At 36.8% G+C, this 288,358-nt stretch overlaps 1 protein-coding gene and 1 long non-coding RNA gene across 12 annotated transcripts; one reads left to right on the plus strand and one right to left on the minus strand.

The window, feature by feature from the left end:
* Positions 1 to 50,156: 50,156 nt before the first annotated feature.
* LOC147583232 (uncharacterized) lies at positions 50,157 to 78,092 on the minus strand. 2 transcript variants are annotated; one of them, XR_015242965.1, is made up of 4 exons: positions 77,952 to 78,092; positions 71,492 to 71,627; positions 57,522 to 57,632; positions 50,157 to 50,237 (listed from the first exon to the last, which is right to left on the minus strand). It is a non-coding gene; the product is annotated as an uncharacterized LOC147583232 (long non-coding RNA). The 2 variants fall into 2 exon arrangements; XR_015242963.1 differs by lacking the exon at positions 77,952 to 78,092 and adding an exon at positions 74,934 to 75,000.
* A 2,648-nt stretch (positions 78,093 to 80,740) lies between these two features.
* Positions 80,741 to 173,785, plus strand: ETV1 (ETS variant transcription factor 1). 10 transcript variants are annotated; one of them, XM_086695130.1, is made up of 14 exons: positions 80,744 to 81,040; positions 81,139 to 81,335; positions 81,443 to 81,601; positions 82,406 to 82,493; positions 83,885 to 83,932; positions 93,159 to 93,212; positions 130,060 to 130,189; positions 132,912 to 133,100; positions 137,103 to 137,350; positions 155,491 to 155,557; positions 157,121 to 157,191; positions 160,507 to 160,676; positions 164,708 to 164,809; positions 169,804 to 173,785. In XM_086695130.1, exons 3-14 carry the CDS (start codon positions 81,557 to 81,559, stop codon positions 170,023 to 170,025), a joined length of 1,434 nt encoding a protein of 477 aa, XP_086551256.1. In that variant the 5' UTR covers positions 80,744 to 81,040; positions 81,139 to 81,335; positions 81,443 to 81,556; the 3' UTR covers positions 170,026 to 173,785. The 10 variants fall into 10 exon arrangements, with proteins under 10 accessions (XP_086551288.1, XP_086551256.1, XP_086551283.1 ...); XM_086695122.1 differs by having other exon boundaries at positions 80,745 to 81,040; positions 81,470 to 81,601; XM_086695162.1 differs by lacking the exon at positions 93,159 to 93,212 and having other exon boundaries at positions 80,741 to 81,040; positions 81,470 to 81,601.
* The last annotated feature ends 114,573 nt before the right edge of the window (positions 173,786 to 288,358 follow it).

The following is a 288,358-nucleotide window of genomic DNA, read 5'->3' on the forward strand; positions in this document are numbered from 1 at the left end:
AACATAATTTGGCATGATTCTGCAAAGTTGAACATGACAGTAACCTAAGGCCTAGCAATTCCATTGCTTCGCATTGCAGATCTTTTGTACATGTTTAATAGGAGCTATAGTGTTCACAGAAAATGTTCATACTAGAAAAAAACTAGACACAGACAAAATATCTATGAACAGGAAAAGAGGAAGTAAACAATGATCATCACTCTATGAAAGATTATACTGCAGAGAAAAAAAATGAACTTCAGTTACACAGAACAACATAGACAAACCTTAGAAACATGATTAGTAGGAGGGAAAAAGCAAATGACAGTATATGATGTTTTTCTAAAGCCTAAGAACAAGTAAAACTAAACCACGTATTAAGAACACATATATATGTGGCAAAACTTTTTTTTTTTTTAAGGAAAAAACAAGGAAGTAATGAATAGAAAGCCCAGAATAGTACTAACTTGATAAAATGGCACAGGGTGTGAATAGTGGAGAGGCGACAGGTAGATTCATCACTATTGATATATTATAGTTCTAGACCTGGGACTTGGGATTCTTAAGACTTGTTTTATTAATTGCTTTACATTTTACATATATGATATACATATACTCTTTTGTGAATGTTAGTATTACATACTGTTTTTAAAAGATAGTTAAACTCAAATAAACCGGTAACAAAATGTTATGAGAACATTAAGGGAATTTGAACTCTGACTAAAGAGTGAATGGGCTTATTGTTAATTTTTAGGTGTGGATTGTATTATGGATGTTTTTTAGAGTTCGCTTTTAGAGATATATACTAAAATATTTACATATTAGAAAATGATATAAATTACTAAATGATAGAATGGGATTTGCATGAAGACATGTCTTAATCACTGTTGAAGTGGATATTAGAAACAAAAAGTTTTATCGTATTATACTAATTTGAAATATGTTTGGAATTTTCATAAGAGAAAAATAGCAAGAAATAAAAGAAACATCTTTCCAAGTAAAATATTTATTAAATGTCATTTAATTAATTATTGAACTGATTTTTTAATACAGAATTATGTTGTGCAAATATATAATTCAAAGGCAGTGCAAAAAGAAAAGAAAAAGGAAAAGGAAAAGCTACCTTTACAGAAAAGGCAGAATCAGTTCACTCTCTTAACCTCCCTTTTCATCAGTATAATCAGCTCAACATAAAACTCCCAAAAAGGGCCTATTTTATGTCAATATTTAATGTCATTGCAGCCTACTAAATGTCTTCCATTGAAATCTTTTTGCTTGTATAGATACTATTTTAAAACAAAGTCTTTCTGATTAACTCATCTAATTTTTTCAATGGCCTTATCATTTTAGAATTTTCACCAACTCCAAAATCTCTAATGGCTCTCATGTATTTTTTTTATACTCTCTTTCCCACCCCTCCCACTCCATGTACAAAGACCCACACGCATTAACACTTCTGTTACCATGCTCAAACTCTTCTTGCTGTGTCCAATAGCCATCTAAAAAGTCATTCCTTCTTAATCGGAAGTAAATTCACCTTTCGGGTCCCCTCATCCGCAGTTAAACCTTCCCTGGCTGTTCTAGCCTACAATGACCTCCCTTGTTGAAACAGTTTCTTCCCTTGTCATTCATAATGCCATACCTACTTAAATTTACTTCTCATTCATTGACCTCTCTTGCCTGGTATTCTTTCCTGACTCCTTTTTTTAGATTATATATATTTTTTTAAACTCCAGTGTAGATAACATATAGTGTTATATTACATTCAGGTGTACAGTATAGTGATTCGACACTTTCATACATGACAGTGCTCATCAAGATAAGTCTACTCTTAATTCCCTTCATCAATTTCACCCATCCTTCCACCCACCTCCCCCTTTGGGAACCATCTGTCTCTATGGTTAAGAGTCTCTTTTTTCATTTATCTCTTCCCCCACACCCCTTCATTTACTTGTTGGTTTCTTAAATTCCACATATGAGTGAAATCACATGGTATTTGTCTTTCTCTGACTGGCTTATTTTGCTAAACATTATACTCTCTAGATCCATCCATATTGTTGTAAATGGCCAGATTTCATTCTGGTTTATGTCTAAATAATATTACAGCGTGTGTGTGTGTGTGTGTGTGTGTGTGTGTGTGTGTGTATACATACACCACATCTTTATTCATCTATTGATGTATACTTGTACTGTTTCCATAATTTGGCTATTTAGATAATGCTGGAATAAACACAAGGGTACATAGATCACCTAGTATTTTGATATTCTTTGAGTAAATACCCAGTAGTGCGATTACTGGATCATAGGGTAGTTCTATTTTTAATTTTGGGAGGGTTATTTCCATACTATCTTCAACAGTGGCTGCACCAGTTTGCATTCCCACCAGCAGTGCACAAGGGTTCCTTTTTCTCCCGATCTTCACTGATACTTGTTTCTTGAGTTTTTATTTTAACCATTTTGACAAATGTGAGGTGTTATCTCACTGTGGTTTTGATTTGCATTTCCCTGATAATGAATGATGTTGAGCATCTTCTCATATGTCAGTTGTCCATCTAGATGTTTTCTTTAAATAAATGTCTACTCATATCTTTTTCCCATTTTTAATTGTATTATTTGGTTTGGGGGTGTTGAATTGTATAAGTTCTTTATATATTTTGGATACTAACCCTTTATTGGATATGTCATTTCCAAATATCCTCTCCCATTCACTAGGTTGTCTTGTAGTTGTATTGGTTGTTTCCTTTGCCATGCAGAAGCTTTTTATTTTGATGTAGTCCCAATAACTTATTTTAGCTTTTATTTCCCATGCCTCAGAGACTTATATAGAAGGATACAAGCAATGTCAGAGAATGCTATGACCAATGTCAGAGAAGTTACTGCCTGTGCTCTCTTCTAGGATTTTTATGGTTTCAGGTCTTACATTTAGGTCCTTAATCCATTTTCAGTTTATTTTTGTGTATGGTATAAGGAAGTGGTCCAGTTTCATTCTTTTGTTCTGACTTCTTTTTTATTTAACTTCAAAAGGTTTGAACCCACAGGATTCTCTCCTGCCCCATTTATTTTATCTGCAAAGAAACTTCATCCTGTCCCATGTTGATTATCTAAACACCAATGATTCCAAAATCTATATCTCCAGCTCTGACCTCTCTCTTTTGAATCCAGAAAGCAGAATAATAATTATTCTCCCTTTATTAGTCATAGTTTGTTCAGGAAAATATTAACTAGTCTAAGCATTTCATACAGGAAATAACTTAGGGAACCAGAGAACTGTACAATTATTAGCAAGTCTGGGGAAGCCCCAGCTAGGGACAAACCAAGATAGGCAGGAAACTCAGAAACTATACTTTCTAGTCTTAGTTACGTGTAACATTGAAGTGGGTGACTCTTGGGAGGACAATTGGAGGCCACTGGGGAAAATCCTTTATCTGTCATCTCTAATGTCCATGCAGCCCCCACAGAAGAAATGCCTTCTCCTTGTTTCCTCCACATCTCTAACAAGAGTGCCTCGTAGGCAAAAACAAAACCAGTAACTGTTGACAAATGAGTTTGATAAATGTAGATTGCATGTTTTCAGCCACCATAATACACAGGACAATTTAAAAGAGTGGAGGTGGTTCTGAGAAGATAAACAATATTAATATAAAACCCAGCTTATTACACTCCAGTCTTGGTAATTTGGTAAATAATAATATAATACATCCAGTTGTTCAAGCCAAATTGTAGGATTTACAACTGATTTTCTTTCTTTCCTATATAATTATCACCCAATCCATCAGCAAGTTCTATCAATCTGTCAAACTATACTGTGTCTCCCCTTTTGGCTGTCTGCACTGACGTCTTCCTTGTCTAGGCCACCATCACCTCTCACCTGGATAATTGCTGATTGCAGTAGTCTACTAATTTATAGCCCATCTTCCATTTTTGTCTACCTACAACAGATGTAACCAAAATGAACTTTAAGAACCTAAATAAGATCATGCTATTGCCCTCAAGAACTTTTTCTCTTGTTTTCTATCCCTCCTCACCTGAAAAGTCCTTCTCTGGAACATTTATGCTCCAATCATTACACTCATCTCAATCATTATGCTCCAGTCACACTATCATTAATTTTCCTCAAATTTACTGACTTTATTACACTGACCCACAATGTTATTGCCCCAATATTCATATGGTGTATCATTTTGTCATTCATATCTCAGCTTAATACCTATCTGAGAGAGACTTCATTTCTCACTCTAATAGCACCTGGAACCTTATTTTAATTCTCTACAGAGCACTTACTGAAATCAAACCTTGTTTTTTTTTTTTTAATTATGTATTGTTCATCTCATCCTCCAGCATTAAGTACCATACAAGCAAGGTCCTTGTGTATTTCCTTCACTGTACATGGCATAATGCCTAGAACAATGTGTTGAGATAAACATTACTTAATACTGTAAACAAATATATGCCAACAACCTGGACAACTTAGAAAAAAAATAGGAAAATTCTTAGAAATATACAACTTACCAAAACTGAATCAGGAAGAAATAGGAAATTTGAGTAGACCAATTGCTAGTAAGGAAATTGAATCGCTAATCAAAAATCTTCCAGGGAAGAAAAGCCCAGCGCCAGATGGCTTCCCTGGTAAATTTTAACAAACATTTAAATAAGAATTAACACCAATCCTTCTCACACTCTTAAACACACACACACACACACACACACACACACACACACACACACAAATTAAAAAGGAAAAAACACTCCCAAAACTCATTTTAAGGGACAAGAATTATCCTGATACCAGACACAGGAAATAAGTGTTAGAAAAGAAAACTGCAGGCCAATATCCTGATGAATATAAATGCAAAAATGGTCAATAACATTTTAGCAAACCAAATTCATTACATTGAAAGGATCATTCACCATAACCAAGTGGGATTTATACCTGGGATACAAAGAAGGCTCTACATATGCAAATCATTCGTGTGATACATAAGCTCAATAGAATGAAAGAAAAGAATCATATCATCTCAGTAGATTCCAAAAAAGCATTTGACAAAATTCAACATCCGTTCATAAAAACAAATGCTGGTATGGATGTGGAAAAAGGGAACCCTTTGCAAAGCTGATCGAATTGTAAACGGATAAAACTATAACAAACAATATGGAGGATCATCAGAAACCAAAAACTTCGGCACCTGGATGCCTCAATTGATTTAGCTTATGGTTCCTGTCTGCAGCTCAGGTCATGTTCTCAGTTTGTGGGATCGAGCCCCATGTTGGACTCTGTGCTGACAGCACGGAGCTGCTTGGGATTCTCTCTCTCCGTCTTTCTCTGCCTCTCTCCTGCTCACACACTCTCTTTCTCAAAATAAATAAACATTAGAAAAAAGACCTGGAAATATCATGGGATGTAGCATATCCACTCCTGAGAATATATCCAAAAGATATGAAATACTATTTTAAAGAGATATTTATACCCTTAGGGTTCCTACCAGCATTATTTATAGCAGCCAAGACATGGAAACCTAAGTGCCCATTGATGAATGAGTGGATAAAGATGTTGTGATATATAGACCTATATCTGTCCATATCTATCTATCTAATAGAATATTATTTGGCCATAAAAACTGAAGAAGTCCTATCATTTGCAACCACATGGATGGGCCTTAAAGGAATTATGCTGAGTGAAATAAGTCAGACAGAAAAAGACAAACAGTGTATAATATCACATGTAGAATCTAAAAAATGAAGAAAAAAAGAAACTCAGAAAAAGAGATAAGACTTATGGTTACCAGGATTCCGGGAGAAGATGGTGGTATAGGAGGACGCTGGGCTCACCGCGTCCTGCTGATAGCTTAGATTCCACCCACATCTGCCTAATTTACCCCGATAACCACCAGAAGACTAGCAGAGTGGACTCTCCGGAGCCAAGTGTAGATGACAGGCCCAAAGAAGAAGGAAGGAAGGGTGGAGAGGCGGTGCGTGCTAAACGGACTGGCGGGAGGGAGCCAGGGTGGTGAAGGGGCAGCCCGCCCAGCAAGGCAGAGCCCCCAAGTCTGGCTTGCAAAAGCAGAGGGGCCAGATGGAGTGTGTTTTGACAGCCAGTGGGACTTAACATCTGGAATGCTATAAGTCAACAGCTCTGCTCAGAGAGCAGGAGAGAGAGTTGTTGAGACCCGGGGGACAGAGCTCAGCTTGGTGGGGAACAAAGGTGCTGGGAAGTACCGTCCCCCTCGCCCATCCCCCAGCTAAATTCCCAAAGGGAACCAGTTCCCGTGAGGGAACTTGCTTGCACCTCGCAAACACCCAACCCTGTCCTTCTGCAGGTCCATACTTCCAATGGGTCTGCCTCCCTCCCAGGGCCGCAGGGCCCCTCCCGAAGCAGACCACTGCAGACAAAGTGAGCTGAGCCTGCCCCTCCCGCCCTTGTGCACCTTGCAGATCCAGCCCAGTAATACGCCAGATCCCATCGAAGTAGTACCACAAGACTGGCTGTGTGCAAGTAGTCCAGACAGGGGCCACATCACTCTATAGTGAGTCCTGCCCCTGGGAGAGGGGAAGATAGGGTACACACCAGTCTAACTGTGGCCCCAGCAGTGGGCTGGGGGCAGATATCAGGTCATACTGTGGCCCCACCCATCAACGCAAGTTACTCCAGACAGCACAGGGGAAGAGCCCTGCAGTTCTGTGCCACTCCAGGGACTATCCAAGATGAAAAAACGGAAGAATTTCCCTCAAAAGAAACTCCAGGAAGTAGCGACAACTAATGAACTGATCAAAAACGATTTAAGCAATATAGCAGAAAGTGAATTTAAAATAATAGTCATACAATTAATCGCTGGGCTCGAAAAACATACAGAGGACAGCAGAGAATCTATTATTACAGAGATCAAGATCAAGGGACTAAGAAACGGGAAGAGATAAAAAATGCTATAAATGAGCTGCAAAATAAAATGGAGGTGACCACAGCTCAATTGAAGAGGCAGAGGAGAGAATAGGTGAATTAGAAGATAAAATTATGGAAAAAGAAGCTGAGAAAAAGAGAGATAAAAAAAAAAAATCCAGGAGTTCGAGGGGAAACTTAGAGAACTAAGTGACATAATTAAATGAAATAATGTACGCATAATTGGTATTCCAGAGGAAGAAGAGAGAGGGAAAGGTGCTGAAGGTGTACTTGAAGAAATCATAGCTGAGAACTTCCCTGATCTGGGGAAGGAAAAAGGCATTGAAATCCAAGAGGCACAGAGAACTCCCTTCAGACGTAACTTGAATCGATCTTCTGCACGACATATCATAGTGCAACTGGCAAAATACAAGGATAAAGAGAAGATTCTGAAAGCAGCTAGGGCTAAACATGCTCTAACATATAAAGGGAGACTGATAAGACTCGTGACAGATCTGTCTACTGAAAGTTGGCAGGCCAGAAAGGAATGGCAGGAAATCTTCAATGTGATGAACAGAAAAAATATGCAGCCGAGAATCCTTTATTCAGCAAGTCTGTGATTTAGAATAGAAGGAGATAAGGGTCCTCCCAAACAAACAAAAACTGAAGGAATTCATCACCACTAAACCAGCCTTACAAGAGATCCTAAGGGGGATCCTGTGAGACAAAGTACCAGAGACATGACTGCAAACATGAAACCTACGGACATCACAATGACTCTAAACCCATATCTTTCAATAATAACACTGAATGTAAATGGACTAAATGCACCATAGTCCTATGGACTAAATGTACCAAAAGACATAGGGTATCAGAATGGATAAAAAAAAAAAAAAAAAAAAAAAACAAGACCCATCTATTTCCTGTCTACAAGAGACCCATTTTAGACCCGAGGACACCTTTAGATTGAAAGTGAGGGGATGGAGAACTATCTATCATGCTAGTGGAAGTCAAAAGAAAGCTGGAGTAGCCATACTTATATCAGACAAACTAGACTTCAAATTAAAGGCTGTAACAAGAGATAAAGAAGGGCATTATATAATAATTACAGGGTCTGTCCATCAGGAAGAGGTTACAATTATAAATGTTTATGCACCGAATACGGAAGCCCCCAAATATATACAACGATTAATCACAAACATAAGCAACCTTATTGATAAGAATGTGGTAATTGCAGGGACTTTAATACTCCACTTACAACATTGGATAGATCATCTAGACACAGGATCAATAAAGAAACAAGGGTCCTGAATGATACACTGGATCAGATGGTCTTGATAGATATATTTAGAACTCTGCATCCCAAAGCAACAGAATATACTTTCTTCTTGAGTGCACATGGAACCTTCTCCAAGATAGATCACATACTGGTTCACAAAACAGCCCTTCATAAGTATACAAGAATTGAGATCATACCATGCATACTTTCAGACCACAATGCAATGAAGCTTGAAATCAACCACAAGAAAAAGTCTGGAAAACATCCAAAAGCATGGAAGTTAAAGAACACCCTACTAAAGAATGAATGGGTCAACCAAGCAATTAGAGAAGAAATTAAAAAATATATGGAAACAAATGAAAATACAACAATCCAAATGCTTTGGGATGCAACAAAGGCAGTCCTGAGAGGAAAATACATTGCAATCCAGGCCTATCTCAAGAAACAAGAAAAATCCCAAATACAAAATCTGACAGCACACCTAAAGGAACTAGAAGCAGAACAGCAAAGACACCCAAATCCAGCAGAAGAAGAGAAATAATAATGATCAGAGCAGAAATAAACAATATAGAATCTAAAAAACCTGTAGAGCAGAGCAACGAAACCAAAGTTGGTTTTTTGAAAAAATAAACAAAATTGATAAACCTCTAGCCAGGCTTCTCAAAAAGAAAAGGGAGATGACCCAAATAGATAAAATCATGAATGAACATGGAATTATTAAAACCAATCCCTCAGAAATACAAGCAATTATCAGGGAATACTATGAATAATTATATGCCAACAAACTGGACAACCTGGAAGAAAGGGACAAATTCCTAAGAACCCACACACTTCCAAAACTCAAACAGGAAGAAATAGAAAGCTTGAACAGACCCATAACCAGAGAAGAAATTGAATCAGTCATCAAAAATCTCCCAACGAATAAGAGTCCAGGACCAGATGGCTCCCAGGGGAATTCTACCAGACATTTAAAGCAGAAATAATACCTATCCTTCTCAAGCTATTCCAAAAAATAGAAAGGGAAGGAAAACTTCCAGCATTACTTTGATTCTATGAAGCCAGCATTACTTTGATTCCTAAACCAGACAGAGACCCAGAAAAAAAAAAGAACTACAGGCCAATATCCCTGAGGAATATGGATGCAAAAATCCTCAATAAGATACTAGCAAATGGAAATCAACAGCATATAAAAAGAATTATTCACCATGATCAAGTGGGATTCATTCCTGGCCTGCAGGGCTGGTTCAACATTCGCAAATCAATCAACATGATACATCACATTCATAAAAAAAAAGATAAGAACCATATGATCCTGTCAGTCAATTGATGCAGAAAAAGCATTTGACAAAATTCAGCATCCTTTCTTTAAAATTTTTTTTTTTTTTTCAATGTTTATTTATTTTTTTTGGGACAGAGAGAGACAGAGCATGAACGGGGGAGGGTCAGAGAGAGGGAGACACAGAATCGGAAACAGGCTCTAGGCTCCGAGCCATCGGCCCAGAGCCTGACGCGGGGCTCGAACTCACGGACCGTGAGATCGTGACCTGGCTGAAGTCGGACGCTTAACCGACTGCACCACCCGGGCGCCCCTAGCATCCTTTCTTAATAAAAACCCTCGGGAGAGTCGGGATAGAAGGAACATACTTATACATCATAAAAGCCATTTATGAAAAGCCCACAGCTAATATCATCCTCAATGGGGAAAAACTGACAGCTTTCTCCTTGAGACCAGAAACACAACAGGGATGTCTACTTTCACCACTGTTGTTTAACATAGCGTTGGAAGCGCTAGCATCAGCAATCAGACAACAAAAGGAAATCAAAGGCATCAAAATTGGCAAAGATGAAGTCAAGCTTTCACTTTTTTGCAGATGACATGATATTATACATGGAAAACCCAATAGACTCCACCAAAAGTCTGCTAGAACAGATACATGAAATCAGCAAAGTCACAGGATATAAAAATCAATGTACAGAAATCAGTTGCATTCTTATACACTAATAATGAAGCAACAGAAAGACAAATAAAGAAAGTGATACCATTCACAATTGCACCAAGAAAAATAAAATACCTAGGAATAAACCTGACCAAAGATGTAAAAGATCTGTAGGCTGAAAACTATAGAAAGCTTATGAAGGAAACTGAAGAACATATAAATGGAAAAACATTACGTGCTCATGGATTGGAAGAATAAATATTGTGAAAATTTCAATACTACCCAAAACTATCTACACATTCAATGCAATCCCAATCAAAATTGCACCAGCATTCTTCTCGAAGCTAGAACAAGCAATCCTAAAATTTGTATGGAACCACAAAAGGCCCCGAATACCCAAAATAATTTTGAAGAAGAAGACCAAAGCAGGAGGCATCACAATCCCAGACTTTAGCCTCTACTACAAAGCTGTCATCATCAAGACAGCATGGTATTGGCACAAAAACAGACACATAGACCAATGGAATAGAATAGAAACCCCAGAACTAGACCCACAAAAGTGTGGCCAACTAATCTCTGACAAAGCAGGAAAGAATATCCAATGGGAAAAAGACAGTCTCTTTAACAAATGGTGCTGGGAGAACTGGACAGCAACATGCAGAATGAAACTAGACCACTTTCTTACACCATTCACAAAAATAAACTCAAAATGGATAAAGGACCTGAATATGAGACAGGAAACCATCAAAACCCTAGAGGAGAAAGCAGGAAAAAAAACCTCTCTGACCTCAGCCGCAGCAATTTCTTACTTGACACATCCCCAAAGGCAAGGGAATTAAAAGCAAAAATGAACTATTGGGACCTCATGAAGATAAAAAGCTTCTGCACTGCAAAGAAAACAATCAACAAAACTAAAGGGCAACCGGCAGAATGGGAAAAGATATTTGCAAATGACATACCGGACAAAGGGCTATATCCAAAATCTGTAAAGAGCTCACCAAACTCCACACGCGAAAAAGAAATAATCCAGTGAAATGGGGGATGGGAGGGAGGGGAGGGTGGGGGATGGGTATTGAGGAGGGCACCTTTTGGGATGAGCCCTGGGTGTTGTATGGAAACCAATTTGACAATAAATTTCATATATTGAAAAAAAAAAAGAAAAAAGAAGAAAGAAATATTCCAGTGAAGAAATGGGCAGAAAACATGAATAGACACTTCTCTAAAGAAGACATCCGGATGGCCAACAGGCACATGAAAAGATGCTCAATGTCACTCCTCATCAGGGAAATACAAATCAAAACCACACTCTGATACCACCTCATGCCAGTCAGAGTGGCCAAAATGAACAAATCAGGAGACTATAGATGCTGGAGAGGATGTGGAGAAATGGGAACCCTCTTGCACTGTTGGTGGGAATGCAAACTGGTGCAACCACTCTGGAAAACTGTGGAGGTTCCTCAAAAAATTAAAAATATACCTACCCTATGACCCAGCAGTAGCACTGATAGGAATTTACCCAAGGGATACAGGAGTACTGATGCATAGGGGCACTTGTACCCCAATGTTTATAGCAGCACTCTCAACAATAGCTAAATTATGGAAAGAGCCTAAATGTCCATCAACTGACGAATGGATAAAGAAATTGTGGTTTATATACACAATGGAATACTACGTGGTAATGAGAAAGAATGAAATATGGCCTTTTGTAGCAACGTGGATGGAACTGGAGAGTGTTATGCTAAGTGAAATAAGTCATACAGAGAAGGACAGATTCCATATGTTTTCACTCTTATGTGGATCCTGAGAAACTTAACAGAAGACCATGGGGGAGGGGAAGAAAAAAAAATGGTTAGAGTGGGAGGGAGCCAAAACGTAAGAGACTCTCAAAAACTGAGAACAAACTGAGGGTTTATGGGGGGTGGGAGGGAGGAGTGGGTGGGTGATGGGTATTGAGGAGGGCACCTGTTGGGATAGGCACTGGGTGTTGTATGGAAACCAGTTTGACAATAAATTTCATAATATAAATAAATAAATAAATAAATAAATAAATAAATAAATAAAATTGTGATCATATCCGAAAAAAAAAAAGACTTATGGTTACCAGAGATGGAGGATGGGAAGAGGAAATTGGATGAAGGTGGCCAAAAGGGACACACTTCCATTTGAAAGATAAATTAACCATACTATACAGTACACCTTAACCTTACAAAGTGATACATGTCAATCATTTCTCAGTAAAATTGGAAAAAGTATCTAATAAATATGTGTTAAATGACTAACCCCTCAGGCATGCATTGTGATATTATATTTTTTAAGGTAACTGTGATGTTTCTTATCTTACTACAATCTACTGAATACAGTTGTCTTAATGCGATGGTTGGCCAGTAACTCTTTTTAAGTAACCATGCCTTGTTGAATGCCTCTGCTAAAGAGTTAATCCTTAGAATGTTGTCTCATTCCTCAATATATCCCATTTCTTTTCATAAGTATTGGTAAATATTTTCAATGAAATGAACTAACCAAATATTATTATAAAGTGTACATAAGGTTTTTGCCATTATTTTATAAAAGTAACATATCATAAGGAAAATATTAAATCCAAATTGCTACTAGTAGTCAGTAATCCTGAGGTAGAAATTTGTTGAGAGAGTCAATGGAATATTATTTTTGTCTTAATTAAAATTTTACACGTGTTAAACATTCAAATAAAAAAGTCCTTAAGAAATCATTTTGTTCTATAGGACACCTACTGCCATCGTGTTACGTGATATCATGGTAGTATTACTGAAGCAAGACAGACATTTCTTAGACTGGCCAGTTACTTAAGTTGTAAAAATATTTGCTTTTAAGAAGATTTTTTTCTCTTACGATTTCCATATAAGAAATAGAAAACAGTGAAAAGTTAGCAGTGGGAACTGAAGCTGAAAGTTCATGATAGAAAAAGCTGGTATTGGGGAGGGAGAGTGGGGAGTGGTCATGGGCTATGTTCAAGTCAAGGCCTAAGATAATAAAAACTATGCAATACAGAAAAGATATATTGTTGGAAAATCAGTTTGGCAAGGTGGGGGTGAGGGGGAAAGTGAGACCTGCCCAGAGTTGCTGAATCAGTTTAACAGTTCAGCTCTAGAATGAAGATCTACAACCTCTTACTGCCCCAGTGCTCTGAATTGATTTAGAATGAACTCATAATAAACCTGAAAATTCTTACCTTCCTGGGTGTGTATACTCAAAATCACTTCCTCAGAATTTGGAGAAACTCGACTGAGTTTTCTTTCTTTAAACCATTATAAGCCTAAATAGATCATTCATTGCTCCAATTTCTATATATTTTTTTCTGTCATTTCATCTTTGATTCAACAAATATTTATTTAGCAACATGCATTGGGCACGGTTCTAGGTTTTAGGATAGGATATTGAACAAAAAGAGAAAAAAGTCCTTTATCCAAAATTTACATTTGAAAAAAGGAGAAACCATAAGAGGATAAGTAAGTTAAATACGCCTTATATGACAGAGATAATCCTAAGAAAAAAAAGTCAGAAAGGGAATAAGAAAGATGAAGGATTGAATTTCAGATAAGGTAGGCTTATCTAAAGGATAAGGGAATGGGGCGCCTGGGTGGCTCAGGCGGTTAAGCGGCCGACTTCAGCTCAGGTCAAGATCTCTCGGTCTGTGAGTTCGAGCCCCGAGTTGGGCTCTGTGCTGACAGCTCAGAGCCTGGAGCCTGTTTCAGATTCTGTGTCTCCCTCTCTCTGACCCTCCCCCATTCATGCTCTGTCTCTCTCTGTCTCAAAAATAAATAAATGTTAAAAAAAATTTTTTTTTTAAATTTAAAGATAAGGGAAGGCTACAGGGAGACAGGTTTGAGTAAAGCAAGACATTTAAGAAAAAAAAAGAACATTACTATGACCATACTTGGAAAATCATAGGCCAAGGGAAGAATAAACACAGAGGCCCGGCATTAAGAAAGTGCCAGAGGTGTTCAGAGAATAGCAGAATAAGCAAAGGGAGCAATAATAAGGATATGAGATCAGAGAGCCATGGGAAGGTAGAAGATGAGACGAGAAGGTACAAATCAGGATGAGCCTTCCTATCATAACACAGATTTTGGCTTTTATTCTAAGTGAGATGAGTTTGCCATTGGACAGGTATATCAGGTTTTGGGCAGAAAAGTGGCCTGTTTTGACAAGTTTTAACCGAATCATTTAGGTTACTGTGTTGGTAACTACAGGTGCCTCATAGAAGAAGAAGTTAGATGAGTTAAAAGGCTATTGCTGTAACCAATGTAGGAACTGAACAGTCACTTCAGACCAAGGTAATGGCCATGGTGTGTTGACGGGCTAACAAATTATGCATATGTTTTGAAAATAGCCCTGAAAGAATTTGCTTTCAGATGGATTTGGGGTGTGAGTAAAGGAAAGTAGTCAAGATTTGGGGCCCGCCATGAGAAGACTCTAGGAGAATCTGATGGAGGATTAGGTAGGAGACAGGTATATCAGGAGCTCAGTGTTAAGCTTAAGACATGTTAAGTTTGAGATGCTTATTGGACTTCTAAGTGGAAATGTCAAACAGGCCAGTGACAGAGATCTGAAGTTCTGGAGAGCTTTCTGGAATGGAGATACGTATATCTAATACACAGTCAAAAAAGCAGATAGATAGACAGAAGGACAGGTTACAAATCTATTAAACATGATAAGATCCCTTATTTGCAGTCCAGTGTTGAGAGGCCAGTGAGACGAGAAGGAAGCAAATGAGACATTTATGTAAGAAAGGTGAAAAGAAAAACTAGTACGTGGTGATAGCATGGAATCCCAGAGAAGAAAGAGTTTGTTTGAAACAAAAGTAATCCTCACCAGCAAATGATGCCAATGAATCACCTAAGACGGGGGGCAAATACAAGCAGGTAGATCAAACATGGTTGAAGAAACGTGAAATTCTCCCCTGAGAGTTTCTATTTGTTTTGTGCAGTGGAAAGCAAAGTCAGCAGCTGAGTGAGGAAACAGAAGGTGTTAGGCTTTCGTTGTAAATCTCTAATTATAATGCCTTTCACTTAGCAGGCACTCAGTATTTGTTCACTTCGTAACTGACCCCCCCCCAAAAAAAAAGAGAGAGACAGCGTAGACACTCACTGAAGACCCTACTCTAGTGCCTACTCTGTCAAATGACTTCCACTGTTCTTAGGATTCAGTTAGTGAAGTTAGCAATTAGTAGTGGATTCTCATTAGTAAAATTAAGCTAGTAATAGTTAGTGGAGGGAAACGAGCACGTATTAATAGGATCTGTGGCAAAGAAATTTGGAAATGAATCTTAGGTATTTAGTGCCTTTTTTCCAAATACAATTTATGTATCCATAAGTTTACATAATTTAAAATTTCACTTTGTTAAACTTACAAATTTAACAGCTCTCAGGAGCTGAAGCAGGTAGCTCTAGGGCATCATTGTATCTACTCCTAAATTTTAGAAAAGATTAAATAAAATAATGTATGAGGGAGAGTTTAAATTTGTTAAAAAGCTATATAAAGGTCAAGCCTTATTGTTTCGAAGCGTTTAGAGGAAGAAAAGCAAAAGATACAGTTCCTGCCTCATTTGTGTTGGAATTGACCATGTAGCCTCAAAAAGAGAATGACTAACAAGTTAATTCACAGTTTAAATTTCCACTTCGGTGAGGCAGACAAAATGCCTTCTGACCATAAAAATGAACATCTTAACATTTTTTCCATTAAAGATCTAAAAAAGTTGGTCAGTTTAATCTCTTTCTGTTTGTAACTTGGCTGCTTAAATATACTTCTCTTTGTAGGTAGGACAAACTATAACACCTCTAAAAGATTCCTTTTAAGTTATGAGTCAGTTATTTTTAGAATATTGGAAGCGGTCAGTATTAAGACTGTTTTGCAATATGTTTAAAATATTATTTATTTGTTCGTTTGTTTATTTATCTGTTGAGAGAGCATAAGCAGGCAAGAGACAGAGAGGGAGACACAGAATCCGAAGCAAGCTCCAGGCTCCAAGCTGTCAGCACAGAGTCCAACGCAGGCTCAAACCCCTGAGCCACGAGATCATGACCTGAGCAGAAGTAAGATGATCACCCAACTAAGCCACCCAGGTATCCCCAGAGTCTTTTTAATTTAGTGGTAAGGAATATGGTGAAAAAGAACGAATTACTAATACTTCACAGTGACATCTTTTCACTTGGCACACATTTTGGTGAACTCCTGGTATTTTACTGTCAGCTTGTGGTTCATTTGTTAGTGGTTATTTAGTACATGTGGCTTTAGTTTCACAATTTCTAAATGTATTTACGCTATTTTTAATGGGAGTATTTATTTCTAATTTCACCTCTCTTAAGTTGCATCTTTAAAAACTTCCTATGAAGAGTATCTGATTTTGATGTATAGATTATTGCCAGAAGACATGGTGTCTGCTGTAGCATAAAATTTTCAAGCAGGACTAAAGAGAATTTTAAGAATATCTCATTATTTTCCCTTTTTCATCTTTTTACTCCTTTAAAAGAGATAAATGTAGAGAAAAAGAAATTTAGAGGAACTCAGGGTCAAATTCGTGCACAAATCATGACCAATATGCAAGTGACTTAGTGACAAAATACGTTTTTTAAATTTTTTTAGTTGATTTATTTTTTAGAGACACAGACAGAGGGAGAGAGCGTATGTGTGTGCATGAGTAGAAAAGGTACAGAAGGACAGGGAGAATCTTAGGCAGGCTCCATGCTCAGCGCTAAGTTGGTGTGGAGCCCAATACAGGGCTCAATCGCATCACCCAGGGATCATGACATGAGCCTAAATCAAGTGGGACGCTCAACCAGCTGAACCACCAAGGTACCCCAGAATATGGCTTTTCTAAAACGAATTACATTCACTTACTCTATTTTTAAGCCCAGTATATTTTTTTGAATTGTTACTCATTCCTCTGTCACCCACTTTTGTGACTGATGTTGGGGTTTATTTTTGTCTGCCAACATGCTTCCCTGTCAGGTTCAGAACCAGTGTGGTGATTTCTCAGTGTCTGCAGAGCTTTTCTACACGTAATGGTAACATAAAATGCATTGTACTTCTATCCACTTAAAAAAACTGAACTCACGGAAAGAAACAAGAACCCAGTAATTTCTCAGAAATTAAAAAAAGAAAACGAAAAATTGTCAGCTCTTTCAGAAGTCAAGATGCCCTTCACAGTAGAGATTGATAGCAATCATTTTATAAAAACCAAATTTTTAAAGTTTAATTTATAGTCTTTTCAATAGGGTTTTTTTGTACTGACCTCAATATACCATTTTTATGACGTCGGGGCATCATTTTCATTTTTATTCTACCACCTAAATTGGTTTAAAAGACAAACCTTAGCAGACATTACTAATTTAAACAAAATAACAACCTATCAGAGATTCTTAATCTTTTTTGTGTGTGTGTGTGTGCTATGAAGATTTTTGGTCGTCACTTAAAGACTAAGTTCTCAGAATGATGTTTTGAAATGCATGAAACAAAACATTTAGGATTATAAACAGAACCAATTATGTTGAAATGCTGTTACTTAATTATTTTCTTAAAATTACATGACTTAACAACACATTAGGGGCCTGGGTGGCTCAGTCGGTTGAGTGTCTGACTTCAGCTCAGGTCATGATGTCACAGTTTGTAGGTTCGAGCCCTGCATCAGGCTCTTTGCTGACTGCTTGCTCAGAGACTGGAGCCTGCTTCAAATCCTGTGTCTCCTTCTCTTTCTGCCCCTCCCCCGCTCACGCTTTGTCTCACTCTGTTTCTCAAAAAAGAAATAAATGTAAAAAAAAAAAACAAACAAACTAAAAAAACCCAACGCATTAAATAATAAGATCCAGCAATATGTAAAATAACTATCAAAGCAGTGATGAGGATAAACAGTAATTTGTGATATCACCAACTGTAATGTGATTTTAAAATATTTCTGATTCCTATTAATGATTAAATGTTTCTGTTGCCTACCTTCATAATTGGAGGAAATGTTAAATTTCAGTAGAAGGCAAGCAGAAATAAAGATGCAATCGTTCCCCATACAAGTTGATACAGCCCTTAAAATCTATTTATGGACCCTGAGGTTGGTAGATGTGAGCTTATGAAACACTGATGTAGAATTTTATTAAAAAGTGCCTTTCCTTATAACAGTTGCAATTTAGAGTATCTTACACTGAATCATTTAGTCATTTAGTGTACTTTTATAGTGGATGAAGCTTTGATTCCTTCCTTATTTTTTTCCTCTTCCCATCCCTTTAGCTAGTAATATGTTTGACTCAACTGGAAAATTGTCTGAATGCTTGTCACGTGGCCAGTTGGAAAGGGAGGAAAAATGTCTGGGTTTTTTTTTCCACTTTATAAAGCCTGAAGAGCGCATAATAGGTGAGGAAGCCATAGCTCAGGTTCCCTACTGTGTACCAGTTACATGTCTGCTTAACTTTACATTTTAGAAAGGTCTACAGTTTCTCCATACTAGATGTGCCATGAATTTTTGCTTTCTAAAAAAGGGCTTAGGACACCTGGGTGGCTCAGTCAGTTGAATGTCCAACTGGATATCTGTTCAGGTCATGATCTCTTAGTCTGAGGGATTGAGCCCCAGATGAGCTTGTTTGCAATTCTTTCTCTCCCTCTTCTTTTGACCCTCCCCTACTCGTGAATGCATATTCTCTCTCTCTCTCAAAAATAAATAAACCAACTTTTTTTTTGAAAAGGGCTTAATCCTTCCATGCAAATATGAATAAACGCCTTGTTAAAATAAGAGAAAAATAAGGCTCCCCATTTCATTTAGTTTGATGAGCTATTTTGAAGATAGTGTATAAGGAAGAAAACTAAGATGCTTAGAATTTAAACCATTTGGTTCTAAATCACAATTGTTATGCAGTTAAACTTCAATCTGATTTTCTGAATTCAGTCTGGGGGATTTTATGCTTATATTATGTAAAAGATTTTCTAAAATATTTCCCCTGATTATAAACATTTCAGTGAAATTGTGTATTTTCCTCCTTCTCCAAAAAGTGATCACTACATGCCATCTATATGGTATCAAAAGCCTAGGTTATCATGATTTCCATTTGTCTCTAATGAACAAAATTATAATGATTAGCCAAAATGAATCCACAAGAGAATCTATTCTATTTCTTAATTATATATGACTTATCTACTCCGTTTCTAGGAGAATTATGGAGATGTACTTTTTGTCTGTACCAGAGTAGTCCCAGATAAGAAAACCTGTTTTCTGCAGACCTGAAATGTGTTCTCTCATTTGGATATCAGATAATTAATAGTACAGTATGTTGGAACTGAAAACATAATATGAAAAATAACATAGAAAAGTAAAATAAAATGTGATAGCAAAAAAGGTAAAGACTAAATTCAGAAGTTCAAGAGATTGACTCTAATACCTAACAGTACAGTGATCCAAGGTTTGAAACAGGACATGATGCTTATGCATGGAATTGAGACCTCCATATGAAAATAGATTCAACAAGTAGTTTTTGGAAACCTATACTTAAGACAGAGTATCAGATCGTTGGTGATATAAAAAAGGAATGTGAAATGATGCCCGCCTTTGAAAAGCTTGAGAGCATTTATTGACTCATTTACTCAGCAATAATTGTGGCAGACCTACTGTGTGACTCTTCTTAATGCTGACAGTACAGAGCCTTAGTAAAATAAGCAATATCCCTTCTTTCTCAGAGCCTACATTCTAGTAACACAGACAAACAATAAACAGGCAATAAACATAATATTAGCTCATGGTGAGAGCTATGAACAGCAAAATAAGTAAAGCAGGATATGGGATAAAAAGTAAAGCACAATGCTATTTTCAATAACGTTGCCAATAAAGGCCTCTGGGAGAATGGTTATTGTGTAGAGACTTGAATGAGAAAAGCCATGGGAATATCTGGGAGAAACAAATTCACAGATGCCTTAAAAACTACCCATAGATTTAAGGCCACAGGAACAGCAGGTCAAAAGCCCTGAAATATCAATGTGCTTAGTATGTCACCAAATAGCCAGAAGGCCATTTTGGCTTGATTTGAGTGAGACAGCAGAAATAGGTGAAATGAGGCAAGAGCTTGAGGAGTTTGCTGAGGACTTTGAGTTTTATTCTAGGTGTGATGGACACAATTAGAGGTTTCTTGTGAGCAGGGAGTCCTTTTGGTCATTCTTTCATAAATATATGCGTGAGGCACCATATTTGGTAAAACAAATAAGACATAAATCCTTCCCATGAATTAAGGGGACATGAGAAGGTAGACAAACACACCGAGCAAGTGAATGCTATGGAGTATTCTGGTGCCATACTGGAAATATACACCAGCTACAGGCTCCAAACCAGGCACAAGAGAAAAATTTGAACAAGGAGGAAGGTCAGGATGACAACTGAGGGTGATCGTCCAATAGGACATGTTGGAAGGAGAAAATGCTCACACTAATTAATAGGTGGGAGGAAGACAAGAATCCAAAAGAAAGATGAAGAGTGTGGGCGCAGAGAAAGTAGAAGAGGCCAGGGCACCATGCCATGGGAAAGGTACTTTTAGGAAGAATTGTCCAAGTGCTTGAATCAGAGCCCAAATAAAATGACAGTTGAAGTAAATGAGAGGCACTTTGCACTTAGGGTCATTTATTCATCCATTCTTTCAATCTTTTAAGTATTACTTACATACCAGACACTGAACTAGTCACCAGGGACACTGTGAGTAAAAAATTTGAAGTTGTAATTCCCTCATGACATTTACAGAATAGTGAAGAACAACAATGTTAATAAAGACCAAAAAATTACACAGGCTTTTTAAAAATTAATATCTATAGAAGAATAGGGCACGGTACTATGATATAATGTGGACATTGATCTCACGTGGGAGGTCAAGGAAGCATTTTCTGAGAAAACAAAGATTTAGTTCATTTAGATCATCGTTGGGACTGAAGAAAAGTAAAGATTTCCCAGTGGTTTTTAAGGGAGCCTTTACTTTGTGCTGGAAATTATGAGCATAGTGAATATTGGCTGGTCTAAAGGTAGTGAGTTATCTTGATTGATTGTTCACAGGCAGTCACAGATCTAATTCCTTGTTCTACTCTTTCCCCTACCTTCTCACCACTGCACTTGAATAGTTTTAAAAAAAAGCATTAGTTAATGTATATATCATTAGTTAATGTATATATCATTCAGTTCATGAAAATTTGTGGGGTTTTTTTTTGAATTTTCAATCTGTATGATATTTAAAAAATAATTTAATTTCACCTAACCTTAAATCACAATGAGAGGCAGGAGCTTAGGTTAATTGAGATAGAGAAAGCAGTCTTGGTAATCTGATTACTAAAATCATATTATAGGATAACACAGCCCACGCAAAGAAATATAAGGGTATTTCAGTTACTGACAGAATAGATGAAATTCTAGAATGTATAACAATTGCAAAATTAGAAAAGCTTCACAAAGGAACAGTCACATTACCATCAGGGTTCTCACTTGGGAGACACAGAAATGTGCTCAATTCCCCTCCCCCACTGCCCATGGAATCTTTGGGAATCTACTCATCACTTTCAGTAGCAGCTTCCTCTTCTGTAAATAAGTTAACATCTATGTGCACAGGTCTTATGAAAATGAAATGGGATGATGAATGTGCCTTGCTTGGATCAGGACAGTGTAATAGGTGATCAGTAAATGGTAGCTATATTAACAGTGTTGACTGATGGTGATGGCGATCATTATGACAGTAACAACAGCAGGATGTGGATACATTTATTCACTGTGCTGGGTTATGGGGAGCTAAAAGACATATGTCCTGACGTCGAAGGGTTTATCAACTACATGATCTAGGATATATGTTAAAATAGTAACACAAATTGCATTATGCTTTAAAAAAAAATGAGGACTGAAAATCAGGATCAGGGAAGATGAAAGGAGGGCCTTATTGCTCAAAACCTGGGAATTCAAGGAAAGATTGAGAGTGTCATAGATTTTAACCTCTTTCTCATAGGCTGTATTCGTTTCCTAGGGTTTCTATAACAAATTAGTACAGGTGGAGTGACTTAAAACAGTGGGAATGTGTTGTCTCATAGTTCTGGGTGCTAGAAGTCTAAAATCAAGGGTGTGGGCACTGAAATGGGAGAATCAAGGCCATATTTTCTCTAAAACACATAGAGGAATCCTTCCTTGCTTCTTCCCAACTTCTGATAGTTTGCCAGCTATCTTGGGACTTCCTCTGTTGTCAGTGCATCACTCCAGTCTCACCTTCCATCTTCGCCTGGCCCTCTCCCCATGTGTGTGTGTCTCTGTGTCTTCCTATGGCTATCTTCTTTTAAGACCACAAATCGTACTGGATTAGGCACTTACCCTACTATAGTATAACCTGATCTTAACTCAATAGACTTTGCAATCCCCATTTGCAATAAGGTCACATTCTGAGGTACTGAAGATTAGTACTTCAAAATATATGGTGGGGGGACACACAGTTTGGCCCGTAAGATATCAACTCTTTTGATCTAAGGATTATTTTTCCTCATGGAACCACATGTTCAATTTTATCACAAAAATCAAAGGAATGGTCAGGACTTTTTTTTTCTTTTTTTTTTTTTTTCGCTAAAGATAACTGCAACCCAACTTAAAAAGAAAAATTTTTGCAGGGAAGCTCACAAAATTAAAAAGAGTTGCTGAACCAAAGGGCAGCTCTGAGACTCTCTGTCTCTGCCTCTCACCTTTGCTTCTCTCTGGGTTCCTGCTATGTCCTCTCAGGCTATCCTTCCCTCAGCAGCTATGGTTACCAGAAGCTCTAGAATCACAGTCTTGAGTGAAGAATTAGAGAACCATCCACTCTTCTTCAGCAAAAGAAAAAAAAGGCCTACAGAAGGACAGTAAGTGACGCTGTTTGGGGCCTGGACAAGTGATTATGGCTATTAAAAAGTGCTATGATAATGGCCCAGCCTTATGATAAGGTCAGCCCTTTTGTCCAATGCAATCGGATTTGTTTCCAGAACAAGAGAAGTTTTTTGTTTTTTTTTTTTTCCTGGGGAGACATACTAGTTTTCTAGCACTACCGTAACAAAATACCATAGGCTTAAACAACACACATTGATTTTCTTGTGGGCCTGCAAGCCAGAAATCCAAGGTCAAGGTTCCATCAGGATTGGTTTCTTGTGAGGTCTCGTTACTTGTCTTGTGGGTAGCTGACTGTTCATTCTTTTTCTCCACTCACTGGCATCTCTGTCCACATCTCACAATTCTTGTGAAGACATCAGTCATACTAGAGTAGGGGCCACCCATATGTCCTCAATTTACTTTAGTCACCTCTTTAAATAAAGGCCCTGGGGGCGCCTGGGTGGCGCAGTCGGTTAAGCGTCCGACTTCAGCCAGGTCACGATCTCACGGTCCGTGAGTTCGAGCCCCGCGTCAGTCTCTGGGCTGATGGCTCGGAGCCTGGAGCCTGTTTCCGATTCTGTGTCTCCCTCTCTCTCTGCCCCTCCCCCGTTCATGCTCTGTCTCTGTCTGTCCCATAAATAAATAAAAACGTTGGAAAAAAAAATTTTTAAATAAAGGCCCTGTCTCCAAATATGTTTATATTCTGAGGTCCTGGGGGTTAGAACTTCAACAGAGGACTTGGGGGGAACATTCAGCACATAAGAGTAGACGAAGTTTGATAAGGGCCAACAAGCATTTGCCTGCTAATTACCATCCCCTGTATGTTGGTGCTCTGCTAAGCTGACTATATCATAGAATCTTCCCAAGAATCCTAAAAGATTGACACAATCATTATTTGAAATTTTACAAGTGAAATTAAAGCTTCAGGAAAGCTAATATTTTGTCTGAAGTAATACAAGAAAGCTGAGATTCAAATCTAAGTTTACCTGGTTCCAAATTCCATATGCTCAACAAGGACATTAGAGTTACAGAATTTGAGTTTTTAACTTTGAGGTTTTGTATTTGTTTTATTTTTTTATAAAAAAAATGGGGAGTGATGGTGAAACAGAACAAATTTTTAAAAGAACACATTTAAGTCCTGAGTATTTTGCATTTCAGACTTTTGGGGGCCTTAAAGAAACTTAAGAATCTTCAAATTGTCTCTTTACTATATTGGTTCATAGCTGCAAGTGAGACAGATTAATTTAGGGGAAAGCTGATAAAATTATTTCTTAAGAAAACATCAAAAGTTTAAAGAACACATTCAACTGCTGCTGTGGAGAAGACTGATTTTAACTGTTAGCTTCTCTTAGCCTACACATTGTTACTTGGAGAACTGTGAAAGTGGCAAGATGTACTCCTTATCTTACGGCCAGTGAATAACTAAAGATCATTTTAGTTCAGTGGCATCAGTAAAATGGCCTTACACTTCAAAGGCCAAAACACAGTACATTATATTTCAGTCAAACCATTTCTTATTGTTGATACTTGTAATTCCCAAGCAGAACTACAGGAAACCTTTTTGAAAAAGTAATTTTAGAATCCCATCACAAAAATAAACTATACATTAATAATATACAATAATAAAAAACACATAAATTATTGCTTCTTTGTAGTGCACCTGCACTAATCTTTCAGGAGGCAGAGAGAAGTTTGCGGCTGGCTATTATACCAAGCTGCTTCTTTATAGAGAATAAAGGGGAGAAAGAGGGCCACATTCACTTATTTTCTTGTTGATGATGTATGCTCCAGATCAATAACTGAAACCTCACATAACGCAAAAATACAAAGCAATTTTATTTCATAATAGGTTGTGGAAAGTAACCACACTTTGCATTTCCTGACTTTGTGGTAATTTGGGGCTTTCAGTGGCTCTATCAATATAAAGAAAATGGGAGTCTAGTGATCTTCACCTTCATAGTACTGCAAAAATACATGAACAAACTACAATCATGAAGTAGCAGACAAATCTATACAGTAGTTCAAGTTCTAGTCCAAACTCCATCTCCACATATGCTTTCACCTTATTTCAAAGTACTTAAAACTTTTAAATGTTTATAGGCCAAACAAACTATTGGCGCCTGAAACCTGTTCTCTAAGAATTAATGATGCCACACTGTTTTGAGCAGAGGGAATGTTCTTTTGAATTCTGTTTGTTAAACTACCTTGTCTGTCATTTCACTGAAGGTCATCATTTAACATTATTAAACAAGCTTTACTTATTGAGGACAGTGAAATTCAGAGCTAATAACTGGATCACATTTTCAGCTCAACCTTTTGAAAGAATGGGATTGACCTAGTCAAAGTATGTCTCATCCTTTTTATTCAGCCTTAAAATTGACAAATAAAATGGTTGTTTTATTTATTTATTTATTTATTTTTTTTTTTTTTCAACGTCTATTTTTGGGACAGAGAGAGACAGAGCATGAACGGGGGAGGGGCAGAGAGAGAGGGAGACACAGAATCAGAAACAGGCTCCAGGCTCTGAGCCATCAGCCCAGAGCCCGACGCGGGGCTCGAACTCACGGACCGCGAGATCGTGACCTGGCTGAAGTCGGACGCCCAACCGACTGCGCCACCCAGGCGCCCCGGTTGTTTTATTTAAAGTGTATAGCGTGATGATTTGACATACATACACATTGTGAAAGGATTCCCACCATCGAGTTAGTTAACACATCCATCACCTCATATACTTACCTATATTTTCCATTGAGAGAAATTTAAGGTTCTACTTTATTAGCCAATTTCACTTACACAGTACAGTGTTGGTAACTATAGTCACCATGTTATACATTAGATGCTCAGATCGTATTCATCTTACAATGGAAAGTTGGCATCCTTTTATGAGTCTCTCCCTATTTCTCCCAGTCTCCAACCCCTGGTAACCACCATTCTACTCTGTGTTTCCATGAGTTTGACGGCAACGACGATGACGACGACTACTTCTTTGTCATCTTCTTCTTTTCTTTTTAGATCCCACAAAGAAGTGATACCATGCGCTACTTATTTTTCTCTGTCTGGCCACTTAGCATAAAGCCATCCAATTGGATCCATGTTGTCCACAATGGCAGGATTTCTGTCTTTTTTTAAGTCTTAATAATATTCTTGTGTGTGTGTGTGTGTGTGTGTGTGTGTGTGTAGAGATTCTTCAAGATGATGATTTCATTTCTTTTGGATATATAGCCAGAAGTGGAATTGCTGGATTACATGGTAGTTCTATTTTTAGTTCTTGAGGAAACTCCCTGTTTTTCATAATGGCTGCAGCAGTTTACATTTCCAATAGTGTACTAGCATTCCGTTTTTTCCACATCCTCACTAGCATTTGTTTTCTCTTGGTGTTTTTTAACAACATCCTGACAGGTGGGAGGTAATATCTCATTGTGGTTTTGATTTACATTTCCCTGGTGATTACTGAGGTTGAGCACATGTTCAGGTAACTGTTGGCTATTTCGATGTCTTTTGGGAAAAATACTGTTCAGGTCCTTTGCCCATTTTTAATTGGATTGTTTGGATTTTCTTTTGGTTTGTTTTGTTGCCATTGAGTTGTAGGAGTTCAATATATTTTAGGTATTAACTCCTTATCAGATTTGTGGTTTGCAGATATTTCCTTCCATTCTGTAGTGTTCCTTGTCATTGTCTTCGTGGTTTGTTTCCTTTGCTGTGCAGAAAGTTTTCAATTTGATGAAGTCCCACCTTTTGGTCACCTTTGCTCTTTGTGTCAAAAACAAAAAAATCATTGTGAAGACCAATGTCAAGGAGCTTACCCACTGTTTTCTTCTAAGAATTTTATGGTTTTAGGTCTTATGTTCTAGCCTTTAATCAAACACCATGAGTTGGTTTTTGTGTATAGTGTAAAGTTGGGGGTCCACTTTTACTCTTTTGCAAGTGGCTGTCCAGTTTTTTTTGGCATCATTTACTGAAAAGCCAATCCTTTTCCCATTGTATACTCTTGGCTTGTTTGTTGATAACTAAAATTAAAGGCATGGATGTATTCTGGATTCTGTATTATGTTCCATTGATCTTTGTGTCTGTTTTTGTAAAACTATCCAATTTTCATCACTGTATGTTCAAATATACTTTGAAATCAGGAAATGTGATGCCTCTAACTTTGTTCTTCTCAATATTGCTTGGGTATCCCAGATTTTTGGTGGTTCCATACAAAGTCTGATCATTCTTAATATTCTAGCAGTCCAAGATTCTAATTAAGCCAAAAGAAGTGGCAGCCAGGATGTCACTCATTCATATATATATATATGTGTGTGTGTGTGTGTGTGTGTGTGTGTGTGTGTGTGTGTATTTGGTGTTGGAAAATTAGAAAGTTGCTAGTAAAATAGTAAGACCCTTAAAACTTAAGATTAAAGTGTTAACATGTAGGTATTTATTACACACCAAAATAAGGTAACTAGTATTTGATTTTTATTTTACTGATATAATATCTAAGATGGCAGAAGAAATTCTGGACTCTGCCTACAATATAAAAATAATAGAAGGGAATGAAATGCCAGCACACTGCATAGAACTACACAAAGCATAACATTTTAAGGGCCTTGAAGTGATTATACTTGATAATCCTTATGTCTGGCTGCTTACTAGTAACATAACCTTGTAGGCAAAAAAAAAAAAAAAGGAAGAAAATTCTCCTTTGGGGTTCTTTTATTTGGTCTCTGGCTAAAACAGTTTCTAGCTCTATGTGGCCACAAAAGTTCTAGTTACATTGTTATCCTGACTTGAAAGCAGCATTTAGCATTGCTACTAATATGAAAAAATGGAAAACATTTGGATCATCAATGATGAAACTTGGCTAGTGTCAAAAACTTTGAGGTCTACGTAATGAAGGTGATACATACTTACTTTATTTTCTGGTGCTACATGGTAGTACAGTGACACATGCATTTAAAGTATACCTCAAGTAAATCTTAGAATCTACTGAAATTTAATATGGCCCTAGGTGAACTTTATATACGACCTTTGGTCTGTACTATGCACATGCATAAGCAATAAAAGGGCTTATTTCAGTCTGTTTTAATACTGTTTCATGATTTCATCTCAGAAAGGTTTAAACCATATTTAAATGCCTGATGTTCATAACCCTATATTATTTTGATTAATATGTTGGCAGTTTTACAAAATGTTTGTTTTTAATTACCAAAGGAACAAATCCATATTAAAAATTAAATGGTTGCATTTTTTTTTTTAAACTCTGGCTCCTTATTAAGCTAGAGTTAGCCATAAAAAATGTTTTTGGCTCTCCTACAACAGAAAAAAGATTTATCTAAGCTACACTATTAAAAAATCCATTTAGGCTGTCAACAAGTATGTCAGATATCAACCAAAGATGATTTAGAGATTCAGAACCATAAAAGGAAAATATTCCTTGGACTCTTGCAGAATCCACATGATTTCAAAGAATCAGAGGGGAGTGACAGGCTGGCACAGGGTCCAGAGAAAGATGGACAGCTGCCTCGGGTGGTGAAGTCTGAGGGCTGGTTGAGTCTTGCTGCATGTGCCTGTTTCCCTGCCCAGCCTGGCTATGACCTCCATTTTCCTCAGTTCCGTTTGCTATGTGTGCACATTCCTGTTCAGGTTCTATGCCAGTTCACCTTTGCAATTATGGTTTTATTAGTCTCATTTTAAGTATATTTTGTATTGTAATTCCATTTCTCTTTCCCCCCGGGGCCATTTTCCTTCTATCGAATACATAGGCATTAATCATTTGCCACAATTTCTAGGGATAATAAGTGATAAGAATTTGATTCTTGTCCTTAGGGAGCTCACAACCCAACAATCATACAGCAAAACTGTTAAGGAAAAGTTAGAGCACAAATAAACTTTTGCAATGTCATATTTCAACTTTTTTATTCCTAAATTCCTCTAAATGAATTCCTTAATACTCACAGTTCCCTCCCCGCCCCCACCCACCCACAAGACAAAATCATTAGTCACCATTCATCATTAGCCTGCCTTTATTTTTAAGCTATTGCCATATCCGTTAAATAAAGGACTATATGATAACACACAGGGGTGCCTTATCTTAGAAATTATTTTCTTTGACATCCTAGTGAGGTCAATACTGCTTACTGCATTTTTGATAAGACTCCAATATCTTTTAAAGGAATCAAACATATGTTTTGGCAGTAATTCCACACCCAAACAAGAATGAGCTAACCTCAAAAGCCTTGAATTATATGTATGTGGGAAAAGCATTGCAAATATAGTGTTTACAATTGAATTGCCTTTGTGTAATTGAAATATTTACTTAATAATGGTGTCCCAGTACTTTCTTACCTGATAGAACACAAAAACTGCAATATGCCTAGTATACAGAATTATACGGCAGAGTACCTTTTCTACTGCATGACTAAATATCTCTTGCTATAGCAGCCAGGGTCATGGCAATAGTATCTTCTTGTCAAAAGAAGCACTTCCATTCACAGTGAAGTGCTCCAGCAATGAGATGTACTCTATATATCTTGTCACCTTCAGCCTTTTGTACCAGGGGTGGTTGGAGAGAGTCAAGTCAAGCCATTTCACATACTTTATCCTGAGAATGTGCAATTTTGGACCCTGACATATGGAAAAGGGAAGTATAGAGATTTGCCTGTCAATGGCAATACTTTGCCAAGCAGCCCATAGCTGGCTGCTGTAGAGGCCACTGGAAGAATCCTTGATTACAAAGCTTTTTAAATACCAATTGTTTACTTCTTCCAGGAAGTCAAAATAGATGACATTATCATGCTAATACATTGTTATCTCTGTTTGAGTTTGTGAGAAGTAATTGCTTTGAGACTATAATAAAATAGTAGACATTTAGAACTGAAATCAATCTTAGTTATTTAATTCAAATCGTTAAAGATGAGAAAACTGAAGCATAGAGAAAATACTTTGCCCAAATTTATGAAATTTATATTTTAAGTTAGCATTTTCTCAGTACAGTGTTATGACATGAAAGCTGATATATTTCATCTTTTAAAGAATATTATCCACAAATTGACTTAATTTGTTATTTGAATTGAAAAGTTGACCTCCAATGGCATGATAAAATATTACTTCTTTGATTTTGGTTGCTAGAAATCGCATTTGAAAAATGACATTTGGTCAGATGTTTGAATTTTCAGTGATACAGACTTTGTTAAAAATTTGCCACATTGAAAAAAATTTGCTACATTGTTTTTGAGGTTCATTAGGCATAGCTCCTTATATCTGATACTGACCAAATGGCTAAGAGAGTCAGTGAAAAATGGCAAAGGATATGACTGTGCTATTATTTTTATGAGGATAAAGGCAAAATATGTTTCATTATTGAGTTGATTGTCTCTGACAAGAGGAAGTGTCCCCAGTAAGAAGTCCGAGGAGCAAGGGTGAGGTTTACAGCAAAGGAGCTTACTTGGATTAATCTGTATTTCCTTATCTAAATTTTGTAATGCATGCACCAAATACCAAATACATATTACTAAATTTTAAAGGAAATAAAGTTCATCAAGTGTGTGAAAAAGCTAAGGAAATTGTAGGAAAATGACAATGATAATAAGAGGGGATATGTACTATTAAATGTTAAAATAATTGATAAACCTACTCTAATTAAAATAGCATATTCCAATATGACAAATAACAAGGTAGAATTCAGAAATAAATCCAGGCAGAGATGAACATTTAACATATTATTTTCAAATAAGCGAATTAAAACTGAAACCACTTACTAAACCTTGTTGGAACAATTAGCTATCAGATTGTAGGAAAGTAACACATACCTTTAAATGAATTCCAGGTAGATTGAAAACATAAGAGGCACCAACAAAGAAGTGATATAAGTACTAGAAGAAAATATATACCACTGTATTAACATAGGTGTGTGAAACACCTTACTTTGATTGGCATAAAACTCAAACATTATAAAATGAAAGACTGACAGATTTAATGATAAAAATTATGATAAAGTACACCATGAATATATATATTATATATGTATATTATATATCATATGTGTATATATATATATGTTATATAATATATATATATATTAGAGAAAGAGAGGGCATGAGCAGGGGAGAGGAGCGGAGAGGGACAGAGCAAGAGAGAGAATCTTAAGAAAGCTCCATGTTCAGTATGGAGCCCAACATGGGGCTCGATCACAGGAGTTGGGATCATGAATTGAGGTGAAATTTAGACTCAGTGGCTCTAATGACTGCGCCACCGAGATATCCCACCAGGAATACATTTAGTAAAAAGCAGTCAAAAACTAAAGCATGTAGATAAAATAATAAAGATGTAAGCAGCACTTTCTGAAAGAAAAACATAGGTACAGTAGAGGCTGAACCAAGATCAGCAAGTTTATCTTTTTTTTTTTTTTTTTCCAACGTTTATTTATTTTTGGGACAGAGAGAGACAGAGCATGAACGGGGGAGGGGCAGAGAGAGAGGGAGACACAGAATCGGAAACAGGCTCCAGGCTCTGAGCCATCAGCCCAGAGCCTGACGCGGGGCTCGAACTCACGGACCGCGAGATCGTGACCTGGCTGAAGTCGGACGCTTAACCGACTGCGCCACCCAGGCGCCCCTTTTTTTTTTTTTTTTTTTTTTAGCAAGTTTATCTTTAAAAAAACTTGAAGAAATGTACATTCCTCCAATAAGATTGATGAAGGAAAAAAAAAAGACAATTTGGAAACAGTACATAGTCAGGGATAGAATAAAGGATAAAATTAGTAAACAAGCATAAGGAAATACTTTATTAATTAAAAGTATATATTAAATAGAAAATTCCTAGAAAAAGAAATCATAGCAAAATTGACTTCCAACACATGAAACAGAACCCTGAATACTTATATACCACTAATTAAAAATCAATCATTAATTAAAATTTTCTTACAAAGGAAATACTGGTCCCAACCAGATTTTAGGCAAATTCTACCAAATATTTCTGAAACACATAATTCATAACATTAGTGGACTCACCCAAATAAAGACTAATTATGCTAAGACTGGGTGTCAGAAGGTAATTATAAACACACAAACAAAAACTACCACACATATACAATTCAATATCCCAAACAAAACATTTGGAAAGTAAATGCAAGAGTCTACAAATAAAATAATCGATAATTAGCAAGTTAGGTTACTCCAGGGATCGAAGAGCATCAGCCCTAAAATAATTTCAAATTTTGTTTACACATTAATAGATGAAAGAAAAATTAAAAGAAATCTTCTCACTAGATGCAAAATTAAAAGCTGCTGGAACATTCAAAAACCATGATGAGAACTCTTAGTGAACTTGGAATAGAAGAGAACTCACCTATGAAAGGTATGTTTGAAAAACATGGTAATCATCTCATTCGATAATAAAAAGTTAGGAACTGGATTAGAGAAGCTACAACCCGATGGCCTGTTGGAGTCTGTTCATACAGACTCCGCCCATTATGCATACCTTTTCCTGACTCCTAAATATTGTTGATAGCTTGAAATTAGCCATGGTAGAACTGCTTGTATTATAGAAATTGGCAAATACTACACATCAAAGGTGGGGGCAGTGAAGGGAGGCAGAGTAGGAGGGAGATGTGTTGTTGGAACACCATTGAAGACAGGGCCGAGTTAGATCAATTAAAGAAGAAAGAGAGGGGCGCCTGGGTGGCGCAGTCGGTTAAGCGTCCGACTTCAGCCAGGTCACGATCTCGCGGTCCGGGAGTTCGAGCCCCGCGTCAGGCTCTGGGCTGATGGCTCGGAGCCTGGAGCCTGTTTCCGATTCTGTGTCTCCCTCTCTCTCTGCCCCTCCCCCGTTCATGCTCTGTCTCTCTCTGTCCCAAAAATAAATAAACGTTGAAAAAAAAAATTAAAAAAAAAAATAAAGAAAGAAGAAAGAGAAAGAAATGAGATAGCATTTGGGAGGTAAGAAATAATACAGTCATTACTTAAAATGTTATGATTGCCAACATAGAAACACAACCGATACATGGACCATCTATTTTAATTAAAAATAGCACTTAGCTTTTTTTTAAACATGAGTAATCACTGAAAAGAAATGAACTACAGCTACAAGTACCAACGTGCATTAAACTTTAGAAATACATCATTGAATGAAAACAAGATACAGAAGAATACAAACAATATAATTCCACATTTATAGAGTTCAAAAACAAGCAAAATTCAGCACCTTATTGCCTAGGAATACATACATATGTGGTAAAACTGTATTTTATAAAAAACAAGGAATGAAAAAAATCAAGATAATGATTATCTTTTGGGAGTGGAAGCAGGTAAGAGGTTGTGATTAGGAAATAGCACACAGAGCTCTTTCATAAGAAAGATAAATGGAAAAACTAGGCAGGTGGAAAAATTTGCAAGAAATATAACATCTCCTGTTAAGACATAAATATAAATGTAGATACAAAATTTGCCAAATCAATAGATATAAAATCAATACAAAAAAAAAAAAAAACAATTAAAAAATGGGCAAAGGTTATGTAACAATGGTTACTCAAACTAAAAATTAAATACCAATTGAACTTTTTTTTGCCCCATCAGAGTTAGAAAATTGAAAAATATTTTGACATGGATTATTGGAGAAAAAATAATCTCAAGAACTCTTGGTCAAATTATAAACTGACAGTCTTTCTTGGCAGGTATATTTTTCTCTTATACAACAAGTCTACTTACAGAATTATGTTCTGTGGCCAAAATAGTGTAAGTTTGTGCCTGTGTGTGTGTGTGTGTGTGTGTGTGCGCGCGCGTACCATTGATTGTAACGGAAACAAAACAACAGAAAAAGCATCCTGAAAGCCTATTAATAAAGAAATTATTAAACAAAATAGAGGCACATTCTGCATACTATTAAAAATGAGATAGAACTACTTATGTTGATCTGAAACAATGTCATTGATACAGAGTATGAAAATCAAAATACAGGGTGTGATGCCACTTAATGGGTTGAATAAAAGACCAGAGTGTTGGGAGTTGGTTCTGGTAGATATGAAATAGTTACAGTGATTGTCGCAGAGGCTTGGGGGTAGAGGAAGAGTTAGGGAATTTTCACTTCTTACTTGATATATTGCCCCTGAATTGGTTATCATTATGGAAAGTTGTTCACTGGTAATAAAATATATGAACCTGGACTAACAAAAATAACAACTAGTGTTTACTTCTCAGATAAGTGAGGGAGTGCTTGTTGATTCTGAGGACTATGAAGTATTTGCATCATGGCTTAAGTGTTGAAAAAGATAAGTGCATTAGGGGCTACAGTTATGTTATCATCTTAATTTCCAATACTTTTTCTGTTTTGTGAATATAAATGAAATGCTAAGCATTTTGGTTATTAGTAACTGAAGATAACAGCAACCAGGAAGGAAACTCCATTTAAAGAATCTTAAAAAAAAATAAAAAACTATTTTGATTTTCAAAACTTCTAAAGATGTAGAAAAAGAAATGAGAAATAATTACTTATATTTCTATACATATATTAGGAAATACAAGTGACTATATGTGTCTATATCACTTTATATATATATATATATATTTATAATGCATTATATAAATCAAATATATATACATAAAATTTATTTCATTATATATATTTCATTATATAAATATACATTTCATTTTATATATATGTGTGTGTGTGTGTGTGTGTGTGTGTGTGTGTGTGTATCCAAATTAGAGGTTCATTTAAAAAGTTCATCAAAAAAAGAGCACTGCATAGGTTGGTGATTTTGTCACAAAAGATTGGCATAATAAGAATCTAGGAGAATTTGGAAAGAAGAATATAAATTCTCTAGACAGATTGTCCAGTTTGGAGAATACAGGAAAATGTTATTAATGGTTGTATGACGACATATACCTGCATAACTAGAAATTCCTCAAGTAAATAAGTGCCAATTCTGACAGCCAGGGGATTTTCACATAGGAAAATCTAGGCAGGCAGACATGCATGCATGCATGCTGTTGTCCTCTCCAGCAAAGCTGGAGAAATGCATGGGACTAAGCCAAGGATGCTTCCTGAGCCCCAGCAATTCCCTTCTCCTGGCTTAACCCGCCTCAGTAAAGTGGCATGCCCACAGCAAGTGATACTCGATGCAAAGTCTGACTGTGGAAGGAATGCCGTTCAGACTTTGCTGTTCATAACGTTTCCTGTGTATACTAAATTCAGCGCTTTGGATTGACCTCATTTACTTGTAACCTTCATGATTCCATTTGAAAATGCTTTCTTGTAATTAATCTTTTATTGACAGTTTGTTTTTATTCTTTCTGTGGTCTTCCATCTACTAAATTTATAATACAAAAGTCTTGTTACTATGTGAGTAGGGAGGGATTCATAAAAATGTGGATATCTCTCTATCAATAACATTCACCATTATCACACCGGAGCCAGTCCCAGGTAAAAGCTAAATACAGAAGTAGGAGACACAAGAGTCTCCAGGAAATTGTCTCCCTTGCTTATTGGGCCTAGAGTGTGTCTTTATCCTGCCACTAATGTACAATTGGATTAGGTAATGCAACCTTCTCCTGGTTGTTGAGTCATATTTCTCTCTGAAGAGCCCGAATATAAACTCAGTTAAAAATGCAGGAGGTTGGAAGGTAACCATAGATTTTAAACCCACAGCTGTAGTAATTTATCCTCCCAGGAAAGATATACTAGTTAGGATGCTATTATAAATGGACAACTCTGAGGGGAGGCAGCCATTTGAATCTGAATAACTCTGAAACCAAGTAATAACTTCACAAATAGGAATTTCAGATGGGAAAGATTTATGTATCAGGGAGGAATAAGGTGAAATAGATATTCTGAACAGAGCACAAAATCTTACATGCAGAGATAAATGCTGAGCTGACACATTACATTAAATCAGTGATTCTGTTGTTGTTTTCCTTTTCTTTGATAATCCTTTTTTTGGCATCGTTTTTTTTTTCCCCTTCCCTTGGAGTTTCACTGGCACCCAAGGGTCTGTTCCTCTTCTCTTTAGCTCTTCTCCCTGTTCGTATATGTATGCTACTGAGGGGAGTCATTTGTTCACAGGCCACTTCCAACCATAGCTTCTAGTCCCCAGCTCTCCGTTACATTCCCTATGCTCTTCAAAGACAATAAGGATCCCGTATTGAAGACACACTGAAAGTCCTTCTATACACAAACCTCTCCTACATCCTAAAACAAACAGTGCTGAACATATACCTAAAGCCTTTCCGTGACGGAACGTTTCACAATTTGTTAAGAGTTCTTCCTTGTATTGGGCAGAAGTTGGCTGGAACTTCTTCGCACATATTTTATTGGACCTGTGGGGTCCGTGAGAAAGAAAGGTAACATCCCCTCCACATGACAATATTTATAATTTCCAAAAATAATTACTATAGCTCCTTTACTATACTGCACGCTAATCCTGTGTAAATTTTTTAACCATCCTTCATGTGATATGGTTTGGGGTAAATACAGTAAATTACAAAAATGTGGTTACAGAGTGTTCCCATCGCTGTATGCACATGCTTCTGCAGCTTGTCACAACAAGAGGGTGATGTAGTTTCTACACTACTTTAAATCTGGGTTTGTCTTTCAGCCTGCTCTGACCAAGAGCATATAAGAGAAGTTATGTTATAAGAGTTTTGAGTATAACCCTCAAGAGGCCCTGTTTCTCACTTTCCGGAATCTGACACACCCACGTGAAGTGGGCTGAAGAAGCCTGGGCTTGCTTCCCCGAGGATGAGAATGGCTCAGTGGTCAACCACCACCCATTCTCAGACACACAAAGGAGGTGTCCCAATCTAACTACTGGCTGACAACAGTTGCGTGAATTACACCGGAGAAGAATTGCCCAGCTGAGCCCAGCTCAAGTTGCTGACCTCTAGACTCACGAGCAAATGAAATGATTGTTGTTTGAAACCACACAGTTTTGGTGTGGTTTGTTACCGAGCAGTAAATAATTGATCCAGTAAATTGTCCATTACCCATTTCATTACTCCATCCCTTAGAGTATCTATCCCTTCACAAGTATGACACCGAATACAGAATGCAGTATTTCCATCTCTAATTTGACTCAGTTAGAATGGATCAAAGTTAGCCTTTCCTACATTATTCAGAGCTCATTTCTAAAATTATTTTTAATGTTTATTATTTATTTTTGAGAGAGACAGACAGAGCATGAGCAGGGGAGGGGCAGAGAGAGGGAGACAACCTGAAGCAGGCTTCAAGCTCTGAGCTGTCAGTACAGAGCCCAATACTGGGCTCGAATTCATGAACTGTGAGATCATGACCTGAGCTGAAGTCGGACACTCAACCAATTGAGCCACCCAGGTGCCCCATCATATATTTCATTTCTGTTGCCAAACTATCAAAATTGCTCTAAGTTCTATAGCATCACATTTCCGATCTCTATTACAACATTCTTTATGTATAAAAATAATATAGAAAATATTAAAATATACTTAAGATGCTTCATGGATTTCTTCACAAATATTAATAATTTCTCAAAAAGTTTCTTTCCTTGCTTCTTTGCTAATTTACTCCCTTTTTTCTCACCTCTTTCTGAAAAATCCAACAGTTGGATGTGGATCATTTAGCATTAATCCTCTAAGTTATTTTTTCTTTACTTTTCACTTCTTTGTTTCTTTGTTCTGATTTATGTGATTTTCTCTTTTTAGCTTCCTATCCTTGATTTATATTCACTGTCATATTTTGTATTGAAATATAGTTGACAATATATTGAAATATTGTGTCAGTTTCAGGTGGATACCATAATGATTCCACAAGTCTATATGCTGTGCTCACCATGATAAGTGCAGTGTCCGTCTGTCACCATACAACATTATTACAATATTATTGACTATATTCCTTGTGCTATGCTTTTCATCTCTCTCACTTGTTTTTTTAACTGGAAGTTGATACCTCTTAATCCCTGTCACCTATTTCACCCATACCCCCCACCCCCTCTCCTCTGACAACAACCAGTTCTCTGCATTTATGATTCTGTTTCTATTTGTTCATTTGTTTTAATTTTTTAGACTCCACGTAAGTGAAATGTTACAGTATGGGTCTTTCTCAGTCTGGCTTATTCCACTCAGTAAATACCCTCTAGGTGCATCCATGTCGTCGCAAACGTCACGATCTCATTCTTTTCTATGACTGGGTAATACTCTGTTGTATTTATTTATTTGTTTGCTTGCTTGTTTGTTTGCTTGCCTGCTTGTTTGTTTATATGTCATATCTTCTTTGTCCCTTTATCTATCAATGTATTGATAGACAGTGAGGTTCTTCCCTATCTTGGTTATTGTAAATAATGCTGCGGTTAACATACGGGGTGTATATCTTTTTGAAGTACTCTTTCTGTATTCACTGACGTATTTTTAATTTTAAGAGATTTCTCTTTATTCTGTCATTATCCCTTTATATTAGCATTCAGCTCCCATTTTTGAGGTGTAATAAATACTCCTGTCTTTCTGATGATATTAAACGTAAATTTAAACATAAGTTTCCTCTTATTTCTTGTGTTGGGACTATTTCCTCTTGGTTTCTGTTTTGATTCTGTGTTTTTAATTTTTTGAATTTGGTGTCTTTTTCTCTTATGTCAGAGACTTTCTTACAGTGTCATTAGCCGACACATCACATCTAATCATAAGATGCTGAAAAGCCAGTAGGGGCTTTGGTGGTGGGAGGACAGGTTTGAAAAGAGGCAGGAAGAACACGGGAGGTTTGAGTACTTACTTCACTTGGGTAATGGGACAATCCTGTGTCAATACATTGCAGATTTTTTTTCTTTCTACTTTTTCTACAGGACTATTCGTTTCTCAAGAGCAGTCTCCTCGGACTTCCTGTGTGGTATTATGGGAGTTAGGTAGGAAAAGAAGCATAAAGGCTCTCAAATCCACTGTTGTGATTGTAACTTGATCTCGTTGCTTTCTGTTCCATTGCCCTCTCCAGCTCCCACATGGGCTGGGTGTCCCTGAGCCCTGAGTTCCTCTGGTTCAGTTTCTTTATTTTTTTTTTAAATTTTTTTTTCAACGTTTTTTATTTATTTTTGGGACAGAGAGAGACAGAGCATGAACGGGGGAGGGGCAGAGAGAGAGGGAGACACAGAATCGGAAACAGGCTCCAGGCTCCGAGCCATCAGCCCAGAGCCTGACGCGGGGCTCCAACTCACGGACCGCGAGATCGTGACCTGGCTGAAGTCGGACGCTTAACCGACTGCGCCACCCAGGCACCCCTGGTTCAGTTTCTTTAGAATAAACTTCCACCCCCCACTGATAGGGAGCCATTGACAGGACACAGGGCCATGAGAGAGTTGGGGATCCGGAAGTTAAGAAGAAGGCAACTGCCCATTATATGTGCAAACTTGAAACCAATATTCCTATCATTACTTCCATGCCTCACATCTTAACTACCTTGTTAACTGGCACCTTCAAGTGCTGAGTCTCCCTGCAATTTCGCAGTTTGAAGTATAGATTGACCCATTTCTCATCTAGCACCTTCTCTGCAAGCACTTTGCCCTTCACCTCCTCCACTAATCTAAGTGGGTCACCGCAACTCCTTCTGCTTCCCATCTTCCAAACGTGTGTTTAGGATTCTAGCCTGTCAGTCTCTCTCCTCCATTTCTCTGCAGCCTTGTGAGTCTACACTTTTTAAATTTCTCTTATTGGCATTTCATAGGTATTCTCAAGAGCAGAGATGAACGATGAGATACATGGGTGTGAGGGTCGAAGTTGTGGAAATACTTTAGTTTAAATTAAGAAAGCATCGGGGCGCCTGGGTGGCGCAGTCGGTTAAGCGTCCGACTTCAGCCAGGTCACGATCTCACAGTCTCTGAGTTCGAGCCCCGCGTCAGGCGCTGGGCTGATGGCTCAGAGCCTGGAGCCTGTTTCCGATTCTGTGTCTCCCTCTCTCTCTGCCCCCTCCCCCGTTCATGCTCTGTCTCTCTCTGTCCCAAAAATAAATAAACGTTGAAAAAAAAAATTAAAAAAAAAAATTAAGAAAGCATGTATTGTGATATTTTAAACCCTATAGATTGTTTCTTCAATTTTCTGTCCTTAAAAAAAAAAAAAATGATGGCATTGCTAACACTAAGATAACTCAAAAAGAAAAGAATTCTAAGAAAAGTTAAGATAAATATTATTTTTAAAAAGATATGCCAACTCAGCAGGTTTATGGATATCACTGGAAAAGGCTAGAATTCCCAGACTTGGGGGGAGTGGTGATTTTGTTACAGAATTGAAATATTCCTGAATGGAAGTGCCACAAAATGTATTCGTCTTGGTCCTTCATTCTGCAGTCACCATACTTTTTAGACCAGGGTTGACAAACTGTAGCCCCTGGCCAGTCACCTGTCTTGTTTATTGTAACACAGCCACTTCCATTCACTCACATGTTACCTGGAGCTTTGGTGACACAAACACTGGTATTTACACTAGAACCAAGTTGTTACAAAAACATTTACTGTCTGGCTCTCTACTGAAAAAGTTCGCTGACACCTACTTTAGTTGGCTAAGCTGCAGGAACAAGAGTTAGTGGCCACTGTGTTAAAAAAAAATAAAATAAATAAGCGAAGAATCAGACGTAAAGAATAGCAACATTTTATCTTTTTTATCCAGATTAACAAGATTATTAAAATGATGTGGCTTCTTCACTATAAAAGGCAAGTAAAAACAATGCCTGCTCTATAGATTCTATTGGAAACACATTAAAGTCAAAATCTATTGCCACAAAACTCTTCATATCATCCACTGAATTACCTAAAGGATCAAAGCATCTGGGAACTTGATTAAATTCTTTCATTTTAATCATGGTGGACACAGCATTATACAGGGAACAAAAGACACCTGAGTTTGAGCCTCATCTGTGCTATTAACATATTCTATGGCCTTGGGCAAGTCACAATCCCTCTAGATTTAAGTTTCCTTGCCCATAAAGACGGGGGATTAAATTGCATGGTCTTGCATTGGCTGTGATTCTGTAAGGTTGTGACGAGGACAGCTAACAGCTCCATCCCCTGCACATGTTGTTATTAGGCTGCGCCACTGGTTTTAATATTTAAAAGAAAAAGCATCAAGCACTAAAATGAGGAATTTGAAGCTGAGGCTATATTATGATTCCCCTACTTTTATACTTTATTTGGATTGCCTTAGAAAAATCATTTATGCAATTCCATGCTCCAGTTTCCTTTTTACTAAAACAGCAATAATAGTGTTGGTATCTTTACTATATCAAGATATACTATTCTTTTTGAAAAAGCTATTTGGGAAGATTTGGAAGAAAAAGAGGTACATAAATATTAAATTCCTGCTTCTAAATTAATTTTAGGTTATTATAATCTTCCAAAAAATACTTAACCTTGCCCTTTAAAATATTGCACGCAGAATGCAAATTAAATGCTAAATTTTACATAGTCCTTACTCATGTGTGAAAAAATTAGATATTCTGCATCGTAGACAACTCTTCTGAAATAATGGCACCATGTAATATCACTGTTAGCTTTCCCAGCTGAGAAATGCTGTTTTCATGAATAGTGATAAGAAAGGAATTTGAATGGAATTTTACATTCTCATGCCTTGTTACATAAAATTGTCACTCAGGACTATAAATTTTATTCCTTTTATACCAAATATAAACTATCAATTTCAAATGTGTAGCATAGATTTAGATGCATTTCTTCCTATTTAATTTTTAAATGTCAGGTAAACAGTGTTAGGTAAAGAGAACTCTGAATATGATTAGTTAGTATTAGATACATTTAATCAAAACCATGTCCCCTTCTGATTATATATAATATTAAAAACCTTACTGTTTATGCACTATGCAGCGACTGGAAATGTTTGCCTCAGTAATCTAACTTAGGGTCAACTTTTTACAGAATAAGAATTGTAAAGGGTCTGTACCTTTTAATAAAAGGGTAAAATTACTTCTTTTCAAATATTCTTTCTTTGTTTTTGATACTTACAGTAGTAATTACAATACTCAAATTTTACCTTGATAATTAAGTAGAAAATATAACTTCATATTAAATTAGTTATAAATGTTTGGGGGGGAGATAGCAAATTAATAAAAAAGAAATACTCTGAAGAAATATACTATTCAGTCTTTTTTTTTTTTTTTTTTTTTTTTCAAGATCTGTCCGTGGACAGATACTGTGGACAGTATAGTGGTCAGGAAAATTTAATGCTGTTGTTGAAGACCTTGTCATTTTTTGCTGAACCGAAATTATTTAAATATTTATAAAGTATCTATAAAGTTCACTGGAAACCCACAAAGCCTAATATGTATCTGAAGGGGTGTATGCTAACACCCCAACCTTTATAAAGAGCCACTGGTGAGAAGTCTGGTGGAACAAAGGGAAATATTTTAGTAACATGCAATTCGTCCTATAATATTGTGTCCTTAAGACTGCTCTCTTCCTATCACTCACTGTTCCTCCAAAACAGATAAACGATATATATTGTTTTACGACCACCATTTAACTTCATATCTCTTGTCTTGTTTCTATAATAATGGTATATTTTACCCCTATCCTAGCATACGAACACTTCTCTTCCTTTATGAAGACTTTGCAGACTGCCTGTAGTCTTCAAGTTCCTGTGAAACTCACCTGGTTGACTTTTTCCTAATAGTTTTTTCTTCTATTGTTTTTTTTAAAACTTTTTTCTTTATATTTAGCCTTATGACTTTTTTTTCCCACCTGAATTTGCAGTTTGACTTTTTATCTAGTATATCTCCTTTGAGTATTCTGATCATTGCAACCACCATGACATTCTTACCTCACGTCACGTCATGTCACATCACATCACATCACCTCACCTCACCTCATCTCATCTCATCTCATCTCATCTCATCTCACCTCATCTCATATCTATGTAATATATGTTATGTATAATTCAGCTGTGGACCATTTAGTCAGTTCTAATCCTCCTCCTTTAAAAAATACATTAAATTCTGGGGTGCCTGGGTGGCTCAGTCGGTTAAGCATCTGACTTTGGCTCAGGTCATGATCTCGCTGGGTTTGTGAGTGTGAGCACTGCTTCAGGCTCTGTGGTGACAGTTCAGAGCCTGGAGCCTCCTTCAGATTCTGTGTCTCCTCTCTCTGCCCCTCCCATGCTCATGGTCTGTCTCTGTCTCTCAATAATAAATAAACGTTAAAATTTTTTTAAATAAAAAATACTTTAAATTCCTATGCATAAATATTTTCACACTTGTCCTATTTTTATTCCTAACATAATCCTTAAAAATTGAATTCTTAGTCCATGTGCGTATTTTTTTACAGCTTTTGGTACATGTTACCAAACACCTTTTTCAAACTTCAACAAATTTATATTTCCCATCATTGTTTTTACTTTTTGTCAAGTCTGATTAATAGAAAAATAGTATCCAATTCATTTAATTTTTTTTAATGTTATTTTTATTTTTTAAAATTTATATCCCTTGGGGCGCCTGGGTGGCTCAGTCGGTTAAGCGGCCGACTTCGGCTCAGGTCATGATCTCACAGTTCGTGAGTTCAAGCCCCGCGTAGGGCTCTGTGCTGACAGCTCAGAGCCTGGAGCCTGTTTCAGATTCTGTGTCTCCCTCTCTCTGACCCTCCCCCATTCATGCTCTGTCTCTCTCTGTCTCAAAAATAAATAAATGTTAAAAAAAAAATTAAAATTTACATCCAAATTAGTTAGCATATAGTGAAACAATGATTTCAGCAGTAGATTCCTTAATGCCCCTCACCCATTTAGCCCATCCCCCCTCCCACAACCCCTCCAGTAACCCTCAGTTTGTTCTCCAAATTTATGAGTCTCTTCCATTTTGTCCCCCTCCCTATTTTCATATTATTTTTGTTTCCTTTCCCTTATGTTCATCTGTTTTGTCTCTTAAAGTCCTCACATGAGTGAAGTCATATGGTTTTTGTCTTTCTCTGACTAATTTCATTTAGCATAATACCCTCCAGTTCCATCCACGTAGTTGCAAATGGCAAGATTTCATTCTTTTTGATTGCCAAGTAATACTCCATTGTATGTATGTGTGTGTATAGATAGATAGATAGATAGATAGATAAAGAAGATGTGTATAAATATATATATGTATATATATTTATGTATATGTATATGTATATATATGTATACTTATATGTGTATGTATATACATATATATATGTATGTGTATACATATATATATGTATGTGTATATATATATGAGTGTGTGTGTGTGTATATATATATATACACACACATCACATCTTCTTTATCCATTAATCCATCGATGGAAATTTGTGCTCTTTCCATACTTTGGCTCTTGTTGATAGTGCTGCTATAAACATGGGGGTGCATGTGTCCCTTCAAAACAGCACACCTGTATCCCATGGATAAATGCCTAGTAGTGCAATTGCTGGGTCATAGGGTTATTCTAGTTTTAATTTTCTGAGGAACCTCCATACTGTTTTCCAGAGTGGCTGTACCAGCTTGCATTCCCACCAACAATGTAAAAGAGATCCTCTTTCTCTTTATTCTCGCCAACATCTGTTGTTGCCTGAGTTGTTAATGTTAGCCGTTCTGACAGGTGTAACGTAGTATCTCATGGTGGTTTTGATTTGTATTTCCCTGATGATGAGTGATGTTGAGCATTTTTTCATGTGTCTGTTGGCCATCTGGATGTGTTCTTTGGAGAAGTGTCTATTCATGTATTTTGCCCATTTCTTCACTGGATTATTTGTTTTTTGGGTATTGAGTTGGATAAGTTCCTCATAGATTTTGGATACTAACCCTTTATCTGATATGTCGTTTGCAAATATCTTCTCCCATTCTGTCGGTTGCGTTTTAGTTTTGCTGATTGTTCACTGTGCAGAAGTTTTTATTTTGATGAGGCCCCAATAGTTCATTTTTGGTTTGGTTTCCCTTGCTTCTGGAGACATGTTGAGTAAGAAGTTGCTGCAGTCAAGATCAAAGAGGTTTTTGCCTGCTTTTTTCTCGAGGATTTTGATGACTTCCAGTCTTACATTGAGGTCTTTCATCCATTTTGAGTTTATTTTTGTGTATGGTGTAAGAAAGTGGTCCAGGTTCATTCTTCTGCATCTCGCTGTCTAGTTTCCCAGCACCACTTGCTGAAGAAACTGTGTTTATTCCATTGGATATTCTTTCTTGCTTTGTTGAAGATTAGTTGGCCATACATTTGTGGGTCCCTTTCTGGGTTCTCTATTTTGTTCCATTGATCTGTCTGTTCTTGTGCCAGTACCACACTGTCTTGATGATTACAGCTTTGTAGTATAGCTTGAAGTCTGGGATTGTGATGCCTCCAGCTTTGGATTTCTTTTTCAAGATTGCTTTGGCTATTCGGGGTCTTTTCTGGTTCCATACAAATTTTAGGATTGTTTGTTCTAGCTCTGTGAATAATGCTGGTGTTACTTTGATAGGGATTGCATTGAATATGTAGATTGCTTTGGGTAGTATCGACATTTGAACAATATTTGTTCTTCCTATCTGGGAGCATGGAATCTTTTACCATTTTTTTGCATCTTCTTCAATTTCTTTCATAAGCTTTCTATAGTTTTCAGTGTATAGATTTTTCACCTCTTTGTTTAGATTTATTCCTAGGTATTTTATGGTTTTTTGTGCAACTGTAAATGGGATCGATTCCTTGATTTCTCTTTCTGTTGCTTCGTTGTTGATATACTTTTAATTTATTATGATAAGGTAGGAGATTGGGAGCAAGTGATGTGTGTTTTTTTTCTAAATGATTATCTCAAAACCAAATATTTAATCATATAACCTCCTAATTTAAGTGCTACTTCATTACATTCTGATTTATATACATTAGAGTGTAGTTCTGGATTTTTCCCTTACATTCCAATTATCTGTTAATTGTTATGCTCATACCACATTTCATTAATTAATAATATTAAATGCATTTAAAATTATATCTCAAATACTCTTCGTAAAATATTAGGATATATTTGTTTATTCTTTTTATTTATTTATTTTGAGAGAGAGAGAGAATATGAGAATGAGCACAGAAGAGGCAGAGAGAGGAGGAGAGACACATTCCAAGTAGGCTCCATGGCTCACCCCAGAGCCTGATATGGGGCTCGATCTCATAAACTGTCAGATCATGACTTGAAATGAAATGAAGAGTCAGATGCTTAACTGAGGCAGTCAGGCACCCATTTATTTGTTTATTCTTATAAGAAAAATCTGACAGTGATATTGCGTGAAATTATGCTAAATTTATAGCCTTGCTTGGAATGAAAAACATCTTTACAATATTCAGTATTCACACATCTGTCATATCTTAATTTATGCAAACTTGTTATATAAAAATATATTAATTTTCCATAGATCTTTCACATAGCCTCTGTCCCTTTATTAGGTATATTACTGGGTATTTTATTTGTTTTGTTTTATATGAAGTGGCTTTTTTCATTTTTATCTTTTATTTAAATCCCAGTTAGTTAACATTCACTGTGATATTAATTTCAGGTGCACAGTGTAGTGATTCAACAATCCCACAAAATACCTGGTGCTCATCACAGCCAGTGTACTCCTTAATTCCCATCACCTGTTTCACCCATCTCCCCCAGCCACCTCCCCTTTGATAACTCTTAGTTTGTTTTCTATAGTTAAGAGTCTGGGGGTGCCTAGGTGGCTCAGTCCATTGAGCATCTGACTCTTGATTTCAGCTCAGCACAGTTCATGAGATCAAGCCTCGTGGTAGGCTCCTTGCCGACAGCACGACCCCTGCTTGGTCTTCTCTCTCTCCCTCTCTGTCTCTGTGTCTACCCGTTCAAACTTTCTCTCTCAAAATGTGTAAAATAAAAAAAATTTCTTGGGTTGCCTGGGTGGCTCATTCAGTTAAGTGTTTGGCTTCAGCTTATTTCATGATCTCACAGGTTCAAGCCCTGCGTTGGGCTCTATGCTGACAGTTCAGAGGCTGGAGCCTGCTTTGGATTCTGTGTCTCCCTCTCTCTCTGCCCCTCCCTGGCTCATATTCTGTCTCTCTCTCAAAAATAAATAAACGTTAAAAAATATTAAAGTGTGTTTCTGGGTTTGCCTCTCTCCCTTTATTTTGTTTCTTAAATTCCACTTGAGTGGAATCATGGTATTTGTCTTTCTATGACTTACTTTGCTTAGCATATATATTCTCTAGCTCCATTCTTGTCATTGCAAATGGTGAAATTTCATTCTTTTCTATGACTAAGTAAAATATATATAATATATATGTATATTATACATATACATATATATTATATAGTGTATATATTATAGTGTATAATACTATAGTATAATACTATAATACCATATTATAGTATATAATATATACACTATATAGTATATAGTGTACATATATAGTATATAGTGTACATATATAGTATATAGTGTACATATAGTGTATATATACACTATATAGTGTATATATTATATATACATATATATTATATGTGTATTATTATAGTGTATTATATAGTGTATATATTATAGTGTATAATACTATAGTATAATACTATAATACCATATTATAGTATATAATATATACACTACATAGTGTATATATTATATATACATATATATTATACAGTATACATAATATTCATTCATCAGTTAGACACTTGGACTGTTTCCATAATTCAGCTATTATAGATAATACTGCTATTAACTTTGGGATGAATGTATCCCTTTGAATTAGTATTTTTGTATTCTTGGGGTAAATACCTCTAACCAAAATTGCTGGATTGTAGATTAGTTCCATTTTTAACTTCTTGAGGAAACTCCATACTGATTTCCAGAGTGGCTGCACCAGTTTGCAATCTCACCAACAGGGCAAAAGGGTTCCCCTTCCTCCACATCATCAGCAGCATCTGTTGTTTCTTGTGTTGTTGATTGTAGCCATTTTGACTGGTGTGAGGTAACATCTCACTGTAGTTTTGATTTATATTTCCCTGATAATCAGTGATGTTGAACATCTTTTCATGTCTGTTGGCCATCTGTATATCTTCTTTGGAACACTGTGTATTCATGTCTTCTGACCATTTTTTAATTGGATTATTCATTTTTGGGGTGTTGAGTTGCATAAATTCTTTTTTTTAATGTTTTTATTTTTGAGACAGAGACAGAGCCATGAGTGGGGATGGGAAGCAGAGAGAGAGGGAGACCCAGAATCTGAAGCAGGCTCCAGGCTCCCGGCTCCCAGCTGTCAGCACAGAGCCCGATGCGGGGCTCAAACTCACTAACTGTGAGATCATGACCTGATCTGAAGTTGGACACACAACCCACCGAGCCACCCAGTGCCCTGAATTGCATAAATTCTTTATATATTTTGGATACTAACCCTTTATGAGATATGCCATTTACAAATAACTTCTCCCATTTTGTAGGTTGCTTTTTTAGTTTTGTTGATTGTTTCCTTCACTGTACAGAAGCTTTTTATTTTGATGAAGTCCCAGTAGTTAATTTTTGGTTTTGTTTCCCTCGACTCAGTGACATATCTAGAAAGAAGTTGATATGGATGATGTCAAAGAGGTTACTTCCTGTGTTCTCCTATAGGAGTTTTATAGTTTCAGGTCCCACATTTAAGTCTTTAATCCATTTTGAATTATTTTTGTGTATGTAGTAAGAAACTGGTCCAGTTTCATTCTTCTGCGTGTTGCTGTCCTGTTTTCCCAACACTATTTGTTCAAGAGATTGTCTTTTTCCTATGACATATTGTTTCCTGCTTTGTCAAAGATGAACTGACCATACAGTTGTGGGTTCATTTCTGGGTTTCCTGTTCTGTTCCATTGATCTCTGTGTCTATTTTTGTACCAGTACCATACTATTTTGATCAGTACAGTTTGCAATAGGACTTGCAGTTGGGAATTGTGATGCTTCCAGCTTTGCTTTTTTTTTTTTTTTTTTGTCTTCAAGATTGCTTTGGCTATTCGGGGACTTTGTGATTGCATACAGATTATAGGATTGTTTGTTCTAACTCTGTGAAAAATGCTGTTAGTATTTTGATAAAGATTGCTGTAAGTGTATAGGTTGCTTTGGGTAATACATTTAACAATATTTATTCTTCCAATCCATGAACATGAACATCTTTCCATTTCTTTGTTTCCCCTTCAATTTCTTTCAACATTGTTTTAGAGTTTTCAGAATACAGGTCTTTTGCCTCTTTCATTAGATTGATTCCTAGGTATCTTACTGTTATTAGTGCAGTTGTAGATGGGATTGATTCCTTAATTTCTCTTTCTGTTGCTCCATTTTTGATGTATAGAAATGCAACAGATTTCTACACAATGATTTTGTATCCTGTGACTGTACTGAATTTGGTGGAATATTTCAGGTTTCTATATAGAGTATCATGTCATCTGCAAATAGTGAAAGTTTGATTTCTTCCTTGCTGATTTGGATGACTTTTATTTCTTTTTGCTGTCTGATTGCTGAGGCTAGGGCTTGAAGTACTATGTTAAATAGTAGTGGTGAGAGTGGACATCAGAGTGGGATATTAATTTTTTCTCAAAGCATTTTTGATTGAATGTAAGAATATTATTCAGAGGTGCCTGGGTGGCCCAGTCAGTTGAGAGTCTGACTTCGGCTTAGGTCATGATCTCATGGCTCTCAAGTTCACGTCCCCTATCAGGCTCTGTGCTGACAGCCTGGATCCTACTTCAGATTCTGTGTCTGCTTCTCTCTCTGCCCCTCCCCTGGTTGCATTCTGTCTCTCTCTCACAAAAATAAATAAACATTAGAAAATTTAAAATAAAATAAATGTAAGAATGTTATTCATGTAGATATATTTATTTTGTATCCACTTTTTGTATTTATACATTGGTTTTAAAACAATTTTAGTTGATTCTCTTTGGTTCCCAATGAATCATCATATCCTAAATAAATAATTTTGGCACCTTGTTCTATGTCTTCCATTTCTATGAAAAGCTTCCAGGCTCTCTCCATGTTATTAAACAATGAAAAGTTTATACTGAAGCATAGGCCAGAGTACATGTCTGGACTGCGACCTTGAAGGGTTATCCAATGTATCTCTCTCATGTCCAAATGTCCAGCATCAGTGATGAATTATTCTTTTAAAGGAATTAAAGACATTCTTTAGCTCTCATTCGATGTATTTTTTCAAGTATATATATTTTATCTTTAAGAGACTTTCTGCTTACATTTCAGACTAGGCTTTTTATTTTTCCTTTATTCTTCATGGTTTAATAAGTTCCTTAAGGATTTAAGAAGATACACAGCAAGCTGGACACAAATGTAAAGGAAAGCAGAGAAATCAGTACCCACCTGTGCCCTGCATAGAGTTTAGCATAGTGTCTGATATAGAGTTGGTTCTGCCGTAAACTTTAAGGAAAAGCCACTTCTAAAAGGCCTAGAAATAAAAAAAAAAAATAATACAACTTCTTAAATTGACTTGGATTACTAAGTCTAAAATGAAAAGGAACTTCTAACACTAACATCTTCACTTCTGGGTGCAAGAGAGAAACATCACTAAATGAAAGACTATCATTGATTAGAAAAGCAAATAAAAACTCTGTTATCAATTTAAAGTGACAGCATACTAAGGGAGCCTGGGTGGCTCAGTTGGTTAAATGTCCTACTTTGGCTCAGGTCATGAAGTCATCGTTCACAAGTTGGAGCCCCACGAAGGGCTCTGTGCTGACAGCTCAGAGCCTGGAGCCTGCTTCGGATTCTGTGTCTCCCTCTCTCTCTGTCCCTCTGCTGCTTGCACTCTGTCTCTTTCTCTCTGTCAAAAATAAATATTAAAAAAAAAATTTTTTAAGTGACAGCATACTACTGCCACATTTTCTTCAGCCACATCTTCAAGAACAAATAAGAGCATTGAACAATTACTGGGTTTTAAAACTGGAAAATTACAACTGATGACAGATATCAATTTCTGCTCCAACTCTGGAAAATTTTTCATTTTCTCCTTAATTTATTCATTTCTCCTTAAGTTTTATGAGGAAAACTCTATTATTGATGGCTCCCTCTTTAGGCATCTTTCTCAAAGTGGGGAAAATTAATGTAACATATTTAATTCATTTCCTTTTCTTGCCAAAACATAAGCTACCACTACTTCATTATAGGAAATACAGAAAAATGACTGGAACTTCCATTTTAAAAAAAAGGAAAAGTGATGTGAGTCAAGAGATATTCAAGAAGAATAAAGTTAAATCTGACTTTGAGCATATCTTGCTGTGGCCCATTCCTTTAGACAATTAATGCTTAGGCTTCACGATCATGATTTATTTTGAGATGTCAGTTTTAAGATCGTGAAGGAAAAATGTTCAAGGCAATGATAATGTCCCACTTTAAAGTTCTTGTGTTTCTGCTTAAATGGTTATAATAACACATGCTGTAGAAATTTTCTATATTTATTTTAGAATTACTGGTATGTGCATATGCATTATTCTTGGTAGGATGGGCATCTTCATATCTAGGGCATCCCACTATGATGACTGATTATGTTCCAGCTGGTCTTTCTCTACTTAGGAATGAAATTTTTTACTAGAGTAAATTTAATCAGACAATCTTGTTAAATGTGGCACTGGTCCCAATCAGTCGAAAGTTTTAAAAAGAAAAAAAATATATATATATATATGAAAAAAGACAAAAGCTCTAGTCTTTAATGTCATGAACTTCTCCAATGTGAGTTCTGATTTTGGACAGACTTTGAATCATATCTTGAATTCATCACTTACTGGCTCAATTACTTTCAAAGAGCTGTGGAATCCCTCTAATTCTTGGTTTCTATAAGTTGGAGATTAGTATTAATAGCTACATTTCAGGCTTGTCATGAGGGTAAATTGAGATACTGTTTGCATGTATTTAGCCAAGTGTCCCCAGATAGGAAGTAGGCAATAAATGTTGCCTTTTGTTGTTACTATTATGTTTTCTAACCAGTGTCAAAGAATAATTTACAAACCAACCACCTGCATCATTATCTCTTGAGATACTTATTAAAATATAAATTCTAAGTCTCTCTCAGTACCAACTATTTCAAGATCTATAGGCTTGAGGTCTAGGAATCTGGATTTTTCTAAAGAATCCCAGGTGATTCTTCCGCACATTAAAGTTTGAAAACCATTATTTAATCCTGGAATTTACTTTTATTTTTAATGCTGTTTTCTTATCATATAACAGGAGTTTAAAGTCGCTCATTAGTAATTATATTAATTTATGTTCTTAATATGCTATCTTCCTGGAAGATAATAAATGAGCACTGCTAGGTTTGTATTTTAAAAGCCCAACCCTGGAGCGCCTGAGTGTCTCAGTTGGTTGGGCGACCTACTTCAGCTTAGGTCATGATCTCACAGCTTGTGAATGCAAGCCCCGTGCATCGGGCTCTGTGCTGGCAGCTCAGAGCCTGGAGCCTCCTTCGGGTTCTGTGTCTCCCTCTCTCTGTCCCTCCCGTACTTACACACTGTCTCTGTCTGTCTCTCTCAAAAATAAACATTAAAAAATGATAATAATAAAATAAAAAAAATAAGAAGCCCATCCCCCGGGGTGCCTGGGTGGCTCAGTTGAGCGTTAGACTTCAGTTTGTTTATTTATTTTTTTTTCAACGTTTATTTATTTTTGGGAGAGAGAGACAGAGCATGAACGGGGGAGGGGCAGAGAGAGAGGGAGACACAGATTCGGAAACAGGCTCCAGGCTCCGAGCCATCAGCCCAGAGCCTGACGCGGGGCTCCAACTCACGGACCGCGAGATCGTGACCTGGCTGAAGTCGGACGCCTAACCGACTGCGCCACCCAGGCGCCCCTAGACTTCAGTTTAAATCATGATCTCACGGTTTTTGGGTTCAAGCCCCATGTCAGGCTCTGCTCTGACAGCTCAGAGCCTGGAGCCTGCTTCACATGCGGTCTCTGTCTCTGTCTCTGTCTCTCTTTCTTTCTCTTTGCGCCTCCCCTGCTCATGCTCTCTCTCTCTGTTTCTCAAAAATAAATAAATGTTGAAAACAAAAATTTTTAAATGCCTATTCCCTTTCCTTCCTCCCAAGCTCAGGGCCATTGACAACTGCTTCCGACTTCCCTGGAGTCTCTCTGATCTCTTTGCTCCCTGCCCAGGACCACTTGGCGCTCTCTAATGCACTTCTTAGGCACTCTTCTTTTCTAAATATTTGAGCTTTTAATCATTCTCTAAATGGTAACTTCCAAGCCTCTGAATGTCCAAGTCAAAATCCTCAGAAATATAGCCTCTACCTCTCCTTTTAGCCATATCTCCATTCTGTCTCTGACACAGTGTATTCCAATGAAAGAGAAAAATTCATCATTTCAAGTAACTTATTTTGCCATTGAATAACTTTAAATTTCTTCCCATTGACATCATGTCCACTAAGATCCAGCTTGAACGCCACTTCCTCCCAAGAGCTTTTCCAAATCTTTCCAGCTGGAAGAGATTACCTTCTCAAAGCCCTTAGTTACTAACATTCTTCTAACACTTAGATTTTTCTTTTTTGTATTATGTCCACTATTAGGGGTTTTTTTTCTTTTTTTTTAATTTCTTACAGACAAAAACACATCATCTCTTTCTCTTCATCCCTCATGGTGCTTGGCATAATCCTGATCTTAAGATGGTTATTCTAAAGTAACCACTGAATGAATGAGCCGTAGCAACGTGTGGCTTGCCAAAATGGTTTTCTACAGACACTCAACTTCTAAAATATTTATCTTTTGGCACTTTTTTAAAAGCTGATTTATTTATTTTGAGAGAGAGTGCACATGCAAGGTGGGAAGGGGCAGAGAGAGGGGGAGAGAGAGAATCCCAAGCAGGCTCCATGCTGTTAGTGCAGAGCCCCATGAGAGACTTCATCCCACGAACCACGAGATCATGACTTGGGCTGAAGTTAAGAGTCAGAGCTTAAGCAACTCAGCCACCCTGGTGCCCCCCTATCTTTTGAAACTTTTAATTACTCTGGGAATGCAAGCAATTCTTGCTTTGTTGAATGTGTATGGATCTTGGAAATCATCTATCCAACACTAGCCCTGCAGTTGAGATACTTCAAACCACAATGACTTGCCCAAATCATACTGTTAAGGATGACACTAGGTCCAGTAGTATATTGGACTAATTCTCTTTCCTGATGATTTATACATTTATTTTGTCATGTATTAATATACTTACTTTTCACTTTGGTATAGTATATTGTATAAGCTTGTATTAGTTTATTTTATTGCTTATAATGCTGTATTATCAACAATCACAAATTTTTACTGTGATACAACAAGAAGCACTGATCCTCATGCTTAAGAGACAGTTTGTTGACTATGTTTCAGCTGAACTACATTGGGTTCTGCTTTAGGCTGTGTTTCAGCTGGGCTCAGCTGCAGACTGACTGCTGCATTCAGGTTTTCTACATGTGTCTTCTTTGGGGACCATGCTAATGGGGCAGCGGCCACCTGCGGCTTTTCTTTCGTGGTATGTCACAGGGCCTCAAGAATTAGACTGAACTGTGACATTATCATCTATGCCCACGTTCCATTGGCCAAAGAAAGTAATTTGGTGAAGCCCAGTATAAATGCTTCTCATGTTGGCGGGGGACTCCAAGTTGACAGGGCAAAGTGCATGGATGCATAGGAAAAATAAGAAGAACTGAGAATAATGATCTACCTACCCCATGTCTTTATAATTAGTTTTTACTATGTTTACATTTATATTTCATACCTGCAATAGGGATGTATGTCAAAATAGTTCATTTCTAAAGATACAATTATAGATATTCCTTATAACAAGTGCACCTTGAAAATAAAATAAGTAAAACTTTACCTACATGGAAATTTAGTTTCTATATCTCCATTATTAAATTGGAAAAAAAAGGTGTATTCAATTTTGTCTTCATACTTGACAAAGTTATTATAAGATTGGCCTACACTAACCATTCTCTATTACTCAGTCCTGCCCGTGTGAGAAATTACAGTGATTTCATTCATGCTAGCAATGTAAATAAGTAAAACTCTACTTGAAGATATTAAGGGATTTGGGTTTTGTTTCCTATTTGCACCAGCAAACAGAAGAATGTAAAGGTATGATTTTTAATCTGCAGTGATAAAATTCATGAGAAAATTGCTTAAAAGATATAAATTTTTAGGGGTACCTGGGTGGCTCAGTTGAGCATATGACCCTTGATTTCATCTCAGGTCATGATCTTCCAGTTTGTTGCATCAGGCTCCATGCCCGGCTCTGCACTGACAGCATGGACCCTGCTTGGGATTCTTTCTCTCCCTCTCTTTCTATCACTACCCTGTGCACACTCTTGCTCTCTCTCAAATAAGTAAACATTTTTTACAAAGATACAATTTTTTAATAATTACCCAGGTTGAATCTAATGCATGTGGACTAAAATCAGTTTCAGTAAAACCTTCCTTCAAGGAAACCTTATGGAGCATGTTTATATAAATACACTGCAGAGTATTTTACACATGTATGTTGACTGCATGCGAAAATGATATCATTAAACAAAATATTCAACTCTTTGCCTCCTTGAGTGATAACCAGTGATTGCCTATAGTCTAGGCAAAATAGTATGTAAGAATAATTTGTTAGGCTCTATTATGCAGTCTTATTTCAAAAAGCTTACTACTTACCTATGATACTTAATAAGATCTGTAACTTTGCATTTAGCTATACATTTTCTTACTAATTCTGGGATGGTGAGGGGTGCCTGGGTGGCTCAGTCATTTGAGCATCTGACTCTCTATTTTGCCTCGAGTCATAATCCCAACATCATGGGATTGAGCCCTGCATTGGGCTTTACTCTGAGCTTGGAGCCAGCGTGAGATTCTCACTTTCTCCCTCTGTCCCTCTCCAGCACTCCCACTCTCTATCTCTAAAATTGAAAAACAAATAATTCCGCTATAGGCAAACCTTTAATTCCTTTCTAGTTCCTTGTATAGAAGACAGAACAGTTTTGGAAAACTCAAAAAAAAAAAAAAAATTAGGGCTTAATTCTTTTTTTTTTTTTGAAAATTAATATGTAACTAGAAATTGTTAAACAATGGGTTACTTAAGACCTCAGGTCTGAAAATTCAAGGTAAAGGGTTGTTTAAGAAGTATTATTGCCACAAATACAAAGACTCAATAATGAATTATCTTTAACTCTCAGTTATTTTTTTATCTGTTGGGTTGCCTACCAAAAATCTTTAGCCCAGCTTTCTTCTAAATTTGATGTTGTTATGGGCCTAGCAATTCAGATTTTGTTTTTCTTTTGCCACATACAGTTTAATAACTGCCAGTTCTTTTTTTTTTCCAGTTCTGAATAATGTAACCCATCTGATGTGCTATTTGTCCCCAGCTGCCATGAATAAAGAATAGGTAAGAAAGATGCCACAGGGAAATGAACCCCCAAAACTATCATCATATCATTAAAGAGGGGGCGTAAACAATTCATTTATTCCAGCCTAAATAGTTTTAGTATCTGCTGTCTCTGTATGGTACATTGAAGAGGCAGGAAGTATGTTCTAATTTGAAGTAATTTGTAATGAAAATAAGTTGTTTATTTCTGTCTACTCAGTATTGTATTGGTTGATTTCAACTAGGGTTCAGGTCTACATCAGGCAAGAGCTATGTGCATGTTACTCTGAGACCATAGTCAACTTTGACAGTGTTGGTGCTTTAGAAAGTTCCTTGGCTTTCATTAAAGTCATTTATTCATATTCATAACGAAAATTGTTCCAATTTTTCAGTACAAAGAATGCCGAACTGGTGAGTAATACTACCTTTACCGAAGTACGTATGTAATGATAAGAAAGAGGATGTCTCAATCTGGTTTTTAAATTTCATTTTTCATAAAATGAGGAATTAGGGGCACCTCGGTGGCTCAGTTGGTTAAGTGTCTGACTTTGGCTCAGGTCACAATCTTGCGGTTTGTGAGTTCAATCCCCGCGTTGGGCTCTGTGCTGACAGCTCAGAGCCTGGAGCCTGTTTCAGATTCTGTGTCTCCCTCTCTCTCTCTGCCCCTTCCCCCTCTTATGCTCTGTCTCTCTGTCTCTGAAAAATGAATAAACATTAAAAAAAATAAATTTAAAAAAATAAAATGAGGAATTAGAACTGTATCAGCTCCCAGGTCCCATCAGATAATAGGATGAAATAGTAAGGAAGAATTATGTTTAGTCATTATTTTTATATACCAGTATGCATAATGATCAAAATACAGAGCATATTCAGGATGGTCCTAAGTGTAGAACATGTGACAGGATTATTTGTTGAGATACTAATTTGTGTTTCATTTTCATTGCTATGGAAGGATCAGAAAAAAAAAAAAATAGCCATTTTTACTTAGTACCTCTATTCCACTCCTTTCCTCATTTCAGAAAGTAGCCTAGAATTTATATTACCTAAAGATAAACTTCCCTTTGAGCACTTGTTTCAAAAGCCTCAGTTTTTTAAGGTGTCATGCTGGACTCTGGAAAGAAAGGCAGAAGGAATGAGCAAGATACAGAGGAGAAGCATCAAAGTAGAAAAAGAAGATTGTCTCAAATAGGAAGGTGATGAATGGCTCTTACACCCGTGATTAACAGTCCACACATCATTCCTTATAGAAACCCTAGAAGTGCAGAAGAACCTGGGGAAGTTTAGTTGAGTACTTGGGTCTTCTAAGGAGGCTGCTCTTGAAGTAGTTGACAAAGCTTCCTTTGACTGGCATTACCTACCTACTTTCAAGAAGTAGGCTTGCATATTGAGTATGTCTTTAGGAGTCATGTTGACTGAAGTTGCCTTCCCCCATCTTCCAGTCGTCCCATGAAACTCCTTGATTCCAGTGTGGTTCTAAAGAGACAGATAGATGGGGCTAAAATGACTAAATGTGGATCTCTTACTAGCCAAGCAAGAAGAAGCTTGGAGTCAGATTCAATTTTATTTAATGATGAAAAAGTTAATGTAACATTTATTCCTTGTGAGTTTAGGAACTAAAAATTATAATGGCAAGAAATATTAAGCAGTAAAAAATTCTTTGAAAATGAACTATAAACATAACTGAATAATTAAATTAGAATTATTTTCCTTCCCCCTGAACATGAAAAGTTAAATTCAAACTATATATAGGGAAATAGAGTGAAAATAGTGTTATTGTTTGTAGAATGGATCACTGTAGATAAAAATTCTCTAGGATTTTTAAATACATGGAGAAATTTAAAGATCTCAAACTTATTTTTATAAACCTAAGGGGTAAAAATTCTTAAATTCAGCCTTTTTTAGCACTTATAGATGTACATCACTACACATTCAAGACATCTGCCTCTACAAAGCTTAGTTATTTTAGGATATAGCCCAGTGAACTTGTCAGCATGATGTAGTGGTGAGAAAAACATTCTACTGTGTGTCAAATATCCTGACTCTAGTCCCAGTTTCTGACCTTAACCCTGTGAATGTGGTTACATCACTGAACTTCTCTGATTCTCAGTGATATCATTTATAAGTTTAAAGGATGGTGATGAGAGATTCCAAAGCTTCAGCCAACTTGAATTTTCTATTGTAATTTTTCCAAATACTTTATTTTCCTGGCGTTTAGTTGAATATCCTAAGAACCACCATCTTCACTGACATTCATGTACTAATATTGCCAGTTGAAGGAGTCACTATAATGATTCTTGCATCAGCTAACAATTTCAGAATTCTCTTTTCTTATTGTCTTCAGAGTCCATTTGAATTCCACAGCAAAGTATCAATACTATGACTTTAAACTCACATCAGTATTTGAACAAAGGCAACATTCCGCACCTCTTTTTATTCACAAGATGCCCTCCAAATGGTTCGTTTCAAAGAAAATCCACAAAGACTCTCTTCCACTAAAATTATTTAACAAAATTATGTTGCCAGCTTTGATGACATACACAAATGATGAAACCCGAAAGTATTTTAGGCATTGTCACTGTCTTTGAAATAAGCATCATCCTTTAGTTTATATATTGAGTTTAATTCACTAAATGTAAGGAATGTACCTTGTCTTAGTTTTTTTTTTTTTTCTTTCTTTCTTTTTTTTTTTTTTTTTTTTATGAAACATCAGTAAGATTTCATTAATTGTAGGAAGTGGTAGGCCAAGGCAAGAAAGAGTATATATTTACATCATTTCCTGGTCTTCAGCATCAGAAATAATGATACCATACTTACATCAATGTTTAAAAAGGAGGCTTCATTTTCTGCATATGCACATTTTAAACTGAACAGAAGTTTATACTTTAGAAATATAGGGTGGCTGATAGGGAATTTCTGAACGAATTTATTAGGAGGTGAAAAGTGGTAGTTCAAGCCTATTTTGTTTTCTCAACACGTTGCATGTTTTTATTTATTTTTTCTTCTTTTTCTTTTATGCATTCTTATGTTTACTTTGTCTTTATTAAATTTAACACTAGAAAAACTAAAAACAATATATATAGCTTGCAAGACTCCAAGTAAGAAACATAGATGGAATACCAAAGTATACAGGAAGACATATTAAGCAAAAAACAAGAAATAAACAAACAAAAAAAAACCCAGTATTTATAGAAACATCAATTTCAATTAGGATTTCTAGAAAATGTGTCGGTCTCAGAAGGGGTAACAACTTAAACTAATAAAACACGTCAGAGAAACTGCAAAATCATATATTGTTTTGATTTTTGATTTGAATATAGTTGACACACATGTTACATAAGTTTCACGTGTACAACATAGTGATTCAACCTCTCTGTGTGCTACGCTATGCTCTCTACAAGCATAGCTACCATCTTTCACAATACAATGTCATGGCAATGTAACTGACTATATTCCTATGCTGTACTCTTATTCCCGTGGTTTATTCATCCTATAACTGGAAGTCTGTATCTCCGCTTCTCCTTCACCAGTTTTGCCTATCCCACCATCTTCCACCCCTCTGGGGAAGCTTTTTGTTCTCTGTATTTTTAGATCTGATTCTGCTTGTTTGTTTGTTTCCTTGTTGTTTTGTTTTCTAGATTGTACATATGAGTGAAATCATTATGGCGTTTTTAATTATCAGTCTGACTTACTTCACTTAGCACAATACCTGCTAGGCCCATCCATGTTGTCACAAATGGTATGATCTTATCCTTTTTATGTCTGTGTAATATTCCTGTATGTGTGTGACCTCTTCCTTATCTATTCATCTATCAATGACACCTAGCTTGCTTCTATATCTTGGCTATTATAAAAATGCTTCAATAAACATAGGGTTATATATATGTTCTCAAATTCATGTTTTTGTTTTCTTTGAGTAAATACCCAATAGTGGAATTACTGTATCCTATGGTATTTCTATTTTTAGTTTTTTGAGGAAACTGTGTACTGTTTCCCACAGTGGCTGAACCAGTTAACCTATCCACCAACAGGGCGGGAGAGTTTCTTTTTTTCCATATCATTGCCAACATGTGTAATTTCTCATCTTTTTTGTTTTTGCCATTCTGATGGTTGTAAGGTAATGTCTCATTGTGGTTTTGATGTGCATTTTCCTGATTATCGATGTTGAACATCTTTTCATATGTCCGTTGGCCATCTGTGTTTTGTTTGGAAAATGTCTATTCAAGTCCTCTACCCATTTTTTAATGGGATTGTTGTTTTTGTTTTTGTTTTTGTTTTTGGTGTTGTGTAAGTTCTTTGTTTTGGATATTAATTGCATATAAGATATATCATTTACAAATATTTTCTCCCATTCTCCATTTTGTTTTGTTGATGGTTTTCTTCACTATGCATATCTTTTTATTTTGATATAGTCCCACTAGTTTATTTTTGCTTTTTTCCCCATTCCTTAGGAAATTCTTAGGATTTTTATGGTATCAGGTCTCATATCTAGGTCTTTAATTCATTTTGAGTTTATTCTTATATATGGTATAACACAGTGGTCTGGTTCATTCTTTTGCAGGTAGCTGGCCAGTTTTCCCAGGACCATTTATTGAAGAGATTGTCTTTGCCCCATTTTATACTATTGTATCCTTTGTCATAGATTAATTGATCATATAAGCAAGGGTTTATTTCTGAACTCTCTATTGTATTGATCTATGTGTCTAGTTGGTGCCAGTTCCATACTGTTTTAACGATGACAGCTTTGTAGTGTATCTTAAAATCTGGAATTATGATAGATGCAGCTTTGTTCTTCATTCTCATGATTGCTTTGCCTACTTCAGGGTCTTTTGTGGTTCCCTACAAATTTTAGTACTTTTGTTCTAGTTCAGTGAAAAATGCTACTGGTATTTTGATAGCATTGCATTGAATCTGTAGATTGCTTTGGGTAGCATAAACATTTTAACAATATTATTCTTCCAGTCCATGAACATGGAATATCTTTCCATTTGTTTGTGTTGTCTTCAATTTCTTTTATCAGTGTTTTATAGTTTTTAGAGTGCAGATCTTTCACTTCTTTAAGTTTATTCCTAGGTATTTTATTTATTTATTTTTGGTGCAGTTCTAAGTGGAATAGTTTCCTTAATTTCTCTTTCTGTTACTTTGTTATTAGTGCATAAAAACATTACTGCTTTCTGAGTATTAATTTTGTATCCTGAAACTTTACTGAATTCATTTCTTACTTCTAGATTTTCTACTGTAGTTGTACATAGTTGTACATAGTTGTACATAGTAGAAAATCTGTTATAGATTTTCTACTGTAGTTGTACAACTTATGAGTTTACCTTTCTTCCTTAACAATATGGATGCCTCATTTTCTTTCTTTCTTTCTTTCTTTCTTTCTTTCTTTCTTTCTTTCTTTCTTCTTTCTTTCTTTGTCTGGTTGTGGTGTCTGGGGCTTTGGGTATTATGTTCACTAAAGGTGGAGAGAATGAGCCTTTTTGTTTTGTTCTTGATCTTAGAGGAAAAGCTCTCAGTTTTTCACCTTTGAGTATAAGGTTAGCTGCAAATTTTTCATATGTGGTTTTTATTATGTTGATGTATATTCTCCCTATACCCACTTTGTTTTTATCATGAACAAATGTCAAATTTTGCAAAATGCTTTTACCGCATCTATTGAGATGATCACATGATTTTTATTTTTGTTTTTAAGTTTGAACATAATCTTAAATAACGTTTTTTTTAAAATTCCTCCACATTTTATGTATATGCTGTCATGTCTTACATATTTTTTAAAAGTTTATTTATTTTGACAGTGAGCATGCACATGTGTGAGTGGGGGTGGGGCAGAGAGAGAGGGAGAGAGAATCCTAAACAGGCACAGCCCTACCAGGACAGAGCCTGACATGGGGCTGGATTCCACAACTGTGAGATCATGACCTGAGGTAGACTCAGAGGCTTTGACGACTGAGCTACCCAAGTGCCCCATTTTATATAATCTTACTCATAATTTTCTTGTTCTTTATTTTCCAGTATATTCTCTGCCTCCCCATTTTGCTTGACATTCTGTGTTGTTGCTGTAGATTAGGAAGAGTAGATACTTGTAAACTTGGAAGAATGGACTGTGTCTCCATCTCTCTTGCTTTCTCTCTTTTTTCTCTCTTCTGTATCTTTTGCCATTCTCTCTGTCTTTTGTTGTGCATAGGCTGTTCAGTCAGCCCTCAGTTCTTCAAGAATTGCTCTCTAAATGGGTATAATATGATGCTGTGTTCTATGGAGGAGGTGAGTTCACAGTCTTTCTACATCACCATCTTGGACCAAAACACTTATTTATGATTTTCTTTAAAAAAAAAATGCCCTTTTACAGAGGCATCTGTTAGACATGTGTCCACTGCTAACTGAAGACCCAGAATATCAAAGGGCCAGCATTCTTTCAAATTTAAAGACTAGGGATGTTTCCTGGAAATCACTTCAGTAACTCTACAATTAAAATTTGCATACATATTTTTTGCACATTAGCCTTTATCAGTGGGAATTGTTTACTCACTTTAATGAGACTAAAATAAAGGCATTCATTTAAATTCTGAATACTCAGATTTGTCCACAGGATTTGCGGACAGGAAAGAAAGCAGAAAGGGGAGTAATTCATTTTATAGTTAAGAAAACTAAAGCAGACACATCATTGAGTTTCACAAAGTTAGACAGTAGGCTATGTTAAGTCTAGAACATAAAGAACCTTAAGCCATTTATCTTTGGAAATAAAGTCAGAAGGATTAATTCTCTCATTAATACTTTCTGGCCATAGTTTGTAGTTAGGGAAGTACAAGACTTTTTGGCCTATAAATTAAGTTTTCACCCATTCCCTAAAGAATAATGAAAATAGCTAAATACAAATATAAATAACCCGAAATAAATAATCTGTAGTGGGATGCAGCTTGTCTTATGAAGTGTCTGAATTTTTTACATCACCAAAGAAGTCATCTTTAGTTTCCTTAACCCACAGAAAATAAACTAAGCAATCAAATTGTAGGAAAATCTCATATGAATAGACAGATAGGTTGTAAATATTTTCCTCTGCCCCATATTTTAAAAAAGTGTTTATATATTTACATACACTCATAAGCTAATCCTAAAGTATGCTTGTTTTCAATTCGATTTCAAATTCTCAACTCTTTCCTTTACGACCTATAAATTAAGCCCATATACATGACTTGAGTTGGAAAGCAAATCTTTTGTAATAGTACATAAACCACCTCCTGACAATATTAGTAACCACTTCCTAAATTCCATGTTATATTTACTTTACCAAACAGGAAATGCAAATTCTCCTTCTTTGTTATTCTTCCATTAAAGATATACCACCTCATTGAATTAGGGACTTTTGTTGAATACAAGCCAACCATTAAAAGAGATTATGAGTACCAAATATACATATACATCTTACCCCTTTCATTCTTAAAAGTGTGGAAGAATAGAAGAGAATAGGAGAGAATTAGAAAACATCTAAGCAGTCCTGTTCTAAGACAAGAGGACACTCAGCACTTTTCCAGGGCCCCACACTTACATGGGCTTTCATTTGTATTTTACTCCCGAAACATTATTTTATCTTGAAAATATTAGGAATTGGCTTGCATATAAGTATCTCAGTTCTTGATACTGGTCATTTATCTGAGATTCTTCTTTAGAACCGATGATATATACAGCAAATTAATTGGAAGTTACATTTAACATTTCTTTCCTATCTCCTAATTTTTTCTCCCTACCTGCCTGCCCCGCCCCCCCTTCTTTTTAGTAATAGCTAAATTGATAATACAAATTTAGAAAGGATCTGTTTGCGGAGATTAGTGAAAATATAGCAAGAAAGATAATTTTTAATGATAAAGAGTTTTTATTTATATTGTAGGATTTCCTGAGTGTATAAGTTTGATATTTGTTTACACACACAGAGGACAGAGGGAGGAACAGGAGACCACTGTGGTCCCCCCATCAACAGTGTCACTCCATAGAGCTGGAGCTGTGAACTGGTTGCAAAAAAACCGGGGGCAGTAATAAGGGAGAACTAAAGTGGAAAAGTTATGAAGAAATACAGATAAGTGTTAATTTTATTATTGTTTATTATGCAGCCACTATTGTTAAGTATATCATTAAATGATCATTTAAGCCAACAATAATCTTGTAAATTGGATGCTATTTTTTATCTACATTTCAAAAGTATGGAAACAGAGCTTACAAATATTAAATAGCCTGCTCAGGATCACACAGTTATCAAATGGCAGCACCAAGTTGTGGAATCAGGCAATCTAGCCCCGGAAATGTATCCCTTCTCAATGTCTTCCTCCCTCCCATCTTCTCTCAGTTGAATCCAACATATTTCTTTATCATTATTTGTCTTCCTAGGCGAGAAGAAGCTTGTTTCTATTCAGAAAAATTTCAGCTGCATTATCAAATTTTTTTTTAATAATGAGATAAATATGTATAAGCTGGGAGAAAGTAAATTTAACAAGCATTTATCTAAATGCTTGACAAAAGGTAATTACTTTTATTCTTTTATCAACACTGTGATGTAGGAATTTTATTTTCCCCATTTTGCAGAACAAATTAAGCAGAAAAGTAAACTGCTAAGTAGAGATGCTAGGATTTGCACCAAGGCAGTCTGGCACCAGAATCTGTCTTAACAGGGGTTGACTTGTCCATGAGGCACATGGACACAATGCCAAGGGCCCGCCATATTTTAGGAAGACAAAAAATGTTTTAATCTGAATTTTTTTCTAAAATCAGAAGCAAAAAAAGAACATCATAACATTGATTATATAATAAATACAATGAATATGATAATACTGAACATATAATAATGATTCCTTATGCCAACATGCACTCAAAATATAATAATATAATTTTATGTATGTATGTATGTATTTATTTTTCAGTGAAGGAAACAGCCCATGAAAGCAAATGCATTCACAGCCCACAGATGTCGAACTATAGCCATGTTCTTAGCTGCTGTGCTATGTTGACTCTCATTAATATATAAAGTTCATGGGCGCCTGGGTGGCTCAGTAGGTTAAGCATCTGACTTCAGCTCAGGTCATGATCTCATTGTTCCTGAGTTTGAGGCCTGCAGCAGGCTCTCTGCTGGCAGCACAGAGCCTGCTTCAGATCCTCTGTTCCCCGTCTCTCTCTGCCCCTTCCCCACTAAGCATGCATGCACTCTCCCTGTCAAAAATAGACATTAAAAAAATAATAAAATAAAACAAATAAATAAATAAATAAATTTCACATTCAAACATTCTTCAATTTAGTTGTGGAAATAATTTTCTCCCATAATTACCTACTTATTATTTAGCATTCTTCCTATTTCCCAGTTAATGGCATTCCATCCACTCTTTCTAACCAAAAGGAATTAAGAAACATGAATCTTCCTTTTCATGCAGATATCATTCATTACTATTAAACCCCAGACTCAAAATCATAAGACAAAGTGCTTTTGGACAATAAAATGTAGCTGAGGTCAATTTCACAAAGCATAAGACTGAAATCAAGTAAATTATTTCACTAGGCCTCATTAATTCTATGGAGTGCCACCTTTGGTGGTGGGGGTAGGGGTTGATAACATAGATCTGAAAATACTCTGAAAATTAAAAGACAGTTTAAATGTCGCATCCTGATCTGTACTGATGTCTGGCCTTGTTACAATCTACATTTATTTTACTTTTTGTGTGAACATCCATGCTTTACTAGACAAATAGTATTATGTTACATTCCAGAGTTCCATACCCTTTGAATGTTATCCATTACTCACTGTATTAAGGTATGTATTTATTTTCTTTGCTCTGCAAAAATAATAAGGGTTTCAAACAAGAGATTGAGGGCCCGTACTTTGTTTTGAGGATTCAGGTTATAATAGTAGTTCCCCACTTCCAGCTCTCAGTCAGGTGCCTGTATAGAAAAATCTTTTCGTGCATTGTTATGTATTGCATATTCATGCCCCTCCCCCCAATTCATATGTTGAAATCCTACTCCCCAATATGATGATATTAGGAGGTCAGGCCTTTGGGAGATAATTAGAATTAGATGAGGTCATGAGAGTAAAGCACTCGTGAATAGGATTAATGTCCTTATAAAAGTTGCAAGAATGCTGGCTTCCTGTCTCTGCCCTCTGCTGTATAAGAATGCAAGAGAAGGCGGGAATTTGTGAACAGAAGAGGGCTCTCCGTGGCATATGACCATGTTGGTGTCTTGATCTCGGATTTCTAGACTCCAGAACTGTGAGAAATAAATTCTTAATGTTTATGGGTTGCGCCACGTATGTTTATTACAGCAGCTTGAATAGACTAAGGCACATACATACACATAAAAACATACTTATATAATACAAGCGTGTTATGAGATCACAATAATTTATAGAAGTTTTTCAAGTATATGCCCTTTGTACTTTAAAATTTTTTGCTTTATTTTTTAATGTTTATTTATTTTTGAGAGAAAGAGACAGGTATGAGCAGAAGAGGGGCAGAGAGAGGGAGACAGAATTGAAAGCAGGCTCCAGGCTCTGAGCTGTCAGTACAGAGCCTGATGTGGGGCTCCAATTCACCAGCAGTAAGATCATGACCTGAGCTGAGTCAGATGCTCAACTGACTAAGCCACCCAGGCGCCCCTTAATTGTTTTTTTAATGTATTTTTTTATAAAATAATTTTACAGTCAAAGGTAAGTAGTTCCCCTCTCCTCTGACATCCACCCATCCCTACCCTTGCCTTTTTTGTTATTTTTGGGTTCTTATCCGGTAGAAGACTGTTAGCTTTCTGTTAAATCTTATATAGGTTTTTTTGTTTTGTTCTCGTTTGTCTATTTATTTATTTATTTATTTGTTTTGTAATTTTATCAATCCCCAGTTGAGAGAACTGATGAACTACTCAACTCTTTGTAAAGAACGCTCTGTTATTCTGAGTGACAATTTATTCTTTTCCTGAGTGAATTCGTTAAGGCTTTAGGTGCCACAGAGACTGAGACTTAGGACCCTACAGATGGAAAAAACAAAACTGGAGATAGAAGAAAGGACTCAGGGGAAGCAAGGTGGGCGGAGGGAATCGTTTCATCAATATTAATTGGTACCAATTTTCTATTATTCTTATTATAGCCTTTTCTTAGAAAAGAACATCTTTTATGTCCACATGGTGATATTTAATCAGTATAATTAGTGGCCCTAGTGGTAGACTCCTTCTACCTGCTGCTTTGCTGCTTTGTTTTTGCTCTAATAATTTACACAAGGATTTCACAAACCATAATCCATAGAGCTTTAGTCCTATAAAATATTCTGCCAAGGAAAAATATTAGATGTTCAAATACTTCTGGTAAGTTCATTGTACTGTCTCAACCCCGCCCCCCACCATTTCCATCTCTAGGCACTAAACCACCTCCACTGAGATTTATTTCACTGGGAACATTAGCATAAGGCACATTAGCATATTAAAGGCTCTGATAAGTGCCAAAGGGTTATTTGTTTTGCTTTATTTTAAAGTGATTTAATGGCATTCAACTCAGCTTTTCTTAAATTTTCCCCCTGGCAACTTTTTCCCCCCCAGATAACCCCTATTAGTATTCCAAGATAATATCCTTCCCTCAGGACAAACTTTGGGAAACTGTGTTCCATTTATTGTGCAACCACAGTTGTCAAGATTACACATTAGAAAGTGCTTGAAATCAGACTTGAGCAATTATTCAGCAACCAGTTATCCGTGGTCTTGAGGTGAATGGGAGTCAAATGAGCTGAGGTTGATGGCTCTTTTCCTCCATGTGCTGGCTCTACTGACTGTGGGTGAATCCTCTCATTTTGTGGGTATCAGTTTCCTTGACTATAAAGCGGGACCCTAATATTGCTGTGGCTGGACTGTCCTCAGTATCCAATGGGAAAATCAAGCAGTCTGTCAAGTGCTTAGTGCGCAGAGCAGAACTCGGTGTTTTTCTTCCCAGCCATCTCTCACGCTGCTCCATTCATAAATGAACGGTTCAAAATTAGCAACAATAAAATTCCGATTAAAAAAAAATCTTTTTTTTCCCCTTCAGGTTCTTATAAATTCTGAGAAAGACATCTACTTTACTTATCTTGGGTTAGTGGGTTAGTGATTTCCATGGCTACTGAAAAATAATTTTACAGGAGACTAATTGCAAAGCAGATCAATTTTTTGAATGAACGTCCTTGAAAATGTCTCTTTAATTTCCATTTAATTGGAACAGATTCATCTGCCGACCTTATTCATGCAAAACTCCCATTTGACACCACTTAGTTCCAAACTAAATGAGGTAATGTAAAGGCTGAAAGCAGCATCACTGCATAGAAACACAAATATTCGGCTCATACTCTGGTCCACAACTGAAAAAGTGAGGAAAAGGGGACTCAGTGGCAAAACAAAGCCTGTGATCCCAACACTGAAAAGCGAAACCTTAACTGAAAGCATAAAAGAAAAAAAAGTAGAATTATAGGCCTTGTCATGACATTTGGAGACAGGATTTGTAGAAGAGAGTAAAAGATTCCATCTTGCTTTGAACGTACTTCTACATTAACTCTATTCCTTCAATGTGTACATGGTACATGCTTAGTTCAAGCCACGTCCAGTTCTAGGCAGGCTTGTAAATAAAATAATCGTCAAGTCCACTGGGATGCCCTCTACCCTCCAGAGCTTACATCTTGTGTAGGTGGAGGAGAGGGCAAAGGTCAGGAAGCAAACAAAAACTAGGCACATAGGTACACAAGAGAGAAAATTGTAAACAAGCTAAATCCTCTGATGAAAATAAAACAGATTAATATGCTGGAGAGAGAGAGTTAGGAGAAACATGGGGAGATGTCATGAAAGTCCCCTCTAAAGAGGAGTTTTGCTATTAATGTATCTCTCCTTTAGTTTATGCCTTTCATTTGTTTGTGGGACAACCTATTATCTGCACATTTCTCATATAACACAGTGCCTGGTACACTGTGGCAATGAATGGCAAACAGAGAATTTAATATGAGGACATAAATTTAAACTTCAGCCTAAGGGATTTAGTTTAGTTATTACTGGACATATCCCAATCCTGAAGTGTTAAATCCCTAAATGGCTTTGTTACTTTAATTTCTGGATTTCCTTTCTGTCTTAGTCTGCTCAGGCTGCCATTACAAAATACCATAGAAAAGGGGGCCTGGGTGGCTCAGTTGGTTAGACATCCACCTCTTGATCTCAGCTCAGGTCTTGATCTCAGGGTGAGTTTAAGCCCCGTTGGGCTCCACCCTGGACCAGAAGCCTACTTAAAATATAGCAACAAGCAAACAAACTACAGAACAGATGCCTTAAATGACTGAAATTTATTTTCTCACAATTCCTAATATTGGAAATCCACTATCACAGTGCCAGCTTGATCATGCTGTAGTGATCTCTCTTCCTGGCTTGGCTTTCCACTGTGTGCTCACAGGGCTTGCTATGAGGAAAGAGGGGGAAGAGGAAGACGGAAGACAGTAGAAAGGAGAGAGGCATGTGGGGAGGGAAGAAGGGGAAAAAAAAAGGGATGGAGGGAGAGAGAGGATGAGGGAGATTGGGAAAGAGATAGCTTTCTCTTTCTCTTGAATCCCTTTTTCTTTCTCATAAAACCAACTAATATGTCTTGAAGGCCTCACTGTCATGACCTAATCTAACCCTAATTACCTCCCAAAGCCCTTGTCTTCCAATCCTATCACATTCACTTAGGGCTTCAACATATGCATTTTCAGGGGGATATCAATATTTAGCCCATAACATTGTTTTAGCAGCTTTAAAAATAGGATGTGTTTACTAAATTGTTCCAGTCATCATTCAATTACCTGTAGAAATACAGCGGTGAATAAGATAAAGTCCCTTTTGCCCTAGAGCCTTAAATCTAATTGTAGAAGCCATTTTGCATAAATTAGAATGGCAAATAAATCTGTTCAATGTGTGATAGATTAGACATTTTCTTTAAATTTTGTAATGTTTATTTATTTTAAAGAGAGAGAGACAGAGCACAAGCAGGGGAGGGACAGAGAGAAAAGGAGACACAGAATCTGAAGCAGGCTCCAGGCTCTGAGCTATCAGCACAGATACGTGGGGCTCGAACTCATGAACCACAAAATCATGACCCGAGCTGAAATCAGACACTCAACCAACTGAGCCACCCAGTCACCCCAGATTAGACATTTTTCAACGTTTATTTATTTTTCGGACAGAGAGAGACAGAGCATGAACGAGCGAGGGGCAGAGAGAGAGGGAGACACAGAATCGGAAACAGGCTCCAGGCTCTGAGCCATCAGCCCAGAGCCTGACGCGGGGCTCGAACTCACGGACCGGGAGATCGTGACCTGGCTGAAGTCGGACGCTTAACCGACTGCGCCACCCAGGTGCCCCAGATTAGACATTTTTAAGAGAAAAAGTTCTTACAAGTAAGCTTCTAACTGGCCCCCAAATGATCATGGACGCCTGATACAGCTTTGTGCCATCATCCATCTCTCACATCTTACTGGTCTATGTGGCCAGTAGCATAAGGTAGAATTGATGGTTTGTCATTTCCAAGATTATATTGTACAAGCTGTGGCCTCCTTCTTGAGCTTTCTCTCTTTTGGATTATTTGTACTTGAGAAGTCATGCCATGAGCAGCAGTAGGGAGAAAACCACATGGTTTAAAAAACTGAGCTATATAGCTAATAGTCATAAGGAACTGAGACTGCAAACCACCACGAGTGAGTTTAGGGGACGATTCTTTTCTAGATGACTCCAGCTCTAGCCCACAGCTTGACGACAATCTCAAGAGAGACCCTGAACCTGGAAACACCCAACTAAGTTGCTTCTAGATTCTTAATTGATAGATACTATGAAGTAATAATTATAGATTGATTTAAGCTGCTAAATTGTGGGGGGGGGGGCGTTTGTTACTCAGTATAGAGAACCAGTGCAAGTCTTGGATTGCGGATAGTTTGAGAAACAATGGTGTGGAGCATTCTTGACTATTAGATATTGAAGGTTTAAGTAAGAAGTAGCTAGTTCTTATTAAGCATGGCTGGATGTGTTAGAAAATAAGACCAATTATGGCACTGTAACAAACTAGATGAGCTGTTGATACTTCTTCCAGCTGTAAGATCAAATCATCCAGAATCCAAGCACTGTTATCTCCCATTACGTCAGGAATGAGTCAAATAACAAGAGCTATTTATAATGAATGTCATGGCCTTTTCCTGTATTTTAACCGATAACACTTATTATTTTAATAATTCTGAGTAGATTTCAGTAGGAGTGGGTGTGAGAATGTGTGTATGTACAGGAAAAAAATATCGGTTTTAACTCTAAATGCAAAAATTATTTTTAGATATCCTCCATACACATACCTGAGGCACGGGATTCTGCTTCCTGAATGCCTTTCTGATAATGCCTTCCTTTATTGATTCAAATGATCCTCCTCTTTCCTAACAAGGGTAAGACTTTCATTCATAAGTAACTTCTTTTCTGGGTGGAACAGGTTGCCTGGAAATACATTTGATAAACCAATAAGCACTGATAATATTTGACAGGATAGAAACAGAGAGTAACTTCAGTTTCGAATACAAAAGTGAGCCAAGACTAAAAACCTGAGTTTTATTTAGAGTTGTCATGCAGATACAAAGAAGATTTGTAGCTTTCTTTGATGTGCTTACATGAAATGCCTATAGTCAAACGGCTATTTTTAAACTTGAGAGGAAATTCAGGACAAAAGGAACATTTTAAATATAAAAGGGAATTCGGAAAGATCACAAAGAAGTGAAATCACGATTACAAAGTTCAAAGACACATTGTTCTTCAAATGCCAAGAAGCTGACTTAAGTATCATTGGTGACCCTCATTCAAGGGAGACTTTCTAGGTTTTAAGGAAGCTATGGACATGAGGCCATTCTTTTGCCACCTTTTCAGAAAATGCTGTGTTTTGGGAAATCATTCTTTTTTTACTTTCTTGAGATGAATTCCTGTGTGTGCATTCTTGTCAAGCAACATTTTCTCTCTTTCAACTACTACGCTACACTTTGTGAACTTAATAAGGAGATCTTAATAGCAAGATCATTGGCCTCTTGTGTCAGGAATCAAGTCAGCCAAACCACCAGAGACCAGGGAGAGGATTTTGATGTGTCAGTCCCCTGCCTGCGCAGGGGAAATACTGGAGACCAGGAATTGGGCCCCACATAGATAGGAAGGTAAAAAATTGTTCTAAACATGGGTAAGAAGTCAGGCTGAGTGTTCCCAGGTGTCAAGGACAGTTCTAAAAGTCATCCCTAAAGTCATAAGGATATAAATATGGCATATTTAGGCCAATGAGGACTAACAGAGTGAGATCTACTGTCTTATGTCATAGTAAAGTTCCAACAGATAAGAAAGGCAACTTTTATGGAGTTCCAACTCTGCAGTTTAAGTACAATGGCTCATTTCTTCCTCACAGCAGTTTTGAAAAATAGGTTTTATATACATTATATAAATTTACAAGTTGAGTCTTAGAGAGATAAAGTGATTTGACTCGTGTTAGAGTCAGTATTCAAATCCATGACTTTCTGATGCCAAGTTCTGTTACTACTAGATGGTATTTTTCCCCATGTGGTTGAGGTCAACACAGCCATTGATTAAAAATAAGAAAATTGGGGGATTGCTTTTGTAAGGGATCTCAGGGAATCTACTACAAACCCTTGATTTAATAAATTTTTTAAAAAATAGGTCACATTGATACAAGCTATGATTCTGAATTCTGTATTTCAGATACATTAATGTTGGTCATATAAATATCAAAGCCTTAGAAATCACAAAGAATGTTTTCTTAAAAAATGAATTAAATGTACAAATATGAAAAATACATGTAGTTGAATGCCACTTTCAATTTTCCTTTTGACAATAATTTTAAGAGCAAAGTTTTATCTAAAAACCATTTGTACGTGGGTAATCAATCAGCTCTTTTCAATTGTCCAGTAAACTTTTGTTTTCAGAAAGTAATTGCTCATAACATTGCTTCAATATTTGAAATTTGTTTATATTTGTACAGTAAGGCAGTTCAGCAGGATGTTGTCCATTTACTGATTCTTTCATCCTGCAGCAAGCATTAAACGCCTTCTATATGCCTTCTATGACTAAGAACACACTCGTAATCAAGATCCTAATGAGTTTATCAAATGAAGTACAGTCTGAAACATTTACACATAATTTAGGACTATGGAAAAATACCGGCTTTGAGAGCCCATAAGGAGTTCTCCTAATTCTACTTTGGGGATCATAACGAGATAAAACAAACTCTTTCCAGGAAGACTTTCTAGAAAAGGTACTTTATGAATATTCCTACCAATGTCTAATACACATAAAAGGTTAACTTGTTAATGATTTAAATTTTTCTAAATCAAACTGTATCCCAGAAGAATAAAACTCCATTTCTAAAATGGACTTTTAAAAGCCTTTTTTCCTTTGTTAACTAACCTTTTACATTTGAGGAAAGCAGGGAAACCACACCTGTATCTCTTGCGGTGGTTCAGAAAACAACTCTAAGAGTAGAGCTTGGTGACCTTTGTTGTTTTATTGTTTATTTTATTTTTTTATTTTATTTTATTTTAGCTATTTAAAGTTGCTAATACCATGCTTTCAATTCTAAAAGATATGCAAGGTGTCCTTTTTTAAAGGAAGGCAAATGATTTGTATTTTGTTCTTTGCTTATCAGTTATTCCAAACCATGTATCACCTAGAAGACCCCTGACCAACAACATATATTGCTGTTCTACAAATGAGAACGCCTATGATTCTTACAAAACAAATTATAATTTAAACTACTAATTCATTCATTCTTTTAATGGATTAAAGAAATAGGACTGTAATACGAGCATATTATAACAAGCCATTGTAAGTTCTAGAAGAAAAATTTAGTTACTTTTTACGTCACACCTCCAATCTTATCTACTGGAGGTACAATAAAAGATGGATATGTGTCTTTCTTTTTGATGATAAAAAGAATCAATATGTTAGGGGCACCAGGGTGGCTCATTCGGTTAAGCATCCAACTTCAGCTCGGGTCATGATCTCGCAGTCTGTGGGTTTGAGCCCCATGTCGGGCTCTGTGCTGACAGCTTGGAGCCTGGAGCCTGCTCTGGATTCTGTGTCTCCCTTTCTCCCTCTGTCCCTCCCCAACTCACGCTGTGTCACTCTCTGTCTTTCAAAAATGAATAAATGTTAACAAAATTCTTAAAGAATCAATATGTATAGATAAATACAGTATCCATAAAAAGAAAAAAAAAAGAATTATAAATATATATTATTCATTTTCAGTTGGCAGTGATATTGCCCCCAAGTGTTGAAAATTGATTCTTGGAGGAATGGATGTTAGGTATTACAATTGTTTTTGACCCTCCCAAGAATTACAGGACATGAACAGATATACGGTGTATCTGTGGTATTAAAATTTAATGGGAGGAGGGCAATTAGGGATAAAAAAAAGTCTGAAAGGGCTCCTTGGGGGGCAATAATGAAAAATGTTGAGAAACATTGGTATATATATATATGTGTGTGTGTGTGTGTGTGTGTGTGTATCCGTATTTGTGTATGTAAGTACACTTTTATGTACATTATTTTTTTTTTATTTTGAACAAAAATAGGATATATTATTCTCTCTATTCTGTCTCTTTATTCACTTGACATGATCTGTCACATGTAAATCAGGGCTGACATATGCAAATACTTAAAGAGTTCAGGTGAGTAACATAACAAGAAAACCAGGGGTTGGGGAAGAGTATAGACCATAGCAAAATTGAGAGCCCATGCTCCTTTACCCTTTACCTCTTAAGGAGTAGCAGTGTCCAGCTCCAGCTAATAGCTGCCATGAAAGAATATTCTCTGATTTGACAAACAATACTAGAAGTCTGAATTAAAAAAAAAAAAAATAAGTGTTAATTCATTTTTGAGAGGCAGAGAGAGACACAGTGTCAGTGGGGGAGGGGCACAGAGAGAGGGAGACACAGAAGAGACATTTCTCCAAAGAAGACATCCAGATGGCCAACAGACACGTGAAAGGATGCTTAACATCGCTCATCGTCATGTAAATGCAAATTAAAACCACGGTGAGGTCTCATGTCACTCCTGTCAGAATGGCTAAAATTCAAAACACAAGAAACAACAAGTGTTGGGGACAATTTGTAGGAAAAGAAGCTCGCATGCACTGTTGGTGGGAATGCAAACTGGTACAGACATTGTGGAAAACAGGATGGAGTTTCCTCCAAAAGTTAAAAATCAAACTACCCCTGTTCAGGACTACTGAATTAGAAACTCTATGGATCTATCCAGTAAGCAGAATGTTTAATAAGGAATTTCTTGTGCAATTTCAAGTTTGAGGACCAAGGACATCGCATACTTTTTAATGGATACATAACAGAATTGAACTCCAAAATGTGAAAGCATCACACTTTGTTAAAACCATTCCCTTATTATGCCACATCTTCTTTATCCATTCCTCAATCAGTTGATGGACATTTGGGCTGCTTTCCTATTTTGGCTACTGTAAATAATGCTGCTGTAAACATAGTTGCTGCATATATCCCTTTGAATTAGTGTTCTTGTATTATTTGGGTAAATAGCCAGTAGTGCCATTGCTGGATCATAAGGTAGTTTTATTTTTTAACTTTTGAGGAAACGCCATCCTGTTTTCCACAGTGGCTGTACCAGTTTGCATTCCCACCAACAATGCATGAGAGCTTCTTTTCCTCCAAATTTTCCCCAACACTTGTTGTTTCTTGTGTTTTGGATTTTAGCCATTCTGAAATGTCTGTTCATATCTTCTCCCCATTTTTAATTCGATTATTTGTTTTTTGGGTGTTGAGTTTTATAAGTTCTATACATATTTTGCATACTAACCCTTTATTGGATATGTCACTTGCAAAATCTTCTCCCATTTCATAGGTTGTCTTTTTAGTTTTGTTTATTCTTTCCTTCACTGTGTCTAATTTTAGGATCTAATAGATATTGTCCATTTTAGGATCTAGTAGGTATTGTAAACTTATTTTAAAAATGTTGCAGAGAGGCACCTGGGTGGTCAGTCGGTTAAGTATCCAACTTCAGCTCAAGTCATGATCTCGTGGTTCCTGAGTTCCAGCCTCGCATCAGGGTTTCTGCTGTCTACACAGAGCTCACTTCGGATCCAGATCCTCTGTCTCCCTCTCTCTCTGGCCCTCCCCCCTGCTCTCCCTTTCTCTGTCTCTCAGAAATAAATAAGCATTTTAAAAAATGTTGCAGAGTGTCAAACTCTGACCAGCAATATATGTGAGCATGCTTATCCCAACATTGACATCCCTGGGTATTAGAACATTTTTTAATGCTCTTCATTTTTTTAATGTGTATAATGTTCTGACTTAGAAGGCAGCTAAGAATTTTTTTCTAAATTTTCTTTTTTCTTTTTCTTTCTTTTTTTTTTTTAATTTTTTTTTAACGTTTATTTATTTTTTTGGGACAGAGACAGAGCATGAACGGGGGAGGGGCAGAGAGAGAGGGAGACACAGAATCGGAAACAGGCTCCAGGCTCCGAGCCACCAGCCCAGAGCCCGACGCGGGGCTGGAACTCACGGACCGCGAGATCGTGACCTGGCTGAAGTCGGACGCTTAATCGACTGCGCCACCCAGGCGCCCCTCTTTTTCTTTCTTTTTCCTTCCTTTTCTTTCTCTCTCTCTTTCTTTCCCTCTCTCCTTTCTTTCCCTCTCTCTCCTTTTTTCCCCCTTCCTTCCTTCCTTCCTTCCTTTCTTTCTTTTTTTCTTTCTTTCTCCCTCTCTCCCTCTCTCTCTCTTTCTCCCTCTCTCTTTCTCTTTTTCTTTCAGAAAGAGAGAAAGGGACATAGAGAATCTTAAGCAGGCTCCATGCCCAGCCGACTTGGGGCTGGATATTATGACTAACCGCGAAATCATGACCTAAGCTGAAATCGAGATTTGAAGGCTTAGAAAACTGAGCCACCTAGGTGCCCTGAGAAGTTTTTAGTCATGTGTTTGCATTTCCTCCTCTCAGAGAGTTTGCAGATATCCCCAAGCTGACAGTGGCAGGGTTGAGAGGTGAGTCAACACATTGTACACAGTGTCAATTTTTTTCATATCCTTACCTTCTTCCTAGGGTCCACCCTCCCATCAAATCCCTGTTTTCTTCTCACAGGGAGCACACTAAGCCATTCATTATTTTGCACCATTCTGGCAGGTCTCTAAGTTTTCCTTTGGCATTATATTCATTTGTTTATTTCCTTTGCCCATTTACCTACTTAATAGTCTATTTTTTCCTTATCAATTTGATGTAGCTCTGTGAAAACTAGGCCATTAACAATTTGCTTTATATAATATTGTTAAGAAATGAATTATGAAAGCTACTATTTTACTTAATTAACCTAATTTGAGCAAATTTAATTCTAATCATATTAATCATTTAAAACAACTAGTATCATTTTTCTTTTTTGCTGCTTTTAGAAACTCTATTTAACATCATGCATTTTCAGTATAATGCTATAATAAGTTAACTGCAGAAAAGCCACTAATGAATATTATTTTACTTTATTAACTCACAGCAAAGGAACTATAAAGCTTTAAGTAGCTTATATGAAAGTTAAAAACTTTCCAAACTTAGAAATGAATTTTTTTTTTTTGAGGGGCGAGGGGTCTTTCTCTCAAGAGCTCCTATTTCAAGACCCATATGGGATTTCAAAATACAAGTAAATAAATGTCAAAGCCTCTTGGCCTCTGCTCTGCCATTCTTTGCCGGAAATCCTGCCAAAATGAAATTTTCCATTCAAGGACTGGCATTTACTAAGCTGATTTTTTTTAAAGACTCACTTTCAGAAGTAGTGGAAATTCTGTGCAACTTTTGACGTTCCTCTCTGTGGATAGAACAGCTGCCTCTGTAGACATTTTCCACAATGGTAACTTTTTTTCAAAAACAGATTTTTAGTCCTTCAAATTCTTCAGCAACTGGGTCTATTGGCTTTTCCTAGTGCCAAGCATAAAAGATAAACAGCAGTCAAACTAAAAGCTGGTGTTTCACTAGGTATAGCAGCACAAACAGGAAAGAAAGAGAAAGGACAGAAGAGAAAGTGGGAGAGAGGAGAATGGTCTAAAAGTTCACTTGCTGGAGGGGCAAGTGAGATAAATCTCAGAAAAATTGTCTCAACAAAACTGAGCTGTAGTGAGACTGGCTGTCTGCTTATTCACATAACACCATTTTCAGTTACTGTTAAGATCAAATAGTTAAGAGCTGAGTGCGTTTAAAGAATCCAAGGGGGAAATATGGACCCCCCTCAGAACAAAGTAAAGTGTTAGGATTAGGGTGCCACTTCTGTTTGCCCAGTGTTGGTGGGAAAAAGGGGGAGTGCTTTTGGGAGCCTGTGAAAGAGTGGGGACTGGGAAATGGAAACTAAAATTGTCAGCCAGCAAAATCCTGCAGTATTCCTGAGTGAAACTTTAAAAAGTTAATAAGAAACTGCGATAAATTCAAGGTAAAAATGAAAATTACAGGAAGTTAGGTGAGAAAACTGAAATCCATCTGAAATCGAACTGTTTGCACTTCTAAAAGCAATGGCTTGAAGCAGCAAGTTACTAGTCTGTCTTGAGGCTTTCTTCCCAACCTACTTAATTCTCGAAAAGCCTTTCACTGCTTTTCTCATAGAGAGTGCACCCTGAGATTATCTGCATGCGAGCCTTCCTTTAATTTACGACTTCTTTTCCTCTTGTCAGACCTAAGGCTTCTTTTCCTCATAGAGTATTTGCTCAGCGACGAATCACAGAGGAGGTAGCGAGGTAGAAAAAAGTTTTGTGGTTTGGGAAACTTAGGCCTTTGTTGTGTCATTTCCCTTGCCCCTCCACGCCCCCAACCACGTGACCAGGAAAGGCCGGAATTTTGTGAATGGAGCCGAAAGGTTGCTGCTGGGGAGGGAGAAGCTCCGCCCCTTCCCTGGAGCGGCCAATCTCCTAGCGGAGCGCTGCGAGGTCAGCAATAAACAACAATGGGCTGGGAAACCACGAGACGTTATTGGCTGCGGCAAGAACCTCGCGGGGGCCTACCCTGAAGCTCCACCCCTTCCCGGTTACCCTGGATACCCGTCCGGCTCTGGCTGCTGAGGTCTTCGGAAACTGTTGCTCACGTTACAGAGGCTGGGTTATCCCGGGAATGCTGGGCGGCGGGACACCCTTGCTATTGGCTCCCCTCCTGATTGCACCCTCAGAATGCACCCCAGAGCGTCTCTATCCTGCGTTGCGAACCCGACTGTGCACAGAGCCCCTCTCTGACCCGGGTTAAAATGGAGTTCCCGCTCAAAATGCTTGTAGGTGCGCGCGTTTGCACCGGCTACTCTGATTTACTAGTTTCAGGGAATGCGCTGTGGGTGTCCTTGTTGTCCACAGTTATTGGGTGTTTCCCCAGTAACACTTTTTCTGTTGTTTATTACAAAAAAATTTTTTTTTTGGCGTAGGTATTTACCCTTCTGTTTCCCTCCATGGGTCCAGAATTGAGTCTTGTGTGCTCACACTCTCATTTTAATGCGTCTCCATAGCGTTCCATTTAAGGAACGAAACTTTATAGAAATTGAGAACTACAGCACGTTTCCCTACGGGCGGAACAGCTGCCGGAAACGTCCTTTGGTCTGGTCGCCATCAGTATCACAAGTGAATTTCAACACAGTGCACCAAGTCCCTGGTCAGATCCCCACGGCCTCCCATCCACTGTTGGGCCGAGGCTGCTTTCTAACGACTTTTTACAGCCCCAAGCCTCCTAGGCGCGTCAGGGATAGTGGTTTCAGAGTCGCAACCCTCACTTTTTAATGTCCCGAGCATTGTCCTTGAAACCCGAGCCCCAACCCCGCTCGCCCCCACTCCCGGCTGGGGCTGTTTAAAAGCTAGAGAGGAAGTGAAAGCGTCAAGTACAGTAAGTGACACCCTCCGCCTCCTTGTATACATAACAAAAGCTCAGGAAACGTTCGAGTCCCTAGATATCCGAGCCACCCGATTCCCTCCCCGCTCCTCCCCTCCTCCATAGTGGACTGGAAGCACCTTGTCCCAGTACACACGTGGGACGCATTTGTTTTTTATAGTTTTCTTCACCTAGGTTGCTCTGTGGTCCTGCTAATTCTTCCTCCCAATGCACCCCCTCCTGACAAGCAATTCCTCAGCTCCCAGGTGATTTTACTCATGGATTCTTTATTTTACTGTCCCATGAACGATAATATCTTGTTTTACTTGAGGGATGGCTGATAAAATGAAATATTTTTGATAAACCATTATGGTGGTGCTGGATGTTGAAAAATAGGGGAAGAATTTGGGCCAAAAGCTTAGTGGGAACGAGGCTATAGAGCGAGGTGGGTTCGTTATCAGGTTAAAAGTACAGGGGGCTGGAGATCTTGAGGGAGGCGATTCGGAGGAGTAAGGAGGCACAGGCTTGGTGGATCGCACTTCAGGGTATGTATCCGAACCGAACAAAAGTGCTTTAGGAAATCAGCCCAGTAGTGGACCTAACACACCAGTAAGGAGAACTAGCGACACATGGCTTCAGTGTCCCGGACGCCTTAACAATAAGCAGCGGCTTAGGAAGGCAGCTGATTTCCTCTTAGGCGTTTGCTGACTGTGGACCCAGCGCCAGCCCGCGGAACATCCCTGTAGGAAGAGGGGCGCGAGAGATCCACGAGAAGGGGCAGCAAGCCGCCTGATTGACAGCTCGAAATCTGATCTTGTGAAAGAGACGCGGAGCCAATGGGAGGCAGCGATCCATCAGTTTGGATTGGAGGCCCCTGGAGGAGAAGTAGAGGAAAAACCACCGAATTGAGCTCTGTCAGAGGCGCTTTCGGCTTCCAAGGGGGAAGTGCTGGGCGATAATTAATGTTTTTATTAAATTTGGAGGGAATTTTTTGCAGCCGTTCGCCTAGCGTGGCCTTCAGGTGGGTCTTTCCAACAACTTTTTATGTCTCTCCAGATAATTGCATGGTTGTGGGTTGCAAAAACTATCCTTATGAAAGAGGTGTCTCCGTCTCTCTAGTCCCGTTAGGTGCAAAGCAAGTCTCGTTGATCGCCATTGCTAGTTTTGCACACGTTTGCGAATCAGAGCTGCCCGGGGTACACCGACCGCGCAGGGAAACATCGAGAGTGTAAATAAATACATCGCCTCTTGTTCGGATTTTTGCTACTGCCGAAAATATGTAAATTGTGAACTCTCTTGGCTCTCTTTGGATCCAGGTGAAGGAGGCTGTGTAGGGAGGGTTATTTTTTGTGAATGGGACTGTCTGAGGGTAATTAGCTATGCAAATTCAAGAGCTTCATTCATGATTTTTTTTTTTTTTTAGCCTAAAAGCCATCTTGTTCCCCTCTAGGTTGATAGAAGTCCACATCCCGAGGAAATCTCCAGCTAAATGCTCAAAATATAAAACACTGAGCTGAGCTTTGCGAAGAGCAGCAGAATGGATGGATTTTATGACCAGCAAGTGCCTTACATGGTCACCAATGTGAGTGATCAGTTCGAAAGTTGCTGTTTATAAACTTGACTCCAACGGAGGGGGGGGGGGGGGAGGAGAGAGAGAATGAGAAGGGAGGGGGTAAGGGGGTTGGGATTGCAGATACTTTATCTGCTTTGTTGCCACTGTAGGGCGACTCTGCTTCTAGAAGCCCAGTCTTCAAAATGAGCTTACCTTTCAGTGACTTGGATAAGGCATAGTTTTGTTTTTAAGACCCCCCCCCCCTTTTTTTTTCTGGTTAAAGTGCCCAAGATGAGTGGAAGAGGAGACGGAGGGCAGCAGCAGCTGCACTCAAAGTTTTTGGCTGGGTTTGTCTGCCACATTGAAAAGAATGAAGTTGAGACTAATGCTGACACTTTTTGTTTACATGGGGTGTTTTTCTTTCTTTTTTTCTTGTCTCATTTTTTCCTCATATTTTTCATTTCACCACTCTATGCTTTTTGTTTTGGGGGGTATCAGAGAGAATAAAACTCACTGTATTATAGTCTAGCTTTAATCTAGCTGAAAACGACTTTAAGTGTGATTGCTTAATGTTTTGATGCCAAGATGCCATGAATACAGGACTGATAAGTAGTAGTGTGTTCCGCTTGGCTGGTAACAACTCTCCCTGGTTGTTGAATTCTCAGCTTTCACTGTCAAATGAGCGCAGAAAATGAAGATTAGATTGGATACTATGGACTTTTATTTTTCTATGCAGAGAGAAGATCCAGTAGACTTATATATGCATGTGTTTTTGTGTATATGACATCTGAGGTTTACATTTTTTTTAAAGGATTTTTTTCTTTCCCTTTGTAGAATCAGCGTGGGAGAAATTGTAACGAGAAACCAACAAATGTCAGGAAAAGAAAATTCATTAACAGAGATCTGGCTCATGATTCTGAAGGTGAGGTTTGATTTTGGGCTGAATCCCTGCTCTTTACCTATACTCCCTACCCTCATAAAGAAGAGGGACCCTTAAATCTTAGCTTAAAAATAATATTCTTTCAAATTCCTGCATTTAATTGAGACTTTTACTTGTAGCAATTACCATAATGTGACAGTTTGCATTGGAGGATATTTTATGGCCCTGTCACAGACTAATGAAAGAAGGAAATAAAAAGTTAACAGTGACATCCTTCTTTTAATCACTTTTGTGTTTAAATATTCTGGTCCATATGGCATATAACTAATCCCATACACTAAGGTAACAGTTTTAAAATATCCAACACAGTGGGACATAAGCAGCCACGTATACTACTTAATTTCTCCTTTTTACTTTATCAGAAGTAAAACAACATAAATGATTGCTTGATTTCCCATTCCCCTTACACTGAAACCATATACTATTATAAAACTTTTCGTGGATGATTTCAATGACTACATGGTGAGGTCCTAATATCTTGTTTATAGGCCGTCAAGTGTTCACTGAATCGTAATTAAGGCCTAATTAATAATTATAGTAACTATTTGAAAAATTATGATTTTTTTTAAATGCACTGTTGGCTAGGGGTTCAATATATTATAAATTATTCCAGACATACGGTAACATTCATAATGAACTTAATCTACTTAGATTTAATTATCAAAGTTCATTTTGCCATTTTGATTAGGTGTATTGAATTCTGAAACTTAAATCTTCATCCATATTGGACACCCCTCTCCCTCCTACTATGACAGAATACACAGTTTTGGACTTGGTAATAAACAGGTGCCAGGGAATTACCTCACTTTGACTTTGTAACACCTATTAATGTAAAAATTTTCCTCTACAACATTGTATTCAAAAGTTGTCTCTTTCAGTTTTGAGGCATTGAACCTCAAAACATACAGTGCTTTAGAAATTATACCATGTTCTGTTAAATCTTTTATATAAGGTCCAGAAGATAAAAAGAAAATGATTTGCAGTCTTTCTAATCTTTCCCCTGTGAGAGTTGACTCTGTTTAAGAAAGGTTTACGTGGATAGACACACCTTCACCTCAGCCTTTTTGTGACTCCTAGTATATGTGTATTTGGTCTCCCGGATCTTATTATATTAAATTATTGGTTAAAAGGGGGAAACTCCTGGCTTTATTATGTATTTCACTAAAAGAGTTTTTTAAAGAAGTGTTGCTTACTAGCAATTACAATGGCAGGATTATTGAGCTATTTAAGTCATGAATCCTATTTTCTTTTTATATTGACTCCCCTCCCTAAATTAAATTGAGATTTAATACCAACTTCATGACAAACAGTTCCATTTAATGGAACCTAAAGGTTTTCAAATCTTTTGTTTATGTCTCTGACTTGTTTTTTAGAACTCTTTCAAGATCTAAGTCAATTACAGGAAACATGGCTTGCAGAAGGTAAGGCAAAAAATTGCTTTAAAAAGAGGGGAAAAGCAACTCTAGAAGGGGTAAAAAAAAAAAAAAAAAAAAGTCCTGAACTTGCTGTCTTAATGTTCAACCCAATTAATTGAGCTCTAAAAGAGCCACCTCATGTGTCATGCATACATTAGAGTCTCTGATGAGTTTGTCTTTGGGGAATCTGGGGCTGCACTACCCAGTGTCATCACAAATTACCAGGAGAAATTGCTTCCAGCTCCCAATCACATCTGCTTTTGGCAAGAACTAAAGCACCAAGACTTCAAGTTCTAAGCCTCTGTTCAGATTTTAATTGCAATTGATCAGGTTTATATTATTGTACCTCGAGAGACCTCCTAGAGCCAGAACCCGGCTTGCTGTTTCTTTTAGAGCAGCGCATATCATTATTTGGTGTTCTGGTGGAGGACTTTTCTGATGGCAGAAATTAGTTTCTCTGGGTTCATCAGGACGGGATGCTTCAAGATTTAAGTGCAAGTGTCTTCTTTCCACCTTGTTCACAGCACAGAACGTTAGGTGTGTATGCAATACTTAGGAAATCTATGGCTTTAAAAGAAATCTTTGGGGGATTTAAGGATTCAAAATAATGTTTTCTATTTGTTACTATTAGGTGATAGTTGCTGAGATGGGTTTTGCTTTTATGTCACTTTCGTTAGGATTTATTTAATATGGCAAGGTGACATCTAAAGGCAGTACTTTTGTTTTTAATTACTTTTTAGTAAAATTTTGTGCTGCAATCTATTTTATCTTTTATTGGGTACAACTTTATTTTACAGGAACAATGAGATACTGCTTCAGTACAGTTTAATACAACTTGGGAAATGCCTAATATTGAGGGACTTGTGTTAGTGTCCATAATTTGAAATTTTTCTTTTGGATTTGTCATGATAAATGTGGAATATTAATTTTATCCTATGATGTGTTTTATGGGAAACACAAAAAGAAAATTATACATTTTTAAGCCCTGAGTCTAATTTGTATTTCTGTCTGTCTGTTATATGGATATGCAGTTTCCGGAACAGATTTCTAAGATTGTTAAAAGACGAGAGAGAAGGTCTCTTTAAATGGAACCCAAGTGTTGCTCTTGCTACTTTGAGGCTGACTGCAGGGTTTTATCGGGGGTCTTGCTTGCAGTTCATCAAGTTGCTGTTAGCATGTAAAATAAGTTTCTTTGTTTTGCTGATATTCTTGTTCTCTAAAAAGCTTTTGCAATCTTTATAAATCTTTTAAGTTAAATAGATTTCCTAGTAGCCCTTTGAAAGGGTGATTTAATTTGCATGTTCATAAAAGGTGAGTATTGATGAAAGCTTTAGTTACATTTAAAGGTCATTTTGCTTGTCTCTGTAAATGAAACTTACTGCAATAGATTACTTAGTATTGCGACATATACTATACCTTAAAACTTAACTTTTTTTCAGAAAAATTTGCACAGAGGTCCTTGTGTTAACTTTGATCTGTTAGTTTTGTAAAGTTGAAGGTTGTGAGGACATTATGTTTAGGAGGGCATTTGTTTGCTTATCTAAAATAACTGGAAATATCTATTTTAATTGTTCTTGAAGATTTTTGGTTCTTAGATGATTAAGTCTCATTGATTCCAAGGCAGTGCTCTTGCTGGCAGATTTTGAATGTGCATAGCAACTCTGTTTCTGGAATTTTAAAATGTGGATTCTGTGACAGACTCTTGCCATTTTATAATCAGTTTTACTACAGTCTCTTACTTTTGTTTTGTTTATTTGTCGCTCGGGTAAGTGATTTCAATAACTTATCCAAGTTAATCTGTTTTAAAACTCTGCACTACATATATTCTTACCCGTGATTATTAACGTACCTATAAATCAGATCTGAAAGATTTAGCTTTATGTAAAACAAACCTGGAAAATGACTGATGTATTTGGAGGAACATGGACTTTTACATAGAAGGTAATTCATAAGCTTAAATAAGTTCAGGAATTAATCCTCAGGGTGTTTTATCGAATACCCAGGTGGGTGACTGTTTATAAACTATGGATAAGGCTGCATTTTAGAATAATGTAAACAGTTTTCAAAAGAGTTTACGTTAATTTATTCTATCATGATATAAACGTAATGCTGTTAATATGATTTTTAAAATCTTAATAATGGAGAGTTCTTTTTTACTGTGTTAATAGACTGCACATTTATTTGTATTTTTAGCAACTCTATATAATAATATTATTTGCTTTAGCGTTTTAACTTGACTTATCCCACGTGTTGAACTCAGAACAGATCTTAAAATTACAGTAGATTATTTGTAGCTAGGTTTGCCTATTTATGTCCTTCTGGACGTCCACAAATTAAAACATTACCAGATTGGCAGACTATGAACAGTTTGTATATTTCTTTTCATAATGATTGGTAGCCAAGAAAGTGACCATGGAATTTTAAGGCTTCTTGACCCTTTTAAAAAAAAAGATCGTGGGCGATTAACTAAGTTTCTCTCAAGAGTTAGAGTCCCACTGGGAAGTTAAACAGGTCTAAAAATCATATTAGATATGAGTCAAGTTGTGTCCAATGAAAGTTATGTTTTTAAAAAGTTATCAAAGCCCCTAAATACTTGGGAAATGATATATCCTAGAGTGTTTAATTTGTTTTTTCCTGTAAGAATTTTTATAAATTAGATTCAAAGTGCAACATAGGGATTAGTCATAGGTAAAATATTATGAATTATGAAATGTGTTTTACATCTAAGGACAAATTGGGGTAGATAAGGCGGGACTATTTGAGGGTGAAGGTTGGAGCCAGTATTCTCAATTTGCTAATATCCTCTAATTTAGGGGGAAGAATGGAAGTGTATTTTACATTTTTAAGCAGGATCAAAAATATGTTTGTGAAGAATGTAACTTTGTATTAGTATCACTTTTTAAGTATTAACCCTGAAATTTAAATGCTGTTAACATATATACCACAATTTAATGTATTCACATCTCATTCTGAAGAAAATCGAAAAGATAACATTTTCAGTGACCACAGTAGCACTTAAAAAAATAATATGTGTCTTTTTAAAATTTTGCCAAAGCCGCTTTATAATTTTACTATGTACAATTTTTTTATTGATTCTTTTTCTTTTGAATTAGATTGCTACTGACAGAAAGGCAATTTCAATTATTTGATCTCATGAAATAATGAGTTCATATATCAATCCTATCAACATCATGGTAACGTCTTACTCTTAACATCCTGTTTTAAGTGATGCTGTAGTGAATGGTGTCCTAGAAATTGGTAGTTAAAATGGACCCTTTTGTGTGTTAGGAAGATAACTAGAAGGATATAAAGTTGAGTTTAAAAAGGATTGCATTCTTCCAAAGTTGCTTATTAGAGCTTACCTACTAACATAACTTAAAGAGAAACCGTAAATTTCCTATGTATCTAATGTGAATACATAGCACATTTTGAACATTGTTTTTGGTGTGGATCTAGATGTTCTTGAGGTTCCATTTCATCAGTAATATTAAGGACAAAAGTCAACAGTGATTTGCTGCCACAGGGTAGAATGTTTCTCAGTGGTGTTATAGTTAAGTTTCCTGCTGCCACCACACTTAAATCTAAGTTTTGTCTTCAAGAACAGCCTTTCTACACCAAAAGTTATTGCTTCCGGCAGATAGGGCTTCTTTTTTTTTTTTTTCCCTTTTGTGTTGTGTGACCTTCAAATAATAGGTTGAGTTAACAGTAGAGATGTCTGCCTTTACTTCAGTGGCTGATACTAAATTTACATTCAAAATAATTTCTAATGAAGTCCCTTTAAATAATAGGTGCTGTTACTCGCCTTACATAATGCCACCCACAATGCACCCTGGTCCTAATGTACTCATTTTAATTTTTCAAAAATTATAACTGTTTCTTGTTAAAATGGAACATAAATTGGATATGTGTCCATTAATGTATTGTTTTTTCTTTTAAATGTGATCCGGTAAAAACTAAAGATTTTAAAAACTACGTTATGTTGTGTGGTTTACGTAAAACAGGAAATGAGAATAAAGCATCAAATTACCGAAGTCCATCCTATTTCTTAGTTTTGAGCAAGAATCATTTCATGTGTAGGGGGGAGGGGCGTGACCCCTCTTTTTGTTGTATCAGGAAATACTCTAAAATATGAGAGCAAGACTTCTCATTTGGACTTGATTAAAAGATAGCAGGTAAAGTAAATGTATTATATTTCTAAATATTTATTGGAATTCTATAAATGCCTTTTTATCTAGAGTCTACTTGCAAACAACCCCCCTCACCAAAACAAAAAGCCAAAAAAAAAAAAAAACACAAAAAAACCCACCAAACTTTGTTTAAATAGATCTTGGATCTGGTATAGTTTAGATACAGTTTTTCCGGAAGGTCCTAAGGAGTGTTAATGAAATACTGCTTTTCTGGTTCAGTTACAAGAAATGTGTCATGTTTTGGATTTAATAATATAACTTTATTCCCTTTGACCTGTCTACAAGCTTGTAATTAAAATGATAATAATAATGTCAGACCTCCGTAGTATTAGAGAAAATAGAAACAACAGCTCTTAAGCCACACTTAAGTTTTCAAGTCACTGTAGGTTAGTTTAATGTTAGGAATTGAAGCTTATTTGAGGCTAAAGACAACTAAAACGTACTGTTTTCTTTTTTTTTAGAGCATCAAGTATTAAAGATGTCTCTGTCATGCAGAAAAGCTTTCTCTCTCTCTTTTTTTGTCTCTTTAAATATGTTTATACTGCCGTATTAATTAATGCTTATACATTGGTACAATCATTTTAATTTTAAAAGCGGATGTGGTATAAAACCAGGCTTAGTGGCTTCATGATTATTTTGTTCCGTGGCCCAAAGCTTCATTTTAGGATTACACAGAATGCCACTGTGCAAAGGTTGATTTTCTTGTTGTTTTACTTTTATTTTAAATAAAATTTAAGTTTATTCAGAGCAACTCGTTTCTAATTCTTTGGTTCAAAGTGAAAGGCTACAAAGTTCAGCAATAATCTAGTCTGATCTCAGGATAAAGAAAATCTGAATAATAGGCAAGAAAAACAAGGCATTTCTTCAATGAATTTTTTCCATCCTTGCTTCCTCCATCCTTCTCTCCATTCTCTTAGTTCCTTCCTTCCTTTTCTTCTTCCTTCCTAGTTTTAGACATTTAGGTTTTTGTGACAAGTTACCCTATAAAGCAGGACGCAATAAATCAGTCAATCTATCCATCGATCATCTATCTGTCTATAGATGTGTAGATAGATAGATTCAATTTTGTAAACTTGTCATTTATTTAAATGTATACCTTAATGAACCCGAGCTGTATTTGAGATAGAGCGATAAAATCGGTGTGTTTATTGCAACTTCAAGTTGACTTGCTTTAGCTCTCTGGAAGGGTGTGACATGAAAAGATTGCGGTTGGGCCACATGGCTCATGCTGGACTGTGTTTTTGTGAATGGAGGCAGAACTCCAGTTCTGCCTGCTTGTCTGGAGGAATTGCTGAGGAGATCAGCTGTCTCATTCACAGGCAGAAAGAATGACTCATACATCTTCCGCCTTGTTTGGCTCCAGGTCATTGTTACAGTGGATAGAACTGGTTTTAATTAAATATTAACCCCTTTTATACTTGCCATTTGTTCCATTTTTAATTTTCCCACTTTTTTTTTTTTTTTTCATAGCTTTACAAGAAAACTTCACGGACACCTAGTTTGTAAGAAACAGGTTGCCTGCAGCCAACCTTCGAAAATATTTAAACTCTCACCTTTTCTTAAGTAATTATTATTTCATCTGAAAGCTCAGCATAAGCATAAAAATAAAGGAACTCTATTTACAAACTGCCACCGTGCCCGGAAGTGTTACTTAATAAAGTATGTTGAAACTAAAAACGAGGGTTTGTGATGCTGTGACATCTGAATCATGATTAATATTTTTGAGTTTGTTTTTCATAGTCTGTATTGCTATGCAGTAAAGAGAGAGAGAGAGAGAGAGAGAGAGAGAGAGCGAACAACTTTGGATAATAATCTAGGTAAAGCAAATAGCTGAGAGTGCAGATACTACCCTTTTAAAGCTGAAGTCCTGAGACTTGATGGCAACTTGTCTATTAATGTGCAATGAACTGATAGAGCCACTCCAGCTATTACCAATAAAATCTACATGCTTAATCTTCTTGAAAGCCTTTTATTGGTCTTTTGGTATATACTTTTCCCCCTTGTCCTTTCTTACTCTTCCCCTTCCTCTTTAATTACATAGTGTGGGGAAACATTTTCATTCCCCAAAGGTGATTATTGCAAGCATAGTTGATAATAGATAGCAGTGAAAATAGTATTTTTTAAAGGTTGGCCTCTATTGTTAATTTTCCACTTTGGAGTTGGTATGGCTTGCCACAAATTTTCAGGCAGCTGTAGTTTGCTACTTCACAGAATCCCCGTGAATTGAGGAAAAAAGGAAACGCATGATACGAGTGTGGCAATACTTTGTCATATTTTCCTTGCCCAGATCCAACGTGTGTTTTTCGTTAACTGCTTTCCTTTTACTCTAACTTGAAATTAGAAGTATACTTAAGCCTTTGTCTATTTAAGTAGCATGCCTGCTTCATTTGGTCTATTCAGTTCCTTAAGATTAGCTTCTGTGAAAATGTGAGTCATATGTTTTTTGTTAAAATTCTGTAATATGTTCAGGCATAAGTGTGAAGTATTTATTCAGTATGTTAAAGAGTTAGAACAGAAATAGCAGCTCTACAGCAATTCGTATTCTTATTCTTTTTACAAATTGTTAACGCACCTATTTTCTATGTATCTGGAAGTATAACTTCCAGCTTGTTCTAAAATTTTGCTTTTTTTGCTCCCCAACATATTCCAGCACATACCACGTATCAAAAAAATCATCAGTGATTTTTATGTCTCTCTTGCAGTGATACGTATCCCAGAGTTGCAATTTTGTCTTATGATAGTAAGGAAAAAATAATGTCTGGCCTTTAGGACACTCATACCAGCATATTCAGTTACAAATATATTTTTGTTACTCACCAGCTATTTTTAACTATTCCTGTAAAGGGATATTACATTTTTATTAGATTCTTGTAAATGTTGGCTTTTAAAAAGCATAGTAATTGCTGTGGCTGATAATTTTGCATCTCAATAGTTATGTCTGTTTAGCTGTTAATTTCGAAGGCAAACCAAAACATGTGGATTTGATGGAAAAATGTGTAGGATTTGGTTCTGTCTACGTGCTGTTATTTATTAAGTAGATATTGAAAACATTTTTTTTTTTTTTTTTGGTGTGAAAACTCTACTTGTACAACTCTGTGAGAAAAATGAAGCTTACTGTAATGTGAAAAAATGTTTATAGTTAGAGAATACTAATGTACAAATTGTAGCAGTTTTTTTTAATCCCTTTCCAATATAATTCCCGAGAGCTGAAGATGTGTAACGTGCATTGTAATGATGGGAGGAGTTGTGTGTGTGTGAATTGAAAGAAGTGGGTGAGAGGTGAAAGTTTGGAAAAAATAAGTCACATTTAGAATTCCATGTAGTTGTCACAGAAAACCTGTATTAACACTTTTACACCGAGGAATAAAATACAGTTCAAATAGGTTAAATAATGTATGTAGTTTACACTGATAGGAAGTCATAAAACTATGATTTGAAGTTCGCATGACCTTCGTTATCCATGGTAGCAGACATTAGTGGAATATGAAGGGGGCAAAAGAAATCTCTTCTTTTATTATAGGTTGATCAGTTAATAGCTTGGAAAAAAGTTCTTAACATTTTGGGTGACAGAGGATGGAATTTGTCTTTAATAAGCTGATATACTGGTTCACAGAGAACGTTAGGAAAGAATTTAATGTCACATTGTATATATTTTAATACTTGGCAAGATTTTCATTGGTTCTCCTTTTGAAAACATGATATAAATTTTATTCAGCCGGATATTTCCCGTTTAAAAAATGTGATTAAATAAGCCAACACAAAAGAATGCCTAATCCTATTTATGTTGTATTTCTTTTTTATACAAAAATTTTAATACAGAATTCCTTTTTATAGGGAATTTTTCTTAAATCATTCAACTACCAATCCAAAACTTTTTCAGCAAAGAGTGATTCTGTTCATAAACTTTCCCCATTCAACGTAGGCTCTTTTTAAAAAAAATTAATTGACATTTATTTTAATATGACTTGACTGGATAAAACGTTTCAGTATTAGATAATACTAGTAAAGTAATACTAGTAATCACAACATAGCTAAAGTTAAATAGAACAACTCCTATTTTTACCAAATTAAAAGTAACTAACTTCTGTTTTATGTAGTTTGTGTGTATGTGAGTATGTATATCTGTGTGTATACCCGAAAACTTGTTTTAGGAATATCTTGTTAATTTGGAATAGGTTATTTTGATGTCTGAATCAACCGTGATGAAAATATTTTAGAAGCGAAAAACTGTCCTTGTGTTTTGATGGCTGCTGAATGCATTAAGTCCTTGCTATTCAGTATTTTTTTCCTTTACTAAAAATAGGGAAGGTATTTGACGTGAGGGTTGATGAACTAGTGATATTCTTTTCATTAGTGTTGTATAGTTGCCAGGAAAATACTTGGTATGAAAAGATTGACTTTATTTTTATTATTTATACTGTGTTATGACACAATCACTAAAATACAATATTGTCTTATATACGACCAAAATAAAAGACGATGCTTTCATTAAAAAAAAAAAAAGTCTGTAGCCTATTTTGGCCAAATTTAGGTCAAACATTTTTAATTATGGCAGTCTAATTTGCAATAGGCCGAACATACCAGAAGCAGGCATTTCTGAAAAAGCAGAGGGATGTGTGTAGCTGCACGTCGTTTGAAAGAAATTGTGTAGTTAATTTAGATGGGCTGCTGAAGCACTGGCTGTGAGTGAATTGAAATACTTCTTACTTCATTCTTGCAAAGAAGCACTGCAGCTAATAGAAATCCTGTAGCTTCTTCTATTTTGTATGTCTCTCTTATTTCCATCTGGCAGGTGATAGTCAGAGGGACCACAACTGCCCCAATTACATTTCTGACATAAAATGTTTTCTAGTTGACATCAATGGTTGCTTCTATTTTCCCTCCCAAGTATGGCTGTCAATACCGGTTGAAATAGGAGCTCATTGGCAAATAATCACAGGTTTGATCGGAGCTGAAAAAGATCTTACTTGAAAGATCTTACTTGACATTCCTTATGCCTTGGCAGTTTCTCTCTTAATTTTTTTTTAATTTCTTTTTTTCTTCAGCTCAGGTACCTGACAATGATGAGCAGTTTGTGCCAGACTATCAGACTGAAAGTTGTAAGTATAGTATGACTCATCTCTTGAATTTTTCTGTCTTTCTTGTTTCCTTCTTTCCTTCTTTCTCTCTGGTTGGTTTCTACTTCCAGTGTCTGTTCTTGCATTATGTTGGTACCTTTCTAGCTTACAGTCATGAGATGATTATATTTGTCAAGTTGTGACATCAGCAGGGTCCCTATATGATCTGAGTAGAGCTCCAAAGAGTAGCCAAGGAAAACTGTTTTGATTAAAAGATGGTCCTATTCTCTGTATTTGGTTAATATCCTTGGAGAAGAAATAGGCTGCGATCCATGAACGTGCAAGTGTTTACTTACAATTTTTTTTGTTATGTTCACGAGAAAAAGACTAAATGCTGATGGGAGAAAGTCAGTAGTTAACATCCATGTGAAATTATTTATTGAATAACTTATACAAATGCATTGGCTCATATTATTTTACATTCATGAACTTGCACTTGTTTTGATTTAGTTTTTACCTTCGTTTTCTGCTTCCTAGTTACAGTAAGACGCATGGACGGAGCCCTTGGCTTCTCTTAAGATCCCTTCCAGTATTTCTTTCCCTGAGCCTTGCTCTAGGGCCTGTCAGAGAATGCGTGAGTTGTGATTCACAGGATGCTCGCCTCCCAGGAATCCCCGAGTGAGCATTATGCTTGTACAAACATGGCTGCCTCGGGGGTTCCTTCTCTATTTAGGCTTTGCCATTCTACCAACTAACTACAGCTGTTGACCTGAGGTGTAAATAGTAAAGAAAGGGGTATAAATGCCATCTTGATTATGAAACTGACCTAATACGTTTTCATTCATTAGTACCACTTAAAGCTCTAACTTGTCTCATTTTTTCCAGACCACTGACAGTTTCACAGGGGGCAGTATCAATAGCTACCAGAAATGCTTTCCACCTTACAATTTAGCAAACCCATATTCTCACACCTAATATCACACATCTCCTACAGATACCTCTGTGACTTTGAGAAACAGATGTCTGTAAGCCATGTTTTCCCCTTTTATGTTTGGTGTTTTCAATTTCCCAGGTGTCAAGAGTTGTGACAGGTTATATCCATATCCTCTCCTGTGTTTTAGTTGAGCTCTATTACAGTTTTCTTTGCTTAATTGTGGTAAAATATATATAACAGAAAATTTACCATTTTAGCCATTTTGTAAGTGGGCAGTTCAGTGTCACTCACGTTGTTATGCAAACATCGACACTGGCCACCTCCAGAACTTTCTCATCATCTCATACTGAAACTCTGTGCTTACTAAAAACTAACTCCCCACTGCCCCCAGCCCCTGGTAACTGGTCTTCTCTCAGCTTAATTTTTCATCTGAGAAGATAATTTTGTGTGCTGTTTAATGTCTGAATATAGTTATTAGAATACGATTTCAAGAAGCCTATTCAACAATGATATAGAACTAATTAGAGATTCTTAGAAATTCCCAGAAAGATGACATCTAAGGATGCTGGCTAGGCAAGGCCTGCCTTTCTTCTTTACAGTGTGGGAAGGGAATGGTCACACTTCTAGCATTGCTCTTTCTGGACATTTGAGTGTTTTCTAAAAGTTAAACCTGTCATCTGAGTGGGAGAAGTATTCTCCTTGAGTCATTTTACATCTGAAGAAATTGGTAATGCTTCCAATACTATACCAAATGCAAGGGTAAAATCACTACCAAAAAATACAAATTCGTTCCTTTTCTTATTTTGATGTCTTTTCAGTTTTTCAAATTCTTGACTCTTTTGTGTCCTTGAACTCTTTCTTCTCGTGGTCCACAGTGGGGTGATTTTTTCCTTTCCCTTTTTACTGCTTTGATAACTCCTCTTCACTCCACTCATCTTCCTGCCCTTCTGTTTCCCTAGGGTTCTGTCTGCAAGCCTTTGCTCTTATTTAACATGTGCCATCCCTGCAAAGTCCCGTAGAACTATCTGTGATGATGGAAGTGATCTGTATCTGAAGCATTTGGCATTATAGCCACTAAACACATTGCTCACTGGGCACATGAAGTGTGGTTCATGAGACTGAAGATAGGAATTTTTTTGTTTAATTTTTATGTATGAATAGACATGTGGCTCTTGGCTGCGGTAGTGGTCAGCCCAGTTTTGTGTAGTGATGTCTCCCACATCATTATCTCTAGCGTGTGTGTCCCCTCTGCCCCTGTCTACTGGGCATCTTCACTGCTCCACCAACTCATCCTTGATGCTTGTGCCAAGTCAGAAAAACGCAACACATCCGGACTCAACCCTCCGCTCTTAGCTTGGCATTGGCGTAAAACACTGTTACCCTTGGTGTTCCACAGACAATTCCTGCTCAGCCAGGCCAGTGTGGAAATTATTGTTACAATTTTTCCTGATCAGCCTCTCTCGTCCGCTTCCCTTGCCTTTCCCAGTTGATGACGTCACCATCCAAGCGGGAAATCTTTATCTTCAATCCCTCCCAGTTCTTTACTGTACACTTTCAGTTGCTTGCCTTACCAAGTTGTTGATTCTGCCTTTCAAAAATCTCTTCATTTTGTGGTCTCTGCTTATCTCTGTTTCATGCTCTGGGTTCACATCCACAGTCTTGACTGGTCTAGTGCATAAGCCTTTTGATTGGTGTTCTTGCCTTCAGTTTTCCCTCCTCCCAATGCATTCTCTGCAGTGGCATTAATACATAGCTGTCTGACCTTGTTAATTTTCTCCTTAAACTCCCTTCGGAGCAAAGTCTTCCAGAACATTATTCTACAATCTGGACCTCGACTTGCTGTGTCAGTTTTAACTTTTGCCAGCCCAGCACCTGGTTCCTCCCTATCTGCTGAGCTTGAGCCCTTCTAATTTTTCAGGTCTCGGAACAGATGAAGCTGTTTTAGGTCTCTGCCTTTGTACATGTGGCTCATTTTGCTTTTTTAAACTTGTGCTTTTGCTCTGTGGTGGTGACAGACCTCCTACTCCAGACTCCCCTTAGGCTTCACCGTGTTGAAGTCTTTCCTGACTTTGTCTTGCCGTCCATACCCTGCACAGTGAGACTCCACAGCACCTTGTAACATTTTAGATACATGTCTTTCTTCAATAAGACTAAACTGTTGCAAGATTAGGAGCATATCTGTTTAGCAAATACAGCAGCACAGAAGATAAAGTGGTTACCCTAAATGTGATCTGCTTCTTAGGACTTTTTTCCTCCTAAGTCTTTTCAAAGTCATGGGGCCCCTGGGTGGCGCAGTCGGTTAAGCGTCCGACTTCAGCCAGGTCACGATCTCGCGGTCCGTGAGTTCGAGCCCCGCGTCAGGCTCTGGGCTGATGGCTCAGAGCCTGGAACCTGTTTCCGATTCTGTGTCTCCCTCTCTCTCTGCCCCTCCCCGGTTCATGCTCTGTCTCTCTCTGTCCCAAAAATAAAAAAATGTTGAAAAAAAATTAAAAAAAAAAACAAAGTCTTAATTCCCTTCTTAAGGTAGAAATACATAATCACGCCTTAAAACAATAGATGTAATCTCATTTTGGAAAAACATCCTAAAACCATGATTGTTTAGCCAAAATTTTCACAATGGTAAAGTTTTATTTGTCCTCAGTAGTGAATATTTACAGTTTAACAAATGAAGTTCTGGGACTTGTGAATAAAACACCTAATTATGAAGGAGACCTCTAAACAAAGGTGAAAATAAATCTGAAATAGTCTAATGAAAAGGAAATGGAGATGTGCTTTATTTCACATTTTCATTGACATAAAAAACTATTGTTCAGAAGATGGTGAACAGCTAATTTCGATGTTCATTCATTGAGAACAGAACAAAGGAAAATGATTTAAAAAGAGAAATAGGGTATATGAATTAAATTCTAAGGATTTCTGGAGGCAGGAGGTTATCAAATATTGGAACTGAAAGGTTAGATTGTCTGCTAAATGCCCTATACAAATGTTTGATTCTTCTCTGGGAATGCCTAGTGGAGCAGAGGCATCCTATCTCTAGGAATAGAAAGAAACCCCACCCCCTTTGTGTGGCCCATCTACAAATTCTATGGGGCCCTTTTTTTCAAATGTAAATAACCAGATTTCCTTACCTTCCTCAACCACATAAAATGGTTCTCTTTTTATTGCTTTAGCCCTTTGATAAATGTAGGTTAGGAGAATGAGCAGCTAAAGTCTGCTCAACACTGGATTACAGAGCATACATTTGTCTGTAATGTGTAAATCTATGTAGAAAAGTAGAGAACAGAGCATTCAAACATGGTGAAAAATGAGATTAAACCATAATACTTGGGTTTTCCCTAAAAATATTCCCATTCTTTATTTTTACTTCTAAAACATGTCAATTGGAAATCCAGAATAGAAAGATCTATAGCTTGCTGCTGATCGTTTTGAAGGGTGCTGACTTTTGGAACACCTATGTAGACATCAAAAGCAAATGAAAAAAAACAAAAACAAAACCAAAACAACTCCCTACAAGTCCATCCTGGGAAGTGAACGGAGGCTGAAAGAAAAGATTACTTGGCTATCACAAATTGTTTATGACTTAGAAACAAATCTTTTCAGAACTCAGACACTGTGCTGAATAAAGCAGAATTACTTTAAGATATGCTTTAGTCCAGAGGAAGTAGAATTCTGTCTTTTTCAGAAAAGAGAATTTAAAGAATATTTAGAAGGTAGATTAGCCTTATCTTTCCAAATTAGATGCACATCTATATATAAACTGAATTTTTGTAGATTATGTGCTTTACATTTATACATTAATAATCTTATATTTTAAACTACATACTTTACATTTTAGTTGTAGCACTCATCTTTTGAAATCTACTGCATATCATTTTTTTCACTGCAATAATATAAGTTTTCTAACTAGTTTGCTTCCATTTGGTTATATTAGTTCCTTTCATTGTTTTCTCTAAGTGATTCACATGATAGATGGTGTTCTCATTTACATTTTACCTCTTCCCAGAACATTCCCAGGGGTATAACCAGGGTTATGCAAAAATTCCCAGCGGGATAGATCTTTGTAACTGTACTCCTTTCTCTTACACTCAAGAAAGAATAGTGGAATGGAATTCAGTTAGAATAGTGTCATTAAAGGAATAATAATAACCTTGACTCTGCTATGTTTGTGCATCACAAAGCAAATATTAAAAGCTTGCAAGTTTGTATACTTCAATTGAAATTTGTAATATGGCATTGGTGGCCCAATTGAAAAGAATCAGGACAAACCAGTGTGTGGGGTCTCAGCTGTTTAAAGCCTCTATTACGTGGGTGATACCTTGTTCAAATAAATAAAAGTCATAGCTATACTTCTTTTTCTTACGAATTTAAAAAAATTAAAAAAAAAACGTAGGACTTTGGTCCTTTTTGCAGTTACATGGGGCCGGGGGAGGGAGGACCTTAACAGATTACTATTGCAAATCTTCTTTTTAAGAAACTGAAGCCAGAGAAGTGTATGCAGACCCTGACTGAATAATTTCTTTTAAATTATCACGTCCTTATCCTGGATAGGGAAGTTCCATGCATGTGTCATTTTTGTTTATTTTTTCTGCTTTTCTACTAAGCTATCTTTTTGCACTGTGTTCCTTTCTACACATATAGTGAGTACTTTATAAAAGTTTGCTTTTTTTTTTTAAGTTTGCTTTTTATTACTAATTTTGAAACCTTTCTTGCCTGTTTCACTTTTTGGATATGACTGGCCAGGAAGACATTGTCTTTCATTCCTACAGTTTCTTTACCAGAAGGTGAGCATATATTCAGAGAGGAATTCCATTTCTGGGATTTGGGAACATGAGTTTGTTACTGTGTTTTGTTTTCTTTAAAAAAAATTGAGGCATTTTTAAACATGCCACTATAGTCAGACTCAAACCATCCATTCCAAGGATGTGTAGCCTCCTGCCTTCCTCATCTTAGGTAGTATTGCTTGAGATCTAAGCTGTAGCTAGCGCTTGAAGATTCTGTTTCCTTTGTGTATTGTTTTTGTTGTTTCAGGTGTATTGGGCTTTTTTCTTTTTCTTTTTGTCTTTTTGAATATTTTATCAAAGCAGTATGTTCATAGAGTAGGGAAAAAAACCACAAATAAGATCATTCCCCATTTTCCTTAGGCAACCTTTTTTCTTTTTCTTTCTTCTTTCTTTCTTTCTTTCTTTCTTTCTTTCTTTCTTTCTTTCTTTCTTTCTTTCTTTCTTTCTTTCTTTCTTTCTTTCTTTCTTTCTTTCTTTCTTTCTTTCTTTCTTTCTTTCTTTCTTTCTTTCTTTCTTTCTTTCTTTCTTTCTTTCTTTCTTTCTTTCTTTCTTTCTTTCTAATGCCTTTTCATTTATGCCACATGTTAAATAATATCCTTACACTGCAACTTCTTAATTTATCAGGTTTAGATTTTATCTTGCAACCCATTTGAGAAGATAAGCATTTGAAATGTGTTTTAATTAATATATTGAAAGTACTCAGATATGTAATTCTACAGAAGTCCAGTAATCTTATTCACACTTGGAAATGAACAAGCATAGTTTGGAAAGCTTGTTCAAATGCAGCTTCATGTTCCCTATCTTACGAGAGCTTGACTTTCAGGTGTGGAATTGGGTCCCCTAATTTCTAATGAGCTGTTAGAGGATTCTGATGTAGGCTTTCCACACAACACAGGGTCAGACATTTCGCTTAATTGTCATTTACTTACTTGTGCAACTAGTATCAGTCTTTTGCAATTAAGTTTAGGATGGGCTCTACTATTCATAAACATATACAATTCATGATGTGATACATGTAGTTTCTGGAAATTTTTATGTAAGTAATACACTGTCATTTTCTTATTTAAATACACCAGGAAATTAAAAATGAGGTCTATAGAAAAATGATATTGTTAAAATAGCTCCTTAGTTTTTTTGTCTTTGCTAGAATTATTTGTATTTTCCAGTTCCAAAGATGACTTTCTACTTCTTTTCTCTTACATTTACCTTGAGACAGTCATTGCTCACTGGTCATAGTAGAATCAGTCCTAGTTTGTAAGGGATCTTCCCCTCTAGTGTATAAGGGATCAACCCCTTATAAGGGTTGGTTCCCATCAGAGAACCAACAGGTGGTGGCCCCACCCGGTTCCAGGTGCATCCACTAGGGATTCTTGTCATCAGACCATCTACTCTTCCATTGGTTGTGCACATCTGCGTTATGCTTATCACAGTTTAGCGTCTGGTGACGACCTTGTCAGCAAAACAAGCAGTTTGGTGCTAGATTATTTCACCAAGAATGTATTTTTCAAATGAAAACCCAAAGCCAGTAGAAAAAAAGCTACATCTTATAAGAAATTTTGCCTTAGATAACCTAGAATCTATCAAGTTCAATAGAAGAAACAAACTCTAAGTCATACACCTTGGACATGTCAGGTAACCTTTGTTTACTTATCTGTAAAATGACAAGGAAATAAATAATCTCTCCAGCCTGGAACACATTATGCTTATGGCACTTTTTCCACATTCAAGGAAAAAAGAAGTGTTAGTAGTATCTAATATGGTGAATGCTTGCTGAATATAAAAAGGTAGACTTTAGAAAAACCACAATTAATGGAGAAATATGTGTAAATAGAGATTACTGTGCCTATATACTTATAGCTAGAAATCTGCATCAGTTTTAATCAAGTCTGTTCTGATAGATTCTTTTCAAAATTTTTGGTTTTATCATCTCATTCTTCCTAAGGTAGATTGTTCAGAGTGAAAACCAAAAGACAAAGTAACACTCAACTCCCCACAAAACTGGAGTTTGTTGCTTTGTTATGGCTGAAAACTGAAATTATACATTTCACTTCCAAGTTTTTAGCTTTTTCTTTCCTATTTTATATGTCCTCTTAAATTTGGCCTTTAGTTTAACACATTATCCTAGAAATTGACTTCAGTAATATGATCAAAGAAAGTATGCCAATAAATCCTTTCCATTTACTCTGCCTATAATTAGTAAGAAATTATTTTAGGGCAAGTGATCTGTGCCATCTTTGGTTAAATTTTACTTAATATTAAATTAATATATCATTATGCAGTTACTGGGCTTATTAAGCTAAAAGCTTAAACAGTATTTGTTGGAAAGCTTACATAAAATATTATATTCTTTGTTCCAGTATTTTTAATATACATACATATACTTATGTATAGTAATGAATAAAAAAGAGCAAAAAACAACATTTATTAGTATTTGCAAATAAGGTCAAAGCAGTCATGAAAATAAATACACTTTTGGGCCGCCATTTCATAAGAAATGTAAATTTTATGGAGTCAGATATAAAGAAGAAATAATTTGAACTAAAGTAGTACATGTAGACCTTTATGTCATAACTGTGTGTTTAGTGTTTTTATGGGTTTTTATTTTTACCATTTTTTCCTACTCTCCCTCTTTTATAACATAAACATCTACTTAAGATGCACAGTATGTATTTGATTCTGTTATTGAATTTTCTCTTAATGATGGTTTGTACTGTGTAGCAGTAAGTAAAAATGGTTGGTTTGATGTGGTTGACTTCCTTCTTTTTTGGTGCCAAAACCTGGGAACAAACCAGTGGTGGTTGCTTTTTAAAAATGTAACGAATTACACCCCCAACAAGCATTTCTTGCTCTTGACAGTAGGTGAGGATGATGTTAACTCAAGAACTCAGTTATTGACAGTATATCAGAAATGGCCAGATTGAAATCTGGTTTACATGATGCCTAATTAAACTTTCAGTTAGAAAAAGTACCTTTGTATAACTTTTGTGTAATGGTTTTATATGCATTCTGACTATTATTTAAATCTAAACTTTAGCAAAGAAGTTCATTTTGCTGTACAGGCCATATTGTTAAACCTGTCAGAAGTTTGTTTCATAGTTAACTCCTAGTTTTTGGCTTTACAATTGTGTTAGGGGTGATTTTAGATCCCATAGAAGAGGCTTGAATTGTGATTGCTTCTTTATTTATGTCTTACTATAGGGAAATTTTTTTTTTGTTTTTTCTGTTTGCAAAATGGGAATGATTGTATTCTTACAAATGTGAGCCATATCCATTACTTTGGTTTTTATGATTTGGAATATGAATAATAAATCTTAATAGCATAACAATTTTTATTTTACTTATGAGATTTTAGTTTAAATTATTTTCTGATGCAAATGTCCATAGTTGTGTATTTTTATTGAGGATGTTAAGTAGGTTTATAAGACTCTAAAAATTTATTCACTTAATGAACATCTTTTGAGTGTATTATGTGCCGTGTTCTGTCTAGACACTGATAGTACAGTGGTGGACAAACAAGAAAAATACCTCTGCTCTCATGGAACTTACATTCTAAACTGCATGCAACTGATAAATAAGGTTGTATTTATCCCATGTCAAGGGATTGAAATTGTATAGGGGACATTGTGAGTGAATAGTCATTGTGTATTTAGATGCTGATCTACAAAAAGTACTCTGCTCAAAGTTATGGCCATTAGATTTTCCAGTGGATTATTGTCAGTGTCTGTGTTTGTACCTCTTTTAGCCTATGCCTAAATTCCTGTGATAGTGACTAAGAAGATTATCTTATGTCTTTAAATGAGTCATGTACTCCACTGGCAATTATATATGCAGAATATTGACCTACCCTAATTAAAAAAAAATTTTTTTTGATGTTTATTTTTGGAAGGGAGAGGGGGGTGAGGGGCAGAGAGAAAGGGAGACACAGAATCTGAAGGAGGCTCCAGGTTCCGAGCAGTCAGCACAGAGCCCGACGTGGGGCTTGAACTCACGAACCGTGCGATCACGAACTGATACGAAGTCGGATGCTTAACCGACTGAGCCACCCAGGTGCCCCGACCTACCCTAATTTTTGATGTCATACTCATTCATGAGTCATTTCATTCATGAATGCCATTTGTTCTTTGCTTATCTTAGTCAGAATTAATGAATTCTATGTGCTCATAAATGCTTTACATACGTCTCAATTTTAATAATACTTAAGTTGGTTTATAGAGGATGGATCATGTCCTACACATCTTGGTATAGTTCACATGTGGGTATTCAGTGAATTGAATGAATAGCTTCTTGGATATTTAGAATCTTAAAAAAATGCTTTAAACATATTTATGCACAGGTGGCTTAAGTCATTTGAAATCTAATGTTAACTTATCTGCTTCTATTTTTCCATGTTTCATTTTTCTTAGAGGGATAATGGAAAGCCATTTGCCCTTAAGTGACATTATCAGTGATCAGTCCTGTTGTCAGATGAAAGCTCTCTAATAAATATTATTTGATGTTCAAATCTCACAATACAGTTTTCAGTATTCTCTACTTAACACAAACAACCTAGGGCATAAAATTTTCAAATACCTAAGGCATGAGGTGATCGAAATTATGTAGGTCAGATCTCCAGCTCGTACTTGCATTGCCTGGGGAGATCTTCTCCCTTCCTGAGGGCCAGTACTTAGCCCACTTGTAAAAGTTTCACAACCGCTACTACTCTTTTTTTTTTTTTTTTTGGTATCTTTTTTTTTTTTTTTTTTACTGTGAGCTGTACACACAACATGGGGCTTGAAATCATGACCCTTAGATTAAGAGTTGCCTGTTCCACTGACTGAGCCAGCCAGGTACCCTTAGAGACAGAAATCGTTGACCTGTCCTTTGTACACCAGCTGTTACTACTCTTAAAAACAATCTTCCATCACTAACGAAGAGTGTTCTTCATACCGGACATTGATGTTATTGTTACTGATATTGATAAAATTCTTCTTATCAAGGTAGAGAGAGACCAAGAGAACCTTTCCATGGGGGTTTGTCCTAAGAAAGACTTCTGCTTCTCATCTAGGCTGTAGACTTTGCCTTTTTCTGCCTCGAGGATTTTCTCTTACTTATCCACCAGGAGTATTAGCATTGGTACTAGTCAGAGTAGTAGGGCTCATGGAATCACCTAAGTAGTGGTAAATATTCATGACAATCTCAGAGCTGCTGCTCGGCGAGACATTATAGATTAATGATACCCATGCTCTTGTTGTAAAGATAAAAACCTGAAGTCCAGAAAGGTTATTTTGTTCTGTGATTTTAAACAAGAAAGATCATATACCTTTACTTGTGTGTTGGGAAAATGGCAAATAAGAATTTTACCAACCTAGATTCTTCCACTTACTGGTGACCTTTTCTTTGTCAAAGACTCAATTTGTCACACTGGAGTAGGAAATATTTTTCTCAACCATTTTCTTGTTAAAGAAGGTAATTTAAGCTTTGCTACCCCATTAGTAGAAATTTAATTTTGTTGTAAGCAGGAATAAATTCAGTTTGATATATCTTTATGCCAAGTTTTTGTTTATCTACTCTATCAGTTTTAATGTGTTTGTACATAATAACGGTTTACTGTTCTTTGGGTTTTTCACATTAATTATGATCAAGACCTAGAAGGCAATACCCAGTTCTGGATAAATTTTGATCAGAAAGAAATCTATCCCCCTTTCTCCACCTTTCCCCCTGAACCTTTTAATACTGATATTTAAGGCCCAAACATAAGGTTTTCTTAGGGTTTCTTTCAGCCACAGATTAGCCAGCAAAAGTTCTGTCACATACTGTTAAGGCCGCTGGACTCTGGTAAAAATGGCTCATTCCTATCAAGATATATGTGTAATACTGAAGTGTTCACTTCAGTAGTGTTAGCTTTTCCTTTGAAATGGCAGTCATGCTGTGAAGTGAACTTTTACTGCTGTTTGAGGTTGTTTTTCTCCATCCTCATGGACACAACAGCCTTATTATGTTGATTTGATTTCACTCTGGTTCTTGGCACTGGGGTAGAATGTCAGGTGACACAGTTGCCTCAACTCACGGGTCTGCTGGGAAAGCCAAGTAACTGGATGTCATCGCTCTGTTTTTCTGGGTCTTTTGCCATACTGAGCCTCTCGACATTGTTTTCCACTAGGAAAATCAAGCCCTGTATTCCTTTCTGAAAGCTCTCCTTACATTCACTGTTTTATTGCAGATTAAAGGCCGGTGCATTAGAAGGTTATCAGCTAATCAATACACTTCAGTCACCTCATCTTGTGATAAAACTGTCCCATTGATCACAAAGTGAAAATTTAGGTCCTTGGCCTTTAAATGGCAATTTCTGAAGGTTTGGATAATGTGCTTATGGAATGTACAGACCTATCCGTTTATATATATTTAGAGGTAGTTACCTGAAGTACACATAAGGAGACCCACATATCCAAATGGCTCCTTCTGTGTTTTGTTTAAAATACTCCATTCTTACTTTTCTTAAATTGTTTTTTTGTCAAATTCTAATCATCAGCAAATCTCCCGCCCCTACCCTCTTTCTCTCTAAATATGTAAAACCTTTTTTTTTTTTTTTTTTGGTTAGGACTGGTTTTAAAATGCTTTTAAACCCTTAATGCAAAATTACAATAATTGGAAGCATAGTAAAATACAAATGCTGTGATTATGAAATGAGAAAAAAAATACTCTCATTTTGATATTAATTATATAGTTAAGTGGATAACAGTTTTAGCATCTAAAGATCTGGCATCTTTATTTTGGTAAAATGCAGCATGTTGTTTTGGTTAAGAACCAGAAAGCTTTTTTTTCCTCATAATGAAAAATACGTTTAGACAACAAACATCCCGAGTGCCAGGTATTATGCTAGATGCTATGGAATGAAAGATAAAAACAATAGTAGCGATAGCACCAATCTCCTTTTTTATTTGCTTAGCAGTTTAGAGTTCATAGATCATTTTCACATCCGTCAACTCATTTGCTCTTCACAGTGCCCTGGGACGGGAGCAGGGCAGACAAGGCTCATACAGGTTTAGTGCAATAACCAGAGTCCTACAAATAGTGAATGGCAGAACCAGGACTCACGTGACATTTGCTCTTGTGCACACGATACCACACAGCAAACTGTGGCAACCACTCATTTATTGAAATGCTGTGACTCCACAAGTGAAAAAAATTCATGTAAATATTTTTGCCAAGTGCATGTGCACATATGTACAAGTCTATATGTTTGTATGATATAAATTCAGGAAAAATAAAACTGTTATAAAAATGTTTCTTATTTATAAGTGTCTTCTAATTTATAATGTAATGTACAAAATAACACATATATGGAAATTAAGGGTGGAGTAGACAGCCCTGTAAATTCCCTATGACTCTATGAAAATCTTCATCCTCATGCTTTGAATTGTAGAAATGTGGTTAAGTTCTGTGTATACATAAGCCTTTAGTTTCAGGAATCCTGAATGTTTGCTTAACAAAATAATGGTGCTCTCAAAAGAGAATTTTTAAATTGTGTTTGGGACACTGTTTACTATAAAGTATCATATAATTAGGTCAGAGACATTTGCTACTAATATGCTGAAGTCAGCTGAACATCACATTTGGCATTTTGTCTGATAGTACATTACATTTTAAATATCTGTTCATGCTCTTATATAGTATTAATGCTCAAACACTAAAGTCGTATAATATGAAGTGATGGCATTCTCTCGGGGGACTGAGAACAGTATACTGCATACGAGTAAGGTAATAGATCTTGGACCCTGGAGTTCAGATCTCTGCCATTTAATAGTATGTGACCTTGAATAAGCAACTTCACATCATTGTGCCTCAGTTCCTTCCACATAAAACAGGGATGATAACATTACCTTCCCCTAGAAAAACTTGCATACCACTCACAGCACACACATGCACACACACACACACACACACACACACACACACACACAGATATGTATAACATTATGTGTGTTTATATGGAATATATTACACATGTATGTTTGGACATAAAAGGCAATGCTATAAGCTTTTATTCTATATATCTACAAATATATATGAAATAAACAAAGTGTACAATTCATGTAATATTTGTGATGAAATGCATTCATTTTGATCAATTTACTTTTTTGTGTTGTGTTGTTTTTTTTGTTTTTGCCATACTCAGAAATCATATCTGTACCTACCAACTTATAGCCTGTCTCTATACATACTCTAAAATAATTGTAAGAACAGCTTGACCTTTTACCATTGATCACACTGCAGTTCAGTACCTATCCACAGTGACACTGTCAGAAGACACTCAGAAGTGTTTGTTCAAACCTACTGTTGCTTTGACCATAAGGGATTTATAAGCAGAAAGTTGAGCTGAAAACATTTGGTACTTGTGATACTGGCCAGGTTATAAGATCAGTTAGCATCTTATGTTTAAGATTACGGGTTATGAATTCTGGTTGATGAAGGACACTTTAATTTGTGGGTCTAGCAAAATTGCCTGCATCTTCAATGTTTTTGTTGATTTTGAAGTTCACGTATTCATTGAAAATTTAAAAAGTGTTTATTTTTCAATTAAGATGCAACCTTTACAATGCAAAGCAATAATAATTATAGTGTTCACTCAGCTTGAAGAAAAAGACTTCACCAGTTAAATAGCAATAATCAAGATGAGAACTATATTAGGAGGGTGCTAATTTTGTGATCATCTCTTATTTAAATGATAAAAATTAATCTATGGGACCCTTGCTGTAATACCACTTGTGAAGAAATGATATTTGACTTTAGAGATGGCCTTCTGGAAGCCCATATAAAAGTAATTGGCTGATTAAATTGTGAATGACCCAAGATCATCTTTATAAAATAGCTTCTACCCCAATGAATCAAGCATTAGGCTGTGGTTGTGCTTCTACCAGACTAGATGTGTTTGACTCAAAGCATTTCATGAATATTAGTGTACTCCTTCTTAATGGTAACAAATCCTTATATTTTTAGCTTCCATGGAAAAACAAAAGCTACAGGAAGACAAATTCAAATTTAAGAGTTTCACCAATTGGCCTCTGCATGCTAAATGTAAGAAAAATAGATTCTAGCTGTACCTGAAAGAAATACTGGAATTACTAACCTTAGAGGATTATTCAGCCCTGAAGTAGAGATCTTCAAGTTGCTCTAATCTCACAAGGTGACCTGTTGGCTTTGGAGGCCAGCTCATATAGGTTCAGTGCTTAGTTCTACATTTTAGCATTTTTGTGAACTTGGGCCAATCACCTAACTTTATTGAGCCTCTTATGTAAAAGTTAGGGAAAGTAAATGGGTTGATGTAATGATTACATGAGATATTTTATGTCAGAATTTTGGCACACAGGTTAATACTTGATAACTCAGTGGCTTTATAGAAGAAAGACATTGTCAGTGTGTATTTAATATGTATCCTGTTTTGAGGCCAGAGGATTTCATAAGCTACAGTTTTCAAAATAGTAACACCAACAATACAGTTAAAACAAATTCAAAATGATTACATTTGATTGATCTAGTAGTAAAAGGGTTTGGTTTGCGATGTCATTTCCTCTACCTACCAATGCTGCTAATATATCTTCTCTAGATAGCTATAATGAATAAATTGTTCTCCAAAAAGTAAACATTAGCTTTCTTTCCATTTTGCTCCATTACCAGCCCAAAAGGAGGAAATGCTACAGTTGTGGAAGCATATACATTAAAAATTTGTGAAAGATCTCATTCTTTCTCTAGTTTGTATGGTAGATTGTCTATGCATAGTGTTCTCTAGGAAACACGCGTGACTATTCATAACTCACAATTAGAAAAAATAATGGTTTAGCAGATCAAACGATTTTTAAGCCATGTTTTTTAGTTTTTCCATTTTAGAAATTGTATAAGTTACTTGTGTAGTTAAAATGCCAAGATAATAGACAAATAATTAAGTATTTATTGATTTAGGATACAGTTCTTATACATTAAGAAAAAACAAAAATGCCTCCCTGAGCCAAATAATCCCTGGCTTCGAAAAGTATACTGGGAAGTTGGAGAAGAGAGGAGAACATGCTAGGGATAGTAAAGATACAGTAGAGTTGGGAGTTAACAGAGTGGCTAAGAGTGTAGGTTCTGACATGGCCCCTATCTACTATTTTCTAGCTGGGTGACTTTGGTGGGTCATTTAATCTCTGAATATTTCTGTCTCCTCGTTTTAGAGGGAGGCTCACCGTAGTGAGGACACCATAGATGTGGAACAAGGATAACATAGGTCAGGATTTACAATTACTAACATCACTGTTACTACATTATTAAGAATAAAAAACCCCTTGACTAAAGTTAAATGAATGTTACAGTAAATTCTATAGTTTTGTTCTGTTTTGTTTTCGTTTTTTAAGAGGTGAACATAGGTTGGAATAGTTGAGAATGGCTTCATGAAGAAAATGAAACATGTCCGGAATTGGAAACTCAGACCCATGAAATATTAGAAATATAATGAACCTAGAGATAATCCACCCCGTATCTCTGTATTTGATGGATAATAATCACTAATATTTGCATAGTGCTCACTGTTCGGTGGATACTCTTTTAAGCCCTTTATTCCTTAATGTATCCAGTCTTCACAACAGCCTAATTTAGTAGGAACTATTATATGCAGGTAAAAAAAAAAAAAAAAAATTGAGGCCCAGAGTAGTTAAAGGGATTGTTTCTTGTCACACAGCAACCAAGTTGCAGATCTGCCTCTGGAGTTTACACTCTCAACCACAACCCTACATTGTTAGAGATAAAGCTGCCTGCCAAACATGAGTTGCTTAGGGCTAGACGGTTTGTCCAAGGTCACAGGAAGTTAGTGCCTGAGTTAGAAGTCATAGAAGTGGAACTTAATCCTCCTAGGTGTCTCAATGTTCAGTGTAGCTGTGCTTACCACACCTCGAGTGGCTCTGCACTTTTTATGTGATGGACCCAGTAATGAAGGGAGGACCCATTAGATGGGTTGAAGGCCAGGTGTTAGTTGCTGTGAACCAGGCAAGTGCCTTCTCTGTCCCTCTAGAGAAAGGCAGCAGCATTTGGAGATAAGAGATGTGTGTTGGATAGTGGGGAAGATGAAGTTTGATAGGTCAGAGAAGGTCGAATTTTCTGGGTCAGCAAAATTAATCACATATATCTGGGGTTTATCTCAAGAACAAATGGGCCAGCCTGGAAATTCCTAAGCATGAAATTTCTGATGACCCATTACTGAGGAGGAGAAAGTGGAGAGGAAAACGACAAAGGGGAATGAATATACAATTTTTTGGTGGGGGGAGTGGGGAAATGTGTTTGAGTGTATAGGCACACTGTAGTTTACTGTATTTAAAACAAATAACATACTATATAATGCATACGTATTGGAAAATTTATAATTATGTTAGTGTCAGCTAATGTGGTAGTTTAAACAAATGTTCACTGGCCAAGAATTTATGTATGCATTGTAAGGGAAGACTCCTTTTAAATCATGCTTTATCTGATTTAATTTTTATCCCTGTGCACACCCTCAATTTACAAAGCTTCTATTAACTTCAAAGGGCAAGGAAGAGAATGCAAACCAGGCCTATTATGTTTGTGATCACACAGTTGTTTTGCAGGTGGTATCCATGTGTTTCTCCAAAGTTCGTTTCTATTTGCACACATGGAAGGAGAGCAGAAGGACTCTTTCATCTTCATATTTTTCTCGTTTCTTGGAACTATCCATTACAAAGGAGGACTGTATAAATCTTCTTTGTGTGTTTAAGTGCTAATGTAAGCTGTTGCATATATCATCTGGCTGCAGTATTTGACACACCTACTGGTCACCTTATACATGGAGTTACAGCAGACCCGTTGGCAGAGCTCACTGTTCTAAAGAATCAGATTGTATTTTAGAATGTACTATTAAAAGGAAACGTGAAAAAGATAGCCATTCTACACATGACTTTCCTACACTGCGTTGTGTTGGTAAACCACTAAAGGGCTTGAAAGAATGCTGTTGTCATTGTTTATCATCCTCTTTGATCACTAAATTCTAGAAAAACGATTATTCCTGTATAACCTGTGACCTATAGTGGGCCTTGTAATATCTGTTCATTCACATGGGCATGCTTTTAACATCTAAGAGTCTCAAAAGGTTAAATTTAAATGGTGCTTTAGGTTGACATAGCAGTAAATATAGTTTTGACCGTTTAGAAGAAAGCAGTTAAACATGAGAATACATTAAGTGTATGGATACACCACCTCATTGAAGAATAAGGGTCCATTTATATATACCTTGCAGCTAAAATTTGAAAACCTGCAAGGATTAGTGAGTGTAATATTTATTTAGGTGAAATTTATGTGAAAATAAAAGCAAATATAGAATTTATGTCCTACTTAGTGCATCTGTACATCATGAGTAACATAAAGACTTGCATTGTGCAAAGATTAGTATGCACATTTTGATGTTACCACAAAATGCTCTGCCCAAGACAGAAGCAAAAAGATTTGTAATCTTCAAATATTATTGCCTTCATGCTGCTGTTTTCTATTTCCGATAACACCTGTACAACACTGCTACCTAGTTACGCTCTATATTTTATGTTTAATGTGGTAATCTAATTTCCCCTTATTTGCAGTTAGCAAGTCAAAGTAAAAAAAAAAAAAAAATACATTGGAATGCTGCCATGACACTATTGTTATGGAGCCAGATTTAGTAACTGGTGAGTTGTCTTGATTCTTATCAGACAGGGCTTAGTTCCTGAAGGATCACAATGATCTTATTATAAGGAGTTTCTCCTGTTATGTAGCCTCCAGAATGCACTTGTGGGATGGTGACGCGGAGAGGCTCCAGAGTCGTGTAAAAAAAAAAAAGTATCTTTTGAACTACTATCTAGAAAGTTATATCAAAAACTCTAAAGTATAATAAAAATTTAAGGATCATTTTGCACACATTTATGAAGGCTTTCTGGGTTACTGTAAATAGAGTGAAAGTTAAGGAAATGTCTTTCATCACAAATGTATAGAATTAGTGAACAGTGGCACAAAACTTGATTTTATGTTTTGAGCTATTCTAATAATTATATATTCCTAGGACATATCACCCAAGTCAAATTTTGTAACTTTAAATAAATGTTTTAACGTAAATTGGACTGCAGAGTAGAGAGGTTAGACTGATAAGTTCTATATCCATGATTAAAGTACTTCTTGATAACTGCTCCTTTGTGAAGGTGGACAAGAAGAGCAATCTCTTGAACTTCTTATGAAATACTGTAATCAGATTTGGTCCATTTGTGATTTGTAACACCAAACTGTTATGCCAGTTAAAAATTAGAGATATGTTGGGGCACCTGGGTAGCTCAGTTGAGCCTCCGACTTCAGGCTCCGTCATGATCTCATTCTTGCTGAGTTTGAGCTTCGTGTTGGGCTCTGTGCTGACAGCTCAGAGCCTGGAGCATGTTTCAGATTCTGTCTCTCTCTCTTTCTCTCTCTCTCTGCCACTCCCCAACTCATGCTCTGTCTCTCTCTCTCAAAAATAAGTAAAACAGGAGCGCCTGAGTGGCTCAGTTGGTTGAGTTTCCGACTTCGGCTCAGGTCATGATCTCATGGCTCGTGGGTTCGAGCCCCGCGTCGGGCTCTGTGCTGACAGCTCAGAACCTGGAGCCTGCTTTGGATTCTGTGTCTTCCTCGCTCTCTGCCCCTCCCCTGCTCATGCTCCGTCTCTCTCTCTCTCTCTGTCAAAAATAAATAAACGTTAAAAAAATTAAAAAAATTAATAAATAAAACATTAATATTTAAAAAAAAATCAGAGATAGGTTCCATTAGGAAAAAAACAATTTTTAATCTAACATATAACACGGTTTTAAAAAGAGGCTTATATTCAAAGGAAGCAATCTATTAAAAAATGAATACATCAAATCTGAAAAATTACTTATCAAATGCTAATATAATTCTAGAAGCCTTTGTTCCAATGACAGTTTTCTTGGGATTATATCCTTTAGCTATGGAAATGTGATCTGTGTATACACCCATGAATCATTCACATTTGCTTCATACAACACACAGTCAAATCAGTATATTGTATAATGGATCTTCTGTGATATTTCATGGCCATGGTTAAGCCTATCCATAATTCTGTTGGTTGGTTTTCTTTATTACGGTTCAGTTGTTTGCTTCTTGCTTTATTGGTGAAGGCTGGCCCTGTGTCAGTAGACTTTTTATAGTTCATTATTCTGATATCACTCTTGACCTGTAGGTGTTTTTAAATTAATATTTATTGTTAAGAAATGACAAAAAGGGCTTGATCGGCATCTAGAGGTGATGATGGCTTTGTCACAGTGTAGGAAGCAAACACTGGTTCTTAGCTGTGAGTCTTTACAAGAAAGTCTTGGGGCTCCTAGGTGGCTCAGTCAGTTGAGAGTCTAACTCTCTAACTTAATTTTAGTTCAGGTCATGATCTCACAGTTTGTGAGTTCAAGCCCGGTGTCAAGCTCTGCATTCACAGTGCTGAGCCTGCTTGGGATTATATCTCTTCCTCTCTCTCTTCCCTTCCACCTCTCTCTCCCACTCTTTCTCAAAGGTAAATAAAGTTAAGAAAAAAGTCTCATGGGCTGTTATAAGAAAGTTTGGGCAACATCAATATTATCTGCTGTATGAAGGATAAAGTGCACTTTTCTAGATGTTTCTACATACTGTTAATGGATTTTTTTTCCTTCACAGAGACTATTTTGGGGTTAAAAATGTGACTCCTTAGTCATGGTCTTATTCTTACATCTCATCTATCTCACATTTCTTTTGGGGGGAATTGTTAATCTGATACAGTTAGATGACATTTTTTTCTAAGATGGGCAAAATACTTTGTATAAAAGCTTTTCTATAGCAATGGTGATTCCTCGTGGAAACTGTTCTAATATACATTGAATTTAATATTACAAGTCGCTTTTAAAGGAATCCGAAAAATTTATTTTGGGAAAGAAATTATAAAAACTTTGTGCCAAATTAGTAGTTGGTTTAAATAAACTGTTCGTAGGATTTACCCTAGCTCGTGTTAATAGCTGTAACAGTTGAGGCCAGGTGACAGATAATTTCTTTTTTAAGAACATGTTTATTGTCAGGAAAATTGCAAAGTTTCCTTTGTAATTATTCTATCTTTGTTATTTTGGCAGCCTATGAAGTTTTATTGGCATTTACTGAAAAGGTACTTTTTTTTTTTTTGGCGCTAGCCAGCTGGCTTTCTTTTTTTGGGCAAACTTTTCTAGCTCTGGTATTCAGAACATATTTTCAACTTTGATTGTCTACCAGTGGGATCTTTTTGAACAAGGAGCCAGGGGCTAATAATAACCGAATCGATCTCCATCATGTCTTCGGTAGGGTGACAACAAAGTGCCGCAGGTGTACTTCAGCCACCTGAGTGTTGCTTCCTACTTATCCAGTGTGTTATTTTGATACTGAAGTGTTCAATTTCAGACCATGCAAATTACAGGCTCTTTTCACATATAGCCTGGAAGAAAAATTATGAATGGAAAGTGAGGATTGACTCACCTGAAAGCAAATAGAATTTCCCAAGCAGGGCAGGTTCACCAAATGAAAATGAAATGAGCCTTTCCAGGGGGTACGTACCAGAACAAGTAAAGCACAAACATTTGAAGACATGGAACAATAAGAGAGTTTTATTAGACTTGAGAGGGAGGTGTGCGGGTTTAGAATTGCAGTTGGCTTGGGGGTGGCATTCATTCTGCAGGCTGAGCACCATTTTTCTTACCTCTGGGCTTATTTAAAGGCTTGTTCAGATCATGCTGATGCATGTGACATGAATTCTAAATTTAGAATTATATTGCTTTCGTTCTGAATAACATGGTAATAAATTCATTCAAGCAAGTATCTGCATCACTAATTACTTATTTCATTGCTTTTTAAATGGGCAAACTATTTCTGAAGGAATGGTGATTTCTCATGGAAACTGGTTAAAATATTTATACTTTATTGCATAAAAACTTACTTGTTTTTATGACAACTTGAATACTTGTCCTTAGTGAGTGAAACTTACAGACCTTAGAAACTGCTGGTCTTTTTAGTAATTATTATTCCAAAGTGATGACAGGCATATTAGTAACTGGCAGTCTTCTTTGGCAATGAGATATTATCTTCATTTGGTCTTTTTACGTTACTATGGTCCATGGAGTAATTAAACTTTTAGGTTAGAGCTTCTATGTTTGTGATTGAATAACAAGGGAAAGTTAAAGATCACATTTATCATGTCTTGTTAGTAAAATACCTCTGCATGTTAACCATCCACATTGATTCTTTTCTACTATTATCCGTCTCCTTTTTTGTATCACTTGATGGCAAGTAATAGATTTACCACTTTCCCCCTCCCCCAACCTATTTGTGAGAGATCTATAGAGATAGTCTACAGAGGGTGGCACTCTGGGGTTTGTTCTGGAGAGTGTGGAGGATGCCGGATAGGGGATGCCCACCTTTCACCTTTTCTTCTGATGGGAAGGACCTGTTTTTGTGGTCACGCAGTGGTGAGGACAGAGCACGCTTGGTGTCTGGGTATTATGCAGGGCCCATCTGCCATAGCATTTCTCTAAACTTCATGCTACACTGAGAAACACCAGGCAGTGATGGGATCTTCCAGCCTCTCCTCGGCTAGGAACAATAATAAGTACTGCCCAGTATTTTCCAAATAATGTTCTCTGTTATTTGAAAGGAATTACAGAATTACTAGGCAGAGAAGCAATACTTATTTTTGTAACTTTGTAGGGCTTAAAGAATATCCATATTAAAGCAAAGTGAAACAGGTTCTCCACAGGAGGTGTTTTCTGTAGGCATATAGGTCATAATTAGGTAATTAATTAAGTAGAGCCATTTTTGAGAGGTTAGGGATTCGGTTGGGCATCTTGATTCAGAACTTTACTTCCTTTTATTAGATCTGTTTCTCAAATAGCTGCAGCTTGTTCAGGTTTCATTCCTGCCAGCTGGATATGAAGCGCTGTATGTTTGGGCTCACTGTACAGAATTGGTTTCCAAAAAAGTAGTGTCGTGCTGCTTTCCATCTACTGGACCAGTAGGGGTAGGAAGATCTGATTTGAAGCCAATGCACAATGCAAACTGATTCGATTTGGATTGTTCATACATTAGGCCTTCCTTTCTCTGTGCTTGTCCTTTTCCAGATGGAAGGACCAGTTTCCTCCCAGGGCACTTTCTCCTGGCAAGTAGTCTGTGAAGATGAGGATCATTTAGTGCCACAACCGCTCAAGTACTGTTAGAGCAGCATTGGGCTTTAAAATTTGGAGGAATGAATCATTGCATTCTGTACTTGATCTCTTTATATTTCAATTAATGGTGCTTATGATGCTTTTACATTTAGGAATATAACTTTGTCTTTTGATTCTGCTTTGTGCTTTATTAATATAATAACATATTACTGCCATCAGCTGGAAAGTAGGTGGTCCATGAAACACCTTTTAAAACATCAGGCATTTTTAAATGCTAACACATTGCATGTACACTTTTCCGATGTGCATTATGTACCCATCCTTCTTGACTATAGTAGATTACACCTGATTTTGCTTTTTCATGATGAGGAAGGCTCATGATCATAAGTTTCAGTGACCACTACTGGCTAAAAGGCAATAATGCGCCCCATTATTAATGAGGTGTGTAGAGTTCTTTGTGGACTCAGACTATTATGCCGTATGAATTCCTGTATCAAATCCTTGCATTTTCCTCTCCTCTGTGACATTTAGTAAGCAGGTACTCCCACCCAGACCTGAAACTGTCAGGCTCCCAGGAAAGGTTGCCTAGTCTAATGCCTTCATTTTATAGATGGGAATGGAAGCCCAGAAAGGTAGCACAGCTTATCCATTACCACACAACTAGTTACGGGTGAGGTAGCAACTAGGTAGATATTATAGTTGACTTTGAGCAGTGCGGGGTTAGGCATGCTGAGCCCCTGCACAGTGGAAAATTCACGTATAACTTGTGATTTCTCTCAAACTGAACTAATAATAGCCTACTCTTGATTGGAAACCTTAAGTTCTCAGTCGATTAACACATATTTTCAATGTTTTATGTATTGCATACTATCTTCTTACAATAAAGGTAGAGAGAAGAAAGCGTTATTAAAAAAATTGTAAGGAAAAGAAAATACGTTTACACCGCTGTCCTGTATTTGTCAAAAAATCCACATAGAGGTGCACCTGCATAGTTCAAACCTGTATTGTTTGAGGCTCAAATGTATTTGTTTCCTCATCTGGTGCTCGTTTGACCCGCTGTACTGTGTGCTTTCAGCTTCTGTCAGAATACGTTTTCCTTATAGTCTTCTCCATGTATAAATGTCTTGCTCTTAGTGTGTAGTTGATAGGCACAAAACAAAATTGGCAATAGGATGAAGCAGAAAAAGTAGCGAAATAATAGTCTGATGGCTGGAAGTTGGGTGCTTGCAATGTCACTTTACTTCCTGGAGTCTTGGTTCGTCCTCTCTGAAAGGAAGTGGTTGAAATAATAATGGTTATAAGTAACATTTACTGAGCATGTACCATGTTCCAGGTACTATCCTAGGTTTTCAGGGGCTTCACTTTGTGTAATTCTTACATACACACCGTGAGGAAGGTCTCCTCTAACAGGGAGAAACTGAATCACATAAGCAGTTACTCAGTTTACCAGAAGTCTTTCAGCATGGAAGTAGCAAAGCCAAGATTTAGCTTCCATGCTCTTTCCCACTATGCTCTTTAGTTTCCGAATCATCTGTGTGCTCTCTTCTAGATGTTGTGTCCTGTGATTCTGTATTTGAATAATGGCACCGATAGCTGTCATTGAGCACTTACTGTATACACAGTGTCTCATTTAATCATATCAGCAACTCCATCAGGCAGGTACTGTTATCACCTCATTTTGTTTTATATCAGTGAGGAAACCTAAGCACAGAAAGGTTAACTGGCTTGCCCATTCTTAGAGCTGGAAAGTGGCAGTAGGAGATTTGAAACTAGGCAGATTTAAGTATCTGTTAGTTCTGCCACTATGCCTTATTGCCTGAGAACTAGTACTTGAGAGTCTAAGACAGAAGTGATGTGAGTTTTATAATACTTTTGGTGTTTATTTTTACCATTTTTTTGATGTTTGAGGCACCTGGGTGGCTCCGTCGGTTGAGCCTCCAGCTTCAGCTTGGGTCGTGATCTCACAGTTCATGAGTTCAAGCCCCACATCAGCTCTGTGCTGACAGCTTGGAGCCTGGAGCCTGCTTCGGATTCTGTGTCTCCCTCTCTCTGCCCCTTCCCCGCTCGTGCTCTGTCTCTCTCTGTCTCTCAAAGATGAATAAACGTTAAAAATTTTTTTTTAACATTTTTAATGTTTATTTATCTTTGAGAGAGAGAGAGAGAGAGAGCGAGCACAAGCAGGGAAGGGGCAGAAAGAGAGAAGGAGGCACAGAAGCCGATCTGGCTCCAGGGTCTGAGCTGTTAGCACAGGGCCTGATGCGAGGCTCACACTCACGAACTGTGAGATCACGACCTGAGCCAAAGTTGGACACTCAACCGACTGAGCCATGCAGGTGCCCCAATATTTTTGTTGCTTAGAGGTGATGTGTGAGTGTGTGTATGCATGCACACATGTATGTGTACATCCATATGTGGAAACACATGCACTAATGGTTTCTTACCTGTGTGTCATCTAAAAAATAGGTAACTGGTATGCCAAGCATCTAAGTGAGTCAAGTGAATTTAGCACAAGAGCTACTGAGGTGTAGAGTGGTGGGGATAGTGGGGACTGTAGCCAATAGGAAAACGCATATCCTGGCCAAAGGGGCAGCTGATAATGGGTTCAGCCAGGTGCTTTTCAGGCTGGAAAGTGGACTCGAGTGTTGCTGGATATTGTGTTTTTTTTCCTAGATAAGTCAGAAATTTGGATTTTTAAACCAGAAAGAGATTTTGAAGCTGATTTTTAAAAGATCACAACAAGAAATGATTTGAAACCATTCCATGAGCCAAATGGAAACATTGGCAACTTCTGGTTTAGATCATAGGGAGTAGATGACTGACCTTCAGATGAGTAAAAGTTGGCTGCATCTCCCTATCAGTGCTATTTTTTGAAGAGAAGCTACACAGGCCCAAACCCAGAACATTTGTCCATTCTATTCTATTAAGATGGCATAGTGGCACTCGGCAATGTAGAGAGAGTTGAATTATTAAGTGTACTTTTAAGAAATAACTGTCTTGTGAGGCTGTAACATCATCAGAAGGCTTTACCCTGTAGAGAGCGAGGATTTCTGGCTTCTGACTTCTGCACTGTTCTCAGCACTGGTTTCCGAGTCTGTGGACTCTGATTCTGGATGGGGCCGGGAGGTCCAGAATCACCTTCCAGACCTGTCAAAGTACCTCTCTTTTATTCAGAAGCATCCCTGGCAGGACCATTGAGGAATCTCTGCAATAGAATGCACACACTGAGACTGGTAAGAGTCGGGTATGTTGGAAAAAAATAGTTTGATGCCCTTTTCTGAGAAATGCATCGTTTCTCTGAGCTCAGTTCTGGTGTTCAGATTGCCCAGGAAGTTCCTTGCAGGTGCAGAGTGTTAACTTCCGGGAGCAGTGGGAGCAGACTAATGACCATTTGCCTTCCGCTGATAAAACTAGCTCATCGCTTTTTAATCTTTTTACCCAGTTGACTTCCACTTGTGATTCCTTTAGCACAGCGGTTTCTGAGTACAAACACTAGCTCTTTCTTTGAAACTGGATCATACCTAATGTCCTCTATAATTGAAAAATTCTTAGGTTCATAACTAGGGGTGAGAGGTTCCCTTATTTTGCCTTTGAGATTACTACTAAGCAACATTTTACATATCACCAAAATAGCGCCAAAAGGCAAATTAGGTTTGGGAACTAGCCCAACTGGTAATATTCCTTTAAAAACATTATATCATCTTTTAAAAAAAAATAACTACTCTACTTAAAGAATATTATTGAAGAAAAATAAATATCACCTTGCCGTGCTATGGTCTGAATTCCTGTCTTGAAAATATTACAGCTGAACGTATTTCCAGAAGCTGCAAATAACGGAAAATCGCAAAAACTCGAATCAGGGCCCCTGTCCTTAAATGTGTTTCAGTTTGCATTTTGATAGCAGTTTTGAAATGTTATCGCTTGTTTTGTCACAGACATAATTCACATCTTTCTTCAGGCACTGTAAACAAGAGAAAGGGTTTAATGGCCCCATAAAGGCACTCTGCTGATATCTGAGATTAGGCCCTTTAGTAATGGATGTTGGTGTGTGTATGTGTGAGCGTGTGTGCACACTGCGCGGGTGGGGAGGGCTTAAGAGAGGTAAATGTACTGGAAGAGAATCTTTGAGAGGCTCAGATGCGGCAGAAGTGCCCTCTGTTTTTCTGTGTGTCTTGGAAGACGGATTTACGGAGCATGTGACAATATTTTCCTTCTTTGTACACAAGCCTTACCCTTTGCTTCTGGAATTTAACTGAGTACTAATTGAGGTCATTGCCACCCATTTATCACCTGAAATTGAAATGGTATTAACTTAAGTGAATGCTTTTCATCTAGTGAGTGTATTCCTAACTACATATATTTATATAAAAACCTGCATGCATTTTTCATGCCATGCTTGTATCTGGTCTGAAATAATCTAATTTGTGTATACCATTTACTTTTTTCCATCTTTACAGAGTTTTTGTTTGTTTGTTGTTGTTGTCGTTTTTAATTTGCTGCTATGGCCAAGAGCCATAGCCATAATCTACATATTAACAACAATTTGTAGATTGTTGTTTTTGTTTTTTTTTTGAGCATTTTAGTGTCCACACAATGATTTGTTTTGACTTTCTCATTTATATTTTGTAGACAAGTGTAAAAAATTATATGTTAAACATATCCGTGGTCTATGTAAATGCCTTAAAATTCCTCAAAGAACATAAATTTGTAGTGTTTTAGAGGCTCAGTGTCATGTAATTTTTCATCATCTTGTTTGTGTATGCCCCTGTAAGTTGGCTGCATAAGGCTGCACGCTTGGTTTTGAGAGTCAGTGTAAACAAAGCATTAATAAAGGAAAATCCAATGGCCTTTGTTAACTAATTTACCTAAACCCTATCAGTAGCAGGTGTTCCTGTTCTAGCCATTCATTTTTATGTTTTCTTTCTCCTTTCATTGTAGACCATAATCCAGAACAGGGGTCAGCAAACTTTTTTCTGTGAAGGATCAGACAGTAAATATTTTAGGCTTGGCAGGTCCTAGGGTTTGTCACAAATTGTCCATTATAATTCAAAGTAGCCCTAGACTATACCTCAATGATTGGGTGGGACAGTGTTCCAATAAAACTTCGTTTACCAGAACTGGTGGGAAGCCACGTGTCAGCGATGCACTGTAATTTGCCCACCCCTGTTCTGGAACATCATACAGTAGACTATTCTAAAGCAGAAGTTTTGAGCGGATCAGAAATCTCAACGTCAAAGTCAGGAGACTCTCATAAAGCTTTGTATTCCTAGGTAGTTTTTGTTTAAAAACTACATTTGTGAAAAATTTGTAAAAAAACACACAGATTTGATTTGAAGACATGCTTCTACTTAGTGAAGAAGTAATTAAAAATGTGGTATGTTTCTCTTTCCAGAGTAATTGTTTTGTACTCACAGAAATTGCTACTCTATTTCACTCTTATGATAAGCGCCTCTGTTGGGAGGAAAGCAGAGTGAAAGGTCAGAGCCAAGGCAACTTATCACTGTAATTATATCCACTGTCCACATATAGAAGGGGGCCCATCACTTGTGACATTTTGGTTATCAGACTCTAGGGGAAGCTTTAGATGCTGGATAGCAGCATTTTTCCTCACTGGAGTATGAGGGGTGTGAATTTTTAAATGCTTTTGGTCACAGTAATAAATTGAAACAAAGTAGAATGCCTAGAAGTAAGCATAGTCTGAGAAGTGTTTTAGATAGAAGTGGCACAAATATATTATTAAGATCATGTATACATAAACATGTATTGCACACACGAGAATTAATCAAACTTAAAGGAGACTGGCTAAAGTCTGTATTAGAGAAAACACTTCAAAAAACTAAAGCTCTAATTGGACTTCTATGAGTTCTTGATGGGTAAGACTGTGTCTTATTGTTCATCTTTGTTCTGTAGGTTTATATTCAGTTTCCCTCTCAACACCTGGTGTAGTGTCTGGGCCATAGTAAATGAATGAATGGATAAAGAAACACCTGATAGGCGGTTACCATGGTGCTTATGCGTGAAAGAAATCATACTTGTATTTATTCAAAATAAATTTGAATTATATGCTCAAGAGTTCAAAGTTATAGCCAACATTCTAGGGCTCTTAATTCTTATCCTGTTGTAAATCAGTCCTAGATCTTTGGATAGGTATTAAGCTTAGCTTTTTTATGCCTTTTGAAAAAATTTTGCACAAGTGGGAGGTATAATAAAGATATTCTTGTCTTGAATGATGAGAATCAAATAGAGTAGGTGACAATTCTTTGAAAACTTGGTAATACTGTGTAAATTTTGAGGGTTTTTAAAAAAATGTTATAGCAAGTGGTTTTTATCACAGTTCTAAATTCAACCACAGTTCACTAAGTCACTATCTATAGTTAAACATATTATCTTTCTTAAATGTATCAGAAGACATCATCATCTTCACTATAGAAATAGAAACTTAATTTGTAGATTAAACTGTTTATTCTCTGTACTAACATGAAGCAGTCTGTTATAACAAACATGTTCTGTTTTCAATTTAATGGTACAAAAATGTTCCAATGTCAAGATTGTTTAGCAAATTATTCTCCTATGAGTAAATTTTTAAATTCATTATCTTCATCTATAATTGAAGGTGTTGAAATGTAATTTGAATGAAAGACATGGTTATATATCAGCCTTGTTGCGCTTGGAAAGGTGGAGGGCATTTCTGTGCTCCAGTAGAATGATGGCAAGATTTTGCTTTTGTTCTAGAGTGTAGACAGAAATAAACTGGAAGCAAGATGATACCTTGATGTTCATAGTTCTAAAATGAAAACAACTAATGGAGCGTGGGTGGCTCAGTTGGTTAGCGTCCAACTGCAGCTCAGGTCATGATTTTGGAGTTTCTGAGTTCGAGCTCCGTGCCGGGCTCTGCTGAGAGCTCAGAGGCTGGAGCCTGGTTTGGATTCTGTCTGTCTCTCTCTCTCTCTCTCTCTCTCTGCTTCTCCCTGTCTCATGCCCTCTCTCTCTCTCTCTCTCTCTCTCTCAAAAGTAAACATTAAAAAAATGAAAAAAGAAAGCAATTATTAATTTATCCAAGATTTTACGATGAATACCATAACTCCGAGTAAACTTTTAAATTAGGAAGTGGTTAAGTTTATTTTGGAAGCGTAGTTTTAAAAGTCTTGGTATTTTGGAGCTCTTAAATGTAACCATTAGAAGAACTCAGTCATCATTAGTCAGCCTTAAGATGTGGTTTTAAAGGTCAAGCCTCCATCCAAGAAAAAAATGCAAGATGCATCTCTTGAGTGTTCTTTCTGCTTCTCCTCCTAAAGATCTGATTGTGCGGAGGAGTTGGGGGCCATAAAGGTTTGCATGGAAATGTGTCTGAGGAGTACCTGAGGAAGGAAGACTTCAGATTTCCTGGATAAATTTCTTAACTGTCCGAAGGCAGGGATAAAAATCTAACTGTCACTTCTTTGTTAATGACATGAAGGAGTTAACTCGCCCGATTTGATACCCTGGAAGGAGGAAAGATTCAGTTTAATTAAAACCGCAAACAATGCAGATGCATGTCGTTCACTGTTTCAGACCCAGTGAGGACAGTACAGTAAGCGAAACGAAATGTACCTAGCAGCCTCGGCAGCAGGCTGGAGCCCTGTTCAGTGAAAGTAATTTAATTAGTGTTGATCATGACTCCAGATGATGGTGATTTGATAAGGAATAATTTAGTACTTAACAGCCTTTTACATGCACCAACTCCATGTGGGAAGGTAAAGCAAATTGCACAAAATGAATGTGCTGCTTTCACTTGTGCCTGTGCCAGTGAGCTGGAAAACTGCCTGTTAGCAGGCGCTCAGACTCTCAGCCCTGTGATGAAATACCCAACACGCTCTCGGCTCAGCCCGCTCGGGTGGGAGTCTCTGTGCTCTCCTTATTTAAGAATAAATAAGAGAAGTCACTTTTGTGATATAGAATCTCTAGGAAGCCGGGAAGTGGAAATGAGGAAAATGAAGTCACACGCGGCTCTTGTGCAAAATGTTGGAGATCATCAGGTTGGCTTCTTTTTTTCCTCACAGCAATTATAAAATAATCCTAGCCAACTCAAATTCATTGGATTACTTATTTGGCTTATGAGTAGAAAAAAAATCACAGTTCCGAGGGCCCATAATGATTAAGAGGCCCACACACGTCGCACGTGTTAGAGACACGTTCATGTTATGGAGTTATGTTAGGAGTAGGGGAGCCCTAAACTTTTGGATGTAGAGAACCCGTGAAAATCCTCAAGTGTGGGCATCTACTGAATAGAAAGACTTTGTTAGATCTTTTCTTTTCTTTTCTTTTCTTTTCTTTTCTTTTCTTTTCTTTTCTTTTTGTTTCTTTTCTTTTCTTTTCATTTTTTTTCTCAAGTCTTCTCAAGGATTGGATTTATTTCAATGCAGCACACAGTGGATCTAGGTATGGCCAAGCATCGCAGTGGATTTGAAATTAGCCCAGTTACAAGAATCACCCAGACATTTTTATAAGATACAGAATCCAGATATATATCCCAGCCTCAGTGACTCGTCATTTCTGGGAGTGGTATATTAGATTGCTTAGGGCTGCCATAACAAAGTACCATAAACTGAGTGGCTTAAAAAATAGACACTGATTATCTCACAGTTCCGGAGGTCTGAGGTGAAAGATGAAGGTGTTGGTAGGGTTCGTTCTGAGTGCTGTGAGAGAGAAGCTGTTCTATGACTGTCTCCTGGATTCTGGTGATTTGCTGGCAGTCTTGGCACTCCTTGGCCTGGAGAAGCATCACCTTACCTCTGCCTTCATCTTTATGTGGCCTTGTCCTGTGTGAGGGTCTCTATATCCTAACTCTTCCTTTTTTACAAGGACATGACATGAGTCATATTGGATTAGATTCCACCTAATGACCTCATCTTAGCTAATCTTCTAAGGAAGGTTACACCCTGAGGTGTACTGGGGTTAGGACTTGAACATGAACTTTGGAGGAGGCACAATTCAACCTATAACATATGAGGTGTGGGAAGTAATCCCTGGGTTTTTCAGAAGTACCTCCTAAGTTTAGGGATCGACTTACCTCTTCTCGCATTGTGGGGAGCCTTACATCCTTTCATCTAAAGTCAATTTAGGAAGGGGTCACGTGGGTGGTCCAGGTGGTTAAGCATTTGACTTCTGCTCAGGTCATGATCTCACAGTTCATGAGTTCAAGCCCCACGTCGGGCTCTATGCTGACAACTCAGAGCCTGGAGCCTGTTTTAGATTCTGTGTCTCCTTCTCTCTCTGGCCCCCCTGACTCACACTCTGTCTCTCTCTCTCTCAAATAAATAAATAAATAAATAAATAAATAAATATTAAAAAAAATAATAAAGTCAATTTAGGAAGCTCATGGAACCAGTCTGAAAGCAATAGGGCTCCAGATAGTATATCCATTAAGATGGATCCTACTTTTTTTTCTAAGTTGATATCAATAGACTCTTTGATAGGACACTACTGTTATGCTAGCAGCCGTTCCTGATGGTAGCCCAGACTTGTCATTCCTCCCCTGACTCATTTGGAATGATTTATCCTGTGGAGTTAAAAACAAAATCACACTTCCAAGATCACATTCTCAGATATCTCTGCTGGAACAGGAGGCCAGACATATTCAAGTATTTTAAGTTGTGTAGCGTTGCTTGATACCTCTCATATTATTTAACCTTTTAATTGAGATATGCATTCATTATGATGTAAAATTTTAACTGCACAGTTTGTTGAATTTTACATATGTATATATTCTTATAGGTACCAATCCGTGCAACATATAAAATATTCCCAGCACTGTGGCAGATTACTAGTGCCCTTTATTGGTAATTAACATTTCTATCCACCAATTGAAGGGAATTCTTTCACTGTTAGGTCTATTCTTGAAATTCCTATGCTACATACTCTTTTTGTGCTTGACTTCTTTTATACACCTTCACATCTAGGAGACCATTTTTATTTCTGTATGTGTCAGTTATTTGTTCTTTGTTGTTCCTGCATAGTATTTCATTGTATGAATATCCCATGAATTATTTATCTGTTTTCCTGCTACCGAACATTTGAATTTTTCCAAAGTTTGCTATCTTGAATAAAGCTGCCATGAACATTTTTACACATATCAGTTGGTGAACATATGCAGTACCTTCTCTTGGGTATACACCTAAGAGTGAAATTACTGGGTCCCGGGGTAAATTTATGTTGAAGCATTAGGGGATACTGCCAAAACATTTGCCAAAGTGTTTTTATCAATTTGTACTGTCAGGAGCTTATATAAAAGTTCCTGTTGCTCTAGGTCTTCTTCAAAACTTGATAATGTCCGGGCACAGCGTCTGGCTCTTGCCTTTGGCTTAGGTCATGATCTGGTTGGGCTCTGCACTGAGAGCATGGAACCTGCTTGGGATCCTCTGTCTCCCTGTCTCTCTGTCCCTTCCCTGCTCATGCTCTCTCTCTCTGTGTCTCTCTGTCTCTCTCTCTCAAAATAAATAAATAAACTTTAAAAAACTTGGTAATGTCAATCTTTTGCAGCTTAGCCATTCTAGTATGTGTATGATAATTTCATGTGGTTTCATTTGTTATTTTGCTCATAAGTAAAGATGTTGAATACCTTTTTTATATGCTTTTTGTTGTTCATTTGTTTGTTTTACCATTTGGATGTCTTCTTTTTTGGACTGCCTGTTCAAGGCTTTTGCCCATTTTTAATTGGGTCATTTGTTTGGTCTTACTTGTAACGGATCTTACTACGAGCTTTTTGTCAGATCTTTCTATTGAAAACATCTTCTTGGAATCTGTAGCTTACTTTGTAATCTTTTAATAATGTTTTGATGAAGAGAAGTTCTTAATTTCAGTGAAGAAAATTTTGTAGGTTATTTTCTTTTATGGTTGATGCTTTTAGTGTCCTGTTCATTAACCTTATCCTCCCTCAAAGTCCCAAAGATTTTTAAAATATACTAGTATTGAATATAGTAGTCTCTGATATATCTGATATTTTGATAAATACATTGAACTGTGCATCATACTACATATTTATTCTCGAGGCCTCACGTATTTTTATTCATATGAATTATATCTGATTTCTCAGGTATGAATATTTGGTACTACTCTGAATGACAAATAGAGTTCCTGATGTGTTACTACTCCTTTTTTCTTAGGAGAATGTAAAACCCAATACACAATCCCAAGTACTAAACTTGGCGATACATATTTTACTGTATATGTTCAAAGTAGTAATAAATCGTTGAAACCTGTTTGTTAAGAATGCAACAAATGGATGGTTAATGGTTGCATCATACAATGTTTGTCATTCTGAGAAGTAGCACATAGACACAAACACAGGCAAAAAATTTTCTTATACAGTGTTACTTTAAATTTTTAGATTTTTTCCGTGTTTAAAAAAGTTTTTGTGCAAACTTAGGACTTAGTTAAAAGTAAAGAGAATAATGTAATGAACTCCCACCTACCCATCATGCAGCTTTTTTTTTTTTTTTCAACGTTTATTTATTTTTGGGACAGAGAGAGACAGAGCATGAACGGGGGAGGGGCAGAGAGAGAGGGAGACACAGAATCAGAAACAGGCTGCAGGCTCTGAGCCATCAGCCCCGAGCCTGACGCGGGGCTCGAACTCACGCACCGCGAGATCGTGACCTGGCTGAAGTCGGACGCTTAACCGACTGCGCCACCCAGGCGCCCCATCATCATGCAGCTTTTAACATTTATCAACATTTTTCTAATTTGATTCATTCCTCATACATCATTTTTTCTAGACTATTTTAAAGAAAATCCCAGACATATTATGTTCTGTAAATACTTTATGAATCTCTCACATTAAATTTTTTTGTGTTTATCTGCCATTGCATTAGCACATCCAATAAAATTAATGATAATTTCTTAAATATCTAATACCTAGTCCATTTTCAGATGACTTATTTGTCCCCAAGTTAGTTGCCTTTTTATAGATGTTCTTTTAAAATTAGAATCCTAACAAATCCTCATGTTCTTAAATGTCTTCTATCTGAACGGTTAATAAATTATAACCCTCTGACTTCATAAAGTTAATGAACATGAGTACTCTTGACATTTGAAAATGCGCATAATTTCTCCTTTGTTTCTATTCCTCTACTCTCTACATTGAATAGGCATATTAAACTCACAGTACATGGGGCGCCTGGGTGGCGCAGTCGGTTAAGCGTCCGACTTCAGCCAGGTCACGATCTCGCGGTCCGCGAGTTCGAGCCCCGCGTCAGGCTCTGGGCTGATGGCTTGGAGCCTCGATTCTGTGTCTCCCTCTGTCTCTGCCCCTCCCCCGTTCATGCTCTGTCTCTCTCTGTCCCAAAAATAAATAAACGTTGAAAAAAAAAATAAACTCACAGTACATCAAGAAAAAACTTTGAAATAGACCTCCCAGTGAAATTATTTTGTTACTATTTGTTAAGTTTTTCTTAGACAGCTAATTTAGGTGAAGTTATTTATTTCTTTGGCAAATGTATATTCCACAATGTTTCAGGTGGTTCTTGAGCCACCACTGAAGATTTCTGTCAAAATTATGTACATATCCAAACAAACAGCATATATTTGCCCATAGCTTGATAGTTCTTGGTATCAAATTATTGTTAAATTATATGTGACATTCAAACAAGTGCACATTTATAATGCTGTAATGTTATAATCAAGATTGAATGGCGTCATAAACCATGAAGTTTCTCTTGTCATATCATGTCTTCATAGAAACAGACTTAATAATTTGTAATGTTTCTTTATTTATTTGGTGAGCTAGAGAGAGTATGCATGCACATGCATGAGCTGGGGGGGGGGGGTGGCGGCGTGGCTCAGAGAGAGAGGGAAACAGAAAATCCCAAGCAAGTTCCACGTGTAGCATGGAGCCTGACACAGGGTTTGAAATAGGGCTTGATTTCATGACTGTGAGATTAGGACCTGAGACAAATTCAAGAGTGGATGCTTCCCTGACTGTACCATCCCAGTATATTGTGTTTTAATTCGAATTCTCATATGAGTTAGAATAAATCTCTAGAATGTGTGTTTTCTTGTGTTTATCCTTAATTAGTCATATTTGTGCATATTGTATATGAAAATAAAATCCTTGTATCTTTTTACTAATTTTTCATTTATTACTAACACTTTAATTATTCTAATAGGATCTCCAATTTTCAATTTCATATACAAGAATAAAAATATATATAGTGTTACTTGTTTATTGGCTTTAAAGCTATGATTCTTCCCACACAACATATTTCCTCTAGAGTTCATATTTTATAGGATCCTTGTAATACATTAACCATTGATTAATATAAGTATAATCATTAAGTCATGCAAAAAAGGAGACAATATCATTAGATATAGAAGAATTATTTCATGGTAGATTGCATGTGAAAAATAATTTTCAGATTTTTTTCCCATTTTATCTTCCTACTCTGGTAAGCAGATAGGCAGGTACTTTTACCTTTATTTTATAAATGAACATTGGCCTCAAAGGTGGTGAAATTTTGCCCAAACTATCATCAGTTACCATGGGACCTGCACTTGGATTTTCTTTCTTCTACTCTAGTTATCATTCCATTAAACCATTATTATTGATGGGTTTGAGATATTTTCCTTTCAGTAATGCTTAAAATTATGTTCTGTCTTCACTTAATTCTTGGATAACCAGTTGTGTTTTTTCTTCTTTAATCACTAGAAATTTCTTGGCAATGTTTTTAAAACTTTCTGAAAACTGAGCTTCTAGTGTTGTTAATATCAGTTAAGTAAATTATAATTGATTCACTTGAAGTTATGAGAGTTCAAGCATGCATTCTGTTATACAGTAAAAGCAGAAAAAGAATATACAGAGATTCTCTATAATCTTTTCATCCATGAAATTCATTAAATGTGATTTTTCTTTGTTATGTAAGTTAATATGAAATGTTAAGGCCATTTCAACGAAGAGAAGTAGAACAGATTACTGTACTTAATTTCTAACTGCGCTTCATTTTTGTGGGTATTTTTGTTTTGTTTTCTAGTGGCTTTTCATGGCCTACCACTGAAAATCAAGAAAGAACCCCACAGTCCATGTTCAGAACTCGGTTCTGCCTGCAGTCAAGAACAGCCCTTTAAATTCAGCTATGGAGAAAAGTGCCTGTATAATGTCAGGTAAAGCAATCAGGTGTATTTATATATAGAGAGAGGGTGGTGGTTCTTACTAAAACAAAAAGTCCAGAAAAATATAAAGTCTCAGATTATATTTTATGAGTTCTATCTTCAGCATGTAACAAAGCTAATTAGGTAATGTGTTTAGCAGAACTCTGAAGAACTGTATTCCATCTGATCACACACTTGGAGAATCATTTTAAAGCAATAATTTTCATCCACATCGTTAGTTGTTTTTCTGCTGTAGCAATGCATCCTGGGTTTGAAAAGAGGGTCTTACTTGGTGTGAACAGCTATTGAAAGTTCTCATTAGAATGAATGCATTATGCACTTTAGATAGAGTCTGTAGGAAAAAAAAAAGGAAACATTTGGCAGGTGTGAGCAGTACATTAGTTACTGACAGGCTTTGCAGATGATCTATAAGATGTGTTCATGGAGAATTGCAATAAAGTTAGAATTTTATAAGACTCAGCACAGGCTATTATCTATTAAAAAGCCAGTTGTTCTTTTTGATGATAGTAAAGGGTGGAGCAGTAAAATTACTTTGTTCATTTGTTGGAAGATTTCATAACATATATGTTCATTAAAAACCCTTCACAGTAAATTGCATTCTGTTACTTTTCATATTGGCCTCTAATTGCATAAGGAAAAGTTGGCAAAGTATAGACAGTGCCAGATAATAGACTGTAATCATTATTCCCAATTACAGTAGATACTTACTTTTTAAAAGGAGTTCATTTGGAAACTTACAAAAAAGGATTACAAATATTTGTAGTTATAGAAGTTACATAGATTCAGGTTCAAAATACATACGATCCAAAGGAGCCTTCTCTATTCTCATATAGTCGCAACATGTAATGTTATATCCAAGATATATAAAATTCAAGAAACTCAGATTTGTGCAGTCTGATGGCAGCTGACCAATGTTGGGATATTCTCTTGCTGTTTGTTCTTGCAAACTTGTCTCTTATGTCTGTTTTTCTAGGAGGATCACCAGAGCCTGATATTATGAGCCAGCTCACTTGAAACTGCAAAACTTTTATTAAAAAAAATCTCATAGAAGGCATTAAAGCTTACCGAGTTCAGTTAAAATGATATTGATCAATCTGAGTTTTATTTATAGTGTTTCTTAATTTTTGCATTTTCTCTTTAAGAGTGCTGCATTTTCACAGAATAATTACTTAGCGTAATGAAGAATTTTAAGTTAATGGACCAGGTAGATATAGAATTGTTGTTCCATTTCAGCGTTGATCACAGGTGTGGCTATGAAATAATTACTGCTTTGTATGACATATCTGACTTTCATAAATTAATAGTAAATGAATCACATGAATATTTTCGGGTTTCTCTTGGGGACCAATAATTTCCACAGTGATTTATAGATTAAATTCTAGTACCTCCATTTCCATATGAACAATGTAATTCAATACAGTATTTTGTGGGGGGGAAAAGAAGCGTCCTAGGGCAGAGGGTGTGTCAGTTTTTTCTTTACATGGGAATGGGACAGGCAAACTAGTTTGTAAAAGAAGTCGTTTCTCATTCAGAAATATTGGTAAATGGTATAGGTAGAAACAAACATAATACGAGTACTGTTGACTTTGCTTTAAAACCACCAGTGGGCTTATACAGCACACCCTCCTACGCTTTTATGAAGTGTTTTTGTGCTTGGCTATAATTCTGTGTACAGATGTATCAACTGAATAAACTATTACATAAGTTAATCCAAAAAGAATGTTTCTTTTTAAAAAAGGAAAAACTATGTATTGATGATCACTATTTTGAAAGAAAAATATTATTTTAGCCTCAAACTGTCTTCCTTATTCAGAAATTTAAGTAAAGTTTATTTTTGTTTATTTTGAAAGAGAGAGAGAGCGAGAGCATGCGTGTGTGCAAGTAGGGGAGGGGCAGAGAGAGGGAGACAGAATCCGAAGTAGGGATGGGGCCTCGAACTCAGGAACCCTAAGATCGTGACTTGAGCAGAAGTCAAGAGTTGGATGCTCAACCAACTGAGCCACACAGGTGCCCCATATCAGAGACATTTTAATTTGCCTCATTACTCTTTATTATCCCATGCGAGGAAGTAAATGTCAGGTATCATTTATTTTATATATAAGAAAAATGAAAATAAGGCAAAGGCATTGTCTTCTTAAAATTATACCCAAAATAAAGGCAAGCCAGGAATGGTCTCCATCTTACAAAATTGAAGTTAGTTTCTTGTTCTAAAATCTTATGTAAATATGGAACAATGACAATATCAGAAACATGCCACGATTTAGGAAAGATCTATTCAACTTGCTCAAGCATTAATTCCACTGCTCTCGTAGTGCTTTTCTATATACTAAGTTATTTGTGTAAGTATTAAAATACACATTTTATATTTATGCTGATACTAAGTTATATATTAATTATCCTATTTGCTCTTTAAGTGTGTGGTGATTCTGAAGATTATGTGTTTTAGGATGACAAAAATTAACACATGTTAAATTCTCACTTCCTTATGACTTGAGCCTAACATATATATATTGAGCCTAATATATATATTATATATATATATATTTTTTTACATATTTATATATTTATATTATATATATATATATATTTTTTTTACATATTTATATATATATATAATATATATATTTCTTCTTTTCTTTTCTTGGGTTGGAAGGAAAAGTGTTTAATCACTCCAAGGAAACCAATGTTCTCTTTTCTTTTGTTCCTTGGGTAGTGCCTATGATCAGAAGCCACAAGTGGGAATGAGGCCCTCCAACCCCCCAACTCCATCCAGCACCCCAGTGTCCCCACTACATCATGCGTCTCCAAACTCCACTCACACTCCAAAACCTGACCGCACCTTCCCAGCTCACCTCCCTCCATCGCAGACCATACAAGATAGCAGCTACCCCATGGACCACAGGTAAAACTGCAAATATTGTATATATATTGTTTAATGTTTTGAGCATCTTGGAGGCAATTTCTATCACCAATTCCTAAGACCTATGATAGATTTAAGGTGAGCATATTAATTTTGCACATCTTTGCAAAATATTTTTAGAGCTTGCTCTGTCTATAGTTAGAAATAATTTGTGGAGAAGGTCATTTATAAACATTCCTTTTATAAACATTTAAATTGGTTGCTAAAGTGGAGAATTAATCTATATACTGACATTTGAACATTTCCCTTTCGCTTTGCCTGAATTAAATTGCCTCACTTAAACTTTAAATCAGATCATCCCATTTTTATGAGCATATGTGTGTACTTGTTCTATAAAGTTAGGAGACTAATTTTAGTAGGTGGCTTATGGAATTAGGTTCTTTACCTTAGATTGAATGGTTTAGCTGTACATAGTTTTGCAGAATAGAACTTATTTGATTAAAACTATTTTCCATCCTTTGCAAGTGATGAATATTTAATGCCAGTAGGTGCCTGACCCTGGACCCTGAGAATACAAAGTAAAGAGATAGAGACTGAATTATTCTTTCTTAGAAAGAAGACAAGAACCCGAGCGTGGAGCTAGGGAGGATGCCATGGTGGACATTCTGAACTCCTAGAGATACGTGCACATTCAAATAAAATACAGGAGTACCTTTGTACTCTTAATAATAGAGCTTAAAACACAGGTTGATACTATATAGCATCCATCGTTTCCTTTCTACCTTGTAATTATAGAGAGCCGATGGTGTGCAGGGAAATGTTTAACAACAGGCTTAATGGGAGAAAAACCAGAAGGCCCCATCTGTAGCATTTGATGAATCTGTGATATAAATGTTCCAACTGTAAGCCATCATTGTGACAGCCCTAAACACAGAGTCAGAATCGCGTGGAAGCAGACCTTTACATAGTATCTCTACCCTAAAGATAAAATAGACATAACCTCCAGGACATAATTAGTAGCAAGACAGAGTGAAACAATTAGCAAGAGATGCATTTTGAATACTTCTTGCCTTTGTTTTTAATAGGATTTTTTAAAAAGTTATAAATTTACATCATTTAATGCTTAAGTATCCTGTGTTTAACAATCGGCTCACAGTATTTCTGAAAATTTAACAATAAGCCAGTGCAAACTGGCTGTGACACACCGTTACAAAAATAACTCAGCTGAAGGAATCCTCTAGATCAGCAGAGGAAACCAGAAGATGTGTCACTGGCAACTTTCAGAGGATAAGGGAATACTCACTCAGTTCAGCTTTTTATAGGTTATTTAATGTGACTCAATCTCAAATTCAGTTCAATCTTTTTTGGGATGATGGATAAGATGAAAGCATTCTTTATAGTGTGAAACGAAGCCACATCTTTTCTACCTTTGTTTCCATCACTAAGCCCTCTTGTGCTTTAGTTATGAAATGCTTCCTATGATCTTTCCCTCCTCACTCCGTAGACTCGAGACCTTGTCAGAGCGTAATGGTATGTGCATCTGTGTAAACAGTTTGGTAAATACAGATGAAAGAAATCTTATTGCAGGGTGGGCCATTGAACAGATGCACATTGTGCAGGACTGAAAGGGAGAAAGAGTACAAACAAGAAAAGCAAGTTTTATTTTGTCCACTTCTGTTGACTTCCCAGAGTTCTTGACACTCGAGCTCTCACACTTTGAATGAGTGCCAGCATCAGAGATCGTGTCGTTGGCTGTTTGTGCGGAGTAGTTATTTCTTAGGGAAGGTGACTGCTAAACAAGCAGGATGCCTGTGTTTAGGTGACCTAACTCGGAATGGTTTAGCCAAATCCATTTTAGTTTCTCTACTTGAAGTCAAATATCTGAGACTGAGAACAGCCGGCCCGGAACTATAAGAGGGAAGCTCGGGGTCTTTTCCCACTGCCCCCCCACTGAGTTTTGAGGACAGCACCAGCTGGCCAATCCCAGGAAAATCTCTGGAGCCGTATGTTTCTGAGGAGGATTTCTTGGAGGGTTCTAGCCAACAAATGACAGTCCCTTGGTTATAAATGGCAGATTTGCTCTGGAAACAGATCCTTTCTCCAAATAGCCCCCTCCAGGCCGGGCACCCCACTTCACTCTGGGAACGCTCTCTGGCCAACTGGGCTGCACCCTGCTTCCCTTCCTCAGGCTCATTCTGTTCCGAGGGCCAGCCCTTTGGCACTTGTTCCTGAACCCACTGTGCCGGAGCCCTGTCTCTCTTTCTCTGTGTTTCCCGCCACTTATACGCTGTTTTGCTGTATCCAAGAACCGTCAGCATGCTCTCTTTACCCATTAACTCTCTTCCAGCAGCTACTTGAGTCACTGTACCTTTACCTTGTCCAGTGCCTCTAAACAATGGTGCAAGACACTTGTGTGTTTGGTATATATGTAGTCCTCGGCAAGTACACGCTCGAATCGGGTTGAATCGTAGAAACAAATGGCTTGATTCTTTACAAAGCTTTTAGTATAAGTGTTATTAACTTCCTTTTAAGGCTTCACAAGTGAACTGGTTTCTTATTTTAACGTCAAGTTACAATTTTCTGATTCACTCCTTGACAGTTCTTAATGATAATTTCTGTTGCTTTTTTTGGCTAATGAAATAAGCAAGAGAAGGGAAATGAATGCAATGCCAGTCAGCCTGTTTTGCAATATCTGAGTTTCTAAGTTTATTTTCTGCAGGTGTAGGTGGAATTTCAGTGCCTTCTATGGCAGGCAGGAAACTTAGAGTTAAACCACAGGACGGTGAAGAAGGAGCATTTGTAGACATGCTAAAGCGAGCACATTGCCATTCTTTCACTTTTACCTTATTTTCATTTCACCTGACCCAAATTAAATGTTAACTTTCCAAATTAAAGTCTCAGGAATGCTTTTAGTGTGTGTGTGGCGGGGGGGGGGGGGGGGGGGGGGGGGGGGGGCAGTTCATGGGTTTATATTTGCGCATTGAATTGAAGTGTATGGTAGGTTATTTGTAAGCACTCTTGGGGCATTTTAGAGCAGGTTTAAATCTTTAATTAATCCACATCTTTGTGGTGGGTCAGTGATCTTATGTTTGAGAAAGACGGAATTGAATGATGATGTGATTAGCCCATCATTACACAGCATAACCAAGAAGGAAGGAACCTAGGGGTTCACTGTCAGCTTGTTCTGAGTCCTCAGAAACTTCCTCATGACCTAACAGCACAACGTGTCCCAAATCTTTGCAGCGAATACGTCTTGTTTCCATCTTTGGAGGTCTGCTGTATTATGTATGCTTACTTTTATCAATCGGATATTTTCTTTGAAGCCATTGGATGCTCATGTGTGCCGTGCTGCTGTTTGACAAGGGTGGTCTTTCAAACAACCAGCTTAGATTTTAGTCTCTGTATTATTTCCCCTTTTAACTTCCCACCAGAATGCAGTGTTTCTTAGAACACTGGTGAAGATTTAAGAGTCCTGCCCGTTTGAAATAGGGCTATTCCTCTCTTGCTTCCTCAGGAACTGATGGTAAGGTATGGAAAACCAAAAAGTAGGTTAGTAAAAACCTGGTTGATTTTTGGTATGTTTGTTGATTGGTTTGTTAATATAATTAAGAGACAGGGGATGCAGTTTGGAGTCAGATTCTTTGTGTTTTTCCTGGTTTGTTTTTTCCTTATATATAATCATTTGAGACTCTCTTAATATGGAAATTTGGTAAATGATCCAACTTGTTAAGAATTGGGCATTTTAGCGGTTAGGGTGTGTGTTTCCTCAATAGTACACTGCTCAAAGCACATCTTTCACTTACTGTAGTGTTCCAAAATGGTACTGCAGGGGACTAATTATCAAGGAACACAAGTCATATTATGATATAAAAAACACGGTGCTACTGACCCAGGAAGGAGAAATCTAGTGAGTCCTTGAAAAAGATTTACACTTCGGGTCAGTTGGTATCATGCTTATTAACAAAACAGTTAAAACTTGTACCAATATCGTAAGGAGTATTCCTTGTCACCCTTTTATTTAAAACGTGCTCTCTTATTTCCCAGATTTCGCCGCCAGCTTTCTGAACCCTGTAATTCTTTTCCTCCTTTGCCAACAATGCCAAGGGAAGGACGTCCTATGTACCAACGGCAGATGTCTGAGCCAAACATCCCCTTCCCCCCTCAAGGCTTTAAGCAGGAATACCACGACCCAGTGTATGAACACAACACCATGGTTGGTGGTGCGGCCAGCCAAAGCTTCCCTCCTCCTCTGATGATTAAACAGGAACCCAGAGACTTTGCATATGATTCAGGTAGGCCCATGCTTTAAGTTACGTTTAAGACATCATTTCACTTGCTTGTCACTTTGGTTAGTGTTGGCATCAACTTGGGCCGCTCATGACCATTTGGTGTGGAATCTTTCTGATTTTATCCCCTCTTTGAATCTTTCTCTCTGTGTGAAGTTGAACCATCAAACCATTTTGGCTTGAGCTCACGGTTGAAATAGTGTCTAGAAATGAAAGCAGTCCAAAGAAAAGTGTAATTTGTAAAATCAGGCATACTCTCAGTCCAAAAGAATAGCATTGTAATTCTTTGGATTTGGGGCTTTCTTTCTATTTTGCTGTGGTAGTGTTACCTAATCATGTTGGTTACAGAAAGTAATATTCTTTTGCTTTGGCTCATTTATTGGTTATAACTGTTTTGTCCTTTATTGGTGGTGATACTCCAATAGTCCAGCAGTAAAGATTCTTACATATTAGAAGAGGAAGAGCATAAATAAAATATCTGAGTTTCAAATTGGTTTATTCATAGAGTTTAGCTTTGGTCTCACTGTGGCAGAAAGGCCCCACAAAGTAACATATCAAGATGGAGAAAGGGGGGCTCCTGAAAGTAAGAAAATATACACTGGTTACGAATATCATCCCAACATGTAACCTTGAGACTTTAGAAGAATTACTTAACTCCTCTCCTTTTCACCCATTATAATCTCAAAATCTGGACGTCTGCTTTTCACACATATCAGGAATTTTGGAAAAAAAAAGTATGAAATAAAAGCTAATGCTTATAAGAAGGGCACCATGTTTCTACAAAATATTACTAATATTATTGTAACTGGTGAATAGATGACTGTGGACTTGGAAATACCTGAAAACAATATAATTTCCTCTTGATGCAAAGTTATGGATATTCTTTATGAGGAAACTTTTGTTCTCTAGGAATAACTCTGCTAAGTTTTTCTATTCTACTTGAGGAAAGAAAATTGTCTCTAGTTTGAGTTTTGAGCTTGCATAAAATTACCTGCTTTATTAGGAACTGCTCTTGAAGCTCAGCAAGGGGGAACCTTATGACTGAGAGTCTCCCTTAGGCCACCGTTCTTCTGTGGGCAAGAGGTCCAAAGGATGAAGAGGAATTGCCTACTCAGAGGCTATGTCTCCACTTGTCGAAAGAGCACGAGCTACCAAGGACACATGAATTCCCAGCCTGATTGGCCCTAAGTCCATTTCCACAGTCTGAGCAGGTCTTCCCCAGGCTCAGCTTTCTGAAGGCAGAACGCGTTGCCCCTGTGTACACTCCCAGGGTCCACGGAAGCGGCTTCGAGGTAGCTCTTTGTGGCAGAATGAGAATGGAGCTTGGATGTGCCCGTGTGCTTGCGTATGAGGCCCCCATGGTTTACATGGTATATGGAACAGTGTAGGGTGAAGGGATAGGAAAAGAGGAAGAAAGGGGCGTGAGCCAGGGTCTAAAGACTAGAAGCTGGCTCCATACCATCCTTTGCCCGTGCTAATCTTAGAGCGTTCTCCAAATTCTAGATTTGACTTGGCCTTCCGGTTGTTCTGAATGATGTATTTCATTCATTTCAAGGAATGGGAGGAGAAAATGTACTCATTAGCTGTTTGTTAGTTGGTTTACAATTTAAAAAATGTAAACATGTGCGTGAGGGCTTGTCTTTGAATGCTTGCCTCTCAGGCCCTGTCATTTGCAGACTACATGTACTTGAAATGCATCATAGGGGTTTCAGTTTAGAATTTTTTGTATTTGTCCATAGTTTGTCCATAGTTAAGAACCCTACAATGCATTTTATTATAGATAAGATTCATTTTTCTCTATAAACTTTAAGTCCTTTTAACTGATGCTATCTTTATTTCCCAAACTGTATTTCGATTTGCTGTACAGTTTTTTGAAGTCACCACGATTTTAAGAAACTATATGGAAATCATATAAAACAGTCCAAATAATTTGTTCAAAGGGACTTATAGAGCATAGCATTTAAAGAGCATCTCTGTGTGTTCTAGAAATGTTTTTATATGTATAATAATACCAAGATTGACATTGAAAGCATTTTTGGGGGGCGCCTGGGTGGCTCAGTCCATTAAGCATCCACCTTTGGCTGAGGTCATGTGCCTCACGATTTCTGAGTTCGAGCCCCACATCAGGCTCTGTGCTGACAGCTCAGCCTGGAGCCTGCTTCGGATTCTGTGTCTCCCTGTCACTCTGCCCCTCTCCCACTCACACTCTCTTTTTCTTTCTCTCTCTCAAAAATAAATAAACATTAAAAAAATTATGAAGCCTTTTTTTTTGATTCTGTAGTTAACTCCATATATGTATCTTTTCCTCATATTTATGTGATAGGTAAAATTATGTATAACATGGTATTTAACGTGTGTAACTTTGCTTGAGGAGATGTGAACCAAGCAAGAAAGAGATTTAAATAATTCAGTGAGGTAAAAAATAAACAAAAAAAGTAACCTGGTTTTGTAGGATTTGATTGCATTATTTGTGGGCCATACATAATAGGAACTTCAGAGTCAATCACTGTCCGACCCTCAAAGCACAGATATAGACTAAAAAGCATAGTCCATGTCTTAGCTCAGGCTTCTCTAATAAACTACCATTGACTGGGAAGCTTAAACAACACATTTCTCACAGTCCTGCAGGCTGGGAAGGCCCAAGATCAAGGTGCCAGCAGATTTAGTTCCTGGGAAGGGCCCTCTTCCTGGCTTGAAGATGGCCACTTTCTCACTATGTCCTTGCGTGGCAGAGAGAGAGAGAGAGTGAATGAGCTCTGATCTCTCTTCTTCTTCTTATGAGGGCACTGATTCCATCCTGGGGGTCCCACCCTCATAACTGAATCCAACCCTAATTCTCTCTCAAAGGCCCCATCTCCAAATATGCTCACAGTGGGCATTAGGGCATCTACAGTGAATTGTGGAGGACATGATAATTCTGTCAGTCATAGTCCAGTATCCAATTTAAATTTTTTTTAAATTTTTTATTTAAAAAAATTTTTAATGTATGTTTATTTTTGAGAGAGAGAGAGACAGAAAAGGACAGAGGGAATGTGAGTGGGGGAGGGGCAGAAAGAGAGGGAGACACAGAATCTGAAGCAGGCTCTGAGGTGTCAGCCCAGAGCCCGACCTGGGGCTCAAACCCACGAACTGTGAGATCATGACCTGAGCTAAAGTCTGGCACTTAACTGTCTGAGCCACTCAGGTGCCCTTCCAATTTAATTTTTTTTTAAAAAAATGTTTATTTATTTTTGAGAGGGAGAGAGAGAATACGAATGGAGGAGGGACAGAGAGAGAGAGGGAGACACAGAATCTGAAGCAGGCTCCAGGCTCTGAGCTGTCTGCACAGAGCCCGACATGGGGCTCGAAATCAAGGATGGTGAGATCCTATCTGAGCTGAAGTCAGATGTTTAACCAGCCGAGCCATTCAGGCACTCTATCCAATTTTAAAGGTATATGGGGCATGTCTTTTGTGAAGTGTACATTATACCTTGCAAATGACTTGTACAACACTTGTTTAATATTTGAGAAGCTGTTAGTTTATATTCCTTCCTACCCTCCAAATTCTCTTGCAGATTGCTAAAATTGTACAGCACCTCTGAATGCTAATTTAAGTATTGCCAATAGGATACAGTTCTGTTGTGCTTGAGTAATTAAGTTGTAAAGTTGGAGCTTCTGGTTGCGGTCTAAAAGAACGGTGGTAACAGTGTATAACCAAGGCCTGTGAAAATTAATATGCAGGTATCAAAATATATTTCCCTGGCCACCAAACAGCTGGGATCAAGTTGACACATCTGTATATGTCCTACATTGCAGTCAACAAATATGATCTCCAGATATTTTGTTTCGTTGTCATTACTTCTTTCATCCCTTTTGAGAGCACATTAAATAATCTTTTTATGAAATCTAATGTATTTATCACTGGATCATTGATTTCTTGGTTCACTTACTGATGTTGAACAAATAGGACATTAGGAAATAGTTGATGTGATTTAAAAACAATGCAAAAACGTTTCATAGTTTACTTAGCATCTATGTTCCAAAGGTTTTCCTTTCAGAAGGCCTCCAGAACTCTTTATTGCTTAATTCAATATAACATAAATGTTGTGAAAATAAAAGAAGCTTTGTAAGTGAAAAGGCAGCATGATGATGCTCTAATAAAGCCTGACATTAATTATGACATGGGAAATGGAAGGTCTATTAGTTATAATTATAATTACAGGAATGCAATTTCAACTGCCGAGTATTCAAGCTAAAAAAAATGCAAAATATTATGTTAGTTGAGTAGAAATTTTTATTTAGGAGAAGAGAAGAAAACCTGAATCAGAAGACACTGAGAAGATTAAAAAAGATTGGTATTTAGGTCCAATTTGGTGAACCAGTGCAGTGTGTGTGATCATTATTATATTATGATATTAAGTTCTTGACAAATACATCTGTTATTGTTTTCTTTCTCTTCTTCTCGAGCCTAATAGTGCTGCACAAAGCAGTACACGGGTTTTTTTGTTAGTTTGACTTCTCCTGAATCCAGAGTGGTTTTCCCTTTCTTGCCCTAATGGCTAAGTGACTACATGAAATGGGTTGAATATGCGTTGAGTGCTTCAGTGGAAGTGCCTTATGCCATGCCACATTTTCATAGAATCATAGTCACTTTCCCATTTTCATGTTTGCATGTGAGGTTTCACCGATTCACAATGCTGAACAAGGCAAATATTTTATATATGCATAAGAACATATTTCGTTGGAGTTGTTTGTGTTCGTTGATTGGTTGGTCTTTTGTTTCATTTTTCTTTCTTTCCTTTTGATAGATTTTAGGGGTAGTATTTTTAGTGGCGTGGTACTTACATGAAACTGAAGTTTGGCTCAAGAAAACATCAGCACACAGTGTTCATATACTGTGATTAGATAATTTCACTCTGGAAATTATGTTAAGGGATGAAAGACACAGTGAATGAATGAGAGGGAGAAATGTTAAAAGTATATAGTAGTTGAATGGTAGAGTAAGTTATAGCTATCCATAACAGAAATATCATGCAGCCATTTGAAGTCAGTTTTTTATTTTTTTTATTTTTTTTTTATTTTTTTTTTTTCAACGTTTATTTATTTTTGGGACAGAGAGAGACAGAGCATGAACGGGGGAGGGGCAGGGAGAGAGGGAGACACAGAATCGGAAACAGGCTCCAGGCTCCCAGCCATCAGCCCAGAGCCTGACGCGGGGCTCGAACTCCCGGACCGCGAGATCGTGACCTGGCTGAAGTCGGACGCTTAACCGACTGCGCCACCCAGGCGCCCCGAAGTCAGTTTTTTTTTTTTTAAAAGTTTAATGAAACGAGATGAGTAAAAAAAAATAGACACACCGAATGACTCATGCAAATAAGACCCAATACAGACATACTGTGGCTTAATTTTTTTTAAAATTAATTTATCTATTTTGAGAGAGAGAGAGACTGTGTGAGTGGGGGAAGGGCAGAGAAAGGGGGAGATAGAGAATCCCAAGCAGGCTGTGTGCTGCCAGCACAGTGCCGGATGTGAGGTTTGAATTCCTGAAACTTCAAGATGATGACCTGAGCCGAAACCAAGAGTTGGATGCTTAACCAACTGAGCCACCCAGATGCCCCATATATTGTGACTTCATACGCGTGATGATATCCTAAGCAATTTCTGTTTTGCCTGTGAAGTGCTTTGCATTTTAACAGTGCCTAGGTATTACTTTGCTAATCAGACAGGAAATATGTGTTCTGTTTTAAAATATCAACCCATTTGGAGTTGAAGAAGTATCCAAATTAATCACGTTAGTCCTTTAAGTGGAAAGAATACTAAGTAAAGTATTATATTATAGTACCACATGCTGCAAACCTACCTGGCTTGCTATTAGTTTGTGTCCAGGACTGCCTTAGAGGTGGGAGCAGAATTAATATGCTATTTAGTGGATTTCTGGTTCATCCCTGCTCAGTGTTTGCAATCCACAATTAGTACTTTGTTCCTTTGCACTATGGGGTATATTAAAAATTTTAACCTAGGAGTTGACTGAAGGGTAACACATGAATAAGGTGTTTTTAGCCCTCAGGGCCTATTCTATTATTCTAATTAGTTTAAAAGATGCCTCCCAGCCCTGTGGTGGAGCAGTTTCATCAAACAGCTGGGGAGGGAGATGGGGCAGAGGAGAACTTTCAGGGACCTGCTCCAATCAGAGATTGGGGGGCACTGTGTACCTTGAGCTTCCGGAGAGGAGGAAGTAGAAGTAGGGGGTAGTGGAGAAAGCTGACATCATGTGCCCCCTGAGGAAAGTGTTTTATATTTTTTAATGGTGTTGTCAACACTACTGGAAATTTGGAAATTGACACAAATAGTTGTTGTGTAGAATTATAAATTTTTAAAATCATGAAAGTTCTTGGAAATCACCTAGTTCACCTTTTTTCTCCATGCCCTGGTTGTACAGATAACACGCCTGAGGCTCTTCCATATCAACTTCTCTCCAGGTACACAGATATTTTGTGAAACAGTTGGAAAGCTTACATTTGGAAGAATAAAGTGGGACTTTTCCATCCTCCCTTTTTAAATCCATTCTTCACCCAAGCAATCTTTCCAAGTTCCCCTCTATCCTTCTTTATCACCCTAGGATTTTGATAAAGGCCCATAGGCAAACGTTTCCATTTAGAGAATGATTTTCTGTGTTTAGCATGTAGAAAAATGATACATAGGCAGAGAATTGATGAAATAAATACTGAAAATATATTCACCTCATATTAAATATGTTAAAACTAAGATTATGTTCAGTTTTCATCTGTCAGAACTGACACATATATCTGGTAGTTGTGTATGCCCAAGTTGGCACTTTAGTCAAGAGAGTTAAACATAAATACTCTTGGATTTCTAAAATGGCAAGAGGGGAAGATTTTTCCACTGTCATTGTTATTCTGTGTTTTTGCTGTGTTGGTAGCTACTCATCTTGGTCAAAGAGTAAGAAAAGGAGTCAAGTAATTCCTACTGCTGCTTCTAGTAAGCCTCGTTTGGGATTCCCCTTGCAGAGTTTATAATAATGTTTTAAGGTGGAAGTTAGAGGTTGAAATCAGAGGATAACAGAGCAAGACAACATAATTATTTTCTGCGGACACATAGAAATATGAGTAGGTAGTGCTTTATGTGTTTGGAGATGATTCTTCATGGCCTCAAACAGTTGGTCAAGTTACATAAAACTTCTAAAAAGCAAAAACATAAGAGCAAAATTTAGAAGGCTACAATTACCCAGTAGTATCTCTATACTCTTAGTAGACTAATTTTGCCACTACAAGAGTATTATCTCAGGAATGTTGTCATCAGGGTTTATTTATTTATTTTGAGAGAGAGAGAGAGGGAGGGCAAGGTCAGAGAGAGAAGGAGAGAGAGAATCCCAACCAGGCTCCACACCGCCAGCACAGAGCCCTTTTTGGGGCTCAAACCCATGAACCGTGAAATCATGCCCTGAGCTGAAATCTAGATTCAGACGCTTAACCAGTTGAGCCCCCCAGGTGCTCCAGGGTTTATCATCCTTTTAAATGATATCTTATTATTTATTTACAAGAGGAGATAATATATTTGAGAAATTGACTTCATGTGTATTTACTAATACATATTCTTCTGTCTTTTCTGAACAATTGAGTTACACATAAGTAAACAACCTAACATATTGCTCAGGAAACACAAGGAATGCAGCGATTACAAAAGGAAACTGTTGAAAAATGCTAATTAAAGTCAGATGTGACAGAGGGAGGAAGGGCTCCTGATACTTATTTTGAACATCCAGGCTTTCCATTAATTAGTAGGCTTCATCATCTCTAAAATGGAAGGTCCTATGACCAATAATTATAATTTTATATTTTACATATATGAAATATTACATTTGAAAATATTCAACTTAATTTCATCATTTTATTTGCATATCTTGGAACCACTTTAAATAGAAGAATATTGTGGTTTTTTTTAATTCAAAGAGTGTTATTTAGGAATTAATAATTCAGTGTATGTTCACTCTTCAGTGATCTTGCCTCTGCTCCATATTTTCTCTGGATGGGAGATTATAGAATTCCTTATTATCTCCCCACCTGGCTATGTCAGGCATTTCAGTTTTGAATTCTAAAACGTGTTGGTAACTTTATTTATTCTCTGCTATTTTATTTACCAGATATTAGAAATCGGGAGATAAATATTAAATGGTCATTACACCATAGTAGATAATCTTTCACAGGTTTAAAGATGAATACTAGGCATTTTTTTTTTTATGTTTATCCTCATTCTTTCTTTAACGGACATGGTAAAGATTTCATGAGAAATTGTTTAGAGATATATACAGAGATGGTTGACTGCAACTGTTTTCCCATATGGCTTCAGATCACTGGAAGAGAGAAGTGTTTTTTTTTTTTTCCCCTCTAGAGGCAAGGACCAAGTTACAGATGGCTGATAAGACCTATTATATGTTTAACAGTATTTGGTATAGGACTGACTCTTCACAAATCATTCCCATAATTGCTCATAAGTAGCTTTTTTCTTCTAAAACTTTAGATGTTTTTAAGCATTACTGTCTTTAGTAATTTCTACCATCTTTAGTAATTTCCAGTGCAGCGATGTTTATGCTTCCATGAACTTTGGCTTTTTGTAACTGATATTTAACACTCCCAAAGGCCAAGACTTGGCCCTGTTCCATTAGTAAGCATCATTTGCTTATGGTTACATTTTCTCCTGAAACATGGCAGCTCATTTCTCCCCACCCGCCCCCCCATCCTAACTTTAAAACTATTGCTTCGAGAAATTCAACTGGAGAATCACTTGGGAATTTAAAGGAATGAGCTATTGATCCTTCAGAAACGTTAGCATTCTATCTGTTTCTCTAACATCCAAAGATAATTTTCTTTTCCTCAGCTACTGATTTGTGGACGAGTAGATCATTTAATCTCTGGTTTTTAGGTGCTTCAGTTGTGAAGAGTGACGGTGATGACTTCCTAATTAATTCTGTTATTACAATAGAGGTCAGGGATTGGCCTCACAACTTGACTTTGCTTTTTATTGCCTAGCATGCATGCCTCAAATGGATTTTCCTCATTCTTCTGAGTTAAAATAGCAAATCACCCAAAACAGTACTCTGGTCCACTGTATTGCTTTTTCTAAGAAATACTTAAATATGCTCTAAATCTACAGTTACAGTAAGTGGCATTGGCTAGTGATTTGATTTGAGAATTGAGACCATGGTCTGGATTTACTCTTTATGCATTAACACAGGTCAGATGGACAGGGACTGCATTTTAAGTCAGTAATGGAAGGCTGAAGGCTGTCTTAAACCAATCATATCAGTTTTACCCATGACTGATTGATCCCCAGGGGCAGAGCCCTGTAAGCATTTGTCTTACATGAATGGACTCTATAGAGCCTGGAGTTTCATTCATAAAATGGAGACTGAAAGGAAACACACACACACACACACACACACACACACACACACACACACACTTACTCTCTGGAATGTCCATTTATACAGAGCTGAAGGGTGTAGTGTTCCATCAGCTGCTGCTTTTGCCAGTTGACTAGAAGTAATGATTAATGCTCATTGGTCCTGCCTGCATGTAACCCAACACTATTTATGGCCTTGCAGTGTTTCTAATGTATAGTGAATGAGAAGACAACATTCTCAAATCTGAAACATAAACAGGAACTGGTGGGTCTGAATTCCATTCAAATATGTCATTTCAGCCACACAGTGTTTGTCTAACTTGGATTTTACAGGCAGGAAAGGGGGAAGGGAGGGATAATCTGCTTGTGAGTTGTACTAGCATCAAAAAAGGGAATTAGAAGAGGGAGGAGAGAGTACTTTCATAGTGTGGGATTTTTAGTGTCTTTCTAAAGAAAACCACCAGGATGCTTAGGCCCAGAACTGCAAGTGGACAAAGTGATCTACAACTGTTTTTGTATGTGCAACTAAGATTTGAAATTAAATGGTTTACGGATGCATATTTGGGTGTGTGTGTTTGTTTGTGTGGTTCATGAATGTGAACAAGAGGTAAGATAATATTATTTATTTTTTGAAAGTAGCTATTTGAATATCTACTTTTAAGGTTAGAATGTTGTTACAGGGTATTTTCTTTTGCACTTAAAGGATTTCTATTTCTTCAGTGAGTTGAGTATTTCATAGTTTAGAGGAAAAGGGAGGCTTTTTGTTTCTATGAAATACTTGTGCCTAACACATGAGGAATGTAATTGAAACATTTTCAAGGAAGTTTTGTCACCTTAAATAGATGGTTGTTTTTATCATGTGTGTGAGAGAGATTTTTAAGTTAATTGTTTCAAAAACTCTGCAAAATGTTACTAGGAGAGATATTCAAAGATAACTGTGCTCATAAAATTAAACACAACCAAGTGAATATACTATCATGTAGCATCATAGAAATTAAATAATAGCACAGTATTAAAAAGCAGCCAAGACAAAACTGAGAGAATGACACGCATGTGTCACTGTGATTTCTTTACCATTTTCTGAAATTTAGTATGTTTGAATACTCTATTCTGGTGACCTTTTTTTTCAGTGTGTGGGCCTCCACAGTGCACTGCTTCATCCGCATGTTTTTGTTATTCTTAGCATTCAAAAACAAAACCTCCCACTTTGTATGACACTGGAAATATTATACTGAATTCTGTGCCTGATGACTGTTTACTCTCTTTGTCATATCAAGTATGTTTTGTTGCCTCTTTTGTCCTCCGTTTCCTTATTTATAAAAAGGGGCAAATAATTCCTCTACCTTCCTGTTTTTGTAAGGATTAGATATGATGATGTTTGTAAAGCTACTAATATATATAGTATTAGGGGTCCAGGCAATAATAGGGGATATCTTTATGATATGATTTTATCTGGACCTCTAGAGATTTCCTAAAAGGCTGCTAGTCCTGAAGTAAGATGTCATTATTATTATTTCTAATATTTACAAATACACTTTTGGGGACCAAAGGATAAGACAAAGTGAGAAAGATATTCTTATGTGAAGACGATCCAATTGTGCAAGACCAACAAGGTACTGAACTATTATGCTGTCTGCGACCTAGTGAGCAATCATAGAGAACTTGATACCAGTATTATTCACGTTCGAAGCCAGTAGAGTAAATATCTGAATATTACAATGATCCAAGGAGAGATGAGAGGGTGAGAACAAAGCCATTCATGATGTGGTTTGCTTCAAATCACATAGACTCAAGCAGAGGAACAATTCAGTATCAGAACTCAGCATTAACACTTTCACCTCTTCAGATTTCTTTTTTTTTTGGTGGCCTCAGTTTAGCGTAGCGCATCTTTTCTTGCATTTTCTTTAAAATTTCTGTTAATTGTCAGAGTACAATAATATCTAATAAACAGAGTTACAATATTTCCTATCACTTCAATTTTATTTTTAACTCTAACTAAATAAAACCTTCACAGGCTTGTAAGACTTGGAAAATTGTCAGTCTGCTAGATCATATAAGCTAATCCTGTTTGAATCTGGTCATTATTTGTGTAGGATACTGTCCCCCCAAAACTTAAATGCTTAGAAGAGAAGTTTGCAGTTTCATAGGTAGGTTGTTCTATATTGTTCTTTCATGTTATGTAGCCTTTATGTTTTAAAAGTATCTGCAGATAAAAGCATTACTTTAAAAAAATACTTTACATGTACTGCGCAAAGCATATAAAGAACAATAGTTCTCCTTCTGTCCTCAATTCTATCAACAGTAGTCTCTGTATTTCCAGGCTGTGGTGGAAGAGAATATCTCTACAGATTTTTTGTTATTAACAGTTTACTCAAAATCCCAATGAAAAAGATCCCATTTAAGTGTGAATGAGGTCATACTAAATTCATCACTGTCTTCCCCAGATTTGAGCCAACTCCAACTTTTTTGCCTTTTTTATATGAGGTTCAGCAACCTAAGATGTTACATCCACGTAGAGCTTTTGTGACTGACGACAAATAGGTCTTATAAAACTTCATTTTTTTTTTTTTTTTGCCATCCCACTTGCCTTCTCTCTCAAGTGAATTCAGATGCAGTCATCCTGAGTCTTATTTTAGAGTTAATTCTTTTAGATTTGTTCTATCAGAGAGAGATCATATGAGTGTAAAAAATCCATTCCCCGGGGCGCCTGGGTGGCGCAGTCGGTTAAGCGTCCGACTTCAGCCAGGTCACGATCTCGCGGTCCGTGAGTTCGAGCCCCGCGTCGGGCTCTGGGCTGATGGCTCGGAGCCTGGAGCCTGTTTCTGATTCTGTGTCTCCCTCTCTCTCTGCCCCTCCCCCGTTCATGCTCTGTCTCTCTCTGTCCCAAAAATAAATAAACGTTGAAAAAAAAAAAAATTTAAAAAAAAAAAAAATCCATTCCCCTTAGCATCCTTTGCAGAAAACTTTATAAAACATAATTTTCTCAATTAGCTACATGAAATCTATTCCTAGGGCAAGTAGAAATGCATAGTAAAAGGATGCTAGACTAGGGTATATGTGAATGCATTTGCATTTAAATACATCTTCATAAAGCTCCTGTTATTCCTGCACTCTAGAAAATCTTTGGATTTTAAACACTGTGCCAGGACATGGGGAGAAACAAACAAAACAGTGAAACATGAAGTTCAAGACAGATAAAACTTTGGCAAGATACCTCATAGTGCTCATCTTTCTTGAAGGAGATTAATGTCTTTAGTTCTTGCAACACCTCTCTATTTCTTTAGGTAATAGTTACATGTGTTTTTGAAAAGCTTGTTTAAACTCCTGTGTATGCCTAGAATGACCCACACATGCACACATAGTTTTCATTCACTAAGTACCTGCTGATTTCAGATGTATGTCTGCACACATATTTCATCCCTGGACTTTAATGCGCCAGGTTTTCCGCCATCATCAGTGTTTAACAGACACGTTTAGGTAGACTTGATTTTGTCAAATCACTTCCCCAAGGAGTTAGTCAAGTGTATAAAAAATCCATCTTTTTCCATTGCACACTCATGTGAAAGCAACATCACATTAAAATACATCAAACTTATTCCTATTTCACAGGGGTTTCTTATTTACTCTCAGAGACTTGAGTGCTTAAGTTATCACACTGATGATTGCCACACGAATTTAAGTAAAAACCTCCAGGGAAAGAAAGGCGTTTCTTACTCCTTGCTCAAAGTTTATAGTATCAAGAATTTTCAGGTTTGCGCACTATTTGATAACAAACAATTTCAGCAAAGTGTATGGATATCTCAGATGGTCTTGGCAAATATTTGTCTCTGATCTTCATACAGCTCCTAGAAGGTTTAGGCAAACTGTGCCCTGAGGGGATTCTTCCTTTTGTACCCCTGAGCAGCAGTATGCAAATACACAAATCGGAGCAGGGTGTAGCTATGCCCTGTGCACAAATTCAAAACTCCACTTTGTGGTCCGGCTTTTGGTAAAGCTCCCCAAATCAGTGCTGTGTTTCCCACTGTGGCTTGGAAATGCAAGAGAGAGAAAAGCCAACTTGTTCATTTGTTCTTAAGAAACCTACATATCTTAAAGGCAATTTTAACAGTGTTACTAGAGGTGAACACTAAGAAAATCGGATAGTTTGGGGTCTGTGTTTACTGTTTTTCCTAACTGCCCCTACGTTAACTAGTGCATTAAAAGGACAACTGTGCTTTGGTGCTTTGAATTTTTGTAGCATACTGATCACCCTCCCCCGAGCTCATCTGTGACAAATTACAGCCACTATAGTTTCTGCAAGCTGGCGGGGCCCGTACTATGGTCATGTCCTAGTGCTCTTTGATCCATTGGTTTCAAAATAATACAAAATCCTTTGTGTTAAATGAAGTTTACATAATTCAATTTACAGATTAAATTTAAGACTTTTTAAACCAGTCACACAGCAGCAAATATTAGGGCATAATACTGTAGAAAGTAGCTCAAAAGAGATACCTCCGAATATTTTGAAAATGTAATGGAGCCTCTCACTTCAACCTGAGAAGTCATGAGTTTGTAATGAACTTTAAATCAGTGTATTTTAAATATCATGGGTTTATAGATTTGTGAAGAATATCACTGAATAAGTATACGAATAAGCAACAAATCAATCTTCTCAGGTAACTGTGTTAAGAATAGCCATTTAAGATGCAAGAATAATTTCACTATGTAATCATTTTTTTTTTTTTTTTAAATTTTTTTTTTTCAACGTTTTATTTATTTTTGGGACAGAGAGAGACAGAGCATGAACGGGGGAGGGGCAGAGAGAGAGGGAGACACAGAATCGGAAACAGGCTCCAGGCTCTGAGCCATCAGCCCAGAGCCCGACGCGGGGCTCGAACTCACGGACCGCGAGATCGTGACCTGGCTGAAGTCGGACGCTTAACCGACTGCGCCACCCAGGCGCCCCAGCCCGACTAATCATTTTTAATTTTAAGTGCTGTGGTTCACTCACTTGAAACACTTGTGAGGGTCACTTAAAAATAGTTTCTGTTTTCAATGGTAAGCACCATATCCTGAATCCTCCCTGTTGGCACTAAGTGAAATGTTGCACATATGGTCCTCCCAAGAACCCTTTGAAGGGTGTTGCTTATAATTCCCATTTTACAGATGTGGAAGTTGAGTGTTTGAGATGTGAAATAACTAACAAAATGTCGTAGTCCCACAAAATCTCAGAACTGAGGTTCAAAACCAGGTCTATTAGAAGACAAGATGCACATTTGTAATCCGTGCTGGTCTCCTGAGCCTAAAATTATAACCTATGGACACATAATAGAACAGCACAAATATGCTATCATAGTAACGTTTGTGCATGGGTTAAACTACATTTTATGATCGCTGCTGAATTTTGTAAGCTTTATCCTATGAAAAAACATGAGTGTATACGTATGCAATGCCTCCATTCCCTGCCACAAAACATTTGCCTTTGAAGTCACCGCTTAGCTACTTTGGATCTTGGTTGAGCATTTAGCAGAAGTTAAAATGTAATGCCAAACTTCATTGGTTGGATTTTTTATTAGATAAGGTAGAAATGAAAGCAGCAGGCAATTTAATTAGCAGTAATTTTTCTGGGCAAGTCATTACTTTGATGAACTTCAGAGCAATGTTTATGGCTCCTAATTAACCATGTTAGTCATTTGATTGAATAATCACTTTGGAAATGTTTCTACAATTTGATTAGAGTCTGACCCACTCTGATAGTCATAAATTAACTGATACCACTTTAGGATAACATGACTTTAGTTACTTTAGGGGAATAAACTCCTCTTAGCTATATTTTTTCAGGCTTCTCTGGACTGTATAAAGGATACTGATTTTAAGGATAGACTGGATTTAAACACTGTTAGCTGGCATCTCAATTTCAAGAGCTAGATGTTAATTTTATTTACTCTGGAGTATAATAAATAGTATTAAGAGTGGGAAAAACACACGTATATTCTTACATATGTATGTTTTTTTCTAAGCTGCCGTTCCTTGTTTTTCTTAGAACCTCGATCATAAGTTTCGCCTCTGGAACTGTAATGGAGGTCCTGGCTTTAGCCTTATTAGAAATTATTAATTTATTATGGGTTTTAAATTAGTATACTTTGAATGTCACAGATTAATAAACAGAATTTATGAAAAATATTACAGAATTAGTACAAGAAATAACAAATCAGCAAGGTCAATAGATACATGAAAGTTAGTGAAATGATCAAATTCTTTCTTTGATGTTAAATGTCCAAGATCATGCTTGTTTTGTATTATGTTATTTTGTTTTATAAGATGTTCCTTCAACTTTGAATAGTGGGTTTCTTATAAGTTCTTGCATTTCCTCTCCTCCTCTCCTTCTTCCCCTCTTGGGAGGAAAGACTACATTTAGTCACACTTACATATAATAGAGTTTAATCTATATGTTTTCCTCTAGCTTCAGAGCCAGCCAGCTGTTTTTACAGCCATACTCCAGCTGGCCAGCAGTCAGGAAAAGTATTTTGTGGCAGGGTGTCAACATTGGTACAACAAAATTCTTACCTCTAAACAGCTGCTGAGCTGATGGCAGAGTCATTAACACTGTCCCTTCTAGGCCCAGCTGCTTCAAGGGTCCTATGCCTGGCAATAAATCAAAATAACGTTAAAAATTAATCTGAAATACCACTGGTTAAAAAGTATGGATAAAATGGATTGCTAACTATTTGGTAACCCAGACGTTCAATCACTCTGCAACCCCACGATAAATCTCCTGATATCAAGAAACAAGATTAACTCTTTTGTACGGTCAGAATTCTATACTAGATAATGTGTCATGTAAAGAAGGCATGGTATACTAAAATGTTTGATAATGAGTTTTATACTGTTTTCATCTCAAAAGCTGTTGATTTCTACATACTTTTAAATGTTATTGCTCTAATGAATTGCTATTGAGATATATTTGACTAGGGGCACCTGTGTGGCTCAGTCACTTAAGCATCTGACTCTTGGTTTCAGCCCAGGTCATGATCTCGGGCTTTGTGAGTTTGAGCCCTGAGTCAGGCTCCATTCTGACAGTGCAGAGCCTGCTTGGGATTCTCTCTCTCTCTCTCTCTCTCTCTCTCTCAATCTGTCTCTCGTCTCTCTCCACCCCTCCCTTGCTCATATGTTTTCTCTCTCTCTCTCTGAGTAAATGCAACTTAAAAAAATATTTTTGACTAAAACCACATCAACTTTTTTCTGTGAAAAAATATCTGATATTTTGGTTGACATTAATTACCAGGCAATTTTTGTTTTGTTTTTGTTTTTGTTTTTGTTTTTTAATTGTATACACTTTAAAAATGGAACATTCCAGACTGAGAAAGAATGACCTCTAGGCCAAGTAAATGGTGCTGATTATCTATTATAACATTAAATTCTATGGATGGGTAGTTAAGAAGAGATGAGGGTCTTTAAATCCCACTTCTTTTAAGTGATCTTTATTACACGTTCAAAAATCATGTACTTACTATGAGTGGTGGAATGGGGGACACACTCTTAAATAACACATTTGTTGTGTGTTTTATAAGTTTATATGTGTTCAGAGTTTCAAAGACTTGAGTGTACATACAGAAGATAGAATTAGTTTAGTCACATATATTTATACACTCCTATAGAATCTGTATATGTTATATATAGGCTTTGGTCCAGGTTTGTGGGACCTAAAACATAAACTTTGTGGAATCTTCTGAAAGAAAAAGAAAATGAAATGGCATATACAAAGTTAGGGGCAGGACCTCAGGAGGGACTCCTGTAAGTGGAGGATCCTTCCTGAAGCTATAACTTCATTGGCTTCACCAGACATCAACCTCTGATCAAGTGAGTGAACTTCTTTTTTCAGAATCAAAGAACTTGAGCCTGTAGTAGATTGTAGATAACATCTGACCCGACCTTTATTTTATATAAACTTGGACACAGAATGGTTTTTCTAAAGTCATGTAGCTTTGCTAGTGGTAAATAAAGCACTTGAATTTTAATCTTTTGTCTCCTAATCCATATTTTTTTTTTCCTTTTCCCCCTCCCTAACCTAATAAACAGCCATCACTAGGACTCAAGTTTAACCATTAACCAAGTTTATTTTTTTGTATTTTTTCAGTGATGAGTTAACTTGGTCAGATAGTCAAGGCCTCACTCCTAGGGTGATAGTGGTATTTGCTACGAAATTGTGGGATTTCTGTTCTCTAGTCTCATTGGTTTGGAGTATGACCTGTGTGCTTAACAAAAGAAAAAGTTAGTGATACTTTTATTTGGGGCTGAAAATAGCAATCACCTTGAAAGGCTAGACTAATTTTAAGAGATGTAGCAATTTTGGTGTTTTGTTAATAATTTCTACCAGTGTTCATGAAATAAACTATGAATGAGTCTTTTGTTGATCTTTCCTCTAAATACCACGGGATATACAGATATATCTCATAAATGCCCCCCAAACGTATCTTAACTCATTACACCATTTGTTTCAAGGCTACTCTCCTATTCATGTGGGATTGCAGGAGAACCACTCTTCCGCAAATGTGGGTAAAGCTGTGAATTCACATGCCTGTCGAAGAGAGTCCGTGTTCACCATTTCTTGTGTGGGCCCTGCCTGAAATGTTAACTACGTGTTGACAAGCTCTTCTCGTGGAGACTCATGTCAGTTTCGGTTATTTTCCTCTCTGCACTCTGTTCACTGGTAACCACACATTTTCAGCTCCAGACTTCTCTTTGACCGGTGTTGTTTCTTGTTTCAGAAGTGCCTAGCTGCCACTCCATTTATATGAGGCAAGAAGGCTTCCTGGCTCATCCCAGCAGAACAGAAGTTAAGTTTTCTATTATTGAAGTTCCTTGTAAATCCTGTCAAAATCAGATGTGCCAGAGATGCAATCATTTGATTATTCATTCTATTTTATGGGGAAAATCACTTATGTTCCCTAAAGCACTATTTTAAAACTTTATCTTTTTAAAGTAAAAGGAAGATGTTTCAGGTCATGTTATCTTGAATTTGGTTGTTAACATGAGTCATGTGCATGTAAACAGCTGAAAAGTGGACTTCTGTGTTCTTTCCGCCCCCCCCCCAACAACCACATTCTTTTAAAATAGAACATGTGCTTTATAGATTAGCCTATCTTCCTACTCTCTGTTGAAATGTATCTTCGAGGAATGTCAGTTTTTCTTTACAAATTTAAGTCTCTGTTTTGAAATAAAAGACAGGAGATATAAATATATTTGCCTTTAAATAAACTGGATTTTCATTTTCAGACAAATAATAGTTAAGAATGGAATTTCACATAAGAGGCCTACAGAAGGAACTTTTATTATGGGTGTGTTCATGGTAAACATGGTGGGAAAGCTTTGATCTAACAGACTTTGATACCTGCAAATTAGTGAATAAAAAGATCTCTGGATACATTCCCTACTGAAGTATTTCTGGAAATATGTGTGTGGTTCTTATCGTAATGCTCTTTGTCCTCAGTAAGATGATATAGATGCATGCGTTTACATTAGGTCTAATATTGGTTGTTTTGTGTAAGTGAGATTGATAGAAGTAAATCCTTGTATTTAAAGAAGAGTATAATGAGCTGGTAAATCAAAAATATTTAAGGAATGCGATGTAATTAGTGTCACTACTGTTGTTAATGTTATGTACTCACGGTAGAGACCAATACATTTGAGAAAAAAAACTGTGATTAAATTGTATGAAATTTCTTACTGGCGATCAAAGACAACGAGAATTCACTGAAGGTCACAGTCAATGACATGGGGGAGAAAATGACCGTTAAAGCTGTTGATCTATTTTTTTTTTCCCTGTGGACTTAGTTTTGTTATAGGAAAAAGGAATATTAAACATAGAATTAAACTGTCTTGGCTGTTGGAGATGAAAATATGAGAAGGTTAGCCTAGCTAAATATTTCTCCCAGGAAGTAAGGAGTAGACTGAATGTGTTTCAGTTTATCAGGATAACCCCGTGAGGTAAATATAAGTAATTCATCTTGATTTCCTTCTTGTCTCATGAATAACAAAACTTGGAAGAGAATGAAAAAGGAGATTGTAATTTCTAAGTTTGCCAGTGTTTACCTGCTCTGTGCTTGGGTTAGTAATGATATATGTGTCTGTCATATATCACTGTGCTAGGTACTGTTCCAAACTTGTGTATATTAAATTCTTATCCTGACAACACCCCTTTAAGATAGGTGATTTAGTATCACGCCCATTTTATAGGTGAGGAGACAGAGACACAGAGGCTAAATAGTGTATCTAAGGTCACAGAGCTGAAAAATGGCAGAGCCCTTTTCTACCCCAGTTTTTGTGTTAATGGCTCTTTTTTAAATTGCTTGTGAATTTCATTTCTATCATGAATAAATGTATCCTCTTTCTCCCCACAGGCTGTATGTTTGAAAAGGGCCCCAGGCAGTTTTATGATGACACCTGTGTTGTCCCAGAGAAATTTGATGGTAGGTTTTTCATTGTGCTTCAAGTTTGAATTTTTCTAAGAGGGAGTGGAGAGTTCACCCTCAATTCTCCTGAAAGAAGGTGACATCTCTACTTAAAGATTTCTATGCACATCATTTGTGATGTATTCAACTCTTGCTAAACTTTACCTTTTATAAATTCTCTCTTCCTTTCCTTATTCGGAAGCTTTTTGCTTTTGTCCTAGGAGAGATCTCATTTTGAGAGTTATAACCAGAGTATCATTCTTGCTGAGCTTTGTGTCCAGTAAGAGGGGTCTTTCCATTGCCCTGCTGAGCACATGCAGCTTGTTGTTCGAGATTTATTGAAAGCTGATCCCATAATTAACAAAGCAGAACAGAAAGCATGCTACTGTGGATACGCAGATGACTAATGCAGTCTTCTTCCTTTTATTGTTCATGAAAAGATGCATTATGGAGCACAGGAACAACATAGCTGCCCATTTAGTTAGTGATTGTTAGTCCTTTTTGTTCTCCCCCCACCCCCCCTCGGGAAGATGTTCATTCCTAATGTGCCATTATTTTGTAATTGCTTAAAATGGAGTCAGGAAAGCATTACCTTTTTAATATCACTCTCGATTGCAGTGAAAAGGTTCCAGATTTTAGAAGAGAGTGTCAAGTTAAATAGAATTTCTTCTTTCTCAACAAAGGTGGCAGAAGTCAGCATCTACGCGGACGCTTGGGTATAAAGTGAACAGTTCATTGGTTTAGTGGTTCTTCAGAGTGGGCTCCATATTTCCTGCTTTGATTGTTTAACAGGAAATGAGCAGGGACCCTCTGATTAGTTGATTGCACAAACTTTGGGGATCATGGCTGTAATGACTTGGTAGCGCTCATAAGTTTTTAATTGTTGTTATTTAAACAGCAAAGTGCATACTCAGATTGCTTCTACATCTCTAATTAGTTGCTTGAAGACTACTCTGTTCCTGAGGTTTTTGCTGCTCTGGTCCTTCGCAGAAGGAATGATAATTTTGGGAAGATCTTTTTCCTTAATCTTGCTTTAAATTGCTAAATTCATTGAAGGTCACAGGGTTAAGCTCCAGTAGGGGTCACTTTTTTGGCCTTATTCTAAATAGATACTGGTTTTAAGCTTCGAAGTTCAGCAATGTGATAGGTGTGGAGTGTCACAATTCTTAAAATACAACCTTTTTTCTTCAGGCAGAGCATAACGCCTTTACTTTTTGGAATGACCTTCATCAGGTTTTTTTCTTCTTTCTTTCTTTCTTTCTTTCTTTCTTTCTTTCTTTCTTTCTTTCTTTGCTTCATTCTTAGTGAGCTTAACATTTTTAAAAATCTTGATTATCAGCATGGGCATATAAGGAAGAAAAAATAGCTCAAAACTATCAATAGGATTATGACATAATCTAAGAAGCCTAAATCACATGAATGTCTATTTTGATTATTCATTCCCTTTGACTTTTAAATATTCTCAATTTTCTACTAAGAAAGGCTTTTTTGGAAAATAATATTTATTACTTTTTTTTGTAAGGAATAGACAGCAAAAGAATAGAAAAACAAAGGGTTATTTTTTTTCATCGACAAGGCCAGTACGGTCAGTAACATTTATAGGCAGAAACAACCTAGAGATTATAAAATTTGACAGGGTTTCACTCTGTATAATTGCTCAGTTACCCCCATGAAAAAATTTGTGAGTATCAGAAGGAAAAACTGAGATAAATAAAACTGTCATTGAAATCAATATGAAGAGACACTTCTGTATTATCTAGCTTAGACCAAAATGACATAATGATTTTTAGCAGCTATTGACTGAATAATTTTATTTTGGTTATGGTTTTTAAAGTGTTGCTCTTTTCGTGATTATTTTAAGAGGTGTGTTGCTGTCTACTAACCAAAGGAAAGTTTTAAGAAGCTTCTGACTTCGCCTGCTTTATAATTCAGGCTAACTGTGAATAGATTAGCTTCAGTATATTCTGTCTGAATTGCTTCTATCGTGGAGAAGAGAAAGTTGTGCATTAACAATGATATGTCCGTAGGGCCCTAGACATTCGTTCCCCATTGTGACCAGTTCCACATATTTTAGGGGTAGGTGCCTGGAGGTAGATATAAATAATCAGGAGTTATGACTGAATTTTTTGTTTGTTTGGTTGGTTGGTAAAAGCAAGATAACTGACCAGATTTATGCCAGAAAAATTGTGGTACTAACACCCATATTGCTGTAATGTACTTAATAGGTTTTTACACTATGTATAAATAACAAATAAATGTAACACAAACCAACCTTTCTTTTTTTTTTTTTTAATTTTTTTTTCAACGTTTATTTATTTTTGAGACAGAGAGAGACAGAGCATGAAGGGGGGAGGGGCAGAGAGAGAAGGAGACACAGAATTGGAAGCAGGCTCCAGGCTCTGAGCCATCAGCCCAGAGCCTGATGCGGGGCTCGAACTCACGGACCGCAAGATCGTGACCTAAGCTGAAGTCGGACGCTTAACCGACTGCGCCACCCAGGCGCCCCCAAACCAACCTTTCTTGATTAAAAATATAGATTTACAGAAAGCTCCAGTATGTATGTTTTCAGATTGCACTTTTAGAAAAAGACTAGTAAGCTAAACTCACATGAGTGAAATGCAAGCAAGAGATGAAGAAAAACAAAGAAATTTTTATTTGCTGCCAGCTAAGAAAGTGGTAGTGCCCGTATGAAGGTGTGGAAAAGGATGGTATGATGATAATCCAATATGATCTGATTTCCCTATGAGATTTTCCTAATTTATATAATGTACAGATTACTTAACCCAGCGTTTAAGATGCTATTAAATTTGCTTTGAAATATTTGCATTAAAATTTGCAATAGTTTGTAATGTGCAGGTCAATGAGATATTACACATTATAGTTTGCAGAATTTAATTTGTACAAATAAAGTGCCCAGAGCTTAAAATTGATTACTCCCTCTTCAGTGTTGCTTAGAGCAGTGAATAATGTCATTAGCATTAAAAGCAAAAAGAAGTGTGATTAGACGGTATGGTTTTTAAAGAGATGAATGAAAACAAAAGAATGGTTATACAAAAATGTTATAAGTAAATGACATCCGTGGATTTATTCTGCACCTGTGTGCATTTATTTTGACCCTTACATGTTATATATAGTTGTTTGTGAGTTTGTACAGATTCTCGCTTTACTTCAAATCCTTTAATTGTTTTAAAGCCCTGTTTAGCAATGACATTACATTTCACAGACACCCAAAAGTGGTTGTGTTTTAATCATTTTAGCGATTGACTTAATGTAAATTTTATATAAATGTCATAATATTGCTAATAATCAAAACTTAAAACCTTTTTAATTTAGGAGACATCAAACAGGAGCCAGGCATGTATCGGGAAGGCCCCACGTACCAGCGGCGGGGGTCACTTCAGCTCTGGCAGTTTTTGGTAGCTCTTCTGGATGACCCTTCAAATTCTCATTTCATTGCGTGGACTGGGCGAGGCATGGAATTTAAACTGATTGAGCCCGAAGAGGTGGGTTTAACAGATTTTTGTTTGGAAAACCAGATATGTTATAATATTGAAGAAACATATATTCGATCAGTGTGCCAAAAACGTTTTTGTTTGTTTGTTTGTTTTTTTACTTTTAAAACTTTAGGAAAACCTTCTAAATTAGAAGGTGGGCAAAAGAAAAAAATGTATCCATTTAAACTAAGAAATGAATATGTCGCACACTTTTTCCAGTTGAATACCATCCTGTGGAATTGATGAAGAAAAGTAGCCAGAGTATCGTTGGCATAAGACTTGATTCAAGAATGCAGTGCTTGGGAAGGTCTCTAAGAGAGCATCTACACTGGGGATGTTTGATGATTTTTGAGGAGGAGAGGGTGTATCTGAAGTTCAACTACTTTTGCACATGAAGGGATTGTTCTTGAGTATTAGCATTTGTTATTTGGATAATCTTAATTTTGTCAAGGTGTCAGAGAGGGACATTGAGAAACCAAAGTCATGTGCCAGAGGGAGCGGGGGAGAAATTGCCGTGGGGGGGGTAAAGGCCCACAAGAGCTGCAGTAGGAAGTGCTCACTCCTTCAGAGATGCGGGCCTAGGAGGGACATTGCTTCTCTTTGATTTTTGGGGATACCTTTTCTAGGCAGCCGGACTGTGTACACCCCATGAGAAAGTAGGGATTAAGTACAAAGTGTCACCGTAATACCTAAGAAATTGCCAAAGTGAGAGAATTCTAGAGAGATAATATGGATAAATGGAACACACTTTCAACTACCTGTTCACCTTTCTTACTGTCGCACACCCCGTGCACAGACAAATGGAATGTTTTCCGGAAAAACGTCTCAGTTCAAGTTTTATTCTCCCCAGGCCTAGTTTCAGACTTAAAGCTACTGTAATTATTATGGCATAACCCACCAATTGCATTTTGGACCTCTATAGAAAGGTGACTTTTGTATGAAATGCTTGTGTCTTATTAAAGGTGCTTTCTCTGCTACTTTTGAAGTTAACTTTGGTTTACATTAGCCAAGAAAGCAATGGAAGACTTTCAGTTAACATGCCTATGACTGATCATTTTGGCTGTAGGGTTTAAACACCTCAGAAAGATTGAAAAATTTCGTAAGATATCCAGCTATTTTTGAACCCAAGTGATTAGTTTCTCATAGACCAAATATCTACAACCTAGGATAATGGGCCTATGCATCTTAAATTTTCTGCCCTTTGAAAGCAGGTATTCATTTATAATCAGATAACATGTCGTAGTTTGATATCCAGAAGATAAGTTACCTTTCTTATTTAAGAGATTATCTGATTCAAATATGTATTAAAAGAAGTTTGAAATAACAGGAGCTGGTTAGCATAATTATAAATCTACTTCAGATTATAACTCGTGCTTGCCGGGTTAGCTTTGCATCTCCATTGCCCTACACCAAACACACATACAAATTAAAATATCCATTGTCTAGTATGGGCTAAATGTTTAGGTGTTTGAATTTCCGTAGTGTGTCTCAAGCTTACTTTGGCTTTCAAACGAAATTCATTTTTATGTAGATGTACTTAAATGATGTAATCTAAAGAACTGTAAAAATGTGAAGCACTAACAAATTGAGACTAGAAACACTTAATGTAAAGTAACTTGAAAGCCCTTTAACGTGATGGAAGTGTGTGCTGTTCACCTCATCGAACATGTTAATAATCACTGAAGAGTTGGTTCATCGGAGAACTGAGTACGTGCGATAGGAATTTATATCGAACAGTTATTTCCTTCTACCTGTGACTAAAATATAGTACTGTTAACTGTGGGCACCCCGTGGTAGAGTAGATCTCTAGAACTTGTTCATCTTGCATAACTCATCTGCGTCTCATAGGCATATTGGTATGTGGCACTTCTCTTGATGAATGTGACACTGAGTCAGTTAAAACATCTCTAAGAATCGGGGCACCTGGGTGTCTCAGTCGGTTAAGCATCTGACTTTGGCTCAGGTCACGATCTCATGGTTTGTGGGTCTGCGTGGAGCCTGCTTCAGATTCTGTCTCCTTCTCTCTCTGCCATTCTTCTGCTCATGCCCTCTCTCTCTCTGTCTCTCAAAAATGAATAAACATCACAAAATTTTAAGAAAACATCTCTAAGAATAAATTTTACTGTTTTAAAATACCTACTAATACCCACTTGTGCTGAGAATTACCAGGCATCCTCAAAATCAGACTCTGCTTATGGTATCAAAAAAATCATCTTTCTCTCCCTAGAGACTTCCACTGTGTTGTCTTAAAGTTGGTTGCAAGTTTTTTACTTTCTAGGGACATCCTGGTGAGTTTCTTCATGAGAAGCATTTGTAAATGAAAAACTATTCAGAGGTTGTTGTTTAATTTAAGGAAATATTAATACTTTATTTTCACATAGTTACAAACAGGGAGAGAGTCAAACAATAAGACACTCTTAAATACAGAGAACAAACTGAGGGTTGATGGGAGGGTGCGGGAGAGGGGAAAGTGGGGGATGGGCACTGAGGAGAGCACTTGTTGGGATGAGCACTGGGTGTTGTATGTAAGTGATGAATCATGGGAATCTACCCCCAAAACCAAGAGCACACTGTATACACTGTATGTTAGCCAACTTGACAATAAATTATTTAGAAATAATTTTATTTAGAAAGCATTGCTTTCATTTCTTACTGCCACCCTCCCATTTCACTACTGCTTAGAACACTTGCATTAAAATAAAGTTGATCTTTGGAAAATTAAGATGTACCTGCTGTGATGACCACTTGGATATGTCATCATGTCCCTGTTGCATCACATTTCTCTGCTCTTAAAAAAGTAGAGGGATACTTGTGGCTAAATTACATCGTATGTTTATTTAGGGAATACAAATTAAGGAGGTAGAAGATAGCAAGGATCAGTATTTTTAAAAGGAAGGAAAAAAAAAAAAAACAAACCCTGAGGAAAGCCTATTGCTAATAAAATGGAGAAAGACATGATCTCTCTGAAAAGCATTCTATTTTAGTGTATGGGACCCAGCAACAACTTGGAATTTCATAGAAATGAAGGAAAACACTAACTCTATTAGCTAATGCTCTCTTGGGGTCGCCTAGGTATGCATGACAGCTGCAGTATCTGCTCAGACTAATAAAATATGGAAATTAACGAGAACATGGTTGTAGCTGGGGTAGAAAAAGCAGGCTACGCTCTTCAGTATAATGCGTCAGCCAGCCCAAGGCGGTGGTGACGCGGGGGAGGCATATACATTGAAGAAGGGGCTTTTCTTGAAAACCTCTCCTCTGCCACATAAGTTGCTCCTCCAAAGCCACATTATAAAAAGTTCTGAGATTTTTCACTAAACAACAAAGTGGACATTCTGCTTTAGAGATTTTTGTTTGTGGACTTGTGTACATGGTGACCTTTTCCACTTCCTTCTTATTTTTAGTATGCAATTACTGTTGTCTAAGTGAATGCCTAATTTGCCAGTTTAGTATTGGTTACAGTTTTATTCTGATGCTGCTTCAGGCAATAAAAATTATTTGCAGTTCAGATTATGAATTTGTATAGTGTTTCCTCTGCTCCACATAAAATGCCACTTGTTCACTTTTTTATTTAGTATCAAACAGGGTATTTTTTCCTTTAATTTATCATAACCTCGAAAAATACCTTTACAAAGAGATCACTAAGCTGTTCTTGATCTATGGGTTTTATCTGAAAAACTAAGAGGGAAAAAACAGGCCATATATCTCAGGATGGGAAACTTGCCTCATCTTGGTGAATTGCAGCCTGTTCGTTCCCATTGTAAACACATCCCCTTATTTCCATTTAATTTTGTATCCAAAACAATAGTGACAAAGAATTCTATTGTGAAGTTTCAGAATGATCACTGCGCTGCACGCCTGGTTTAAAAGCAAACCAGGACACAGGAAAATTCAGATCATGATTTTGCCTCTTTACTTAGGTCTTTAATTTGGTTGTGTTTTGGAAGGTTTGGAAGTAATTGATTAATTCACTAGTGTTTTATGAAATATCTTGATAAGGCAGTACTTAACACTACAATGTCATTCTGTTTTGGTGGCAGGTGGCCCGGCGTTGGGGCATTCAGAAAAACAGGCCAGCTATGAACTATGATAAACTAAGCCGTTCGCTTCGCTATTATTATGAGAAAGGAATCATGCAAAAGGTGAGCACTAAAACAGCATTAAAATTCATTGAAATGTTGCACATTAATCTGCATGTCGTACTTTAAAAGCCACATATCATTGCATTGCTGAAGCAAGGTTTTCACTCATTTTAACATACGCTTAGCTCTTGGTTTTGGTATTACAAGCCTTTCTATTTATAAATTCCTGGGCATTAGAGACCGGTGTAATAATATCATATAGAAACTAGTAGGCTTTCTGGCAGTCCCAGCTTTACCGTATTTGGTAAAAAATGTTTCAGTACTAATATTCACGTATATCTTCCCAGAAGTTTTCGGTAGTCCACTACATTCCCCACAATTATATAATTTGGAAATGCTTTTGTTTATAGTTTCCAATACAAACTGAATGCTTACTTTTTCCCTCCTTGTTCTTATCCTTAAGAAACATTCAGAGAATTTCTTGTCCTGAAAAATCTTCTCTTCTTGTCTGAGATCTTGCCTGGTTTCAGCATGTGACAGCTTAGAATCCTAAACCATTTATTAAAAATAAGTATTGATACTATTTCATTGGTGAATGAAGTTAAATATATTTTATTTCATTTCAAGTGAGTTTCTCTTAGTATTTGAAAGTGGCTTTAAAAAAAGAGTAAGATAAAACAAGCGAAGTGCATGCAGAAGAGATTGTAAAATTTTTGAAGAAGGAAATGAACTGATGAATAAAGATAAAACATTGAATACTTGTGATTATTACATCTTTCAGCCTTGCATGTGTATTCATTCCAGTTGTGTAGACTGTGAACCAGTCTTTATGATTTATCCTTTGTGAACATTACTGTCTTATTATGCGTCCTTTGTTCATTTGGGTGACACAAACGTAGGTATATATTCTGCACTGTGGCATATTTTTTATACCACTATATTTACGCCAAGAAAACTCAACCATTTGCTACATGTAACATACTGGAACAGAGGGAACAGCATCACTGAGTTTTTAGACCAAAGGGAATTGGTGCTCTGGAGTTCACCAGCTCAGAAGTTAGAGTGCCCAAGATCCTTGAAAGATAAGGCTGAATCCATTTCTCATTTCCTATTTCCCCGAATCTCGCCTTCAAGATATATAACCTATTACTACCTGCTCCCCTGTGTTCTCCATCTCAACCGTAGGGTCTTTTTTTATTCCTCCCTTCCTCTCACCTGCCCTTCCCACCTGCAGCGAGACCCTTTCATTTTCCTCACCAAGTCCCTAGTCCCAGCACGTCACGTGGGCTGGTGCAGCAGGTGCTCCCCAGTCCTGGGTAGTGGTGCACAGCGAAAGAGAGAATGCAGTCGGGTTTACATGCTGACTTCTCAGCGGGTCACCTTTTTGAACAGGTTCTTCTGCTAAATGGTGGTGTTTTTACTTCCTGAAGTTGTTCTGATGATTAAATGAAATAAGGTACCCGAGACCGTTGCGTGGTACCTGGCACAATAGAAGTCTTCAGCAAAAGGTAGCTCTGAATACCACTCACACCCTGAAACCAGTGGAAGCTGAGACACATTTGGCTTCTGTGTCTTGACCATTAAGTCTCTTATTAAAGAGAGCATTCACAGAGAGTTAAAAGGAGAAGGTCTCTAGTTACACCTCAGCTTTTAGACATAGTGTTTGACAGGGTATCTCCAGGATGTCATGCCAGGTCTTAATTATTCTCAAGGCTGTTCAAATGTGATTCTTATTACTAATATCACCATTCCATGTGCCTGTTTATTTATCCGATGATCACATACACCGTGTGTTTACCTCTTATTTTAATGGATTGATAAGACAAGATACTATCAAATAATCAAATTATGGCATAGGTACTAAAATACAGATTAAAATAGTGTTGCTCCTCACATATTTCCCTGTTGGGATGTAATTGCCAAAAGAAATTGTTTGCAACTGTTTATCAGCTAGTAGAGGGTAGCAAAATTCTGTCGTTTCTATGACATACCTTTTGGGGTGTTGCCGTGCAATGTGAGAAAGCATAGGGTGTTTAATGGTGAAATATGCAAAATTGAGGTCTCCTTGTAGCCAGCACATAAATGAAGGCTGTTTACAGTTTTTACAGACATGTCTACTCTTTTTCCCCCTATGTGTTCAGTGATTCTCTTTGCTGCTATTTGATACGCCTGTGACCCCCTCATTACTTCACCGATATGGTCCCCTCTTTATAGAGTGCCTTGCCCTCTGATTTTTACCTAACGTCTGTATCAGTCTAATGGTTAAGTAAATTTTAACAGAGTCACTCAGGAAAATTATGCTGTCCTTAAAAAAAAAAGTGTGATATAGAATTTTATATTTCAGGGTGTAGTGGAAAAATGTTTATATGACCACACTTGTTTAGAAACTTAAAATTCTGATACTCTGGCTTCTTTTCAGATCATATAAACTTCAAATCATGTATGTATGTGGTGTATGTCGAGGAAAATAAAATGGAAAGTTTAGAAAATAAAAATAATCAGATGGATCTAAACACATAAAAAAATCCTGATTATTTCAGTAATTATGAAAGAAGAAAGGGCAGGGTATGGCTTTTAGACTGTACATACATGTGTTCACTTCTATTTCGAAACAGAAAGGCCTAGACAAATATGTGGAAAAATTTGAACAGTGGTTGTTTCTTGATGATATAATGATAAATCATTATTTCTTTTGGTTTAATTTGTAGTTTTTAGTTTTCCTCTAGTCTCTCTGTGTTACTTCTACGATTTTAAAAATTAACACATAACTTAAATGTGTAGTCTTTCACAGCACAGTTCAAAAGATACTTCCTTACTTAACTCTAATCCATCTCCTATAAAATTCATGTTCTGTATATCTCAGCTTTGCAGTTTGGGTGTACTTAATGTGCAGCATTTTCTACATTGTAATTGTATTACTACTAATAAAAGACATTATTTCCCTTGGTAGTTATCAGCCTTTGTTCTAAACTCTGTGGCATCTAACATAGTCCGATAAATATAGTGGTAGCTCCAAAAATGTTTTTCATAAGAAAAATAGCAGGAAGCAATGAGTCAAGGCAGTCTCCTTAAGAGGTTTTATAATCTTGATTGCATGTTGTACATTTTAATTCCCCATGGTGATTTATCAAATCATTTCTAATTATAACCAATAGCAACAGGTTGGATAAAAAAGCTACCAGTAGCCTAAAGCAAATACCTCTTTTTCTGAAGCTCCAAACAAAACAAAGAAGGTTATTGAATGCTTTGAGGTATGCAGGCCATTTATTTATTTATTTTCCTCAAGATGCTTTGAATAAAGAAAAAAAAAAGAACACAAGGATTTCATATCTTAGCTTTGTTTCTGATATTGCCTGTTTCTATATTTATGGCCATTCCACCTTTATGAACTTAGTTTCTTTCTTATAAGGGCCTAAAATAATTTATGTCAGCTCCTCTGTTTGCTATGCAATGTACTAGAAACTTCCATCTTGATTTTATAAGAGGCTTTCCATAGGAGCCGTTCCCACCTCTATTTCACAAAAGAAAGGGGAAACTGAGAGCAGATTAAGAAACATGTCCAAATTTATAAAAACGAAGTGTTCACTCTTTTCATACCTAAGAATATTCAGATTATTTGGATTCTCTAAATCGGTTCCTTTTACAAGCTAAAAAAATCCAGGACAAAAAAATGTTCTAAATCTTGAGTCCAGAACACTAGCGCTCTTTGGTAGTCGATTCGCTTTCTCCAAACATACAGATAGTTTCTAAACCATGAACTTACTCTTCTCCTGCATCACAAAGCAAATAGCAGTGCCTTTTTGATACATAGGAACCCAGAGGTACTGAGTAATTCTCACCTTTCTAAAACTACTAATCTCTGCACACATACAAAAAGGTACTGTCAACGTCAATGCAAAGAACTGTATTCATGCACACACCCCCTCTGCCCTCTATCCCACAACCCACTCCTGGTTTTTTTAGAACCTCAGTTTTGCCTGTTAATGGAGGTGGGGGTACATATGTGTTTCACTTCATTATTGTTTATAATTTCCTAGAGAAACATTATTCTTCAAAACTTAAGTTTGGTACATGTCATTCCCTACAAATTATGCTACTTCTCCTTTATTTCAGGCAGCTGTCACATTTCTTTTTCTCATTTCCTCCCTATGCATTGTATATTTTAAATTCCTTTCACTTTTTTACACCTCTTACTTCAATTTGACACTTTACACACATCCTTAACTTCTGTCTAATGCAACTTGCCTTCATTTTTAAAAGTGATGTACCCAGGATAATGCTGTCCTCTTGATCCATCTTTCATTTAAATAAGGCTATGCATCTTTTTCTTTTACATCAGAATACACAAGTGCCAAAAAAAAGAAAAAAAAAGAAGAAAAGAAAAAGAAAAAAGAACCAGTTCACTGTGAATCAGCAAGTCACTAGTCTAGTCTTATTAGGAACACAACACATTTTTCTTTTAAGGTTTAGAAGTTTAGTTTTTCTACGATTTCAGAAAATGTAATATTAAGAGGGAGACACTACACCTTAAAGATCCAGTCATTTTATAAAGATATTACCATTTAAAACAAAGGAAAAAAATTTCGATGGGAGATGCCTGCATGAAATCATTGATTTCCACCCCTCCCCCAAATAACAATGTAAGCTTCCTTTTATTTAAAACAAGCAAAGTGCTAAGCTTTCTAGCTGTGCCTGGAATGAATGTAATTATTACTCAGAGTCAATCATTACTCAAGGTCGCATTTCCCTCTTTTGGACTGTAATTTATTCTACAAAGTAAGGACCTTCTTTTTTTTTTTTTTTTTGGTTATGCACCCTTTCTGGTATATTAAACCAAGTTTTTATTCTTTTGTTTCCCTGCTCTTTCCTATTTGGGGATGATAGAGATTGCAGTTCTTTTGAGGTCCATTGACAATATAGCGTTACATCAGTTTCAGGGGTAAAACAGAATGATTCACTACTTGTATATATCATGAAATGATCGCCACACAAAGTTCAGTTAACATCCTGCACCATACATAAGGCTGGGTTTTTCTCTTCCGTGTTTTCATCAGGTGGCTGGAGAGAGATATGTCTACAAATTTGTGTGTGATCCAGAAGCCCTGTTCTCCATGGCCTTTCCAGATAATCAGCGCCCACTGCTGAAGACAGACATGGAACGTCACATCAATGAAGAGGACACGGTGCCTCTGTCTCACTTTGACGAGGGCATGGCCTACATGCCGGAAGGGGGCTGCTGCAACCCCCATCCCTACAATGAAGGCTACGTGTATTAACACAAGTGACAGTGAAGCAGGGCCTGCTCAAGCGTTTCCTCTTTTTGCAGGATGCAGAGAATCTCTGAGTGCTCTTCGATTTTTGATTTTTGTTGTTTGTATTTTATTTTTAAATAATAATACACAAAAAGGGGCTTTCCTGTTGCATTATTCTATGGTCTGCCATGGACTGTGCACTTTATTTGAGGGTGGGTGGGAGTAATCTAAACATTTATTCTGTGTAACAGGAAGATAATGGGTGAATGGGTGGGGGAATACGGGGATTACTTTTTACTTAGGCTTGGGATGGGGTCCTACAGGTTTTAAGTATGATGAAGCTATATCATGTTTATTTGATTTCATAACAACATAAGAAAACGTTCATTTTCTTTGGGTATCTATGGTACAGTTAATTCACATTCTGTAAATATCCACTTGGAGACCATTTGCCTTGGGCATTTTCCCCTCTCATTTCTGAGTCTCTGCAAGATGTACAAAAACAAAAACAAACAAACAAACAAAAAAAAAAACAAAAAAAACACCAAAAAACAAAAAACAAAAAAAACCCTACTGTAAATGGCAGTTTAATTGTTAGAGATGACCGGTTTTGCACCTGTTGTAAAAAGGTATTTAGAGATTGCATTTGCTGTTTTTGTTTTGTTTTGCTCTATATAGGACTCACAGAGGATAACCATAAAATGGGTAATTCTCTCTGAAGTTGAGTGATCACCATGACGGTAAATGAGGGGCACAATTTTGGACTCTGGCTCCAAACTGAGTCATAGGCCAGTAGCATTACATGTATCTGGTGCCACCTTGCTGTTTAGATACAAATCATACTGTCGTTTAAATATTTTGAAGCCCGTTTCAGTTAAATAATGATATGTCATGGTCCTTTGAGATCTTCATTTAAATGTTAAATCCAGGATCACAATGAAGCAAAAAATATCTATCTCACTTCCTTCAGTACATAAAAAGACATTATTTAATCGATAAGAATTAACTGTACTAAATCACATATTATGCTGTTCTAGATACAGCAAGCACTCCTTAAGAAAAATATCCAATACACTAAATAGGTACTATAGTAATTTTTAGACATGGTACCCGTTGATATGCATTTAAACCTTTTACTGCTGTGTTATGTTGATAACATATATAAATATTAGATAATGCTAATGCTTCTGCTGCTGTCTTTTCTGTAATATTCTCTTTCATGCTGAATTTACTATGACCATTTATAAGCAATGCAGTTAACTACAGATAGCATTTCAGGACAAAATAGATGACTCAAACCATTTATTGCTTAAAAAATAGCTTATGCCATGCTATGCTATAAGCAGCTTTTATGCACATTGACAAATGAAGAGTAAGCTTCAGCTTGCTAAGGGAAACTGTGGAACTTTTGTAACTTTTGGTGAAATAGAAAATTATTTACAAACTGTCAAAGATCTGAGGAAGTTGCTGTATGACATAGTGCTGGCACTGATATTCATCATCTTGTTTTGGACACTTGTGTAAATGTGTTTGGATTGTTTGAAAGAAGATTTAAAGATTTAAAGTTTCAAAGGTTTTTGTTTTGTTTTTGTTTGGCATTTGGAGAAAATATTGAGAGCAGAATATGTTGTTTCATTCACCTTGGAAAAAAACAAAGTAAATGGTGTTACAATATCCTTGAAAAGCTTGCTGAACCATTCAGACAAAAAGCATGAATTTTGTTCAATCCATCAATATCCCAGAGGAACGGCATTTTTTAAGAGTCTATAATGAAATGTTAAAAAAAAAAAATCCAAAACACGAAGCCAAAATGAACCTATAAAAGCATTTCTTGGTGATCACAGGAAAGAGTGTTGAAAGGTGATTTCTCGGCTACCCATTTTCCAAGATGGCACAGATCACAGCTCATATATCTAAATTGAACAGCTATTGGGAAACCCATATTCAGTGATCAATACTAGTCACGTTTAATCCTACAAAAAGATCTATTTTAATTTCATTGTATGTATGTAACCTGTGATTTCAATGATTGTTCTGCCTATACATTATATACCATTAGGCCCATTATGGGTTAATAAGTATGCCTTAAAAATGAGAACTTCTTTCCCCCTACTATGCTCATGTGGCCATTTACAGCACTTAGAATAAAAACAAATTTTAAACTATTCAGCTAAAGATTTATTGGAAAGAGTATTAACGTATTTGGAGAAATTGAAGGAGAAATTAAAAGTGGGTCTTTAAAATAGCATCTAAATGAAATTGTATTGAGGATTCTTTTTCTTTCTTTCTCCTTTTCTTTTTTTCCTTGTTCTTTTTTCTTTTTAATATCTAGTTCTAATTTCCCATTGGGGAAGGATTGGGCTATGAGTTATCTTAATGGATCAAAGGAAGAACTGGTATTAATTATATAATATTTAAGGCCAAACTATTTTTCTGCTGAAGGTAGTGACTCACAAAACAAAGTGAGTAATTGGCCTGTTAACATTAAGAATATTTCCAGTACAGAAGGGTTCAAACGTTGCATTATAAACTCTTTTGGGAAATGTATCTCAAGTTCTTTTTTTTTTAAGTTCTGTTTTTATTCTTTTTGTTTGCTTGTGTTTTTATTTTCAGATAGATTAATAAATCTGGCAGCTGATTTCTGCGAGATTCTTGTGTTTTGAATTTCTAATTGAATTGGCTATTAGAAATCCTTTAAAAATATAACATTTTCCTTCAAATTGGTAAAATAAACTAAAAGAAATCTCTCCCCTAATTTTGCTGCCTCTCAGTGATGATATGCTATTACCCAACAGACTGATTACAACCAAGAATGGTACATCCTAAATAACTAATGAAAAATGACTTTTCTTAAGTTATGCCTCTGAAAAATACTGAAAAATAAAAGTCCACAAAGCTAGCAGTGCACAACAATTTTCTGAAATCATGCGTGGGTCTTGGAGGTAATTTATTTGAATCTTCTTTCTACAGATAGTTTTAATTTCTTGTGGCTGCCCTAACAAAGGTAATGGTTCAAAGCTACACAAATATATCCTTTTATAGTCCTGAAGATCAAAAGTCCAAAATGAGCCTAAAGGTGCTAAAATCAACGTGTGCATGTAGGGATTCTTTCGAAGGTTCCAGGAGAGAATCCCATTCTAGCTTCTACTTTTAGAGGCTACTGACATTTCTGAGTCCCGGCTCCTGGCTTCAGCACTCCAGTCTTTGTTTCTGTCGTCATGTCCCTCTTTGTACTGAAGTCAGATATTCCTCAAGCTGCCTCTTCTAAGGACACTGAGGATTGTATTTAAGGTCCTTACAGATAACCCAGGATGATCTCCATCTCAAGATCTTTCCTTCGTCACATCTTTGAAGGCCCTTTTGCCTGTTTCATTCACAGCTTCCTAGATCAGGACATGGAGGTGGAGGGTTGTGGGGAGGGTGGTGTTATTTAGCCCATCACCTAGATGAAGACGCTCTGGTCAAAATACTGATTGATTTACCTCTAGACAAAAGTTGTGTTGATGGAGATAGGGTGAGAAGTTACTGAAAAGCATTTTTGTTTACCATTGAAATAGTTTTACTATACTCTGCATAAATGGTACTGAAAACATTCTATTAAAGTTCACCTATTCCAATAAAGGATCTAGTAATCGCATCAAATGATGACATGACTTTATAACCCCTTGTGTAAATATTATGTGATGAGCGATAAGGTGTGTTAAGTACAGCATAGTAGCACAGTTAATTCTGTCGTCCAAGCCAGATTATATATTTTTTAAATAAATTTCTTTTTGTGCTGGTATGAGTGGTTACTATACGCTCTTAACATCTGCTAGGGATTACTATTTATTAAGAATTTTAGAATATGTCTGTTACTCAGAAGAACAGTTCTAAAATGTGAGTCACCTTGTCTTCATATGACAAGGAAAGAAATCTATTACCCACTTTTATAACATTTAAGCAGATCATGGGAATTTCTAAAATGAGCTCCTTTGTCAATCAGGCAACGTTTTAAGAGCTTATAATGACAAAACATTGCAGAGGAGAAGGCCATTTGAATGTTTATACTTGATATCTTAGAAGAAGTAAAATTTAAAAATAAGCGCATGAGCTATTTTCCAGTGCTGTTTGAGAGGAAGAAGGGGAAAATACTGTTGTAAAAAAAAATAGAGATCCAGGTAAAAATAATAGAAGGAGATTAAAGGAGGCAAATGAACAATTAAGCAATTGTGAGAATTCCATAACAGCCAACATTCCATAAAATATCAGTGTTGGACATCATGCTGAAGAATTTGACCCAGTTTACTCAGAACACAACTAGTACTTGTAGGGCTTGACTTAATTTTTTTTAAACATGAGACACATTTAGAAGGATTTATTAAAAAAAACAATTTATGGGAAAATACAGTTTAAGAAGAGAGTGGACTAGTGGGTAACTTTATAGAAGTAATGATGACTTTAAAATGTTCAATTACATACAGAATAGCTATGGCTTATGAATTCATATGTAAGGTAGCATCTTGTGGGTTTTTTTTGTTTTTGTTTTGTTTTTATTTTGCAAGTAGACCCTAATATTCTTATGTACTTCCGTTCTAACATTATGTTTCTATGGGGAAGACATTTTTAATTCACATGGATGTATTGAAATTATACTTACAGTTTGAGAAAACATGCTATGAAATTTGTGATGATAGAAAATTAAATATGCTTAAAATTTGAATCTAAAATAAAAGCCCAGAAATTGAAAGCATGATCGTGATCACTCTGGAAGGTGGCACATCTAAAACTGGAGGGCGGAACATCTAAATTTTTGACACATCCAAATTTTGGCACATCTGAATCATTTTAATCATTTCATGTATGACCAAGAACTTGAGTAACTTCTTTGCTGTCCTTCCACTACTTCCCATGTATTATTCTCTTTCTGGTTACTTAGTTCCCAGGACACCTGATCAATGGTTCTCTAATTTTGTGTTCTAATCTCTTTTAATACATTATTTCACATAATCCTCTCAGCAACTGTATCAGAAAGAAATTTGGGGACGGGAACTCTCTGAATTATTTTAGTGATTCCCATGTGCCAACCAATGTGTATGCATGACATACAGCACTGCCTGTGTCACTCATGGCTCTTATTGAGGAGAAGCTGAGACTCCCGGCAAAACAAAAATGTGATGTCAAGATGTCATGTGATCACAGTCAAATTCGTCAACTCTTTTCTGTAACTTGGGCCTGGCTACTTTCTTGATTTAAATTTCTAATGACTTAAAAATGTATGTAACGATGATTCCCATTTTGCTGAAATACGGTCTTACTTAAAACATTTCTTTAACCATTTTTGAATAGTCTCTATAGAAAAATCTGGAAAAGAAATCAAGTGCTATTTAAACAACAGCAACATCAAATGGTGATTACCCCCCGCTCCGAATCTTTAAGCATTTCAGAATCAAAATGAAGTACCACTTTGTTTTTGTTTTCGTTTTTCTACCAGAGAAGGGTACAGTTTAATGTTCCCAAAGGAGACAGATGTACTGATCAAATTCATCAGAAAGTTGTAAACACTGCCCCCATGATTTATGCTATTAGACATGACTTGTGAAAGTAATAGATTTTCCAGAAAACTTTTAAGGCACAGTAAATCTGAATTTACATGATTCAGAAGGAGCAACAGACAGATTTTTAAATTAGAAAGTAGAACTGAAAGCATAGAAAGTATTTTATAAAGAAATCTTAATTTGTAATAATGTCACATTACTGCAAAGTGAACTATGACATTTTTTATACATTTTAATTTCCTGAATAGCTAGTAAAAGTATTTGTCCTATAGTTTTAACGTCAGTTTAACTGTCAGAAGAAAAATGTAGTGGGGAAAAAAAATAGGAGGGGAAAAAAAAAAAAAAGACAATGCGTGTAGCACTAGTTTTCAAACTGCAGTCTAAAATGCTATCCTACTTTTGATACTACAGAAATATTTTACTTTATACTTAAAAGCAATCACAAATATTGGGGCACCTGGCTGACTCAGTTGGTTAAGCATCCAACTTTGGCTCAGGTCATGATCTCTTGGTTTATGAGTTTAAGCCCGGAGTGGGACTCTGCTGGTAGTGTGGAGCCTGAGAGGATTCTCTCTCTCCCTCGCTCTCTGCCCCTCCCCCACTTGTGCTTTCTCTATCAAAATAAACTTTAAAGAAGTAATCATAAACATTAAATACTTTAATTTTTCTATTTTAAAAATGTAGTAATATGTATATAACATAAAACTTGCCATTTTAACTATTTAAAAAATTTTTAATGTTTATTTTTGAGAGAGAGAAAGACAGAGTGTGTGGGGGGGAGGGGGGCAGAGAGAGACACACACACACACACACACACACACAGAATCCAAAGCAGGCTCCAGGCTTTGAGCTGTCAGCACAGAGCCCAAAGTGGGGCTCGAACTCACAGACCGCAATACCATGACCTGAGCCGAAGTCGGGCGCCCACCGACTGAGCCACCCAGGTGCCCCAACACTAAGAACGTTCTAAATTAAAAGAAATAGAGTATTTTTCTCTGACTTTCCAAATTTCTTGTAATAGATTCCTTACAAAAATCTATTCCTTGCAATTTGGTACTCCGTCATTTACAGATTAAGGTGATTTGTTTAGAATCATTCACTTACGGAGTAAACTTCTGCTTCGTTACTGAGAGGATCACATGTGAAGAGATAAGACTATATTATTTTTTTCTCAGCTACATAATACTAGGCCCAAATGTGATAATTCTAATTTTCTTTGTTGATTGTTACTTGTTTCATGAAGATCTTAATAGTAAATGTTACAAACAGCACGTAAAATTGCCATTCTGATTATTTTGCATACTTACCACTGAAATTCAGTATCAAGAAAATTATGAAATAGAGTCAACTGAAAAATGACTTCTTCCCCACAATTTACTGTTTACTTCGTTTCACAAAAAATTGTCATTATGCAGAAACCCTCAGGCAGTATTTCTAAAATCAAAACAAGGAGAAAAATGAAAATAAATGTTGGGATGATTTAGATCCCCAAAGAGAAGTACATGGCACCCTGATTTATTCATTGGCTGAATATTAATTCATTCATATTAGAACAGACTTGAGATGATTCATTTCAATTTGTTCTGTTTGGAAATCCATTGATTTAATCTCTCAAAATCCCCAAATACGAATCTTCCACAAATTGGTAGTAAACACTGCTATAAATCAATTGATTGTGTATTTTCTGCATTCAAACTAAATGTGCCATTCCATAGGTAAACTATATGGAATATACAATAAATCTAAAATGCAATCCCTGTCCTCAAACTAAGTAAGACTAACCCATGTAAATCTAACATACACTTAGAGAATTATGTGCTGTATCAGTTAGGCTAAAATAATCTATTATTTAGTGCCCAGACTCTGCAAAAGAAGTATGGTAAAGAAGTAGCCTTAAGAATGCTAGGTACAGTGGAAAGCAGGGATAATTTTCTTCAAATATAATGAGGATACAAGTTCAATCATGCCTATTACCATAAAAAGAAGCATTTAATTAATCACCAAATGTAAGTTTATGTGGCCCATTATGCAGGAGAATGTTGAAAATTTATAAATCAAGGTGGAGCAGAATATGGACTCATTAACTTCTGGACCGCTTTGATCCTGAACATCTTGATTAAAAGCATTTATCAAATGTACACTTGCTGCATACATGTACATACTGGGATTCCTCACCATGTTATGAAGGGCTTATTGTGTTACTTGTGGTTGGTGGTTTAATCATTCCCACAATAACCACTGATTAGGCGTTTTTCAAAGCCAAGAGGCCCCATCTTGTAGACACTGTAACTCTCTTGGTACCTACCCTGATAACTGACCCCTTGACCCCATCCTACCACTGATGCTTAAAAAGGTCAATAGACAGGAGTAAAGAATCCTTCTAACACTGAGTTATTTCCAGTCTTTGATACATTCCATCTCATAATTGCAGTGGCAATGACTATTTTATAGCAGAGAGCTCATAGGTTGATACCTGCCTAAGTACCGTTGGGATACTAGGATAGTCCTTGTTGGACGGGCACAACTCACCTATTGCCCCTGCATATTATTAACAATGCCCACTTTTTCACTCTCAAACCTTGGAAAATAAATTCACTCTTTATCACTCCACTCTATATCAGAAAGCCTGATTGTAATGCTCTCTTTGGGTTGCTTCCCATGATGACATTTGGTGACTGAATCATCAAACCATCCCTCCAGGACACATCTACTTAACAGGGAATCTTTCTTGGACCTGATGAAGTTAACCTCCTCCTTCCTCAGACCTGTGGTGACTCATAATATGTATCAAAACATTTATTTTTTATATTCCTGTATCTTCTATTTTATCATCCAGGGAATGGTGGAAATTTATAAGCATTAGGGATCTATCTGGGTGTCTGTGGGGCTGAACTGGAGAGATTTTATTTTTTATGAATTTCAGATATGTCCTCATGAAAATGAATGCACTGTGACTCTACGTGTTGTAAGTGGAAAAGGAGCTTAGTAGAAGCATAGTAAGATGGCCAAACTGATGGATATGATAACTGAGATTCAAAAAAGTTATAGTGGCAAGAAATAATGATAAATCTGTTGAGGTCGCCCTTACTGAAATCAATTATTATCAACTATCCTCCCATTCTTGCATCACTTTAAGATTCAGGAGCCCAGGAGAGAAAACCCAAGAGTTGGCTCTTCGTTTGGGTCCTTACTCCTTGCCTGTAAAAGGGCATGGCGTCTTTCTTACAGCCCCATCAGCCCCTGTACAATGGATGGGAAATAATTCCCTCAAGTCACCAGCAACTTAAAAAGAATCAGAATTGCCTGCTGGGTGTCTAGTCTTTTTCACAGTCCCTAAAAATAATGTTATCGTTCATCTTCAGAATGGGAAACTGCTGAATATAGAATGTCCTTTTTGTTCTTCCCTTCCCTTCAAAAATGCTTTGATTCCTACAGGACCTTAACGTCTGCTCACATGGTACATTGGCATAAAATCTGTGATTACCAAGAAATGGAAATAATCCTTGAAGAGTATAATCTAAGAGGACTAATGAAAACAAAACAATATTCTTATAGGACAAGTACTCGGTTAGTTTGCTAGGACTGCCGTACCAAAGAGCACAAACAGGAGGGTTTAACCAGCAGAAATGTTGTCTCAGATCTGAAGACTACAAGTTTAAAACCAAGGTGCTGGCAGGGTTGGTACCTTCAGAGGGCTGGATCTGTCCCAGGACTCTCTCCTTGGCTTATGGTTGGCCTTTTCCCCGTGTCTCTTCACGTTGTCTTCCCTGTGATTCTACCCCTTTGTCCAATTTCTCCTTTTCAGAAGGATGTCAGTCATATTCAATTAGAGTTCACCATAATGACCTCAGTTTCATTCACCTCTGTACAAATCCTATCTCCAAATAAGATCACATTCCAAAGCCCTGCAGTTAGCACTCCATGTGCCTCTTTTTAGGAGGGAGGCCACAATTCAACCCATAACAGTGATTTAAACTATGGTCAAGTGAAAACTAAAGAATCCATCAAAATTAAATAATTATCATCCATTAAGTGTGAGATTCAGACTTAAGAGATAAATTGCAACTCTATCTTTCTTATATTACATGACTAATCTGGATAGACTGCATAAATTGAACCAAGGCATTGCTCTTTATTCTCAAAGATGTTTGAAATAAATTTTAATCTCAGTGTTCTTGTCCCTCCACCAATTACCAAGTACTAAAAAGATGTTATAGGAAAATGGGAATAAAGGGATTACTCACATAATAAATTTAATGAAAATCTGATATGAAAATGTAGGGATAACAAATGGAAAAACATAGGAAGGCAAAACAAGATGAATGGTACCACCATAAACCTAGTATGTTCTCTCTGTTCCCTGGTGTTTAAGACCCAGGAACTAGCAATGTGCCAGGAGAAAATCCATGAACAAAAACACTATAGACTTTTCCGAGCTAAAATGAGAAGTTAGATGAGGAAATTTGCGTTGAGCACTACTTATCATTTAAGCACTATTGAGCAATAAGCAGCATGGGTTTACACAGAACAAATCATGCCAAACAAATCTGATTGCTTTTTTTATTGAATTACAAGATTAGTGGATGACTGCAATGTGGGAGATGGAATACATTTGGATTTTAGCAAAACATTTGATACAGCATCTCATGAACTCAAAAGTGAATTCAAATAGTCAGAATATTAACACCGGTGTAAGGAGTGGAAATTAAATGAAGGATTGCAAAGAAAAAGAAGCAATAATCAACCGTGATATGGCAGTTTGGGAACACATCATTATAAGGTGCTACAGTGATCACAGGATTTATTCAGTTCATATTAACATTCACACAGCTTTCTCGGGCTTGATGAAAAGAAATGAAATAAAAGATTCAGAGTATACCCCATGATTTCAGACAATATATACAATCAATCGAGATTTAGGGGAGGAGAGAATAGATTTGGCCTCAAACATTGTCGACCCTTTTGAAAATACTTACACCCTGGATTATTTAATTCACTTAAGGCTCTAAGTTTCATCATGATGCTGTTCTTTGATCTTTTTCTGTGTGTGAGGACAAGCCAGTTCTTTCGTCATCCAATCCACTTGGACTTCAATGAAAGATCCACCAAGTGGACAGCACAAACTCTCTTCGTTCCCTGACTCTTCAGTGTTCAGGAGACTCGAATTCTACCATGGCGTGTTGCCATCATGATAGATACTGCCGCCGTGGTGCAAGTTGAATACGATACCTAATGAAATAAATGGAAAGGAGTAGAAGCATTCCAATGAAACTCACAGTTGTTGATACTAAATTGGGAAATACTGCTAAAAGCAATGAGGCCAGTAAAATGACGGTGGTGTCCTGGCACAACTGAGAAATGCTTACGTCCAATGCAAAGCACCAAGGTGACTAAGAGAGGAGAAACATTCAGCAGTAATGCCAGTGGATGCAACAAGATGACAAGAAACAGCAGTTCGCATATGAGTTTACAACGTCAGCTCTCACCCAAGAGATGTAACATGATGTTTGGTCTAGTAGATGAGATTGGAAAGGATTTATCAGTTTCTGAATACAATGCCAAAGTCCCTTCTGGAAGACTGAATGTCTTCCCTTGGGAAACATCCTTGTCTACAATAGCAAGAAGGTACAGAGGGAAATCATAGCATAGCATCAAAGAATGCCTGCAAAATGGTAGCATGGGCTCATGGTGAAGGCTCAAGATGTATACAGTATTGTCCAAAGGGAAAGGAACTATAGCATTTGTCTGGGGATGTATAACATCTATTAAGGAAAGTAGCAAAAGAGAACAAATACTTGGGTGAAGGGCAGGAATAACACCCACGTGGAAAACAAAAACTGATAATAAATAGATTTATATCCACATTAGTAAAAATTAAAATCCTGAGAGGGGGAGACACTATATGTCTGAGAAACAGTCTTCAAATTTCCCTTTGATTTAAGAACTGATTCAAGAATATGCTATAAAATTAGAAATGCAATGGTTTCCAGAACAAGGATTTGTTAGGAACATGAGAATGTTCTTGACAAACAGATTCAGAAACCTATTAGAATAAAAATTCAAATTCTGACATACTCACTTTTCATTTATCCATTGTAAACATAACTATTGAATTTGCATGTTTCCTTCCTTCCCTTCCTTCCCTCCCTTCCTTTCCTTGCTTTCCTCCCTTCCCTTCCTTCTTTCTTTCCTTCTTCTTTCAATTTAATTAACTTGCATATTTAAAGTAGTTTGTGTGGTCTAGTGTTCTCCACCAGAGCAGTGAACATTTAGGCTAGACAATTCTTGAGCAAGATTCTCTCATACATCATAGGATGTATAGCATCTGGCACCCCCAAGGCACTACATGATAGTAAGACCTCCAGTAACTCTAACAGTCAAACCATACACACACACACACACACACACACACACACACACACTTCTAATGTCCCTAATATCACTCCAACTCCTAAAAAGCTCAAAAAAATATTTAAGATTATTTATTTTGAGAGAGAGAGAGAGAGAGAGAGAGAGAGCGTAAGAAGGGGAGAAGGGCACTGGGAGAGAGATAGAATCCTGAGCAGGCTCCATGCTGTCAAGAATGGGGCTGGACTATGAGATCATGACCTGAGCCGAAATCAAGAGTTGGACGCTTAACCGACTGGGCCACACAGGTGCCCCAAAAGGTCAAAAAATTTACTTTAACTTTAGTATAAAGACTTACTATGGTGAACCCACTAGTTAAGGTTTCCACGTTCAGGTTTATTGCCATACCTGCTTGGGAACTCAAAGATGCTTGTGGTTTCAGGGTCCAATGTCACAAGAGACTTGTATCAGTTTATTCCAGATTGTGTTAAGTGGCTTTCACAAACAACACTTCTTTCTTTCTCTCTGTACATACCCACCACGGGCCAGGTGCAGTCCTGTCTCAGACTTCCTAGTGATGGTGCAGTTGCAAGCCAGAACACTGCTGGTTGTTACAAGTGGGGAAAAACACATGGTAACCATCTGCTTACTCTTGGAGCTTCTGCTCTGAACTTAGACTAGTGCTTCAGCTAATAGTCACTGGCCAAAGAATGTCACTTAGCCATGCTTGAGTTCCAGAAAGTGGGACTATATAACCTTTCTTCAGGGAAGGATGTTTAATATGAGTGAACAAACTACCATTGGCCTTTCCTATTCTTTATGAATTTCAAGGAAAATAATATTGAAATTTATCATAGAGTTTCCCAAAGCAGAAATGACACATTTAAAGGAGATGAAAGTTACTACACTGATATTCATGGTAAGAAATTTCGGAAAACATGGAACAAAACTGCTTTGTTTTCTGGAGATGGGAGAATTAAAATTGTCGTTTTAGAAGCTGTCTCACTGACTTTCCTATTACTTTCCTATTACTGAGATATTTGTTATTCTGTGTTCCTAAAATGTAATTTGTAACGACTTCAGCGCATATTCAACAGGCTCTGGAGATGACAAAAAATAAAGAAGACAGAGTTCCTTCTCTTGAGGAGCTCACAGTCTAGTAGGTGAAAAAGAAACAGATCACTGACTGTAATTCAGTATGTGAAATTTTGTATTATAAATATCTAATAAGTATTTGAGTACAATAATGAGAGCAGTTAATCTTTCCCAAATGTGGATATGGAGACATCTTTATGGATGAAATTATATATGACCCAAGAATATAAAAATTTGGTGGACAATTTCAGGTAGATAATAGGGACTGGCAACTGAGAGGAAGAGAGAGAGAAAGAGGGAAAATCTGGGACTGTCAGAATCTTCTGAGAAGCATTCTTAAGATAGGCATTTCAATGCCAACTCCTGGTGACACACAAAAAAAAGCTGGGCACACTCATTCTTTTTTTTTTTAAGTTTATTTATTTTTGAGAGAGTGAGGGAGGGGCGGAGAGAGAGAGAATTCTAAGCAGGCTCCATGTCAGCATGAAGCCCAACATGGGCTCGACCTCACACACCATGAGATCAATCGTGACCTGAGTCGAACTGTCAGATCCTGACCTGAACTGAAATCAAGAGTTGGATGCTTAACTGACTGAGCCACCCAGGCACCCCAGGGCACACATCATTCTAACAAAGCTTTTAAGATGATTGTACCCTCAGCCTAGATGAACACCACAACCATTCCACATTTTGATCTACTAAAACAAGGTTCTTCAACAGTAGGATCACTTGGGGTTTTGTTTTAAGATAAAGACGCCTGAGTTTCAGATTCAGTAGGTCTAGAATAGGATCCAGAAATCCTAATCCCATACGATTCAGGCTAAAGGTGATGTGCTAACCTTACATGGGATGGAAGATATGAGGAAGTATGCTTGGGATTGAGGTTATTAAGAGAGGCTGAAACCAGAGTTTGAAATTCTTCTCTGGCAAGGTAAAGGAAGGGTTCAGGGTGCCTACAAATTTGTGGCCACTATTCTGCCTACAACATGTGTTAAGATTTTGGGGCACCTGGGTGGCTCAGTCGGTTAAGCATCTGACTTCGCTCAGGTCATGATCTCGTGGTCCATGAGTTCGAGCCCCACATCAGGCTCTGTGCTGACAGCTCAGAGCCTGGAGCCTGTTTCAGATTCTGTGTCTCCCTCTCTCTCTGACCCTCCCACGTTCATGCTGTCTCTTTCTGTCTCAAAAATAAATAAATGTTAAAAAAAATATATAAAAAGATATATAGACTGTAAACTGAAAAGAAATAGTTAATTTGGCCATCTGCTAATTTAATTCATAAAATAAAATAAGACCCCAGTGATTCTTAATATAAAGCACATTTTAGAAACTCAGCTTTTGGCTAAGGTGAGTCATCAAAGAGTATGAAGGAGAAGGGTGAAGACTGATATTTTTGTCTTAAAAATGTTCTTTTGTAGATATGTGTAGGGTATATTGGGGCCTATCAAGAGTGGAGGCAAGCTGATCAATTAGGATGCAATTATTTGACGCAAGAGATGGATGAGGACTGTAATTAGACCCTGGAGGCTCATTTTCTAGCAACTGTGAGTTCCTCTGGGAAAAGCCTAAGAGAAGGGCCCTAGGTTTATGTCCCTCCTTATCCCTCACCCAATATTATTGTCTGCTTCCTATGTTAAAAGCACAAGATTGTAGACAATATCATCTTCATATCTGTTCTCAAGGATATTTCAATATGACATCCCTAAATGACAAAAAGAAATAAACCAAGAAAGAGAATGTGGGAAGGTTCTGAGTGCATGTTTGGTCCCGAATGACAGTGGTGCCCTGGTGTAGAGAGACAGCTTTTAAATGCATCACCAATGATCCTGGGGGAGAGCAGCATATCCAGATTGAAACAAGCTGATGGAAGATCTTGTGAATTCTGTCCCCCCAGATCAGCTCAATAGTAGCATCAGGGCTCATTTATAAATGACAGAAGAGATTAGATGGACAGGTCTATTTAAGCAGTTACTCAGTGTTGCAACTTATTGTGGAATACTGCTCAGACTTGAAGACTGGGAATTGGAGGTGTGCCTTAATTCTTTACTCATCATGATCCATCAAATTGCTCTAATAGAAGATTCCAGAGTTGAGGCTTGGGGGTTTCAGCTTAAGGAAAATGGCTTTCTATGCATTACTGAATAGAGTGTCTTTGAATATATTTGGAGATGACCCTTTACACATTATTTGAGTTGAATGTCTTTGTATATATTTGAAGATATCTAGCTAGCTAGCTAGTTAATCAACCTGACTTCTGTGTCCAGTGCCCCAATTACAGGTCATAAAAGAGATTAGAAACAGAATTATGGTAAAAGAGCAAAATTAGCCCTATAATGGCATATTATAATAACTGGGACATACTAAGATAACTGGCATTGAGAAAAAAAGAGGATATCTGAAAAATTTTGATGCCAACAGAAACCAGATAAGTAGTTTGGTGGCACTGCAGCATGAACAGGAGTGGATAGGGGCTGGACAAAGAATGGAGCAGCCAAAACAAAATGGGTAACTGTCATCAAGGTGAGTAGGAGCCAGGGAAACAGGAAGGATCATAACAAGACCTAAAGCTTGATGTAGCCAGAGTCAATGTACGCATGTATGTAGGCTACACATAGGAAAACTGGAAAGGAACCTTCTTGTCATGCCCCAGATACTTCAGAACAGAAAGGGCAATTTCTGCTCTGCATGGAGACAGTATGTTATGATAAAAATATTGGTAGCCTTTACAGAAATTTGAGTTCTAGGATGACATGTGTGGGACTTAGAGACAAATCACATCTTTGTCACACTTGGCTACATTCTCTGTCTTTAAGAAGCTTCAGGGTATTGCTCTGTCCTGCCTTTTTGGCTATACCTGTCAGTTCCCTGTTCTTGATCTGGTGGACATCCTTGGCCTTTTTCTAGTCTCACATTATGTATTCTCTCTGGATTATCTCTTTGAAACCTATGGTTTCAACCTTCATTTATTCTGACATCTTCTAAACACCACAGTCTTAACCTCAGCTCCAAATCCTAATGTCAAACTTACTACTGGACATCTCAAACCGGATCTTCTACAAATCTCTCAAATTTAATGTGTTCTAAACAAAACTCAACAATTATGCTCTAACATACCCTTCATTCCCTTTGTATGCACATTTGCCCCCAAAAGTCTTCTAAAACTTGCCTTCAGATGTATCTCCCTGCTTGTCCTATCTATACCCTGTATTACTATCTCATAATGAATTGAAATAAGTTATTGAAATTTGACCTTTTATAAGATGTATTTATAAAACATTAAGCAAACATTGAATAATCGTGTTTTATTGCTAGTTTGATAAGCACGGCAAGAGGACACTGGAGCAATGGAATTCCAAATGTCTTATGTATATAAAAACAAAGAAGATCAGGGATATGAATGAGCTAAACACTCTAGAACCATTCACTACCTCTATTTGTGGCCCAAGTAAGGCATTAACCAATCGATTACTATCCCCTCCAACTATTATCTTGAAGTAGAAGATAAAAACCATAAAAATCATGTGCAAAATCATCCTGGTCTATGTTGGCCGGGTATTTTAGACCTGGCTTCCTCTCCTTTACCTTGCCAGCATAATCAGCTGCAGATCCCATACTATGTCCAATGTTTCTTGCTTTGAGACAACTCAGTCATTTTGTTTCTGGCATAAAATATACCCAACTTTGCCTATGGGCTGGAGGAAGCATAAAAGAGAGTTTTGTTATGTTTCTTGTTTCACCACTATGTTTAGGACAGAGAGCAAAAGTGAATGAGTTGACCAATAGTGATGGGTTAGAGAAGAGGAATATAAATTTCATATATTGCTGAGAGAATCTGGCCATCTCAGTGAGCTTGATAAGGTTCTGGGTTGAATCCTTGGTGTGACAGGCATATAGGCTAAATATAAAGAAGTTCTGAATTTGACAGTCAAGCAGTCATGAGGGAGCTATACTTATCAATGTATAGCATCATTGAATATTATTAATATAGAAGACACTGCCCCAAGACAGATTTTGGCCCAGAAAACAGAAAAGTCTTTTGGGTTTCATATATTTTGTTTATAATTTCCCTCAAGAACATTTCTAGTTTTTGCTTTAGACTGTTTTCTTTTTGTCTCCAGAGTAAGAAATCTATCAAATACCAATTTTTGCTACCTAACATAGGAATAATTCTAGAATAATCACTTTATAACCTGATTTATTGACCTGAACAATTTTCTCTGGTCTTAAGTACTATTGTACATCGCGATTTTAAAAAGTTATACTTGGGGCGCCTGGGTGGCGCAGTCAGTTAAGCGTCCGACTTCAGCCAGGTCACGATCTCGCGGTCCGGGAGTTCGAGCCCCGCGTCAGGCTCTGGGCTGATGGCTCAGAGCCTGGAGCCTGTTTCCGATTCTGTGTCTCCCTCTCTCTCTGCCCCTCCCCCGTTCGTGCTCTGTCTCTCTCTGTCCCAAAAATAAATAAACGTTGAAAAAAAAATAAATAAAAATAAAAAGTTATACTTAATTGTGTAAATGTTCTATGGTTTATTTAACTTTTCCAGTTTGGACATTTAGTTGCATCTATATTTTTGGCATTATTGTAAATTTCAGATAGATTATCTTTGTGTTTTTATCTTATCATTTTTTGAGGGGGAGCTTTAAATTCTTAGGAGTGAAAGTTCTGGGTCACAAGATATGCTATTGTGCCATTATTTAAACTTTTGCTGAAGTTTAATAAACTAGAAAAAAAATTTTGTCAAGGTGATTTTAGAGAAAATAACAAAGCCATATTCCTGAATAAAAGGTAACCATGCAAAAACAAATCAATGAATTTTTTTTCAGTTTAGATAAGTGACTGAAAGTTCAGGATGGTTGATTGAATATTCGAGTAATTGACTTATTTCTAGCTACAGGGAGATGTAAATATACTCTGGGCTTAGGAGGAACATTGATGAAGACCTGGAAACATTGTTTCCTTTCTACATCTGAAGGATTTTTGTTTGTTTAGAGTGAATAATAGCTTATATCCATAGAATCATAGAATCCTAAAGTCAATGCAGACCTAGGTATAGCTGTTGGCATCAGAAGGAAATAAACACAGTGCTATACATAGCAGGAGAAAGGAGGAGATACCAACTGTATATTTTGATCCCATGGAGGCAACACAGAGAAATGACAAAAGGAAATAGCAGAAGGCAGTAAGACAAAGGAAACACAGAAAATAAATAGTCTACTATGGTAAACAGAGGTCCAGAAATTTAGGATCAAAATTAGTATGCAATGAAAAGAAGACCCTGAATATCCAACATGGGAAAATTGGTTAAATACAATGAGAATGTGAATCCAAATTCAATATGGACTGTACCTTATACAACAGTATTGTGCCAGTGTTAAATTTCCTGATTTTGATAATTATACTCTAATATGCAAAAGAATTTCTTTGTACTTAAGAAATGAATGCTGAGAAGGGTAAAGACATGATTTTTGCTTTGAGACATATTTTGAGATGGTTTAAACATAAGCATATGCACGTACACACACACAGGTACACATTATGATAAGTAAATGTCACCAGGGGTGCGTGGGTGGCTCAGTCAATTGAGCATCCAACTTCTCCTCAGGTCATGATCTTGCACTCTGTGAGTTCAAGCTCTGCGTTGGGATCTGTGTTGACAGCTCAGAGCCTGGAGCCTGCTTCAGAGTCTGTGTCTCCCTCTCTCTCGGCCCCTTCTCCACTGGTGCTCTGTCTCTCTCTGTCTCAACAATAAATAAACATTAAAAAAATAATAAATGTGACTAAATGTTTATCGTTAGTGAATTTGGGTGAAGAAAATAAGGGAGTTCTTTATAGTATTGTTTCAATCTTTATAAAATTTGAAATTATTTCCAACTGAAAATTTGAAAGAAAAAATAAGAATACTATATTCCCTTGGATAAAATTATTCAAGGATGAATGTGACCCAAAATGGGCCAATTATAATTCTTCTTGTAACTTTTCTCTTCTTATCTAGCATCAAAGAATATCTTCTTGGGGCGGGGGGGGGGGGGGGTGGTCTCATGGTACTGGAAGATACAAGTTTAGAGCTTCCTCAAGGTCATAAAACATTTTTATTTGGCAAACTTCTCTCCTGCTCCGTGGGATGTTATAAGGCTGCTGCAGAATTAGATCCTTGACCCATCTTCCTGTCCTCAATGTTTAATTCAGGGATTAGCATGAGACCACAGCCACGTCAATCAGAGTATTCTCCAAATCTTTTTAGCAAGTGCTACTATGGATGACTGTTTCTTGCCTTTGGAATTTCAATGCTAGAATAATATAAATTTAGAATTGCTTGGGTCCATATTCCTAGGCCTCAAAAAGACACTTTATTTGCAGCAGGAGATAAGGAGATCAAACATGTAAAATAAAGCAGATATGAACTAGGAAAAAAACATCTATAAGGTATTTTTAACTCCGTCAGTCCAATGCCTGAAACCCAAAGATTCAAGTACATACTTCCCTATTATAATAAATTATAATAAGCCAATAAATTCTCTGTACTTTTAGCTTAAATTAGTTTATATTTTGAAGTTGTTGGGTCGAATATTCCCTATTTGTCAATTATGTCAAGTTGGTTAATTATGTTGTTCAACTTTTCTATATCCTTACTGATTTATGTGTTTGTCCTATCAATTGCTGAAAGAGTTGTTTTAAAGTCTTTGAATATAATCGTGAAACTATTTTTCTTACACTTCTATAACATTTTTCGTTATTTCCTTTGAGGCTCTAAAGTGTGTATAAACTAGAACCGTTATATTTTCCTAGAGGTTTTACCCTCTTATCACTATGAAATGTCTCTTTGATCTTTAATAATATGTCTTACATCACAGTCTTCTTTGATATTAGCGCAGTTTTAAAATCTAAAAATATAAAAGATGTTGTTCAATAATTCTCTTATTCTTTTATTTTTAATTTTTCTGAATTTTAATATTGAAAGTACATCTATTATAAGTACCTTTATTTGAGTTTAGTTTCTTTAAAGTATTTTAATATTCATCATTTAATTGTATTTTCAGTTCACTTTCACATTTAATGAATTTCCTTATATATTTGTATTTAAAGCTACCATCTTGTAATTTGTTTCCTATTTCTTCTGTCTGTTCTGTGTACCTTGTTTTCTCCCTCTAAGCCTTCTTTTGTTTTATTTTTTTCTTTTGTTTGTTTTTAAATACTCAATCTGACACCCATTAGCTTGTGAGTTTCACATTCTTATGCTATTTTTACTATTATAGCATTCCTTGACATATTAACAGCTCTCTTGGAGATTACAACACTCCTTTTCAGCTGATTAAAGTCAAATATAAATTAATTTTCCAGACAATACAATGACCTTCATATGCTATATATATATATTTTAATATTTTTCATGTTTATTTTTATTTTGAGGGAGAGAGTGCATGCAAGGGAGGGGCAGAGAGAGATAGAGAGAGAGAGAGAGAGGGAGAGAGAACATATCCAAAGCAAGCTCAGCACAGAGCTGGATGTGAGGCTCAAACTCATGAACCATGAGATTATGACCTGAGCTGAAATCAAGAATCAGACGGTTAACTGACTGAGCCACCCAGGAGTCCCTGCTATGTATGTTTTTTAAACATAAAACATTTTGTTTCTTTTTTACTGTCAATATCCATGTAGGTTTGCTTATTACTTTCCAAACATATTGCTCTTACAAATATTTTTCCTTCATCTTTATGTTTCCCTCTTGTATCAATTTCATCTTTCTGAAGAACTCCCTTTCGAATATATTGAATAAAACATATGGGCACTAAGGGTGTCTGATCCGAGATAAATATAACCCCCTTTCGTAGATGCAGATCAGGGATAATTTATAGCTATGTCTAACTCATCCCAGTTGAGAACTTGCAGCAGTATCTAGTTTTGTTAAGGTAAACACTCCTGGTTGTTGACTCTGCAGTATTCTCCTTTCTTTGAGTTTTAGCCTCACTTCCTAACTACCTCTCAAACTTCCTGGTCTTTATTTTGGATGCATAGACTGAGAACCACATTGCTTTCTTTCTGGCTATCTGCTTGACCTCTCCATGGCCAAAACAGCCTCACAGGGATGAGATTAACCATACATCTAGTTAAACTCAAATTCACAAGTCTGGAAATTTTAGTAAGTGATGCTTTTTAGTTGATCTATGTTGAAAAAAAAATTCATCCCCTTAATAATGTGTATTTCTCAAAATCATGTAAACTACAAAACATTTTATTTCCGTTTTATGCTCAACAATACATATAATTAATTTTCCATGAAAATACTAAACTATGTTGCTCGTTTTATAAAATCAAGACCATTTCACATGTTTTTTACATTAAACTTCAAATCTATTAATGTACATACATTGTAGGTAAGTATGAAAAATTACTGACAATTGTTCAATGGGTTTTAACTGCACTATTCACCTATAACATTCCTTTGAGTAAAAAAGCACTTCATGTTCTCAGCATAAAGGCCTTTGTTACTGAGAATGTGCTTTTTCTGCATCTGAACAGCCCGAATTGAGTTTTATTTTGAGTTTTGTACCTGCTTCAAAGATTGTTGGCACACAGATAAAGCTTTATGAAAATACATGGAGGTTGTAAATGCCACGAAAATGCTATTTTTCTACTCTTGAAATATGTGTCTGTAAATGACAGATGATTATTGATTTATTGGTAGAAAAATGCACAAAAAGTACCAAGACCTAACCGACATCTCAACTCACACATGCCTCGCATTTAGCAAAGAAATCACAAATATTATATACTTTTCAACTAGGGCTCTTAACAATGGAATTGATGGTGTCACCAGTGCTATGTTTCTCTTCATTCTGAGTCTGAGACTAGTCTCATAAATATGTCCCTTACCAACTTTGACCCTCTCCCACACACTTTAACTGAAAACAGGTAAAATGATACTTTAGAAAGGATTACAGTCAACGGAAAAAAACTCTCCTCTTAACAAGTTGATCTACTGGAGGAAAACCAAATGCAACTTGCAGCAAAATAGACCTTTATCTCACTTAGTCCATCAGAGATGAAAAACAGCCACCTTTTACCTAATCAAAAGCTTAAATCTGCTCACAGGCTTTACAGCCCAGCATTCTACTATTGTATATTGATTGTGCTGGAGGGCACCTCCTTGTGGAGAACAATTGATTTTTCTTTGTTAGCAAAGCGATTTTAATAGTCTTTCTACAGGCTGTCATGTTTCAAGGCCCCAGAAACAAGATGCACCTGTTACTAGAACTTAGTGATCAATCGCTCAACCCACAGAAAATGTGCCTGTCTGCTGTGCTAAAACACCTCCACAGCAATTACTCAGAAGGTGACTTTAACTCGTTTTGATAAATATGCTTCCTGGGAGTCTCAGGTGGGTTATCTTAAGCATTTTTACCTCTGAGCCTGAAGTTAGGTGTTTTGTTAAATTGCCATTAAGAGAGTGTAGTTACAGGAACAGATTTTTGCTGTTTAATGTTACTTTAGTAGCTTCGTGCCAAACTTCCTTGCCAAAGAAACTAGCCCAAAGTAAAGGTCACTGCTTTGAAGAGTGAGTGATGATAATAACTGTATTTGTATTGCCCTTGATATTTGAAAATGGCTCTTCTGGCTAATTGTGTGGCGTGACTAAAAAGTCAAAGGTAGGATCTGTAGCTTAATTCGGCACAATTGCTGCCTGTTTGCCTTGACCACTGGTGACCACTGTTTCCTTAATGTTATACAAAGTGTCCCTTATTTTTTTTCCTCTTCCTTGAATCTGGCTCACAAGGTTTCTTTATGTGGGTATGGAGGCCTTTCTGCTACAGTCATGCTAAATTCTTTACATCTTCTTGCAAGTTTTAAAAAACGTGTCCGCACTTTGGGCTTCTAGCCACCCGACACAACAGTAGGACCCGCTGCCATTGCTTAGGAGGTGGTATGTTCTAATCAATCTTCAGTCACATTCTTTAAGGCATGGGTGACAGGGCATGCTTTATAAATGAGGAAATGGGAGAGAAATTTACAAGATGTTAAGTAACATCATCAGGCGTTACACAGACATCAGTGACAAAATCAGTATTTCAACATAGTCAGTCCTTGTGTACTAGAAGATGCAGAGCCTTTGCCGGATGTCCCAGCCACATGAAAATCCTTTCTACCTCTAGGGAAAGGAAACCTTGTCTTCAACTCAGCAAACATTTTTGGAAGGTCTACTGCATGTCAAACAGCATGATTGACTTTGGGGATCAAGCAGCCAATGGAGAAAAATACAATCTCTCTTTCAAGAAATCTGTCGTCAGGTGAGGGGACGAAATTATCATGAAAGGGCTCAGCAGGGGAAAACGCTCTCTCAGCCAGGCTAAGGAAACGTTTAATGGGAGACATTGCTTTTGCATAAGGCCTGGAAATACAAATGGGGTTTTTATGGGTTTATGTGTCTCCCCCACCCCCCAAATTCATATATTAAAGTCCTACCCCACAGTACCTTACAGTGTGGCCTTATTTGAAAATAGGGTTTTTGCCCATGTATCCTAGATGAGCTCATTAGGGTGGGCTCTAATCTAATATGGTTGGTGTCCTTATATAAGGGGGAAATTTGGACAGAGACACAGGGAGAATGTCATATAAAGATTGGATCTATGCTGCCACAGCTAAGGAATATTGGCAGCAGCAGCCAGGAACTAGGAAAGAGGCTCAAACAGATTCTCCCTCAAAACCCTCAGAAAACAAAAAACAAAAACAAAAAATTCTTTCAAATACACTTCTGAAAATTTGGTAACCTTGATTTTGGATTTCTAGCCTCCAAAACTGCGAGACAATACTTTTCTGTAATTTAAGCCACCCAATCTGTGGTATTTCATTAGTGCAGCCGTGGTAGACTAGTACAAGGGTGTTGACAAGATAATAGTAAGGGTGATAAAGAAATGCTTTATTTATTTGAGTTGTAGGAGAAAAAAAAAAAAGCAAAATATGAAGATTAGGAAATACCTGTATGAGGAAGCAGTGAGGATCCTCTAAATGTATTTTCACTGAGTAGCAAAGTGGCATTTTTGGAATTGTACTTTGGGAAAATTCAACTTATAGGTAGAAAGACAAAGAACAGATTTAGGTCACCCTGAAATTTTTTGTAGGTGAAAGACAGCAAGACAAAAGGATGATTGATTTGAGAAGAGTATTTAAAACTGGACTTTCTTTAACGATGTAACCAACTCTAATCCTTATATTTGCAGATATGGGAAGAAGCCCCAGTCATTTTGCTGGAGTTTTTGGAACTAGGAATAATGATGCAATATGTTAGCTCAAGAGAAGAAACGTTTTAGAAATGCTTTCTCTTCCCACCTGTTGGTAGGTAGAAAAAACCCTACTTAGTGAAATCAGCAGATTTCAGTTTAAGGGTCAGCTCTTTGATAAACTAACTACAGAACCGGTTCGGGAAATTTCTCCAGGTGTCTGTCATTTTCTCCCTTCCCTGCCCCACCCACTCCCTCCCTTATTTTCCTTCCTCCCTTTCCTTTGAAAGAAAGTGGTGCATGCAGTGGTAGTTACGTCCCTTTGGCTAGCATACAAGTCTCTTGGAGGAATGTGGTGAGTTTACTTTTACTTTAGATTTGTTTGTTTGTTTCATCTTGGATCTCTTTCTCCGTGTCTTTATCCTGTATTAACACAATTAAATTTTTGAACAACATTGAACTTTTAAGAGTTTACCCACCCAATGCTAACTTTCTAATCACTGGAAGTGTTTGCAGAATTTATGTGGTGTCCACAGAAACATAGAGGTTATAGGTATAAATAAATGTGTTGCGTTCACAACTGTATATGGGAAATAGGAACAGCAAATGGAGAAGAAAGTCACAGATTTAGAGAAAAAAATTAAAAGGTAGCTTAGAAGTACAAGGGAAAGAGAAGCTGGCCAGTACAGGTGTCAGGAAAGATGAGGGTAAATGTAAGGAAGCAGCATACAAGCAATGAACAGGTACAGCAAAAGAGGTGCAAAAATTAATGATTTGTTATGGAAAACTCACATCAAGGATCTGTTTCTATTTCCCACCAAAGGAGCCTAGTCTCACTAGGTGAAACAAATCAGTGCCGATTACTAACGTAGAGCGTTTTACAGGGGTTAAAGGTCAAAGTTGCAAAAGAGGTGATTTGGGCTTAAATGCTGTTGTTATATGCCATGTTTTCCCGGCTGAACCAACAATTTGCCACCTCAGTTAAAAGAAGACAGGAGTTGGCAAACCCGTGGTCTGTGGGCCAAATCTGGTAGACTCAGTTTTTGGAATAAGCTTTTATTGGAACCCAGCCATGCCCATTTGTACATATTGTCCACCGCGGCTTTTACATTACAATGACAAAGTTAAATAGTTGCAACAGAGACCATAAAGCTCTCCAAAGGGAAAATATTTACCATCTGAACTTTGACAGAAAAAAAAAAAAATCCCTGACCTCTATACTAGACTTAGTTTTTAACATGCATTTTAGAGAAGTCTCCCCTCTGGAAATCCCACTGCTTTTGTTAAAACGCTTTCTCTTCTGTGTGCTAACTTGGCGATCTCGAATTACACGTTGCCAGTTTTTCTCATGTATCAAATGGGCATAATAATAATTCTTCTCTACCAGCACTTTGGCTGGCTGTCCCTGGTATTTTCCAGGGACTGTTGCATTTTTGTTACCCGTGCTGAGGCTCGATACATTTGTGGCCACCAGGTGTTAAAGTGGCCTCAAAGTTCCAAAGCTTCACAGATAACTTGATCAATTTTGAATAGAATGCCTTGTACCACCATTTTGTTTAAAAATTTGTTGGAGGCATACCAAAATAATATAAGTTGTGTACCAGGGTTTAAAAGTTTTCAGTGAAATTGTCCTTTTGGTTTAAAAAAAATTACTATTTTTTTTCTTTGTAGTTTTTTTTTTTTTAATTTTTTTTTTCAACGTTTATTTATCTTTGCGACAGAGACAGAGCATGAACGGGGGAGGGGCAGAGAGAGAGGGAGACACAGAATCGGAAACAGGCTCCAGGCTCTGAGCCATCAGCCCAGAGCCTGACGCGGGGCTCGAACTCCCGGACCGCGAGATCGTGACCTGGCTGAAGTCGGACCCCTAACCGACTGCGCCACCCAGGCGCCCCTGTAGTTTTTATTTTGAGTATAGTTGGAAGACAATGTTCTATTCGTTGTGGGTGTATGACATAAAGATTCAAAAAAGAATGGAATTGAACCACTTTCTAACACCATACCCAAAAGTTTACTCAGAATGTACTTTTGGTTTTAACTCCACGTCCTCTCTCTCCATTAGGACCCAGATAGCAATCCATGGCACTTAGCTGTTGACAGTCTGACATGAGACTATGCTCAGAATAACCTTTCCCTTCTGATAAGTGTGCAGTATGGAAGCAAGTTGGTCACTGACCACTCTCTCTCCCCTTGGGATGAGTTCTTGCCCTGGAGGCTTCTGAGCACTCCATGCAGGTAGTTTTTAGTTCTTTTCATCCTTTTTACAGGTATTACCAGAATATCTGAACTCCAACAGATGATACAGCAAAGGCTAAAGTTGGTGACTCTTCTGTCTTCTCCTTACTATTTTATTAATTTAATTTGAAGTGTTTTTTCCCCATTTTTATTGAGAAATAATTGCCATATTTAACACTGTTAGTTTAAGGTGCACAGCATGATGGTTTGATTCACATCGTGGAATGATTAGGATGAGAGGTTTAGCATCCATCCCTTCATGTAGATACCATAAAAAGAGAGAAGAAAAAATTTTTTCTCCTTGTGATGAGAACTCTTAGGATTCATTTTTAACAGCTCTACTGCATCCTATACGGACGGCAGTGTTAACCACAGCTATCATGTTGGATGTTGTATGCCTAGTACTTCCTTATCTTACAACTGGAGGTTTGTACCTTTTGACTGCCTTCCTCCAATTCCCTCTCCCCCTTCTCTGTCTCTGCTAACCACACATGTGCTGTCTTTTTCTATGAATGTGAATTTTGTCTTTCTGTGTTTGTTGGGTTTATATTCTGCACATTTGTGAGGTCATACACTGTTTGTCTTCCTTTGTCTGACTAGTTTCACATAGCATAATGCTTTCAAGGGCCATCTGTGTTACTGCAGATGGTAGGATTTCCTCATTTTTTATGGCTGAATAATATTCCATTGAGTACATATACCATGAGTTCTTCGTCCATTTTGCCATTGATGGATATTTAGGTTGTTTCCATGTCTTGGCTATTGTAAGTAATGTTGCACAGAACACAGGGATGCTCTTGTTGACAAAATATTTAATTTCTTTTGGCTATATTCCTAGAAATGGAATTGCTGGATTATATGGTTGTTCTCTTTGGGATTTTTTGAGGATCCTATGTACTGTTATTCATAGTGGCTGTACCAATTTACAATTCTACCAATAGTGCACAAGGGTTCCTTTTTCTCCGTATTCATGTCAGTATTTGTTATCTTTTTTTTTTTTTTTTTTTTTTGATGATGGCCATTCTAACATGCATGTGATCTCTCACTGTGTGATTTTTAAAGAATAATTAAAGTACAATATTATTTTTGTTTCATGGGTATACCAGTATCTCGTCATTTAACTTGCATTTCCCTAATTATTAGTGATGTTGAACATCTTTTCTTACGTCTATTGGTCTTTTGTATGTATATCTTCTTTGGAAAAATGTCTTTCCGGGTCCTTTAGCTGTTTTTTAATTGGTTTATTTTTATTGTTGATACTGTTATTTTTGAGCTGTAAAAGTTCTTTTTATATTTTTGATATTAACGCATTAAGAGATATTTGGTTTACAAATATATTTTGCACTCCCTAGTTTGTTTTCTCACTTTGTTGGTTTCTGTTGTTGTGCAGAAGCTGTTTTGTCTGATATTTTCCCACTCGTCTATTTTGGTTTTTGTTGCTTGTGCTTTAGGTGTCCTGTCAAAACAACCATTGCCAAGATCCATCTTAAGGGGCTTTATTCCTATGTTTTCTTCTAGAATTTTTATGGTTTCAGGTCTGACATTTAAATTTTTAATTCATTTTAATTCATTTGAATTCATTTGAATTCATTTGAACTCATTTGAATTCATTTGAATTCATTTTTTGGAGGTCCAGTTTTATTCTCTAAGGTCCATTTATTCCAACACCATTATTGAAGAGACTCTGTTTTCTCCATTGAGTATCTTGTCAAATATTAATCAATTATTTATGCTTAGGTTTATATCTCGGCTTTCAGGTCTGTCCCATTAATCTCTTTGTAAGTTTTTGTGCCAGTACCATAGTGTTTGGAAGACTATAACTTTATAATATGGCTTGAAATCAGGGAATGTGATGTTTCCTGATTTGTTCTTCTTTCTCAGGATTTCTTTGTCTATTTGGGATCTCTCATGGTTCCATATAAATTTTAGAAGCACTTTTTTTTTTTTTTTTTTTTTTTTTTGACAGAGGGGGGAAAAAGAACCTGACTTTAGATTCCTGAGAGGGATTGTATTCGATCTATAAATGGCTTTGTGCAGTATTGGCATTTTAACAATATTAATTCTAATCCATGAACACAGGATACCTTTCCATTTATTTGTATCTTCTTTGATTTCTTCTATCCGTGTCTTGTAGTTTTCAGAGTAGAGATCTTTCACTTCTTTGGTAAATTTATTCCTAAGCAATTCATTGTATTTTTTGATGCTTTTATAAATGGGATTGAGTTCTTTGTTTCTTGTTTGGAAAATTTGTTGTTAGTATATCAAAACACTACTGATGTTATTATATAGAAACACTATTGTGTATTAATTTTGTATCCTGCAACTTTACTGAATTCATTGATTAGATCTAACAGATTTTTGGTTGAGCTTTTAGGATTTTCTATATATAGAATAATGTCATCTGTGAAAAGAGACCATTTTACTTCTTACTTTTCAATTTGAATAGCTTTTATTACTTTCTTGCCTGACTGCTCTGGCTAGCACTTCCAGTAATATGTTGAATAGGAGTTGTGAGAGTAGGCACCTTTGTCTTGTTCTTGATATTAGAGGAAAAGCTTTGAACCTTTTGCCATTGAGTATGATGTTCACTTGTCACATACAGCTTTTATTGTGTTGAAATAAACTGCTTTTATGCCTAATTTAAGAGCTGTTTTTTTAAATCAAAAAAGGATGTTTAATTTTGTCCCTCCTAACTATTTTTTTTTTTAACGTTTTTTTATTTTTTTGGGACAGAGAGAGACAGAGCATGAGCGGGGGAGGGGCAGAGAGAGAGGGAGACACAGAATCAGAAACAGGCTCCAGGCTCCGAGCCATCAGCCCAGAGCCCGACGCGGGGCTCGAACTCACGGACCGCGAGATCGTGACCTGGCTGAAGTCGGACGCTTAACCGACTGCGCCACCCAGGCGCCCCCCCTCCTAACTATTTAATTCTTAAAAACTTTTGAGGTACATAGTCACCAATTTATACATGTAAAAACTAAATCTTAATAGGAAGGTTAAATAGACTGAGGTTCTAGTTAGTGATAGAAGATAGGTTTGATATCACAACTGTTTCATTCCAAAGCCCATGGTCTTGAGCCTCGGTAATTGTTAGGGGTTTGAATTGTGTCTCACACAAAAATGAGTACTGTCATAACCTCCAGTAACACCAAATCTTACTTTATTTGAAATTATGATCATTGTAGATATAATTTAAGATGATGTCCTACTGGAAGAGGGTGGACCCCTAATCCGACATACCTGGTGTCCTTATTAGAAGATGGCCATGGAAAGAGAGAAATACAGAGAGAATCCTATGTGACAAAGAAGGCAGAGCTTAGATTTAAGCAGTTTCAAGCCAAAAGACCCCAAATTTTGCTAGCAAACCACTAGAAATTAGAAAGAACCAAGGAGAGATTCCCCTATGGTTTTCAGAAGAAACACAGTCCTTCTGATACCCTGATTTTGGACTTCTGCCCTTCAGAATCAGGACACAATAGATTTCTACTGTTTGAAGCCTCTTAGTTTGTGGTACCTTTTCTTTTTCTTTTTATTTTTTTGGCAGTTCTCAGAAACTATTATAGTAATACAGAGTACTCTGTATTACATTATTATATATTTATAGAAACTCTAAGGAAAAAATGTGTTATGAGGTTATGAATAGAGAATGTAGAATGTAATACAGTCCAAGAGGGACAAACTAAAACAACTTTCAAAGTATACAGAAAAAAGAGGGGGGAAAAGAGAAACAATAACAAAAAGCAATTTGGTTATAAAGTCAGATCTCTGATGACATCTGATTTTAAAAGGACATTCATGAAGAATGAAAAGACGGAAGTAAAACCAAGGTAAATGAGTACGGTTAGCTCATTATTAACAAGGTTGACATTTTGTGGTTTAGTTGTGGTGACCCTAGAGAAGGTAGCTATAGAACTAAAGACCAAAACTAAATAAATACATATTAGATTTAATGTAAACTTCTCGAAGTTAAAATGACATCAAGTGTGGCATTCTAGAAATGGCATCCAAATAAGGTAATAAAACTAGAATAATGGTTTAGATTTAACAACCATAAACTGCCTAATGAAAACCAGCTAAAATCGCTTTCTGTTGAAAGAGTCTGTTTTTAAAAAAGGAAAAAAAAAAGAAATCATGTATTATTGTTGCCTATCCCATCTCAGCTGAGCTGAGCTCTCTGTTTTCCCAAAATAGGAAGATAACATTAAGGTGTCCCTACTCCGCAATAGACTCAAGCCAAGTCCTATTTGAGGCCATGTGGTTCCAAACAATAGACACATCTAATATGTAGACATTTTGAATGATTCATAAAAGTGTTAATCCACTCAGCAACATCGATTTCTTTTACCCTGATTAATCTGAAAATGTCATTCTCCCTTTGGAAATTAGAGTTGTGTATGTAAGAAGTACCTGAAATGTCAAGTGTGCAAACGCTTTACATCTAAAACCATGGTCCTCTTTTGGTCTTTGCTTTGTAGCTGCTTGGATTTCCCTTTATTCAACCTTGCCTACCTGACCAATCCTGTCCTTCCTTTAAGGTAAGTTTAAGAATCCCTTCTGTTAAACCTCCCAAGCTGCCCATCACTTAGCCCATTTGCTAACTTATGCTTTGTACCAACGGTCCACCTTTTAAATATTATTTATTACATTATCTGGCATATAGAATGTGAGCCTCTTGTGAGCAGGGCCATGCCTTATTAATATTTACATAAGTAACATCTAGTATAATGTCTGGCATATAATAGTTACTCTCTAAAGAATGAAGGATCAAATGTAATTTGAGAAGAAAATTAGAGAAAATGCAAAGTGATTCATTAGTAATATTCAGATCTAGAGATGATCAAGCATAGGCTTAAGACTCGGGTGGAGGCGGTATCTGTGACAAGGCAGAAATGCTACCTGCCTATTCTGCTTCCATCTTCTGTTCAAAGGAGAATCCTTTCAAAAATTGAGCCAAGATTGGGGTGCCTGGGTGGCTCAGTTGGTTAAGCGTCCAACAGCAGCTCAGGTCCTGATCTCATGGTTCGTGGGGGCTCACGGGTTTGAGCCCCACATTGGGATCTGTGCTGACAGCTCAGAGCCTGGAGCCTGCTTTGGAATCTGTGTCTCCCTCTCTCTCTACCCCTCCCCTGCTCATGCTCTGTCTCTCAAAAAAATTGTTAAAAAAAGTTTTTTTTTTTTTAAATGTAGCCAAGATTATGGTTAGGAGAATTTGAAATTGAAGATCAACAGTGACTAGGAAAAGCACTAGACTGCTCTCAGTGCATTCAAGTCTCTGAGAATAGATGAAGAACATGCTAAAATTTTGTGTTTTGTTTTTAAATCTTTCCATGTCACTAAGCTGTTCTGATTCTCTCTGCACAATGTCAACCAGGAATCCCTTTTGTTTCTTTATTGCTAACATTCCTGTCAGACGTTGATTATCATGTACTTTAAATAACACAGTAGCCTAATTTTTACCTTATTTTCTACCTCAGTTCTGTTTCCTCTTCATTTGGCACCATTCCTCCATTTGTCATCTTAAGTTGTTCTCTGCACACCCACAGTCTGAAACTTACTTTCCTGAACCTGGTCATCAGTGGCTTCTCTAAACTCCTTTAAACCATTGTTCCAACATCATTTTCCACCAACCCCAGGAAAATATTTATTTCATTTCATTTCATCATCTGGAATAGATTTAATTTTCTAAATGTATCATTGAATATAACTCAAATACTTTATTTTTGAATGAATATTTTGAGGATACTTGATGCTACCTGCCAGTGAAGTACCCAAGCCTCCTGCAGAATTCCATCCCCTGTTTTGTGCCCTTATATCTCTGGGAACCCTCTAAAAGATTCTCCCATCCTTATAGTTCCAGCAGTGTCTCTGATTTTGCCCAAGAAGCTGTCCTTCTGATGAAAAGGGCCTACTGAGTGGGTCCGTCCCAGTTGGAACCATGTACGCTGCTCTAGGACATTACCACTTAATCCAGCTGTTGGGTGGGTCAAAGGTACATTTATCTCCTATATCACTATCAACTTCATATCACTAGTTCATAACATCCATGTGGCACTTACATGATCTGGTTGTTAGATTAATAATCCAGTTTGATTGGATTATCTGTTAGAACCACAGCAGCGTAGCCACTCCCTTTATCACTGAGAAGAGGCTAGAACTAGATCTCCCAGAATGTCCTTCATTGTCCTTTAACCCAGAATGGCCCTGGGTTAAAGTTTCTCCATGTGAAACGCTTGTATGCTATTTGGAATGTGAACAGAACTGGCTGTTAATTCTTCATAGGCAGAAGCAGCCAGAGCTATAAGGAAAGACACAATTCACTGTGCCACTCTAGGTTGATGTCTTAGCTTGGACGTCAAGAACAAAATACTGTAGACTGGGTGGCTTAAACAACAGCATTTATTTCCCACAGTTCCAGACTGGAAAGTTCAAGATGAGCGTACAAACATAGTTGGGTCCTGGTAAGAAATCTCTTCCTGCCTTGTAGACACCAGCCTTTTGGCTGTGTCCTCACATTGCTGTAGGGGCGGGATGGGGACATGCAGTGAGAATGAGCTCTGATCTCTCATCTTATCAGGACACTCATCCCATCTAAGGGCCTTACCCTCTTGACCTCATTTAAATATTATCTCCCACAAGTCTCATCTTCAAATGTCATCACATTGGGAGTTAAGGCTTCAACATAAGAACTTTGAGGGGACACAAATCATCCATAGCAGTTGAGATACTGGGGGAAAGCATCCCAGAGATTGTTGAGAATTGCATCACCTTCTTGCAGGGTTTTTGAGAACCATCTACTTTGGTGCTTGGGGTTGAGATTGAGGCTAGCAGTTTGCCTGAACTCTGGTGGATATGCTAACTTTTAATAATTTAGAATTAGGATTCTCTGTTGGTAGTAACTGGTTCTGGTGACTCCAGAGCTTGCTCTATCCCAGCCTCCAGTCAACCCCTGCCTCCACCTTTATTTAATACTCCATTATACTTTTCTGGCTAAGCAGGTTGTTACTTGTATATCTTGCTGCGTAAGACAAAATAGATTCAGCCCTGAAAACATTTGAGTCTTTGGCTGGGATCTCTCAACACAGTGGTTAACACATGCTAGCTTTGGGAACAAAGAAATGAGATTCTGCTACTATACTTTATGCTATGGATATACTATGCCTTGTATATTTTCTACCTTAGATTCAGAACCCACATTTCACAACCAGAACTCTCAGATAGGTGGTGACAAACTGGATTCTTCCCTTGTCTTGGAGACTGTAAGAACATGTATTATATTTTTTTAAGTTTTTATTTAAATTCCAGTTAGTTAACCTATAGTATATTACTAGTTTCAGGTGTAGAATTGGTGATTCATCACATACAACACCCAGTGCTCATCATAACAGGTGCACTCCTTAATATCCATCACCTATTTTACCCATATCCCTGCCCTCCTCCCCCCCCCGAATAATCAATATGTTCTCTATATTTAAGAGTCTGTTTCTTGGTTTGCCTCTCTTCTCTGCCCCCCATGTTACTTGTTTTGTTCCTTAAATCCCACATGTGAGTGAAATCATATGGTGTTTTTCTCTGACTTATTTCAGTTAGCATTATATATATATATATATGCACATATAGAATATATATATACATATATAATGCTATATACATATAATATATATGTATACATATATACATATATAATGCTAAGTAAAATAAACATAAACATAAACAAATACATACACACCATACCTTCTCTATCCATTCATCAGTCCATGCACACTTGGGTATAAGGACATGCATTAAAGTGAGATGGTTAGGACGTTGAAGAGACACATATTGGACTTCCCGTTACAACGACCATATGACACTTTTAGTATTGCACTCTAGATCCTCTCTAGTGTTGTGAGAGAGTCCTTCATGGGTCTCTTGCATTCCTGCATATCTTGCTGGTATACCAAGGTGGAAGGCTGTGACTGTTCCTTACGGCAGCTATTTCTCAGGGTTGTATTACAGAGAGCAGCTTTAGGAGTTGAGGTGATATCTCCCTCCATGATAAACAATAGACTTGTTTACTAGGCTTACTTGTTTACTTTACCAGGCTTACTTGAAGTATACTTACTGTGTAAGTGGTAGATTGCCTAAGCTCAATGTTCGTCTGCTGTAACATACCTACTAAATGTGCACACCTACTAAATCTATCTGGGCTCCCTACATCACCCCCTTGGACTTGGGTGGAGGGCAATAGGAATTGACACAAGCGTGATGCTCATGCTGCTTGATATGCAATGCATGATTAAAAAATCCTTTGTCTCGGGGCGCCTGGGTGGCGCAGTCGGTTAAGCGTCCGACTTCAGCCAGGTCACGATCTCGCGGTCCGTGAGTTCGAGCCCCGCGTCAGGCTCTGGGCTGATGGCTCGGAGCCTGGAGCCTGTTTCCGATGCTGTGTCTCCCTCTCTCTCTGCCCCTCCCCCGTTCATGCTCTGTTTCTCTCTATCCCAAAAATAAATAAAAAACGTTGAAAAAAAAAATTAAAAAAAAAAAATCCTTTGTCTCTAAACCAGGGGTCTCCTGTCTTCTGCTAGCATCAATGAAACAGAAACAGGCTAAGTTGCTCATTTGAGTAGAATAAAATAAAATCCAACCAGACAAATGGGATGCACAATTGGCATCCCAAATACTAAAGAGAGATATGCAGTTGCATGCCTTCCCTCTTCTGCTAGGTTATGAGCTTCTTGAAGACAGACATTTCAATATCACTTCCTTCACTTTAGGAGCCCCCTAGCTCTACATATTTGCAACTACGTTAGCAGTCATTAAATGGTTAATGAATTAATAAACTATATGAACACATACTGCTTTCAGCTTTTTCAAATACTTATTAGAATACCTCAGAACATTTGCAGAAACACAAATTACCAAGCTCCATTTCTATAATTCTGATCAGTACAATTTTGATTTTAGATTGTGAGGACTAAATAAATCAGAGTTTGTAAAGTGACCTAGAGGTTATAGGTTCTCAAAATTCATTACCCACTTGTCTAGTCCATTATTTTTAAATAATTCATTTTCTCCCAGTTTCACTGAGCTATAAGCTTAAGGTATGCAGTATAACAATTCGCATAATATATATTGTGAAATGGATACCAAAAAAAAAAAATAATGGTCATCATGTCATATACATGTAGAAAAAAGAAGAAAATGCTTTTTTCCCCATTGTTATTAGAATACTTTAGAACTTATTCTCTGAATATCTTTCCTGTACATCAGACAGCAGCCCCCATGTTTGTTCCTTAAATTCTACATTTGAGTGAAATCATATGGTGTTTGTCTTCTGACTTATTTCACTTAGCATTATACACACACACACACACACACACATACTTACGTGTATACATATGTATATATATATGTATATATAATGGTAAGTAAAAAAAATACACACACACACCCCATACCTTCTTTATCCATTCATCAGTCAGTGGACATTTGGATGTAAGCACATGCATTAAAGTGGGATGGTTGGAATGTTGAAAGGACAAAGATTGGACTTCCTGTTTCAACCAACATCTGACGTTTCCAGTATTGCACTCCAGATCCTGTCTAGATCCTGTTGGACATTGCACCCTTAGCACTTAATCTTTTTATAACTGGAAGTTGGTATTTTTGGACCACCTTCCTCTAAATTTTCCTCCCTTAGCCCTTCATATCTGATTCAGTAAGCACAAATCTTCTCTCTGTTTCAATGAGCTTGGGTTTTTTTGTTATTGTCGGTGTTGGAATCCACTTATATGTGAGATCGCATCAGTCTTTGTTTTTCTCTTTCTGATTTATATGACTTAGCATTATGCCTTCAAGGTCTATCCATATGGTAGCAAATGGCAGAGTTTTCTTTTTTATGACTGAATAATATTCTATATACATACACATAAATGTATGTATACACTTAGAGGTATGTATATAACCTCCATGTTGTAGCTCTTATAAATCATGTTGCTGTGAACATGGACCACAGATATCTCTCTGACATAGTGTTTTTTCCCTTGAATACATTCCCAGAAGTGAAATTGCTGTATCTTAAAGTTGTTCAATTTTTAATTTTTCAAGCAACTTCCATACTGTTTTGCATAGTGGCTGTACCAAATGTATAATCCCATTAAAAGTTTACCAGGACTTCCTTTTCTCTATGTACTCACCAGCATTTGTTCTGTCTTGTCTTTTTGATGATAACCATCGTAACAGGTGTGAAGACCACATTATGGTCTTGATTTGCATTTCCCTAATGATTAGGGATGTTGAGCACATTTTCATGTCTGTTGGCCCTTCATATGTCATCTTTGGTAAAATGTCTATTCAGGCCCTTTGCCCATTTTTAAACTGGGTTATCATTATTATTTTCAATTTAGTTGTATGAGTTCTTTATACATTTTGGATATTAATTCCTTATCAAGTATATGATTTGCAAATATTTTCTCCCATTCTCTACATTGGCTTTTCATTTTGTTGCTGATTTTGATTGTTGTGCAGAAGCTTTTTAGTTGGATGTAGCTCTACTTATTTTGCTCTTTTGCTTGTGACTTAGACATATTATTTAAAAAGTCATTACCAAGACCCACGTTAAGGAGCTTTATTCCTATGTTTTCTTCTAGGAGTTTTATGGTTTCCAGTCTTAGTAAATCTTAAATCTGTTTTGAGTTGATTTTTCTGAATGAAATGACTTAGGGATCTAGATTCATTCATGGACATTTGGATATCTATTTTTCCCAGTAACTTTTCTTGAAGCGACAGTATTTCCTCCATGGAGTTTTCTTGGCTTCCTTGTCAAATAGTAGCTGACCTTACATTTATTTCTGGGCTCTTGCAAGTCATTTATTTTTTTAAGTTTATTTATTTTGAGAGAGAGAGAGGGTAAGAATAAGAGTGGAGGAAGGCAGAGTGAGAGAGAGAGAGAGAGAGAGAGAGAGAGAGAGAATGTCAAGCGGGTTCCATGCTCAGCATAGAGTCGGACTCAAGGCTTTATCTCACTATGCTGGGATATGACCTGAGCTGAAATCAAGAGTCAGATGCTCAACTGACTGAACCACCCAGGTGCGCCAGTCATTCATTTTTTAAATGTATCATGTGCAACTTATGTTTTCTTGCATTATTTTTCTCATATAAATAATTTCAACTTAACAATGCTCAAAAATTGTAATGCTTTTCTTAGAAATTACTGCCTATCCTGGTAAAATCTGTGTGGAATAAAATGAGGCAATTATAAGATGAATTGAAGGACCTGTTTTTTGTCTTGCCTTCTGAAAGTAGACCTATCCCTGCTATCAACAACTATTTGCTGAGACCTCATATGTTGAATGACATAAATAGCACTCCTGCTCTATGTTTTTTTGCATTATCTATTGGATTATGACTACATTTACCTTTATAATTAATGGTTCTTACACCAAGTGTGAAGGTTGCGAGTTTCCAGGTTAATTTTTTTTTTTTTTCCTGACACAAAACAAAGACTTCAACAATTAAAGGTCACTGGAAGCCTCTGGTGCCCTTTCAAGCCTAACTGCAATTTAGTCTTTGGTTCCATAGCTGAAAGTCATGGTTCCATAGCACTGACTTAGCGAGGTTGGCAACAGGCCATAAAAGTAAGCCAGTGGGTAAGAATCAAGTGAAATGGGCCAAGGTGGTGGGGTTTACCAGCCTCTAAAGCTCTTTGGTTTTGGAATGGCAGAATACACTTTGGTTTTAATTTTCTAATTTGTGGTTCTAAATGCCTCAAGATTTAGTCAAGGATTAAGCTTGTGGTTCAACTTCCTTTTTCCTGGGGGTATGAACTGTTTGAGTTGAGCCACCAACCCATATCCCTGCAAATGAAACATATTTGCATTTCTCATGTGTGTAAGCCTAGTAAATGTTGATTGCTTCCAGCTCACTGACAGGGCACCAGCGTGTTTTCCATTTTGTTACTAAATAATAAAACCTCAAACAGAGGCACAGTCTCTGGGCTTAACAGGAAGCATGACTCACACCTCTAAACACCAGAGAAGAGAAATAGCAGTGATGCACTTAACTGGTTTAAAATGCTTATTACCATCAACTTTGTAACATACATTAGAAACAGTGGTCTTTGTAACACAATCTTTCCCCTTGAGCATGGTGAAGGGCTCAAGGGCAATATTATTTCAATAGAGGAATGTGTGAAATGATACATACCATGTTCTACGGGCCCTAGCAGAAGGATTTACTAATTATGCATTTACCTTTCTGCTTCTCTGCTTACGTATCAGAGTTTTTTGCTGTTGTTGAAATGCAAATAAAAAAAATCAACACACATTGGTTTCAACAGTAAAGGAAATACTTTGGTTTATATCCAGGTTAGTGGACTTTAGGCATTGTATATAATCAGGATTGAACTTTGTATGTCTTTAATTTCCTTACTTCGTTTTTTGTTTGTTTAGTCATGGTGGGAAAATGGCTGCAGTAGTGTTGGGATGCATACCTTTAACCACAGGATCTGGAATTAATAGATTGTATCTTTACAGAACCATCGAATGAAAGTACCAGGCTTTACTGATGGGACCAAAGTAGGTCACACCCATATCTCTGACCCAACTACAAATCACTGTGCTCAATGCTAGGGCTTAGGTCTGGACCCGTGACTGTTCTGAATGTGTTCAAGAGTGAAGGCACTTCACTGGCTGGACCAGGCCATTTAGCCCTTTCCCCTCATTCCCTGGAACTAACAGTGAGTGTCACTGCCAATGGCAGCCAAAGCAGAGGGCTGCAGCATGGCCCTGGGATGGTGCTCACAGGGCAAGATCCACAGTGTCCACTACAGTGTGGAACCAAGTCCTGGAGTGGGATTGAGGAGATTTATGTTGGAGATTTAGCTTTAGCTAAATTATCTTTGTGATTTTTATCTTTGTGATTTTGCCAAGTCTCCTGGCCTGATCCTTCAGTTGTATTTTAATTTCTTTTACAGAGGATGTTTTCTACAAATCTACTCCTGGGCTTCTTGTTTTTGTTTTTGTTTTTGTTTTTAGAAACTTCGTATCTAGTTCATGCAACCTGATTCCAACACCAAAAAATAACTCGGTCACTTTAAATGCCATATGGAATAAATAAATGGTTCAAAACAAATCAAATTTAATTCCCTGTAAAAATCATCAGCATTGGTTATTCTGATTAAACATGTAAGGCCAGCAGACAAGGCTTTTGGCAGGCCTATAAAGAAGAAATGAGAGGAATTAGAAGGCAGGAGACTAAAGTCACTTTGTGAATTAGAAAGTGATGGCAGAATTGTTAGTTTTATAACTTCCCAGAATAAAAAATAATGTGGGTTTACAGCTGAAAATTGGCTGGTGATCACAGCCTGGCAGACTTAGCAAGGGCACATGTACTGTGTATTTGAGGGAGTTGATCATCCAGACTCTAACTTATTTTCTAACATTGAAAATAACCAAAACTGGAGGGAAATCTTACCACCTAGTTCAATTCAATTCAAGGAACAAATAATGATTCAGTAAGCACTGTGTCCCAGGCTTAGCATTGAAATGATAACAAAAAGGAAGAAGAGAATGAATCTGTCATCAAGGAGCTTACTGTACTAAAGAAATGAGGTAATCATCCAAAGTTTAAAAATAATTGAAGGGCGCCTGGGTGGCTCAGTTGGTTGAGCTTCTGACTGTTGGTTTTGGTTCAGGTCATGATCTCATGGTTTGTGAGTTCTGGCCCTGCACCGGGCTCCCGTGCTGACCGTGCAGAATCTGCTTGAGATTCGTTCTCTCTCTCCCTCCCTCTCTCTCCCTCCCTCTCTCTCCCTCCCTCTCTCTCCCTCCCTCTCTCTCCCTCCCTCTCTCTCCCTCCCTCTCTCTCCCTCCCTCTCTCTCCCTCCCTCTCTCTCCCTCCCTCTCTCTCCCTCCCTCTCTCTCCCTCTCTCTCTCCCTCTGTCTCTCCCTCTGTCTCTCTCTTTCTCTCTCTCTCTGCCCCTTCTGCTTGCTCTCTGTCTCTCAAAATAAATAAACATAAAAAAATATTTAAGAACACAAACAATTAGGAGAGAGTGATTGTATTTTGTGGATGTCATTGGTGATATCTACTACATATAAATAAATTATGTCAGACAGTGTATAAAAAAAGCAAAATAATGCAAGCTATGAGTTAAACTGTATAATTTTGAATTTGCTGATACAATAATGGAAAGACAGATTTACATATGTTGCTCAAAGTTAACCTGTTCTCAAGTGGCACAACCAACATAAAAACAGGTGTTCTGTGACTCTCAAGTATATACTTTGCCCCACACCAAGTGGCCAAATTGGCAAGGGCTGTTGTTAAATATCATTAACATTCACGCCTTCCTATCTTTGGTTTTTCACAAAACAGTTTTTGTCTGTAGTCCTCTGATTAAACAAGTAATCTTTATGGACTTTATTGTCTCTTTACTAAATTTCACCTTTATGCTGGTGGGACAACTCTGTTGTTTTTCTGATACTTTTCAAGATAAATTTTATTTTCAAATTATAAGTTCATACATTTCCAATGTATGCCGTTTGAGAGGAAAAAATAAGATGAGGAGGTCATGCATGCATATTCCACCAACTAAAGAAAACACTGTTAACATTTGGGTGTACATTTTCACCAGTTGCAGGATATCCATCATGGGGTCTAGACATGTTTAGTCCTTCCGCTAAGGCCTCCCTCCATCTCCCCACCCCTTCTACATCAGCACTTTTTTATTCTTTATACACGGCAATTTAGTTTACTTTTAGCCAGCTTTTGATAGGGTAATTAAGCCAGATTTCATTTAAGACTACTTACTGATCTCTAGATAAGAGGAAATTTCCAGCCCTTTGCAAGAAAAATTCTCATAATTTCCTTTGAAAGCCAACATATTAGAGTGCTTTGCAATAAATCCCTTTCTTTTATATCTTCTAAATTAAACCTACATTGTGTTTTGAAGTCTTTAAAAGTTATGAAAACAATTATTATTTCACTCATTTCACTTTACAAAGATAACTTCCTACAAAAAAGAGAAACGAGCTTATGCAGACATTTAAATGGAGTAAAATGGACTGATACTCTTATAAAATTATGTCAAGTCCTAGTTCTGGAATTAATACTGGCGACAGAGAGACCACCAAGAGAGTATTTATAGGTCAAGGAGATGAGAAATACGTCTCCTGATATGTTTGTAAACATCAAGACTACAAGTACTTTGGCAGTGGGGCTCCTGGGCTATGGTTATCTGGAAAAAGAGAGACCAGAGGGAGGCAGAGAAAGAGACTAGAGATGAGAATCCAATTACGGGGAGTCCTAAACACCACTTAAAGAATATAAGATTTTAAATGTAGTCACCAGCAGACAAAGCTGGAATTAAATTTTAATTTGTCAATTTACTCAGTTGTAATTTATCTGGAATAATAATAATAGGTAACATTTATAGCTTATAGTTACACAGCTAGTAATATGACAGTCAGATTTAAAATCAGCATTCTAGGGGCGCCTGGGTGGCGCAGTCGGTTAAGCGTCCGGCTTCAGCCAGGTCACGATCTCGCGGTCCGTGAGTTCGAGCCCCGCATCGGGCTCTGGGCTGATGGCTCGGAGCCTGGAGCCTGTTTCCGATTCTGTGTCTCCCTCTCTCTCTGGCCCTCCCCCGTACATGCTCTGTCTCTCTCTGTCCCAAAAATAAAATAAAAACGTTGAAGAAAAAAAAAAAAATTAAAATCAGCATTCTAATCTCCAAGGCCATAGACTTGGCAATTCCACCATAATAATTCCCCAAGTGGGGGAGGATAGAGTGTAAAATCGGAAGCATGATCTCTGGAGGTCGAATGCTTAGATGAGCTATTTTCAAAGCATTGTTGGTGAAATCCTCATGGTGATGAGGGTGGTCCCAGCGATCCTGTCAGGGAATTTGCAAAGTCAAAAATCTTTTAATGATAGTAGTAGGAAGTTATGCACATATTTTCGCTGTGTTGACAATTGCATTCTTGTTATAAAACCAATGGCAGATAACATTTCTACTGTTTTAGCAGGACTGAAGATCTTGGCAACAAACAGTACTAAGTTACTGCATTCACAGAAGGGAGAAAAAGCCATACAAAAATTAATCTTCTTAAATCTCAGTCTTTGAGTTCATGCCTCTTTAATATTCTGTGTGAAGAAGTGAGAAGTACTCATTAAGAACATCTGCCAAATAGTAAGTTCTGATATTTATTTCAAAAGCACTTGTGTGATTGTTTCAGTTGGAAGCTGAAGTAGCTATTTTTTCTACGAGCACGAGTTTTACTTGAAAGAATGGTGGACAGACAGTAACTTGGGTCATTCAGACTTGGTAGTAGAAAATTTTCTAGAAGAGAAAGAAAACAAGCTTATCACTTCAAGGAAAATAACTGATGGTGTTTGTTGTCAGTGATAAAATTTAAGTGTTCAAGAGATAATTAGAATTTTGAAAAACTTGCACTCATCAGTTTCTAATATTTAAAGATTTTTTATAACATTAGTGATATTGATGAACATGATTTTTAAAATATTATATAGTAAACAGGGTCAGTATTTGGAAGATCGGAATAATGCAATAAAATATTATTTTCCAAATGGTCACTGCATGATGTTACATAACAAAGTCAATCATAACATATGATAAACCAATGGATTTTAACATTACACATTACAGAAAGTTTTTTGTTTGATTTCAGATACCATATTGCAACTAATTTTTTAAAAAAATTCTACTTGCTGGATTTTGCTATGATATCGAAGAATACTCATAATAACATACAAAGGTTATTTAAATACTCCTCAATTATTCAATTACATAATAGTATGAAGCAGACATTTTTCATTTACTTCAACCAATACAACATATTACATCAGACTGCGTGTAGAAGCAGATAGGAGAATTCAGTTCTTTATTGAGTCCTACATCAATAAGATTCACAAATATTTAAAACAACAGCACTGTTCTCACTGAATCTTTCTTTTTGGGAAATAGATTTCATATAAATATGTTATTTCAAAAGAATTAAAAATATTAAAAATGAAATAGGAAAATCTGCAGATTTGGGAACAATAATAGAGATCCAGAGAGGAATCCTCATAAGAGGAGACAAAATCTAGAGGCAATCCTAAGTATAAAAGTACGGGAAGAGAGTAGAGTGGGTATGACTACCAGTCTTCTAAATGTGATGACTCTAAAAATTATGTTACGTTTTTTTTTTAATGTTCATTTTTGACAGAGAGCATGAGCAGGGGAGGGGCAGAGAGAGAGAGGCAGGCACAGAATTGGAAGCTGGCTCCAGGCTCTGAGCTGTCAGCACAGAGCTGAACACGGGGCTCGAACGCACAGAGTGCGAGATCATGACCTGAGCTGAAGTCGGGTGCTCAACCGCCTGAGCCACCCAGGCGCCCCTGTGTTACATTTCATTAGGAGAAAGAATATAGAAAAAAACAGATTTTGGAACTTTGGGAGGGGAAATGTTGATTTTAGTTTTGGACATTTTAATATGACACTTAAGAGAATATTTCTTTAGTCATCTTGATTTGGAAGTTAGAAATAGGTGTCTCTACCCAAGGGAGTTGACTGGGCAAAGCAAAAGAGGTTTAGTAGATATTATCAATTCCATGTATAAATTAATGCGATTGGAAAAATTAACTAGGGAAAATACGTATAAAGATAAAAAAAGAAAACTGAAGACCAATCTATCATTTTCAGGGCAGGTGGGGAAAATCAAGGGCAAAAAACAATAAAACAAAACAAAAACACTAAGGATAAATTATCAGAGAGGCAGAGAAGAAAATGTTTTGGAGGGTGTGTGATGAGACTTTCAAAGTATCCATTTTGAATGTTGCAGAAACAAAGTTAGATAAAAATTGAAGAGAGTCCATTAGTTTAGGCCACTGGTTCTTATGATGGTCTAAGCCAGTGGTTCTCAAACTTTAGCACGCATCAGAATGACCTAATGGGCTTCTTAAAACAAAGATGATTAGGCCTCAGCCCCCAGTTTTCAGTAAATCTATGAAAGGACCCCAAAATGTGTATTTTTGATATGTTCACAGATATTTATTTGTTGCTCTAGCTACCACATATTTTTATATGGAATTTTAAAATTTTATTTATTAAAAAATGTTCCTTGAAAAAAAATTTTAAGTACAGTTGAATCACAGTGCTACATTAGTTTTAGGTGTACAACATAGTGATTTGACAACTCTTTGTTATGCTATGCTCACCACAAACGTAGCCAGGTACCATTTGTCCCCATACAATGCTATAACAATACCATTGGCTATATTCTATATGCTGTGCCTTTCATCCCTGTGACTTAGTCATTGCATAATGTGTAGAAGCCTGTATCTACCACTCCACTTCACCTATTTTGTCCATTCTCCCCACCCCTCCTTCCCTCTGACAACCATTGGTTTGTTCTCTGTATTTATGAGTTTGTTTCTGCTTCTTGTTTGTTTATGTAGATTGGACATGTAAGTATCATATGGTATTTATCTTTCTCTGTCTGCCTTATTTTACTTACCACAATACCCTCTAAGTCCAGCCAGGTTGTCACAAATGGTAAAACTTCATTGTTTTTTAGAGCTCCATATCTTAGGTTGCTTCCATATCTTGGCTATTGTAAATAATGCAGCAATAAACATGGGTGCATATAATGGGTACCATATTTTTGAAGACCATTGGTTTAGGCAGCTTGAAGATCCCTGTTAATCATTATCACAGAAGCATAGTGAAGATGGGGGGCTAGAGTACAATGAGGTCAGACAGAAAGTGGATCCAGCAGTTCCCATTATCTTTAAGAAATTTGACTTTAAAGATAGATTTGTCATTTGCTGCTAAAAACAAGGGAAATGGGAAGAACTATTTTAAAAATGAATGAATGAGTGAGCGAATGAATGGTAGTGACGTGAAATTGTCTCTTATTGGTGTTGACACAAGCAGAAGAGTAATTGATGATGCAAGAAATTGTAGAAGTGGATCCAGAGCAGAGGTTTAGAAATTAACATTAAACAATAGTGTTGTTAAGAAAGATAGCCCAGTAAGGGCTACTCTATGTCATAGTTGTTCTAGCAGTTGCCAGATATTCATTATCATAGTTAATAATTTGAATAACCTTATAAAATAGGCAAGAGAATAGATCTTTTTCTAAGATCTATAGGAGGGAGAAAAGAATAGGTTATCTCTAGATAAGTTAATTGGTATAGGTTTAATTTAAATGATCAAAATTCAGAGAAAAGCGATACTTTGGAATGAACCATTGGAGAAGGAGCTGACTGATTATGGATTAAGGAGCTATATATAGTAGGTGCCTCTAAGATGGCTGCCTTGATTCCCATCCCTGATACTTACTCTCTTGTTTAATTCCCTTCCTTTGAGTGTGGGCAGAACTTAGTGATTTTCTTCTAATGAATATTACAGAAATGGCAAGTTGTTACTTCCAAGATGAGGTTGTAAAAAGAGAGTGGCTTCCATTTTGGGTCCTCTCTTGCTCTCTGTCAGATTTCTTGCCCAACCGGAGGAAGAAACCACACATTTACTGTCAGCCTGTGGCCAGCCCTTGATGTCAAGGAGTTAAACCTCCAGTAGAGTATAATGCTGTTTTTCTCAATAATTAAAAAAAAAAAATGACTTCCCAGAATGTGAAATTCCATTTTGAATAGACAAATCTCATTATTGAGATAGACGCTTTTAAATGTTTGTTTGTATATTTTTGAGAGAGAGAGAGAGTGGGGGGTGGGCAGAGAGAGGGAGAGAGAGAATTCAAGGCAGGCTCTGTGCTAGCATCTGCCTCAGGCTCAATCCCAGGGACTGGGAAACTGTGACCTGGGTGGAGATCAAGAGTCTAAGGTTTAACCAACTGATCCACCCAGGTGCCTGTGAGACGTATGCTTTTATATTCACTGTCTTAAGCAAGTAGATTTGCTCTTGTGCTATTTACATTTGGGATTATGAGAAACTTTTGTGAAATCTACCTGCTTAAACTTTTTTATATCCTACTTTTAAACACAATTCTGAATGCAGTTATGGTGAGAATATATTTAGCATATTTCTCACTCCACAAATTCAAGTTTTTCCATCAGCTAAACTGATGGATTAAAACTATGTATGTTTCCCCTTCTTAGCTACAAACCTAGATGAGAAAAGATGTTCTTCTAAATTCAGACAGGACTGCTTTTTAGTAGCACATAAGTAGATTTTTTTGACTCTAACTTTTAAATGAGCTTTAGATACAACACAGTTTAATGTATATTTCTATCTGACCACCCATCCATTTATTCAATACATATTAATTATGAAATGTCTATTAAATTCAAATGCACTTAAAAATGGACAGATCTTCGTTTACAGTCATGTGTACTAGTGTCATCCTACGAGAATAAAAAATATATATTTTTATGGTAAAGCATGTATCTTTTAACACTATGTATCAAATATTTAAATTTTGGGGTTATTGGAAATTTTCTATTGGAGATAAACATCAATGAACTTTGTCTCATTCTCCTCTTCCTTTTCTCCCTCTCTCCAGATCCTCTTTTATCCTTTCTTTCTCCGTTATTTTGAAAACTACATGTATCCTTGAGAAACAGGCAAACAGCAGTGGGTTTAATATGTGTGTGTGCTTATATTCATATATGTATGTACCTGTACTCCCCCCCTCCACCTTTTTAGACCTGCTAAATACAGGTAAACACTAAAAGTCACGTTATGAATGTGTTCCTGAACCAAATATTCTTAAGAAAGTAAGAAAGATATTTTTCCAGGAAGTAAAAAAAAAAAAAAAAAATGCTTTTCTCATGTTGATATAATTGAAAATAACACTCACATAAATTGTCTGAACTGACTCAAAACAACCAAAGGAACTGATTTGTTAAGCTGGTTTTAACTTCTTTCATTAGTTCTTACTTGAGGAATTAAAACATACCAGGAGGGGCGCCTGGGTGGCGCAGTGGGTTAAGCGTCCGACTTCAGCCAGGTCACGATCTCCCGGTCCATGAGTTCGAGCCCCGCATCAGGTTCTGGGCTGATGGCTCGGAGCCTGGAGCCTGTTTCCGATTCTGTGTCTCCCTCTCTCTCTGCCCCTCCCCCGTTCATGCTCTGTCTCTCTCTGTCCCAAAAATAAAATAAAAACGTTGAAGAAAAAAAAAAAAATTAAAAAAAAAAAAAAAAACATACCAGGAAATCAAGCGTCTTGGTAATTGTAATGATTTATTTTAATGGAGGAAAAAGTAGACATTTCCCATGTTTGAGACCTCTGAAACAACAGTATGGTTACCTATGTGAGTGGTTTCTCAGTAAATGGATTTATAAGGAGCTTCAACTAGAATGGGTAATACTGGCAGTTTTTGAGATGTATGAGAAATTTAGGGTAAATGATAAATAAAAATATGCTATAATAGTACCTTGTCTGTGCTCCTATAATAACATGATCAAAGTAGTTCTTCCTTACCATCAAAACAGATGGCTCTAATGATTTGTCAAGCCATCGTTAATTCATTTGCAAACAACAGAGATCATTTGGCAAATGTGTACTGAGAATGAGATGTTACTGTTCATAAATGCCTCTAAAGTTTGTTTTGTCTTATCATTACTGGAAAATGGTGTTTACCTAAGTTAAATTATTTGTGTGAACCATCCCTGTGACAGTGCTGCAGTTGTAATAAATTACCTGTAAAGTGAAATGAACATCACCTGGTTAACATGGTTGTGTTAGCGCAATTGACCTCATGGAATAAAAGAGCACATTATGTTCTTTAAATTCAAATTTTATGAAAGAAATACTATGTCTTTTCCTAGTTCAAGAATATATTTACTTAGATATAATTAATGCACCCACCCTGAGACATAGAAAATACTATGTAAAATGTCAATAAATGCTGAATTATACAGTGTATAATACCATTAAGAGTTATTTGAATAGTTTAAATATCAAATAAGAGATTATTGAAGACTTTCAGCACATGTTATTCAGGACAAAGCCAAGAAGCTAGTTTATCAAGGCTTCTGTAACACACCCAAACATCTGCCTATGTTCATTGTGCAGTTTTTTGAAGTTGTTTGTGAGCTCTGGTTTTCACCAGAGGATGTCATAAATGAAATGCATATCTTTACTTGTTTAGCAATACAAGCCATCTTCTGAACCTGAAATTGAGTTTTTCAAACTTTTATCTTCCCATAACTTTGCATTGTTTTTATCAGTAACTTCATGGCCTCAAGTTAGAAGGTGATTGGGGATTTTAATCTTGTCCATAGTATACGTTAAAGACGGATCTGAGGGAAAAAATATTCTTTCCCAGAACAAGCATTTATCACTTATTGATGTGAGTAATGTTTCCAATTAGACCACACAAGACTTGTTTTCTTTCTTAACTGGTCTTACTTGAGTTAAAATATGTTTCATGACTTGTGATTGATGGTTTGCCAGATAAACCATTTAAAAGGTAGCAAGGATAGACAAAGGTGTTGGGATGCCTCTGACTATAATAAATAACATGAGATGCGTGTTAAGAAAACTGTGAAATTAGATATTGAAGAGCATTGATGCTTGGGGTAGTAGATGCTTTGATTCAAGCTGGAATTCTAAGTAAAATAAACTTGTATTGTGAATTGCTTAGACCAAGGAAAGTTCTAGGTGGTATTGGTCATGGCTTGTCATCTAGTTTTGTCATGTTGCTCTAATTACTGTTCAACTAACTTTCACCACCCTCAGGAAGATTTACTGCATTTTAATAATCACTTGGAATTGAAACATGTTTATGGTCCAAATTTCTAAGTAATCTAAATAAGTAATCGCTAATAATGTTAGCCTTGATTTTAATTTTCTGCATTTATTTAAGGGTATACCTAAAATATATAAAGTAAAATGTACTCTCCTAGCATGTATGCCCCCAGATAAGTAAACCAGAAGAACTTCCCTGCACCAATGACCCTCATGACAATGTAACTTCTGTATCTATTTCCAGAAGTATGTTTTACTTTCCTAGCTGATGCCTGCTCTCTTAAGAAGAGACTCTTTAAGATGTAAGATATTATTTTACTGGTTGAGTTCACAAAAAACACTTCCTAAGAATGAGGACTGCATATCAAAAATACTGACCTTATTTATTAATTTTTTGAATGTTCGTTTTTATTTTTGAGAGAGAGAATGCGAGCAGGGGAGGGGCAGAGAGAGAGGGAGACACAGAATCCAAAACAGGCTCCAGGCTCTGAGCTGTCAGCATAGATCCCGATGCAGGGCTCCAACCCACGAACCGTGAGATCATGACCTGATCTTAAGTCAGATGCTCAACTGACTAAGCCATCCAGGCACCTCCTGATTTTATTTTAAGATCAATTATAGAAAAAAAGTGTTTGTACCTGTGAATTTTGAAGAATAGGGTTAGTCATTAAATTCGGAAGGAATTGTTCCAATGGAGGAATCGGTTGCCACTTTACTGTTTTGCTGTCACGTCTGTTTTCACTTTGAAGACACTCTGCAAGAAATCTCCCTACATTCTCAGTAGCTTTATAGGACAGTATGTTTTCTCTGAGCTGGTTTTCCAGTTATTGTGGTTAATTATTTCATTCAAAAATATATCAAATCCTTTATGTGTGCCAGGCATTGTTGTAAGTGCCGGGATTAAAATGCCGAACAAGACAGTGTCCTGAAGAAATGTACCTTGATCCTTTTTAGTCCACAAAACTTTTGCACCATCACTTAACTTGTAAAGGTATGTAGGTTTTTGCAGGGTATCAACCCCCTTTAAGTAGCGACGTAGCATAGTAGGTGAGGCATGCTATGCCATATTGAAATGCTGCATGTAGTCAACACTGATGGTTTTAATGCCACAATTGTCAGACAGAGTATGATGTATGGAAATTCTATGCTTTCAAAATGTGCTATCATACTTCACCTAAAAAGAAAACATAACCCTACAGAGAGAGAAAACTACGAAGATGTTTAAGAGTGAAATGAATTCAATATCAATTTAATATCATGTTGTGATACTGAACCAATGTGTTTAAATCTTGACTTTGACACCTATAGTGAAAATTGTAGTTAGTACCTAGGAGGTAACAGCTAGGTAAACTGGGCTCTTGGAATTAAAGTTTCCCTCTGAGAATGAAATTAGACACAATCATCATGAAACCACTGAAATCAGTCAGCTATAGAAATAACTGAAATGAAGTAATAACCTATGACTGAGGAGTCTAGAAACATCTAAAACAAATTTCTATGACGAGGTTAGTAACTGCCTTAGCATGATTACAGCTATCACATATTCATTTTGTTTGATTCTGTCTGTAGAAAGAAAGAAAGAAAAAGGAAAGAAAGAAAGAAAGAAAGAAAGAAAGAAAGAAAGAAAGAAAGAACGAACGTTATTATAAAAGAATTAAAAAAAAAAACCCATAATGACAGCAAAAATCTCTGGTAGTTTTGAATGTCCTTCTTTGGTCCTAACTATACCATCCTGTTTTTCCTCTTTTGCTTACCAAGGAGTTCCCTGATTATTAACTTAACTTTTATTCCTACTTTAAGACAGGGTATGACCATATCTTGATCACCACCCTAGTAGGTATATTCTAATATATTTGCAAACTGTATTAATAGTAATTTGTGTATTGGGCCTGGTGTGAAACAGGGAATTATGACCTGTGGGTTGAACTGGAGAGGATGACCTATCTAGACAGGCATCAAATGGGGCATATCTATGATATACACTCAGGTGATAATCTCTGATAGATGCTCTTACACTGCAACCAGAATTTACTGAGAGTCACAGTGGTTTAAGGAAATTTAATAGTTCCCTCCAATTTCTTTAAGAAAGAAGACAAAATGTATCTGATACTTAAAGTGTACATATATGCATGTATACATGCATATACCCACATATATATGTATACACACATATGTACATATATACATACTTATCTAAATATGCATACATATATGTGGGTATGAATATACATTTATATATTATGTGGCAAATGTATGTATATATGTGTGGATATGTGTGTGTATATATGTGTGTGTGTGTGTGTGTGTGTGTGTGTGTATATATTTCCTTAAATAAAAACTTTGTTAAACAACCAGGATCATAGTTTTCTCTGTTAGCCTAGAGATCATACTGTCTTTTATTTTATGCCTGAATATTTATCAAATCAGTTGCTCGAGGTAGTTCGCCAAATCAGGAATTTTGTGCTCAATTTATTCAGGTTATTTTGTACTTTAAAGGCAATAAAATATTTAGAGTAGGTTATGATTCCATTTTAAAAGTGCCCTGAAGGTGGAAGAGAAACTTAGTCCCTCTTTTCTAAGGCAGCTCATTAATAAAGGTGGGGTATGTGTACCCACTAAAAGGAGCCCAGCCCTAGGGAGCAAGATAAGCCTCTAGCAATTGCTAAGAATATGGATCTTGTGATTGTTTCATATTCTCTTCCCATCATTGCCTCTTGTGTAAAAGCAGAGTTGGGGTGGGGTGCTCTCACTCTGATCCTACCCTCTCTACAAATCTGCCTTGTTTGACCCCAGTCTCCCTCCTCCTGCAAAAATAATTGTTTCAGGGAGTTCAGCCTGAAGCCTAGCTTCCCATAATATTCTGTGTCAGTTAAATTGGTTTAGGACTGGGTGACCTGGGCCAAAGAAATGTGGGTGGACGTTGATGAGTGATTGAGGAAAGAAAGTTCCTCACTTTTCTTAGAGAGCTGATGGCAGCCAGAAGTTTCTGGATGTTATGGAATGTGGATATGAATCTTGGAACGGTGGCAGTGATTTAGCAAGTCTTAGAATAAAGCTGATGCTAAGGAAGTCACTGCAGAAATGCGGAAAGGAAAGTGTCTTAATGATATCCTTGAGCTGCTATGTCAACCCAAAATCTGAAGCCCTATAAACCTCTCCATCATCCACATATATAAACTAATAAATAGATTCTCTTTTTGTGTAAATCAGTTTGATTGTCTCTTTCTGAAAATACAGAGTAAGAGAGGTGAGGATTGGTCTTCAGACCTTCTCCCTTTTTTTATACTCGATGAACAGAGATTGCTTTCCAGTCATTGAATCTATGCCCACATACTCTTTTCTGTGGTTCATTGTTGGCCAAGGATGGTAATCCTTGCTTTCTGCCACTGTCTTAACTTTGTTGAGTAGTGAAAGGGATTAAGTTTAAGTTGAATAAAGAAGTGAGCATTGTAATTGTTTGTCAAATATATGTCAATAAGGCTGAAAGAAATTTAAAATGTTTAATTATTTTGAGAGAGAGAGGGAGAGCACAACTGTGTGAGTGGGGGAAGGGCAGAGAGAGACGGAGAGAGTGAGAATCCCAAGCAGGCTCTGTGATGTCAGTGCAGAGCCCTATGAGGGTTTTGATCTCACGAACCATGACATCATGACCTGAGCCAAAATGAAGGGTCGGTGCTTAACCAGCTGAGCCACCCATGCACCCCAAAGCTGAAGTTTTTTTTTTTTTTTTTAAAAAGAAGTGGACATTATTAAATATGTCCATTTGTGTGGGAAGGGTTATGAAATAAATTCCAAACAAGTAACCTCATTATACCAATAATTTAAAGTGAAGTCTGGTTGAACATCATTTACAGAGCTATGCTTTTCTAAAGAGACAGATTGTCTACAACACTTTTGTCTCACTTTGAAGATAAACTTAATTCCCATTTCTTTGTGATTCTTTGAACTATATCATTCTCATTATGGAGAATGTCATGAAGAAAAGGCAGCAAGCCTCTGCATGAAGAGCTGTGAAATTCATTCGTGAGTAACAGCAATCAACTCGTCTATCTAACACAGTGCCCACAAGAATGATGCAAAAGTACAAAATTCAGGGGAAACTAGAAACAAATCTGAAAGAGGTCTGGAGTAGATGTGCCTTCTGACTTAGTCTGGTGGAAGACAGGTCAGAGTGCTGCCTCTGGCACAGTGACACGAGCAATGGTTTCAGTGGGGATAATTTAGCCTGAGTCTTCATGTCTGCTGCCAGAAAAGCAGCTGGCCTCATGAAGCAAATTCACTCTAATGAAGTACGATAGGAGATACCGCGCCATTCAGCACAGAAAGGTCTTGGTTTGCAGTTTCGCTACGGAATGAATGCTGTCTGGCACCCGAACGTAGGCTGCCTATTTAAAACCGCTCCTTGTGTCCCTGCAAACAGGGAATTGCAGTGAGCAAAGCCAGAACAACTAGAGCAGTAGAGAAGCTGGAGAGAGGTAATATAATCACACAGCCGGTATTTCATTGACTACTATGTGACGGGCCTTAGATGAGAGAAACAGATTAAGTTGAAAACATACTACAAATAACACTCTGATGTTGGGAAGACCACAGTGGTGTCTCTTATCTGCCTGTACACCATGGTGGTTCTTTGGGAACCATGGTCCCTGGCCAGCTTGTCAGGTGACTGCGCTGTTGGATTCCCTCACTCCTTTCCCACAGTGGCTACACCTTCAACTATGGAAAAGAACTCTGTATTTACATGCCTACCTCCTAAAATGGAGTTTTAAAAGCTCGTTGTACAGTCTTTACAAGTCTAGCATATATGCTGAAACGATGAAGCCAAACAAAGGCCAGGAAAGAAAATAATTGGGTTTAGAAATAAAAGTAGACTACATTCATGACGTGACTACCTTTAACCAGAAAAGATGTGTCAGTTATCTTTTTAAGGATCAGACATTTTTGCATAGTGCCCTTTTACCTCTTGTCATTTTTAGTTTAAAAAATCTATTCTCTCTTGGTGGATTCTTGTCTTTAGACATTTTGTGTCCTTTCCTCAACATTGTTTTCAACAGATTATTCTGGAAGTTGATTTTGATGATGAGTGTCATCCTTCAGGGATCTTGGAGCTACCTTCCAATTATTGGGAAGATACCAATGAAAATTTCGTGGTTTATTTATTTAAAAATAATCACTGGGACACCTGGGTGTCGCAGTCGATTAAGCATCCAACTCCTGATCTCCCCTCAGGTCATGATCTTGCAGTTCCTGAGTTCAAGCCCCACATTGGGTTCTGCCATGGTGGTGCCCAGTCTGCTTGGGATTCTGTCTCTCATTCTTTCTGACCCTCTCTTCTTGTAATCTCTCTCTCTCTCTCTCAAAATAAATAAACTTACATAGATAGATAAAATCATTAAATTTTAACAACTCAAAAAGGACACTTTTTCTAAAACATGCAGAACAGAATGTTTTATCACTGACAATGTTTGGCCCTGAAAGAGCTAAACTGGAGAGGAATACATATGAAAATAAAAACAGTTAAATTTATAGAAACAATCAGCTTATAGTGCAAAATATCCGTTTTATAACAAAGTTCATACTTTCCATTTCCTAGATTTCGTATTTAGAAAAAAAAAAAAACATTTAGAGCTCTAATTTTGCTTCATAGTACACTTTTGAATTAGGTAATATAGATGTTGTTATTTCAACTTCACAGATGGAAAAACTGAGACAGTATTTAAATAAGATTAGATATTTGTGGCCAGAATAAAGAAAACTGCTACTTAAGTGCTCCTATTATGTGTAATGCACCATGCAGACTTACCATGTTGTGATTTGATCGTATCCCCCACCCCTCAGGCCTGGCCTTTACTCCATCTATTTCTATGAGTTCAACTTGTTTAGACTCTACATATAAATGAAATCATATAATACTTATCTTTCTCTGTCTAGCTGATTTCATTTAGCAAAATGCCCTTAAGGCTCATCCACATTGTTGAAAAGAAAGGAATTCCTTCCTTTTCATGGCTAAATAATATTTTGTTGTGTGTGCACCTGTGTGTGTGTGTATCACATCTTGATCCATTTATCTCTCAGTGGACACTTAGGTTGTTTCCATGTCTTGGCTATTGTGAATAAAGGTGCATTGAATATGGTAGTTTTATTTTAATGTCTTGAGGAAACTTCATACTGTTTTCCATAGTGGCTGAACCAGTTTACATTCCCAGCAAAAGTGTGCCAGATTTCCCTTTTCTCTATATCCTCACCAGCATTTGTTACCTACTGTCTTTCTGATATATTTTTTATTTGTTTTTATTTTATTTTTAAAGATTACTTTTGTGTTTTTAAATTATTGACAGAGGGAGAGGGAGAGGGAGGGTGAGAGGGAGGGAGGGCGAGAAAGAACATGATTTGGGAGGGGCAGAGAGAGGGAGGGAGAGAATCCCAAGCAGACTCTGCCCTGTCAACACAGAGTCCGACATGGGGCTTGATCTCACAAACCATGAGATAATGACGTGAGCTAAAATCAAGAGTCTGATGCTTAACCAACTAAGCAACTTAGTTGCTGTCTTTGTGATATTAATCATCCTTTGAGGTGTGAGGTAAAATCCCATTGTGATTTTGATTTGCATTTCTCTGAACAATAATGATATTGAGTACCTTTTCATGTACCATTGGCCATTTGTGTGTCTTCTTTGGAAAATGTCTATTCAGGTCCTTTGCCTATTTTTTTGTTGGATTTTTTTTTTTTTTTGCTTTTATTTAAAAAAAATTTTTTTTAACGTTTATTTATTTTTGAGACAGGGAGAGACAGAGCATGAACAGGGGAGGGTCAGAGAGAGAGGGAGACACAGAATCTGAAACAGGCTCCAGGCTCTGAGCTGTCAGCACAGAGCCCGACGTGGGGCTTGAACTCATGGACGGTGAGATCATGACCTGAGCCGAAGCCGGATGCCTAACCAACTGAGCCACCCAGGCACCCCTTTTTTGCTTTTAAATTGTATGAATTCCTTATGTAATTTGAATACTAACCCATTATCAGATACATGGGTTGCAAATATTTTTTCCTACTCTCTGGGTTGCCATTTTATTTTGTTGATTGTTTCTTTTGCTGTGCTTGTACTTGTGTCATTCTCTCTTAGAGATTGCTTGTGCTTTTGGTGTCATAAACAAAAAAAATTGGCACAATTGCCGTCAAGGAAATGTTTATATAAGTTTTGTTCTAGGAATTTTATGGTTTAAAATCTCATATTTAAGTTTTTGATCCATTTCCAGTTAATTTCTGTGAGTGGTGTAACATAAGCATCCAATGTCATTCTTTCAATGTCAATATCCAGGTTTCCTAGTACTTTTTTATTGAAAAGAACATCTTTTCCTCATTGAGTAATTTTGGCTCCTTTGTAAAATATTAGTTGATTCTATATGCATGGATTTATTTCTGGGCTCTCATCTGTTCTATTTGTGTATGGATCTGTTTCTATTTTAGTTCCATACTGTTTTGATTAAAATAGCTTTGTAATATAGTTTGAATCCAAAAGTTCAATGTCTTCAGCTTTGTTCTGTGCCATGGCTATTTCAGGTCTTTTGGGTTGCATCTGAATTTTAGCTTTGTTTTTTCTATTTCTGTGAAAAATGCTATTGGAATTTTGATGGATTGCATTAAATCTATGGAAGTCTTCAGATAGTATGAATATTTTAACATAGTAACTCTTCTGATCCATGGACAGGGGATATCTTACTATTTATTGGTAACTTCGTCAATTTTTTTCATCAGTGACTTAAAATTTTTGATGTAGAGATTTTTCACTTCTTTAAGTTTTTTCCTATTTTATTGATTTATTGCTATTGTAATGAGGTTGTTTCCTTTATTTCTTTTTCAGATAGTTCATTGTTAATGTATAAAAACTGACTGTTGAATGTTTGATTTTGTATCTTGCATCCTTACTGAATTTGTTTATTAGGTTTGTGTGTGTGTGTGTGTGTGTGTGTGTGTGTGGTTGTGGAATGCATGCATTTCCGTGTATATTTACAGTAAAAATGTATTTAAAAATATTTAATAAAATAAACTTAAAAAAGCAAGTAGGGTGTTGAGTCCCCCCACCCTCTCCAACATTCTTTCAGGCATCAACTGTGTAATGGTGTAATGGGTCGGAAGGGAATTCTTCAAAGGTTGGATTTATTCACACAAAATACTCATCCATCATCTCTCATCAAGACATTTGCATGAAGTGAGGGATTAAGGAAAGGAGGCTCACAAGAATCAGTCTCCAATTTAAGGTTACAGTAGTTCAGAGAACACTATATCTTTCTGCTTAATGCATAGTCCTTGTAGTGTACAATATTGCTAAAGCAAAGTCGGTGTGTGGAACTTTATCACTTCCGGATGAAGTTCCAGTGGCAGATGAGACTGCCACACCAAATCTTCATGGATTGAACCAAGCCCAGGTAGGTAGCACATAGATTTCAAAATGTCACATATCACTCTGGGAACAAAAAAGATACATTAACTTCACAGTGTACTCCAAAAATCCACCTGTATTGTATTTATTTGAATCTCTGGACCACAAGTGAGTTACAAGTTTTAATAGTGGAGTCTTGAGGATTTTCCATATACGAGATCGTGTCATCAGCAGAGACAATTTTACTTCTTCTTTGCTGATTTGGGTACTATTTCTTTTTTGCTTGATTGCTCCAGCTAGGACTTTTAGTACTATGTTGAATAAGAATTATGAGAGTGGGTACTCTTGTTCCAGATCTTATAGTCTTTTTTTTTAAGTTTATTTATTTATTTATTTAGAGAGAGACCTGGAGGGGTCTGCAGAGAGAGAGAGAGGGAGAGAATTCCAAGCAGGCTCTACATTGTCAGTGCTAAACCCGATGCAGGGCTCGAACTCACAGACTTTGAGATCATGACCTCAGCCCAAATCAGGAGTTGGATGCTTAACCTGAGCCACCCAGGCACCCCATTGTTCCTGATCTTAGAAAACAAGTTTTCAACATTTCACCATTGACAATGGTATTAGCTCTGGGCTTGTTATATATGGCGTTTATTATGTTGCGATACATTCCTTTCGCACCCAATTTGTTGATATTTTTGTTATTAGCACTATAAAAGGATATTGACTTTTGTCAACTGATTTTTTTTTGCATGTACTAGATTATCATATGATTTTTAGCTTTCCTTCTATTAACCTGATGTATCATATTGATTTTGCGTATGTTGAAACATCCTTGCATCTCAGAGATGGATCCTACTTGATCATGGTGTATGATCCTTCCAATGTGGTTAAATTTTGTTTGCTAATATTTTGTTGAGAATTTTTACAACTATATTCATCAGGGATATAATCTGTACTTTTCTTTTCTTGTAGTTTTCTTATATGGCTTTGGTATTAGGGAAATCCTGGCCTCGTAAAATGAATTTGGGAGTGTTCCCTCCTCTTCAAATTTCTGGAATATTTTGAGAAGTATTGGTATTAATGCTTCTTTAAATGTTTGGCAGAATTCACTTGTAAAACCATCTGATACTGACTTTTTGTTGTTGTTATTGGGAGGTTTTTGATTACTGATCCAGTCTCCTCATTGGTAATTGGTTTGTTCAGATTTTCTGTTTCTTCATAATTTAGTGTTGATAGTTGGTATGTTTTTAGGAATTTATCCATTCCTTATAGATTAATGGATTTCTTGGCACATAATTGTTCATAGTAGTGTCTTATGATTCTTTGTATTCCTGTGATATCAGTTGTAATGTTTGCTCTTTGATTTAAAAATGTATTTATTTGAATCTACTCTACTTTTTTCATGGGTAGTCTAGCTAAAGGTTTGTCAATTTTGTTTATCTTTTCAGAAAAACAGCTTTTAGTGTCTGACTTTTTTCTATTGTTTTTCTTTGCTGTATTTCATTTATGTCTGCTTAGATGTTTGTTATCTCCTCCCTTGTGCTAATTCCGGCCTTTTTGCTGTTGAACCTCTCTTCATTTCTTAAGTTCAGTCATTGTGTTCTTCAGACCAATCTATCAGCTCATATTTTTAAATGTTTTCTCTTTAAGCTTCTCATTTTGTTCTTATATTATTGTCTAATTTTGTAAATCATTTATCTGTATTCTATTGTAGCTCTTTGAATATCTTTAGAAAAATTCTTTTGAATTATTTGTCAGGAAATTCATGTTTGCATTTCCTTAGGGCCATTTGCTGAATGTTTTTTGTGTTTCTTTGGTGGTATCATGTTTCTCTGATTCTTCATGATTGCCATAGCTTTTCATAGATATGTGCACATTGAAGAAGCACTTCATCTCTTCCAGACTTTATGGACTAACTGGCAAAGATAGACCTTCACCTGTAGGTGGAGGCATACTGGACCATGATATTCACCAGATTATAGTGGTGAGGCACCAAGTAAAGGGGTATGTAGTGACTCCAGGTTAGATGAGGCCTGATGTCTTGGTATCTCAGGCCACCAGGATCCACAACATTGACAATGGTTTGTAGATAGCGGTCTGATTGTTGATCTTTTTGGGAGGATGGGGACTGGGGTCTCCTAATCGGCTGCCTTGCTACTGTCACCCTCCACTGGCTATTCAATCATCCATTTTGTAGTGACACATTTCATTACCCAAAACAAATTACATGGCCACACCTAACTCTAAAGGAGGCAAGGAATAACAATCTCGCTATGTGTTTAAAAGGAGGAAAGTCAGAATATATTTGGAAAGGTCCTAGTGATCACCATAATCTTTATTATCCTGAAAATACTGATAGAGAGATTAGATCACTCATCAAAAACTACTTACATATTCCCTGACTATTCTCAGCTAATCATATCACTACCTGGTCTCTCATCCCCTAATCACATATTGGAAGTATGGCTTGATTCATTTTAGGGTTTAAAAAACAATACAACTAATTACCACATAGTGTTTTTTGTTTGTTTGTTTAATAAGTGACATGTAATCTAAAGCTTGAAATAAACAAAGAAAAACCCAGGAAAAACACACAGGAAGTTTTATCATATTATCCCTTTTGATCTTTAACCTGAATGTGCTCTATTTTCCCTAACCTCTCACATGCAGAGATTTTAGCAATTTTAACTCTTAATTTTTTTTTACATCTCCATCACCCTTAGTTGCAAAGAATAATATAACCAAATTAACAGTTCATTGATAAGCTTAAATAAATAAGTTCTATAAGAAATTTATAAAGGCAGTTAGAGTTAAGAAGTTGAATAAATTATGTTGTGACAAAAATCCCAAAACTGGTAAGAAAAACATGTTGTTGCTCTGCATTTAAAGCAAAATTCATGACCTTCTTAACAGGATCTAGACCACTGAAGGGTTCCAACCTCCAGAAAAAAAAGTCTTCCTTTTACAACTCATACAACCCATATTTTGTCAAGACAAACAAAGGTCAAGGAAAAGTTTACCAGATAACAGAATTTTGAGAAACCCAATTAATTGACTCAGTCACTCATTGCCAGGACAGAGAGTCATTGCTCTCCCATCCCTACTCTATAGTGGATGCTTTCCCTATGTCCCTTTCCCAGCTGAGTGCTATCAAAGATATTATTGTCATCATCTGTTTATTAGATACCGGGATGTGATACCTGGACAATTTTTAGTTGTCTCCTGTTGGGATGGAGTGAGATTTTTCTGGTTATATATGTTGACATTTGTATCTGCCAGACAGTTTTGAATGTTTATTTTGGAAGAATAACATGCATAGGTGATGATGACTATGGAGCAGAACATAATAAAAATATATTTTTATTTTGGTCTGCTTCCCAGAATCTCTGCGTGGAAAACCCCTTCCCTCTTAGTCCACGTGTTTTACGTAGACTGGCAATCCCAACCCCTACCTTCCAGTTCCAGGTGTGAACAAAAGACCTTGGCTTGTCCAGGGAAAGTGTGCTATGCTCTGACAGAGCAGCTGGTTCAAGGATAGATATTAATACCGGAACACAATGGCAAGAGTTGTCTCTGGATAATCAGAGGGCATTTTTGGGAAAACACCCTCATTTCTATGAGATTGCCAGCAGTAAGGACAATATAAAGCTAGGACTTCTGGTGACCTTTACACTTTTATCATAAATATTAACCTTTCTGGAAAAAAAAAAGAGTAAAGTTCTTACTCTATGAATGTTGTGAAGATTAAATGGACTGGCTTGGTCTAATTTAGAATAGATATACATTAAATGTTAAACAAAGCTAAAGTATAAAGGTGGAAGGAATGTGGGGATTTCAGATAGAGGAAGAATTCTATTTCTACAAAAATATCGACTATATTGTAGTATTAGATTGATCTATTATTTCCAAGTATAGCTATGTTACAGTGTCTCAGCATTGACCAAATAAAGAATCACAGGGCAAATATCCTCTTTCTGGCAAATAATGGTTATGACAAATACCCTAAACTTTGTATGTCAGTAGTGTTGTATTATACACGCTCATGATGACTCTGCGATCTGAAAGTTTTAGAAATTGTTTAACATAGCTCTAGTGCTAAATACATTTTATTTCACCCAGATACTTTGATGTCAGTTCATCATTAATGAACTGTAAATTTGGTAAATTTGTAAATTTGGTATTTGCATAATGAAAAAACCCTCTCCCCTTGTATAGTGTCACTATTTTTATACATATTAAAATTCCATTAATGAGATTCATCAGAAGACCATCAACATGCTCTGTCCAGGGGCCCATTTTAAAAGAATAACTCATCACTATGCTGTCTGTCTTAGTCAGCTTGGGCTGCTATAACAAAATATCACAGACTGGGTGACTTAAAGAACAGATTTTTTTCCCACAGTTCTAGAGGCTGGGAAGTTCAATATTAGGGTATCAACATGGTTATGTTGTGGTGAGAGCTCTCTTGCTGGCTTCTGTTGGATGCCTTCTTGTGTTCTCAACATAGCTGAGAGAAAGGGTTCTGGTTTCCTCTTGTTCTCATAATGGCTCTACCATCAGGACTTCATCTAAACGTAATTACTTCCCAATGATTCCACCTCCAAATACCATCACACTAGGGATTAGGGCTTCAATATATAAATGTGGTGGTGGGGGGGGGGGGCCCTAAACCTCCAATCCACCACACTACCTTAACTCCATTCCCAGTGGTCTCTTCAAGTGTTATTACCCTTTTCCCCATTATTTAAAGAAGTTGGGCAGCAGATTAGATGCTGGTAATAATTATCAAATGCAAAACACCTGCTCTTAAACCAAACTGCTGTCTCAATTACATGGGCAATATTTCTGATACTTGGCTGCTTTTCTTTGTAATTCTCCAAGATGGCAACAGAGTAAGTCTCCACTCAAGGAGTGACAATTTTACATGACAGTCATAATTTAAACTGTGATCTGAAGGTACAAAAAGGCTTTCAGCACTAGGGACACAATATTAGACATCATTTATTTTGTTTTCAGGAAGAATAGGTGAGTGGTGTTGGAAAACAAAATTTGTCAAGTGTATATGTATTAATTTTTTTCCTGTAATTTATACACCATGAATCCAAAGAGTAAGCATGCTGCTTATGAGAGTTTCTTTTTTTTCCTTTTATGAACCCCATAAATTCCATACAGACATTCAAATCAAGAAAATTTAATGTCTATACATAGACTATCCTTTTTCTAGTTCAGTCCCATTGTGACTAAGGACTAGGACTCAGTTTCCTTTGCTTTCTGTATTTGCAAAGTTAGAAAAGAAAGCAAAAAAGAGCAAATGGGTATCCTAAATACCAGGCACCCATTTCTCAAATATCTTAAACAGAAAACTTACATATCTTCCAAATGTGAAAGAACTAAGTATTTGAAAAAAAAAATTGGATGATGTTAATGTTTTCATTAGGCTTGGTTTTGTATTAGGCTGTGTAAAACTGGATCACACAGCCCAGGAGGAGGGCACAAGGAGAGGAGAGAGGGAAGAAGAATATGAAAGATATTTTTAATGGATGGTCCTTTTAAGATAATTATTTTGTTTTCCTTTTAGTTTTGTCCTTTATGGACCCAAATAATGACATTAGAATTCCCTTGAGAACAGTCCACTTTGAATCCTAAGAGCCACTGGATTCATGAAGTTTTACTAGAAAGAACTGAGTTTTGCCAAAGTAAGCATTTCCCACACCCTTTTTACTTGAAAAATTCCACAGTGGGATGTGTAATTCCTCAAAGTCTGGAGGGCTCTAATTTGTAAGATGATTTTTGAATGCCATGTAATAAATATATTTAAGTAAAAAATATATATTTGAATTAATACATTATCTGAATATTCAATATTTTAATAAAATCTTGCTAAAAGAGGTAATGCATAAAAATATAAATTTCAACCTTTCCATTAAAATTCAAAGTAATTTATTTTAATTTGTTTTGGGTTTTTTTTTTTTTTTTTTAAATTTTAATTCAAGTGTAGTTAATAGAGTGTTATATTAGTTTCAGGTGTACAGTATAGCAATTCAATAATTCTAGGTACATAATTGCTCAGTCCTCATCATGACAAATGTACTCTTAATCCCCTTTACCTGTTTCACCCATCCCCCCACCCACTTCCCCCTGATAGGCTTTATTTGAAACAAGTACCCTCAGTTAAAGTTACTTATTTTTTTCAGCAATAACATTTTTTACTTCAGTCATACTTTAGAATACATGGTTCTAAAAGATAAATATAAAACACTCCATCCAAGAAAAATAGAATACCCATTTTCCTTAAGTACACAGAGAAGAATCCTCTGGTTAAATCACATAAGAAGAGATAGAACAAATATTACAAATTTAAGAAGACTGAAATTGTGCCAAGTATATTATCCAACCACAATGGTACAAAACTCAAGATCAGCAATAGAATAAAGGTGGAAAATATAAAATGTAAATATTGGGGCACCTGCGTGGCTCAGTCGGTTAAGAGGCCGACTTCGGCTCAGGTCATGATCTCGCGGTCCGTGAGTTCGAGCCCCGCGTCAGGCTCTGTGCTGGCAGCTCAGAGCCTGGAGCCTGTTTCCGATTCTGTGTCTCCCTCTTTCTGACCCTCCCCCATTCATGCTCTGTCTCTCTCTGTCTCAAAAATAAATAAACGTTAAAAAAAATAAAAAAAATAAAATGTAAATATTAAATATTTAATGTGTAAATACTAAACAACATACTACTGAATAAGCAATGGGCCAAATAGGAAATCAAACAGCAAATCAAAATATGTTCGTTTTTTATTTTTTATTTTTTTTAAATTTTTTTTTTCAACGTTTATTTATTTTGGGGACAGAGAGAGACAGAGCATGAACGGGGGAGGGGCAGAGAGAGAGGGAGACACAGAATCGGAAACAGGCTCCAGGCTCTGAGCCATCAGCCCAGAGCCTGATGCCGGGCTCAAACTCACGGACTGCGAGATCGTGACCTGGCTGAAGTCGGACGCTTAACCGACTGCGCCACGCAGGCGCCCCTATGTTCGTTTTTTAAAACAGAAGTAACAGAAAACACAATATTCTAAAACCTATGGGATGCAACAAAAACAGATGCAAAAGTAAAATTTATGTTGTGAATGTTTGTATTAAGAAAAAAAGTGGAAATAAACAACTTAACATCACACTGCAAGGAACCAGGAAAAGAAGAAATTTAGTTGAAATTTGGTAGAGGAAGGAAATTACAAAGGAAAATCAGAAATACATAAAACAGAGACCAGAAAAAACAGTATAGTGAAACTAATCATCAGTTAGGAAAAAAAAAAAAAAAAAAAGAAAAAACAAACAACCACAAAAAAAACTGGCAGTGATTTAACAACATTAAGAAAAAACCAAAAGGGAGAAGTCTCAAAAACCAAAATGAGAAATGGCAGAGACAACAATACAAATAAGATAAACACAGATAAACCTAGTGTGATAACATTATTATAAACCATTATATACTAACAAATCATATAGGTGAGAAAAAAACCCAGATAACTCCTAAAAATGCACAAGTTACCAAGATTGAATCATGAATTGAATCTAAGAAATAAGAAATCTTCTTAGATCAATAACAAGAAGGAAAGTTGAAATAGGAATCAAAAACCTCCCAGCACAGAAAAGCCCAAGAACACATGGCCTCATTGGGGAATTCCCCTAACCATTCAAAAAAAAGAAAAAAAAAATGAAAATCTTTATCAAAATCTTAGAAACAATGGAATAGAGGGAATGTACTCAAAATCATTTCAGGGGCACCTAGGTGGCTCAGTCAGCTTGGTGTCTGACTTAGGCTCAGGTCATGATCTTGTGGTCCGTGAGTTCAAGCCCCGCATCGGGCTCTGTGCTGACAGCTCAGAGCCTGGAGCCTGCTTCAGATTCTGTGTCTCCCTCTCTCTCTGACCCTCCCCTGTTCACGCTCTTTCTCTCTCTGTCTCAAAAATAAATAAATGTTAAAAAAAAAATGTTAAAAAAAATCATTTCATGAGGGCAGCACTACCCTGATACCAAAGCAGGCCAAAAACAATATAGGAACAAAAAGTTTAGTCTGTCCAATGCACGTATTGCTACTCTGACTTTCTTTTGCCATCCATTTGCATGATACATGTTTCTCCATCCCCTCACTTTCGATCTGCAGGTGTCTTTAGATCTGTAATGAGTCTCTCATAGGCTTAATTTCATTTTAAAGGTAACATTTTGTTGAAAAATAAATTTAACAGTTTAATAGTGCATCATATTTGGGTTTATGAATAAATATCAAAATGTATATTTTAAATGCAAGTTATAATATAAGAAAAAAGTGTCATTGTGCCCAAATGTATAGAATTCTTGTCCTTTACTTTAAAAATAACTTAGCTGAGTTTTTAAAATAATTTTTTCATGTTGTTTCTAACTGAATAGATAAGGGAGGAGAGATTCAAGATGTTATTTGAAAAGTCTGCAAATAACATTGTATGCAATTTAATTTTAAAAATTTCCCATAATTCTAAGCCCTATTTAATAATCATTACATTCATTTATGCTTTTCAAATTGATTTTTGAAGTACTAAACATACACACGAATTTTGATTTGATGAAGGGAAAATTGAACAAAATTTGCAGAATTATATCATTATGCTCCGAGTTTCCTTATTGCATTTCAACATCAGTGTTCCTTGTGCTTCCTGCCTTTAACAAATGGTCAATGATGGATATAAATTAAGCAATATTTGACTGAGAATTTAAAAAAAACAAGCAGTGTGCTGTTTAAAACTGATGTACTAGCTAGGATTATCAACTGAGTCAGAAATTGAGTGACTGAGTCACGAGCCAGCTCATCTGCCATCCTCCAAGCACCAAATGTACTCACTTGAGGGTACATGGAGGGTGTTAACCTGTTCACTTTTAAAAGAAATGGTCCTTAAATAATTATTTTATTTTTGATCCAAATAACAGAAATCACAATAGAGATAAATATTACCTTTAATTACGGGAATTGTTAGACCTGTGAACGAATGGTTGGGGGAAAAAAATAAGCCAAACTCTAGTGTCCTCATAGAAAACCGAGGCCCAAAGAGTTGATGCTTTTGCCAAATGTTTAAAGGTATTCAGATGTTTAGCACAACAAGCAATTCAGATATTTGTGGTATATCATTGCTATTATTGGCATTGATAGTTTTTTTTAACGTTTATTTATTTTTGAGAGAGTGTGAGCAGGAGAGGGGCAGAGAGAGAGAGGGACAGAGGATCCAAAGTGGGCTCACTGCTGTCAGCAGAGCACTGTGGTGCTCCAACTCACCAACCATGAGATCATGACCTGAGCTGAAGTCGGAGGCTTAATCAACTGAGTCACCCAGGTGCCCCTGGCATTTATAGTTTTTAATCATTATTTATCATTATTGATATTAATATTACATTTGTGTTTTATATTATCTCCATTATTGTTATTAAATTGGGATAATAAAGAAAATTCAGTTCCTCTCCTTAGGGTAATTAGTTGTCATTAATATCAAAGTTATAGCAAATTATGAAATTAAAAGAGGAATTACCAGCACTTTCTACATATGAAGATTTTTTTTTTTTTTCTGCTGTGGCACCGTACTAGGTTTTGTGCATAACCTTCAACTTTTAATTATTTGTCTAACCTATACCATTATCCAGAAACATTTTTTTAAGGTTTCTTTATTTTAGGGGGGGGGCTCATAACGTGAATGGGGGAGGAGCAGAGAGACAGGGAAACACAGAATCTGAAGCAGGCTCCAGGCTCTGAGCTGTCAGCAGAGAGCCCAACGTGGAGCTCAAACTCAAAAATGGTGAGATCATGACCTAAGCCAAAGATGAATGCTTAACCAACTATGCCACCCCGGTGCCCCACCTCATTTTTAAAAATCTCAGAATTTCTGGCATTGGTTTTTCAGAAGTTATTTCTGTGATTTGGACTCAAGTGCTGATCTTAAAGTATAATAGAAAGAAATAAATGAGGTCTTACTATCCTTTCTGACTACTCAATTCCTTGCTCATTGAAAGTCCCGGATTTGGAAAGAAATGTTCACGTTTTTCCATTCCTTGTTTGGTTTGTGTTGTATAATGTGTATCCGTCAAACTCCGGCAGTAAAGTAGAGATCACGAAGTCTTTAAAACGGAGGGAATTAAATGCATGGAATGGGTTTCACAGTTGCTGGAAGAGCCAAGAAGCTGAACACAAGGTGGTTAGGCAACCCAGAGATTAGGACCAGCAGGAAGTTACTGCCATCCATGGTATGGATGTCAGAGGACATGGAATTGGGGAAACATGGAAAGACTGTGTGGAACTATGGAGGAGACCTAGCCACTAATGAGGATGCTATCCAAGACATTGCAGGAAGGGCTTCTATCTTCCTTCTGCCTTGCCATCTCCTGCAAGTACTTCTCCTTGTCCCCAGCTCAGACAGAAGCACCATCTATTTCCTCTGCCTGTTCCTCCTCCTTCTTCTCTCGAAAATGTTGCTAGAGATACAGTACAGAAATGAGAAAAGTTCATGAGACGATGAGTTATTTGTCCTTTCTAATGAACAGTGGAGACAGTTCTTGTTTTGAGATTGCGGTATACTTTCTGCAAAACTTTTCGACAAACGTTTTGTCGCAGTTGCTTACTTGAAAATTTACTTCCTTCAGTAGATTGTGATCTTCCTGAGGAGAGGAGTCATCTTTTCATTTCTGATTCCTATAATATCACCTCATATATACCATGCATCATGTAAACACACAGATGAGTGGAAAATTAATGTGCCGGTTCCTATACTCAAGTGATATCTGAATGACAAAACCTAGAAGGAGAAGAGTAAATGACCCTGGTAGCAATGCCTGTGTCTCATAGCTATATTCCTTCAGATTCCCCATCTCCTTGGAGAGTTTTTGCTAATGTCGCTGCTGCCTTCATTTGTAAGGAAGACCACTGTATTCCTTACTAATCTCAAGCCTCTCCATCTGAAGATTGGCACTAGACGGAAAAATCTTAGAGCATGAGTAGGGAACACAGTAAAACTTTCTTTACACACCCACACAAACGCACACATACACACATGCACAGGCACACACAAAGGAAAACTGCTTTCTCTATTGCTAATTTTGGTAGATATGGTTTGATTTTATTATCTGAGCCAAGAGTCAGTAACTGCCTGCTCAATCAGTATGGCTAAAGAAAGAAAGAACAAATATTGCACTATATCTCCATTTGATTTGTTAGAAACACGGCCTTTACTAGGCATCACTAGATTATAAGCCAAAGTATATTGAGCTTTCTTCCTTGCCTCAGTCATCGGAAATATTTGTAAAGCATTAAAAACAAAGGGAACTCCAAAGCTGCTCTGTCCTTGCTAGCTTGCCTGGATTTAACTGGTAGAATGCTGACATTGAGGCCATTATTTAAGTATGTGTTCTGTTGACTCTGGCTCCTGATTTGGAAGGGCTACAATCACGTTCAAGTCCTATTTTCAACAAAAGTTTCCCAAGTAAGCTCTGTAAATGTACACTGGGCCATATAGTTTTCCTTCTAAGTGTTTATTTCACAAATCTTTATTCATTGCCTGACCTTGCCCTACATTATGTGCTGAGAATATGAAAGAAGAAAAAATGCCTTGTATCTGGTCCTCAGGAAGCAGAGGGAGTTCAGAGTCTGGTGGAAAGTCAGCCCCAAGCATGTATGAAGACAATATACAAGCTTTTCGAACATACATGGCCTTGAAAGGTACTCTAGAGGGTGGGTGTACAGAAGGTTGTATTTGAGTCAGTAAGCCTAGAAATTTCTAGGTAGCTTAAACAACCTAGTGTGTGGTACTTTGTGACAGTGGTCCGAGGAGACTCGTACAGTTGTTTATCCTGTTCCCAGCTTGAGCAGTTTCATGTCACTGTAAGAAACATGACCTTAATTTCTTCCCACTCTGTGTCCTGTTCTTTCTTGCCTTTATCTTCAGTTTTCAGACTGTCAATTTTATTAGTGCATTTTTCCTCTTCTTTTTTTTTTTTTTTTAATTTTTTTTTTCAACGTTTTTTTATTTTTGGGACAGAGAGAGACAGAGCATGAACGGGGAAGGGGCAGAGAGAGAGGGAGACACAGAATCGGAAACAGGCTCCAGGCTCTGAGCCATCAGCCCAGAGCCCGATGCGGGGCTCGAACTCACGGACCGTGAGATCGTGACCTGGCTGAAGTCGGACACTTAACCGACTGCGCCACCCAGGCGCCCCGCATTTTTCCTCTTCTTATCACTTGTATTTGAAGTTGAGAAAGTGTAAAATCATGATTTCTGGTGCCGGTATTGATTCCTGTTTCAGACACTATTGGTTTACTATAGTCCAGCACTAAATCGCTTCCAGAACTCTGGTAAAAATTTGGAAAAAAAATTTAATATAACATTGTATGTCAAGTATACTTCAATAAAATATACATAAAAAAACAAAGTGGTAAAAATTTTTGAAAAAAATTCAAGAAAATCCCTTATGATTGTTCTTTTGGCCAGGCCACTTGGTTCTGGAATTAATACAAATGAAGTGTATTCCATGCTAATAAAGTTATATGCATATAAATTGTCAAAAAAATTGATGTTTTATTGCTTTATAGTACTTTAAACTCTGCCTTTAAAACAAAACAAAACAAAAAACAGAACTACCAGAGCCTGTTAGCACTTTTGCTTGATCTTTGCAGAATGGTATGAAAATAATAATAAACCTCTAGGTAGAATAAATAATCTGCCTGTGACAATTGCCCAAGTGCCTTGTGGCAAGTCTAGTCGTTTCTACTCTCTTTAAAGTTGCAAAGTGCAAATTGCTTTGCAGCGGTTATATATTCTGGTTAAAGTGAGGGGAAAGTCTGAGTTTCACTTAAAGTTGGGGCTGGTGATCGAATCATCTGAATTTCATCAGTGGCTTTGTGAAGTTGGCTGCTTTCTAAGGAAGCAGTTTTGTCTATGAATCAGATTTTAAATGATCACTGTCTTCTGTTAGTCTTCAAAAAAAAAAAAGATGGGGAGAAAACATGGTGACTCATGATTTGTGGTCACATTTTAGAGGACACAATTGCTCAGAATATAAGGTAGGTTGATAACTTTTCCTTGAGAATGGTACATGTCCCCAAAGTAAGCAGTATGCTGTCCTTCATTTAGTATATAAACATGAAGCATGTCCTACTAAAGTGAAAGGTAGACAGAAATTGGCCCTTTGTGAGAATGTCCTCATGAGGAAGCTTTCAAAGGACTCAACATTTGCAGTGTTCCACCATGTTTGTTTTTCCTTTCCCTCCTATTATCCTTAGGTGCGTTTATATTACATAGCAATGTCATTTGCCTCATAATGGGGTATCTCCCAAAACTCATTTTCTTGCAATCAAACGTGCACTAAGGACACAATTAGAGATTTGGAAAAATGAGAACATACTACACAGTCTCTGATAAACTAACTAGAAATGGTATTGGGTTTTCTTCTCTTTTTTCTTTTTTTCTTTCTTTTTAACTGATATTTGAGTATCACCCAATCATACTGCCTGACCATAAATAATATGCCCCATTCACCTTCTGTGTAGTCCTTGAGCCACTAAAATATAGCTCACAATTGTTCCTAACTGCTGAGACCCTTCCTATTATTTATTTTTTGGTCCTGTCTGCGGTGTTTACCATTGTGGATCCTTCTGATGTCTATTCTTTTAGCTTTTGTGATCAGGTATTCACCTGAGTCTTCTATCTTTTTGACTGCTTCTGCACTGCCTTCATTTCTTCTTCCTCTCCCCTTGTATTTCAGTTTCCTATGCTCACTGAAATATCTCATATAGTTTCATCTTCCAAACTGAAATCTATAATTCAAATAGCTCCCTAGACCTATATATTTCATGGAGTACTGAGCACCACCAAATGATTGTCCCATGGGAAACTTACCTATAAAATATCAAAAAGTGAATCTGTCTTTCCTACCAAATTCCTCTTGTTATCTTACCTACGCCTATTGATGGAGTCATGGCCAGAAACTTGGATAGAAATTTGGAAGTAATTTGCTTGTCTCTCTTACCCACTATCTCTATATAATTAATTGTAGAATACTGCTGAGTTTTAAATCCCAATCTATCCTTTCTAATCCATCCCTATGGTCATCACCTTGGTCCACGACCTCATTATTTTTCATCCGGCTGCTTTCTCTTTTATTAGTTTCTTAATTGATCTCCTTTTTTCATTCTTGTACCACTCAAATCTGTGTTCAACCCAGCTGTTAGAATGATCCTTCAGAAATGCATATAAACATGTAGCACTCTCTGTGTAAGGTCTTCTACTTCCTTCTTATAACTTAGTAGATACATCTCAAGCTTCTTTTAAAATTTTTTTGAATGTTTATTTATTTATTTTTGAGTGAGATAGAGTGCAAGCCAGGGAGGGGCAATGAGAGAGAGGGAGAGAGAAATCCCAAGCAGGCTCTGCACTATCAGTGCAGAGCCCAATGTGGGGGCTTGAACTCACAAACTGTGAGATCAAGACCTGAGCTGAAATGAGAGTCAGATGCTTACCCGACTGAGCTAGACAGGTGCCCCACCTCTCAGGCTTCTTAATTCAGTACAAAAGCTCTCTCATGTAGTCCTTGCCTACATTTCCATTCACACCTCCAGCTACCCACTGTCATGAACTTACTGCTTCAGCAAAGCCGAACTGCTTGAATTCTTGTCAGACACTATTTAGTTGTTCTGCTCTATGCCTTTGCTCTCATTATTAAGAAGACTTTCTCCTTCTCCACCCTTGACCTAGCTAATTCTTAAGAACTCACTTAGGTGTCACTTTCTCCCAGAAGCCTTTCATTGCAAACTGTCTCCTGTTCCCCACAGGGTATAATAAGTATTCAGTAAATGTTTGTTGAATGAATTACTCCACTTCGTTTTGTTGATCTAAGTATTGGACAATCTGAAAACATATCAACATAATATTAGAACTACTAATACTAATTTTTGGGTCAATGTAAAATTCTTGTTCCTGCACTGATTTATTCCATGGGGGGGGGGGGATCTAAAAGTGAGACTGAGATCTTTTCTCCCTTTGTAATAATTGTTTTCTCAACATTTATATAATTTGTCCCTCCTTATAGTCTTATAGTGTCAGAAGTTAGCTTCATGTGCCATTATTAGAGTAAATGGAAAATCTTTATATAAAACAAAATTCCTATAAAAGGCATATATATATATATGTTTAAATTTGGGGAATCAAGGATTAAATTCCTGCTGAAAGCTATAATCCAAACTGTTTTTTAGTCTTGCTAGGCAAGTTAATAGCGTTTTTAGTAGGCTCCATCCTGAAATGAAATTAAAATGTGTTATTGTGATAGTGCAATAAAGTCACAGAGACACCGATAACTCTTTTCGTTTATTCCCAATTACATTGATTGGTTCAGCAGTTGATTTTCTTACTATATAAGGCAATATCAATGGGACATTTGAGTTATGATTTACCTAATTTCAAAGTTTGCCCTTTAGATTTTACCCTTGAAAGTGTTGAGTCTTATGAACTGAAAAGTTTATGGGCTATGATTCTTCTGAGAAGAAAACCTTTTCTGTTTGAAGATACCATATCGACTCTAGTAAGGATAGTTATGTTGAAGACATTCTCTCAGATTTGTTTCTGTCATTTTCATTAGGTCAGTGAATTTAAAGGGTCACAGCATTGCCTTTCAAAGTATTTTTTTTTTACATTTGCCTTTTCCTTGCTCTTATTGTAAAATATTTGATTCACTAAAGAATGCACGTTATATATATGTAAGTCATGGAGCATATTATTGTGTGGTTCTCATTGGCAACCATTCCTAATTCCATAGAGGCAGTGCAGTCAGTCACTTAGATTTTTATTGGACCTGCTGAAAAAGCTCAAATTGAGTAACAAGGAGGTTCACCATTTCTTCATTGATCTTTGATGTTCTTGTTACCTAACATGAGATAATGGTGAACTGGTAGAGAGAAATACACATGCTACACATGATTCAATTATTTTTTAAAATTTTTTCTTCATCCTACTGTATAAAAGGCTTTCTGTAGTATGAAGTTGTCCTTAATATTTTCAACTACTCACCCATCTGTCTATCAAGCTCATTTTCTCTGGGAGGAAGATGTCTTTGGCGTTGAGGGGGAGATTGGTTATTGGCACAGAAGATAGTTTTCTCATTATCAGTGCAATAGCGGAAAAGGACAGTAAGGAAAGGTATACCTGTGTCTCATGGTCATCCTTTTAGCTGATACTGATTTAAAACACAAAATAAGCAAAGTGCTGACCTGCTTCAAAATGATGCATGAAGTGGCAGATGGTGGGATTGTATTGGAACCAGATTGTTCATGCCCAATCTCATGCCCTTGTGCATTTCAGCTGCTATTTTTCATTTGTTATAAAAATGCCATTATCTTGACCAGTAATGCAGTTTCTCAGATATTTTGAAATCCTTAAAGGCTTATTTTTCAGAAAGCCTGTGCTGGAACACCACCGACTGTGCTCCGTGTGCATCATATTAGGCTAATGTAGGGTGGAAACAGCAAATTGACTTTGATAACGGATTTTCAAGTGTGCTCTTTGTGGATGAAATGCTGTTTCACTTATTATGATTTTTTCAGGCAGTAATTTATTTGTAAATGTCTTGACTGCACTTTAATGCCACTCTGTCTCTGGGGGTGAGTCTGTGTTACAACCAGTTACAGAGATAACAAGGTTAGGAATACATCCTCACGTGGTATTTGTCTAGGGCCTGAAACTTTTTTTTTTTGTTGTGACAGCCTGGCAGGAACAAATGATTCAACAAGATTTAGCAGCATAAGGGTAGAGAGCCTACGAATTAGCATACAGTTGCCCAAAGGCATTGGATATATACATTCCTTTTACAAGGAAGTCAAAAGCTGACATTCAGGCATGAAGAGGCCATCTTAAATCTTTTCTGCTAATGCTGATTAGAACTCCCAAGGGTGGTGGGTGGTGCTGGGTGGGGGAGCCAGAGATACAATATCCCTTCCCAGTGACAGGGGATTTGTATGTATGAGAACTAGTTTCTTTCTAAGAGGTAAAGAAAGTGAGTCACATATGTAGGATACACTTTCATAGAGGTTTTCATGGGCTTCTTGGCTTGGGTGAAAGTTCATGTTCATATGTAGATAGTAAGAGGGAATTAGGTTCTAGAGTAAGGCTTAGCAAATTTCCTTTGTACAGGATCAGATAATAAATACTTCAGATTTTGTGGCTCATGTTTTCTGCAATAACTACTTATTTCTGCTGATGCTGTGTAAAAGCAGCCATAGACAATGAACAAATGAGTAAGCATAGCTGTGTTCCAATAAAACTTTATTAAAAAAACAGGCACTGGGCCGAATCTGGTGAACAGACAGTAATTTGCAAATCCTTTTCTTGGTTAAGTGAAGAAGGGCTTGCAGATGCTTGTGCCATTGCACTTGCTATCCTTTTAAAGTAGCAGGGAGGATATGGTATCCTGTGTAATTCAAGTTATTCTGTCTTAACCCCCTTCTCCGTTTTTTGAGAAAGTTACAAATTTAACGCACTTGTCACTATCCTCCTCTACTCTTGTCCCTTAAAGGTGATTTGAATTGAAGGCATTTCCTGAAGGACATCAGACTAATCTTTTAGTGTTGACAGCAGTCAGATTACTAACATTCTTTGGAGAGAAAGTTATTACTGTCTTGGGCTAAAGGTTTGGGTTGGAGGTTGTTAGTATTTTCACATATTAGCCTTCAAGGGTTGATGGTTTTATTTTCCAAGTAGGATGACTTATTTAGCTTTTTTCCTCTCTTTGTCTTTTCCTCCTCCCCCCCCCCCACCCCCCAGTTTAATTTCTTACTTTCTTCTTATCTCCCTTCACCACTTGACTGCATCATACTGGGTTACTGGTTGCTGAGGTGCTGCGTCACCTTCTGTAATGTTGCTTGATCTTTGATTTCCTGTGAAGCACAATGAATCTTACATTAGACTATTCTGAGTCAGGTGGTGTGCCATCTGTTCTAGGCCTGCAACACAGGAGAAACAGAAAGCAACAGCTACCCTAGTTTTCAGCAGAATATTCATATTTACACAGTGAGAGAGAGGCAGACAATTCTGATTTTAGACAAGGTAAAATTTTATTTTCCTCACAATCACCTAATCAGCTTGATATAAAACCTTTATTAAAATCATTTGACATGTTAGTATACTCATGGAATGGGATAGATTTGAACCTATTTGCCTTTGTTGTTCTGGGATAATGTTAGATTTAAGTGGTTGGGAATGGTTGTATAATTGTACATAATAGCTGCGTTGCGTGATGCTCCACAGAATACGTGAGAGCAGCTGGCAAACCTGGATATTGAAGCTGATAGCAGGTAGCATATAACAAATTGAAAGAATAGAGGCCAACCAGAGATCTCCAGGCTGCCAACTTTTGATAGCATTTAAAAGCCTGATCTAACCTTCTGTTAAGAAAATGAGAAACCCATTTACCACACAGCTTTAAATCCCTCAGCTAAATAATTAACTATAGATAAAACTCTTCTAACTGTACATTGCTTGGGTAGTAATGTATTCAAATTAAAAGCAAATTGCCTTTATAATACACCCATCAGTTTAAAGGCACAGTGTATAGGAAAGTTGCTAAGTCCTGGGTCTGTAATGCATTAAAGGGCCACCCCTAGTAAGGTACAGTTGCCTTCAAAGTGCTATAACAACTTCCCTAAATATCATGTAGATTACAAAGGAAAAAACAAAAACAGGACAGTTTTAGAAACTCTTATAAAAAGTTCATTGATCTTCCTGCACTTTTTTTGTTTTTACCAGGTATTTCTGAGAACTGGCATTCTCTAGAAATCTAAAACACTGCCAAAAAAATCCTGCTAAAAGTGAGGAATCTATAAAAATAAGTGAGACAGAAAGCCGCTCAGGCTAACTCTATAAAGTGCTAGCCATCTCCCTCAGATTCTTGGAGAACAGAACAGAAAGTTCTGGTGTATTCAGTTGCTGGAGGTTCTTCCTTTAAGTATTGACCCTGGCACATCTGGTGTCATAGTTTAATACCAGACTCAACATTTTCAGCTCCTATTGGAAAGAGGACTGGGTAATGATGGCTTATCCAACTGTGGGGGAACTATGATCTGTTTTAAACATAGATAAATATGTATCTAGTCATCAGAAACAGTTTTGCAGAAATTTTCTTGGCTGCCTGTAAGAAGAGATATGTTGAGGCAAAAACGGGACAGTTTGAGGCAGTTTGGGGAGAAGATGTAATGTCATATTAGGGAAAAGGGGCGTGGAGTAGTTAATGCAGCATTACCTTAAAAATAAATTTTAGTAGCACAGATCAGAACCTTACCATATTTTTCTATCTTTTCACAACCGGAATTAAAGCAGAAGTGGTTCCACCCCAGGAAGAAAAAAAAAAGAAGTCTGATAATGAGATCAGCCCTGCTTCGGGAACCCCAAATGTAATCTTGACATATTTATAATCCCCTTAGAAAATACAGAACAACAGTTCACTGTTGCTATACACAGCACGCTGTTTATTTTCAGAAGTAAAAGTTTAGCATGGAAACTTTTAAAATCATTCTGTTCGCATTAAAGGTATTTTTAGATTTCCAAAATTCATGTTACAATTTTATGTGATTTTTTTTTTTTTTTTTAAATCCGAGTACTTTCATTTCCACCTATTCACTAGTATGTGATCCTTCTGAACTGAAGGTCTTTCACTTCTCTCCATGCAGCCTTTATGTCAAAATCTATGTGGTTCTTGGACCGGGAAATTTTTCACAACATTAAAATAAAAATAGGCATTCCAACCTTTGATCTACACTCTGGTCTACACAGCTGCGTTTTACGTGGATCCAAGATCCACATGGCCAATTGGGGCAGCCTGTCAGGCAATTCCAAACCATTCCAGAGAACACACCGCAGATTTCTCTTCCTGATTTCATTCCTGTTTCCATTTACTTGGCAGTAGTGGAATTCAAGGACTCTAAAATGTATATTAAACTCATAAAGGTTGTGTGTGCACGTTCAAAAATGAAGAGCGAAAGCAATTATACAAGCAGATCTGTGAGATACTGTGTTCTCAAAATTTGTCCCCTGGCGCATCCCACAATTACTTGCACTTTCCTTCTTGTATGTCTCTACTGGTTTTCCAAATTTCTCTTAATCTGCTTTAGTGTTGAGATGAAGAATCCACTATTTAGGCCTAATACTGTGAGCATATTGAGTAACTAGAACCCAACGGGCTGCTTCGAAGTCCATTTTCTCAGTGATGAATTTAAGTGCCATTGTCTTACATTGTGGAATCATTTGTACACTGTGTATATGTCAACATTGGGTAACCAGAACTTTTTCTTCTGTGTACAATTATTTTTAATGTCCTTTATACATTTCCCTAGGGATTTATTGCTACTACAGGTAATTTATTTAACTTGGGTAATTTCCCAAAAGAATAATTGGACTAACTCAAATAGTAGGTAGTAAATCTCTAATACTACCTAGTCGGTGGCTCCAGACTATTGATGCTTCTGTCTCTCCTACTTGTAACCCTATCCTTTCTTCACTACCTCTCGGTCCAGTTTGGATTCTCTGGTCCAGTATTTCAAGAACTCTGTCATCAGTGACCTGAACTCTGTTGCATCTTTGCTTTTTCATTACATCCAGCCAAATCAACTCTGGTTGAGCTCAACTGACCTCTATAGCTGTGCTAGTACTTGGATAGCACAGAACAGGTAAATAAAATATTGCAATATGGCAGACTGTATGGTATAATTAAGCCTTATTATATTCTTTATGGCATCCATCCATTGACATGTCCTGTGACTTTAAGTTGGCAATTATCTCTTAAATCTATTTATATTTACTCATGTAGACTCTCACTATTCTAGTTCAAACTACGTTAATTTCTTCCTAGATTCCTACACTTATCACTTGAATGGTACTTCAATATCTACTCTTAACCATTTCTGAATCTTTTTTCTCCAATGACCTTTTAAAAATGCATGTCTAATTAAGTGCCTCCCCTGCCTATAACCTTTAAAAGCTGTCCATTGCTTCTAGGACAAAACCCAACATTTTTTACATGTGCTGTATGATTCCGTGTAATCGGTTGCCTCTCTGCCTCTTGGCACCACACTGCCACCATCTTCTTGTGATACCCGCTAAACACTAACTTCTTTCACTACCTTGAATATTCTTGGTCCTTTTATTTTCCAAGGTAAATAGCGTACAACTTTCAGATCTCAACATGGATTATTATTCCCAAAGAAGTGTGACCCTCCCATCACCCCCACTGTACCTGGCAACCCTTCCCCAATGACTGACCAGAGTTATAAAGAGCATGCCTCCTTGCCTTATTGTGAGACCAACTCAGTGGTGCAAGTCCTGCTCCAGAGATCCCTGTGGGGTCAAGTTCAATCTCATCTCCAGCTTAGTCCACATTCTTGCTTAACTGTCTTCATGGCTTATCTTGCTCCCCTTATTCCAGTTTTCCTGAGAGCACTCCCTCAGTAAGTCACTTGAACAAGAATCCTGATCAGGGGCTCTGTCTCTAGGGAGCTCAGCATATGACAACACTGTGTTTTTCCTTTATTACACTATTTGAGCCTTTGTGAATTTTGGTCTTTGATTATTGTTTGTCTTTGCTACTCGCTCATAACCTCTTGAAGGCAAGGATCATATGTGTTTTTATCCTCCATACACAGTATCCTGTAGTACTAGGCACATTCTTGATATTTGTAAATAATTGGTGAGTTAATGTTAATCTAAGTATCATTATTCTGCCTCAGTGACTTATAGGCTTCTGACCCATTCCTGGCCCTGATCAGTACTTTTAGGCACAGAGATGTCCACTCTGAGAAGGAAATAGGATCAGAGGTCACATGTTGACTCTTTGATCTTTTGACCACTGAAACCTATCTACCTGCATGGACGTACTGAATCATATGATTTTCTATTTTGGCTAATTCATGTCTAACTATTACTCTATATGCCCAATTCTTCTGTCTTAGTTAAAATCAAGACACTTCCCCATTCTCATTGTCAGTTCATAACCCAAACATGTTTTGAAATCTGGTGGTGAATGCAGTGTTATATCCTCTAATTTGAAATATGAAAGTAATATAGATCCCTGGAAACATGTTTATTTCTACAAAACATTTATCTTGCCTAGGTCATTTTTCCCCCAATTTTTCCAATTCTTTTAATGTACGCTTTCAAATTAAAAAAGAAAATGCAAGCATATTTTTAAATTAAAAAGGAAAATGCAAGCATATTTTTCTATTAAAATTTTCATAAAAATACTAAATGTAGCCCAAGATTACTCTCTCTGTAATACTGATGAATTTCTCAAATTTGACAATCAGCATTTGAAAATAAAGTTTTGTTTTTCTTAAATTGTATTCCTTGAATATAATCATATTTAATTTTCTGTGTATTACTGCATATGTAAAGGTGAGAACACTAAAGTTAGCTCATTGTTAATATAAATATCTTTCTCTCAATAAGGACTTTTTTCCCCCTAAAGTAATGAATAAAGAACTATGAGAGGAGTGTTATGTATTTTTTTCTTTTAGGTAAATTAGAGTTCCTCTGCCACCATTTATAGTTCCATTGGTAAAGTTCCTTTTAACAGTGTAATTTCTCAGTAGATTGAGTTATTGGGCTTTGATTGAGGGATTGTTTGTCAGAGGTCACGATCTGGTACATATGAGAAAAATTTCCATAAGGAAATGTTTATAACAATTATATGAAAAATATCTTCTCTTAAATGTGTCTCCAAGCTTTGTCATGGGCTTGATTATGCTATTGAAAAGAAAACTAAAGTTTCAAGAGGACCAGGGAATTTGGCAAATAAAATCAAGTACGTTTTAGTTTCTGAAGCGTGTGCATTAAATTCAGCCAATGCCTCACCTCACTTACGTCACTTTTAAAGGCTAATTATACATGGTTTTGGAAGGAAGATTTCATATTCAGTCATTGAAAAGAAAGGAGAAACGCACCCTGACTGAATCTGTTTTTTAGAGGCTCCTAATTACAGTTATCCTTATGCTATGGGTACCTCTGTGTGATAATTGATCTTTACTCAAGCCCTTGCTCATGTTGCGATCAATTAGCAGCCAAAGGTGGAAGCTGCTGCTTAATTTCAGAAAAAAAGAAAAAAGATCTCATGAATTTCTGGATTTTAATTATTAGAAGGTGGTTAGGACCGGTATAAATTTCCATCATGGTGGTATCATTTAGAACTGCTTTTGCAAGATTAAAAGGGAAATACAAATAGAATAGAGGTACTAAGGAAAACTAGTGATATTTATTTAAAAATCTAAAAGTTCCATTTGATTCAGCTTCAACTTTGAACAATTTTCGACTAAAATGGGATTGAGTAGTCATTAAGGGAACACAGTCTTAAAAGTATTCTCGGTAAATGGTTTTGATGGCTGCAATAGCTATTTGTCTCCTGCAAAGTGAAGAATAATCAACAAAACTGATTTCAGTTATTGGGAGGAAAATATAGTTATAACGTTTTACATCTAAAAGTGAGTCACAAAAATTTCAAACATAAGTTTTAATTAGCATGATGCTAGGAAAGGAAGAGGAGCTCTATTATGGACAAAGGACAAGACTTGTTTAACACTGATCATATCTCATGAATTGTTACATCTAGGACTTTATTTGGAAAATCCTTAAATTAAAAAAATGCTCACTTGTGTTGGTGAATACACAACTCATGGCTTTACCAGGAGCTGTTAAGAACCGTGGACTTATATTACCCATATTTTGAAATTTAACGTATTTTTCCCCCCAGTGGTTGGTAAAATTTCATTTGCATTCCTTTTCTACATTCCTTTCCAATTTTTTGTATTATTGTCTGATATAAAATATTTCAATTTAATTTCTTAAAAAAAATTTTTAATGTTTATTTTGAGAGAGAGAGAGAAGGAGAGAGAGAGAGAGAGAATGCAGGGAAGGCACAGAGAAAGGGATGCACAGAGTCTGAAGCAGGCTCCAGGCTCTGAGCTGTCACGATGTGGGGCTTGAACTCACAGACTGCAAGATCATGACCTGAGCCAAGTCGGAAACTTAACCCACTGAGCCACCCAGGTGCCCCAATTTCATTCTTTTTAGAAATTATTAGATGTAACATTTACAGTTTTTGAAATATTCAGTTGAAGTTTTGGGGCACACTCATGAACCATAATTCTAAGGATAAGCATGGCTAAATTAGAAGAGTTACAGGAAATTGCTGAAAAAATGGAAAACAACTCCATAAGTAAGAGCCTGAATTAATTTTAAATTAGTGCTGTTTTTACAAATAATTTTTACTAATTGACTTTTTTCTTTTTTCGCTAAGAATTCAAAACAAGTTTGTTCATAAACAAAATGTATTACTTGTCTTTCTTATACTGACTATCCCATTTTATATTCCAGAAGGATACTTTCTATTTCCATAAAAAATAAAGATTATTTTTACTTTAAATAATAACACATTTTAAAAAGTAAACTAACATGGAAATCTATAAACTGATCCCAAATTTCAAAGTCAGTTTTTCAGTACTAAAAAGAAAAAAATAAGGTGAATAAGAAATATTTTGTCTCAAATACATGAGTAGATCTGGAAAGATTTTCAAAACTGTTATGTAACATGTATGTCAATGTGCTATGATAGGAATTCCCAGGATATCATATTCCTGAACATCACTGATGGCTAACTTCTCTCTGCTAGCACCCTAGAAATATGTAAAGAGTGATAAACATTTGCAGTAGAGTATCTTAATAGAAAATTGTCCTTATTCTCTTCCAGGGTATCTCTTAGTCTCCTGCATTTCCTTATGGTTGTTATTTTTATGATTGAAACACAATTACTAACTGTTGGCTGTCTTCAGGTATTAAGGAAGAGTCAGCTTCTTAAAAAAAAACTTGGATTTTAGACAGTTTGAATTAATATCTCTGAGGCTAAAAATATTCCAATATATAATATTGTTCTTTGCTATAACACTCTTAAGAAAATTGGATAAATGATGACCAGTTTATGGGTTTTTGATTTATACATTGTTTGCTGAGGGCTTTTGGGGATACCACAATGATTATTTAAAATACAAAAATATTATTTAACAATAATATTTCTTTTTGGTTATAAATTGCTTTTACATTGATCTAACAAATTGTTATGGCTTAAATAGATACTTAATTGATCACTTGTGTATGTACCATGTTATTAAAGAGACACAAAAGAAAGAAAATATTGGGTGTCTGATGACTAGTAACTTGTGATCTCCATCAGAAGACAAAACTAACATAGATCGGACTGTAACAGAAGGATAATTTGCAAAGGGGAGAAACAATATTCAGATAGTCAGAAAAGGCTTTGAACAGAGTGAAATTTAAATGAGCCTTTGTGAATAAATTGCATTTCCATACGTGGACAAGAAATTGGAAACTCTTTGTTGGGGAGAGTATGTGCTTAACAGCAGATTAAGCAGTAGGACAAATAGATCACCCTAAGTACCCCTCTATAAGTGGAACTGAAACAACACTGAAGAGGAAAAACATCACTGATATATAATGTGTTGGAGAAAATTATGTTTCCTAGAATGTCTTTTGGACAGGATGCATACTGTATGTTCTGGGAAGAATACGTTGGTAAGATCTTGTCAACATGGTATAGTCATTGCATTTGGTTCTGTATAGGATAGATTTTGTAAGTATCAGGTCTTGTTTGGCCAGGTGGTGTTGTAAACTTGAGACAGAGCTAAGTTGTGAGAAGCTAGAGAAGAATCTTTTTCCTACCTTCTCTCAAATTGCACTCACTGTCTGTTCTAAACATCAAAGTTGATTATTTTAATTTATTATTTTTTTATTTTTTTAATGTTTATTTATTTTTGACAGAGAGAGACAGTGCATGAGCAGGGGAGGGGCAGAGAGAGAGGGAGACACAGAATCCAAAGCAGGCTCTAGGCTCTGAGCTGTCAGCACAAAGCCTGATGCTGGGCTCTAACTCACAAATGGTGAGATCGTGAGCTGAGGCAAAATCCCTCACTTAACCGACTGAGCCACCCAGGCCCCCCAAAATTGATTATTTGAAAAGATTACTAAATTGTTAAATGATTGGTGCAACCACAGTGTCCCTGCTCATGTTTTGCTCTTGATGCTCTTCTAGTTGGAAGGCTATTATTGTAAAAGACCAAGCCTGGTAAGGGAGAATGAGTATCGACCACAGAGGAACTTAATAGCCAGGCAGAATGGGTTGTTGGGGTCTGTTGTGTTAGGCAGTAGGCACTTGAGGACAGTAGAGCAGTGTTTTGAAAAGGAACTTGGACAGAAAGAGTGTCAAGAGAGAGTAGCCACCATGATGTTGGATGTAAATTATGTAAATAATTTAGGTGTCAAGTGATGAATACTTGAATAATGATAATGACTATCAGAATGAAGTAGAAGAGATATGCAATATTTTTTTTTCATTTTTTAAAAGATATTACTTTTATTCCAATTATCATACAGCATATTGTTAGTTTCATATGTACAGTATATTGATTCAGTACTTTCATATGTCAGCTGGTGCTCATCAGGACATTTGCACTCCTTAATCCCCATCACCTATTTGACCCATCCCCCCCGACCTGCCTGCCTCCCCTCTGGTACACATCTGTTTGTTCCCTTTGTTTCAAGTTTTTATTTAAATTTTAGTTAGTTAACATATAGTGTAATGTTGGTATCAGGAATAGAATTCAGTGATTCATGACTTACATATGACACTCAGTGCTCATCAGAGAAAGTGCCCTCCTTAATACCCATGACCCGTTACATCCAATAATTTTTTTTAAATGAAAAAGTAATGGGACTTAGAAACAACTTGGATATAAAGAGTGAAAAATCAAAGATGGTTTTCCCGGTTTGGGGTTAAAAAGATTCACAGAAATGAAATGGTTGAAAAAAAGAGACCCTTTGGTGAGAAGTTTAGACTTTGAATATACAAAATTTAAGATTGAAAAGGGGGGTGCGGTGCCTGAGTGGCCTAGTTGGTTGAGCACCCGACTCTTCATTTTGGCTCAGGTCTTGATCCCAGAGTCCTGGGATTGAGCCCTCAAGGGGCTAGGAGATGAGCATGGAGCCTGCCTAAGATTCGTTCTGTCCCCTCTACCCCTTCCCTGTATGCTGGCATGTGCACCCATGTGCGTTCTCTCTGACTAATATGAAAAGAAAAAAATAAAAAGTAAAAAAAGTAAAAAAAAAAAAAAATTAAAGATTGAAAAGGAGTATCTGTGTGCTATTCTTTTATCTAACACCAGCTAATGTGTTATAATATTTCCACAGTTGAGAAATTATGAAATTTAAGGCAAGAATTTCATTTGACAAGGTGAGAAAAATGGTTGTAGATAATTCCCAGATAAAATGAATATTAAGTAAGAGCTTTGTACATATGTACTGTCCTTATAATTCGTATCTTGATAACTATGAAATTTTACATTGTTACAGAAAGAATTAAAATCATGCCATGTATGGACCTGTTTTGCTAATCACTATCTACTACATTTCTGGCAAGGTTTTTTCTTTGGTACACTTGGATTTCAGGCCACTCATTTTCTTAGATGATGTCCTTGAGACAGACATGAGTCAGCATGGTCCTCTTTCAGAAAAATGGCTAGATTTGTCTAACTTACCTCTTAAATCAAAAGTCATACCATATGATTATGTTAAAGGGAACAACTCGTTTGTATAATTTTAATCTATAGTGAAGAATAAGGCTTTAATATTTAATGGGGAAGCAAAGCATAACATTTATAGCAAATTCATTTGCCAATGAACCACCATAAAAAATAACTATATGGGAATGCAAGCTGGTGCAGCCACTCTGGAAAAGATTATGGAGTTTCCTCAAAAAACTAAATATAGAACTACCCTACAGGTGTGCTGTTTTGAAGGGTCTCATGCACCCCCATGTTTATAGCAGCGCTAGCAACAATAGCCAAAGTATGGAAAGAGCCCAAATGTCCATCGATGGATGAATGGATAAAGAAGTGTGGTGTGTATATACACACACACACACACACACACACACACACACACACACACACACAATGGAGTATTACTCAGCAATTAAAAAGAATGAAATCTTGCCATTTGCAACTATATAGATGGAACTAGAGGGTATTATGCTAAGTGAAATTAGTCAGAGAAAGACAAAAATCATATGACTTAACTCATATGAGGACTTTAAGAGACAAAACAGGGGCGCCTGGGTGGCGCAGTCGGTTAAGCGTCCGACTTCAGCCAGGTCACGATCTCGCGGTCTGTGAGTTCGAGCCCCGCGTCGGGCTCTGGGCTGATGGCTCAGAGCCTGGAGCCTGTTTCCGACTCTGTGTCTCCCTCTCTCTCTGCCCCTCCCCCGTTCATGCTCTGTCTCTCTCTGTCCCAAAAATAAATAAAACGTTGGAAAAAAATTAAAAAAAAAAAAAAAAAAAAAGAGACAAAACAGATGACCATAAGGGAAGGGAAACAAAAATAATATAAAAACAGGGAGGGGGACAAAACAGAAGAGACCCATAAATATGGTGAACAAACTGAGGGTTACAGGAGGGGTTGTGGGAGGGGGATGGGCTAAATGGGTAAGGGACACTAAGGAATCTACTCCTGAAATCATTGTGGCACTATATGCTAACTAACTTGGATGTAAATTAAAAAAATAAAAATAAAAAAATAAAATAAATCACAACTATAAAACTTTAAAAACTCTTTGAGGTAATTTAATCTATTTTTTATTTTATATTTTCAGTCTTTCTTTCCAATGATGAAAAGCACTATCTTTAACATTAGTCAAGTGATGAGGTTCAGGATATACTACCCCAAAATATGGTACCTTGCCATATTCAATGTGAAATTTTGAGAAAATGGCAGGAACAGGAATATCACTCTACTCTGAACTTCCCCTTGTTCTTCTGCCCTTCATAGGTCATAAATCCCTCCTGTGCCCTTCCTATACCCAGAGGACAGAGGCATCCTTATTTCCAAAGGCAAGGAATTGCCAAGAAGAATCTTAACAAAGAGTCCTTACTGTTTCCCCCAATATAAATTGGGGTAAGAGTATAAACTCTTCCCTCATACTTCTTAACCTATCATTTTTCTACATAGCTGCCCCCTCGTCATCAAACCTACCATAAATGGACTCAAGGGGTCTCTTTGGGTCCTCATTTCCTTATGAAGGCTCCTGTCTCACACAAAGTTAATATTAAATAAATTTGCATGCTTTCTTCTGTTCATCTCTCTTTGCCAGTTTAATTTTCAGACCCAGCCAAGGAAGCTAAGAGGGTCACGAGAAAGTTTTTCTTCTTGTCCACAAACAAATGATATATTGGAATGAAAGACCAAAACACTCCCCTTACCTCAGTTCTATTTGCCACACCCTGCCACAACTCAGGAGTTAGGGATACTGTTGTTAAGAGTTAGTCTTCCCACATTTTGATCAAAGCTTATATGAACTTTTATAAACAAATATTTAAATATATTTTTCCTTCTTTTATTTTTAATGCACTTATACTGCAACTTTCCCCCCTTAAACCCAAATATATTTACTTATCATTTATGTAAATCAGAGTAATTCTTTTACATAACAAAGGAAACCAACATCTGCCATCTCCAAATAAGCCACTTTGCCAAACTTACCAATTTTGAATTAAAGGCATTTGAGAAACAGCAGGTACATGAAGGATATTTGGATTCTCTTTTCTTCCTAAAAGCAGAAGGTAAAGATCCCATGTGAAAAGTGACCTGCCGGTAGCAGGAGGATGAGGTTCTTTTCACTAGAGATGGGGATTGTGGGCTAGGAAATGTGTACAAACCTTGTTAAACTAACCCTTAGCTTCCTAGTTATTTCTTCATCATTTACTATCCCTAGCCCAAAACCCCTTTGTCTTGATTCTTCACAAACGTATTGCTTCTTTGTCTAAAATGTATAAAAGCTTTCTACTCTGGTCTCTTAATTCTCTGTGAAAGCTCCCATGTGCATGCAAAATAATTAATAAATAAAATTTGTGTGATTTTCTTTTGTTAATATGTCTTATGTCAGTTTAATTCTTTGGCCCAGCCAGAGACCCAAAGACAGTAAAGGAGACTCTTTCTTCTCCTACAATAGCTTTCTTATATTCCTTAGAATAAATGTACCAGAATGTGGCAACTGTTCATTGTTAGATGACTGTCCTGTCTGTGTCTCTATTATTTTAAAATAGTAAGGAAAATGGAATAAATGATATACCACAATTCAAAAAACAAAAGTAAAAATCACTTATAAACTGCCACATGAATGTCTGTGTGATAAATCCCTGAAAGATATATTTGTTAAAAGTGTATATCTTTATAACTTAGCACACTTTCAAAAAGTGGAAATTTATGATCTTACCCACAGGCTCTGAGTGCCTGTTTTTACAGGTAGCCTATACAAGTGTTTTCTTTCTGTCACCGTGTGCAAAGTGGTATGTCATTTCCCTAAAAACAAGCTACAGTAAGAATCCTTTCATGTTTATTGGTCATTTGCCACTCTTCTTTTGTAAAATGACTGCTCATATCCTGTGTTTATTTTTCTGTTGGGTAATTTGTCTTTTCCTCATCTTATTAGGAATATTAATTTTTTTTGTTATTGTATGTATTGCAGAACAATTTTCTTCCAGTCTCTCTTTTGTCTTTTGACTTTTATAATTGCCTCTTAAGGGTGCCTGAGTAGCTCAGCTCAATCTGACTCTTGAATTTGGTCCACGTTGTGGTCCCAGGGTCATGGGATCGAGTCCCACTTCAGGGTCCACCCTGAGTGTAGAACCTGCTTGGGATTTTCTCTCTCTTCCTCTGTGCCCCATCTTCCCCCCTTGTCCTTGTTCTCTTTCCCTCTCTCTCTCTAAAACAAAAAAGCAAAAATAAAAAATAAATTCCTTTTTTGTCATAGACTATCAGTCTGGAGTTCTCTCTGGTCCAGTAAGAGACACAGAATTGAATATGAGAAAGGCTAATGTCTATGAGGAGACAAGAGCCCCCAACAGGGCTTTTGTCTCCATGTTTATTGAGCTCACAAGATATTACCCACGTGGTGAATATGAAGAAAACAAGATCCTACACACGTGAATGTGGAGAAAACAATCAGACAGTAATCATTAACTTGAGTAAGAAGCAAAGGATCTGGGGGGAGCGAGTGGTGTTTGTGATCAAGGTACATTGGCAACAGATGGAAAGTAATTTCCTGCAGGTGATATAAAAAGTTACTCATGATTCCATTAAATGTCACTAACTCACCTCCAGTGCTTTCACACCATGGTGGCAGTTTTCTGCCTTAAGCATTTTCCTAAGCCATTTATGTAAGTAGAACTTATTTCTCCAAACTTTTTAATATAATTTGTTAAAAGAGTTGTCAAATAAGTAATGTTTTCTCTTGGTTTTGAGCTTGAGGCCTGGTAAACATTTACCATTACCTCTAGTTTACGGGAATATTTCCCCAAATTTTATTTTTTTTAATTAACTTTTTTTCGGCAATTGGAATTTTATTTCATCTAGACCACATTAGTATATATTGTGAAAAAGTGATTTGTGTGGTTTACTTTGGGGTGGATAACTACAGTGTGTGAACCAATTAGCTAGTTAAAGATCTTTTTCCTTTTCAGTTGAAGTACCACATTTATAATATATTAATATCTCAAGTATACTGAAATCTATTTCTAGACCCTTGAGTTTGCTTACTATTTTAGCTATTTAGCCTTGGGCCAGTTTCATACAACTTTGAATAAAGGGTTATAATAAACTTTATTATACTGTAGAGTTAGTAATTCTTCATTGTTTTTTTTTTTTCAAAACTTCTAATGCAGTTTTTACAAAGACACTTGTTTGTAAGAAACATACAATCAATTTTAAAATTCCTTCTTCCTCACCAAATCCTACAAATTTTTATTGGAAATGCATTAATTTTATGTAATAATTAAAAAAGAACACATTTTAGTTACTTTAGTCCCACCCAAATCTCTCTTATATTTATAAGTTTCTGTATGTATCATACCTAGCTTATTAAATTTAGTCTTAAAAATTTTACAGTTATGGTCTTCAGATTCAAAACCATCAATAGCCACAGATTAACAGGACTAGGAATAACACTCTGTATCAAGATGACTTTACTATTTGATTATCTGCATTAGCAGAACATTGATATTCCAGAAAATTTTTGTCCCAGATAATAACATTGGACATAACTGCAGTTTTTGTTCCAGGAATTTTCAAAAAATTTCCTTTATTCAAAGAAAAGACTATGTATCTATCTCTCATCAGGATGCACAGCCCCTTCTCGGAACAATTAGTTTGGTTGTTTGAGCTTTCCTCTTTGAGACTTGCTTCAAAATCTTCATTTGGCTATTTTCATCAATTCTAAACTGTTGTATTATAAATGTGTTCCATCTTACTCAGGACTTCTAGCCTGCATGGGAAGATTCACTTAAATCAAGATCCTCAAACTTTATAATACCCCTCCTTTGACTTTCTCCTGCCAAGATTCTACTACAAGTCTACGGAGGTGATAATCTCCCTTTATGCCAAATAATTAATTAGGCTTTGGTTCATAAAAAGATTATTTTGATGGTCCTTTTAGTGAGTTGGTAGTAAGCAGTTATTGTGACTTTACTCCTTTCTTCCTCTTTTTAACTGCCCAGGGAAATTATAAAGAAAAACTATTGAGTCTTGCCAGTTTATTCAGCTACAGTGTAACTTTTTAAAAATTAAGTATGAAACTTTTCAGAAGAATCTTTTGGATTTTCTTTTCCAAAATCAATCATATAATCAAGAAATAAAAATATTAGTTTCTCTTGGGGCGCCTGGGTGGCTCAGTCGGTTAAGCGGCCGACTTTGCTCAGGTCATGATTTCGAGGTCCGTGAGTTCGAGCCCCGCCTCGGGCTCTGTGCTGACAGATCGGAGCCTGGAGCCTGTTTCAGATTCTGTGTCTCCCTCTCTCTGACCCTCCCCCGTTCATGCTGTCTCTCTCTGTCTCAAAAATAAAAATAAAAATAAACGTTAAAAAAATATTGGTTTCTCTCAGTTTCATATAATCAAGAAATAAAAATACTGGTTTCTCTCAATTTTGTATATGAAATATATGAAAAAAATATGAAAAAAAAACCTGTTTCCCCAAATTTTATTAAAGGAAGTTGAATACATGTTGTAAGAGTGGCCATCCTCATGTATTTCTACTTTTTTTGAACTGTTTGTCATTTCATAGTTTAATAAATATTTGATATTTTTATAAGTTATGTTTTGTATCTTAGTGGGTTTTTTTCCTAGTTCTTTTTATCTTAGAAGTTTTGTTAGAAGGGCAGCCAGGTGGCTCAGTTGGTTAAGCGTACGGGTCTTGATGGTGGCTCAGGTTGTGATCTCACAGTTGTGACATAGAGCTCCAAGGCAGGCTCTGCACTGAGAGAGGAGCTTGCCTGAGATTGTCTTTCTCCCTCTCCCTCAACCTCACCCCGGCTCATGCATGCTTGCTCGCTCTCTCTCTCAAAAAGAAGTTTTGTTAGAAATTGTTGATGAATTTTAGCAAATGTGTTTTGGTATTATTAATATAATCTTATGAGTTTTCTTCTTTTTTTCTAACAATATTAAATATTTGCCAAAGTTGAATAACATTTGCTTTACTAGAGGTATAATGCAGTGATGTGTGTGTGATTTATTTTTTAAAGATTTTTAATAGTTATCTGTTGACATTTTTGAAACTGCCAATATTTAACTACTTTTGACCTAAAAAATGACAATTTTACCTGGTTGAATCCAAACAGCAAGTGTGCAGTAACCATTAGGTATCATTAGTCGCTTTTCCTGCCTTTGACCTTGAATTGCCCTCTGACATTAATATAGCCACTCTACTTTCATTTTGTTTGTAATTCTACGATTTGCTCATTCCTTTGTAACTTGTCTTTTTGTTTTATATGCATCATTTGTAAATGCGATGTCTCTGGATTTCCTTATTTTGTTTGATATGATAGCATTTGCCTTTGAATAAATAAATTCAACCTTTCATATTTATTGTGATTAATGACATTTTAAAATACTTTCCCCACATTTTATGTTAATTATTGAATACATTTTGTTTCCTTTTTCTCCAGTTCTAATTTGTCTTTCCTATTCTGACTTGATTAAATTTCTTTCTGTTTCTCTTTTGCTCTCTAGTTTAAATGGGAAATACTATTGTATTTCTTATTCTATTACTGCTTACATTCCCTTTGTAACCATCTTTGTAAGCCTATATCTGCCATCTGAGCAGTGTTAAATAGTGAGTAAACCTGCATAAAACATTTTAAGTGACTAATTTCCCAAAATCTCTACTGAGGAATATGTTTGGAATGTGTTCACTTCCCTAACTCTGGGTTTAAGTAGTTTGGAATTTTTATTTTTGAACTATAGTAGTATCTGTGTTTTGAGAATCGTTACTTATTTTATTATAATTCCTAGTCACATAAGTTCAAGTATATACATACATACATACCTACATACATACATACATACATACATTAAAAAATCATTGCTCACCACTCTTGCTGAATTTTGTTTTGCCTTATTTTGTTAATTGTGTTCTCATTAAATTGTCCTTTGGTAGAAACATGCTTAGTAATTTCCTCAAAGAGGATATAGATGATTATAGAAGATACATGCATGATCTCCTGCATGTCATAAAATGTCTTTCTTTCGGTTTCATGATGTACTGGATAAAAGGAATTGCTTGCAAATAGGCTTGTACTGTTGGGGTGGTAAGGTGTAGGGGGAGGGATGTGTCCTATAGTTTTATGATGAGATGCCACTCTTTTTCTGAGCCAGTATTCCTTAGCTGTGAACTTGAGTGTTTCTCAGTTTGCTTATTTCATTTTCCCTCTCCTTAGCTGGGATAGAATGGCAAGAGTGGGTTGGAGTTGGGTATTTCCCTTATCCTCTCTGGAAGGCTGAAGAGGCCTGGTGTTGGATATTCCCTTCTGGGTCAGTTTGGATAACCTCAGCAGGTTAGGCTCTGCTTGGTTAGGAACAGAGTATTCTGGCTTATTTAAAATTGGTTTCTTGCCCCCTCTCTCTGCAGGAAGTTGGAGGGAAGTTTTCTCTGCTATTCAGTGTGGAGACATGTTTGAGTTTCTGGAGATAAATCTCACAATATTGGGGGTCCCCCCTCCCCAGTGACTGGCTCCTTCTGGAGTTTTTAACTCTCAGATTTGTCCACACTGAGCTCTACCAACACATCCATTACAGTTCAGAATTTCCTTCCCTGGCACTGGTTCCCAAGGGGTGGTTTCTGGTCATTAGTTTCAGACCCTTAAGCAAGAAACTCTCTGGGCTTCCCTGTCTTTCCAAACTTGGGGGCAGTGCTCTGTCCTGCGATCCCCCCTCTTTTACAAATCCAAGAAAGGCTCTTGGTTTGTCTAGCTGTCCAGCTTTTCTTCTTAGGACAGAATAGGATCTTCCAAGCTCCTCCTTTGTGGAACAGAAAACCTGAAGTTCTTTTGCTTTCATGGAAAATTCTATCTTTGCTAAGAGTAGGATTTTGAAATCATAGTTCTTTCCTCACAATAGATGATAAGGTTGAAGATTAGAAATCTTTCCAGTGTGACTTTATTTTGTTTGTTTCACTCTATTTCTTTTTTCTGAAAGCTTGTAAAATTTTGTCTTTACCTTTAGAATTCAGTTGTTTCATCATTTATATGTAGGTGATTTTCTTTATTATAAGCGGGATCTGTTGATTTTCTTCCAAACTGCCATCTGAATTGTTACTCAGCTAACCTGAGGTATTTTATATCCTCCTTGCATTACATAACATTTTAAGCATGTAGAAATGTAGAAAAAATTAGTCAAATAAACATGTGTGAATTCACTATTGAATTTGTAATTTTGAGTTATTTTCTTTTCCTTTTTTTTTTTTTTTGCTTTGTTTTATAAATAACACTTTAGATTCAGTAGTGAATCACTGAATCCAGTATGTTTCCTGCTCACGTTTTCTTCTTCCTCAGAAGTAATCAACTCTCAATCTTTTGTTATTCCTATGCAGATTTAAAAATCTCTGTATTTGCATAAATATAGTATTGTGTGGTTTATAAAATTTATGTACATGTATAATCCATACTTGTACTTTTTCTCCTGTAATACTAGGTTTTTGAATTGAGCTGTACTGATGTATTTTTCTTTAAATCCTTGTAATTCAGTATTTACGTGAAAAAACAATTTTAGAAAAAGGTTCTCATTTTTTCTTTAATTCTGAAACGTATATTTTTGTATATGTCTCTATACATGTTTAAGACTTCTCCCTGGGTGCTTCTGTATTGTTTTTTTATACTTTTTTACACTGTTTTCTGTTGTGTAATTTAAATTTTTTCTTTCTGATTTGCCAGTGTTATTTATATATTTTATTTTCATTTATTAAAAAAACATTTTGATTTTATTTATTTTGAGAGAGGTGGAGGAGAGAGAGAGAGAGAAAGAGAGAGAGAGTGACAGTGAGCACAATTGGGGGAGGGGCAGAAAGAAGCAGAGACAGAATCCCAAGCAGGTTCCACACTATCAATGCGAGGTCTAATGCTGGGCTTGATCTCACAAACTGTGAGATGATGACCTGACCTGAGATCAAGAGTTGCACCCTTAACCAACACTGCCACCCAGGTGCCCCTCTCTATATATTTGAGATACTAGATTTTTATATTCACATGGGATGTAAACACAGTCTTTGAGTGAATCTCTCTACAGTGTCTGTATTGATGGTTTGTAATTTTTCTTTGTTGGCTCATAGGTCTAAATAACTTGAGTACCTCATGGACAGATCTTGGAACGTCTCCTTCTATCACAGTCCTGGAGAACCATCTGCAGGTGGGTCAGGCAGGAAAAACTGTGAGTAACCTATTGGAAAATAGGGGGAAAGTTCTATCAATTTAGGCCTCCTTTGGACCAAGCAGAAGAAAAATTATCCCTTTTGACCAATGGACCATAAATTATTCAATTTAAGAGTGTGTCTTCTTCTAGATTACTTTCAATAGCTAAACAGGCCAGCCCCAGCAGAAAGCTAAGAGCCCAAAACCCCTTCCTAACTCCCAAAAGAGAGTCTACCAGTATCTGCCACCAAACTTCCTTATAGCCTTGACCCTAAGCTCTGTTGGTTCATTGATTTCTCTCCTGGGTATCACCAACAATGAAATACTTAACTTGCTTTCCTCAGGAGTTTTCACTGTGAAGGTTAGTTATTGAGGCCTCATTAATAAGAACCTGAGAGGAGGACAAGGGGCCAGGAATATAAGCTCAGGTAGCCATTTTCCCAGAATCTTCTTTCCATTACAGATACTGATTTTAACTTCTTCAGAAATAAATATGTGTTAAAGATGCTTAGATATATATTATCTCATTATCTTCAAGCTCATTATCTGCCTTCCTCTGACTTCTTAGCTTCTTAGCAATAATGAGATGGAAATTAATCCCAAACTAGCCATCTTTGTTTTTTCTTCTCCTCCATCCCCCACCATTAAAAGGTTAGAATTTTAATAAGATTGCCACACTTGACACAATAGTGCTTATGATTCATCTGTGGATTCCTGTTACCTATAGTAACACTTAATCCCTTGGCCGTGCGGATTAAAAATGATGAACTATAAAGAGATATTCTTAAAGAATGAGAGCCAGAGAAATTACACTATTTGAGAGCCTCTCCAGGGTTGGTGTGCACGAGAATCTCTAGAATTCTTTAAAATAGGCAAAGTTTTGGATATACTACCAGAGATTGTGTTCCTTCGTAAGGGTAAGAAATTAAAAAAAAAAATTAAACAGTCATCCCAAGAGGTTTAATACGGGTATTCTGTGCACTAAAGTTTGAGAAACGCTGTTTTAGGGTGTAACATTTGACCTTTATTTGAAGAATTCAGAAAGATTCTCTAAAAGCAAAATAACCATCCAAGTGATGAAAAACTCAGGCCATGTATTCGGCATTCACTTTGTACATAGACACTCTTAAATTTGGGAATGAATGTGCATGTATAGAATGTGTGTTGGAAAACAAAAATAAAAAACTTGCTTTAGTATAAAAAATAGATTTCTGTTTCTCCTGTAAGATCTTGATGTCACCTTGGTTCCCTTGTGCATATAGTCTGCATTGTTTGCTTTTGCACTTACTTACTGTTGTGTCAGAATTGCCTTTGAATTGCTCAGGGATTGTGGCGGAATGGGAGATCACGCATTGCTAAAAACCTATTTGCCGGGTCTTTTATTCCCCACCCAGACCGAAAACACTGATTCTCTCTGCAAAACCCTACTTATTTAAGATGTTGAAGGGGAAAAGGGGAATCCCTGGTCATAGAAGTTTGGCCGACAACATAAATGTTCTATTGTCCTGCAAATTTACAATGCCAATTGACATAATCAAGGCTTTGATGTCTTGGAGTAGATTATATGATGCTTGGTGTTGATGGAGAGAATGAATATCTTACTTTGTTTCTAAAATAATGATTTAATTTAAAAATTTTTAGAAAACCTTTTTATTTCCTAATTCTTACAGTTTATCAAAACGAGTTTTGGTGATAGTAAGAAGAGTGTAAACTCTCTAAGATTTTGCCTCATTTTCTTTCTTTCTTCAGTGTATAGCTCAGTATTTAGTGCATTGTAATCAAATAAAAACTTTTTTTTCCCAATGTGAATGAATGCATTTGTATGGTGGATGTACCATTACATTGTGAAGATGGTACAATGGATTGGTGACAGAAACACAGCAGCCCTTAACTCTGACATGGAATTGTCTAGCATTTGCTTGAACACTTTTGTGGATAGGAATTCTGTTAATTTGTAAACGTCTTTTTGACAACCTACTATCCAAGTCTCAAATCTTGCAAATATCAAACAGCAGGATACTTCTGAACTATAGAATTGATGTATGAGCATGACATCACCCCCTAGTCAAGTTCTCAATTAGATTAATAAACAGTCACTTTGTGAATCCTTACAAAAGAATGCAGTGATCATAGTATAATTTTTTAGGAGCTGATGCCAGATCAGAGTCCTTTCCTTTTTAGGTAATGTTTGTTGGATTAGAAATTCTGGGGAATGCTCTGATGCAGACATATTGTAGCTTGATTTTTGGCATGAAAAGGTATTTGACAGTTTCTTTGTGTTTAAAGACAAGACAAAGTAGGATTATGGGAAGGCCATGACTTGTTAGCACTTTGGTGGAGACCTATGAAACAAGAGAGCATGGGAATACTAAGTTTCTAAAATCTTTTCCATTTCTAATGACCTCATGGTTCTTGACCATTTCTACAGTTAAACCTTAAACAAGCTCCTCCATCTCTGCCTCTCCCTTCACTCCATTGTTCCCCTTCAAATTCTTCTCACACTCCCATGTAATCCTGCTTGGAATTACTTCTCTTCAGATTTTCTCCATTGACTCACATTGGTTTAATACAGAATAGGAAGGATAAGATTCCCTCTTTGATACATTGGAAATTAGAGCCTTTCAAAGACGTTCTAAGGTAAGTTTTGTAGTTTTGAAAAAAGTTTAATTAACAGTTGTATTCATTTGCTGTTAAATTCGCCAAAAAAAGTGAAACATTCTTAGGGGTTCTTCATGATAGTTAACCATTAAATTATTTGAGCTAAAGTACATAGATAAAAATATATCAGCATATCAATTTTCACTAGTATGTTTGCACACAGAATTCTATTCCCTTGCCCTCTATAAGTAGAGTTAATTACACATACGTGATTTCTAGGTCAAGAAAGCCTAATTTACCAAAAGTTGGAGATTGCTGCTGTGGGAATTCTATTCTTATACTCCTAATGCGTCTGAATTTCTATTTTTAATCTTTGTCTTTTGGGTGTAAACTTTCAAAAATACTTTGTGTTATTGAAAGAAATATGTTGTGTCATTTTTTATTCAAGTATAATTAACATACATTACAAATGTAAATTTGTGTTACATTAGTGTCAAGGATACAATATAATGGTTTAACCTTTTATACAGTTATCAGTGCTCATCAAGATAAGTGTACTCTTAATCCCCTTTATTTTGTCCATCCCCCAATCCTCCTCCCTTCTGACAACCACCAGCTCTCTAAATTTAACAGTCTCTTTGTCTCTTCTTTTTTATTAATTTGTTTTGTTTCTTAAATTGCACATAGGAGTGAAATCTCATAGTATTTGTCTATTTGTCTATGTCTGACTGATGTATTTTGCTTAGCATTATGCTCTGTAGATCCATCCATGTTGTTGCAAAGGGTGAGATTTCATTCTTTTTTTATGGCCGAGTACTATTCCACTTTGTATGTGTAAGTGGGTGTGTGCGTATTTGTGTACACACCACATATATTTTTAATTTTTTTAATGTTTGTTTATTTTTGAGAGAGAGACAGAGCACGAGCAGGGGAAAGACAGAGAGAAGGAGACACAGAATCTGAAGCAGGCTCCAGGCTCTGAGCTGTCAGCACAGAGCCCGAAGCGGGCTCGAACTCACTGACCTTGAGATCATGACCTGAGCTGAAGTTGGATGCTTAACTGACTAAGCTACCCAGGTGTCCCAACATACCACATCTTTTTGATTCATTAATCTATCAGTGAATACTTGGGGAGCTTCCATATCTTGGCTATTGTAAATGATGCTGCAATAGATATAAATGTGCATATATCTTTTTGGATTAGTGTTTTTGTTTTCTTTGCGTAAATCCCTAGAAGTGGAATCACTGGATTGTATGGTAATTGTTTTTTTTTTTTTTTTTTCTTCATTTTTTTGAGGAACCTCATACTTTTCTCCACAGGGGCTGTACCAGCTTACATTTCCACCAACAGTGCAAAGAGTTCCTTTTTCTCCATATCCTCATGTACAGTTGATGTTTCTTGTCTTTTTGATTTTAGCCATTCTGACAGGTGTAAAGTGTTATCTCATTGTGGTTTTAATTTGAGTTTCCCTGATGGTTAGTGATGTTGACCAACTTTTCATGTGTCTGTTAGCCATCTGTATGTCTTCTGTGGAAAAAAAAAATGGCTGTTTAGGTCCTGCCCACTTTTTAATTGGATTGTTTATGCGTTCTTTTGTTGGGTTTGGTTTTGAAATATAAAAGCCCTTAACTCATATTGGATATTAACCCTTTATTGGATATAACCTTTTTGCAAATGTCTTCTCCCATTCAGTAGGTTGCCTTCTTGTTTGGTTGATAGTTGCCTTTGTGGTGCAAAAGCTTTTTATTTTGGTGTAGTCTTTCCTTTAAGAAAGATACTTTATATCATTTTGAAAAGATAGCTAACAATCACTATACATAAAATCAAAATGGATGTTGAATTCCTTGTTCCCTTATTTTGTCCCTTCTCAGCGATCATTTGACCTTAACCTCTGATATCCTGGAAAGAGTGACCTAGCTTCCCTTGTAGTCATATAGATGTATTTGTTCCCACCACACTCCTGCTATTTTTTTCCTTTGGTCCCCAGTAGTTTTTACATATCTTGAGACAACATAACACGCTGGTTAGCACTCGCTCAAGAGCCCAAGAGATCTGGAGTCATGCCTCATGTTACTTGCTATTTATTTGATTTGAGGCATGTGATTCTTTAGCTTTTTTCATCCGTAAACACCCAGCACACCACCCAGAGTCTGACTAGCACTCTCCCATTGCTTGAGGACTAAATTTCTCATTCCCCAGCTGCTAGGGCTGTCGGAGCTGATGACTCAGAGCTGAATGCATTTCTGGATCTTGCCCTCTGCCCTTACCCAAGGCCTCAACACTTCCGGAGACAGCTCACATCTGGTGTCTGATGGGTACAAACACCTAACCCCTTTGCCCCAATTCATGAACCTCTATAGGGCATTCTCTGCCCCAGAGCTCCCTGGGAAGAATAGTGAGATGTATGTGGTGGCTGTTCCACAGCTCAGCTCCTCCTGTGCTTAATCTCACTTCCTTTCCTTCGCTTCAGCTGTCAGTCCTGAGGTGAGTTACCCAGTAAGCATCCTGCACTCGAATCTCTATCTCAGTCTCCTTCCCGGGGAAACTGAATTGGTGATAGTACCTCCCTCAGAGGCATGGTTGTGAGGTTTACATGAGGTAATTTCCTAATAAATGTTAGCTATAACTATCCCTTTGAATAAGGATGTACCGAACCATACTTGACAGCTGAATGCTTTCATAGTTATAGTCCGATATCAATTCCTGGCATGACACTGGCAGGATTTGAAGTCTGCCTCTACCATTTATTGGCCATGTGACACATTGTTTAAGTCCTCTGTGTCTTAGTTTCCTCATTTGGAAATGGTCCCACATCATAAGGTTATTTTGTGGATGAAAATGAGATAAGTATATGTAAAGGACTGATAACAATGTGTGGATCATAATAAACTCACTACATGTTTTTTTTTTTTTTTAACTATCTTTTTTGGTAAACATTTATTCATTTTTGAGAGGCAGAGGCAGACAAAGCTCTAGCGGAGGAGGGGCAGAAAGAGGAGACACAGAATCTGAAGCAGGGTCCAGGCTTTGAGCAGTCAGCACAGAGCTTGATGCAGGGCTCGAACCCATGAACTGTGAGATCATGAACTGACCTGAACTTGGATGCTTAACTGACTGAGCCACCCAAATGCCCATGTTAATGATTCTTCTAATTATAACTCATATAATCATTCTCTACTTAACCTCAGTGACATCATGTTTTTATAGCACTTGCTTCAGGATACCTACAGTTTGAGACCAACATGGAGATGAGAAATTTGTCTAGATAGATTATTCCTGATCGAAAATAAAATTCTATAAGGATAGACGTAACTAAGCAGGAAAAGTGAGAATTCAATAAAAAAAGAGTTGTAGAGAGATACTCCTCAGTCCATAATTTTCTAAGATTTTTTTGGTTGTTCAGTTGCTACTTTTAAGTAAGTAGTGTAACCTTATTCTTTCTTCCAGATAAATTAGACTTTAACTGAATTAATGGTATGGATAGGACAGGTAAGTTCAGTCTGACTGGATTATGAGACAGAGGACAAAACAGTATACTTTTGGGAGTGGGGTGTAACTAAGGAAATAGAACTGGAAGATGCGGGTTCTAGAGTTGACTCTGCCAGGCACACATGTGTCTTTGGTGTGTGTGTGTATACACACATCCAAGCATCTACACATCCGTGCATATATATACACATATACAAATGTATGCTATATGAGAGTTCACTATTTGCTGCATAGTGGAGGAAAAAGAAAAATAGAGTGCACCCATTAGTTGTGAAATTTAAGCAAATGCGATTGATTTGCCCTTAGTTTGCAAGATGAGTGGAGTTTATTTATAATAAATTGTACTTCAGTATGTAGGCAGCTAATATAATGATGCCTTATATTAGGACCAAATATTAAATACTCAATATTAAAAACTGTATATGAGGGCACCTGGGTGACTTAGTCAGTTGAGCGTCTGACTTTCGCTCAGGTTATGATCTCACAGCTTGGGAGTTTGAGCCCCACATCAGGCTCTGTGCTGACAGCTAAGATCCTGGAGCCTGCTTCAGATTCCTGTCTCTGCCCCTCCCCTACTCACGTTCTCTCTCTTTCTCAGAAATAAGTAAAATATTTAAGTCAAATAAAAAAAAAAAAAACCTGTATATGGAGTATAAGACTTAAAGGACTGATTTTTTTTCATTAAGGGAAAGGAGAGTGGAGTTTTGCTTATGTTTATAAACCCAGTAGCTAGTGAAACTTAGTGCTTTGATAAATGATACCTCAGTCCTGCTATTTTATAACTTTAGGTTGGTTTTTCTTTCAGAGGGAAATGTGCCTAAGGTAGGACCTATATGTAGGTGAGAGTGACTGTTGTTTAGTAAATAATTATTGATTGACTGAATAAAAAAAGCAAAGCACAGATGTTAACTACTTCTTAGCCTACAGGGCTAAGAGGCCATTGTTTTCCAAATTAAAATTCTGAGGATGTCTTAGGAAGGAAAAGGAGTTTGTATTCTTCTCTCATTCTCACCTACCTGAACTTGAACAAACGACCTTCTCTGGGTCTTGGCTTAATAATTATAATGCATTTGGAGAAGATTGATGATTTTTTGATTTTTGTAAAAAATTATTTTCAGGTGGGCCTTTTTTATAAAACAAAAACTTACCTGAAATGAAAGGTCAGTATTTAACACCTATGTGGTCCACTAGAAGCAGAGCATAATGTTGGCCTTTCTTTCAAGACAGACTTTGAAGCTTTTCCTGTAAACCAGAATACCCAGCAAACAGTTTTGAACCACTGAAGTTAAAAACTACTAACAGCACATTACAGTTACAGAATTTGATGTTCTGTCATATAAGCCAGTAATTCTTAGCCATGGTTGTGCTGTGTTAGTTGGGTTACTGGTCAGATTTGTCAGCAAAAGAAAATTTAGCTGTTGAATCGGATTCATAATCTCAGTTGGATTAATGCTTTGCATCTTTTCTCACTTAGTGCTTATTCAGCTATCATGAAACCTCGGTGGCTTACATACACTCATATTATTTCTGATACTTCTGTGGGTCACATAGGCAGTTAGTCTGCTCTGGAGCAACAGGGCTGATAACTGCAGTGAGTTAGGTTACAAACGTCAAAAACAGGGTAATCTAGAAAGAGGACAAGACTAGAGTACAACCATTAACAGCAGCATTACCTGCACATGATTGGTAGACAACTGTTAGCCCTCTGTCATAATGTAGGCGCTCAGGGCTTCCCTAGCAGTCTATTTTTTTTCACCTTCTGATTTTCATGTCCTCTCTTCTTCTCCTTTAATTATATTTTGAGGAGATTGGCCAGAGAAATGACCTAACACTACACGAGGAAGATATCAACTACATTGCTTAATCATTGGACTTTATTTTAAGAGGTATGGAATTAATTTAAGAAAAAGAGACACAATTTTTAAGTAGGTCAAACAAAGTATAAATCAGATTTGATCTCCTTGACTCTGACGTCTAAATCTGGAGGTAGATAAGATGGTCATTTTCCAATAAATTCTAGAGGAAATCTTACAATCTAACTTTTGAGATATAATTGACATATAACATCATATCACTTTAAGGCATACAATGTATTGGTTTGATGTTATTTCAGTGATTGTCACTGTAACATTAATAACTTGATCATGTCACATATTGTCATTTGTTTTTTTGGAGTGACTAGAATAGTTGAGATCTAGTCTCTTAGAACCTTTGAAGTTTATAATAGTATTGTTGACGATAATCACCTGTGCTATGCATTACATCTGAATTTATTAGTTGCAAATTTGTACCCTTAAACATCTTTAAGTTCCTACATCCCCCAGCTTCTGGTAACCACTAGTGTACTTGGTTTATATGATTCCATGTGATAATTTTGCAGTATTGGTCTTTCTCTATTTAAAAAAATTAAAAAAAAAATGTTTATTTTTTGAGAGAGAGAGAGAGCGCGCAAGGAGGGGAGGACAGAGAGAGAGGGAGACACAGAATGTGAAGCAGGCTCCAGGCTCTGAACTGTCAGCACAGAGCCTGACACAGGGCTTGAACTCACGAACTGTGAGATCATGACCTGAGCCGAAGAAAGACGCATAACCACTGAGCCACCCAGGTGCCCAGGTCTTTCTCTAACTACTCTTACTTAATATACTGCCCTTAAGGTCCATCCCTGTTGTTGCAAATGGTGTTGGTATGTCTTCTTTGGAAAAAATGTAAATTCCAATTTGCTCACTTTTTAATTAGATTGTTAGGGCTTTTTTTGTTTTTTTTTTTTTTTTGTTTGAATTGTATGAATTTCTTTATTGCAAATATTAGTTAATATTTGGTATACAGTTTGCAAATACTTTATCCTGACCTACAGCTTACACTTTCATTTTGTTGATTGTTCTTTTATTGTGCTGAAGCTTTTCAATTTCATGTATTCTCACTTACTGATTTTGCTTTTATTGCTTGAACTTGTGGTATCCTATATAAAAAATCATTGCCAAAATGATTGTCAAGGAGAATTTACCCTATATTTTCTTTTAGGAGTTTTAGGGTGTAGGTCTTATGTTTACGTACTTAATCCATTTCAAGTTAATATTTGTGTGTCATATAAGTTAGGTGTTTAGTTTTAATTTTCTGTGGTCTGTTTTTTTTTTTTTTTTTAATTTATTTTCAACGTTTTTTTTTTATTTATTTTTGGGACAGAGAGAGACAGAGCATGAACGGGGGAGGGGCAGAGAGAGAGGGAGACACAGAATCGGAAACAGGCTCCAGGCTCCGAGCCATCAGCCCAGAGCCCGACGCGGGGCTCGAACTCACGGACCGCGAGATCGTGACCTGGCTGAAGTCGGACGCTTAACCGACTGCGCCACCCAGGCGCCCCTCTGTGGTCTGTTTTTAATAGCCTGTGGTTATCCAGTTTTTCCATCATTTATTGAAAAGACTCTTATTTCCCTATTGTATTGTCTTGGCCCCCTTGTCCAGTATTAGTTGACCCTATTTGCAGTGGTTTATTTCTGGACTCCGTATTCCATTAGTCTATGTGTCTATTTTAATGCTAAAACCATACTGTGTAAATTACTCAAACCTTGTAGTATAGTTTGGAATCAGGAAATGGGATGCCGCTGGCTTTGTCCTTCTTTCTCAGAATTGTTTGAGTTCTTTGGGGGTGTGTTTTGGTTCCATACAAACTTCGGGAAGTTTTTTTTTTTTTTTTTCTGTGAAAAATGACATGAGTCTTGATAGGAATTACATTGAATCTATAAACAGCTTTTGGGTTGTATGTGATTTTAATAACAGTAATTATTCTAATCCATGAACATGGGACATCTTCCCATTTATGTCTTCTTAAATTCTTAGTGTAGTTTATATTATACAGGTCTTTCATATCCTTGCTTAATTTTATTCCTAAGTATCTTACTTGACCTACATTGTGAATGGAATAGTGTTTTTTTTCTTTTTCAGAAAGTTTATTGCTTGTGTGCAGACACAGTACTCATTTCTATATGTTAAATTGATACCCTGCAGCTTTAATGAGTTTGTTGATTCGTCCCAACAGGTTTTTGATTGGCTTTAGGGTTTTCTTTATATAAGACTATATCTCTACAAATAATTACAGTTTTACTTATTTTACAGTCTAGATGGATTTCATTTCTTTTGCTTGCCTAATGGCTCCAGCTAGGACTTGCAGATCTATGTTGAAAAAGAGTGGTAAGAGTAGGCAGCCTTGTCTTGGTCCTGAATTTAGAAGAGAAGATTTCAACCTTTCACTATTGAATATGTAATTACCTGTGGATCTAGTGTTTACGGCCTTTATTGTGTTGACACATGTTCTTTCTTTACCCGATTTCTTGAGGGTTGTTACCATAAAAGGGTACTGTATTTTGTCAAATGCTTTTGCTGCATCTATTGAGAGGTACGTATCAGTTTTATTTTTCATTTGTTCAATATGGTATATCACATGTATTAATTTGCATATGTGGAACCATCCCTTATCACAGAAATAAATCTGAGTTCATCAAGGTGTGTAATCCATTGAATCTGGTGTTTCATTGAGAATTTTTGCCTGTATATTCATCAAGAATATTGGTCTGTAATTTTCTTGCTGTGCCTGTATGTTGTTTTCGTCTCAAGGAAATCCTGTCTTTGAAAAAAATCAGTTTGGGGGTCTTTGATCCTCTGAAATTTTTGGAAGAGTTTGAGAAAGATTGGTGTTAATTCTTCCTTGCAGGTTTGGTGAAATTCAACAGTGGAAAGCTCATCTGGTCCTGACCCTCTCTATGTTGGTAGGTTTCTATTATTGACTTAAACTCCTTGCTCCTTGGTTTGTTCAGATTTTGCTTTTCTTCATGAGTCATTGAGGTAGTTTGTAAGTTTCTAGGCATTTATCCATTTCTTCTAGGTTGCCTAATTTGTTGGCATATGATTATTCATAGTTGTATCTTATCATTTATATTTCTCTGGTAACATGTATAATGTCTCCTTTCATTTTTTACTTTGAGTTATCTTAGTTTGGCTAAAATTTTATCAATTTGGTTTATCTTTTAAAAAACTGATTACAAATTTTGATCTTTCTATTGCTTTTATGGTCTCTATTTCACTTATATCTATTTCATTTATTTGTTAACACCTTCTTTCTACTCACTTTGGGCTGTTTCTTCTTTTCTGCTTCTTGGAGATGTAATGTTAGGTTGCTTATTATTTCTTAATGTAGATGTTTATAGCTATGAACTTTGCTCTTGGAACTGCTTTTGCAGGATTCCATAGGTTTTTTTGTGTTTGTACCCAGTTTTGCTTTGAGACATTTTTTGATTTTCCTTTTAATTTCTTCTTAGAGATCAAAAGAAAAACAGCATGTTTAGGAATATGTTTAATTTCTACATGCTTGTAAATTTCCAGCTTTGCTCTTGTCAAATTCTAGTATCCTACTATTGTGGTTGAAAAAGATACTTGATATGATTTCACTTCTCTCAAATTTGCTAAGACTTGTTTTGTGGTCAGTCATATTATCTTTCCTGGGCTGTGTTTCATGTTCATGTGAGAAGAATGTGTGCTCTGCTGTTGGATGGAATGTTCAGTAAATATCCATTAAGTGCATATGGTTTAATGTGTATTTTAAATCCATGTTTTCTTAGAGATTTTGGTTTGGATCTCACCATTGCTATAACTGGGGTATTGAAGTCTCTAGTATTCTTGTATTATTGTCTATTTCTTTCAGACCTATTGATATTTGCTTAATATATTCAGATGGTCCAATGTTGGGTGCATATATATTTATGACTGTTAGATCTTCCTGATGAATTGACTCCTTTATCATTATAAAATGATTTTCTCTGTGTTTTCTTTTTTCCATTTTGTCTTAAAGTTTATTTTCCTGATACTAGAATAGCTAACCCTGCTTTTTGGATTTGACCTTGCATGGAGTATCTTTTTCCTTCGCTTCCCTTTTAAGCTATGAGTGTTCCTAAAGCTGAAGTAAGTCTCTAGTAGGCAGCATAGTTGAGTCTTAGTTTTTCATACATCCAGTCACTCTGTGTTTTTTGATGGATGAATTCAATCCATTTACATTTAGAGTAATTACTGATACAGAAGGACTTACTAATGCCATGTTATAATTGCTTTCTGTCTGTTTTGTGTTTTCGATGTTTGTTTTTCCTCTCTTTCTTCCTACTCCTGTGAATTGATGTGACTTCTTTAAACAAACTTTGTGCTCTCTTCTCCTTTTCTCTTTCTGGAACTCCAGTTAAACATCTATCTGATGGTATCCCTTAGCTAACATAGGCTGTCTATTCCTTTTTATTCTTTTTTTTATTTTTTCTTTCTATCTCTTCTGACTACATTATTTCAGAGTTCCTGACCTGATCACTGATTCTGTCTTCTGTTTGATCTCTTGTGCTATAAATGCTCTCTACTGCATTTTTCATTTTGTTGATTGAATTCTTCAGACACTGAATTACTGTTGGTTCTTTTTTATGATTTCTATCTCTGTTAAACTTTTCATTTTGTTCATAAAATATTTTCCTGATTTGATTGAATTGTCTTTCTATGTTTTCTTGTAGCTAGTTGAGTTTCCTCAAAACAGATATTTTGGATTCTTTATCAGCAAAATCATAAAATTGCAGGCTTTTAAATTTAATTATTGGAGGATTATTGTTACGTTTTGGTGTTGATACATGTTCTTGATTCTTCATATTCCCTGGAACTTTGCATTGTTGTTTTCACACATGAAACAGCAGATACCACCTCAAATCTTTACTTGTTGTCTCCTGGTGAACCATATTCTTCTTTTGTCCTGCTTCTATGTGGTACTTTACCCAAACTTGTAAGGGTACATGTCCACACTTGTTGCTCCTTTTTGTCATATTTTTTTTTTACCCTTGTAGGTTTTTCCTGGTTCTTACAACTTAACCAGTTTGGCTTTTGGAAGCTATTTTTGTTTTCCAGAAGGTGGTGCTGTAGATAAAGGTTGTTGTTTCTGCTCTGCCCATGGTCTCCAGACTTTTATTTATTTATTTTTTTTGAGGGAACTCCCTGTTAACTGTAGCTTGACGTTGCAGCTCACTAGGGATTGCACACAATGAACCAGTTGCTAAGTGGTGAGAAGTGTGAGTTTAATATTTAGTGTACTGGGCGTGCCCAAGGAGCAGATGGGATCCTTGGTGAGGTTCTCCCAGTGGCTCAGGATGAAATTTCTGTTGGAGTCCTCAAAGCTGCCAATAGGAACATATCTTTTTAATGCTCCTTAATATTCTTATCTGCCTCCTTCCCAACTCTTCCCTCTGGCCACTCCTGGAGGTCCTGCCTCAATACTCTGTGTGCTGCAGTTAGAAATGGGTTTGTTCAGAGGTGCCTGGGTGGCTCAGTTGGTTAAGTGTTGGACTATGGCTCAGGTCATGATCTCACGGTTCATGGGTTCAAGCCCTGCATCTGGCTTTGTGCTGACAGCTCAGAGCCTGGAGCCTGCTTTGGATTCTGTGTCTCCCACTCTCTCTGCCTCTCCCTCACTTGTGCTCTGTCTCTCTCTGTGTCTCAAAAATAAATAAAAGTGAAGGAAGGAAGGAAGGAAGGAAGGAAAGAAAGAAAGAAAGAAAGAAAGAAAGAAGAAATGGATTTGTTCAGCAACATCTTGCATGGGTTAGCAGGCAGGGCACTCACTCAGACTTCTCTTTCCAGTGTGGGAATGGTCTCCACCAGCTTGTTCAACCCTGTACTTGACATTTCTGGGGTTGGGTGGTCCTGACAAAGTTCCTCTTAATGTCTCCAATGCTTCTAGACTTTTTTTTTTCTTCTTTATTAAATGCTTAAACAGAATGCTGGAATCTTTCTTTGGGAAAGAGGGACTTCTACATAGTGTCTCTTGTCCATGGGTGTCTGTCATCCTTCTTACTCTTCAGGTTTTCCCTGTGATAAGACTGTGATAGGTTTGTAAGCTGCTGCTGCTTCCACAGCCCATACTCTGGTTTGTCTGCCGATTACTCAGTGCGTGGTTGGACTCCTCCTAATACCCTTGGTATATTGTGCTGGATCTCACAACTCCCACAGAGGTATTTTTGTTCATGAATAGATGCCAAATTAATGGTAATAAGTGAGGACAAAGAGGAGGGCATCTTACGCCACCATGATGTGACTTCTTTCCCCAAATCTCTTAACTAGGTACTATGCGTGCACACGTATGCATGTACCTCTGTATATTAAGTAAAAGTAGTGTTAAATTTTATTTTACAAAGTAATATTAGAAAGATTCCTAGGTCCTTCTTGTGAAACCTTAGACACACATACATACATTCACTGAATGTATAGTGAACATTACATGCAAGTCTGTGTATTTTTCATATATGTGGTAAATAATACATACTAAACTGAATATATATGCGTTGATATATCTTCCTACACACACAGTCCTAGTAATTTCTTTGAAAATATTAAGACATTCATTCATTATCCTGTGGAATACAAGTTGGCTCCACTTTGCATATGGAGAAACGTGAGCCATTATGTTCATCTTCTTTCTGAAAAAAAAAAAGTAACTTTTTAAGTGAATTTTCTGTGTTAACTTTTTTAAGTTTATTTATTCATTTTGAGAGAGAGCAAAAGAGATAGTGAGAGAGATCAAGAGAGAACAAGTGCACAAGCAGGGAAGGGGCAGCAAGAGAGAGAGAGAGAGAGAGAGAGAGAATCCCAAGCAAGCTTCACATTGTCAGTGCAGAGCCAGACATGGAGTTGAACTCACCAATTGTGAGGTCATGACCTTAGCTGAAACCAAGTTAGATGCTTAACTGACTGAGCCACCCAGGCACCCATGTAAGTTATACATTTAGCTAGCTAAATTCCTTTCCAGTATAGACCATAATGAACACTGTATTCTAAGGCTCTTTTTTATTTATGTTTTTAAATAGTTATTTGAGAGAGAGACAGAGACAGAGACAGAGCACAAAAGGAGGAGGGGCAGAGAGAGAGGGCGACACAGAATCTGAAACAGGCCTAGGCTCTGAGCTGTTAGCTCAGAGCCCAACACGGGGCTCGAACTTACAAGCCGTGAAATCATAACCTACGCTGAAGTTGGACACTTAACCAACTGAGCCACCCAAGCGCCCCAGGGCTCTTTTTTCCATAATATGTCCTGCATTTCACATGAAATCAAACTTTTGGAATATCACTATCATTGCTTCAGTGTTAAAAGAGGAACTATATACCTGACTATAACTCTTTCTGAGTTCTGAAATAGGGAAAATAAAAGTATATTGTTGGTATTTTGTTACATGTTAGAACTGGGCACAGCAAAATAATCACATTTATAACTTCTCAAGTGATAAATCCTAGTTTCAGAAAGCGAAAAGAAGAACTACTCTGAAAAGGTTCTTTCCCCATTTACCGAAAGAAAATTCAAAAGCTGAGGTTGAAAATCCTAGTGATGGACAAAAATGCACAAGCTCATTTGATAGCCTTAATTAGTGCTCTTGTAATTGGGTATCATGTCAGTTGTCAGTAGCTGGCTGTGTGCACTGAGAACACATCTAAACCTCTATTCTTTGACTCCCTCTCAAACATTGTCATTCATTTGGGTGACAACTCATGCATAATATAATAGCCCTGGGGTGCAATTAATTTTAGCAGTTGCACAACTTAGTAAGAAAAAAAAAGCATCGCTGATACCGTGTGTGCCATGAAGGTCAGCTGATGCCACAATTTGCACCTTTGTTGCGAGACATGAAAATTAGTAATTAACATAAATATATTGATTAACATATGGATAGTTTAGCCTGATGTACTAATGAAGCTAATCATATTTTACCAGCTGTTAGCATTCTGTCTTCTACAATGAGATGCAGTATAATTATTTAAAAATAAAAGAGTTGAGATACATTTTGGGTTAAAGATAATTGTTCAAGCATATACTAGAGAAATATAAGAAGGGCCCCTGTTCGAGAAAGTCTAACTCTTGTCAGGTTTTGTTTTTTTGTTTTTTTTTTTTTTGGTACTATTCATGCTACGTCAGTGATAAGCTTGTATAGTTTCTCCTTCTTACATCTCCTGTCTCTCCCATGCTTCACATAACAACTGTCACTGTCTGCATTTATGTTCTTAAATGTTTCTTTTGACCATTGACATAATTTCCTATCGGGACCAATTTCAGTTTTTCCTTCAAATATTCAAATATTCAAATATTGCCAGAGGGATCTATCTGAGTCACACACTGGATTTCAGAACCTCTGTTGGAACTTGATACAGGCATAAAATTTGGTACTTGGTTAAGGTTGTCTTAATGATTAAGTTGTTGATCTATGCCAGTGGTTTAGTAAATAACTCTTATTGTTATTGGCTAGGGATATCTCTGAGGTGAGTAGAGTACCTGAAGTTTTTAAAGTGGTATCATTAAGATTATGTTTTTTACATTTTATTTATTTATTTATTTATTTATTTATTTATTATTAATTTTATTTTTATTTTTTTAATTTACATCCAAATTAGTTAGCATATAGTGCAACAATGATTTCAGGATTGGGTTCCTTAATGCCTCTTACCCATTTAGGCCATCCCCCTCCCACAACCCCTCCAGTAACCCTCTGTTTGTTCTCCATATTTATGAGTCTCTTATGTTTTGTCCCCCTCCCTGTTTTTATATTATTTTTGTTTCCCTTCCCTTATGTTCATCTGTTTTGTCTCTTAAAGTTCACATATGAGTCAAGTCATATGATATTTCTCTTTCTCTGACTAATTTCACTTAGCGTAATACCCTCCAGTTCCATCCACGTAGTTGCAAATGGCAAGATTTCATTCTTTTTGATTGCTGAGTAATATTCCATTGTATACCCCATATTCTTTATCCATTCATCCATCGATGGACATTTGGGCTCTTTCCATACTTTGGCTATTGTTGATAGTGCTGCCATAAACATTGAGGTGCATGTGCCCTTTCAAAACAGCACACTTGTATCCCTTGGATAAATACCTAGTAGTGTGATTGCTGGGTTGTAGGGTAGTTCTATTTTTAGTTATTTGAGGAACCTCCATACTGTTTCCCAGAGTGGCTGCCCCAGCTTGCATTGCCACCAACAATGCAAAAAAGATCCTCTTTCTCCGCATCCTCACCAACATGTATTGTTGCCTGGGTTGTTAATTTTAGCCATTCTGACAGGTGTGAGGTGCTATCATGGTGGTTTTGATTTGTATTTCCCTGATGATGAGTGATGTTGAGCATTTTTTCATGTGTTGGTCGGCCATCAGATGTCTTCTTTGGAGAAATGTCTATTCATGTCTTTTGCCCATTTCTTCTCATTAATATTATTAACAACCAACACCTATTGAGCACTTATTGTATCACAATCATTGTTGGAAGAGCATTATATGTATTATTTCATCCTCAGTGGTTCCCTCGGGAGATTACCATAGTGGTCATTTCCATTTTGCAGATAAAGAATCTGAGCTGTAGGAACAGTTTTGCCAAAGACTAAGAAATTATTAAGTAACGGAGCTAATTTGTACTTATACATGCCAAATTAAATATTTATTACTTTTCCCACTAAGTGTGAGAAAGAAAAGTAATAGAAAAATCTAGAAGCTTGCACTTTGTGCCTTGTTTTCTGTAAACATATGTAATGCTGAGCATTTGTGGGCTAACCCTTGCTTTGATGTTAGGCTAATTTGGCAAATTTGGATTTTCTTTATTGAATCAGAGTGTGTTTATTTTTCAGTGTTAGTTGAAAACTGAAGGGCGTATCTAAACCAAGATAAATAAGTACAGGTTACTTTGCAGTCAAAGTGAATGACAAAGGTAATTTATGGGCTAACATCAGTCACTGTTGTGTACTATGTAACAGAAATGTTTATATGCACCATTTAACTTCTCTAAGTAAACAGATAGTGTAGCCTTTTTTTCTTTTTCAAGGTTATCTGTAAGAATATTGTCTTTGACAGTGAAATCTGAAGCTAAAGTGAATAGACAAGGAAACATTCCTTTTAAAAACAGGATTGTCGGGGCCCCTGGGTGGCTCAGTTGGTTTAGCATCTGATTCTTGATTTTTTCGATCACAATTTGTGAGTTGGAGCCCCAGCAGGCTCTGTGCTGACAATGCAGAGCCTGCTTGGGATTTTCTTTCTCTTCTCTCTCTGCCCCTTCCCCTCCACACTCTCTCTCCGTCTTTCTCTCAAAACAAATAAAAACATTAAAAAAAAAAAAACAGTATTGTTAAGTAGCATTCAGTAGTTACCTGTTTCTTTATGTTAGTGTTAGTTTCCCATTGCTAACCTTGCTGATGGAAAGTTGTGTGATGTTCCCTATGCCATGAGTTTGAGTTACATATATCGTTTCCAGTTGATGTGTCCACTGGTGATGTCAAATAAAACATCTGGCTATTTGGATAACTAATTGGAAGAGACTAAAATTGCACAACTTGTGTTGATCAGACACAATTGCCAGGGTTGGACTGTCACAGGGGGAATAAGGTAAGGTCCTGTGTGTGCACCTGCATATTTTTGTTCTTCTTCTGAAAGTGGACGGGGAACACAACAGTTGGGCAGAAGAGTGGGAAGAGAGAATAATCAAGGTGGCATAGACCTGTTGAGCTTCTCATTAGAAGAATGTGAAGTCACGGGGTTGGTATTTGTCCATCCTACTGAGCACTCTTCTAAGTGCTTTTCGTCCTCAGGTCACTCAGCTTAAGAAGAATGGAGTAAGAATTTGGGCTCAAACAGTGAAAACCAAGGTTTGAAATTTTCACTATAATCCCTCCTTTCTAATTTCCAAGAGCGCTGCTAGTGTTTAACATGTATGATGTCATTGAATTCTTGTACATGCATTTCCATTTTATTACCATTATATAGATTATCAATGAGAAAACTAAAAATGATAAAAAGACCTGAGGATTTAACCAATTTGGTACCTTGCCCAATTTGTTACAACTGTGTATTTTCAAAACCAAAAATACTATTTCAAAGGTTTATCAAAGCTATGTCCCTACACTACCACCAGCCAGAGTGTTCTATAGACTTTGATTTTAGATCATGTATTTGGTGCATGTCCTGATTCCAAAGTCCTGGTATAAGAATCAACCCAACTCTTGTGTTTTAATTAGTTCAGCTCCAGCAACTGTTTTTGCAGTTAAATCTTTTACCATTGCCTACTGCCTGTGTCTAGATTACTAGGAAATGAAGAAGCAAAACAAAACAAAGGCCAAGAGTACATATCTTTAGGTAAACCTGAATTGTCTAGAAATTTTAGTTTAGTCATTGAGTAGCCAACACAAATACTGGAGAGTTAAAAACAATTTTTCTTTGTGCTTTATTTCAATAACGGTGGGTTATTTTATTACCTGATTGCAAACATTTGGAACATTATTGTCTTTCCTTTTATATTTGTAATTCCTTGGTTGATTCTCTTACAAAATACAATAGATTATATATTCTGTCAATCCTTTAGTCATGTTGTAAATAGTAAAGCTGATTTTGCTTTATTTTTGCCTTACAATATCTGTCAACAATAAAAAGACCACATATAGGACTGCAGTTACCTGAACAGAATGAATGTCAATAAATCCCGGGTGTGTTTCACATCAGCATATATGGCTTGAGATACTTTTGAAGCAATTTACACATTGGAAGCTACTTTAATTTACATGCAATATATATTTTTTTCTAACTAGCTCCAGAAGTGCTCAGGCAATAAATGTGCCCCTATCAAGAACACTAAAGGTGAAATATTAACAGGGAAGATGGTAATTATAGAATGAAACACTTAAGTAAACACTGAAAACATTATGTACCCATTCAAGCATTTGGATAACACCTTTCACAGTTTATCTGTGGTAGCTGCTTTATGGGGATGCTAGATTAGCACAAATAGTTGGGTAGTTGGGAAAATATAACTTTGGCTTTGAATCAAAACTAGTTTCAACATTCCCTGTTAATTTTTAAAGTTTTTGCTATTTTTTACTCTAAATATTTGCATAATAATTTTGTTATGTTTTGTATATTACATCAATGATGAATACGTGAGTCAAGGGAATTCTTTGTATTATACATTGAGTAAATATGTCAATGATGTGTTTAACTACATGAGTTCTGGAGTCAAAATGTCTATAATGAATCCTGGCACCACAAAGTCAGCAGTGTGTAATCTTGGATGATTGACTTTACCTCATTGCTTCTGTAGAATGGGATAATAATACTAGTTACTTAAAGGATTGTTGTGAAGATTATATTAGTATCTGTGAAGTCTATATTACCTACTTAATATATATAAACTTTAATAATAATGATGAAAATGAGTTATTTCTATTTTTAAAGGATTTTTTTTTTTTGAAGTTGATTTATTTTCAGAGAGACAGAGAGCATGTCAGTGGGGGAGGTGCAGAGACAGGGAGAATCTCAAGCAGGCTCTGTGCTGTCAGCACCGGGCTTGAGGTGGGACTCAAACTCATGAATAGTGAGATCATGACCTGAGCCAAAGTCAAGAGCCAGATGCTTTACTGACTGAGCCAGCCAGGCTCTCTGAGTTCTACTCTTCAGAACAGTGAGGAACAAAGAGAATAAGTAGGGCAAATTTGAACATTAAGGATTATAAAAATATCTTCTGCTTTTTAATCACACCTCTAATAAATATATCAAACATGATATAAAACCATATGAAATCCATGTAATAATGAGGGGAAGGGGAAGGGGAAAGAGGAAGGACAGGAACAGAGTGCCTCAATAGTTGGGTGTTGTAGTAAAGTTTGTCTCATTTTTTTTGGATCAGGAGAAAATACTGTCAATCTGTGAACTGCCCTGAGTTGGGGAAAGCTATGCTCATTCTGGGGGAGTGATAGGAGCATGCTGGTAACTACGGACCTGTGGATCAAGAGCAGTGTCTAGCATTGTTATTAGGCACTGAAAGATTAAATGGGAATCTTTCAAAACCTACCCCAAAGTTGGGAATGACTGATCAAATTATGACTAAACGGGCCAAGTTTAAAACATGGGTATCTTGAGGACTTTCAAAATGGCTTAGAAGACACATTAAAAACAAAAGGGAAGATTTGTAGAACCCTTGAAGTAAAAACTTTCACGGTCAATGAAATGAATGTCTATAGTTGTTTGGGCACCAATGAAAATAAGTTTTATCTTTTATTAACAAAAACTGGGAAATCAATGGAAGATTTATATGATACAGAAGGAGAATTCATGTAACTTTAAACCTAATGCTGTGTGTTGCAAACGTAGTCTGTTTTCCTATTAGTTTTTGGTGTTATTATAAAAAGGGAATATAAATTGGTGTACTATTGACTCTCAAATCTAAATTTTACTACTTATTGCTAAGCTTACTAGTAAAGCATCTACTTCATTTCAGCTAATTAACTTCTTAATCTTCAGTATCTCTATCTTCCCCCGCCCCCACCCCAGAACTGCTCCCCACCACCCAGTTTATCCTTCTCAGTAGGTAGTGGGCAAGCAACCAGTGTTTGAATATAGACTCCTCTACTTCCTACTTTAATAATTTTGGATATGTTAGGTGACTTTTGGTGACTGTTTCTTCAACTTTAAATGGAATTCATAGGAGATCTTCATAAGGTCATTCGGATTAAGTGATTAAATTCATGTACAGTGTATCAAAGTATACCTACAACAGCGTAAAGTGTTCAATAGATGTTATGTATGTCTGTAGGTCAAATTAATGTTTTCATTCTGATTCAGAGGCTAATATTGAACCTACAGTTCATTGAATTGGGGAGTCTGAATTGGCTATTTTCGGGGATATCTGTGCTTCTGCTTGTTTGGTGATTGATTGACCTGTCCAGCAGTCCTTGGCACACAGTAAACCCTCAGTAGCACTGGCAATCACTATTAACTATATATATTCCTAAGTACACACAGCGATAAAAATTCTGGTAAAAATCTTTCTTTTCTGCAATTTATTTTGCGTACATCTTTGTTAGTCTTTTTTTTTTTTTAATTTTTTTTAACGTTTATTTATTTTTGAGACAAAGAGAGACAGAGCATGAACGGGGAAGGGTCAGAGAGAGAGAGGGAGACACAGAATCCGAAACAGGCTCCAGGCTCTGAGCTGTCAACACAGAGCCCGACGCGGGGCTGGAACTCACGGACTGCGAGATCGTGACCTGAGCCGAAGTCGGCCGCTCAACCCACTGAGCCACCCAGGCGCCCCAACATCTTTGTTAGTCTTAATTTTTTTCTTTTCAGTAGCTTCCGATTATGTGTCAGGAAAATTTCTGTGATCATTTCTGTGATCTCCATTGCCCCAGTGCTTACATAGTCACTTTATGAATTGACTATTTTCCTGACTTTTGGGTTTATATGCCTCTGAAAGGGGAGAGTCAACTATTTTAGGTACATTGTATTGTCCTTTTGCAGCACTTGACAGAGAGAGCAAATAAGTGTAGTTCAATAAAGATGGACTGTCTGTACAAAGATTGAGCAAAGTACACACACTGTGTTAAAATATATTCTCCCCAGTAACATTTTAGATAATTAAATTTATACAGGAACATACCTGTTTATATTTCTAATGTTTAATTAGTACATTAGTTTACTTTCACTATTTTAGAGGAGAAATAGTTGGCCTTAAAAATTAAAGGTGGCAAGAGATTTCATGGTACATAACACAAAACTAATACAATAACCCAATGAGCCATTTTTTTGTCTTTCAGTAGCCTTACATAAATGTAGCCTACTTTTTTCGTTTTAAAAAAAAAAAATTCTTTTTTTTTTTTTAATTTTTTTTTTCAACGTTTATTTATTTTTGGGACAGAGAGAGACAGAGCATGAACGGGGGAGGGGCAGAGAGAGAGGGAGACACAGAATCGGAAACAGGCTCCAGGCTCTGAGCCATCAGCCCAGAGCCTGACGCGGGGCTCGAACTCCTGGACCTCGAGATCGTGACCTGGCTGAAGTCGGACGCTTAACCGACTGCGCCACCCAGGCGCCCCCCCAAAAAATTCTTAAGGTTTATTTATTTTTGAGCGAGTGAGAGAGAGAGAGAGACAGAGTGTGAGCAGGGGAGGGGCAGAGAGAGAAGGAGACACAGGATCCGAAGCAGGCTCCAGGCTCGGAATTCTGAGCACAGAGCTTGAACCCATGAACTGTGAGGTCATGACCTGAACCAAAGTTGGATGCTTAACCAATTGAGCCACCCAGGTGCCCCAGTAACCTAGTTTTTCCTAAATATCAATGTGTAGTATCATTAAAAAATTAATGGGGGAAACTGGAAAAATTCATGATACAGTCTAGAGTTAATAGTAATGTCCCAATGTTGGTTTCCTAATTTTGATGAATGAACCATGGCAATGTAATACAACATTAGAAGAAACTAAAGGCTGTGATGAGGGGTATATGGGAGCTTTCTGTAATGCTTTGTAACTTTTCTATAAATCTAAAATTATTCCCAAAGTGTATTTAAAAATCTGTGAGGAAAAACTTATGTAAAAATGTGTTGTTACTGAAAGTGAACGACTAGAAACAAGCTAATTGTTTAAAAATAGGAAAAAATGATCATTTAATTTCTAGTGGTATGTTCATTTAATGGCATACAATGAAGAAATTAAAAACTTTATTTGTAAAAAGAGCTAAATGCAAAATATTTTTGATACTGCATTAAGTAGAAAAAAAGATGTTAACAATAGGATGTGTGCAGTGTGATTACAACCATAAAAAATGTGTTAATGACAGCAAGTACATAGAAGTAGCCATGCTGGGACAATGGGATTTGGACTCATTCTTTTTGTCGTAGTTTCAAAGATCTCTATAGCTTTTTTTTTTACTCTGAATAACCCTGGAAGGTGAAAGATACACTTGGAATAATTTTTACTCACCAGGGATGTGAATTAAGCCATGTTAAAGGAAACAATATATTTGACTTTAATGAAACCCTAATTTTAATGAAACCAGTTTTTACAAAGCGTTTTTTGATAAATTTGTTAATTTTTAAAGGTGGGTAAAATGTGTGAAGGTGGTCCAAAGATGCAAACCTCCAGCTATAAAATA

This window comes from Puma concolor, chromosome A2, assembly GCF_028749965.1.
Source record: "Puma concolor isolate L17-30 chromosome A2, mPumCon1.1.hap2, whole genome shotgun sequence".
Lineage (NCBI taxonomy): Eukaryota > Metazoa > Chordata > Mammalia > Carnivora > Felidae > Puma > Puma concolor.

Excerpts from the sequence above, each read along its gene's own strand:
- ETV1 (XM_025929499.2), top strand. The coding sequence starts at position 81,863 with ATGAGTGGAAGAGGAGACGGAGGGCAGCAGCAGCTGCACTCAAAGTTT. Across the intron at positions 83,933-93,158 it reads GGAAACATGGCTTGCAGAAG|CTCAGGTACCTGACAATGAT; the intron begins GTAAGGCAAAAA and ends TTTTTTCTTCAG. Across the intron at positions 157,192-160,506 it reads TGTCCCAGAGAAATTTGATG|GAGACATCAAACAGGAGCCA; the intron begins GTAGGTTTTTCA and ends TTTTTAATTTAG.